Here is a 243,793-nt window from a genome sequence, read left to right on the forward strand (position 1 = left end):
GATTCCCCAGGGACACGGCACTGGGTACATCTTGACAGAATGACATAGTTTTGTCGCTCAAAAATTCTCTGCTGCTGTTTGAGGTCATGAGGGGCTATTTCATAGAGAGTCAACTATCAGAGATCCCGCAGCTCCCTCCCTTGTTCCCTCCATGAGACCTCAGAAGTAGAAGGATGTTTCACCCCCTTCCTCGAATTGGGCTTCGCTGTGGGACTTTGATGATATAGGTGAGAGCATGATTACGAGCCAGGATGTGCGTTAGACATCCTCTGATGTACAGGAATTCCCTCATTAAAGTGGGACATGTTGATAGTCAATTCAAAACAGCCTGCGGAATAAACAGGGGTGGCTCATCCAGCGATTTCAAATAAACACACTTTTTATTTATGTAACATGGAAACAGTGCTCAAAAATATGTATATATTTTAATTATCCTTTGGATTAAGGAGGAAGGGGGATTTATTGTCTAACTATGCACTGTACTTGACCTTGTGGTTTAAAGGGGTGAATATAAAAAGAAAAGAAAATAACATGAAACTGTAGTCTTTGGAGTGAAGTGTAAAATGTTAAATACCTCCTCTCTCTGGGAGATGTTTTCTGAATAACCTGGATTGGAGCAATTCGAAAAAACCATTAACATATTTGCTCACGTATGGTTCGATGCTGGGGTTCACATCAAGGCCCTTTTAATGGTGCTGTTGTTTTTTTCCCTTTCCTGGTCCCCCCCATGTCTGACAAATCGTTTCCAGCTAATTTACGATGGTCAAACACTGGGAGAACAATACCTCGTGGACATAACATAGCACAAGCTCTACCACATGTCCCAGAGAAGAGCTAGGTGCTTGCAGGAAACACTTGCTGAGATAACAAGATAGTAAGGAAAGCAGGGCTATGAAAGGCCATGTGGAGGACTGCAGAGAGAGGGCGGGGGGGTGCTTACCATGTAGGTAAATGTCAGCAGTGTGAAGGTTCGCTTCAGGCTAACCACTAAAAATGAACATCCTCATATTGAACGCATGTCTTTTCTTTCTAGTTACAAGAATAGTATGACAGGGGTTAAAGGTTAGCATTAGCATAGCGTTTTTCACTGTGCTATGGCTAACTGTGACAATCAGCTAAAACCTTGCCAGAACAAATACTCCAACAGGGTAGTAGGAGCACCAAGCTGGGATCTGTGGCCACGTGTGGGTGGGTATTACATACACACAGCCACACAAGAGACTGTTTTCACTGCCAGTGTCTCCCAATCTCACACACACATGCACACAATGCTCGGACTTTCCTCCTGGTGACAATAAGCATTTGATAAAACAGTTTAGATGCACATCTGCTGAGGTTGATTATATGTATTTAGTCCAGATAATCAATTCTGGATCTCATGTGCACTGTAATTACACACAGCACCTGTGTCTAGCCCACCTGCAGTCATTATTATGAATGCCAAGCAGCAATTTAACCATAATTATATCAACAAGGGAAAAAGGAAACATTGAGCAGGCAGTACAGCTCAATTACTTTACTATTAAAAAAGCTGCCATGTTTTCATCAAGAGAGGAAGAGCACTGTCTCAACAGAATTCCTGGAATAATGAACCACCAGAAACCCAGTGGATGAAACATGTAAAGCCCCGACCCCCGAGGCAGATCGGTCTTTAAATCTTTCCAGCTGGGTTAAGGTTGAGCAATACAGGGGACGTGGAGGACAGCAGGATCAGGGTTATCAGTCAGGCTAATTGATGAGTATAGTTGTTTTCACTGTGCCCAAGTATAAGCAAGAAGAGGAAAAGGAAAGCAGTCTTCAAGGCTGCCATGTTTGTGTTGCGAGGACAGAGGTGAGAGGTCAGGCAGGAGCTCTGAGGAGTTTTTAGCTTATTAAACTAGTTTGTCTTTTTGCCAACAAGCTCCAGGGTGGTGAAGGGTGAGTTTCATTGCTGCTGGTGGGAAAAGGAGAAACGAGGAAGTGGCAAGCCCTCTCAAGATCAATGAATGCGGTGGAAAAAGGAGTGGCTCGGGGCAGCCAATAGGGGCTGGGCCACAGGGAGCTGCGCGGAGATAACGTAAACAAGGAAACCACCTGATCTGAGCAGGGTCAGATAAATGCTCAGCTCTCTGCGCAGGCAGGTGCTTCCTGAGTCCTGCTCGCTCAATCAGTAGAGCCCCACTGCCCTTCTCACTCGATCGCCATTCCTTTTTGTGTTTTCTCAATCGGCTGCAAAGTTTTACTGAGTTTCAGGTCGAATCACAATTCAGCCACAGTTACTGCCTGCTAAACGTAAACATTGCGGGACAGTAAATAGCAGAAGCACAGAGGTTTCACTGAAGTGATTGCAATCACACACGCAGTAAAGATAAGACACCGGCTGTTTGCCACTGGGATTACATAATGTAAGCTTGTTTTGTGGGGGGGTCTGTGTCTGCAGATAAAGGACGTTCGCCTTTCAATGGGACAGACAGGTGAATTTTGGAGATTGACAAGACAGTCGTGCGTTTCCAGCTCCAGCCACAAAACCTGCACAGGGTGAAAATACTTCTCCACAAAAGCTTACCTCCACTGTTGTTCTTTTTCCCCCCTTCTTTTTCTTTCTTTTTCACTTTGCTGGTTGGTCTGGGATTGTTTTGTGCTGTCCAATGAGGAAGGAAGTCAGTGTGAGAAAGTGCCTGTTTTTTTGGGACCAACAGGAATTGGCCTCATCACAAGCGGTTCCTTTTTTGCTGCTGGAACAATGCACTGGCGTCACACCCCTTGACTGGACCTCGGCATTTCACATGGAAAAATGTTCCCAGAATTCCGCTCCCAGGCTTGGGGTAAGGCCGAGGATGGGGTGAGGGTGAGAGGGCGGGAGGTGGAGGGCGAAGGGTAATGGTTGTTAGCAGTGTGGGTGACACAAAGTAACCAGTGGACACTTCTTACCTCTACGACCAGAGAAAAGATCTCAAAGATCAAAGATCTCATTAAATCTTAATACCTGTTTGCTGAGGATGTAAAACTTTAAAGGACACCATGCATTCAACTCTTAATGGTCCAGCACACCAACTCGAACAATGCATTTTTGATTTGGTTCTTCAAATAAGCTACACAAATGCACATATAAGCCCATATACGTCTGATCTGACAGGCTAACATCAAGCCAGCATCTGATCAGACACTTGAAAGACTCAGTTGGGTTACAATCAAAGTTCATCTTCATATGTGTCTGTGATTGCTTTTAGATCCTCAGAGGTGAAGCAACTAGAGGTGGTGGAGGTATACGAGGTCTGGCTACCTCTGTGTAGGCTGCTGCCCTGGACCCTGATAAGCAGTAGAGAATTAATAGATGGATTGAGGGTAGACTTATCTGCTCCGACAATATATATAATATTCATTCATTACATTAAAGCAAACACACCAATGCAAGTTGCAGACAGATACAATCTTATATCTTATAAAAGATCTTTCCTTTTTGGTCACTTTGAAAAATAGAATTGATGCATTTTACTCACCATAACATTGGTAGAGGCACCCCATTTACAAGAAATGTGTGCTACATGTTCAGAATTCCACTCCAACAGCGCTGGGCAGCAAGATAAATAAATTACAGCCCTAATGTGCTAAGTCTACACATATGCTATCAGTGTCATTTATCACCCTCGCTACTAAATCATTGTGGAGTGTATGAGAACACAAACTCTGTGTAGAAAGATTAATTTGCACAGTACAGTAAATTATTCATCTAAATCTACCAGAAACAATAACATTGCAAATCCATATTTGTGTATTTTACAAATGCATCAATCCGTTACTATGCCACAAAATGACAGTGAGGAATCATTATTTTTACCCTCTGGATTTGCATGGGGGTGGGGGTGGGGGGTCCCACATAAGGGAGAAATTACTTCTTTAAAATGCAATGAAAGCAGAGCGATGCATTTTTAAAATTAGGTTATATTAAAAGTATGACATCTTTTGTATGAATATGGTCTGGAAGGAATAGAGATCTTGAGACATGTCAGATATTGAACAGCGATATGAAAATTGCTTGTAAGAGGCAAATCAAAGGAGGCAACTTGGGACTCGTGGGGTCAAGTTGGAACAACAGCCCATAGCTATTAGGGCCTGGCAGCGAGGGAGCCTCTCGCGCAACAGGCCTGACATCAGAACAGAGGCCCAGTGGTGTATCACTGCTGAAGCCCATTAGTAAGACACTGTGAGAACATATTCATCACTGTAAACATGAAGCCCTTCTACACGGGCTCATCTGCAAGGATTCAACCTCAGTGAGCCTTTACTGGACAAACAGGCTCCGCACAGACTTCTGACCACTGTGCTCAGACTCAAGCACCCTCTAAGCCCCTGCTGTCACGTTTTGAGGCTGGGTAAGCATAGAAGTGGGCCTAAATCATGTCAAACATGGCATAGCGCCCACTAATTCGCTGTCCACAGGAACACAAACTGGACGTGCAAATGTATACATGTGCAATCTGTGCGCTGCACTACTGTTAATATCACAGCCAAGCCTTAAGTTGACGTGGATAACAATCACTTTATACAAAAGGGTTTGCATCTGTTGTTTGTCCTGCAGAGTGGAGATGGGTCTGTGTGTGTGCGTGTGTGATGAGGTCAACTTCAGTTCAACTCATTAAACAGAATCCAAACAGAAGGTCACATTTCACTCTGACGGCCGCTGATAGTTTCTGGTAGGACCAGAGAGCACAGCGAGGCCTCGCACTACCTGAGCCTTTCGCCTAATAAGCCACTCATCTCAGTGCATTGCACACAAACATAACTCTCCCACGTGTAACTTCCAGCGGGACAAATTCCCAGGAATCTGTGTTTGTGAAATTGAAAGCAAAGGTAGGAAACTATTCATACATACACCGAAAAGGAAAAGGACAACTAGGAACTTCAAATCGTCAAAGGAAAAAACAACGGACCCTCCTAAAATATTCCTAGGTCCGTCTATATAAATAAACAATAATAAAGTGTAGTGTACTTTAGAGGTCATGTGCCCCCCCCCTTGCCCACTCAGGAAGTGGAGGAAGAACAGCAGATAAGAAATCATTAAGTCTCTTGATAATTAAACCAGAACCACAGACCCTTATCACACAAGATCACAGCATCTAACAGCGTGGCATGCCAAGGTGAAATTACCAGACGCTAATCACGCTGATGGTGTTCAGTGATTACTGAGAATTTCCCCTACGGTGACACTGAGGCCAAAACTCTTGCATCTTTGAAGATTAATATTGCCAATTACTTTGATGGCAGTTTCCCGATTCTCAAAGCACAGTAACTTCAGTGAAATGTGTTTAATAAGAACCATTAAAAAGCTTGTACTGCACAGAACATTAAGGTTAATGCACCTGTTCTCGCCTACCCAATAATAATGAGGTTAGTGTGTGAATTGTGGGACACCAATTCATACTCTGTCTGGTGTCCCCGATTGGCTCGCTCTTGTGGTTTTAACAACCCTCTTCACACCAGCACGTTCTTCCCTCACATCCATTTATCTCTTTCCTCTTCCTGCTGTGCGGTTTTGGCTTGCGTAAAGCAATTATGCTTTGACTTTGGGAAAGGAGGATTTCCTCAAGGCTACAGTAGCTTCTTCCACGCAAACAACTATCCTTGCACTGGCAATCATGCAACAACTGCCTGGACACAAAAACATGTTTGGCTTTCATGCCGTGTCCTTTTCATATTTATTGTCTGTTTGAGGACAATGGTTAAAAAATACAGCGGCAGAAGGGAAATGCATCTGCTAAAAATGCAGCAGGATGTGACACTGCTAAGCTCACATTGACAGATGCGGTGATTATCCAGCATCTCTGCACGTGTCAAAGGCGGAGCTGTTCTGTTGAGATCAATACTGAACATTGAGGGGGTGGTTGGAATAATCACAGACCCTCATGGTGGGAGAGCGGAGTGTGCTATGCCGTTTTTTGGGGGGGCATACTAGCACACAGACAGCTGTTACACACATGATCTGGTCCATTTTAAGCGCTTCAAACTGAGCGGAACCTGTTGAAAAGGCGTGGCCCTGAGTCATAAATCATACACTGAAGGCATGCAGGATGCCTTTTAGCTAACAGACATCTTTTCAGCAAAGCAAAAACCTTTATTGACACCTCCATGGTTCACGACATGGTGCCAGTGACCACATAGTGTTGATTGTTGTGGTGCAAGTGTGGGGGATGGTTTTGTTTTGTCAACAGCTTCGAAGATGGTAGCTGGAAAGTTCCACAACAGCCCCTCGGGCTCTTATTAAACCGGCAACCACAATGTCAGGAGCTTTAAATTAAAGCTGAAGGTTTAAACTGAGTAAAAACAGACATGCAGAGCAATATTTAACATGGTAATTTAGGCCATATGTTCAAAAACTTGCAAACATATGCAGAAGCTGATCAGTAATGACTCTCAGGTCCAAAAGTGTCACATAAATCACGCTGATTTATATTTCATCATGCTAGACATGCACAATCATGCTTTCTTCTCTACAGCTAGAAGCATTTAATCTTTGGCGTAAGCACATAAAATCTATCTAGAAATTTTTTTTAAGTCTCCCAGACTTACAGTAACGTTTGAACAATTTGGGTTTGTATCCTTAAGGGGGTATTTTCTGTATGTTTAGCGTAAAAATAAGAGCTGCTTAGGCTGTGGATGGTGCTGTGAGAGAATGGAACCACCCCTTGTTTTTCTAATTGCAACAGCAGGTGATTTCTCCTCCCAGCGCGGCATGCTTAGAAGCCTCAGATCCACTGGCAGCGCACATCAAAAGCCCCATTGATTGGCCAGACAGATTGGGGCATAGAGATCAAATGTGCTGTAAAGAAGTGTTAAACTGCTGCGCATTAAACAGGCCAGATATCTGAACTAAAAGGGGGCCATCTGTTAGCTTTGTAACTTTCTACTGCACTTTACTAGATTGTTGATACTACTGGAACAATGGCCAAGACTGTGGTATAATGAGACAAAATAATGTAATGAAAAGAAAAAAAATGCTTCCAACTGGATCTAAAACTGACACATGACCCCACTGAGCTTAATGTTTTCATATCAGTCAAGTGGATTTTCACTTAGGTATAAGGTTCATTGTCCAGTGCAAATTTACAGTAAATACTTAGTGACATTTAGCGAATGAAAAATTAATTTAAGAAAGTCTTTGATCTCTGTTAACTTCATGAGGGACACAATAGGCTCGATGTGTTTTGTAAATAACAAGTACAACAGTGTATTGACAGTGGTCGCATACTTTTGAGTAAGCATGCTCCGACTCATATCCTCACACGTATTTAATAAAAACAAACAAACAAGCAAACCTGCTCTATAAACGTACAAACAGTGCACACCTGATTGGATGGCCGGCCTCTTAAAACCTATAACGTATGAGCAAGGTTTCCTGGGACAAAATGAATAAATAATTGAGACTTCCGATGATCTAAATAATTGCATCAAGCAGTTTCTCACCAATAGCAGCTTGCCAATAAGTCCAAAATGAGTCAGCAGCCGCTTTCATATCTCTTCATTTTCCATGGATGCCAGCTAAATATATACATAGAACAATCACGAGTCGGCTTTACAAAATACTGTCACAAAGAAAAATGATGTCCCAGGCAAGGCCGCAGATGAAACTGCGGTGGGCCGATGTCTGTTTCCATGGTTGTGTTTATTCTAGAGCAGCACAGCAGAAAAGACTCTGTTATCCTATTGTTTGCATTGGCCAGGAGTAAATAACTCATAGAGCTAAGGACTAAAATGTCCGTATTAATCGAGGTCAGGGTTTCTCCCCATTTAGATAATAGTAACAATAATAATATAACGACAGTGATAAAATCACAATTTGTAAATATTAACAAAGTCTGGTGAGTGCATCACCCCAAAGGCACTTCCCCGTATTTCAACCAAGCCAGCGTTTTCACTTGCGTTGCACCAAGACGTTCCAATCCAAGCATCGCTGCGTGTTTAGCACAGTCCAATTACTTTACAAGGAATTGAAACCTGAGCTGCGCTTGAGAAACCTTAGCCAGACTCCATCAAATATTAAAGTGTACGGGTGTTTTGATGTGTATGAAGGGAAGGCAGGCACACCATTACACATGTCTTAAGAGATTGATGAGGCTCTGTGGAAGCCATATATACCAGCGAGATGCCCTGTAGATAAGCAAATTCGGGTCCTTTTTGACACAAAGCAGAGCAAGAGTGCATGGTTGAAAGCAGGCACTGTACGAGGCTGCACTGATGCACCACTGCAGGATCTGTGTGATTCAGTCAATGGTGGGAACGCCAAATGCTTCAATACAGGAGAAGTATGAGATGTCTGGGTCTATTACTCACACTCCTCCAAACTCAATAGTCCATTGTCTCTGCCCAAAAGTGGAACCTCAAACCTATAAGTCAAAGGTGGGGGGGGTTAAAGATGATGTCATCTCTGCAGGAGAGCCGTTCAGCCACACACCTTCATGGCCAGGGAACGGTTACTAAATCCTGTTCCCTCACTGTAAATCCTCCCAGACAAGTTGGCCTGCTGCAGGGGTGATAAAGGTAACAATGCCTGCGCTCAGCGTGAGTTTTCATGAGATAAAATTGCATATGGCGTGTGAATTTATTTGCTCTGCCGCCTTCATATACAGCTTTGAGTTCATTTTTCTTTTCCCTCTTGGAACAATTATGCACACACTTGAAAGAAGAAGACTGTTTTTCAGCTGCCATGTGGATGTTAGTTCAACAAACAGTGCTCAGCTAGAGGACAATCTCAGCTTTGTGTTTGTCCACACATAAGCGTTTCACATGATAACTGCCCATTTATAGAAATGGACTTAATATTTTACTTTATATGAGGGTCTTGGTCTCAAAAATCGTGGGTTCCTCATCTGATTTATGAGTGACACCACGTGTTTAACATTTAAATCCATTTTGGGGAGGGCTGTCTCCTGCTCCATCTTCTAAAATAAACACAGGGGAAAAGAAAGAGACACAAGCAGCGACCCCTGAAGACAGCAACAGTGAATCTAGAAATTCTGGATGCCTGAAAGCTTCATCTATATTAACACTATGAAACCCCCCTCCCCCCTCCCCCAGAAAAAACCCCCAACAACCTACTATTGAATTTTAGTTTACGCATAAACAGCGTATGAAAGCACAGAAAATCGCTTATTTTAAGCAACAAACTCCTCTAAAAATCATTATACATGTTAATGACACTCCATGTGTGAGAGAGAAAGAGAAACACACACACACCAAAAAAAAAAAAAAGTGGAGAGGGGAGTGGGCGGTGTTTACCCACTGACATTGTCTGTAACGGCGTATAAAAACTGAGGAGGGACGTCAAGCATCCTTCACTGGGAGTCACTATGCGCTGATGCTCCGCCACATGCCCGCATCACTGTTGGCAAAACAAGGCTCACATCAGCACAGCAAACTCAAACAACAACTAACCGGCACGATGGATGGGCAACATAAAGACCGCAGAATGAGTCACTTGTGGATATTGACGTTACTGATATTTGTCTAACCTCAAGCACACGGATAACTCGGTCTTTTCCCAACTTCTTCTTCTGGATACTGATTGTGGAGCTGGATCTTGTCCTACAGGCTTTGGAGGAAAAGAAAAGGATTCTATTTATTCTGATCACTTTATTTTATCATCACTGCATTTTTGGAATAGGAGCGTCTTTTTGTGGGAGGACAAACTGTTTTTTAAGGATACGCACATAAAACTAAAGGATGGCCGTTTGGTTCACATCTGTCCTCGCAATAGTTATTACAGTATCTACTCAGGTATTTTTGTTTTTTAAATCTTTGCGTTTATATTTTGGGAAAAATGTATTTTTCTGTGCTCACTCTTCATTTCCTTCTAGGTTTTCGGAACGGGTGTGTTCGAGATAGAGCTGAATCATTTTCAGAACACGAAAGGTTTGCTGGCAAATGGGCTTAGCTGCGGCATGAGTGGCTGCAGGACTTATTTCAAGGTTTGTTTGAAGAATTTCCAGAAGGAGGTGTCTCCTGGAAAGTGCATATTTGCCAACGCCAGCACACCTATTCTGGGCACCGACTCCTTCAGCATCCGGCCGGACGCCAGGCTACGCCTGCCGCTCAACTTCACCTGGCCGGTAAGAGCACCTGTCCTGTCGGGCGCACTCGTCTGACGCTTTTACGCAGAAACCAAACCAAATCTACACGTTTAAAAATGCGCTCTTCACAGCTGATAAGTGCTGAAAAATGCTTCTACCAAACAACACTCTGAAATGTATTTTGCATATAGTACTTAGCTTTTGTCACACCAATTAAATGCAACGTTTTTGTGCCATTTAAACTACGCTTAAGGGTCAGAGGACTTGTTTTATCCTTTGCCTAAAACTGAGTCTGCGTTCAACTATGTGAACTCATGTAGGACACAATCCAGTCCCTATATCTGTTGCCGGGATCATTTGAATTAAGTGCAACTGCTTTCTTTTATATATATGTAAAGTGTTGTGCCCCAAACCCCGTTTCATCCAAACAAAGCTAAAGATATGAGATCTTCAGGTTGTTTTGTGACCATTGTTTCCCTCATTTGTCCCCACAGGGTGCTTTCTCCTTAGTTATTGAAGCCTGGAATTCTCCTGCAGCGGAGCAGCCCGGAGGTGAGGAGATGTTTATTGGGTTTTCGCCACTAGAGGGAGGCATTGTGGGTGTAACTTGCTTTACTTGTTACTGAAAAGTCCGCTTTTATCAGAAACGTGATGAACGTATGAAGTGCTGGCAAACGCATCTGGTGTTTCAGCGTCATGGGTTCGTGTTTGTTAGGATGTCATGAGTCACACGACAATCCTTTGCAATCAAATCTCGCCAAACACAATCGTACTTCCCTTGATTTATTTTTGGCAGGCATGGGAAAGTGTACATCGCTTAAATGAGAATTTGAACCCTTGCCAAAAGTCCCATGACAGGCTTTTCCTGGATTTTACACCTTTTTTTTTCTTTTTTCTTTTCTTTTTAATCTCTGTGAACGCAGCGCGTAATGGCGAGAAGTGACGGCAAGGGGAATTTGAGGAGGCCTTTTAAGTATGCCTCTTAAATTGTGTATCGTGTTAAAATTTATAATTGTTAGATGTGTTAACGTCATAGAGCAGCCTAAATTTTAAACAGTCTCTCATGTGAGCCAGTTTGTGGCCTAAATAGGATTAAATGTTTTTTTCTGTTTTATTCACAGATACCACCAACCCCGAATTCTTGATTAGTTATTTTACCATCCAAAGGCAGTTGGGAATAGGGCGTGAGTGGTCCAAGGATGTGCTCAGCGGGAGGCAGACGGAGCTACGTTACTCATACCGGTTCATCTGCAATGAAAATTACTACGGGGCCACTTGTTCCAAAAGATGCGCTCCAAGAGACGACCGTTTTGGCCACTTCACCTGCAAGCCTGATGGGGAAGAAGCCTGTCTGCCGGGATGGAGGGGAGAATACTGCCAAGAACGTAAGCAAGAGTGAAGACACCATATGGGCACTTTTCTTTGTTTGTATAAAAGGTCATGAGTCAGATTTCAGGAAGGCTGCTTGCGCATTAGTCCTAAATGGAGCAAAAAACACAGGCCATTAACAGCTTTATATTAGATAGTTACAAAGGAAGATAAGGGAGGTTCTGTACATTTGTTTTTCTCTCAATCCTTCCAATTTTTCTTTTTCTTGACTTCATTTGGCCCATATTAAATGACCTGTTAAGCCACATGATCACAGGTGTGCGTGGGACGCGAGGACGCAGGGCACAATTTGCGCACAAGTGAGGTTCAGGTGAAATCTGACGACAACTAACTTGATGCTGCTTTCTTTCTGGGCGCGTGAGATTTAATCCAGGGCGGTGGTCGCTCGGCAGCACGCGTCGGGGTTAATCGCGGCATTATCACCCGCCACGCGCCACTAAATTGCAGGCCCTATTGTGGAGGCGGTGTGGGGCGGCAGCTGCACACGGGGCTCGAACAGTGCGCCCGTAACAATGGGGCAGCTGTCCTGCTTCCCCCCCCCCCCCCCCCCCTTTTATTTCTTTTTTTTTAGAGCAAACATCTGCTCCGCTCTAACCAACAGTGCAAAAAATAAATTAATGAAAAATTAAAAATCATGCAAAGTCAGTGTGCCTCGCGACACTCAACAGGAAATGTTTTTATTGATACACCAGCGAGTAAAATAAATAAATACTGTTTTAATAATTGCCTAATAAGTTAATAACACTAAATTATCCCCCCCCCCCCTCTCTCTCAGCAATCTGTCTTGAAGGCTGCAATGAAAGGAACGGAAACTGCACATTACCTGGAGAGTGCAAGTGAGTATTCACTTTGGTTTGGTGTCCCTCCACAATTAGCCAACGAAAAGGGTAAATAAAAGTCAACCCTAGTCATGAGAAATATAAAGTATTCAAAGCACAAGGGGACCTTTTTTCACTATTGTTCCCCTTTTGTCAGGCTTGTTGTAGCTCTTGTATGTGAGTGAGCAGATGAAAGTTGATTTGTGTGTGATCCAGCTATTATATTTTGTGTGAACAGATGCAGACAGGGCTGGCAGGGTCTCTTTTGTGATGTGTGTAAAATCCACCCGTCCTGTAAACACGGTACCTGTAAAGAGGCTTGGCAGTGCAATTGCAAAGAAGGCTGGGGGGGCATCTTCTGTGACCAAGGTGAGTGAATTAGAAAGCGACTCCAGACGTCTTTGTCTCAAAGGATAATGCAAAAAGCAGAAAATGTCTGGCTCATTTGATGCAATCCCTCCTTTTGGTTCCAGTAATCACGTTTTCTCCTGTTTGTTTACAGACCTGAACTACTGCACCCACCATAAACCCTGCGCAAACGGGGCCACGTGCTTGAACACAGGCCAGGGCAGCTACACCTGCACCTGCCTGCCAGGCTTCACCGGGGTTAACTGCGACTCGGAGGTCAGGGAATGTGACAGGCAGACCTGCCACAACGGAGGTCGCTGCCTGGTGAGTCCGGAAGTCTCTCTCTCTCCTTTCCCACAACACAGGCTTTCCTGTTTTTGTTTTTGCCTCCGTCTATCTGCTTGTCCAGGAGGATGCTATCGATTGTCAAGTCAGTGGGTGACCCAGTTCACAGACGATGTACTGTAAATAGAATTTGGTCTAAGGATAATGGGGTTTGTTGGGGCAGTCGTGAACAGGATGTGATAAAAAACGTCTGACACGGAGGGTTTTTTTTAAAAAAAACCTTATATCTTTTCTCCTGCAGGACTCTGAGGATGGGTATAGGTGTGAGTGTCCGCAGGGATTCGAAGGACAACACTGTGAACACAGGGTGCTCACTTGTGCAGACAAACCATGCTTCCAAGGTGGCACATGCCAAGAGAAAGATAATGGCCGTAGTTACACATGCGAGTGTCCACCAGGATACACTGGACTTAACTGTGAGAAGAAAGTGGACAAATGTACCTCACTGCAATGCACCAATGGTAAGAGACCAGACGCACATCACTGCAAAAGCATGTATGGTGCTGCATTTCTACATCAGCAGTATTCAATAATGATGGTGTTTTTTGCACAGGTGGACACTGCGTGGTCCGCGGTAACCTCCGAGTGTGCAGCTGTCGCTCAGGTTTCACGGGACCGCGCTGCGAGATCAATGTCGACGAGTGCGCCGCAAACCCCTGCGCAAACGGCTCCACCTGCATAGATCGCATCAACGACTACACCTGCACCTGTCCCCTAGGGTATACAGGCCGCCACTGCGACAAGCCCACAGACTACTGTGCTTCTCAACCCTGCCTCAATGGAGGGACTTGCACCACAGGAGCCAAAGGCCAGTCCACCTGCATCTGCCCGGCCCATTACAGCGGCCCTCAGTGCCAGTTCAACAGTGAGCATCAAGCCAACACCCCCAGCCCCACAATAAGCTGGGAGTCCAGTGAGAAGCAAAAGTTGGTAGCCATCGTTTTGGGTGTGGGCGTAGTGGCTGCTCTGTTGCTTTTGTGCATGGCAGTGGCAGTGATGGGGCACATCAAGAAGCAGAAGGATAAGGAGCAGGACTCGGACACCATGAACAACCTCTCCAAGGTTGATCTTCAGAAGGAGAACCTCATCTCTACTCTAGAGCTCAAGAACACCAATAAAAAGTTTGAATTGGAGGTGGACTGTCCCAGGGAAAAGTCTAATCACAAATGCATCAACCACTACCACCTGGACTATAAACCCTCCGCGAGGTACAAGGATGAACTGTCCCTTGTGGACAAAGATGAAAACTGTGAAAAGTCAATAGAAGACACGAAACATTTAAGTAGAATGTACAGGTAGGTGGATGAGAAGAGATGCATATGTTGACTTATACCACCATGCACTGTTTTTGTGCCGTGTGCCTGACATGTTGTGTCTTTACAGTGAGAGACCAGAGTGTAGAATATCTACAATAAGTTCTTCTGGAGATTCAATGTACCAGTCTGTCTTTGTAATAGCAGAAGAGAAAAATGAATGCATCATTGCAACTGAGGTAAATCTATTTACTTGTTCCAGCCCTTTAATAACTGGTCATTTAGATCTTGCACGTGTTGCTGTGATTGTCACTAAATGTTTGGACTCTGTCTCTTTCAGGTATAATAAATTGAATATATTATTCATCGTCAACATTGGATTTCTTGTGGACTGTTTACAAGTGTGGAAAGACTGGGATTTATTTAAACGCAAGTTGCTGCTCTTGAAAACTTGATAACTGGATAGAGCTTGTGTGCTCTCTGAATGCAATAGAAGTAAAGCTACTAATCTATGTGCGAATGTAAAGACTGGGATTTCTTTTTTTTTTTAAAAAGGGAAATAATGAGCCAATCAGGCTTGCTCTCGCAACCTCGTCCGCTCTGTTCAAGTTCCTCCGAGGGCAACGGGCCAAGATGCGTGTGCCCGCATGCTGAGTGGAAGAAGCGGGCTATCCCGATGGACGCTTTCCATCTTATTGCAGTAATCGGCAATCAAACAAATCAACTCACCGCCAACGGGAATGTGGATGGAGCCGGCTTTTTTTCCATTTCATCTGACCTGCGACGCGCTATGCAAACAAAAACCAGCATTGTGCTAAAGAAGAAAAGAAAAAGGGACTGAAAAAAAGAAAACTACTGAAAACGGTTCATTTTTGAGAGATGTTTAGGATTATCGTTTGAAAATTCAATCCGTTTTATAAAGAATGTATTCAGCCTTGATCACAAAGCCTTATACCCCCTTTTTTAAAGGGAATTGTTGTGCCCTGCTTATCTTGATTTCTTTGTGTGAAAGATCAAATGATGCAATATGCTAAAGCGCCGTGCAGGGAAAACTCATAATAAGGCCTTGTTTTACTTTATGCAAAATCCCCCTTAAATCAAGACAAAGAAATACATGTTGTGACTATCGTACCGAGAACGCCTTTAATGGAAATTACTGAATCAATAATGTTATTTTGTAAGATTAGTATTTCATTAGTAATTTAAGTATATGAAGCACTGATTTTTCTCTTTCTATGTTTTATAAGATTATTTTGTATATAGTGTATATTTATATGTTGAGATTAGAAGTATGACTTGTACATCTGTTTTTAAGTTGATGCCTCGCAAAGGTGAATATATTTTTAAAGTGTTTTTGTTTTGGTGTTTTTATTGTATTGTTATTATTTTTGCTATGAAAAGAAACAAGAACTACATATCTGGTACACTGTTTGTTTGTCGGTCTTCGTCGGTTGAGTGTCCATCTGGTCGAATAGAGATCCTAAATTAAATGTTGGAATCATCTAGAAGCTTTATTTGTGTCGCCTGGTGTGAAAGTGACGTCATTGTCTATAGATGCAGTAATATTTGGCCTGGTAGCTTCTTCTGATGATACTATGTGAGATCTGTGTCTGCGTGATATGAAATCATTGTGCTAGCAATCATTCAGTGGGCAGCATTGTAATTGGCAGGAAATGTAAGAAAATACTCAAACATATACATATATATATATATATATATATATATATATATATATATATATATATATATATATATATATATATATATATATATATATATATATATATATATATATATATATATATATATATATATATAAAAGTCTGTATGTCATAATAAAGAGTCCTTGTTGTCTTTTCTGCTTAAATGGATCTTGGAACTGCTGCATCTCTTGATATCTGCGTCTATAATGATCAATAATTGATTCTTGTAGCTGACTGAAAGGTGAAAGGTGTGAGAAACACAGCAAAACTATTGCGCGGAGAAAATCTATATGTCCTCGAACTAATGGCGCATGATCACAGCAAACAAAGGGCCCCGCAGCCAAGGCTCCATGATGCACACAGGGACTAATAACAATTGCACCCTCTCTTTGGAGATCTAACACTTTACTTACTTAACCCAGCCTTCAGCCAATATCAAAGCACCAGGCTGATGTTTCTCTCAAGTAAAGAGCCATGTCTTTCACAACCACCTGGTGGCAGTAGGTTTTATGTGAAGTAACAAGAAAGTAGTTCTCTCCTTTCTTAACCCATCAAATATCATCCTCACCGACTTACAGAGGACAAACTGATCTCAGTTATCAGCCACTGCGGTGTTAAGCTCGTCTATAGAGAACACAGACACCTAATGAGCTTAAGAGAGCACAGATATAACAGTCCCGGCTATTTATAGGTAATGTGATTACCTCTGCACTATGAGTTTGACCCTATGCTGTATATTGAAAGTGCTCATAAAGATTAAAACGTTAGAAACAAAGACAGTTTCTTTCTTCTTTTCTTTAAAATATATCTGCTTATTCTTCTTATTTCCCTGCCCCGGGTGCTTGCGTGTTCTCATGCGCAACGACTCAAAACTTAGGCGAGGCGTCGCCACAAAAGAGCCCCGCCCCTTCTATTTAATTGGCCAAGGTCGTGTCTCTCTGACGTACTTTGATCAACAAATACACATGTGTGCACGTCGGTATACTAAGGAGGAATGGACAGTATTTGCATTTTGATGACACTGACTAATTACTGATGTAATGATCATTGTGACGTGAAAGATGGTTCCTCCTTTCAGCGCTTTATTTATCTATATATCTATATATAGGAGCAGCCTGATGTATGAGACTCTATGAGGTCGTAGAAGACTGGAAATAACATCGAGCAGCTACTTGTGGACTTTTGTTTTTTCTCTTCCCAAACGAAGTTAAGTGCCTACAATGAAACCTCAGGACATTATAAAGGAAAAGAGCAGCCTGTGGATATTTGGCTATGGCTCCCTAGTGTGGAAACCCGATTTTGAACACAAGAGAAGAAAAATAGGGTACATTAGAGGATACAAGAGACGGTTCTGGCACGGAGATGACTTTCATCGAGGGGACAAGGAAAAGGTGAGATTTGCAGCCACACCTGGAACACAAGTATTTCCTGCTGATTCTGATCCTTTAGGAGTTCGCTCGTGCATTTTTAGATGTAGGCTACAGTATGTTGTTGTGAAGTATGAAGCATTTTCTTGTTGGTTGTTGAGTTCTCACTGTCGGTGTTTTTGCTCTCTACAGCCAGCCAGAGTTGTCACACTAATAGCAGATGAGGAGGTGAGTGAACCACTTAAATATTGAATGTGTAAGTAAAGCAGTGGATTCAGAAATTCTATAACCCTTAAAAAGCAAAACTAAAACTAAAATATCTTAAAAATATCTTCTTCTTCTTCTTTTTTTTTAAATGTCAGCACAACAAGCCCGATGAGGCTGTGTTGTTTACTCAGACTGGAATGTCTGACTGTGAGTCACTGGTCTTCTCAGATGTATTGCAATACAAGTGACAAATAAAAACAAATAACAAGTAATAACTCTGCTCAGAAAATAATTAGCTAACCGGCCAATCACACTAAAAGAACAACTTTGCTATTTTAAACTTTCCACCTTTCTGATTATGAGTTTTTGTGTGATGTGTTGCAATAAACTGTAACTGTGGCGTGATAAACAGGGAAAATGTTAAACCCATTATTTACTGGTTGTCTACTGTTTGTTCTACTGTTTAATGTTCTAATTTCTATTAAATTCTGGCACTGGGTCAAGTAAAAACTGGACTTTAAATAACATCCTATAGGCTCAATCAATGTTGTTTGACAAACCAAAACACTGTAGTTTTATTTTTAGGTTTTTCTCTCTGAATATGTTCACAAAGTCAAGTCTTGCAAGTGTTGCAAGTGTGTCAACCTCCACCTGTTTGTACTCTGCAGGCTTGCACGTGGGGCGTGGCCTATGAAGTGACTGAGTGCCAGGTCGAAGCGTCTCTTCAGTATTTAAACATGAGAGAGGTTGTCCAGGGCGGGTACATAACAGAGATGGTGGAATTCATTCCTAAAGACGGTCACGGTTCAGTGTTGTCCCTTGTTTACATCGCCACACCTGACAACCCCATCTACCTCGGGCCGGCCTCGGACGGGGAGATTGCCGCCCAGATTGCCATCTGCAGAGGCAACACCGGCCACAACATTGAGTACCTGGTCCGCCTTGCAGAATTTATGAGGCACCACTGTCCGGAGGTGGAGGATGAGCACCTTTTCTCTATCGAGACAGCTGTTTTGAACATTTTCAGCAACTGCAGAGAGCTCAGATCCAACGACAGGAAATCCCTGCTGCTGGAAGTTATATAAAGAGTAAACTCCGCTTTTTATGAAAAGAATTTTCATTTTAGTGGAAAAACAAATGAAGTCTTGGTAAATATTTCAAGGGTAAATGGTGCTTTAAAAGGAAATACTTTATTTGGTTTCAACTAAAAGGGAGAAAACTATCTCATGTCACTCGGAAATCTATGACATTCTCATCTCATCTCATTTTTCAACTGTTCACTTTAATATGCAGGCGACTCTCATTGTATTTCATATTGCACACAAAAATCAGCACGTCATGTTTTTAAGATTCCACACTATCCACAGAGAAGGTCTGACATTTTTATGATATGTTATGATATTGTAACCTTGTTAATATTATGAAATGTTAATGCACATTTTTTTAAAATAAAGTTTTTGAATAAAAACATACAAATCTGTATGAGAAAATTGTGTTCGGGATTTCCTTCCCTGTTTATCTAGTCTCATATACATCTCTTATATTTTGTCCGTGCATACAGACCCTCCATATTCCCACATCATATCGCCAAAGAAAGCCACCTCTGGCATTATGAAAGTGCTTAGTTTTCCTCAGAGAGCTGTTAAAAGCATGGGCCAAGAATCTTTAAGACACTCTTTTGTGAATTTATATTAAATTGGATGTAAGAAACTTCAAAGCCTCTCTATGCAGATTCTTGTGACTTATAGAATGCTTTAAAACTATTTTCCTTGCTGCTCCCAGGTTTATGCCTCTTAAATTGTTCCAAGCACAGTGGTTGGTCCAGCTTTAAAGGGTCATTTTTTAATTCAAGGCATTCCTCAAACACACAAAATGCATTAGCATCTCATTTTGTAAAACCTCATAAAGTCTTTTAACCGTCGTAAAGAAAACTGACGGTGAAAAATAGCAAAATACTGATAAACATGGTGCAATGTTCAGTGGTGTTGGCGTTGGGAATAATCTGTTTACCAGAGTGCACATAAGCTATTATAGAGGACCCACAGTCCTTACAGTATAGAGGGAGCGCTAGGGGCTCTGCGGGCAGGTGGGGTGCAGATAGGGTTTCTTTCCCTGTCTGGGCTCCTTCCATGGATAAACAAGCCACAGTTCTGTCGCACTGCTCTGCTTTCCTAGAACTCAGTCCCAAACTAGGTCAAAGGTTTAGAGCCATGAAAACAGCAGAGCAAAGAGATCTCACATGCACAAAACATGTAAAACAGACAGAATATCCTCTCAGGTAGAAAAATCTGTAGAACTCATTACATAACTCTGTTCTCAGAGATAAAGGTTTCAGTGAAAGTACATTTCTGTCAATACAAGTGCAAGCTCTCCCTCGGACGAATTACTGAACCGTAAATTATGTTTTCCAAGTGCCAAAAAAGGTACATAACAAAGCAGTAAAGGCTGCATATTTTCACAGTTTGTTCAAGACTTTTAAGGTGTCATGTCAGCTGCTAGTCAGAATTTAGTCCTACAGAAAAGGAGATTAGGTACAAATAATAATAATGAATAAGTCTTCAACTTATAAATGAACATATTTAGTGTATTCTGACATATCTGATTCTGTATCTGTCTTATTACGGTCACACGGGATGAAGTTCTGGGTCCAAATCTTTGTGTGCCATTTATTCTCACCGAGCTTGGTCTGATTCTTTGGTTTCTTTGTTTCTGTTTCTAAGTGATTACCCCTGCGCCCAGCATGCACTTTCTATTGTTGTTACTATGCTTAATTTTTCCAGCATTACATTAAAGAACAAAAGTGTTCCTCGAGATTCAGCGCTGGTCTCTGTTAGGTACAAACCACTGTCCAAGGTACAACGATAGTACCTGAAAGAGCATCACCCAAATGATAAGCCGGGGTTGACCATACAGTGACCCAATAAGATACTGTTTGCAGAAAAACAGTAAAACAGTAAAGTGAAGCGAGCTATCAGTGTTGTCTGAGACGTGGCGTTTTCATTAAAACTAATGAGATTATCCAGATAAACAAGACAGAGTCATGTGTTTGTTAGTGGTTTTCTACACCCCATGTGGTCACATGTGGTACACAGAAACCTGGTACTGTGCAGTCCTGGTACAAGCTGTTCATGACAAAAATGTCAGATGACCGTGATGACTCAGAAAATATGAGTACTCGTTTCCCTTCAGTCCACGCCCAACATGCTTTTAATTTTTACTATTCATGAGTTTACTAAAGAAAGAGACGCTAAATGAATCGAGAGTTTCTGTTTGCACAGCATTCAGTTTCTTCTTTTTTTGATGAGATTTTATTCTTCTTCCAGTCTATTCTTCAACGTATAAGTAAGGCTGCACCTCTACTTCTTGCCATGTTAGGATTTGAAGACACTAATACCTGTTGGGTGCATCCTTCTCCAGCTGGCACAGCAGGCCTTTATCATAAAGTTCTTTCATTCTTGAGTTTTTATTCATTTTTGTGCTTGGTTAGGTTTAAGCATCAAAACTACTTGGGAAAAGTAGTTATTGTAGTATGTTGTAGGAGGGTTGTTTTCACAGTTAAGCTAAGGAAATAATGACACTGACATGGATCTGAGGTCTATTACAGGCTTTGGTCTAACGCTGGGCTGTACACCACCTGATCAGTTTTTCCATGCATTTAATTACAAAAACTCAAGACAGCCTGAGTCACACGAATCATCGGCAATCACACGCTGTGTGCTCAATCTAAAGTATAATTATGGGAGCTACGACGACTGGTAACAGATAACATTTAATGGACTGATAGCATTCAAAGCAGATGACTGCATGATTTACCGCTTACTGTGGCTATAACAATAAAGATAAGTCAGTCAATAAAACCTCTTTACCATACCAGTGTTTGGCAAAGTGCAGAGGAAATGTGAGACCTGGGATCAATATTCTTAGGAGGTAATTCTTCACCAACATATGTGCAAACATCTCCATATGTCTGACATTTTGCATTCTTTTTTTACTCTTAATTGCATTGCTATTTAAGCCCACAGAATTGGTTCTATGAAGCTTTTTCTTTTAATAAGTAAATTAAAAAGTAAAGTGCATATTTTGTGCTCCATGTGCATTGTGAACCACAATTTTAGGAAATTATGTTGTTAAAAAAGAGCCCTAGTTGTAAAGAACATTGACAATAACACAAAGAGACTGAGGTCATGTGCTCAGCATGTTCAAGCTGTTCTATCCACCACTACACAGAACAGTTGTCACGTCCCTAAAAAACACTGTTTCTTGTGTTTGGAGCCTCCACCTGCATGCTAATGTGTACTCAATCTGAACTCTTGACCTTGGTTTGGTCAGTCAATGGCTGATGGTCATCTTGGAAATATGTTAAAGAGAAAGTGATTAGGCCGCTAATGGAGTCCATCCACTTTAGAGCCCTTGCCCTCTTACACTGGATGGTCAGCTCTGTCTCCTGAGGGTCACCTCACCCCTCTATGAGAGGACCTGAGTGTTTTTTTGATTGGGAAGGCAACTTCATCGAAACAGGAAGACCATCTATTAATAAGACACAAATAATGTTTCAATCGTCTAATAGACGCAGAAGCTCGTACTTCACGTAGTAAGTGCATTATACGAAATATAAAGCTTTCAGGTTACTCAGATCAAAAGCGTAAATCTGACTTCTGGTTTGGGCCTGAGCTGCGTCTGATCTGGTTACATGTGGCAGAAGAGAAAGATCACAGTTGGTATTCATCCATCATTGTGCGGCAATCAACACAACTCATTCATTATCACTAGCAGTTTGCATGAAAAGTGTTTCTTCTCGTCAAAGCAGAACATGACTCATGTGGGCTGGATCTCTTAATTCAATCTGCACAGAGCAGGAACGGGGACCTGCTGCCTCGATCCCTGAGGAACGTCACTTTTGCACCACTTAATTTCATTTCCCTAATCTCATTTACACCCAAACTCACCGCGGTGTCACTGGTCTGGCCGAGGGGTGTTGTGCACTGAGGTGAGAGTTTCTAAATGTACGCAATCTGACTTTAAATCCAAAACACCACAATAACTGTTAAAATTACTCTACGCTGCTTTGTGTGATGTATAATCATGAATCGGGATGCCAGTGGTAGCAGGGCCAGTCTATTTGCCATCCTAATAACGAGCAATGAACACACACAGCACAGCTGCTCTTGAGTAATTACTGAGGAAATGAAAAAGAAAGAAATGTCACAGATGTTTGCACTCTGTTCTGAGTGACACCGTGAATACAACTTTTCATATTTCCTCTACTCTTTGGCAAAGAGTGTGGCAGGGAGCAGTTATTGAATGTCCTATCTTTATTGTTGTAGCTATAATGAGAGCTGCTGGAGGCAGTCGTAAATTATCAGTGCTCTAATGTGGCTCGATCGAGCTCTTACTCCAAATAAAACAGTCTTTATGAACTGGCAGATGCTCTGGGCAGCTTCAGTCAGTCACACCCAGAATGTACTGTCCCTGACACACATCACACCAAAAAAGTATCGGTGGAGTGTGGTACTTGGCATTGACAACAAAGAACAGAATTGGTTTTGAAGGAACAAATTAATTATAGGGTGTACTCTTACAGACAAATACTACATAAACAACGCCTGAGTCATCGGAATTTTTTGGTTGGAACATTTTGTAGCAGGTTTGGCATCTGGTCACTGCATCGTAACACTGGAAAGCAAAACAAACAAACAAGAAAACCAAAAACAAAGTTCACCCACACAGCAAAATCTCCAGTGTGAAATTAACACTGGAGAGTGTCTATATGGGTCCACACCTCTGAGTGTTAAATACAACACTGTTGAGTGTTAAATGAACACTTTTGACAGTGTTATATGTTTAAAAGTAACCTAGTCAGTTTTGAAGATTAACAAAGACTAACACTGAGCAGTGCTGATTTTCTAACACTGGAAAATAACTCAAAATGTTAGAAATATTTTAATTGATGAAATATGTTCATCTACTGGCTCATTTCAGACACTACGAGGTCTCCAAGCTCTCAGGTAGCTTGACTTGATTTCTCAGAGTGAATCAAAAGGCCCTGGAGGTTTCCGGCCATTTTTCTCTTGAGTGTTTTCTCTCAAAGAACAGGAAAGGCTGCTCTGTTTCCCACACACTCACAGAGGTTCCATATCAGTGCTATTTTACAGGACAGCAGTTAATAATCAAGCAGCTGCAGGGTCACTGTAACTTTGTCTTTAATCTGAAAGACTGTGCTTAACCAAAAATGCTGGTCTGAAGTTTTCTAGAGGGAATACTATCTTTAAACCCAACCAACCATCCACCCATTATCTTCCAATAAATCCATTCAGGGTTTCAGGGGGCTGGGGCAGAACTCTACGAGTTAGGTACTCATGGATTTATAAGGGACTTATTTAGCGCTGTTTAATAAAAGCCAACTGTGTAGTTCATATGATAGTGCGAGCATTTCACTCACTTTGCTGTGATATTTGACATGATATTTAAGTGTGTAATCTTAGAAGTGAAATCCACAAATGATACTCTGTGTTTGTCTGTGATGTTGTGTCCATTTGGAAAGTTCATGTTCTCATGTTAGTCAGCCAATTACAGCAGAGCTTCCTGTTTGAAGAGATTGTAATCAGGCCTTGGGAGAACATATGCTGTGTGGATTGATGCGGAGCCAGTTGAAACTAAAATAAGGAGAAAGCACAGATGCTTCCAAAGGCCAAAGGGTGAAACCTCTGTTGATGTTGTTATCAATTTCATAAATGAATTATTGTGATTTGCAGGCCTTTCTGACAACAGGGTTCCTGAATATTATGGCAAAAGTAAGACTGAGATGATGCCATCAGTGACTCACCTGGAAACTAAAAGGTTCAGGTTTTCCATTTCTATAAATGAGAGCAGTCAACAATCCAGATTAAAGCTGTCAGCTATGTGACGTAACCATAAAAAATACATGGGAATATCCAGCAGCTGGTTTTGTATTTGCATTGTGTAGCAGCTGGAAACTTTTCCTAACAAGTGTCTGAGAGAGTCTGCCAGAAAACATTTTGTTTGCAGGTAAAGATAACTACAAAATGGCAAAACAAAGTAACCGAACTACTGCAAATGTTCACAATGTTCCTCACACGAGTTTCTGCAAATTTAGTCAACCTGCGAGTTTTATTACATGTTCACAGTGTGAGGATGATCATGTGAATGTGCCCATTCACAGGCAGCTGGGGGCTTCCCTGCAGTATGTTGAACATGGACATGTATGGTTCATCATGGTGACGCTAAAACACACCTGTGAATCTGAGGTTTGTTCAGATCTGATCCGTTCTTCATCCTTCTCTCGTGGAAGTGTGTGAAAACTAGAATATATACCAGCATCTTTAAAAAAATCAGAAACCTGTGTAAACCCACATTTGTACTTTAGGAAAAACATATATTAGCTCAGCTTATATTTTTGTTACGGAGCCAGGTCACCTGCTGGCCGTACCTTTATACGTACTGCATAAATGTAAGTTCAGTATCAGTATTCTCAACTAAGTTCCGAGGAATTTCAAAACTATACCATGGAGTCCACTGTGTGGAAATATCAGCATTAGCTGACTGATTTTTAGAACTTCATTCAATATTTTTTTTCATTCATATCTACAAAGCTAGTAAACGTGTAACTGCCAGGCTGCACATGAGCTAGTTTAAACTAAACGTTTCTCTGCAAATATCGATATAACATCCATAAATATTGATTAGTAAATGCATGTGAATCAACATAAAAGAAAGCTATTATTTATCCTTCTTAGAGTGATCTAATTCTTATTTTTAATTCAGACAACAAAATCTTCTCATAGTTTTAATATTGCTCAGTTGTGACTCATGTAAAGTCCCAGCAGGCGTAACATGTCGACGTTTTGTCTCGTCCCGCAGCGTTCCTGAGGAACGCGAAAGGAGACCTTCGGCGTTCTTATGGTACGCGGCGGGTTATGGCTGGAATCCAGTGCAATGACGCTCCCGCGGTAATGGACGTTCCAGCCCTAACCATAACCTTATTCCTGATCTTAACCAGGACTATAATGATGTTAAATAGCGTGTTTCGAAGCGATTTGAAGAAAAAGAGCGAACATGTGTAGACGGAGTCCAGACGGTTCTCATGTCCTCTTTTTTCCGAGGTCGTCATTTAGGAACGTGGTGGATAGCGGAAAGCGTAATATGTTGACGATTTGTCACCTAGCGTAAAATGTTACGCTTTGGGAGCGAGAACGTGTTGCAGAAAGAAGATCAATCGATATCTACAGAAATTCATCAACTTGTCCTAAAGCCACTTTGCATAGAGGATGATTTAGAAAACATTTTTCAGGGCTTTTAAATGTGTGTTAATAATCCACATTCCCATGGTGCAGACAAATAAATATTTTTTTTAGTTTTTGAACAGGTTCATGGGAGAGCAGCTCTTTTTTCACTGAGGGCAGAGGACAGACCCCTTACGATGCTCTCTGGAGGGTAAAGTGGGATTAGTCTGCTGCTTCTGGACCCCAGCAAGGATTTAATGGAGCAGAGGTAACTAAATTGGCATGGGTTCTTGCTGGCTAACAAAAGCCCCCAAAATCATTAAGCTTTACTTAAAAATTGGGGCAGGATGACTTACCATAAGCTGGCTCAGATCCAAATGGCTACAATGTCAATCCAGATTAACTGAAAATGCACTGATACCACAGTGCATCTCAATAACTGGCAACAAGGCAAGAATACAAGCAAGGGTCATGTGCAGAACAGACGAAATCCACACAAGTCTCAACGTGAATCACTTTGTGTGGTGAGCATAAGGTGCGAGAATTTGAGATTCACTGAGAAGAGGGCCGCAAAAAAACTGAAGCGGTATCATCACACTAACCCAGCTCCCTACTATCCCTGCACTACTAAAAACAAGTCCAGGTCTGAAACTCATTTATAAACTGGAAGGTCACTCCTACTATATGAACAGTGCCTGGCACAGACTTCCTTCGTCATTTTTGTCTAGCGCTAATAAAAAGTTGAAAGTTTTGAGATGGTGTCAACAACATCAGGACGAAATCTTCCTTTCACTCCCTTGAGCTGGTACGTGTGAGTTCCTCAAGCTTCGCTCTTCTGGACAGAGACCTCGAGGTTGTGTTTTTTATACTAATATGCTGAAGCAATAGAGTAAGTTATGTCAAAAATGTACCTCCTTAACTTAGCATGTTAGTTTTTATGATTGTCTGGCATATCTGCTTTGGGAGTTAGCATTTATTAAAGTATTTAGTACAGCTGCTAGATTAGGTTTTCTCATAGATTCAGAGTGGAGCATGTTAGTGAGGGCCGCACGGAGAAGACTGAACACACAAAGCACTGTTTTGTGAGTGTTTATAATTGGACTTTTCAGAGAACAGTGGTTTATACTAGAACAACTTAAGTTTAATGACGTATAAGGTAAAGTGTTCCTGTTATGTGGAGTGTGATGGATGCACCCCTCCTGCTCTAATCCTCATCTACTTAAAATGAGATACAGGAAATGTTATGCAAATGGCTTGTTTATCAATCCATGTCGGCATCAGCCACTTGTTTTGTGGCCTGAGAGTGCCATGCTGAGCTCCGGCTTAGGGGGCAGCATAATCTTTTAACACCTATCTGGCAGAGATTCCCTATTGTTGTCAGATTTGATATGAGACAGGAAGTGCAGGCAGATGTTGAGTTTATTTTTAAAATACTGGGCTAATAGTTTGGGTCGAGACGGATGCGTTTGTGCTGATCTCAAACTATGCCTTTAAATAAATAGACTGCAGTCAGAGCACACTGACAAGATTTATCACTACATATTGAAGGTGTGGAATTTGAAGTGAGCTCTATGCATGCCAGAGGGCTCTCCTAAGCCACACACACAGAGAGTCTCTTCCTAAGCAGATTACCTAAATAAATCTATGTCGGTATTCACTTCTGCATGTCTAGTTATACAAAAATAGACCGTGGGAATGCATAGACTAAACATGTTTATAGCAACGTATGCATCCCAGGACACTGAGCCATTAACACTCTGCTGACATCTGCTGCACGAGTTAAGGGTGATGCAAGCCTTTCACAGACATTTGCTTCTATTTGAAAAGCTCTGTGACAGATCTGAGATGATAAAAGAAAGTTACAGAAAAACAATCTTTGGATGCAAGGGTATTTAAAGACGACTTCCTGCATTTGACATTTACCTTGGATTAAGGAACAGCACATTGTGACTCACAGCTGTCAAAGGTGTAGCATGGGAGTTGAGCAAGCAGAATGATTTGTATGGAGAGGAGGTGGGGTGGGGACCAGATGTTGTCCTCCTACCACGGGGAATAAACTCTATCACTCGCACCGCAGGTGGTGGGAAAAGGGGGGAGAGAAAGGGAGAAGAGAAAGAGTAAGTGAGAAACAACGGCAAACAGGAAGCAGAGACCTTACAACACAATGCTCGCAGAGTTTCCTGCAGGTTCAGACAGATAAGGAGCAACACTTTGTTTAAAGCTGCAGTTTCAACCCCCCAAACGTTTCCCGGGCTCTAAAATATGTTGCGCCACTTGCTGGTACAATTCTTCTGCAGTACAGCTGTGATATGTTGGAGTGCAAAATTTGGATTGTTTGCGAGGGAAACAAGCTCAAGGCTCAGTGCAAATGTTGCAACAAGACATGACTGCAATAGCAAGTTCAATTAAGGAAAAGTACAGTAAGATAATAACCAATTATTTTTGCAGACATTACTAATATTACCATAATGGCTTTTTTGTAAGGTCAGAGACTGGCCTTAAAAGTGTGGCGTAATGTAATCTAGATGCTGGATCATAAGAAAGTGACTCCAGCTGCATTATAAACCAATTATAAATCAGTTGTGCAGAAGAGGTTTTCCAAGCCAAAGTTTTATTAATTTATGATTTTTTGTATTTGGTCAAAACTTCCATAACGTCAGGCTTAAAATGCTTTAAATAACTTATTTAATGCATTTGGTATTTCTGCCTAGAAACACAAATCAAATGCATGATGGGAATTCAGACAAACTACAGACTTCACAATTAAGCAGTTTCCCCTGAACTAAGGCCAGCATGTGATCAAAGAATTATCAGTGTGAGCTCCTTTAACGTACTGTGATTAGTTATACTAGCAGAGTAATATGCTGAGTTTCTGCAGATGTGGAAGTCGCTGAATTGCAGATGCAGTCTGTATGAGTGTGTTTGCAACAGAGGAAATGTAAATATGAGATTTAAAAAATATATATTTGGGATTTGTGTGTGTGTGTGTGTGTGTGTGTGTGTGTGTGTGTGTGTGTGTGTGTGTGTGTGTGTGTGTGTGTGTGTGTGTTTATGAACCCAGTCACCCTGAAAAAAAAAAAAAGACAGATGGGACCTGACGTCACTACTATGAACTGGACTTGATGACAAACAATGACCTCCACTACTTCCCTTCAGCTCTGCTCTTTGCTCTTTGCGTGGAAGAGTAAAGCTGGTATTGAAATGTAATGTATATACCCAATGAAAACAAACCGGCCTGAGAAATGTTGTTTGGAGCTTCTGGGTGCTGAATATTTCGCTGTGTACTGATTAAAGGAATATTAAAATAAAATAAAAAACGGTAAGCTTATTTTCTGTCACTTCAGAAAATAAAAAATAATTTTCTGAAAGTTGTGAATGAGTCAGAATAATTACCTTTTCTGGTTCGTTTCACGAAATCAAGAAACTGCACCTGAGTGAAGCACCCGCTCCATGCTGGAGCAACACTGCCCTCTAGTGGCCGGCGATGGTATTACATCACTGTCGCGCGAACATAATGCATCTCCGCACAGAAGAGAATTTAGGAGTTCGTAAATCTACTCTCGCGATAATATCGACGTTATTACTACAGCTGTTCACGTTAGTATATTCAGAATTGGGCATGTATAGAGTTTGTAAAGTCTTCCACAAATTTGTGTGTGTTAAGTTTACACATTTACAAACAAGCACTCTGCGAAATAAAATTAATTATCCTCTTATGCCGTCTTTAACGTCCAGTTAAGTGACCTTTATTGGATGAGTCACATCGAGTGTTTGGTGGGAGTGACTATGTAAATCTGCATCAAACGGAAACAGTCAAAGTGTTGAGAAGAGGTCACTCATCTGATTGGGCGCCTTTGTTCTTTCAAATCGAGGTGGCCTTCTCCCTTTATTGCCACTAACAGGCCCCCGGGGTGGAAGAAGACATGTTTTACATTAGTGCTGCACTCCTGCATAGACTTTCGCACTGCTGGGATTCTAAGATAGTGCAGTGATAATATAAGGGAAGATGGCCTGTCATAGAACTGATAAAGCAAACAGAATGAGAGAAGAAGTGAGCTGCATGCTGGTTGGTGATGGAGCAGTGGGAAAAACCAGCATGGTTATCAGTTACATCTTCAATGGATACAACACTGAGTACAGGCAAACTGCATTTGATGTTTTCACAGGTAAGTGAAGGAGCTCTTTTATTTAAAGGTCAGATATTTCACCCAGCAATAAAGCCTGCTTGTCTCTACCTAACGTCCAGGATTAGTTCATGTGAATGGAATCCCAACCCACATTAAGCTGATAGATACTGCTGGACAGGTAATTATCACATATCACAGTTTTTTTTTTTCTAAACAGACAAGTGGGTCCAGTGCTTCTCATCTCTCAATGTTTGATCTATCAGGAGATGTTTGGCCATCTGCACTCTCTGTGCTATGCCCATGTGGACGTCTTCATCCTCTGCTTCAGCCTCGTCAACCCCATCTCATTTGACAATATCACCTCCAAATGGATCCCACAGATTCGAGCCGCCAACCCAATCTCCCCCATCGTTCTGGTTGGAACTCAGTCAGACCTTCGACACAGTGTGGACGTCCTCATTCATCTGAACCAGCGGGGCACCAGACCGGTGCTCTTTAACAAGGCCAGACGGCTCGCGAGCAGGATCAGAGCTCATGACTACGTGGAGTGCTCGGCTCTCACACAGCACAACCTTAAAGACGCCTTTGACTGTGCTGTATTTGCTGCCATTAAGCACAAGCACGGTGGCACTAAATACAAAAAGCTCAATTTGCTTAACAGTTTAAAGTCTCTTTATGATGGTGGATGGAGGAAAATCTTTAGATTCTTGTGATCTGAAATCCAAAGTGCAGAGCGGGTATCCTCACTCGACCGTAACAAACCATGATTTTTGTTTTTTTAAACAAAGTGTCTGTCTACAAATTGTGGGCTGTGGATTTAAAGAACTGATCTCAAAATCTCCATCTTTGTGTGAAATGTGACAAACCGGACAAACGGTGACTTCAGCCAGCTACACTTCCTCTCTTTATACCTTTGTGTTTCTTGTTTCATATTTTGGCTGTTGTTGTTATTATTTATATTTCTGTGTGCTAGGTAAGTTTTGTAATAAATGGATTAAGAAATGCAGTGGTTGTGATTTGCTTGCTTTCAAAAAGACAACATCAAATTTAAGGATTTGCCTTTAGAAGTTACTGTCAGTGAAGAAACGGAGGGAAAGCGCAGACTGGCATTTAGGACAAATGGTCCCCTGCTGCTGCTTTGAAGTGCTACTTTACAAGATAAAAGCCATTTAAATCCATCCTGAGCCTGAAGCCTGATGATGGGACTTGTTTCCCAAACCTACTTTTAAAACACCCACCCACATTTTCCTAGCTATGGCGATGATTGGTAATGGAGTTTTAATTTCAGTGATTAGATTAAGGATAAGATTTGGCCAACTAGAAGCAACAGGTAGATTTGGATTAGATATTAATTTAAAGAGATATTTAGAGCTTTTCACAATGTTGTGCTTAACAGGACATTATCGTAGACCATGGGCTAGACCAACTGGTTGTTCTGTCAGTGTACGGTAATTTAAATGCACTTTTAAGATAAGAGAGAGATAAGATAAAACTTTATTAATCCCTCGGGTGGGTTCCTCTGGGAAATTCGGTTTCCAAAAAAGCACAGCACCGACAGAAGTTACAGAGTTACAGAATATTATATATATATATATATACACATATATAAATACAGAGACATATATACATAAAATATACAAAGGGGATAAATAGAATAAATAGGAATAAAAATAAAAATACAAGTGAAATTGCACATTTCAAGTCTATTGCACCGTTGACTATTAACAAAAGTATTGCACAGTGAGGTGAAGAGGCACTACAGCTTAGTTGTTCCCCCCTCCTTTGTCCTCCTGTTTCCCCTCCCTCTCCCCTCCAGAGAGGAGTTAAACAGTCTGATGGCGTGTGGGACAAAGGAGTTTTTAAGTCTGTTAGTTCTTGTCTTTGGAAGAAATCCCAAATTAATTAATCCCTGCAGTATGTGAATATAATAAAAAGAAGTGCAATTTCAAGAGTATGTTTCAGTTTTTCTACTTGATAAAGAAATGCTGTGGTTGACTAATGAAATCTGCCAACATTATTAAAATTACAGAAATATAACTTTTTGGGCCAAATTGGAGTTTTTGCTTTATGTTTGACACACCTGGTCTATATGACATTTATATCCATATTTATATCCATATTTATATCCAGTTTATATCCATATTTATATCCAGTAGATATCATCTCTTGCAGATCTCAGTGTTATCTGCAAATGTTACAGTTCATGCAGACTCCTGCCTCACCTCATCTGTCAGCCTGTCCGTCTCCACTACAAACAAGAAGGGGCTCACAGCCGATCCTATCCCCACCTTGAAGCCATCTGTCACTCCTACTGCACACCTCACCACTCTCTTCCTGTCCTTGTCATGTCCCTGCACAACCCTCACATACTTGTCTGCCATTCCTGACTTCCTCATGTAGTACCACAGTTCCTCTTTTGGTACCTGCCTATCAGCTTTCTCTAGATCCACAAAGACACAGTGCAATTTCTTACCACCTTCTCTATACTCCTCCATCAACACTCTCAAAGCAAACATCACATTGTAGTGTTCTTTTTTTGGCATGAAGTCATACTGCTGCTCACTGATTCTCTCCTCTCTTCTGGACTTTTTTTTTTAAACTTTGTTTATATTATATTATCAGAATCAGAATCAGAATCAGAATCAGAATCAGAATCAGAATCAGAATACTTTATTGATCCCTGGGGGAAATTATTTTTTGTTACAGTGCTCCATTTTAAACCAACATTAAGACAAGACAGACAATACGCTAACTAAGAATAGTACAATATATACATATATATACATACATACATACATAAGTCACTTATAAATAAATATTTGGAAAAGAAACATGTGTAGCTGTAGCAGCAAACAGTGTGTTAAGTGGATGCGTTGTACAGGGAGATGGCCACAGGCAGGAATGATTTCCTGTGTTGTTCAGTGGTGCTTTTCGGTAATCTCAGTCTCTCACTGAACGAGCTCCTGTGACTGACCAACATGTCATGGAGTGGGTGGGAGGTGTTATCCAACATTGTCTTTATCTTGGACAGCATCCGCCTCTCCGACACCACCTTGAGGGAGTCCAGCTCCATCCCCACAACATTGCTGGCCTTACGGATCAGTTTATTAAGTCTGTTGGCATCTGCGACCCTCAGCCTGCTCCCCCAGCATGCAACAGCATAGAGGATCGCACTGGCCACCACAGACTCGTAGAAAATCCTCAGCATTTTCTGGCAGATGTTGAAGGACCTCAGTCGCCTCAAAAAATAGAGACGACTCTGGCCCTTCCTGTAAAGTGCTGTGGTGTTTTTAGCCCAGTCCAGTTTATTGTCAATGTGTACTCCAAGGTATTTATAGTCCTCCACAATGTCAACACTGAGCCCCTGGATTGAAACAGGGGTCAAGTGTTTCCTGGTCTTCCTGAAGTCCACGATCAGTTCCTTGGTCTTTGCCACGTTGAGCTGCAGATGATTCTGCTCACACCACGTGACAAAGGAGTCGACCACAGCCCGGTACTCTGTCTCATCATCCCTGCTGATGCATCCAACCACCGCAGAGTCATCAGAAAACTTCTGAAGATGGCAGGTCTCTGTGCAGTGGCTGAAGTCTGTGGTGTAGAGGGTGAAGAGGAAGGGGGAGAGGACAGTCCCCTGTGGTGCCCCTGTGTTGCTAATCACCTTGTCAGACACACACTGTGGGAGACGTACATATTGTGGTCTTCCTGTCAGGTAATCAACAATCCAGGACACCAGAGAAGCATCCACCTGCATCGCTGCTAACTTATCACCCAGGAGGGTCGGCCTGATGGTGTTGAAAGCACTGGAAAAGTCAAAAAACATGACCCTCACAGTGCTCGCCGGCTATATTATATTATATTATATTATATTATATTATATTATATTATATTATATTATATTATATTATATTATATTATATTATATTATATTATATTATATTATATTATACAAAAAATTCAAAAAGAAACGTTTTAATATGTGAGCTTTTAGGAGTTGCACAGAATGTAAACAGAGCAAACTATTAGCAAGAACTACGTTTCCCATGATGCAACGTGGCGTCACCCTGCTCTGACCCTGTGACTGAAAATAATCTGATCAGCTGATCTGACCTGGCAACAAAATAACGTAGCTAGAGAAATCTATCAGGGAGGGGGGCTGAAGAACAAAACAATGACACTGCTTGGAAGAATTTAAATACAGTAACTCTTCTAAAGACTTTTAAAACCGAATCGCGCCGATTTCCCTCCCGGTGTTTAGTGAAAGAGCCCACAGATATTCGAGCTTTTGACATCGACTAGCTGTTGTTTGTTGATATGTTGTTGCTGTTTAGTTGACAGACTGGAGGCTAGCTGCTTGCTTGGACGGCTGTGAGCTGTGGTGGTTTGCTGGCTCGCTAATTGCAGCTTTTGTTTGAGGTGGGGGGAAAAGTTGAAATTGTCCGGCTAAAGTAGCTAGCTCTAAGCTAGCTGTTCACATTTGGTTGCCAAGTAATTTACTGAATTTGCAAGGTATAGACCCACAGAGGGTCAGCTTGCTAGTTAGCCTGTTGTTAGCATTAACATTTGCTCATTTTTGTTTTGGTATTTTTTTTCCCCAAGGAGGGTTCTTTGTGTCGTTAGGTACTGGTTACCTGTACACACTTATGTGTTACCTAACTGTTTCTTTCTTGCCTTAGATATATATTTTAGGTAATATTGCTGCTAAATGCTAACTTTAATGCATGAACAAGCTAACAGGATCAAAGGATATTAAACGTTACTGAAGAAGACGACGGTTTTTACTTCACTGCCTTTGTTAGGTGCACTAAATGGCATTAGATCAACCCGTTTAGGTGTCTGAATTTCATACCGCTAAAACTAATTTGATCACTTACATCAGTGTTTAAACTTTGTATTAAATCAGTGTGATAGCTGCCCTGTTATCATGCAGCTGTCTTAAGTTTATTTCATTGTATTTGAGTTTTTCAGTATTACTGCACTGTGCATTTTTCATTAACTGCTATTGGAAGTAGCTGGTGCTGTTGTCAAAGCTGTTCCAATAAGCGCCAGTCTGTATTCAAGCTCACTCCTTAAGAAACGATGAATGGGTATGGCTCATCTTCAGAAAAGGGAGTCAATACTAGTCTGATATGTCAGGAGAGTTATTCCTGTGGTGGCTCTGAGGAGGCGGCATTTGAGTGTGTTGATTGCAAAAGCCTGCAGTGTGTTCGCTGTGAGCTCGACCTCCATAGTCATGACCGGCTAAAGAACCACAAGCGGGTCCAGCTAGGTCCTGGACATGTCCCATACTGTGACAACTGTAAAGGAGGTAGTGGGGATAGTGGCACGCGCCATCGGTCTGTGGTCCGTTGCCAGAACTGCAAAGTTAACCTGTGTCAGGACTGTCAGAAACGTACCCACAGTGGAGGCAACAAGAAGAAACACCAGCTTACACATTATCCTCCACCACCCAAACCTGCAGAAGGCAACTCTGTCCAAACATCTGCCCAGCCTGCTGTCTGTATAGCCGATGAGACCAAATCTCAGAAGGCTAAACTTCTGGAGAAGGTATCAAGCTTTCTTCTGGTTGATGAGAATGAGGAAATGCAGGTAAGTTGTGCAAGTGGGCATTAAATAGGACTGTATTCCATTTTCTTTGTTTATGCTTTAAAGTTTTTACACTTGTTGTTTGTCCTAAGATAAAAGATGAAGCTTCCTTCATGAAGAGCCTCAGCTGCTCGCCCGACCAGCTGCTGAAGGTGGTGTCCATCTTTGGTAACACTGGAGAGGGCAAATCTCACACCTTAAACCACACGTTCTTCATGGGCAGAGAGGTGTTCAAGACTTCTCCTGCACAAGAGTCATGCACAGTGGGAGTGTGGGCAGCATTTGATCCCATCCATAAATTAGTGGTCATTGATACAGAGGGGCTGCTTGGGAACAGTTCCAAACAAGGCCAGAGAACACGTCTCTTACTCAAGGTGCTCGCCATCTCTGACCTCATCATCTACCGCACCCATGCTGACCGTCTCCACGATGACCTCTTCAAGTTCCTCGGAGATGCTTCAGACGCATATTTGAAGCATTTCACCAAGGAATTGAAGGCAACGACAGCACGCTGTGGCCTGGATGTTCCACTGTCCACCCTGGGTCCCGCTGTAGTCATCTTCCATGAAACAGTCCACACTAAGTTGCTGGGTTCAGGTAAAACACCTCCTCCTGTTAAAGGGTGCAATGCAATAACTTAAACCTTTTTAAAAATAACTTTATTTAACATTTTCACTCTGACACTCTGAATATACAGTAGTTATGGATCATTGCATCAAAGGACTACAAGTGGCCCCTTTAAAGTCAACTGAGGGTTAAGCATTGCATATAATTTGGGGTTTAGCAAATATTAGCCTTCTATCCCTGTTATCTGGAGGTCGAAATCAGCTTTCCAACTTTAGTTAAATCTGGAAATGATAAAGAAATGTACATTTATAGCTGTAGTCACACCAGTTTTTACACATTTACATCTAGTTTTAACACCAGGTATTGTACATTATTGGGAATCATTATTTGAATTTGTCTAAACTCTAATAGTATGATGTGTTTTCCAGTCCTCAGTATCTACTGGTTTGTGTTCCTCTCGCTCTGGTATAATAATCAGCTTGCAGAGACTTGCAATTTGCTCAAGTTAGATAAGCCCTTTTACTGAGGAAGACTGCCTGTTTTTACCATAGTCTCATATCTTTCATACTCTTTCTTTAAAAAAAAAATCCTGTTTGTCTGGCAGCTTTTGCATTCAGAATTGTGATTTGAATTCACCGTTGTGCCAAACACATTTTGCTTTTCCAAGATGAGCTCTAAAAAATCTCCACAGGTTCCTCCTGTTCAGGGTTTATTTCTTCATTTCTATTCGTGTTTATTTCAGGTATTACATTATATGTGGTATACCTTGCTTACCATATATTGCTCTTTGGTAGATGCAGGCCATTTTATTACCCACTCTGTTTTTTTGGAATGAAAGGCACATTTGTATTTCTTATAAGGCAAATATTGTCTATTTCCCCTCACATGTCACATGCATTCTTTCAAGCACACTATTTTAAGAACTGTCGATAAATGCTAAATATATTTGCAGTATATTTTAGCTGATGTTAATAATCATTAAATTTTTGTCCTGTTGTAGATAAGTCATTCGAGTCAGTAGATCGGCTGCTGTTGGAGCGCTTCAGGAAGCTTTCACGCTTTCCAGAGGCCTTTAGTTCTGTCCACTACTGGGGTACGCAGACTCTCAGTCCTCCTACTGACTTTCGCGGCCTACAGAATAAACTGGAGCAGCTCCTGGATAACAACGCCACCCGTTCTCCACGCACACCTGTGGTCATCTTCAAAGCCCTGCAGGTAGGGCTGCATTTAGAAGTCTGCTTGTTTCTGCATCACATGGAAATGCATTTTTGAATTGGTCTGACAGCAGTTTATGGATTAATATCTGCTGATCTTTAATTTCCCTGCAGGCACTGAGCGAGCGCTTCAGTGGGGAAATCGCAGGTGAGCTGGTAGCACACAGTTGCTTCTTTCCTGATGAATACTTCACCTGCTCTAGCCTGTGCCTCAGTTGTGGGTAAGTATTTCTTGCCAGTCTTTTTTTTTTTTTAATCATTTTTGCTTCAGTCTTTTTCTGTTTTTGCTGTTTTACATTCTGTGTTAATACGATTACCTCAGCTCTGGCTGCAAGAACAGCATGAACCACTTAGGAGAGGGAGTGCGCCATGAGGCGAAGCATCGCTGTCGTTATTCTGCTCAGTATGATAATCGCATTTACACCTGTAAAGTAAGTGTGGTGACTCAGCTTTGACTTTTAGCTTTCTCTGTTTTGACCATAACACTGTAATTACTTCTGTGTCATTGCCAAAGAGCCTTAAATTGAAATCATTTATGTTGTGCATCAAATCAGGCTTGCTATGAAGGAGGAAAAGAAGTGATAGTAGTCCCAAAGACCTCAGCCTCCTCGGATTCTCCATGGATGGGCCTCGCAAAGTATGCCTGGTCTGGGTAAGTAGTAAGGAAATGACCTGCGAGGGCATCTGTACCTAGGCTTTGGTTAACATCATTTTAAAGCTCTGGCCTAAAATTAAATTCTTCTTGTCACTCCAACATGCATGCTCCACATCAGATTACATACCAGATTATTGTCACAAAAAATGAGTTTCATTTTTTTAAATATATGTTCAGGTATGTTATTGAATGTCCCAACTGTGGAGTGATCTATCGAAGCCGACAGTACTGGTATGGAAATCAGGATCCTGTTGATACAGTTGTCCGCACCGAGATCCAACATGTTTGGCCGGGAGTAAGTGACGCCAAGTATTTAATTTATTTATCAGATGCAGACTATATTTCACTGATTTGCACAGACCTTAATTATGGCTACAGATAACCTGTCTGTTTCTTGCAGTCGGATGGCTTTTTAAAGGACAACAGCAATGCTGCACAGCGGCTTCTGGATGGAGTCAACCTAGTGGCCCAGTCTGTGTCAGAGCTCAGTGTCAAACCCGCCAAGGCCGTCACCTCTTGGCTGACAGATCAGATCGCCCCAGCCTACTGGAAACCCAACTCCCTCATCTTGGTGAGTGACACACACAGCCCCATCCTTTGCCACCAGCTACCAACGGCCAAGTCAACACTTTCATGTTCACAAGGATGTTTACTGTCTGCGGTGTGCCTATTACACAATCTACATTTGCACGTCTCATGATGAAACTTGGATTCGTGTTGCATCCGCACTCTTTTAGCTCTTGCTCAATACAACACGGACTGTGATTATTTTTCTCTCATGCAAGGTGTGCCACAAGTGTCACACAGTCTTCCAGGATAACGACACCAAGCATCACTGCCGTGCCTGCGGGGAGGGCTTCTGTGATGGCTGCTCTTCCAAAGCTGCACCCGTCCCCGAGAGAGGCTGGGGTCTTGCCCCTGTCAGAGTGTGTGATGTCTGCTTTGAGCAGAGATCTTCATATGCAGGTACACACACTCTAAATAATGTCAGATCTCCTCTGTTTTTCTCAAACCTCTGTTATGCTGCCATTTAACATCTATGAGCATGGCTTTAGTAAGGGTCTTTTTTTTTTAAATTTATCCAGAACTACTTGAAGCAGAGCAAGAAGAGGAAGAAGGTGGAACGCTTGCTAGGAAGGTTGGAGAAGCTGTCACCAACACATTCGGAGTCGTGGTCACTGCTATTGACATCCCACTAGGTGAATGTTTCCCCGAAACAAAACCTAAAGGGGAAGGGTTATGCAACCTAAACAAATGACCCAGTAAATGGTAGTACACCAGAGCGATGCCCTCTTGTGGCGGAGGCCCATTCTGCTTAATTTCAGTTAAAAAGAAATGAAGTCTTTTCCCTTTATTTATGTCATACTGGAGTCTCGCCAGGAATATGAGATGCCCTAATGGCCTAGTTTTAACATAACATGTACTGCTATGAAAAGCAGGTCTCTATGCCGCAAATCAAGGAAACAGTTGAGCCATCTGAAGTGTTTTAAGTTAATGGCAGTAAAATGATTACATTTATATGGAGATTGCATTTTCCTGTAACTAGTTCCTCTTGCCAGCAAAAAATATTTATAAGCTAAAAAACTGAAACCCTCCCACACACACTGGCCACCGAACCTAAAAACGCCTTGGACACTCTGTTCAGGACATATCTGTGGCAACACCTCCATGCAGAAGTGCTCTCCCATCTAATGTTTAACACTGCCAGTGTTTCAGTTCTTGTATCTACCAGATGTCTTTAGTGCAGCAATGTGATCGATGACCAGTTATATTGTTCTTTTTGTTTATGAGACTTTGCCAGGCTTGTGAGTCTCCTTTGCTTTGTACTTGTTTAATATTGATGTTAGGTTGCCTACACAGCATACATCTGTGAGAATTCCTCAGTGATCGTTTAACTACTCGGGATCAATCATTTCTGTACCCTTTGAACTAACCTCCAGGATGCACTTTGGCCAGTGGATATGAGAAAAAGCTTTTGTTAAGTGTGTTTGTTAAGCCAGTGTGACAGGATTCTGCCAGGATTATCCAACAGAAAGAACAAGTTCTGCTTTATAAGAAGAGAGTGTCAACTTTTGTACTTTTTCAGTTAGGCCACAAACTTATTCAGATTTCTTTATTAGCATTCAAAACCAAAGTATTTGTGTAATCCAAACACAAGTTAAATATTTATAGATGTGAAGATACTATATATATACCTGCAGGTCTAAATTTACTGGTAAAGGGCATAGATAATTATGCTTTGGACCACATGATATCTCGCTGAAGATATCTCCATATCTGTGACTACCCCAAAAATACCACAGAGTGACGTCCTCTCCAATCACAACAAAATTAGCCAACTTACTTTTAAACCCAGCTCTTGTTTCTGTGTTCCCGTCACAACTTGAAACAGGGCTGCACTTCAGGTAGTACTGGGGAAAGCTAAACATGGGGAAAGCTCAAAAGATTTAAGCCGTTTTAAATTTACAGGACTGAAAGGAATAATTTAAAGGAGATTAATGTGAGTGTTTACTGACCACTTGCTCATCACCCAACAGAAATTCAGGGAAAACATTAAAAGAAGGCGACTGGGACTAACCCCATATAAAACATTATGTTTTACTAAAATTTTTGTATGAATTAATCATGGGTATAATTAGATCAAATTAGAGAGCATTCATCAGCTGGATCTGTTGACATAGTTTATGGGGAACTTCCAGTGTTGCCAACAGATATCCAGGCCAGGACTGCTCAGTCAGCTCTGACCAGCTGTTCAGTGTTGGAGAATGCAAAAAAATAATGGATAACGATTGGATGAATGTTTTCAAGAATGCAGACTGCATGTAGCCTAGATCTGAGATTGGTCAGTATTACTATAACAAGACTACAAGTGAAAATTTGAAAGAATTTGGTCCCACAGTTTTTGTCCCTTGCCTACATATTCTACATATTCATATGCAGATATCGTTTTACAGACAATTATTGCGTGACAGAGATTCTATTAGGTTATATTGCAGTATAAACTTAAGCGAACAGGATGTGGTGTCATATAAAGTTTCCAGACCTGTGAGTGTGGCGCATTTATTTTCCACCCTCCTTTTAGGCCTAGTGAAAGACGCAGCTCGTCCTGCCTACTGGGTTCCTGACCAGGACATCCTGTCGTGCCACAACTGCCAGCGCGAGTTCACTGCCAAGCTGTCCAAGCACCACTGCCGCGCCTGTGGCCAAGGAGTGTGCGACGACTGCTCCCCCGAGCGCCGAGCCGTTCCATCGCGTGGCTGGGACCACCCTGTGCGCGTGTGCACCAGCTGCAACCAGAAACCCGGAGAACTTTAACAGGGACTGCTTTCCTTCCTCAGAACACCGTATTGAACCGCTCACTAACTCAGCAGCCTGTCTCTGCTAAAGTATACCTCTCTTGCTCTACCGATTCTGTCTCGTATCAGTGGAAGGGAAATTTTTAGGCATATATGTAGGACATTTAGCAGATTTGGGATTTCAGCGTTCCCGTGGCCTTTGTAGAACAGCCAGAACGTGTGAGCTACTCGACTCGAGTGTGAAACCTGCGTTTCTACTCTGATCATCCGCGGTGTCAATGTTTTGATTCTTATTGACACGAATCCCTAATTTTACATGTAATAAGGCTGTCGAGCTATTTTTCTACTGTCAGAAAATATAACGAAAAACATAATTTAAATAATAATAATAGCTAGTTGAGAATGCTGGATGGGTTGGTGTGATTAGTTTCCAGCAATTCCTGTTATTGAGCATTTTCTCTGATGTCATACACGTAATGGCAAAGAGATATTTTAAACATATGCAGCTGACTGCAGGTTCCTTTGCATGCATGTACTGCAACATTTTAGTTTTTGCACTACGCCTTGTTCAGCTGTTATAGGCTGTTGCTTACCATGGCCAAAAAGCCAGATATCCAGGTGACAAAGCGGTCGCTGCAAACTCAGTTGAAATCTACCGCAGGAGGTCTTGAGTTTGGATATCTGGCGTGCCAAAAATCATTCAGGTCACTGTGTCTGTCCTGGTATTTTATCATGTAATATGTGGTCGTATGAAGACGTAGAACTATGTTAGAGGAAATGTTGAAAGTTATTTAAGTATCGACAATTGAAAAAAATATATATATTAGCACTCTGGCATGCATGACAGTGTGAGAGATCATGGCCTTTAATTTGTTCAGAGGACGGTCTCTGAATAAACCTCACTATCTCTTTTACTTAGCGGCATTTCAGTGTTCTTATGTTACAACATGTACTTCATGTTCAAAATGTTTTTATTGACAACTTTTGTTTGAATTATTATATAAATATTTAATATTTGCAGTTCCTGCCTGCGTTGCATATGGATGTTGTCTTTCAGAACTCAAAGATACACAAATAGTCTTCAAACTGGTTTTACTTATTCCACTCATGCCTCCAGGTCGCTGTAGATGCAGTCTGTCATGATAAAGCCTCTTGACAAAGCACAATGGTATTTTTGTTCTGCTTATAATGACTTGTTTTTTCTGTTACTTTACATCCGTTATTGAAAACTGTTTGCTTTAGCTTTTTTTTGGTTGACATCATTCACTGTATGTATATTTATAGACTTTGTAGTGACACTTTGTGAACCACCCTTTTTCTGTCTTGTTTGTTTTTGTGTTTCAGCGTTACGCAGAAATACTAATGCTCGAATGTGTCGAAGGCGAGACGTCGGCCCATATGTAGCGACTGAGAGCTTTAATTGTGTCTTTCATCATTAACTAGTTTTGTTTTATTGAGTATTGAGACCATTATCATATAAAGCACATGGCGATGCCTTTTAGACGTATGCTAATATTTCATTGTCAAAAAAAAGCAACAAGGAAAAAAAGGGGTTTGTCGATTGTATGCTTTGTAGATAAAGTTAATTCTCCCTATTGGAAACTAACTTGAAGAAATGGTGGAAGATTTGCATAAGATTAAAGTTGTATCAGCTCCCGTCTGTTAAAACATAATCTGCAACTGCCTCCATGTCTTAAGTGTGTGTGTGTGTGTGGGGTTTAAATCTCCCTGTGTCAAACCACTTACTGTACTGTATGTGGGAGGAATAGATCGTGTGCAACATCCTTGTGTTATGAGCCTTGCTTTCATTCCCTCCAGCACTGCAGTTTCAGATAAACGAGAGAAAAAAATCAAGTAATACTTGCTTGGTGCTTATTGATAATAATAAATGATTTATAATTATTTTAATAAATAATTAAACCCAAGCTTCCATGTTGATATTCTGTGCCAATACACTGCATGGTATCAGTGAGCCAATAGAGGAAGTTGCATGTGATATCTATCCAAAGCTACAGTAAGGGTCTCTTTAAAAGTGCTGTTATTCAGTTGTGTACAATATAAATACAAGGGAAAACCCTTTAAAATAATTTTGACAGTTTACCCCATTAAGCCACGCCCTATCCGCTCATGCTGCAGATGTATTGGTCCACGAATTCACCCTGAGCTCCGATTGGTCAATTTCCGTAGGTTTCCCTCAGAACTGCAAGACGCCGATATTGCGTTACATTGTAGCAAAATGGCGGCTGTCATTCAGAATCCACTAAAAGCGTAAGTAATTTAGACATTGAGGAAATTGTGAATATCTACTTTGTTGCCAAGTCGTACATTTAAACTGAGCGCTAGCGCATGCCATTTCCAGCCGTGTGCATATGAGCTATTAAGCTGTCCAAATTCATTTTGTGTACTTCTTGCATGGCAAAGTAACCTCGTATAGTTTCTTTTTTATTTTTTTAATTCCGCTACATTTCAACATTTGGTTTTAAACAACGTGCGTTCGGCTGCTTGACATTTTCGCTGTACTAGCGGGGCTTTTCCTCTACACGGCTTTGCATACAACACGGGAGAGTGTCGTCTTTTTCTGGGCTGTAAATTTATTTGGAAAAAAAAACTGTCCACAACGTGCCTTTGCGCCGTTACGAATAATTAAAAAGCCGAATTTCTTCCTTCGCTCGGTGGGGCATAGCGGCGGAATATCATCGGACATTCCGAAAGTCCTTTATAGTTGGTGTGAATTGTCGACATGTCAACTTTGGCTCCTCCGAGCGCAGACGTGGTCAGGACCCGGTAAAGCAAGGGAGGAGGCATTTTGTATTTGCATGCTTGCTGGCGAAATCGACAAAAGTGACAGCAGTTGACTCCGCCGCTGAAAATAGGCTGTCACCCTGCGCTCAAATAGTGCATGCACGGCCGTTTTTTGTCCCTCAACTTCAAAGAAATACTCCACCTTTCCCTCCCATTTTCTCCTTTGTTCTTCTGTATTGTTTTACCAGTTCCTACTGGTAGACGTATCACTGCAAGTTAGACACACTTGGCCTCTCGCTCCTTGTCATTTTTGTACTGCACATTGTGGTCTGTTAAATCTTTAAATGCATGTTAAGTTGCGCGGCTGTCACCAAGCAGTCCGCCTGTATTGATGTGTTATAATCACGGGACTGTGGAGGTATAGTGCAGGCTGTCTCCACTGTGCCTTTAAGTGGAGGAGTGCTGGAGATTAGCTTGGTCCAGGATCCTGGGCCCATCTGTCAGAGAGATGCTCCGACAGAGAGGAAGTGTTGGGCACAAGCAGGAGAACCATCTGCTCCTTCACAGAGGTACCCTGCCACCTCAGTGGACTGTGAGCACAAGGAGTGGACCTCACAGCACCTTGCACATCCATGCACCCCATGCTGCCATTGTTATTGAGGCATTATTACACCTAGGAAAGGATGCTGGAAAGGATGGTGTTTTTTGCACCATCTAGGGAGAAGTTAATTTTAAGCATCCAGAGTATATATGTATATGTATTTGTGATGATCCAGTAAAGTGGCCTCCTGCACACAAAAAAAAAGAAATTGGGGGGGGCATGTTGAATCGTTATGTACTCCTCAGTCGACTGCGCATGCTCTCAATTTTCGCTCAAACTGCTCAACAGTTTTACTCACCGGGGAATTGCCCGGTGCAATCACAGCCTCCTCCTGCTGGCACCTGAGCAGCTCAGCGAACACACTCGATGTTCATTGCAAATGTTCAATAAATAATTCCCTCCCCATCTAAACTGCTGCTGTTCTCGTACCTCACGCCTTTTCACGAGAGCACGCAGAGGTGCATTTCATGACTACCGGTGTTGGGCCATTTCTCTTGTGTCCCAGCAAGTCTCGGTATCTGTCTGCTGTCAAGCCGCTGCTTCATCTCACTGACGTTTTAGCATTCTGATGTGGAATGTCTCCTTGCTATAAGCTGTGCTTAATGAAGTGTTTCAATCTGCTATAATTAGCCTCTGTCTCGGGTTTCTGACTTCATTTCACACGTTTGTCAGATTATAATTAGTCACACTTGACACTAATTGGATGTCGCTCCCGTAGACCAGTTTGACCTTTTTTTGTATTAAGATGATTCACTTCAGGGAAATGGAACTGCTAGTTTGACTTTGTGAGGATGAGGCTGATGGAGCAGGAGCATGCAGGCCCGCGCACGCTTGGTTGAGGTCTGTCCCCTTCTCTGAGCTCTGTTGGACGACAGTAATCTCCAGAATCTGCTGATTAAAATGGAGGCTGGAATATTTAATTAATAAGGGGAGCGCATAAAGCTGCTCATTAAAATTTGAGCCACAGCTGGAGTTTATCTGCCGCCTGGACACATCTTCCATCCGCAGCTCTCCTGACGTTCCACCCGCCGGATTCGTGTTGTCAGCTTTCTTGTCATTTGCTGTTGAGTAGACTTTGAGTGAGTCAGGCTTGCTGTTTATTGGTACTGCAGTGTGGAGGTGTATGGTCTGGTTTTTTTTACCCCTGCCCTCAGCCAGACTGTGTTGTTCTGATTGGTGTAATCAGAGGTTGCTATCAGGATGCAGTCACTCTGTAGGCCCTCCCCCTACCCTTGTTATGTGGTAGCTCTTGCTTCCTGTGGAGCAGCAGTGCACCTGCAAGTTTGAGATACCTTCTAAATAGAGCACACGAGACAGAAGTTGTTTTATATCAGATTTTTGTTGTTGTTTTGTTTTTGCTCTTACATATTCTCCTTACAAGCCGGGCTATTGTAAAGCACTAGCTTTTTGTCATGACTGCAGCTCACTCGTAGCTCTCCTGCTCTCTCAGTTTGTCGTTAGATATGCAAAACGCGAGTTGACACACGCTTACATTACGGACGCAGCCATGTGACACGGTGAACCGTTGACAGGAACACGCTGATAGCGGAGGCCCCACTGGCCACAAGATTTGCTTTTGTTCTTCACCCTCATGCGCACACTCACCTTCTCTGCTCAGCTGGAAGACATCGGGGATGTGTTGTACATACCTCTGAGGCTGTGGCATGCACACAAGTCTCAAGTGTTTATGGTTAATTCTAACAGCTAAATCTGGTTTAGTGCAAATTTGAGCTCATTTTTGTGTATTTTTCTTCTGTGTCTTGTAATAGAAAACAGACAAGCTAAAAATGTAGCCAGATTGTCTAAACCAGTGGATTGCACACCTCTCTAAGGCTCCAGAGATACATTTTAGTTGTCTGTAGTTGGTCAGAACATAATTGTATTATTCAGCTGCATACTTGAAAGCTTTATCCAATCATCTAACTGCGCATGTGTGATCAGTTCTTCTTCAAACTGTTGCTTCATTCTCTGATCTTAACTCGATTATGAAAATAATGTCCAAAAATATAAAGTTGAAGTTATCTTTCAGCCAAGTCAACAGACTAGTCTCTCAGAACAAGGCGGAAGGTTGTGAATACTGAGTTGGAGGTGGTGTCTGAATGTGTGCGCGCCCCCCCACCCCCCTCCTGAGTCGCTGGACATGTGGGTCTTGTCACTCATTACAGGTGTCAGAAAGTTCTCTCACCTAAGCTGGAACACCTGCTGCTGGGGGAGGCAGGGCTCTGATGCAGCTCGTGCTGTTGCGCACACAGCTAGCAACCACCAGAAGTCTTTCACCCACTTACATGTTCAGATGCTCCACCATCCTCCCTCCTCAAACCCCCTTGCACTCCAGGATTCACTTGAGACCAACCGGCATCCTCTCCCGCCTTCATTCAACTCGAGTAATCGCAGGGGTTTCTTGGCACTAGCGTGCGCCCGTAGCTGACTTCGGGGAGCACTCGCAGCCGATCTGCTTTTAGTAAACTGATATGTCACACTATGCCCCATCGCAGCTGTGTGTTGATATCAAGGAATGCCACTGAAGCACACAGGTTAGGTTGACAGGGATTTACTGTTGGAAACGAGACACTCCGCACATGGTACACATTTGACAAATCTAATTTATGCGTTTTATTAGCAAGCCGCATGCTATTATTTTTTTTCATGAGCTACTAGCAAGCATGTCAAACCGCTGATCCTGTGTGGTCATGCTTTGTGGCAAATCTGTTTTGAGTCTATCCCTGTGTGAATACGCTTGTAAAAATTCCTGCACCTTAAAGCCAGAGAAAGCCCTGCTACATGTGAGAAATTTATGTTGTTTTTGGCTTTGTATGCAACGCAAATCAATCAGCTACGTCTTTATTAGGCAGGGAGCAGTAGTAATGCAATTATTCATTAGAATAAAGTCCTGTGTTTATTAGTCATGATCTGCTTGTTAGCTTTTCCTTCCCTCTCCCTTTTCATCTCCCTCACACTTTTCCACCCCTCCCTGCGCAAGCTCTGTACCTGCGACTGTTTACTCTTCTCAATCACACTGACACGAAGCCTGTCCTTCCCGGAAACTTCACACACACACACAATCTGGTTTTGTCTCAAATGCATAGCTGGACGTTGTCTCAAGGGTGGTGGCAAAGACGGAGGTAAAGGAGGAGTGTGGGATCCGAGCAGCACTGACAAATCAGCCTTCCAGCACCTCTACCTCCGCTTTAAAATTCCAGCCTCGACTCACAACCCGCAGCTCATTAGTTTCACTTCAAAATGGCCGTCCTTCTAATGCTGTAATTGAGAACACATGGAGGAACTTCATTATTTGGATGTGGGGATGTTTATACCAGAAGAACCAGTAGCTATTATTGGGCCCTCTTGGCCCTGTGATATAATAGCAAACTGTAGAAAACGCATCCAAAGTACCGTGTCATGATTTCAGAGTTGAAGCAGTTACCTTCGTCTTTGATATAGTCAAATTAGAACCTGCCCTTGTGCTAGGCACTCTGCTGAGATTAATTAAGTAGGCTAATTACCATACCAGGCGTGTGGCAGCGATTGAGGGCTTGAATGTGAAATTTCCTCCCCCATTTCACTCTGAATATTAACATTGAAACCCTCGGGGAGTGCCAAAATCTCAGCAGCACTAAGAAAAGTGGAACTAAAGTGCGAGAGTCTTGGCTGCTTGCTGGTCGGAGGAGTGACTTTATATCAGACCCCAGATTCAGTGTTTGCGTGATAATCTAACACAGTCAGCGTCAGTGTAGCTCACAGCCTGTCTTGAATCAGATCAAACAAAGAGCCCACAGAGGTAATAATATGTTTAACCTCAGGAGTGGGAGCAGCAGAGTGGTCGAACTGTTGTAAATGGGATGCATTGTTTTTTTCTCTTTCCACAAATTCCCCCTGTTGGCAAGGTGGAGACAGCAGTGAGAAGCTCAGCTGTCAGTTTGATCCCTAAATTGAACAGGGTTTGATGCTAACAGCATTGCTGGGTTCTTGGGGACTTGAATATACAGGAAACAGATAGTGTGAAAGATGCACTTTATCTTTGCGGTCTTTTTTTTTTTTTAAAGAAGCAACGTGTTTCTTCCCTTGTTTTGTTTTGATCTGGCTTTCTATCAGCTTATAGCTGCTTCAGCTAAGTGATCTGCAGCCAGCAAAGCAACAGGCCTTTATCGTAGCATTTGTACATGATGAACATCTTGGATGTCAGATGCTGCGTATGTATAGTCGCCCTTATTGTTAGCAGCACAGCACTTCTTGACCGGTTCTTCAAAGAAGCTTCCACATCAGTGTCCCAGCTGTGTCAACAGTGGTGAGAACTACAAGAGTAGATTTACTCAAGTCTGATTAGTAGTTGCACTTTAAAAGAGCATCCCCATTTTCTACAGTCTGTTTCTACTCCACTATAGTGCAAAGGCAAATATTGCATGTTTACCGGATATATCATTATTAAATTCAGTCCCACTGGTGCTAGCTGTAATATGAATTGCTAATAAACCGATCTGTTCTGTAAGAGTTGTTAAGCTTTTTTAACTTTTGAGTATTTTTAATATAGACTGTTTTCTTGACTTTTCTGTGCTCCTTTTTTGTTCTTCCACTACTCTACATAGACTGTATATAAAAGATGGATGTAGCTTGTGGGTCATGTGGGTTGTGGCCAGCAGAGAGCGACTCCACCGATTGTAAAAAAAGTATTCTGGAAGAAATACTTTGATGTTGAAATTATACTTCAGCAGTGGTAGCACAAAGGCAGTCCGTGGGCAGTCGTAGAGTGCCCGTCTACCTGCAGAGAGTGTTCTGTTGTCCATAGAGGCAGTGTGCAAAGTATGTGGTGCAACCGGTCTGTGGGCTACTCTTGATGTACTTTTGTTGGTCCATCGGCCAGCTGTGGAGAAGTTAACATACAAAGAACTGAAGTGAAACCTAGACTGTTAAAAGCAATGAAGTGTCCACTGCAGCCACAGTATGTACTTTTCATATTGTATTTTTGGCTCTGTGATGGAGTTTTTTAGACTGCCTTTCCCCGGTGAACTCCACTGTCACTCCCTTCCCTGTCTGGGTCCACTTGTCATTCATTCAGCATTCAACCAACACACAGGTCACCCACATCCAGCGATGTGCAGTTGAGTTTTTTTTCTGTGTGGAAATTCATATGCAAAAGGACACATTTGCTCTACCATATTCATGTACAGGAAACACTTTACTGCTGGGGCTATGGTCTCAATCCCTAGTTTTTGTTGAATACAACATGTTTTTATTGGCTGATTTAAATTTCTAAAAAAAAAAGTAACATTAATAGTAGGGATGGGCGATATATACGATAGAAACGATATAAATTTGGCCAACGATATAGAGATTTTGACTATACCGCTCTACCGTGATAGCGCATGTTGATGATGTCATCAAGCTGTGCCCAATCCCAGTCCTCGAGAGCTACCGTCCTGCAGCTTTTAGACGCATCCTTCTTCTGACACACCTGAATCAACTGAATGGCTTGTTATCAGGCCTTTGCCAAACTTGATGCCATGCTAAAGAGGTAATCACACCATTTGATTCAGCTGTGTTGGAGTAGGGATGCATCTAAAAGCTGCAGGATAGTAGATCTCGAGGACTGGGATTGGGCACCCCTGGTTGAAAGCATCGCAGCGGCTACAACCATTAATCACGTAGCACAACATTATATACCAGGTAGTCCAACTTCAGTAACCCTGCAAACGCCACTGCTGTTTAGTTTTCTGTCTTCATTTATGTTGGAAGTTGTAGCAGAGCTGTACGTTTTAATTAGCTTCAAAAATCTCTCAGTTAGAACATGGTATGAAATGTTTAGGTGGAAACTAGCGAGCTAACTTCCTGCTAACTTCTAACTCCGTTAAATTTAATAACTTCTGTTTTCATGGATGCCTGGATGTTAAACTTAATTGTTGCACCTGGTAAAGCAGCAACGCTGATCATTTTATTAAAGATGAAATAATTTTGACAGTTTTTAACTCTCAGTGTTCGTTTGATTTTGGGACCTGAAGGGACGGAGTTTTGGACCCAGATTACTCCGCGAAGCTTCTCACTACGGCAGCCGTAATGCTCTGACAATCCATCAAGCAGCATGGCTTACCAAAGTTGTACTAAAACATTTTTTAACAGATTTCTGCACGCAGAAATCGGTTTGAGGTCAGTAAGCACAACCAGAATTCATACATAAGGCACACTCTCGATTTTTGAGAAAATTAAAGGATTTTAAGTGTGGAAAATACGTTATACAGAAGAACAGAATATATCACGATATATATCGTTACCGCACGTGCTTCAAATTATATCGCGATATGAATTTTAGGCCATATCGCCCAGCCCTAATTGATAGCGTGTCAGTACCAATTTTTGTTGATCCCAATTTTCTTTCTATGAACCTTTCGCGTAACTTTTTTTAGATTAAAAGACATTAGTACACGTTACAGTTTTCCCCAAACTGCAGCAACTTCCTGGATCTCCTCTCATTTAAACCCCTGACAAAAAAGTGCTGAAAATGAGATGCACCTTTACCTACCATGTTCTATCTTACCAAACAAAAGCAAATGCAATAGATTTCACCAGGTGTGAATTTTGTGTCTTCACTCACAGTGAAGTGAGTTTACTCTGATGACATCTTAGCACACGGCTGTGAGTTTGCACGTGAATTGCTTTTTGCTCATGTTGTTGTGCACGAAACAGTCCGGCTTCTAATTGGACATAAGTGAGATGGGTCAGGGGTAGGGATGGGTATTGATAAGATTTTAACGATTCCGATTCCATTTTCGATTCTGTTTAACGATTCGATTCTTTATCGATTCTTTTTAAAAAAGGAGAACACTAAGGTCGATTAGCTTAGAACTTTGTTTTATATCTTCTCTTTGAACAAGATAGAAATTTAGGAGTAACATGGCCTTACAAACCCAACAGTGAGATCTTAAGAGATCCAGCCTACGGCTCTTCAATGGGGTGTCACAGGGTCCCCAGGAAAAAAATTGTAAATGTAAAATAATAAAATAAATATTCTTCTGTAGCAATAACAAAGTATAACATAAATTGTTCTGTGGCAATTACACAAGAATATCCAGTAATGTCCCTGCCTACAATTAAACACATTCACTTACCAAAAATCGGGGGCATCTGCTGTGGCAAATGGGTGCAAGCCTTTTACCACAAACTTAGACACTGCTCGGTGACATTAGTCTATCCTGGCCTGAAAGGAGACGCTACCGGTAGACTGCAGCGAGAACTGCCAGCGAGCGCCAGCCAGACTCTGTCTGTCTCTCTCATCATGGTCACCTACATGTACAGTAATGGCAGGTCTTGTAATAAGGCAGATTGCACTAACATAATATGCACTGTTGTTGATTATTTACCTGCCGCATTAACGGGAGAGGACGTGCAAACGTTAGCGCTGCTGCTGGGTTGAGAGTCACGAGTCCGGAGCGGAATTAAAAACGCGTGTCATCGCGTGTTTTGTGAGCAAATGCTTTTGCATATTCGTAGTGTTTCCTCCCTTAAATGAAATATCTACTTTGCAAGTATTGCAAGTTGCCCTGTTGTCATCGGTTCTCATAAAGTATAATCAAACTTTTGAGCGTTTGAGCCGCTTAGGCGCCATGTTTCCTGCCAGGTAAATGACGCTCCGCAACGTGGTGACGTCATTCGGGGCGACTGGAATCGATAAGGGAATCGTTTGCAAAAATGGCAAACAATTCCAAGGAATTGAAACAGTGGGAACCGGTTCTCAACAAGAACCGGTTTTCGATACCCATCCCTAGTCAGGGGTCAGCATGCTAGGATTGGACCGATCCTGGTCCCTGACTGATCAGTCGGTGCATCTCTACAACACGGTGTGTCTGTTTGCACATTGTCTGTTGTCCCCCTAGAGTCAAAATGAATGATAAAGCAGAATGTGCTTTAAGGCAAGCATACATTTTGATTGATGGCTTGGTATTGTTTGAGCAAGTAATGTTCGTCACATCCACCCCTTAGGAGTCCCATGTAGTGAAGGTGTGTTTTAATGCTCGTAGGTTAAAAACAGGAGTTCATTAACCAGCAGGTGATGTCATTTACAATTAGTTAAAGTTAACCAACCATATCTACCCTTGTCATTGATCTTTGCTTATTTTTGACAGGTTGGGCGACCAGTTTTATAAAGAGGCCATTGAGCAGTGCCGCAGCTACAATGCCCGCCTGTGCGCTGAACGCAGCGTCCGCCTGCCATTCCTGGACTCTCAAACCGGGGTGGCCCAGAACAACTGCTACATCTGGATGGAACGTCACCATCGCAGCCCCGGTGAGTGAAAACACCCACACTATGCATGCAAAAAGAAAGAAGACTTGGATCAGTTCGACACGGTTTTTAGTGTTTCCATTATTACCTGGTACCAGGTACTTTTCAAGTACCTACTTGACCGGGGTTCCAAGGGATCCGAGATGATCCGAAAAGGAGACATCAACAGACTGAATTCCACCGATTAGATAGTCAGCGACGTCACTCGATGAGTCATGAGAGCGTCTCCTTCATGAAAATCAAAACGGCGATCTTGAAGCCCAGCAGTGAGAGAAATGGCTACACAAAAAAAGTTTGACAAAAAGCCACAGACCGAGCAGCAGTTATGCCATCGCCTCGACTTCCTCCTTTGTTGTGGCATTTGTGTCCCAAACAAATGATGTCATGGGACGTTCGGTCACGTTACTGTAATGAGCCCTACGCATATTCGGTGGAAAACGAGTCGAGCCAATCAGAGTATATACTAATGGAAAAGTGGTTGGGAGTGGCAAGTAACCTTCAGCTAAAAGACATAAAATACATTATTAAGTGCTTTTTAGTGAAGTTTAGGGAACAAAACTACTTGGCTAGGATTAGTAAATGATCATGATTTGGTTTAGTTTGTTATGGTTTGGTGGTTTGGAGACTGTCCTGTCAGTGTCAGACAGAAAAATTGGTGCAGGCATAGAGAAAAACAAAACGTTTGAAGGACTTTATGTCGAAACAAACAAATTGCCATGAGACTTGAATTTTCATTCATGGCGTCCATTCTACAGGTGTTGCAGCCGGACAGATGTACACGTACCCCGCCCGCTGCTGGCGAAAGAAAAGACGGCTGCACAACTCCACAGATCCCCGCCTGGGCATTTACGGCCTCCAGCTCGGTAAGACCCTGCAGCCTCTTCTCGGCATGTCACCTGCCCACCGCTCTCTGCTCCACTCAGCTTCTCCTCCCACTCAGCCGGCTCCCCCTCGATCTCCACCCACCTCCTTCAGCTCATGTGATTACTGGTGATGATCTGGAATAATCTCACTAAAAGCATATCAGTCAGTCTCAGCGCAATGAGCAGAGCAGGCTGCCAGTCATTTTTCAGAGGATGAAATGTGGCTGTGTTCACCACGGCTGGTAAACTTGTTTTGTGAGAAGTAGAACATGTAATTAGATTTACCGCTGCTGGGAGCAGCGAGACAGAGTTTGGCCACTGCAGACAGTATTTAATAAATGTTATGGAATGAAGTTTGGTCTTCTCTGACTGCCACTTGAAACAGCTCACTCAACACATTTACCCTCTCTATATTCTCACTCCATCTTATTTTCTACTTGCCACCTCCCTTGCTGATTGGGTTTGTCTCTTTCTCTCTGGCAACTCTTTCATCTTTCTCTCCCTGTAGCCTGCCACGCAGTGTGTCTGTGTTTGGTGGCCAGTCTTTCTCAACACCGAGTAACAGGTCCATTCTGTGCCCAAAGCTTTCATACCCACTGGGAGGTTACACTATCCTAAGGAATAAACACAGAAATGCAAGGTTACATCTTTCTCTTTCAAGTAGTTTCTGCAAAAAGAAAATGGCATAATGTTTTGACAGAAACCTCCAAGATTGTGGTGCTGTGTTTATGTGTTTTGCATGTTAGAAGGAAAAATTGTTGGGATGTTGAGGAAGCGAGAGAGAGCGAGAGAGACTGGAAAGAGAAACCAAGATGTAGTGACAGCATGTGAACAAAGCCTTTGTTTCCTAAACACATCCCATTGTAGCCTATTGTTTTCCACTGAGCTTGTGCTTGCCGAGACCACACCACCACCCTGCTGTCCCTTCCCTTCTCCAATAAAAAGTGGATTGGTATGCGCTGTGTGTGAGTGCCCATCAGAGGGGAAACGTACCCCGATTTAACCTGGCGTCTCTTATATGGAGCACATTGTACAGCTGGCCAGAGGTGGCCAGCTCAGGGCAGCAACCAGAGTCTGTCTCACTGTCTGATGGTGTGCTAGAGGGACTGGGGTTGCATGCAGAATCAGCTCCCTGCTGCAGGCTGCTGCCGGCTCTATTTTTAGCCCCCCCCAGCTCCCATGGGTTGAGAGAGGGAGGGAGGGAGGGGGGTGAGGGGGGGTTGTCTCGTCGCGGAGAGTTGAAAGTCAACGTGTGCAGACACAATGGTGAGGGGCTGCTGCCACATGGTGGAAGGGCCAATTTTTAAGAAGCATAGAGCTTTCTCCCTCTCGTACCTATCCCTTTGTGCCTGCCTCTCACCTATGCAGTCCTGCTGTTTCAGGTCCTACGTGCTCAATATTCTGCAAAAGCTGGGGCTTTGAAGTATGTCCTCTTCAAAGACCCACAAAGCAACTGGATGATCATGAAGCTCTCTGTAGAGGAGATTGTGCAAATAAGATGTGTGGATCCGACTAGCTGTCAAAGCTTTTGTTTGTTCTGCTTTGTCTGCTCAACCTGCTCGCCTCCTACACTGTTTGTTTAGATCGTCAGTGTAGGAGGAGATATCTGCATGTGTTCAAGTTAAAGTGATAAGCCACATAAGTACATTCCTGTGGACAAAGTCAGCATAATGTCCGCATAGGGCAACAGTACCGAGAGCTCAGTGACTGTGCAGTCTTCCTCAGAGCCAGTACATGTATGTTTTGTTTTTTGTTGTTTTCCAGCAGTATATTGTTGTGGAAAAATGGCTGTGATGACACATTCTGCTGCAGGACAAAGAGATGATAAGCATTAGAAAAAACAAATGCTACACCAAATTGCCACATGCTTTCATGAGTTCTAGTAAGAGTGGAAGAGAAGGAAGATAATGGAATTATGCTGATAAAAGCTGCTCATGCAGGTCACAGTTTGTGACACTGCTGGTTCCTATCGAAATTATAGTGCTTGATGGTGATACACTGCACATGCTGTGTATTAGCACTCTGACGTTTTCACTTAAAGCGCACAGTTGACAAACACTAAGCCGGTGTTGTGATGACTCATCACATGTTGCCTGTTATTTGTCTTCATGCAGACGGCGGTCTCATGTCAAAGGACACGTTGCCGACTCAGAGCACTACACTGGAAGCTCTGCTTCGTGGAGAGGGCCTAGACAAGAGGAACGCCTCCAAGAACGACGAGGAGAGCCTGCTGGAGATCCAGGTGGGTCCAGTCAAACTGCGTGTGGATCAGTGCGGTTCATAGCATCCGGTAAACATTTTAAAATGTTAATCTTGTGTGGTATCAGTTAAACGATCGAAGGCCTTGGCACTCACAGTGATGTTTAGTGCCCCAACTGGTTGCCAAGGCAACCTGCCAAGTTTTTTCAGCTGACCTGCGGTGCTTGTTAGATGACTGTTGTCTCGCTGAGAGGCATTTTAGGAAAAGGGAAGGTATAGAACTTGAGTTTTCAATGCAGTAGCTCTGCCTGTGAAAAAAAGTCAGTATCTTTATTGTTTCTTGTTGCAAGTCAAAAGCAGGTATATCTCCTAGCATCACACATTCCACTAAAATACTCTTGTGGAAACATTCATATTTATGGAAAGAGGGTGCTTGGAGCATAATGGCCAAGTCCTTTCAGAAGGAAATCTTGCCACTCTGCAGCCGCTCTGGTAATACTATTTTGCGTGAACAAGACCAAAGCCCTTTCCAAATAAATGAGGAGAGCCATAACTTTCAGTAGTCACAACAACTGCACGTATAAAGACATTAAATCTTTTGGGGGGGGGGGGGAAATGTGCTTAAAGTGTTTTGTTAATGCTTCAAATGTTTGTTCTAAACTAAGATTTTGAAAAGCTGTATAGCTTTGTTGTTGGGATCGAAATTAAAATGGAGATGTATTAAGATGTCAAGGTTAGGGCTGAGGGCATTGTTGACCCAAATCCTCACAGGCTTTGCAACTGATGTGATCAAAATCAAAATGTTGCCTCATCACAGTGTTTTTATTTATTTCCCCCCCTTTCCTCTAGCTAGCTAAGCTCTAATCAGTACTGATCATCCATTACTCTATCTCTCTCTCTGTCCCAGAGGGTTCTGGAGGCAGATGCAGCAGAAGATGCTTTCAATGACGATGACGACTACGAGGTGGACACTCCCAAGCGGAGACATCGGGGAAAAGGAAGAGTAAGTGGCTGGAGAAACGATGATGGACACATACTGGAGATGCAGTTTAGAAAAATCAAAAAAGTCAAATCACAGTTAACTCAGGCTGATCTTTTATGTGTTACGTCTGTATGTTAAAAACACAGATTCCATAGCAGACAGTCTCATTGAATTTATTTATTTTTTTTGCCTTTCTTCAGGGTCGGGGTTCAGGTCGCAGGAGGACAGATCTAGATGATGATAAGCCATATGTCTGTGATAGTAAGTCGAGACAAATTCTTAAATCATTTAACCGTCATACAGATGATTTGTAGATAATCTGCTGAATTCTTTTCTTTCTTCTTCTTCTCATTTTGTTATCTAACGTTGTAACCTTGTACAGTCGAGACTAACAGTTTCCTAGAGTACTACTGTTTACACTCCTCACTGATAAAATAAATTGGACAGGCTTTTTACAGAGTCAGTTTGTATTTTAGACCTAATTGGAAGAATAATGTTTAAGCCGCTTTCACACTTTGCTCATGAGCTCATGTGAAAAAAGGAGCAGGTAATTGTTTGATGAATTCTGTGAGTGGGCATCATGTGTCCTGCCTCCTACACCCTCTATCCGAGCTCTGACCTAAACCAAGCTAGGTATTTTCAGTAGCGAGAACACGTCTGATGCAGAGATTGTCTTGCTGTGTGTGAGAAAGGATAAGAAAAAGGCTTTCCTTGGTTGTGAGGCTGTTAAGAGCACCTACAGATCAAGATTTCCTCTTCAAAATTCTGTCATGGTCAACAGCAACCCTCAAAGTCAGTTACCAACAATATAGCTAGACTTGTTAAACTTTAACAATTTTGTAGGTTTGCTATTGTACACCACCACAGTGGACTTTACAATTCGTCCTGTCTGTGTATCAGCAGTCACATCATCAATTAACACCAGTGACCCAATACTACCAGCACCTCTACATGCCCTACTATAACATTATCTCCACTACAGCTGACAGAAAGGGATGGGAATTGATAAGAATTTAGCAATTTCGATTCCTTTATCGATATTACTTATTGATTCGAATCCTTGTCAATTCTCCCATTGATTCTCATTGGGCTCTCACTAGCTGTGCTTTCAGAGTTACTGCCATCATATCAAAGACATTACATTCGTGCCAATTAATTGCATGTCGTGTAATCAACTGTTTGTGCGTGTTGGATGCATTTCCTCTCTTTGTTGTGAATAATTTATTTCACATATTACACAGAACACTTTTATTAAAAGTAATGCAGTACATTACTTAATTAAGGAGAAAATAATTCACTATACTACTTATAACATTACTTTCATGTTGCTCTGTAAAATGACCTGAAGCACACTGTCTGTTCATTATCATTAAACAATATAAACCTGAGGCTACAGCCCAACACACAAAAACAAATCCCTGTCCTAATGAGGCCACACATATGATCTTTCTTAGTATTTAGGTATGAACAGAAAGCAAACAGCACAAAGCAAAAATGAAGCACAAAGAGACTTGCCACAGTGATTTTACGTCCCATGAACAGGTAGAAACGGAGGCTGCAGCTTGACGGCTCATCCTTTTGTTACCTGAGGAAGTTTAGCGGCGACTGACTTCACCGCTGCTCCCAAATGACGAATTACTTGACTCCAGTCCTGGGCTGGGATCGTCATTCACTCGGCTTTAGCACCACTCTGGTTTTTTGGATAGCTTAGCATTAGCATGCTGTCTGTACAGCTGCTTGCTAAGACCGAAGGTGTGTTAACAGTTTAATACAGTTACTTCTGTCCTGGATGCACTTTGCTCTTTACCATTACACTCTTGTCCTTTAGTGCAATAAAATTAAAAGTAATGTCCATATCCACTCTTTAAACTGCTCAACTATTTACCTCCTCCGACAACTGACATCAGCAGATTGTAGCGGAAGTGCAAGAACTGATAAGTGGGATCTATAGGCGGGCAGACTAACAATTCCGAGGAATTCGACTGCTAGGAGCCGGTTCTCGATTTCCATCCATACTGATAGATGATGTGGATTGCTTCAGATCATGAGTTGTTTGTCTTGTTCTCCATAGCTTTCTGTTTCAGTCAATCTGGTGCAAGTTGACCTTGATTTCATCTGTAGAGATTTTTTGTTTCAGAACTGTGCAAACTCTTTTTGATGTTCTCTCACAAAGTCTAATCTGACCTTTGTAATCTTGAGTGTAACCACTGGCGTGCAGCCTGCGCTATTTTTCGATTCATGAAAGCGTTTCATGGTCGTAGATCTTGATAACGATGTGTCTAGTTTACCTCCTGACTAGATGTGAAGCTGGTTTTCTGAGCTATGGAAATAATTCTGTCATCATGCGCTTTTCTGTGTTCTTTCAGAGATTTTGGTGTTGCTGAGCTGCCAGTACAGTGCATTCATTCTTTTGAATCATGCACCAGATTGTTGATTTGGCCACTTGGAAAGTTTTTCCCATCTCTCTGAATGTTTTTTTTTTTTTGGGGGGGGGGGGGTATTTCAGCCTCATGACTGCCTCACTCACTTGCATTAACATCTCATTTAAAATCACAGTGGAACAAAAAAAATAGAAATTTAACACTTTGAATGAGCTTCCAATATTATATCCAGGGCTGCACATAAGTGGTCCGCAGGTGCGCATTTGCTGTCAAAATGAAAGACGCGCACCAGATAGGAAGTTGCAACGCGCGTTTGCGTCCATAAGATTTTCTGGAGGAGGACAGACATTTGTTTAGAACTCTTAAAGATGTCGAAGAAGCTCCTTTAAGCAATTACTTTGGTGTTCCTCCACCTCCAAAGAAATGTCAGGAGTCTGAACCACAAAAGAAGCGTGTATTCTCGGAAAAGTGGTTGCAGGAGGTGAGCTGGCTTCAAACAAATGATGAACGCACAGAGATGTGGTGCAGAATGTGCCGTGAAAATCCCACTCTAGCGGACAAAAACAGCCTTTTATATGGACGCAAACGCGTGTTGCAGCTTCTTATCTGGTGCGCGTCTTTTATTTTGACAGCGAATGCGCACATGCGGACCACTTATGTGCGTCCCTGATTATATCTGCTTTCTTATTAGTCATAAAATAACAAGACAAGTACTTGTCAGCCAATTATCCAATTACCAATGAGACCATGTATTGAAATGGCTGTAATTCCTAAACTGTTGATGCACAATTGTTGTAAAACCTGCTTATTTTAAACCTGAATGTTTGCACTTCAACGACATCTTGATTGTTTAATTTAAAATCCACTCGGTGATGGTGCACAGAGGCAAAACTACAAAAAATGTGTCTTTGCAAAACAAATTATGGACTTAACAGGATGAAACTTTGTGAACTACTGTGACTGCAGTCTTAGCTATTCTTGTACATGCAAGTTGCATGTGGAAAATCCAAGTAAGGGGTATTGGATTTGACTCCATTTGCTGACTCTGTGTGGAAAAACACACCCTCATCTTTTCTCTTTCTTCTTGTGTTTTTGTCTTTTCTGTTTCAGACAGATACAAACAAAGGCAGAACTCCAAATCTTCAACCTCAGGTACGTTGATTTGTTGTTCTGACTGTAGTTCTGTAGATATTTATTTTGATCGGTTGTTGAGTGGTATTGTTGCAAGAGTTGCCATTATAGATTTAGCCCTTACATTATGTTATTTTTCTCAAGCTGAAAGGTGCCCTTGGTGCTTTGAATCTGAGCCACGGTTATTATGATGTGTGGCTTGGTGTTTTATTTGACTCACTGTTGTAATCAGATCTTAAAGTGCTGGTGCCAGAAGTAGAATAGTTAGCTCCATTAGATAGAATTTCTTCCATTTTCTTCTATGCTCAATGATGCTATCAGTCTGCACTTTGTTGTTGCCTATAAAGGCAAAAGGGTACATACAAATATTTTGTAGCTATGTTTCTTTGACATTATTACCATCTAAGCAGATGCTCTGTGGAATTTTAACTCAAAAGCTTTGTGAAGGTCTCTATGAGAACCAGCCATAATCCTAAAAACAAATGGCCAGATGATGCAGGGGGGAAAACACCTGCCCAACTCCACGTTTAGAAATGCTGTGTTCCCAGAATTATATTTATATAATGAAACGCAGCCACAGTAGTGAGACTGATCATCTCCCCTGTGTTTCTTGCAGTCTGTGCAAAGCGCTACAGGAACCGCACAGGACTAAGTTACCACTACACCCATTCTCACCTGGCAGAGGAGGACAGAGCCGGGGAAAGGAGCACAGTTGCCTCCCAACCCCCCACTGCACCACAGACTGACAGACACAAACGTAAGTAAATGTGACACCTGTGGCTCCTGTTTAGGTTCCTCTTTTTTAACACTTTAAGTTATATTTAAGTTATATTCACCCCGATTATTTTGCTTCTTGTCAACCCTGGTCTGGTTATATTTTAAAGTTGTTGTTTTCTTTTGGGGGGGGTTGTTTTGTTTGTTTTTATCCCAATGCAAAATCCTAATCCTTTTTTTAGGTGTAGACAAATGTAATTAAATTAAATGTAATTTTATTTAATGCAATTAAAATTGTAGAACATTTTTTTCTGCAAACTGGCTTCTTCAGGACAAATGTCACCTGGTTTTCACTTAAGTTATATTCTGTTTGTATAAGTTGTATAGGTACCTAACATAATCTGGGTTAAATCAACTGTCATTAAAACTTTGATTTCTTTCTGGAAATTCCTGTTTAGGTCCAAAGGGTCCAGGTGGGACCAGCATTCCCAACAGTTACTGTAATAAATGCCAGGGCTCAAACAAGAAAACGGGTAAATCTGTGTCTCCCTGCTCAGCCTGCCAGTGCACAAGTATGTTCACATATATCTTTGCATGATTTATTATGCTGTGATGATTGCCATATGATTTTCTTTCTTGACTCTGTTGCTCTCCTGTCCGGTGTTCCAGCTGACTGTGGAGAAGAGAAGGAAGACGGGACTTTTACTGGAGCTGAGGAGCTCTTCGGCACCACCTCAGAGAGCGACACTTCCACTTTTCATGGCTTTGAGGACGACGAGCTGGAAGAGCCGGCTGCAAACGGCAATGGGATACCCGGCCGTCACAGATAAAGAAAATCTTTTAGATTTAAAGAGACATTTTTTTTAATATGGATTAACCTCTGGCAAAAATCTGCTGCTTCTTTTTCAATGTTTTTTGTTTTTGTTTGCGGAAAGCACAAAGTGATGATTTCAGGACAGAAATGCAAGCAAGTGGTATTTCATCTACTGAACATTGTTAATTAATTTATGAACACCTTCTTACATATATATATATATATATATATATATATATATATATATATATATATATATATATATATATATATATATATATATATATATATATATATATATATATATATATGACATTTAAGGTTACAAAGGACTGTCAGTTTTTCCTGACAAGTGACTCCGTGCAGAACAGAAGATGTTTTTGGAGTGTGGCTTTTTTGTTTTTTCTTCCCTCACTGGAGCAGAAGGGTTATGAACAAAAACACTGGAGAAATTGGAAAATTGCAGACAAGACTTTTTGTTTTTTAAGTGAATGATAAGTTTGGTAGATGATTGAATGTCATTGCAGACCCATACTTGCATTGCAGAACTACTGGATATTTTTGAATCAGTAGTCAGTGTGACTATGAAGACCTCTTCTTCTGCTCTAACTCTGAATTGAACGTATGAAAATGAAGGAACCAATGAAAGGAGTGCCACAGGCCACTGGAAATGTTTGGATGAAGAAACCTTTATAGTCTTTACACAAGGGGGACAAATCAAATCGAAGGTAAGCGTTTGTGGTACCTTGTCAGAGAACAAGTAGATTACAAGACAAGAATAGATGGTATGCGAGTGATTGTTACCAGTTTAAATCTGATTTAGACAAACTGCATTTTGCACATTGTACTGGACAATAAAACTAATTAAGGGTCATGCACGAGCATTTTGTAGTCCAACATTGGTCTAGTTTTCAGACATGCTTGCAACACGGCACAGTGGAGCACCACTTGTGGTCCAGACTGAAATCTCCCAACAAATCACAGATGTACTGCCGTGACATTTGATGCATCCATTCATGACGCTTAGAAGTTGAATCCTAATAACGCTGGTGCCTTGAGTAGTAGTAGTAGTAGCACAATGAGTTCACATTTGTGTGTTTAGTAACTATCTGAAGAAATATTTGATGAACTGCCAGGAAATTTGTCTGGTAATATAGAGTTTTAATTACCTCATATTTTGAGTTTGTCCAAAAACTTGCTTTATGCAAAATAAATGGCATTCCCATCGTATTGTACCAGAGCTGATGGCGCAAATATTCCACTTATGTTTCTTTGACATGCAGTGATATTTAAAAGGGTAATTATGTTGATGACTATCGGAAAACGTAAAACCACAATTGCTAAGAAACTGGGACACTCTGAAATATGTAAATAAAAATGGATTGAAATGATTTGCAAATCTCATAAACCCGTGTTTTCAGAAAGGTCAGAGCTGCAGGCAGCACCTGGACTCTTTGACTAACACGCCATGCCGTTGTAATAGATTCTGTATGGCTTAGCATTGTCTTGCTGAAAAAAGCAAGCTCTTCCCTGAAAACATGTTGTTTGAATGGGAGTATATGTTGCTCTAAAACCTTTATATGTCATAGCTGATGTTTTTCCAGATGTGTTACATAGGCACTAATGCGGCCTCATACCATCAGAGCAGCAGGGTTTAGAACGCCGTGCTCTTTAGAAGAGAGGAGGCGGCATCTATGTTTTCCAAAATGAAATTCAAATTTCTGTTCATCTGAACACTAAACAGTTGAGTTCTATATGTGTTTCTGAGCTTGTGCAGTGATTTCCATGACAGTCATGCCTGTCTGAGTGCCTGAAGGTTACAGGCATCCAATACTGAAATCTTGGAGGATATCTACAGATTATCAGAATGTTTTGATAATATTAAATATTACAGATGATGAAATGCTTTATCTTCACTTGTAGATCATTTTTTGCAGAGTGGTGAACTTCTCCCACCTTTACTTCTGAGGAACTCTGCCTCTCTAACATGCTCTTTTTATGCCCAATCATGTTACTGACCTGTTGCCATTGAATCTAATTGGTCGCCGTTTCTTTATAGTACCAATTATTTTTGCAGCCTTTTGTTGCTTCCATCCCAACTTTTTTGCTTTTCAAAATGAGCAAATAATTTTCTTGAAAGAGAAACATGTCCCATGTTCTGTGTGTTCTATTGTAAATAAAATATAGGTTTATGAGATTTGCAAATAATTGCATTCTGTTTTTATTTACATTTTGTCTCAACTTTTTAGAATTGGGGTTGTAATTTTTGAAGGTTTTCTGTGGACTTCACCTTATTAGCGTATAGCAAAAAAATGTTGTTATGATTTGGGTACCTCCATAACTAAGATTTGATGTTTCTTTTTTATTATAGATATCCGCTATCAATTATTATGGCCGTGACAATTTTTTTGTAGAAATCTGATGTTTTGACAGCCCTGCTCCTGTTGTATTTGTGCTAAGCTAGTTTAAACTTGAAAAGCTGCTAGCATGGCTGCAGATCTTAACTCTTGCTCAGACATATTATGCGTGAGGCTTACTGTTATTGTCTGTGTTACATAGGAGCACTCAGCACATTGGCATGTGGCCCAGGGCTGGGGGGTGACCAGTGAAGAAGAGGATTTTAACCCTCAAAAACTAATGAGCCTTCATGTCCCTCCTGATTTGGGCCTGAAATAACTGACTGAAACGGATGAATAGGCATCCATCACTTCTCCCAGCCATGTGGCTTAATTGAAGCAACTGCTCCCTTGACAGTATATATCGACCCCTTGTGAACATTTGAAATGTGAGTATCCGGCTTCATTTTATCCTTTCTGCACTGTGCTGGAGCTCCTCTCAGAACTATGGGAACACTAAAGGCCAGGCCTTTGGACTGTTTGTGCCCAACGGGTGCATTTGGGGCCCCTGCGGCCCACCCTTCCCACTCCTGCTCTGCGACTGTGTGTCTGCTGTGTGATCCGATGTGACACTAAGACGTCATTATCCTCATCACTGTGCCAGCTTGCCGCTCTGCACTGGAAATCAGCTCTGACAGCCATGACCCTCCAACCTGATTGGACCAGTGACCCTCTGACCTGCAGCCATAGAGATGGTGCTCAAACTCACCACTATTACATGCAGACCTCTGGACTACTGTAACAATACCCCAGTGTGGACACAGGTTTTCTGCTTCTGGCCCTCAACCTGTTTTTGCTCCCTTCTTTCTCTGCCTCTCTGATCTCAAATGGATGATTTAGCTCACTTTTTTTTGTTGCATATTTTCTCTGTTGTATAATATTTCTATGTTTTAAAGTTTGATGGTATGACTTCTTGCGTTTGCTCAGACTGTATTGATACCTCTGTCCTGATCAGGTGCATAATAGCCACAACTACTCAGGCATCTTTTCACTTCATCTGCTGTTGATTGTTCAGCCACTCAGCCCTGATTTTATGTGATTGTTCTCAGTTGGCAGAGTAACACACGTGGATCCCAACTGCCAGTAGGGCCTGGGAATACTGCAGTCTCATGCTATAGGAAAACATTGCAATAATAAGCTTCAGCTCTGTCTCTTCTATGCTCGTTCTACCTGCTGTCACGCATGGCATGCAAAAACTCTACAGAGATCGTGACACAGTGAGATTCATCTCGGATTTGCATTTGGAATTATCATTACTAGAGTGACATTACTCCGCTGGGATACAGCTATTTACTTAGAAGTGACGAGTGTAAATCCAAGTTACTTGTGACATTTCCATTGAGTGCTTTAGAGGGCCTAATTGCTTTATGACATTTAGAAGGAGCTTGAAGTACTGTATCCAAAAGCTTTTTTAGGTCCGCTGGTTGCACATGCTGTCTGAGAGGTCTGTTTTCTTCCATGTGATTATTCAGTATCGCTGCAATGTAATAACAGCTGCTCCGTTTTTGAAGCTAACCATTAATCTTAGATGTGTCTGTTATGACTTGCGTAAGTGCTTCAAACCATCTTTCTTCACTTCCCTCAGGGACCCTCCACACACAGCAGTTTATCTCCACTGGACAAGGAATGCATCTGAGACATGTCGGTTGTCTTGTTTTCCTCAGTTACGTGTTGTTTCCACAGTTAAAAAAAGAAAAACTGAAAAAAAGTGGGTCATCGTGTCATTTATCTTCCTAAGTCAGTCATGCCAGTAAGTTGAAGCATGTGTCATCACTCATAATCTGCTAAGTGTTACCTACCGTATACATGAACGGGCCAAGTGCGGTGCAGTTCTGAACAAAAGGAGAAGCTCCCGAGTGCAAAAGTTAGCGATGCCTCCGTAATTTAACGTGTCACCAATCATTGAATAGCCTGTATACCTCGTCAAAGACAGCAATAGGCCCTGGTACTCTCTTGTCAAGCCTGCAAAGGAGGGTGGAGAGGGAGGATCGGGGTGGGAACAGAGCCAAGAGGAGATGAAATGGACATGACCGTTTTAGGGGTTTTGTTTGTTTATTTTTAATTTGTTTGGTTGTTTTGTTTTTTTCATCTTCTGCTGTAAATAGTCAAAAAAGAGAGAATGAAGTCTTTGTTAAACTATTTTTATTGTTCTGAAAAAAATAAACAAAAAAAGGAATATTTTTGCTTGATGCTGTTTTTCTGCAAAAGGGAGATGGGTCATTCTGATAAGCACAGGATTCCTAGACTGGATCGATAAGCTGGAGTGACTCAGAATCTGTGAGCAGACAGAGCGAGAGGAAAAACATCTCTTGAGTGTGTGAGAGCAGGAGGCAGTGCTGGACTCTGTATAAGACAAAGATAACAAAAGTAGATCTCGCTCACAGAGATCTTATTGATCAGTAGGTGCTGCTTGATAAATAACAAGTGAGTCTGAAGAAATGGGATGAGTAACAGCGTCTCCTGACAGGAATGTTTACTGGTGGCAAAAACATCATTTGAATGTTAACTGTGGTACACAGAGGAGATAAACGATTCCAATAAATGGCAGTAAAACAGCGTTTTAGGCAGCAGGTAGGAATAAGATCACAATACGAGAAACGTCAATAATATTTTTTTTTTTTAAGCCAGAACTCTGTAAAATTTTGGGATTGCAGCACGTTGCTCCAAAACATACTACTTTCTTGTGTCGTGCATGCTAATGCCATCTGAACTGTGCTGAAACCAAGCTAGGTTTCTCCTCTGTGTGTACAGAAAGCACAGTTCAGATGGCACGATGCAATGCCATCTGGTTATCAGCAGCTTCATTTTTCAGCATGACAATGATCCCAAACACTGCCAATCCAGTAGCAGCATACTCACATAGAAAAACCCACAATGGATCGCTATCAGTCATTGATTTTTAGTCATGAATAATTTTCAGTTGTTGCTGATCCTCCATATACTTTCTGCACTGAATGTTATCTATCCAGATGTAGTATTTAGTGCTCTGTTTTGCCAGTTTTTCTAGCATAACGAACATGATCACAGTATTTAGATTAACAGGCTCTGGGATGTAGTCGGTTTATCAGGTGGGCCTCTAGAATGGTTTACCTCCTAACTTTCTGGCAAAACATTCAATGTTTTTGCAAACCAGTCTCCAAGAGCCTGCTGTGTGGGGTACCACAGGGCTCAGTCTTGGGACCTATTCTCTTATTTTGCCCCTAGGCCAAATAATCAGGCAATTTTCTGATGTGTAATAAACTGTTTTAGTAGTATTAACCAGAGTCTGTCTGAAAACTACTTGTAGGTGAACTCTGATAAAAAAGAAAAAAGAAACCCTATTTATTCCCCGAGAGAACCAAATAACTGAAATCAAGCAGTACCTTGGTCTATTGCCCTCTTCTGTCGAACCAAACCTCAGAAACCTTGGCATCATTTGTGGATTAATCAGAAACTGGTTTTTTTTTTCCCACATGAGAAATGTTTCTAAGCTTTGAACTCTGGTGTCAAAAGCGGATTTAGAGATGATTATTCATTCCTCTTTTCGTCTTGTCTTGATTATAGTAGCAGCCTTTTTTATGTGTTTGAATAAGAAGGATCTTGACCGTCTCCAGTTGGTACAGAATGCTGCTGCTACACGAAAGAAACAGCACTCCAGTTTTAATCTCTTTACGTTGGCTACCGGTATATCTTAGAATTCATTATAAAATTGTAGCCCTGTGTGACCTTCTAGAACCTACACGTCTGAGATCTTCCAGTCAACAGCTGTTAATGGCCCCATGAACTAATTTTAGGACCAGAGGGGATAAATAAAGTTTATTATTATTTTTATTATTACACAACACCACTTAAACTAACTGTTATGCTTAAAAAATGCCAATGCAGTGTCTCTTTAAAAGCCTGTTTCAGATTCCTTTAGCTAGTAATTCAATTCAGTGATGTCAAGATGATGAATCGATGTTATAATATTAGGTCCATATTTCCATTTTGGACCTAATGGTTTGTTTTTTTTTCTTCATGATTTTGTTTCCTTACACCCCTACAGTGCAATGGGGAGTGCGTATAAAAACAATCCCTAAACAGTTAATGTAACACTTTTGTTACACCTTTTAAAATCTGCACTTCAACCTCATCTTGACTGTTTGACTTAAAAATCCACGCTGGTGTATATAAAGGCAAAACTACAACAAACGTATGGCTCGTTTTGACTCCACATATCTACGGCATGAAAACTGCTTCTCTAAATCTCTGCCAGAATCTTTTATGCTTTATGGCTCAAGGCAGTAAAAACACCCAGACAGCAGCACAAAGCAGACAGGTCCATAGTATTTATTATTTGGTACCCATGAATAGACAGCAGGTGCTTGAGTGTTTCAGAGTGCCAGTAGTTATCTTGCTGATTGCGAAACTAAAAGCACAAAATGCCCTGAATATGTTACATGCATAGTAATGTGCCCATATCATAATAAAGTGTGCTTTTGGTTAATGAAATTTAGCCAATTTACATTTACAATGCACTCGATACATAGTGTCATTGTGTCTTGTGCTGAGGATAACATTTGGTACATCGACTCAAGTTAAGCATATCTCTCTACCTTATACTCAACGAGGTTACTGGTTTATGTTAACAATAATTACTAATATGACCTGTACAGTGCATTGCAACGACTCTAATACAAAAGAATAGATGATTGACTCATTCAGCAGCGTAGTTTATCTCTATAGCAGTCACTGGCCTCATGGGGGAGCTGTGAGACCATAATCTCCTCAGTCCAAGCACTTTCTGTATGTAGAAGGAGTCTGAAGCCACAGTGGAGCAGAGAGGCCTTTTATCTTCGGTGTGCGTCGTCTATCGAGGGTCAAATATTGTTCCCAGTTGCAGTTCGGGGCTTAGATGACGTTGATTCGCTGAGGAGTGTTGCTCCGGTGCAGGGCTGGTCCCTGTCTGTGTGCCCTCTTTGGAGAATCCAACCATCCTTCCCTAAATTAGCACTCCATAATAGTCCAGCATGCAAATATTTCTTTTTTCCCCCCCATAGTCATTAAAACACGACAGATAATTCGTGGAGACAACAAAAAAAATGTTTGTTTTTTAAATGATCAGGTAACATTTTGTGATTAAAAAATATTCATGCAGTTTAAAAAAAGCAATAAGTGATCCTATATTGAGTAGCAGGCCTTGTAACGTCTCCAAGACGGGAGATCAACTTGTTCTGATATCATGATATGAAGACAGCACAGTTCAGTCTTTTAACACTCTGGTTTCTGGTCCTGTGGTTCAGCCACCACTAGATGGACCCATGGCACTGGATACTTTGAATACTACAGCAGAAGCCTAAAAAAAGAACGGAGATGCTATTTGGCCTGTGACTGTGTACGTATGGCTGTGACTAAACGGCGCTGCACACCACAACTGTTTGCACAGCCACGTTTTTGAACCTCTCAAAGCAAATGAATAATTTGCCAGCCAGAAGAAATTAATCATCGCCACGCGTCTCATTACAGAGCAGTGTTGTAGAAATGAAACATTAATTCTCAACACAGACGTTTGGATGAAGCACGCCACGGTGCAGTGTGAATGCTACATTAAGCCCTTATGTCAAATTTTGGAATGTAATGAAGCATGAAAAGTTATACCTCTAAAAATCCATTTTGTAGATGCCTCTCAGCGTGGAGAATACAGGCTTTGTACTGCGTCTTTTCACAGTGCTAAAGCTGTGCTCGCTGTTTAACTGACACGTGCTTCGCTTAGGACACAAATATAATAGAAAGATATAAAAAGAGGTTGGATATTTCTAAAAACAAAACAATCAAAAAAAACTGGACAGGCTTTATTTATTGCTGGCTGCTTTGTGAGTACAGAGGCAAATGTAAAACAGATTTGTGTCTGTGCTGATGTGCCTCTTAGACTTTGTATTTATGTCCGAGTTAGGATTGGCTGCAGCTATTTTTGGATCCCGAAATCATAAGACGATAGTCATCACTGCAAACGTTGTGGCGAGTTACACGCAGTCCTATCAAAGAATATTTAGCAGATGTTCTTTTCGTTTCTAATAACGCTTAATATAAAACAACCTGAAAACAATAAACTGATCAGCTTCATCGAGACTCACAACCAGTTTGCCGCCTAAGTGATGAAGAGCCCTGCACTGCATTTGCTTGTACTGTACGCTGCATGCCGTGCTGTGTGTTGGCTGAGGTTCCCCTTGTCGACATTGTCTCATCATCAGTGTTTCAATTTGGGGTGTTCACCCCAGCAAGCCCAGTGCTGCAATACCAATATGGCAGCAGTCCTCGGAGCAGTGTCTGAGAGCCTCCACAGCAGCCCTGTCCAGCCCAGCTCCACTGTCTGTGCCCGTGCCCCGGCCCCTGTGCGGCAGCCACCCACCCGACAGGGTCTGGCTGTGCCCCTGCAGCACAGGCTGTGTCAGGATGACTGCATCAGGCCTGTCAGGCGTTTTCCCGTCAATGACTTGCCCTGGAAAGTAGATTAAAACGAAAACTCGTTACCAGTCTGAGGTTCCGACAGCAAAAGTAACACAAAGAATCTCTACCAGCAATGTGGTTTGATCAAAAAGTGTTAGGTTGTGACCATTCAAAGTGACTAGGGTGTTAACTTATTGACACACACACACACACACACACACACACACACACACACACACACACGTCCTATTAAAGGTCTAAAAAAAATTCACAACAGAGTGTAACATGGTTATAACTGCAAACAAGCCACTGATAGTGAGCCAGCCAGTGTGGTTTGTGATATGAACAGCCCCCAGCTCCACATGACTTACCACACTGCGGGTGAACTTCTCCAAGGAGGTGCGGCGGCCCTGTTCAGTGTCTGCTGGCTGCTGTTTTGGAGGGGGGGAAGCAGGGTGAGTGTTTGGGTCAGGTATGGGTGTTGACGAGGGAGTTGGGAGTGATGTTGTTAGTGAGGGAAAAAAGGGGGGCCAAGCATTGCAAAATAAAATAAAAAATAAAAAATGAGGGCCAACGGAGAGTGCAAGGGGTTGCATTTATTATTTTTAGGGAATGAAGTGGAATCAGTGACAGGCCAGCACAAGGAGCAGTGTCCAAAGGGGGAAAGGGCAGAAAGGCTAGCATGAACAGAGAAGCTGTGATTTGCTGAAAAGCTCTGCATTACAGTTAAACAGCTAAATGAGTGCTGCTACATGAGATTTAAAGGTTACACTGAAGGAGACAGACAAAAGTAGCATAGAATTTTTATATAACACGGTAATACTTGTGCTCTGTAAGTTTCTTTTTCAGGCTGGCTGTTGTTCCTCTTTTACACAGCGGTTTGTCTGTGTTTGGCATATGATCTCATGTTTTTTTCAAGACTGTTCCGTTGACATTTTAAATAATTTAGCAGTTTCCTTGCACCTGCATTTTGGGCACAGTGGTTGTGCCTTTTTGGGGCTCTGCTTGTAGCCTTACGGTGCTTTGAAGACCTTATTAAGAGCTGTGAAATGCTGCTACGTGACATTAAATGACCCACTTTATTTCAATGTGATCCAAATACTTCAGTAAGTCCCAAACCTTGAGTTGCTTGTTTGAATATGTTTGTTTCCCATGCATATATTCTTCTTCTTCTTCTTTTTTTAAAACAGTCTGAATCTTTTGCAATTTTTTTGTTACTGCAAAACAATAAAAAAAAGAAAATGCATATTTCCTTTTGTTTTTCTCCTAGTGCTTTTGGAAGGGAGCTGCATACTGGACTAGTATACGTGTGCATGTGCTAGCAAGATAGCAGAAAGGACAGCATTTACATTGAGGAAGTATTTAAATTTTTTTGTCATTTTATGGGTGAAAAGGACAAGAAGAACATCATAATGTAAATTCTGCCTGATTATAAGTTTTTCAGAGGTTTTGTGTGGAAGCATAAAAGAACCCTATCAAGTAACATTTTTAATAGAAACTACAGTAACAAAACATCACGTTTAAAAGTGCAATATCACCCAACACTACTGACTAGTGGTGGAAGAAGATCATTACATCCAACAATACCACAAAGACTTCGTTACCTAAAGTCATGTGAAAAAACGAAAGTACACCCTCAATTCTAAAGTTTTACATATGAGGGCATAATAAAAATTATCAGCTGGTCCTTGACAGGTTGTAAAATGATTAAATATACACCAGACGAACAGTTACACATGAAATATTACACTGTGTCATTATTTCATTTACAAAAATGAACATTTGTCTCCAGAATACTCTGATATACGAAGGAGTTTATGGTCGACTCGAAGTCTTGTTGCTGCAGAACAAGCTTACATCATCCCTCCACCACCGTGCCTGACAGTTGGTATGAGCTGTTTGTGCTGATGTGGTGTGTTTGGCTTGGCCAAGCACGGTGCTGAGCGTTAGGGGCATAAATCTCCACTTCTGCCTTTTCTGTAAAAAGGAAATCGTTCCGGACGTTTTGCAATTTGTTCAGATGCAACTTTGCAAACTTATGCCACGCTGCCATGATCTTTTTAAAGAGAATAGGCTTTCTCCTGGCAAATCTTTGAAACAAGCCGTACTTGTTCAGTCTCATTCTGATTGTATGCCATGAACCTGAACATTTAGATGTGAGCATGTTTTTTGTTTCTTTGTTTTTTGAGATTTCTCAGAGCATTGCAAATGTGAATCTACTCCTGGGAAGATTCCCAGCTGTCACGAATGCTTTCATCGTGTGAATAATCTTCCTCGCTGTATTATGATGAAGGAAATGACCTTACAGCCCTTCCCAGATTGATGAATTGTTTCTCTAAGGTCGCTGTTCATGCCTTTCTTCCTTGGCATTGCGTTAATACATTCTTTAACATCCCAGACCTGGAAACTGACAAAACACTTGCAGATTGGTGAGTTAGTCGAGTATATTTGATTGGCAGGACCTGGCTGCTACTTACCCTCTAAATTCCGATGGAAGCAGAAAGCGTTCGCTTAGTTTTTCACTCACTGCTTCAACATTTTGGCTTAATTTTGTTAAAAAAATAATGGCACAGTGTAATATTTCATGTGTTGTTAATTATCTGAAGTTGTATCGTCTAATTCTAAAACCTGGTAAAGGCCAGATGACATTTTTATTATATTTCAAACCTTGACAGTGTAGTGTATCAATATACAGATATAATACCAATAAGGACCAATGATTTGTAGTTAGCACTAATGTTGCATAACATGACATTGTATCATTATTTAAAGATGATTGTGTGTTTTTATTAATATAAAATGAAGCAGAAAACCTGAAATGTAAACGTAGTAATTTACATTCCATTTACCTTGCAGCATATAGTATAGATAAAATATCTACTTTTTGATTGATATACATAAAGTGATTATAAACCTGGCATGTTTATTAAATGATAGAATAAAATCAAACCAATATGAGGAACGCAAAAAGAGTGATTGCATCATGTTAAATGTGGAGCCGAAATCATGGTCAGCGAGTGCAGCTCACCTTCTTTCTGGCCAACAGGAGGTCTTGGTAGATGTTGGATCGCAAAAAGCGTGCATAGCTGTCACTTTTCATTAACTTGAATATGTGCTCCTGCAAGATAAAGAAGGCCACATAAGCGCGCGTTGGTCTGTGAGTGATAAAGGAGAAAGTGTGGTAAAGAAAATAAAATAAAATAAAGAGAGGCCTGATTATGGTAATGCAATGCATGCAAGAGGTGATGCAAACCGAGAGTACTGACATGAGCAACAAAGTCCTGCAAGACAGAGCTGAGTAATGTCCTGCCAGTGAGAGGCGTTGCACGTCACACATCACCGACGCACTTTGAATGCAGAGGAATCTACTGTGAACCGACTCAACCACCTATTCATGGAATTAGTCGGCTCATTAGCTCCCCACACAAACACACTCTGTCATTCCTCCCTTCTCCTCTTTCTTTTTATTCATCCTTGCCCTCATTCATTCCATTGTGTAACATGAGTATGGAGAGTTTAGCCAATTAGAGGGAAAGCAAACGAGTTTGTGCGTTGTCACTGGGGATGCAGTGTAAAGTAAATTTGAGGTGAACTCAAAATAGATCTGGGCGAAGAAGAGCGCCAAGATAAATCAAAAGTGAGCACGTAAAGCCACGTGAGTCCATCTGTCCCCCCCCCACCTGAGCGTCCTCGTAGCTGTATCGTCCGGGGTCTTTGAGGTTCTGGCTGGTGCGCTCGTAGCTGTGAGAGTCCAAGTTGATGGAGCTTGGAGCTCCTTCAGCCAGAAACTCCTGCCAGATCTCCTGCGCCCTGGAGGGAACTTCATGGAGTGGCCGTCGCTTAAAATCCTGCACTGCTAACCAGAACCTACAACAGTGCCATACACAGTCAATAACAACTTCCAGAAAATGTGTTTACAGTGTCAATTTTACATTTTTTATGACTTATCACTCTTATCACACATGCCTTGTTTTCTTTAGCCACTAAAAAGCATAGCTCTGCATTTTATAGCAGCAGCATCATGCTACTGCAACATACCAGACTGCAAAAAAACATAAACCTTTACAGAAGTCAAATAATAGAGATTCTTACCGCAGGTTTTCTGAGCTGAATTCTGATTCCAGGAACTTTAGGAACTGGTCTCGACCTGCTGGGTCCTTTAGCGCCTCCTCCAGGGAGAAGCCCCATTTCTTCACACGCTGCTGGGTGGGTTCGCGACTGCTCACATTGAAACACATCCGAAAAAAACAGAATAAGATGGGATAGAATAGAATAGAAGGTCTGGTCACTTGGCCTACAGAGAGTCACGACCAGCAAGTCAGGACAGAGTGAACCTTTGGGAATGCCAGTGTTAGTGTTCATGTGAGATGAGATCCAAACAGACAGATCCCAGCTAATTCAGGATAGCAACAGTTCATTAGCACTGAGACCTCTACACTCCACCTGACCTTAGTGTGGGTTTAAAGCATCATTAGTTCCTGGCACACTCTCAGGTCACATCCCAACATGCTTTCCCCGTTTCAAGCCTCACCTTGCCTCCAAGTCCCAGAAGGTAGTGTCGTCACTGATCCATGGGTTCGAAGGCTCTACGGCTGACACAAAGGGGTCATATTCCATGAACTGCTCGGTGTAGGTCATGAGACTGTCGGCCACTTTGGAAACTTTCATACAGTGTCTCTCCAGCTGGATGTTCAAGAAGGTAATCTGTGGGAGAGGGAGGAGGAGTAATGAGGAGGTTAAATAGGGGAACGGCTCATCGGTCTACGTCCCCAACCGCGGCTATGTTATGATGGATGAGTGAGGCAGGCTGACGGTAACAACGCCCTGGCTCACCTCCTTCTGAACATCGTCTTTGGTGGTCTTCCTGGTCGGCTGGGAGCCGATGTGGACAGGACTCGGTTGGCTCTGGCCATCATCTGGTACTCCATAGACCGACTAGAGCGGGCGAGTGGAGACACACGTGGGACACGGTTTCAATTTGTTACCGCTGCCATGTTGTTAACCCCATTTTGATGTATGTCTGGTGATTGTTTTGGGAGCAGGACTCAGTATTGTGTCAGGGAATAAGGGATCTAAAGTGTCGAAGAGGACATTTTCACAGCTGCACACAAAGACCACTTAGTAAGCTTTGAAACAAAACCGAAAAGGAAATATTTTTAGATTAATTTTAATAGAAATAATAAAAATGCCATTTATTTTTTATTAGAAGTTTTTTTATTAGGAGACCGATGCTGATAACGATATGTGTTGAATTAAAAATCTGATCAGCCGATAGGTTTTTGTTTGTTTTTTTGAACACACAAAAGATGATACTCCAAGCAACTGATTCTCATGTTTATAATATTCCAAACAAGCAAAATATATATATATATATATTAGGGGTGCAACGATACTCGTATCGATATTGAACCGTTCGATACAGTGCTTTCGGTTCGGTACGCATATGTATCGAACAATACAACATTTGTAATTTATTTTATCACCTTTCCTTCTGACGATGCTGTCTGTGTTGAGCGCTCAGTGAATCTGTGTTCGACTACTCTGCCTAGGCTGCACTGTCGAGCGCAGATCCACTGAGCGTTCAACACAGACAGCATCGTCAGAAGGAAGAGCGCAGGGCAAGCTAGCGAGACAGAAGTTAAGCTCTCCTTGCAACATGGCAAATTAAACCTCCCCCACCCTCATTCAGATCTGGCGTTTGGAATTATTTTGGTTTTCATGTGATGTAGCGAGAGGGGTCACCCGTCACTATGGCAACATAAACAAAACATAACTGTACAAACAGAACCCCGAACAGCCCTGACCCGCTACAATATGCTGCTGAGAATATAGCCCAGGAGAAGCGTATAGTATAGCTTTTATTTTGGAAAGAGCCATTTCTCTGTAATAAACTCTCTTTTCCAAAGATGAGTGATTCCTGAATCAGATACATGACCCTGAAGGTAAGCGTGTCATGGACTAAAGTAAAACAGTATGTTGGATGTGCCACGCAATGCTCAATTACATGGGTGGGAACTAGTGTGTTAGCCAGTTAGCTCATTAACGGAGATTTGCCGTGTTGTGGCGTTAACGTCATTTCAACGACATTAACGCTGACAGCACTAGTGGGAACACAAGAATATGACTGCACATTTACTCCGACATCATCCTAGTGCAAAGACAAGTGGAAGCAGACAAAAACAACAAGCATGCATGCTACAAACTTTACCCGAGTCATTTAGACAGCCGTTAGCACATGATTCTCAAACAAGGAGGAGACGGAGGTGTCGTTTGGTCTTGCTTCCCGTGAGCTAGCCAGGGAGCACAGCCGTTTATTGACATCTACAGAAGAACACTGCCGCTAGCTAACTGTTCAGCACAGCAACCGCACAGCAGCAACAACAACAACAACACACAGGGCGCCCTCTGACCCCGGAAGGACACACCGTCCAGCGAGAGGGGTCACCCGTCACTATGGCAACATAAACAAAACATAACTGTACAAACAGAACCCAGAACAGCCCTGACCCGCTACATTATGCTGCTGAGAATATAGCCCAGGAGAAGCGTATAGTATAGCTTTTATTTTGGAAAGAGCCATTTCTCTGTAATAAACTCTCTTTTCCAAAGATGAGTGATTCCTGAATCAGATACATGACCCTGAAGGTAAGCGTGTCATGGACTAAAGTAAAACAGTATGTTGGATGTGCCACGCAATGCTCAATTACATGGGTGGGAACTAGTGTGTTAGCCAGTTAGCTCATTAACGGAGATTTGCCGTGTTGTGGCGTTAACGTCATTTCAACGACATTAACGCTGACAGCACTAGTGGGAACACAAGAATATGACTGCACATTTACTCTGACATCATCCTAGTGCAAAGACAAGTGGAAGCAGACAAAAACAACAAGCATGCATGCTACAAACTTTACCCGAGTCATTTAGACAGCCGTTAGCACATGATTCTCAAACAAGGAGGAGATGGAGGTGTCGTTTGGTCTTGCTTCCCGTGAGCTAGCCAGGGAGCACAGCTGTTTATTGACATCTACAGAAGAACACTGCCGCTAGCTAACTGTTCAGCACAGCAACCGCACAGCAGCAACAACAACAACAACAACACCACACAGGGCGCCCTCTGACCCCGGAAGGACACACCGTCCGGCGAAAGGGGTTACCCGTCACTATGGCAACATAAACAAAACATAACTGTACAAACAGAACCCAGAACAGCCCTGACCCGCTACAATATGCTGCTGAGAATATAGCCCAGGAGAAGCGTATAGTATAGCTTTTATTTTGGAAAGAGCCATTTCTCTGTAATAAACTCTCTTTTCCAAAGATGAGTGATTCCTCAATCAGATACATGACCCTGAAGGTAAGCGTGTCATGGACTAAAGTAAAACAGTATGTTGGATGTGCCACGCAATGCTCAATTACATGGGTGGGAACTAGTGTGTTAGCCAGTTAGCTCATTAACGGAGATTTGCCGTGTTGTGGCGTTAACGTCATTTCAACGACATTAACGCTGACAGCACTAGTGGGAACACAAGAATATGACTGCACATTTACTCCGACATCATCCTAGTGCAAAGACAAGTGGAAGCAGACAAAAACAACAAGCATGCATGCTACAAACTTTACCCGAGTCATTTAGACAGCCGTTAGCACATGATTCTCAAACAAGGAGGAGATGGAGGTGTCGTTTGGTCTTGCTTCCCGTGAGCTAGCCAGGGAGCACAGCTGTTTATTGACATCTACAGAAGAACACTGCCGCTAGCTAACTGTTCAGCACAGCAACCGCACAGCAGCAACAACAACAACACCACACAGGGCGCCCTCTGACCCCGGAAGGACACACCGTCCGGCGAAAGGGGTCACCCGTCACTATGGCAACATAAACAAAATATAACTGTACAAACAGAACCCAGAACAGCCCTGACCCGCTACAATATGCTGCTGAGAATATAGCTCAGGAGAAGCATATAGTATAGCTTTTATTTTGGAAAGAGCCATTTCTCTGTAATAAACTCTCTTTTCCAAAGATCGGTGATTCCTCAATCAGATACATGACCCTGAAGGTAAGCGTGTCATGGACTAAAGTAAAACAGTATGTTGGATGTGCCACGCAATGCTCAATTACATGGGTGGGAACTAGTGTGTTAGCCAGTTAGCTCGTTAACGGAGATTTGCCGTGTTGTGGCGTTAACGTCATTTCAACGACATTAACGCTGACAGCACTAGTGGGAACACAAGAATATGACTGCACATTTACTCTGACATCATCCTAGTGCAAAGACAAGTGGAAGCAGACAAAAACAACAAGCATGCATGCTACAAACTTTACCCGAGTCATTTAGACAGCCGTTAGCACATGATTCTCAAACAAGGAGGAGACAGAGGTGTCGTTTGGTCTTGCTTCCCGTGAGCTAGCCAGGGAGCACAGCTGTTTATTGACATCTACAGAAGAACACTGCCGCTAGCTAACTGTTCAGCACAGCAACCGCACAGCAGCAACAACAACAACAACAACAACACACAGGGCGCCCTCTGACCCCGGAAGGACACACCGTCCGGCGGTCACCCGTCACTATGGCAACATAAACAAAACATAACTGTACAAACAGAACCCAGAACAGCCCTGACCCGCTACAATATGCTGCTGAGAATATAGCCCAGGAGAAGCGTATAGTATTGCTTTTATTTTGGAAAGAGCCATTTCTCTGTAATAAACTCTCTTTTCCAAAGATGAGTGATTCCTCAATCAGATACAGGGCTCGCAAAATTGCTAGCCCGACATCCCGGAGCTAGCGATTTTTCCAGTCGGGCTACCAAAATCTATCTCTTCCCTGCCCGTGGGGCTATTGTAGGAAGGAAAATATATGTCAATGCTTTTGCATTCTTTCAGAAATGTAGCTGGGTAATTATGTCATTGGGTGAGCCACTGTCAATATGTGACATATTGAAGTCGCCTTTGAATTTGCGCTTGTTTTTTGCTTTCACTTTGCAATCGCACGAACTGTGTATAGAGAGCGAAAGCACTGATTGGTGAGTGATGATAATTTGTGCACCAATTCCTCTGACATCGTCTTATCAATCGTTAGCTTACTATGCAAACATGACAAGTGAAATCTCCCGCAGCTTAAACATGTGAGAGGTTGATCGCGCAGAGAATCGCTGAGTGTTATGTGAGTGCGCGTGTAAAAGCAGCAGGATATATATTTTAGTTCTGCTGACAGGTCAGGGTAAAGAAGTGACAGCCAAAGAAAAGCTTACCACAAAACGGAAAAGTTATGACAAATCAGACTATGAGGCAAAAAGAAAGTGCAGCTTTATGGTTTCATGGACAAAATAATTTCTGTGGCTGCAATATGACGAGCTATATAACCGGGGCTGCACATAAGTGGTCCGCAGGTGCGCATTCGCTGTCAAAAAAACAAAACAAAAACGCGCAACGCGTGTTTGCATACATAAGATTTTCTGGAGGAGGACAGACTCTTAAAGTTTAGAACTCTTAAAGATGTCGAAGAAGCTCCTTTAAGCAATTACTTTGGTGTTCCTCTACCTCCAAAGAAATGTCAGAAGGAGTCCGAACCACAAAAGAAGAGCATATTCTCGGAAAAGTGGTTGCAGGAGGTGAGCTGGCTTCAAACAAATAATGAACTCACAGAGATGTGGTGTGGAATGTGCCGTGAAAATCCCACTCTAGCAGACAAAAACAGTGCTTTTTATATGGACGCAAACGCGCGTTGCAACTTCTTATCTGGTGCGTCTTTTATTTTGACAGCGAATGCGCACATGCGGACCACTTATGTGCACCCGTGTAAATAACATAATGTTCTGCCGGGTGTGTTGTTGGTTTTCTCTCGATTTCTGAGTCGACAAGCGCCTTTGTTACTGGGACCAGTCATTTTAAGAAAGCCCCCCATTAGAAGCCATGAGAAATGCAAGAAATGCATTATTGCTCAGTCTGCAATATCTTTCCCAGAACAAACACCAATTGCAAATAACATACTAAAAATAAACCTGAAAAATCTGTTTAGAACAGCTACTATGTTGCAAAGAGTGAACTACCACTGGCAAAATTTAGCAGTCTTTGCAAACTTCAAAAAGCAAACGGCCTCGATCTTGGTTCCACTTGTCTCTTACCCGTGACTTCAGTGGAAATTTCAAATTCAGGGTCTGACACAGACTGATTCATGTCCTACACAGTTCTTACAAGTTCATAGAAATTTCTGTTCAATTAGAACCAAGTATTTGAGTTGATGATTGTAATTTTTATACAATGTTGTAATTTGTTTTTCAACAATTTTTTGATTAATGTTTTGTTTCCTTTACAATATTATACTTTAATGTATAATATTGTAAAGGAAACAAAACATCAATCAAAAAATTGCTCTCTTTTTTATTCGGGCTACTTACATTTATTTTGGGCTACCAAAAACTGAAGAGTCCCTGCCCGAAGGGCTACCAGGGATTTTGAAATTTTGAGAGCCCTGAGATATATTTATTTTTTTAATTACTTTTGTTTCAGCAACATTAAATTTAAAAACTGTACTTTTGAGTTAAAATATATATTTATAATTTTAATAAATGACAAATTAAAAAGGCATGAACATTTTTTTGTATCGAAAAAATATCGAACCGTGACACCAAAGTATCGAACCGAACCGTGAATCTTGTGTATCGTTGCACCCCTAATATATATATATATATATACATATATATATACATATATATATATATATATATATATATATATATATATATATATATATATATATATATATATATATATATATATATATATATATGACTAAGAAGCAGAGTTATTAAAAAACATTACATTTAAAAATGAACGTGGTTGGTGGCAGCTTGTCTCTTCCTCTCACCTTTTTTACCCTGTGTGGGTTCTTCTCTCTCCGGCACTTGCGGATGTCCATCTCTGTGGTGTTGACACAGCCTGGCTGTGGGAGGCAGCAGCAGACAAAGCATGTTTCTGGGTCAGATAAGACTGTTTCTCCAGCATGTATTGTCTACACTTGTGCTGCTCACACAATACGGTGCTGGTGCTCTATTGAGCAACGCCACACTCACAAAAGACTCTTATGCAAATTGACTGGCACCAAATCTGATTGTGCTACCAACAACACAACATGGCTATCTGCTGGACAGTATGTGGAGCTAAATCTGCTCTTTTCAGTGTTTAAATGCTAAAACTGTCTACCTACAAAACATCCCTTCTTTTCTGTTCTTTTGTTGAGTTCATTTCCATTTTTTAGTTGAACCATGTGACTCTCTTTTTCCTTTCTGCACTTTTTCTTTTCCTTATTTTGGCTGTTACTCACCACTGGCCGATGAACGTCCCAAAATGCCCTCTCCTGGCTGTCAAGGATCTTCCTCTCCGCCTTGTCCTTCTTCCTGTCAATCCTGAGAGCAGAGGATACAGGTCTTTAAAATAAAACGCTCACGGCTCTGAAATATTAACCCTCTAAGGTCCATACTTGCTCTCTGCTGCCGGCATACGTTAAAAACACAGACAGGCCAGACAAAAGAGCAAAGAAACTCAGGAGTGTAGGTCTTAACCTGTCTGCTCAGTTCACCAAGAGAGGCCTGGTGGGACCTAGCTCTTACATAACTGACATTTACCAGCTGGCATTTGCTTGTTGTCGTTACTCTCCAGACATAAGAAGACTTTTTTTTATATCCTCACGTTTACAGCCACAGAGCAGCAACAACTAAATGATGCCAAGACTTTGATTTTCTATTTTAAAAGACAAGAAAGGACAGCTACTGTATGCCATTAACTGCAGGACTATCGCTGCACTTGCACATTTCAGCCACCAGGTGTCAGGCTTACAAAGAACACAAACACTGTGCAGGCAGCCAAAGCTCAGCATTCTCTAAACCTGATTGTATCAACATCTATCCTGTCACATTAGTGCTGAAGTTAGAAAATTAACTGATATACTCACTTGACTTGAGCCTCAGCTTGCATGAAGATAAATTCCCACTTCCTGGCGAAAGCCCTCTGCAGCCTGGCGAGGTTCTCCTGGAGGAGCCAATCAGACACGGTGTAAGAGGAAGACTTAAGGAGTTTATCTTCAAGGGCTTGACTTTGATTTCAAGGCCCTTGGATTTTTCACTCTGATGCCTTCACTTTTATGACAAGATGCCGATACCACATGTAGTGTGAGTTTCACACAGGTATATTGTTTCAGTATACATCATTGATTTCATCTCCAGTAAACTGCAATGATTAAACGCATTCCCCACAGGGATAACTGTGGGAAAGTTAGATGCGCTTTATAATTAGGCACAGTAGATGCTTTCTCAAGACCTGACATACACGGGAATTAACTTGCATCAATAATTTTTAACATTTTATGAAACAAATTTAAGTTGCTTGGTTCTAAAACATAACATTAGAGTTAAGGGTTTACAGTCCTAACCAATCAAGGTATCCTGTGGTAATAAGAGAGGTGATAATGTGCTTTTTGTGGATTGTTTATCTCTCAGGTTTATTTATTACTATAACAATGATCATAAACAGTATTTACCTGTAGAAATTGCATTTTTTGGTGCCTGTGAGTGAACATTGGGTTCCAAAAAGCTATTCAAGCATTAATACAGTATGTGAGCTTGTTACAAAATCAGAGGGGAAAAAAAACTACAGAAGCAGGCATGTTATCAGTGAAAGCAATGAGGCCTGAAGGCATAAAGTGACCTGAATAGGAGTGAAAGGAAGTCCACTGGACAATAGTTGCAGAGTCATTTAGAATATTAAAGTGTAGCGGATTGCTATTGTGTAACAACGAGATCAGCACTGCAGCAGCCCCTCCTGAGACTGTATCGATCTGCTGATGCAGGTATACCTAAAGATATTTTTATTTACATTTGGGGGCCGGTAAATGACTGCATTGTATTCCTCAAAGTGGTGTTCCTGGAAAAGAAATCTACCTTTCAGAATTTGATGTTGTTGTTCTTCTTTTTTGTTGTTTGTTTGTTTTCCTTTTCTTATCCTCTTGTAAATACATTTTGTTATTTTAAAAGCCCAGAAGAGACTGCTTCAGCACGTTTTTGGTTTTTCAACAAAGTGAAGGAAAACAGGAAATCGAGAGCATCATCATACTATGGTTCATGCACTATGATGGAATTGAATTAGGAGCTTTCTGGCGATCGCTAAACCAAAACGACAGTTTACTTACAGCCTCGTAGTCAGCGAGCTCAAGCCTGGCTTTATTCTGCATCGTGCGCTTGCACAGGTAAATGGCTGCAGGGTGACAAAGACAAAGAGTGAAACATAGAGAGGGGAATAAGCACTGTCATAACTACAATAAAACAACAACAAAAAGAATACTTGCAATGCATGGTGGGATTTCTTTGTTTGCTTTTTTTTTTTTTAAACCAAGGCCGCAGCTGTGTGAACTAATGCACATCCTGCCAGAGCAGCCAGGCAGGCCATGTGTTCTCTTTTGAAATACCAAACCTCGAGTAAATGCCATGCAGATAGCCAGAGATGCTGTCAAAGCAGTGACTGTCCCTTTATTTTGTTAAGCTAATTGTATCCCACAGGATTCTCCCTGGTGGTGTTAGGAGGGAAGGGGGTGGTGGTGGGTGCGGGGGTGGGGTTCCTCGGGGGCCAGATACATTACAGGGAATGGATCAATACTCAGTGAGTGTCAGCCACAGAGCTACAGATGTCAGTTGTGGAGAAAATGAGACAGCTGAAGGCATTAGGGAGATCTCACCGATGGAGAAACAGGGAATAGCGTGTGACTCACCATAGTCTGTGTTCTCGGGTTCCCAACAGTTTGAAGGCCAGAAGTATGGAGACTGATGAAAGCAGGAAGAATAAATAAAAAAAAGATTTTGCTTATTTACACAAATAATCAATTTTTTTTATCATCACGTAAAAAAACAGCAAATACTTCCACCACCCCTGCCCCTTTTATGGATGAGTACTCTTTGTTTGATTGTGACCTTTGACCTCTGCGCGCTCCAGGTAATGATCTGCAATGGCAATGGTAGCTGCAGTCTCTCTATCTTAAAGTCTACTACAAGTGATATTATGCATTCAAAGTTCATTCTCAAGTCCATTATTAATGGATCATTCACATCTATCATACGCTCTTAATAACAGGGCAAAATTAGAACTTATCATGGACATTTTTCATTCGCACTATTTGTCATAAAAGCAATTAGCTCGGGAGCAAAGGCCCGGCACTGATGAGTGTGCTGGTTTGAATGTAATGAACAGAAAAGTTAACGTGCTCTCATTCAGCGGTGTCATTTGGATTTGGAGAGGAAGAAATTATGACAAATCAAAAGAAAGTCACCACTCTGTGCACAAAACTGTGAATTTGTGACAAACAGCAGAAGGCACATAATCAAATCTGGGTCTTCTCCTGGTGTAGCACATATTTAAAATTTCTTTTTTTTTGTAGACTAGCAATTCAAAATTCCCCCTGACACTATTTCTTGCAATGTAGGCTGGCCAGCGCATTTCAAATCCACTGTGGACTCTTTTCAGAGGTTCCGATGACGCGAGCCTGTTGCATCACGACAACATCAGAGGGAATATTTTTAGCCTCTGCTGAATAAGGAAGCGCGGCATTCGCTGCCCTCGCTGCACAGCCGCAATAATGGCTTTTAATCTTGAGCAATAGGTGAAGATAAATGCATCCAGCGGTAGACTGAGGAGGGGCCGAGGGACGGTTGGCAACAGCAAAAAGTGCAGAGCCAGCGTGTAGCCAGCTCAGCGCTTCCCATAGGGGAGCTTGCCTGGCGTAGCCTGCTTGCTGGATTAAGATGCTAATGGCCCAGTCACAGTAATGAGTCATAGCAGAGTCTGTAGCCATCAGACAGATCTGTCAGTGTTCGTGCTGTATAAGAAGAAGAAGGAGCAAAGGAAAAAAAACAAAACAAAACCACCAGACTGACAAGCTGCATTACTGACCCATCGGCCCAGTTCTACAGGCCACCTCCTGCTCTGATGAAGCATCCAGCAGGGGTACACAGTATCGACCTTGGTGGGATGAGTAATAGGCTTAGGAGGGATTGCTCTCATTAGTATCACGCAATAAACACATCCCTCTGATAAACTGCCATCAGCTCATTATTCTATATTTAAAGGCCTTCTAACACATATCAAGGACAGTCCCAAGGTGGATTTTTTTTTCGTACCTGGAAGCGATAAAGGGTTCCGTCATCTTTAAGCGTCAGAACGTGGTCAGAGATGGGGAAGACGTATCCATGGGCAGCGATCAAACTGCCCAGATGGATGGCTTCAGCTGGTGACATGAAAGAAAGCAGACACGTGAAGCTGCCGTCGTCTTCGATTGGAAGCTCTGCTGTGCTTACATGTACTGACATTTACCTGGATCTTCTATGGAGAGGTTTTTCATCAGCCACTGAACAATGTCCGCCCCTGTTATTCACAGAAGGACACGGGTTAGAAGAGGCGTCACAATTCCAGCTCTGCAACAGTTTCAACAAAAGCCGCAATGTGGAAAACACAAATAAGCTTTGTGATTCACGTCCCTTTGAAGCTGTGGGTCAAAGCTGAATAGGTGTGTAAATATAACGTTAAGTAATCAGGGTGCGGTTCGTTCTCTTTTCGCTCCTGGACGGCTCGTTTTTTGGCCCCGTCTTACACATAGCAGAGGCTGGAGAGAGAAACCGCGAGGCTGTCGGTCCTGGGGGAGCCATGTGAAGGAGTGACTCAGAAACAGCCTCGGGACGGGGAGCAACCCCCTCGTCCGTGAGGGGTGACTCACTTCATACACGGGCACACAGGAGTACAAACGTAAATGAGTACAGTTTGTGGAGACAGAGAGAAAGAAGAGAGGAGCTTTTCTGTGATAGTTACAAGGGCAGCACGGCACCACGGGCAGTTTCCTCAATGGCCAAGGTCTTATTGGCAAAGACATCATCTGCCTCTAACAGTAGTAGCTGCAATTTAAATGAGCCCAAAAGGTCGTGCTTTCTTCACTGACTGCCTCACACACAGATAAACAGCCGCTGAAAAAAACAGATCCATTTAACCTGTATTATCTTACTTAACCAAAAAGGTGACATTTCAGAGTGGCAGGCACACTTTGCTTCCACCCTGACCACAGAAACTCACTCTGACACCTGCCTTCATGTGCAAAACGCAAGAGGAGAGGGCGCGAGTCTGCATTGTGTTCCTGCAAGGGATGTTTGACATTTGTGAATACTGCAATTACAAAAATATCAAATATTTTATGCAACTGTTCTTATATCTTAAATCTATGGTAGCATCTAATGCTCTTCTAAAAAAGCAAAGCCAAAGTCCGCTAAATGAGGCCCAGCATAGGTAAAGTTGGCAAATATACAAGTCTGTGCAAAGTCATCTGGGGGCAATCTTGGAAGATTAGTCGAATTTTTCCAAGTGGATAGGGAGGAGTGCTTTTGCTTGAAATGCCCCAACCCTAATCCCTAAGCCCACCTTTTCCTATGTTCTGTTTTTAGTCACTGATTGTGTTTGAGCTGAACAATCTGAAATCAGTCAACAGCAGCCAAAGTGTGCAGACACAGCTTCCAGTTAGACTGCACTAACAAGCGTTTACTTGTTTTTTTTTCCCCCAGTTGCTGATTTATGATTTTGTATAGATGGGGGGACAATTTAGAGGAAAAGCCAACATAAAGTGTCTTAATAAGATGCTGGTCCACCATGTGCCACCAATAACAGCTTTATCGTACCTTAGGATCGACTCTACGAGCCTCTTTCTTCAGAAAGGATGGTACGGTATTCTTCCCTCATGTTGTGTCACACTAATAGTGGTGATAGAGTACTGACTAAAAGGTTGATCCAAAAATCTCCCAACTCCCCAATATGGTGTCCCATCTGGTATCTGACAAAGTGACTCACACACCAAACCATTGTGCCTTGTGGTGGTGGACATTGTCGTCTGAGTTGGGATGGATAGTTATGTTTGATCATAGAATAAATCACTTGGGACAAGTTTGTGCTGATTAGCAATGGGGATCACACACATACACACACACATTCTCGTTTTAATATCTTAGTGAGGACATCTAATTGACATAATGCTTTCCCTAGCCGCTTACCCTAACTCTAACCATCAAAAATGAGTGCCTAACCCTGACCCTTATCCTAAACCTAACCATAACCTAATTATAACCCTGACACTAAAACCACATTTTGAGTCTCAAAAATGCCTTTAAACTCATGAGGACAGGCACCTTTGTCCTCATAAGTGACTGTTGGTCCCCACAAAGATGTCTAAACAGGTGCGTGCACACACACACACACACACACACACACACACACACACACACACACACACACACACACACACACACACACAGTGTAGCAGAGCCAGCACTAACCTGTAAGCATCAAGGGTTTAGCTTTTCCCTATAATCAATCACCAAAAAAATGCAGTGTAGCAAAACCATAATATTTCTCCACTTGCTCCATTAGTTGGGTGTCTATGTGGATACACACACACACACACACACACACACACACACACACACACACACACACACACACACACACACACACACACACACCTTTGCACACAAATACTAACCTGATACCACACTTGGGATCTTGGAGAGGAAGCTTTTGACAGTCCGTATGGCTACACCTCCTGCTTTCTCATCTTGGATTCGTGTAACAATGTCTTCAATCTGTGGGGAGGCCAGATGGAGGATTTCAATGAAATAGATTTTCTACAACAGCCAGCATTAACACAAAAAATAGAGTAACACAGTTTGAAAGAAAATATGTTGGCTGCCTTTTGTTCTATTCCCTTCTTTTGTTCTACCAACATGATCTCACACTGCTTCAATAATGTAGGTCTTGGGAGGACAGTCTGTGACCAATAGTGTTCCACTGTGTGTTTTTGTATCAAGGTATGCGTTTACTGCATTGGCAGTGTGTTTGGGCTCATTGTCATACTGCAAAATGAAGCCATTTCCAATTGGACACCAGATGGTACTGCATGGTGGAGTAGCATGCAAGTCTGATGGTATTTTTCTGCATTCATAATTCTATCAATTTTGACAAGATCTACAACATCACGGGCTGAATGCAGTCCCAAACCATGACAGAGCTTCCTGTCTGTTTTACAGATGGCTGTAGATACTCCGTGTCGTACTCTGCACATAGCGACAACCATTTGAACCAAGCATTTAAATTTGCCGCTGATATTCAGTCCAGGCGTTGTCATACCTCAGCCAAATTAGTGAAATTTTGAGTCTGGCTTCTTGGAAGCAAAGAGTAAAGAAAGGAGGCGTGCCTCCAGCACTACTATAATTATAGTACTAGAAGGGACAGTAATCAAAACCAGTCTAAAAGTGGCAGCATGAATAAGTTAAAGCTTCACTTTGCAACTTGAGGGCAACATAACAAGTAGTAGTAGTAAACACATTATTATTGTTATTATCATTATTATTATTTGACAACCAGCCAAACACAAATGCCATCTAATACCTGTTGGAAGGACTGATGCTGGAAAATGACCTGAGGTCAGTCTAATCCAAGTCCACGATCATGAATCATCACATGTGTAGATGTGTAGTTCTTACATTGACATAAACTGGCACCCTGTGACATGTTCCACTCTATAAAGCTCAGTCTTGCAAAACAGGGCAAACCTGGACCAGAGGTTTGGTAGAATTCAAGTATTTATTGAAACATATGCAGGCACGATATTTGAATGGCAATATAAGCACACTGTGATAAAACTTACAGCAGCAACAGCAGCATTATTCAGAGGTTTTGACCAGTTGAAAAAGGATGTCACAGCTATTCCTGGAGGTAGAGATAAACATCACACCTCCGACGCAGCTATACCCCCAAACACATCACATAACAGCCGCCTATAATTAGGAACGCTCGACTGCTCGACACAGCACATCATGCTGCTGCTCCACAGGGAGAACATATACAGAATCAAGCAAACATCCATTCTCAAACACACACTTAAAGAAACTGAAATTTACACTAAACTGTTCTTTTTTTATTTAAAAAAAAAAGGTCAATTATAGTCACAGAGTCCATAATTTATAGGAACAGTCGGGTCATGTATTGAGCAGTGAGTGCTGTGGTGCCTGGTGGAGTCTCACTAGAGTCCAAAAGAAGCTGATTTTGCACACTTAACTGGTTCATGAGCAACCAGCCAAATGTAGGTTGTTTAGATGGCTATTAAATTCTTTATGGCTCTCTTAGCTTCTGTCTAGTAAGTAAACACACTGAAATGCTCACAGACATAATCATGCACACAGCTACTGTAAGAAAAAAGCTGATGAGGTGAATTCTGAGTGTCCAACTCGTAGGCATGATAACATTTTAGCAAAATTATTATGAATGCAGTTTATAAGATTAGGCTATATTTTGTCTCTTGTGCTAGCAAATGTCAACATGCTATAAATAATTTAATCATAAAAATGCACCTAATTATAGGGAAACACTAGTGTTGTGTCTACACATGACAGACAACTTTGCAAAGAGTTGGTTTGAATTGTATGTCAAACATGCCAACAAAATGCCAAAGATAACACAATTTGACAGGCGTAATGAGCGTTTTTGCAGCACTAAAGTGATTTCCAATAACTTGGCATATCTCAATATGGCATGCAGTGAAACTAGACATGTGGAGGACAAAGGAAAATGTGGTAGCCCTAAAAAACAATCTATAGCAGATGAACACTATCTGAAAGTCATGCCCTTTAAAAATAAGAAAAAGAAATCCAGCAAATACCTAAAAAAGGACCTGAGAGATACATCTGACCCATAAGTTAATCCATCTACTGTTCACTGAAGCGTTATCGGAAACGGTCTCAGTGGAAGAGTGCCTGTCAAGAAGGCTTTCTTAAGGAAGAGAAACGGGGAGAAAGGGCTTTTACGCCAAATTACACAAGAATTAGACTGAAATTTGAAAAGTTTGGTTCAACTTGTCATTATTATGTACGGAGGAGGTCAGGGAGAGAGGTGAAACAGTCCAGATGCAAACAGCACTGATGCAGTGTATGATCAACATCGACAAGAGAACAGAACAAAAGGCAGCAAACATCCAAAGAAGAGTTTTGAATGTCCTTCAAGAAGCCTGGAGAACTGTTCCCGAAGACAAATTTCAAGAAACTACAAAAAAGCTTTTTAAGAGAGTTCAGGATGTGAGAAAAATAAAGGTGGTCACACCAAATATTGACTCTGAAGCTCTTTAGAACGATACAAACTTTGTGTTTATCTTATATGCTGTATTTCCTTTTCTATTTGCAAATGTATCAAAACATTATTGAGCCTTTTGCAGTTTTCTAGCAAAATACAAAGAAATGAGGGGTGCCACGAGACTTTTGCACAATTTATATTTGCAAAGTGATTAAATCTTTAATGGGATAACCAGATAGTAGATTTTATCTTCTCAGCTGTCCATCATCAGCTGAATAAAGGTGGCTGTGTACTTTGTATTTCACCTTTTTGTGAGATCAAAACCATTTCTTGACATTTTCTTAATTTAGCAGAATATCTTTACTAAGATTACCACCAAAACTTCAGAAACGTGCCCCGGAGTGTAAAGAGAAAGAAAACAAGCAGAGAGTTTTCCCACGGTACTTCCTGCCTACTCAACCACTTTAAACAAGGTAACCATCCTCCCTGGCAAAGCTTTAAATGGATGGTTCATAAACATACGCCATAAATCTACAATATAAGATGCAGATGTATATGAATTAATATCATACATAATGCAGAGCACAGAGATGATTGAAAGCATGACGACTGTGTGGCAAGACAATTACCAATCTCTCACCATAAGTATAAGAGAGTGTCTCGGCATAAATTATTGAGCATCCACAATGGAGACTGACTGCTTCATCTCTGTTCATAAATCTCTCACAAAGGAGCAGGGAGAGATTAGAGGAGCTGCATCTGCTCTCGTTTAAACCTGCTTTTACCTGCACGTGAGCCCAAACAGCACAATCAGGGCGCAGGGATTAGAAATGGGAAACATCACAATGTTGAAGAGAAACTTTCTGCTCAAAGGAGCAGGAAAGAAAAACTTTGAAATCAACTCTGAAGGACTCCTCAAATCCACTGAGGCACAACAACACGTTAATTCCTTTTCTTTTCCTGTGATTACAGGCATTGGTTTGAGTATTTCTCCATAGACAGAACTCATTACCTCCCAGTAGCAGACAAGAAGCTCTTGGCACAGCTACAGAAAGTGCACATTGTATCTCCTTGATGCACAGGCTAATGGCGTTGCAGCGTGGTGTGGAGGGTTGTTTAGCACCTAACATTGCTGCTCGCGAGCGATAACAGCACTTTGTCCCTTGCCACCGAGCTCTATAAATGATTATCAAGAGAACACTATCTTGTGTATCCTGCCACCATATTGTATGTTTGCATTCGTGAGGGCCTCCAGCTCGCACTGGAGCGGTTCGCAGCCGAGTGTAACGCAGCGGGAATGAGGATCAGCACCTCCAAATCTGAGGCCATGGTTCTCAGCCGGAAAAGGGTGGAGTGCCCACTCCGGGTCGGGGATGAGTTCCTGCCCCAAGTGGAGGAGTTCAAGTATCTCGGGGTCTTGTTCGCGAGTGATGGGAGAAGGGAGCTGGAGATCGACAGACGGATTGGGGCTGCGGCTGCAGTAATGCGGACGCTGCACCGGTCCGTCGTGGTGAAGAGGGAGCTGAGTGTAAAAGCGAAGCTCTCAATTTACCGGTCGATCTACGTCCCTACCCTCACCTATGGCCACGAGCTGTGGGTAGTGACCGAAAGAACGAGATCGCGGATACAAGCGGCGGAAATGAGCTTCCTCCGAAGGGTGGCTGGCCTCTCCCTTAGAGATAGGGTGAGAAGTTCGGCCATCCGGGAGGGGCTTAGAGTAGAGCAGCTGCTGCTCCACATCGAAAGGAGCCAGCTGAGGTGGTTCGGGCATCTGGCAAGGATGCCCCCTGGGCGCCTCCTGGGCGAGGTGTTCCAGGCATGTCCCACCGGGAGGAGGCCCCGGGGCAGACCCAGGACACGCTGGAGAGATTATATCTCTCGGCTGGCCTGGGAACGCCTTGGTATTCCCCCGGACAAGCTGGAGGAGGTGGCTGGGGAGAGGGAGGTCTGGACCTCTTTGCTTAGGCTGCTACCCCCGCGACCCGATCTCGGATAAGCGGATGAAGATGGATGGATGGATGGATGGATGGCATTCGCAGCACGTGTGTGCGTGCACCTTTGTGCCAGTGTATGAATGCTGTCACCTGTCCACCTTATCTTAAGGCAGGACCAGTAATTTGTCTGGCACCGGTAGCAGGTTAAGGATGAAGGGAGAAAGTGCGATGGAGCTTGAGGTGAAATATGGCAAAACCAACACAACAAGAACATCAGAAAAACATTAAAAATTTAAAAATCCCATTTACTCCACGTTATTTAAAGAACATGCTTAATGAAGTGACATAAAAGCAAATGGGAGCATCAGCGGCATAAATAACCATCATGTGAATGCAATATGTTGCTGGGCTTTAAGTGTGGAAACATTCATTTCTCCTACTAATTGAAAATCTGGGCCCATTTTTTTTCTTTTTCCAAAAATGGCCAGAGATGAAGCTATTTAAAACTGGCCCAGCCTTGAGAAATAAGAGCGCCGCTGTTAAAAGACGGATCCGGCAGTAATAGTGCCATTAAAGATTCAGCAGTCATCAGGAGACTCGGGCACATACTGTGTCATTGTTGGAAGAGATTTGGGGGCAGTGAGGAAAATGACCGATGTCTAGGTGGTGGGCAAAGAAGAAAAATGTCTGGCCTGGAGATGATTCTGACATCAGTGTTAGGGTGTGTGACAATGAAACAGTGATGAGGCTTTGAAAAGTTTTCAGGTTTTCAAGTTTTTCCCTGAAGCAGCCCTGCTTTTGTCTTCTTTTCAGTATCCAAGCATTCATTTGTGTTTGGAGATGGCATTACATTCTCACTACAGAAGATTATGAAAAAAGATATTGTAAGTGAAAGCAGCTGGATTTCACTGCCAACTTCATGCTCCTATAATGTGACTAAATAAAAATCCACTCCTTATTTCTTTACTTATTTTACTATAATCTATAGGCAATCTGCTGATTTTACCAGGACCTCAACAGTCTGAAAAAATATGAATATGTCTCAGAAATAGTACAAAATATCTGACCTTAGCACAAACACATTATAAACCGATAAACCTTATTGTTTTTCGTCCTTTCTTCACCCACCGATCTAAAGTCAAGACCACATCTGTCTCTTCACAAACCTCCAGAAAACAAAGCTTTTTCATGACTAGCCAGGATTAGCACATCAAAAGGCTAAAGATGGCCACCATCGTGTCATCATTATGTTTTTCTTTTATCCTAACAGAGCTTCCCTCAAAGCTGCTAATTTGCCATTGCCCCACAGCATACTGGTTGTTTTTTTACTTCCAAATCATTTGTCGTGTCCGTTCGGTTACTACGTTCACACTTTCTTTCGACATATTGTTCTGGATTGCGCTCTGCTGCTGTGTGCCTGTGCACTGCTTTAAACTTGAACTCTGTTCCTTCTCAGCAGATGGCTGCACTGACCCCTTTTCTGAATCATAGAACAGTGACCTTCATGCTGCTTTCATTCCAACTGTGTTGTTATAATCTCTGTATTTTGCAGTACCTACATTTCCAGACACTTGCAGGCTAGCAGGACACCACTGGCATATTAATGTGGCCTGCATCCTTCCATTTCATTTTACATATATAATCTCTGTTACCACTAACTTTTAGTATTTTGGACTTATAAGATTTAAAGTAAGATAATTGTTTTAATACAAAATTATTTTCTAATATTTAACTTTTATTTCCTATATACTGGAGCTGAATTAGCTGCAGTATCAAATAATAACAATAAGTTCTGTTAGTTGCCAGTTACGACTAGTAGTTGTTAGCTTTATTAGTTCAACTGCTAATAAATGCTAACGATAACCAACCATTTAAGACTGTGCTGAAGATTAAACTGAGCATCAGAATGAGGGCAACTGTTTATTTAAATAGATATGGCGTGATGTTGGCTGTTCTGAGATTTTCAGAAACTGACAATTTTGCTGTGCAACCATCTCAGGGGTTTGCAGATAATGGTGTGAAAAAGAGAAATTATTTGGTGAGGGCCTTGTTACCAGAGGTTAAAGGAGAATGACCAGACTGCTTCGAGCTGAAGGATGGAAACAGTAAATCAAATATTCACTTACTATGAACAAAGAAGAGCATCTCTGAATGCACAGGACACTGAATCTTGAAGCAAATGAGCTACAGCATTAGAAGACCACACCAGGTACTCCTGGTGTGTGCCACAATTTCCATGGGCTAACCAAAATGTGACAATGTAGATTGGAAAAGCGTTGCCTGGTCTAATGAGTCTCAATTTCTGCTCTGACATTCAGCTGGTATGGTGAATCATCCTGCCTTTTATCATTGATTCAGACTGGAGACGGTGTAATGGTACAGGGGATATTTTTTGGCACACTTAGGGCTCTTTCCTAATGAGAGTGTACCCATCTTCCGATGGCTGCTTCCAGCGGGACACTTTACCATGTCAGAAACCTCAAACTATCTCAAACTGGTTTCCCTGTACTCAAGTAGCCTCCATAGCTACCAAATCTAAATCCAGTGGAGCACTTTTGGGATGTGGTGGAACAGGAAGTTAGCATTACGGATGCGCAGCCAACAAATCTGCAATAACTCTCTGATATTATCAACCTAATATGGACCAAAATCTCTGAAGAGGTTTCCAGCACCTTGTTGAATCTATTCCAAAACAATGAGGGCATCTATGGGTCCAGCTCAGTACTAGCAAGATGTACCTAATATTGGCTGGTTGAGTAGAGTTGAGTTGCTCTCATATGAATAAAGAACACAATTTAAACATGTATGTAAGCACATATATACTGCAAAACAATTGCAACATTCTTCATAAAAATCAGTGTTCTCATCCACAACTTGGTGGATGTTGCTAAATAACTTAGACTGTCATATAATACTCCTCAGAGTGCCACTTTGACCTCTGCGCCAAACTGGGTGCATAATTAAGCGAGTTCCAGCTGGTGTGCGGTGCCCTGGGGAACGAGGTGAGAATAAAGCCTGCTGGAGAAAGAAGACGCCCCTTCTCTTTCCCATGGAAAAGCCCTGCCAGGAAATTGTGATGGCTGGAAACTTGGATGGTTTTAGAGATGTGTTAATGAATCACATTTGAGTGAACTCCCTCACACACTGGCACATAGCTGTGCGCAGTCATGTGGACAGGAAAGACACCAAATCACCTGCTACGTCTGGTATTGCAATTCACTGAGGCGTCGGCGGCCCGAAACAGACATATTCAGCGATCCATTTCTTCTCTAAATTGCCATCTCCATGGGAATGCCCTGCAGAAAAAGCCATTTCTTTTCTGCAATAAACAACTGTTTTCCCATCAGGTCCTGCAGCTGAAAAAAAATAGCTTTTTACACCCTAGTGAAGCCATTTTCACTTTTGCCAGCGCCTTTCATACGTAATTCCTGTAATCATTAGCGATAATGGATCATAAATGCACTAAAGTTAATTGCTAAACACGGAGAAAATGAACCCTATTCACTCAAATCTGCACTCTTAGTAACATTATTTCATGAAAGCCTGCTGAACGTTATGTGTGCACGTCCGTGGATCAGTGAAACGATCTGTGAACCTGTCACTAATCAATTAGTTTTTAGTGATTTTAAAAAATATATATATATTTACATTCTCTCCATGCAAACACACCCTGCCCCTTCAGGGGAATTTTTGCTCCAGCTGGGTGGATTCATTTGCAAATGAAAACGTAACAAACATTAAAAGTTTCTTGAGCTCCTGTCAAGGAGAACTACGTAGGTATAGGGTTGTATGGAAAGTCCAATTAGCCAGTACTGGGCTGCCCATACTGCCGGATGCTCTTCAGGGAAACTGATGAGATCCAGAAGTGTGCAACTGTGATGCCTAGCTTCACTTTAAACCAGTCAGACCCATGTGCTGGAACAGAAAGTGTTGATGAGGATGTTAGCTGCTTGTTTGGGCCGGTCGAGGATCCCTTATGGAAACTGGCGTACGTTTCTATGGCAACACTGGTGTCAAGAGGAGCAGAGCAATTAAAAGTTTGCCAAGTTAAGCTCAAATGCTGGGCAGCGTGCCAGCCTGACTAAATTACAATTACAGATCCACTTCTTTGCACAAGAGGGATAATCTTGTTTTCAAATCATTCTTTTACATTTTTGGGTTTTCTTTCTTTTTTTAATAGGAATTAATAAGCTACTTTTTTGTTCTCCAGCGTCAAATGAGATGCTTACAAATCAAAGCTTTGGGGCTGTGAGCAAACTGCAAATGCAAAGACGGCTTGGCTAAGACAGCCTATAGTCAGGCGAGCGTAAGCCTGCCCACAAACCATAGTGACTCATCAGGTCACCTTTCTGTTGATGAGACTCAAGGAGGACAGAAAAAGATCATCTCCCCTCTTGTAAATGTCTGTTGTTAGATACTCCATGGGTTGCTAAGGGCTCGAGTGCAGTGGGGGGGAAAAAAGGAGTCTGCTGCTGCTCTGAACAGATTGTCCACTCTAAAAACAAAGTGCACTGCACAGATACAGGGGCTACTTTTAAAACAAAAACTGCCTCAAATGAAGGACAACAGCAGCCTCGAATTGGACTAGCTGCTTTCACAGGCTTGCTCATACTCTGCTGTGTATGAGATCAGACATGTCAGAAATGAGCAACAGCCACAGGACCAGTGGGGCAAAGGTAATTTTCCCCACTGGGAGTGAACTGTGTATTACCTGCAGTTCATTCCTTTGCGAGATTTACCTCAGAGATCACTTGCTCATGGCAATTTAAATGCAGGGGTGCAACTTTGAATGCAAACACCTCTAACGGCACCTGCATTTTAAACGAGGGACTCGGTGTATGTCAATGTGGGAGCAGTAGAGGAGAATATCTCTGGTCTCTAGTCTCTAATTGAGACAGAAAAGCAATACAGGGCTGTGGCATGTGAGAAATGAAAATGAGAGACGGAGAGGGCGGTGGTATGATGCAAACAAATGCAGAGAAAGCTAACAGCCTGCACCACACAGAAAGCATCTGCGACTGTCTCCCTGACTGCTAGTTTCAAAGATCTGTGAAGAGAGGGTTTTCTGTCATTTAGCGGCTTTTGATTTCTTCGTGCACTCGCTGCCGTAACGTCTCAGTCACCGGAGTCTAAGGCTTGCCTCCATGTCACAGAGTGTTCACTGTAAAAGTGGAGATGAAAAGGGTATGAAATGTTGCGCTATTCTAAGGGTGCGCAGCGATTAAAGCACCTGGGAGTGGAGGGGCTCAGGTCTGGTGTGTGTGTGAGACAGAGGTGGTGCTGAATTCGAGCTCTCTTTGAATCGCTCTCATCTTCTTGATCAATAGCCTCAGTTCATCTTCAGATCTGGGGCACTGCAACTGTGTAATAATGTCCGCATGTAATTGGTTTGAGGTGGTACCATCTCTCTATATTCATGTTGTCACTGCCCCCTGACATGCCACTCTTTGAGTCCTCAGTCCCATTCCTTAAGTCCTGGTGGGAATTGGGTTAATAGGAAAAGGATGAGGCATGCCCAGGTTGGCCTTGTCCCTCAGTGGACACACAGGTCTGCTCTTGATGTGGGAGACGCAGGAGACTTTGCAATGCAAAGCTTTCTCAGGGGGAAACCAGAGGCCGTGGGGGGGGGGGGGGGGGGGGGGGTGCCTTGATGACATGTTTTAGCTTTAGAAGTTGAAAACAGTGAGTAATCATTTGATCCCGTGCTGAATTTGAAGGTTTATTCTCACTTACAAATCGAGAGAGACAGAATATCAACTATAGATTTAGAAAGAAGACATTACATAAAATCTATAAATTGCATAGCATGTTATTGAGTGAAATAAACATTTGATCCCCAAGCAAAACATTACTTAGTGCTTGATGGAGAAATCAATATTTGCGAACAAGTTGGTCATCAGGTTTGCACATAACTGAGGAGGGATTTTGGTCCACTCCTCTCTACAGAAACTCTCTAAATCTTTTAAAACTCAAAATCAACTCCCTCCACACATTTTCTGTAATGTGCTTCCCCTTTCCATTTTACCTTGGCGGTATGTTTTGGATCATTGTCATACTGGAAGACTCCTCTTCAGTGTTCCAGCTGAGGAAGGGAGGTTGGCGTCCAAGATTTTTATGGCCCCAAAGCTCAATGTTTCCATGCTTGAATGTATGGATGGTGTTCTTTGTGTCATACTCAGCATTTCTCTTCCTGCAAACATGGCGGATCAACTTGATGCCAAAGAGCTTGATTTTTCATCTCTGGTGTCATCTGACAACAGCACTTCTCCCAAGCCTTCTTTGACTCATTTAGATGTTCAGTGGCAAACCTATGATGGGCCTGTACATGTGCCTTCTTGAACAGGGGGCCTGCAAGAATTTAATCCATGGTCCTGCTCGCAGTGGTGGATCAAAATCTTATTTCAGTCAACCGCATGCAAACTAATTTGTAACTTTTAAGTGGTGTGTGTGGTTTTTAAAAATATAATGTTGGTTGATATTCTGTCTCTCTCCAGTAAAATGAAACTGCCATTAAACTTACAGATAAGCAAACTTACAAATTCATTAGGGAGTCTGTGATTTCCCCAATGAACCTCCTCCTTACTTGTAATATTTACTCTGGATTCCTTCTTTAGAAATTGGAAGTAACACTGACTTGTTCCATGTTCCTTTTTCAAAGTGATAATTTGATATTTGATCGACCTGCAACAGAAAAGACATGGAGCCAGCTCCCTGGGGCTTTAGTTGAGATTACATAGTGTTCTTTAGTAACAGTATAATAATAAAAGTCGACTCTCTGAACTCGATCCAAACCCATCTCATCCACATGCGCATCTATCCAATTCACAAACGCACTCACGCCTACATCGTCCGTACATATTCTGTATTAGCCTATCACCAGAAAACTGTTGAATGAGTGATGCATGCATGTGCATTTGGCATATAGCAACACTTCACAGCCAAATGATGTATCACATCTTAATCAGCTTAGCCAAGTTTTGATCCAAAGGATTTTTTTCCTCCCTTTCTCGTTTCATGTCATAATTCTATAATGCCATCTGCTCGACTGCTCCACATTCTTTCCCTCCAGGGACACAGAGTATGGCTCAGTCCTCCACACGTTTTATACCTCGGCTCATAACGATGCTGTTTTTCGTCTCTGTTCCTTTTGAATTCCTATGTTTACAAGAAATTCTCCTGAAAGAGAGGCCCTTGACCTCTAAAGATGTATAGGAGATGCTCTTTACAACAGCACTTTGTTTTATTAAGCGCCCTCCCCTGCATGCCCTTCCATTTTTCCTCATTGGCTTCTGTCATCCACACATTTTTTGCCTCTCTTCATGCACAAGGATCCTGATGGGTTTTTAGAGGTAAAGGATGTCACAGTGACAACAGAGGGACAAATTGAAAAAGGACCATAAAGGAAAGAGAAGGTGTTGTGGAACACAGTGGAGGCGGAAATGAACTTTAGAACCCACACAGATGCTGAGACACTCACACAAGTCCATCCTGCTATCAGACAGCACATTCACCAGCAGTTTTATTTGTAATATCATGCAACATTAGGCCATTTTTCTTAGAGGAGTATTTCAAGTTTGCCGAAGAGCTATGAAAACAACTCGACTCTCGCTGGCAATAAAGCCTTGTTACCTCCAACTTGCAGCTACAGGTGATGAAATCCAGGCAGCTGGGCGTACATGTGGTGATAAAATCTCATCTCGCAGTGCCGTGGGGCATCAAGCGGCGGCGTACACTCGTAATGTTCTTTGCTGCACTCAGTCCCTGAGGCCATGCCTCCTCTTCCTGATAAGGAGCTGCCACAGAGATGTTCACAGTTCTGGCCTTTGTCACCCTGTCATCCTCGCTCTTACACACCACTCGTCCAATTGTCATCCACTAATGACTTTTAATGAAACTACATGAGTCCTGAGGAAGCTCGCACAACTGCATTGCAGGCAAAAAAGGATATGTCACAGAGCTATGTTGGCTAATTGACTGAATAATGAAATCAATAGATAGTAAAACACAGAAGCTCCAGTCTTTTATAGCATCAAATCTTTACTTACTGCTCATCGATTGTCTATAACGTCAACAGACCACCTTTACTGCTAACCAAGCATTAATAGGAAGCAACCAAATTTTCTCATAAATCTTTTATTGTTTCACCCCAGGCGAGCCAAAAATGAACCATCTATTACGCCTGCAAAGCTAGAACTTGCAACCTTACCATCACAGCCCCCTTGAATTATTGAATAGGCTTCTTAAGAAGAGACTAGGCATGCTTTGTGATCTAAAATCCTCTCAACATATTTCAGAATGAAGAGTGGTGTCCGTTTGAGTGTTTTTTCCCCCCACTGCACGCTATCTGCTTGTGACAGCAGGCTGTAATGCTGAGAAGGATTGTGGAGGGATTGCTCTGCCACACTTGCTTTGGAGGACATCAGAATTGTCTTACTATTTCCTAGACAGTGTTAAATCATGAAGGTTCTTCTTTGACCAGGCCTTAGGGTATTAGCAGCTCTGTAGTGCAATGGCTTCCACGTTCACCTTACAAGCGTAAGATCCCCGGTATGATCCTGAGAGGACGCACAAATCCCTTCGGGGGTTGCGTCGGGGAAGAGCACCCAGCATAAAAATCTGCAAACATGCGGAGTCACCTGTTGTGGTAACCTCATGTGAATAAGGGAGCAGCTAAAAGTAACTTCATGCTGTAATCGGCTATGAATTATTTTATGTTGATGTTTAAACTTTGTTTAAACTTTAACCATCGTCATTTCCATGGAAACACCTTGGAGAGGTGCGCCTTTTCTTTTTTGGACACTATTCTTTCAGGCTTTCTCTTGTTATATTTATTTATTTATTTATTGCCTCAAACTTATATACATATAAAACAGATTAAAGACTATATAGAAGAAAAAGGAAACGCTGTTTTACCTCTTCCAGCTTGTATTAGTCCACTTATGTCCACTAATCAAAGTACAAGTGATTCATGTTGCATGTGAACATGGCCTCGTCTGCATACAGCTGTTCTCTCTGTGCCACCATGCACAAAAAAAAAAAAGAAGCTTAAGCTTATTTTATCTTTCTGCTATATCGTGTTATAGGCTCAGCTATGTCCAAAAGGAAAACAAATCTTTTGAATGAAGCCTCTCTCTGGCTGCGTTCCCGTGCCTCCGCAAACTCTCGCCAAGAACTCTTCTGCATATCTTAGAGGAGATAAATTATGCAGTTGGTGATAACAATGCACACTGTTAGACAAGGCATTCATAGGTTTGCTGTCAACTATGCACGCGAAAACAGATGGAAGGAGCTGAATAAAGCTGATCTACAACAGATTGCGACTATTTTTCAAAACTATATCTGTTTTTCTTATGTTCGCGCCTGGCTTGTCATTGTGTGAAGTAAGCATGGATTAGTAGACTCTTCATTATTTTCAAGTCACTGTGATTCCTCCACTGTAGCTGTTAGAAATGACAAACACGTCACCTGAACCGCATAAGGCAGGGGTGGGGGAACTCCAGGCCTCAAGGGCCGGTGTTCTGCAGATGTGTCCTTGATCCAGCACAGCTGATTTAAATGGCTGAATTACCCCCTCAACAAGTCTTGAAGTTCTCCAGAGGCCTGGGAATGAACTAGTGATTTGATTCAGGTGCGTTGACCCAGGGTGAGACCTAAAACCTTGCAGGTCACCGGCCCTTGAGGTCTGGAGGCAGTGCTGTGAGTAGACGGCAATGACATTTTTATGATTAGGAAAAAGCCTCTGAACATCCAGCCACTGCGATGAAGCCAGACTGCATGATTTAAAGTACATTGCTATGTTCTTAGCTGCCCTGAGAGTAATTCTTACAGCATTGTGTGACTGATTCTTTTGGGAGAACATTAACGTCACAGCAAAACCAACAGCGGCCGACAGCTCTTTTTGTGGAAAACAAATCCACACATTTATCAATACACGTTTTCTGCCTTCCACCAGCTGCACTTCCGAAATGTGGGAGTAACCACGTTGGATTCCTCTGGTGATACCATCCTACTCCACCATCATCACTGCCTTTGTCCCTCTTGCCCCGAGCCTGATCGATTCTGATGATTACGACGAGCTTAAAAGCTTCGGCACTCCCTTCCTCTCTTTTCTGCTAATAAAGACCAATCTGCAACTAAAGCAAATGCCGCGGTGTCAAATTAAAGGCAGGATGCCGGAGTGTCTAAATGAATTAAGCTCACACTGCATCCAAGTAACTGGTTGTAAAGGAAGGCGTGAAGCAGATCAAAACAACTACTTTTAAAAACCCTGAAAGACCAAAGTTTAAGAGCAGGTTTAACTTTCACCCAAGCCTCAGATTCAGGTTCACTTTCCCTCCTCTCACTTAGTTTGATAAAAGTAATCACAGCTTTGTTTTAAGCACCGGGGGCCTCTGCTGTATAAGTTATTGACAGAACAATTGGAGTGGAAATAGGAGTCAGCACACAGCAAGGTCTCCCGCAAGGACATTTCTATTATTTTCGAGCTGAAAAAAGGAAACAAGGAGAAATGTGCCAGTGATTATCTAACATAATGGAAACTTGTACAGCCTTCCTAATGTCACAGATTCAGTTTGAAATCCCCCCACGTACCGCGGGACAACAGAGTCGCTTTTGACAAATGGGTTATTTAGACCTTTATGACTCTGGCGGCAACTGCAACGGACAGATGTGCAAGGACATCTCAGTCGTTTGGCCAATTAATTTTTAAGTGATGGGGAAGTGTCGTGACAGTGCACAGCTCAACACAGGCATCCCAAGAGGCAAAGTTACTGAATCGGGGTGGTCTAAAGTGAACCCAAGTAGAGGGGAATGTGTTTTGGGGGGTGCAGGTCCCTGCTCTGGAACAGAACTAAATGGTCTGGTCCGACCTCCAAGCCATGTTTAGTCAGACGAGCTAGCCAGGGTAATTAACACTTGGGGCATGGGTGACTCATCCCTGTTTCAGCCTTTACCCAGAGACAATTACAGAGTCACACCACTCTACCAACTGACACTCCATCATTACCTGCGAATCAGCAGAACACAGATGATACTCGCCGTCTGTCTCTTGCTCATCTGAGTCAGAGCTTTTATTCTGAGCAACGCGTCTCTCTATCGACCCATCAGATGTGTCTGTAAACAATATAAATGGGTGTGCAGATGGTGCCACAATTGGAGTACATTTGTATGGTTGCTCAAAGTGCTGTCGATCGGTATATGTCAAAGTTGTAATTGTGCAGCAGGCTGAAAGGTGCCGCATTGTGCTCGTCTTTGTCAGAAGTAATTAACGGCCATTTGAAAGATGTGCCTTCTTTTGTTGTTTTTCATTCTTTGAACGCTTCTTTTAAGAGTCTGAGCAGAGAAAGAGGCGTCTAATGAAGCATTCAGTGAAATGGCACATGCAGCGAGCTTCGTTTTTTTCCATCAGGGAGCCGTACTTCATCAGCTTGATTCAGCATATTGAGGACATATTCATCACTTGCCGATCCACCGGCACAAGGATTAAATACACCATCAGTGGAAAAGAAAAACTGTCTGCAGTGATAAAATCCTCATTCCACTTTGATGAGACGTGAAAATGGGACAAGATGGAGCATGGAGCAGTTCTAGAGAAGATCTCACTGGGTTTAAAGAAAAAGTCAGGTGACAGTTACAGCTGAAATTGACACATGCAGAAGATAACGTTGTAAAAAAGGAAGAATGGAGCAGTAGAAGAATACAGTCGCAGGGTCTCGTTCATAGGAAATGTTCAGATCCTTTTTCCATCTTTAAATGTGGAAAATCTCCACAGTGGACTATGGACATTGATTTTTAATGTGGCTTTAAAGATCGTTTCGGACAAATGAGCGGTCTGCTTGTGCATCCTTATTAGCCAATCAGCTGGCTAATTTAAGTCAAATGTGACCAATGGCTAATTATTCTCATTCTGTACGCTGCATGCACAAATGTACTCACTGACCTCTTAATACAGGTATAACTGTCCAACCAATCACATGACACAAGTATTTCAGGAACTGCTGATCCACTTTGATTTTCCCAAACAGATGCAACATAGAAAGGCAACAGTAACTTAAATAAAGCACTCGTTGTGACCAAAGTGTGCAGAAGAGCATCTCTGAAAACAGAAACAGCATAAGACCTGTTACACTTGCCACTCCTGTCAGCTAAGAACAGGAAACTGGGGCTACAAGTAACACAGGAGACTGGAAAAATGTTGCCTCGTCTGATGAGTCTCCATTTCTGCTCTGACAGTCCGATGGCAGGGTCAGAATTTGGGATAAACAACATTTAGGCTGCTGGTGCTGGTGTAATAATGTAGAGGATAATTTCTCGACACGCATTGGCTATTATTTAAATGCCAACCTGAGTCTGGAGCAGGAGATTCACATCATGAGAGCAGCAAACCTGCTGCAGCTGTGTATCTCTGAGGAGTGTTTCCAGCACCTTGTTGAATCTCAGTCATGAAGAATTAAGCACCAGCAACATGTACCTAATAAAATAGCCTGTGAGTTGTTTGTTTGGTGAGACATTTGAATGACCTTTGCTCAACAAATTAACAAAGTGAATCTATCACTGGCTTAATGACAGCAGTTGTAAAAATAAGAGCACATAAAAGCAAAATTCAATAAGTTACTGCTACAAATGCATTTTGATCTTTCAAAAGGAAGTAAGAAAAAACAAATTCACAGGGCAGATGTCACCTGTCAGGATCCTTCATGTCTCTCTGCTTCTTTTGTTGTCTCCGCTTCACCTCTTGGCAACATCATCTCAAATCGAGCATGGCTCAGTCTGACCACATCAATCCACAGCTGACTTTTTACTTTTGTGTCAGCAAGAATCCGGCTACAGATCCCCGTGGCTGCTTCTCAGCCCACCCTCATGAGGTGTGATGTTTCTCAGGAGGACATCCCTAAATAGAGGGCTCTTACCATGACTTTAGAAGTAATCGTCTTTGAGTCTGTGTTTAATGTGTCTCTCATCTGCGACATCCCTTTTAATCGCTTGTCCTCCTGACAAGCGCTTTGCACACTTAAGATAATATTAATACAGATGTGTCAGAAATTATTATTTTTGCCGCAATGAATGCATTTGTTTTGAAAAATGTGACAAAACCATGTTGTGCAGTAATAGCCTGCTCTCTCTTTACATTTTCCTAATTAAGCGTGTCAGCGCTACCGTGGGGCTACAGCTTGATTATCAAGTGGAGAACCAGCAACTTTTCACGCAGCTTACAAATGTCACAGCTGGTTTCAGTAACCCACTAGGATTTACAGCTGTGATTATACATCAGTTGATTCTAAAGTTAGCAGAAAACGTAAGGAAATTTGTGCTTGGTCGATTATTTCTTACAAATGGGGCACTATTTAAGGGGACATAGACAGACTTTCCAATTATATAATATAAGCTTTATCGCCATAAAGGAAGCAAATTTCCTTATTTTTTATGCTAAGTTTATATATCAGTGTCATTAAAAGCGGTTTAACTGGACAACAGTGTCCTCACTGATGCCAATAACCATCAACCCCCACTTAATGGGAATTTTATCTATTGTGGAAATCCTCTCTGAGTCAATTGCTGTAATTTTATTCATATTTCCAGTATTTCCATGTCATCCGCTCTGCTAGAGAGCTGTGAGTAGCGCCAGCCGATCCACCCCATCAAACTCACTATTAACGTCACTCTGTATACACAGCTTTATGCTGCGAGCCCAATAAAAAAAAAACCTCAACGCCGGCCGCATTTATTAAATGCGCTTCTTTAAGAGCACCTTGTTAGCGATGTTCAAACAGACGGGCAGAGCAGGAGAGGCACTGGCGCAGGGAGGACTATCCTCACTGGAGAAAAGCCTTTTATTTTAGTCACAGCGATTTTTCTATGGAAGAGGTGAATAATCCTGTCAACACGAGGGGCAGACTGCCAAAAACGCCAAATTATTATCCAGTTATGATTTGATTTCGGTGGATTTTCATGTGTTGCTCCATCTGCTTTACTGGAAAGAAGAGACTGGCTTACGTATTAAACACACCGGAGCTGGTTACATAAGAGACAAAGCTTTGTGCTGTTACTGTTGTTTTATGTTATTGACCCAAATAGGAAAGCAACCCACACTGACACTTAGCATACAGGCACACGGGCTTCAGCGTGACCCTGACAGTTCAGCCCATGCCAGCGCCTCAGATAAAGACTCCCATGCTGCAAGGGGAGACAGTGTTAAAAATGGTAGTTGATATCCAGAGTGTTTGGCTGGGCCTTTCTATCTTGAGTGCATACTGGAACAGTAAATAGTGGCTCTAGACACTTCGGATGGAGGTTAGCTTTAAAAGAGGAGAGATATACCGTTCACGGGCCCCCAGGGGCACTTAAGAGTGCCAAGAGAGTGTGACGCACGGGCAGCTACCTTCTGACCAGTGCAACTAGAGTGTCCTCGTGCCCCTTCAGATCCAAGCTGCAGTAATTCCTGCTAGAGCTCGGGAATCAGTAGTTCAGGAAGTTGCCATTTACAGTAATTTCATCTTCTGCCAGTTGAGGGAAAGTTAATGTCCAACCAGTCGTGTGATTAGTGTAATTTTACACTGATGATGTAGGAGTGGAGCAGACCCCCTGTCCTGTTTCTAAAAGGTCTTAAACCGGACATTACTCTGTCACTGCTCCCATCATGACGTATCGTAATGCTGCACACGTGCAAGCAAATGTGAAGATGTGTCCAAACGATCCAGATACGCAAGTTTCTAACCCTTCATGCTAGGGCTGGGACCCAAAATTCATATCTCGATATTTTTTTAACTGGATGGCGATATACGATATATATCTCGATATATATATTTTTTAAAGCCATACAGTAAGAACAAAAAGAGAGTTCATAGTCAAAGCTGTGTCCCAGATGTCACACAGGCACTTTTATTAACATACAGCATAGATGTACATGAAAAAAACTACTCAAAAATAAATTAGGAGCATTTATTAAATAATAATGCTCCATAAATAAAAGAAAACAATGTTGTTTTTGTGCATAACAAAGAGCTCACAATTGTGCAGTCAGAATGTAAACTAACAGACGCTGAGCACAATAACAAAGACAGATTTCACAGCTGCTCTGTTCCCAACTTGTACTGCGTGACTGACAGCCTGGAGTTTGAAATCCGCTTCGTAACCACGTCTCTTACAGGTGCCATTTATGGTCCTTATAAACACACAATACGGTAATATTACGTTGAAGCACAGTACGTATCACTCCGCGAAGCTCCTCGGTAGGCGTAATGCTCCGACAATCCATCAAGCGGTGCAGCTCCGTAGCTTAGCAAAGTCGTACTCAAACATTTATTGACAGATTGCTGAGCGCCGTGTACCACCTAAGATCGGTTCGCGGCCATCAAGCACAACCAGAATTCATACATAAGGCGCGCTGTCAACTATTGAGAGAATGCAAGGATTTTAGGCCGTGCAGCCCCTCTGGGCTGCATGGCGTTAGCGTGGTTAGCTCGTTAACACGTTGACGGCGTCCAGCCCCACGCACGGGGCGATGCGCAATAACTCGTTAACGGAGATTTGCCGTGTCCATCATGTCGCTTCCTGCAGGTGAAGCGATGGGGGAGGAGGGGGAGCTGTGTTCAGTGAAGGAGGGGCGAGGCAGAGTAACGTTGCGTAGAGACGAAAGAGAGGCAAACCTGCGGCTCCACAACTATAATTATAACGTAACATAGACTATATCGATATAAAGGATATTGTCACATCTTATATCTCGTATAAAAATATATCGATATTTTTTTTTTTAAAAAACCTCAATATATCGCCCAGCTCTACTTCATGCTTATACATATATCGTTTTCCAGCCTCTCTTCTTTTCCCCCAGCGGTCCGACTCTCCTCACGTTTAGAAGCACACACAGGAACAAAAATACAGAGCCATCACAAAAAAATGTGCTCGGTATGAATAAATGAACGGTGAGAGAGGGGATATGATGTCTCAGAGGACCCGATTTTTTTTCCAAGATGGAATGCTTGAAATGGACTTTAATTATTAATCATCAAGAAGCAAAAGAAAGGCTGAAATAAAGAAATAGGGACAGTGGAAACTAAAAGAAAGTCGACAGTCTACGGCAATGCTTGCAGCTCTGCGAGGCCGGGCTAAGTGGCACTTTCACTGTAGTTTCGTATTATAGCATGCTAATATTTTTGAAAACATTTCTGGTATTTGATAATAAACACAAGTAGTACATATAAACAACTTATGACCTCAGATGTTCAAAATTAAAAACAAAGCACCCAGTGATCTATTTGGGGCGATCGTGGCTCAAGAGTTGGGAGTTCGCCTTGTAATCGGAAGGTTGCCGGTTCGAGCCCTGGCTTAGACAGTCTCGGTCGTTGTGTCCTTGGGCAAGACACTTCACCTGTTGCCTACTGGTGGTGGTCAGAGGGCGCCAGTGTCCGGCAGCCTCACCTCTGTCAGTGCGCCCCAGGGTGGCTGTGGCTACAATGTAGCTGCCATCACCAGTGTGTGAATGTGTGCGTGAATGGGTGGATGACTGGATATGTAAAGCACTTTGGGGTCCTTAGGGACTAGTAAAGCGCTATATAAATACAGGCCATTTACCATATGGAGGAAAATTAACAGCTGCTTTGGAGATTATAGCGCACCGGCTGAAAGAAACACATCAGCACAATAAAAGTACTGCCACCAGTGTAGACAAGTATCTGAGGTTCATCCACCTCTGTAGATGCAGTGATTAAATAACTGATCGGACACAGATCAGTACTAGACCACTGAAGAGAAAGGAGACCACTGTGGCTACAATCACCATGAGGCAGCGCTTCAGGTGACCAAAAATATCTGACAGACAGTTCATCCATTCACTAACCCACCCCTCACTGTCCTTGACAGTGTAGATTTTCTGTACTTTATCTTATGTGAGGCTTTTCTCGCACTAATGATGAAAACTTTTGGAGTGTCTTCACCACTGTAATTGGGAACCAGACTGCACTGTCTCTTAACAGACTGTTAAAGCTTACACGCACATCCCAAAAGTCCACTGACACCAAGTAGTGTCTTTAAACTTCCTGGTATGATGGTTCATTACTAATATTTCCCCACTAAGCCACCCTTAATTCCATCTAGATATAAGTCTCGTGGGCTGTAACACACACAAAAAGCTGTAAAACTCGCCTTTGGGTACATGTAGACTGCCAAGGATTATCCAATCTAACATTTAATAGCCTGACTTAAGCGAAGAGGGAGGTGGGAAGCAGTCAAATCCTTGACTCTCCCTGGGCAGGACAGGGGTACTTTAATTCGTCTAATTAGCTGTGTGTGTCAAAAGCCAGGCAGGCGTCACAATTCGGAAGAGTCTCGGGCCGAAGCGTGGAGGAGAAGAAGCGAATGACACGCTCAGGGACAAGAGATGTTGGCTATTAATAGTTTGCGAGCAGTGTGTGGCCTCTCTCCTCAGAGTAATTGCATTTCCCTGCACTGTAGTGTTTCTCGTGGCGCTTGGAGTTTCATTTTTGTGCCCCCCCCCCCCCCCCCCCCCCCCCCCCCCCCCTCAGTGCCAGTCCTGTTCATCTCCACCATATGAGCGTGGCAGAGGAAAACACAACAATGAACAGGTAGCGTGCATCAAGCTGTCTCCAAGGGTGTGTACGTCTTTTTTCCCCTTTCCTGCGAGCTCCCGAGGTAATAAGACATTCTGCAGTTATTGGATTGTTTTGCTTCACTTCCCCTTCTTTTCATAGGAGGACAGAGACAGAGTAAGATAGTACTGCAGCACCTACGCCGCACGGACAGAGACAACCTCCTCTTCTTCTCTGCGAGCACTCAGCCTCTCTAATGGCTAAATACATCACTTTCACCTTTGTCTAACTGCCCACACCGATAACTTAACACTTTTTGCAGTAGATGTGGCAGCAGAAGGGAAGGCGTTTTAAAGCATCCATGCATTTTGCACTTTCTCTTTGCGATATTTTTATCCTTTGATCGAGTCTGCACAGTCCTCCTTGCAGAAACATCCTGATGTCTCCCAGCTGTGGGTTTGAGCCTTGAGGATGAGGCTGCCAGTGTTTTCCCAGGCGGCGCAACATATTGGTGGCCATCTGCCTCTCTGCATGCAGCACCTTCACACTGAGCCAGGCTGCCCACCCACTGAGTCCAGAGGCCATGCGCGCTGAGCCCTCAAAGTCCCAGCACCTCTCTATTCTGCTTGACCTATTCGACATCTTAAATTAGACAGGCACGTAGGTAAAGCAACGATGCAAGAAACTCCACCAGGTTTAGACCGCAGCGAATGCTTTTAGTATTTAATCCTTTCCAAGATTTTGTCAAAGATACCTTCGATTATCCGGCTGCTTGGCTTTTTTCTCAAAAGCTTCAAATCAAAAATCGCCTTTTCAAAAACAGGAAAGGCGGAAAATCCTGTCATCTGAATCATCTGTCTGTTGTCACTGCATGTGAGTAAAACATGGAATGATGAATATTCCCTAAGGCAGCATCCCAACAAGCCTCTTAAATACGCCGCCTCCAGACATGTGTAGCATTACGTAACAAAGCTGTACAGTGAAATCCGTGGAAGTACCCGGTGTTACCGCAGCTATATGTTCTCCTCTACCAACTCGAGAGCCTCTCAGAATGGATGAACATGAACAACGCTGCATAAATAACCTGCTGCCGTGTAGAAGAGCCACAGTTATGACACATGGCATGAAATCTAGGTTTGGTAGCGCTGATTTGACGATCATTATGGGAGATTGTAAAACGCCCCCGCTGCTATCCGAGCAGGCAGAGTGTTTACAGTACGACCGAGTTGTTGCTGGCAATGCACTTCCACCGACTCTTATCTCGCCAAATGCATGTGACACCATCATAGCACAAAATGCCAACGGCATCATTATGAGAAGTGATTCATCAAGATTCAGCCTGACACTTTTTTCCAGGTGAGTGGCACACTCGAGTGTTTATTACAAAGATTTCCTCAGGCTGTCACCAGGCCTTAAAGCTCCACAGTGGCACATAGTTAACAACATGCCTAAAAGGAAAACATTTTTATCAAGCGATGCCGCTACTGTCAACATCTATTTCGCACCTGCTCTTCTGGATTTCTTCCCTAATCTGTTTGCCTGGACATATGAAGGGACGGTGATTAAAAGCAGGATGAAACACGAGACTGGGGGCAGCTTACAGAGGCAGGCTCGTAGCTCATATTTTACCATAACCAAGACCGATCCTGTAGTTAAAGTCTGATCAAATGATCAAAAGAAGCTGTATAATTCTTTTTTTTTTCTTTTTTGTTGAGTGGGCTGTCATAGTGCTCGCAAAGGAATAAAGAAGTAATTCGTGGGTTGAGGAGAAAGAACCAGCCCTGGAGAATCAGCCGCTTCTCCCCAGCCGAAAAACTCGACACCATTAACCTCCAATACTGCTGAACCTTTCCAATCAAACAGCAGCTAGTGGAAGTGAAGGCACTATGGGGATGTGGTAATTACACATGTCACCGAAGGCCCTCTTGCTGCCAAAACCATCCACCGAAGGGATTGAAAACTTATTAAAACTTTGCTGGGCTCGGGTTTGCCAGTGTTGGGATACAGTAGTAGGAAGTGGGTCCCGAAGAGACAGGAGCTTGTTGTAAGACAGTGGAAAGAGGCTTCCTGACACCTGACAGTGAAACCAGTGTGTGTGAGGTAGATACACATTCATACAGACCAGTGAGCTGTCAGGAGCCCGTATACGGGTCACTGCCTCTCAGCAAAGTCTTTTTCCCATCTCACAGAAAGCACAGCACACGCAGACTTGCCTTTCTGTAGACGATCATATTGGGGGAGTCCTCCTCGGGATCAGCGGTGCCCGTTCCTCCCTGGTCTTTGGACCCTTCTGCCATTTTCTCTAAATCCTGTCAAGAAAAGCAAACGCACCATTAGAAGACAGCATCCGGCATCCGCTGAAGGGTCGAAGAAAACAAAATGAAAAACGACAAACATCAGACGATAACTGCATTTCCCCCGAGAACCAAAAGTTCTCCAGCCTTTATCGGAGTGACATTCAGCTGTCAAAACGCATGCTGCTGTCTCAAAAGCAAAAAAAAGAAAGAAAAGAGGACGCCTGTCATAGCAGAGGCAGATAAAAGGGCCCAGGTAGGCCGATGTAGGATGAATAATAAATAAGCCACAAAGCCAGATCGTGAACACACAATACCTTAACCTCAGCGGGTGTTTCTGCAGTTGCCAGGGGCTGTGCGAGAGGTTGCCGTGTAGCTCTGTTTAATTTGAAAAATAAAGACTGTAACTACATAAATAAAGTCAGTGCTAAGGATGTGGTAACAGTTGAGCTGGGAATGCTCAACAGTTTGTGGATAAAGGTTGAAATAAATAGCTGGAAATAATGGAAGGACAACTGGAATAGTTAATAATTACCTCAAAGGAAATACTCAAAGTAGCCCAATGAAGAAGCGCTGATGTGGAAGAGTAGTGGGCTCAATAGCATAACAAAACACTGACGTATGCAGACAGGTAGATGCACAAGATATTTGCAATTAACACTATTAGATAACCTCATCTGAGTTCATCTTATATAAAACTGCCACTGCAGTAAAGTGTGTCAGCAAGGAGGAATCAGGAAGGCACTAATTATGTATAAAGCACAGATGTCGGTGTCCTCAGCACACACTGAGTGCGGCTGCGACGTTGATGACTCATCTTAACAAAAAGCTGATGTTCATAATGAATGAACCTTCACCGAGGTGATACCGATAGTGGCTTTGAGCGTGGTTAGTGCTGGCCACTGTGTTTGTTGTTGTTTTTATGCTAAGCATAAGTAAATGTTGACTCCATTAGCTGCAATCATACAATGGTTACCTCTGATCTGCCTGCACTCCCAACATTAACCTCCCCCAGGCTTCATGCTTTGAGAGCCGCTGTTAAGGGATTTATTTACTTTCTCTAAGCAGACACACACACACACACACACACACACACACACACACACACACACACACACACACACACACACACACACGGAATTAATTCTGCTTAAGTAAGGATTTTCATAACCTGGTGACTGGTGCTTCACAAGCCCTCTCAGCTCCTTTTGCATTCGAGGTACCTGTAAAATGTAAAATGTCTTTTTAACCATTTGCTGGTCCTTTAATTGGGAGATGAGACTGGTGAGGAAGTAGATCACATAGTTTAACACATCCTTAATTTTTGGTGTGAGAGAAGAAAGCTGCAATTCATTGTTGTTGACAGTTATTCGTGTTTAAACAGAGCTGTGATAAGCTACCGAGGGGCAAAGAATAGTGGATACAGATGGCATTTTATGACAGGGACACGTGAGCGTGCTCAAATGAAACCTTCATACATTAAACCTGCAGCTGGCATGGGGGATTTGGAGTGGCTGTATTATATAATTGCAACTCGCAATGTTACAACTTACTTCAACTTTTGAAGACAATAGCCGTGACGGAGACAGGGGGGGGGGGGGGGGGAATCATCGGTGTTACCGGTTCGAACAGCAGCAGCCGTGCAAGGTGGCTTCGTCACTGTAGCTTTCATTTATTACACCGTAGAGCATGGTGATGCGCATGAGTGAATAAGTAATCATCCGCTCTTTCCTCACTGTTTGTTATTGCCACCAGAAGTGCAGAGTGCAGCACTCCTCATTGGCTAACACGTCTGTGCTCTTTTTAGAGTCTGAGCACATTAGACAGCTAATCTTTGCGCCTGCCTCAAGGGTCGTATACAGACAGAGGAGGTATGGATTGCATAGCACCTGTTCGAAGAAAACAATAGTGTACCAGTAGTTCAAAGCTGTAATTCTGGAGAGCAACTTCCTTCTAATGAAGCTGCTCAAACATGCAAACCCACAGACGCCTGTCCAAGAGAAACAGATGAAACAGGCATACTGAGAGCTGCTGAAAGAAACCCAAGTGGGCCACATATGCCCTCATGTACACCACATGTGTGTATGTGTGTGTGCGTGTGTTTCTACCCATGCATATCCACAAATCTAAGCACGCAGCAAAATCCAATTCATGAGGAAACACAAAAGGACATTGCACACACACACACACACACACACACACACACACACACACATATTCACAGAGGCAGACCCCCTGTGAGTCCACAGATGCCCGGTCAACTGAAACAAACTGGAATAAAACTGGCAGAGAGCTTGCAGAAAGAGACACGCAACAAGCCGTGCTCCAGTTACAGCCAGAGCCATAAAAACAGCGAGTCCCAAAGCCCTGTTCACTTGAGGCAGGCGAACGTCTGCAGTGCAACATCTGTGACACCTGACAGTTGCTGATACTGAAGCGTTTTATTACCTTAACAACAAAATATCGCCCGGTCCACTCGGCTCCCCCTGGCTGGCTTCCCCTTAGCAACAAGCAGCAGGCAGGTTCATGGTATAATTGGCACAGGGAGAGAGAAGGGGATGGAAGCAGTGGAGCAGCGAGAAAAGAGAGAGAGAGAAAGAAATACAGAAGGGAAAAGAAGCTGGTTGGCCACTGCAGTATTCCTCTAGTTCTCCTCCTCCTCTTCTTCTTCTTCTCTCTTCACCAGCCCTGCCTTGCCCCGGCAGTTCAGGAGATCCTCATGTGTGCACCTCGTTCATCCCCCCTCTCCCTCTGTCTGCATGTGCACGACTCAGAGCGAGAGCAAAAGAGAGAGTGTGTTAGGGAGGGAGGGAGGGAGGGAGGGAGATCAAGTTGAAAAAAAGGGGGGAGGGATGAAGGAATTAAAGAGAATATAAAGAGGAAAACAGAGGGAGGAGAAAGACGGGCAGGAAGAGAGAGCGAGAGAGGGTGTGCGTGCATGAGAGAGAGAGAGAAGTGGATGCACAGCACAGAGAAAAGGAGGACAGAGAGATGCACACTGCAGCAGCAGCAGCGCCCACTGATGCTGAAAATAAGAAACATTTCATTAAGCGGATATTGAAATGCTAATATAAAAACAAGTTAGTGAGCACACACTTACACACACACACACACACACACGCTGGCTATAAATACATATCCCAGACTCTTTGAGCAAGCAACCTCAGAGAAAATGCTTTCATTATGCATTCAAAGCTCATGTATGAGAAGCCGCCCGGGTCCCAAAATTAGACTTTTTCTTGTATTTCTTAGTGGGGTGGGGGTGTGTTTCTTTTATCACGGACAAAGTCCACTTTCCATGTCCTCGAGTACGCCGAACATCCTCTCATGTTTCTTCCTCCACCCATTCAACCCATTCTAAATGCATGTTCTCCTCCCGTCCTCTCTTCATGTACACTCATTCAAGCTTAAATGGCAAACCCAAACGAATGAACCTTTTTCTTTTTCCCCCCGTCCGCCATAAATTAGATCCCAAAAGCCCCCGAGAAACACAGCCCAGAAATACATGGCATGGCCAATTTGTGAGTGCACGCGTGCAGAGTGTGCACACACACACACACACACACACACACACACACACACACACACACACACACACAGATGCCTGGGTTTGACAAAGCCGGTTCACCAGCTATCAAGGAATTGTGTAGCCTGCTCCTCTTCACTGCACTTTTCCTTCTGTTTTTTCCACAGCGTGCTGTTTGGCACGGACCTCTCCTCGTTGCTTTTTGAAAATATTTGAGGAAGCTTCAAAATGTTCTTCACAACACGCAGGTTTAATCAAGCCTGAGAGATAAAAAGCCGCACTTCTCATTATTAGAAGTACAATTTGTTCGGTGTGTGTTTCTTCAGGCAAAGAGCAGATTAAAATTTGAACAGCCCGAAGCTGCTACTGTTCTCTGTAAATGTTGTAACCAAGGGAAACTGAGGTCACAGATACTCACCCTTACCCTGCACATTTTCCCACTACTTATAGACAGGGAAAGAGCAGGAGTGTTACATCCTCCCAAAACTACAAAACTACTATGATAACTACACATTTACCCTTTTCGTACATCTGCAGTGATACATAACACACCTCACCCGCAGAATACAAACTGCATATGATCCATGTACCATCTTTAACAAGGTGACAGACAGGCAGCCGGCAGACAGGCAGGGACTCTAATCTGCTTTGAGGGGGCCAGTCCTGCCATAATCTGCATTAATGCTAAATTATTGAACAGCCTGCTCAGATCCACACTACTGCCAGAGACCAACAGTGCTAGCCACACACAACACAGCAAAGATCTCGCTTGCTTTTAGAGAGACTTAAGAGGAATGTTTTTAGGCTTTTTGCCAGATTTTACATCTAAATATGTGGAGATACACAGAATAGATTCATTATTTAAAGAAATTATTGTGGATTGGTTTGCTGTTTTTTAAGGCTGTCTGAAAATATTATTTGCATTACTATTGGTACCATGGGAGTGTCATGCTAGTCTACAGTACTGTGCAAAAAAACCTCTCAATAATTAGTATAACCACCTTTATTCTACAAATCCTGAACTCTCTTCCACAAGCTTTGTTCAGTTTATTTAAGTAGTCTTTAGGAGTAGTTCTCCGGGGTTCTTGAAGGACTTTTTGGGTGTTTTTCTGTTCAGATATCATCTTACTGCATGACCACTGAGATTATTGTCATGCTGAAAATGAAGTTGATATTAAAGATGCTTTCTAGATGATCAGCTACAAGGACTGAACTAGAACATGAGGGAAAGGGCAGCCAATGTCCAAAGACAACATTTGAAAGACTTCAGAAAGCCTAGAGAACTGTTGCTCAAGACCGCTTTAAGTTTTAAGTTACAAGAAAATCTGCTTGGAGGTAAAATATAAAGAAACGAAGGGCGGCTCAAGACTTTTGCACAGTACTGCATATGCACTACTAGCCTTGCATGTCTGGATGCAGTTTTAAGATAACAGTGACATTAAGAAAAAGTGAAAGATTTATAGGGTATAATGTTAATAATACATAATTATCAATTATGTAAATGTTCTTGTTCGTTTTAGGTTTAGTTATGGTTACAGAGGCCTAATCTGTACACTCAACAACACGGCCTCCAATCACAAAACAAAAAGATGAATTTGACTGCTGGATATATACAATGTGTGTGTGTGTGTGTGTGTGTGTGTGTGTGTGTGTGTGTGTGTGTGTGTGTGTGTTAGCGATTAGCTATGAATTCTTTTAAACATGACAATTTGTTAACATCTGATCCAAAATAGCCCAGGAAGATCAGTCCTAAGCAAATGCGGCTTCAGCAGTCTGTGTAACACATTGTCATCATCTTACACTGATAGTCTTTCAAATACAAATTCCCTCTCCGCCGCCATGCTAGCAGCAGAGCTGTCATTGCCGGGTAGACAGCTACAATATATTACATTTCATGACTTTTGCAATAATCAAATCAGAAGCAGAGTCCACCCCACTCTTACACTCAACAAAAATATAAACGCAACACCTTTGTTACTGCTCCCATTCCCCATGGGATGGACGTAGAGACCTAAAATTCATTCCAGATACACAATATAACCATCCCTCCCAAACAGTGGTCACAAATCAGTCCAAATGTGTGGTAGTGGGCACATCTGCTATATTGAGATAATCCATCCCACCTCACAGGTGTGCCACATCAGGATGCTGATCTGACATCATGAGTAGTGCACAGGTGTACCTCAGACTGCCCACAACAAAAGGCCACCCTGGAATGTGCAGTTTTGTCTCACAGCAAAATGCCACAGATGCCACAAGCAATGAGGGAGCGTGCAATTGGCATGCTGACAGCAGGAATGTCAACCAGATCTGTCGCCCGTGCATTGAATGTTCATTTCTCAACCATAAGCCGTCTCCACAGGCGTTTCAGAGAATATGGCAGCACATCCAACCGGCCTCACCACCGCAGACCTCGTGTAACCACACCAGCCCAGGACCTCCACATCCAGCAGGTTCACCTCCAAGATCGTCTGAGACCAGCCACCCAGACAGCTGCTGGAACAATTGGTTTGCACAACCAAACAATTTCTGCACAAACTGTCAGAAACCATCTCAGGGACGCTCAACTGCATGCCCGTCGTCCTCATCGGGGTCTTGACCTGACTCCAGCTCGTCGCCGTAACAGACTTGTGTGGGCAAATGCTCACATTCGATGGTGTCTGACACGTTGGAGAGGTGTGCGCTTCACGGATGAATCATGGTTCACATTGTTCAGGGCAGATGGCAGCTGAGAATGTCCCAGTTCTTGCATGGCCAGCATACTCACCGGACATGTCACCCATTGAGCATGTTCGGGATGTGCTGGACCGGCGTATACGACAGCGTGTACCAGTTCCCACGAATATCCAACAACCTCGCACAGCCATTGAAGTGGAGTGGACCAACATTCCACAGGCCACAATTGACAATCTGATGGACTCCATGCGACGATGTGTTGCACTGCATGAGGCAAATGGTGGTCACACCAGATACTGACCGGTTCTGGGTCCCCAGACCCCCAATAGCGCAAAAAACTGCACATTCCAGGGTGGCCTTTTGTTGTGGGCAGTCTGAGGTACACCTGTGCACTACTCATGATGTCAGATCAGCATCCTGATGTGGCACACCTGTGAGGTGGGATGGATTATCTCAATATAGCAGATGTGCCCACTACCACACATTTGGACTGATTTGTGACCACTGTTTGGGAGGGATGGTTATACTGTGTATCTGGAATGAATTTTAGGTCTCTACGTCCATCCCATGGGGAATGGGAGCAGTAACAAAGGTGTTGCGTTTATATTTTTGTTGAGTGTATGTCCCAATAGTGCCAACAATATAAACATTAACAGTTGAGACAGTTGAGATGTTCAAACACTACAAGAATCATATTTAGCTCATCTAAATGTCACTGCTAAAGGCACATAAGACTAGATTATCTTTCACATTTGTTTTAACTGGATTCACAAAACAAAGGGACTTCTAAGAGAAACTACTTTAGTGATGATTACTTAGCAGTGGCTCAGTAGCCAGAAACCTGCAATCTCAGCAGTGACTATGTTTTTGCTACCCCTACCTTAGCTTTGCCATTAACCAGGGTAAAGCGCTTCATATGTCTCCGAGCAGACTGCTCTCTCACTTGTCATATTAGTAAACAACACTTGATGGCACTAACAATAGTCGTGGCAAAAGTACAGAAATCCTATACTTCATCAGACGTACAGATACAACTGTCTAAAAACAGTCCAGCAAAAGTTAAAGTACTGATTCAATTTCTTTACTCAAGTAAAAGTTAAAAAGTACAGGGTCTGAAATCTAAGTAAGCAAGCAAAAGTAGCTCTTTGAATTATGTTTCTACCAGCTGTTTTTTGTGTTATACTAATGTAATGATAAATCTTCTAATATTAGAAGAGGGGAATACAAATTTTACTTTAATTTCTAAACAAAAAAATGAGGAAAATTTTAAAAAGAATCTTTATTTTCTGATGCCTACATTGTAGAACCTGATTGAACAAGATGTTTCATGAGTTGTCCTGGCTGATTTACATCCTCTTCACTGACAGTAACCGGTTATGCTGTCTTTTTTCTAGATGCTATAAAGTTGGAATTCATCATCAGCTAAAATTCACATTAGTCTCTTCCACACTTGATGTATCTCTGACCATGAGCACTGCAGCCACTGTGCACTAACAAACTGTTCTTCGCCTTAATTTCATCACAACACTGATCTGCGATTATGCATCTTTCATCTCTTCTTTATGCGACGTCCCCTGGTGATTAATACACGAACCAGACTTTCTTTTATTTGTTCCTGTTTAGCCTTAAATTGGTTTGATGTTTGAAGGCCCACAAATTGGTTAAACCAAAAGTAACAAGCCTGCTTTGAAAATGTAAAAGTACAGATATTTTTTAAAATGTAGGGCGTAAAAGTAAAAAGCTATCAGAAAAAAAAAAAACCTCAAGTATAGATAATTGAAAATTCTACTCAAGTACAGTAACAAAGTATTTGCACTTGGTTACCAGCTCTCTGGCAGGTTTAAGCCATTCAAAGCAGCACATCACTTGTAAAGATGTCTTATTGGTTAAAAATAATAGAGTGCTACCAAACATTAAAAAAAGACACCACCATCCCTTATTTTAATTTTACAATACAAAAATAAGCATTAATATCTGTTCTATTTCTGCAGTCGCTGATTAAAAACAGGCAGAAATAGATTACATCTTCAGTTATGGCATGAACTCAGAAGGTCATTTTAATAATAGCAGGTTTGATACAGAATAACTGCTATTTGAATGACTAAACATCCAAACAGGCCTAAATCACACCAATCACCTGCTGGATGCATAACGGTCCACGTCTCCGCCCTGCCTTCTCTCAGGATATCCTGATCAATCAATCTGTCCCACGCAGCCCTGAATGTGTCTGGACAACCGCCTTGTGTAATCAAGCTTGAGTGGAAAAACAGCACCTCTCTGTTAATCACAATGCAACAGCGGGCAGCCACAAGGCCGCCAACAGGTATCCATTTACTCAAAGCCACCTCATATAACCCCCAGCAGTTGTGCTAGTTTCCTATTTTGCTCTTGTTGATGAATGGCATGTCTAAATCGCAGTACATTAGTACAGACCACTCAGCAAGACAAAGTGTAATTGAACAAAATATCTTTAATAGATATAAACTTTTTTTGTGTGTTTGTTTTTACACATCACAGCTCAATGGAAACAGAATCACATGCTGACACACATGTTAAGAATGAAGGCATAGGGGCAATCTGCTACCGTACGGGCCTACGACTCATTTTGTCTGAGTCGGGCTTGTGGTTCCACTCTGCACTAGCAAGTAAAGCAGAAAGACATCAAAAATAACTGTAAAAAATAAGAACGAAGGTGCGATTTTGATGAATATTAAACTCTCCTTATATACAGTTGCACAGCATCAGGGTACAAAAGGAAATAGTTAAAGTATGAGGCTTAAATGAGGACTGAGCTCGGTCATCTGCAGATCAGATTCTGTGTGGGCTTTCGCGCAGATTTACAGAAGTACAGAAAACTGTAGCTGGGATTTCAGGATTTACACAGCATCTTATCTGCAATAATATAACAGTACCAACTGACTCCATCCAAAGTTTTAGGGATCAGATTGAGGCATTTTAGCGTGCTATGGGAGGAAAAGGATGTGAGCTCACTGTAGTAGTATTTTACATCTTGTCAACACTAAGTGGCGCTCTCAAATCAATCCACTGCAGCAGGCAAACGTTTTTAGGATTAGAAATATCAATATGTTTTCTAGCACTGTACTCTGGATCAAAAGTTACCCGGCTCCTGCTGGAAACGTTTGAGTCAAAGGATACATCTTGTCACGTAGGAAACCATTACTTGTATATACTGTACATATCTGTACAGTATATACAAGTAATGGTTGTTTTGCTTTTCTTGGCCATCATCTTTGACATAAATACTCTTTACATTATTATATCAAGGGAAGGCATGAGAAAAATAAATGTGAACATCACATATTTACAATAATCTGAATAAGTGACACTGAATTGTCGATTTCTATCTTTATGGCACCCATATTGTGTTTGTAATATATATATTTTTATATCTTTTCATGTGACCAGTAGTCCTATACAAGTTTTACTTGCAATAACCCTCGCTACACTTGCACAGTCTTTTACATAAGCGATACAGACAGGCACTCGACCTTACAGTGTTTACAGTATGTGCTATGCAAAGGGTCTGTCTGTCTATCTGTGCCTACCTACCAACACTAACCATCAAAAATGCAACTCCCATCCTCTCTTATAGTATTTACTTCACCTTTTTTCTCTTTGTTAGTAATACAAAAATAATCAGATCAGTGTTGTTATCTGTGAACTGGGAAAACTGGAGAATGTCTTAACGGCAGCACATTTACAGCACACCTGTCAATTAAGATCAGGGACTATATTCAGCAACTCTTGAAGAAATTTTAATTTGTGTTAGAGTTTTTTGTTTAATTGGAAATCCGTTCACTTAAAATTAGGTTACAGCTGGGGAGCTAAACAGTGACTTTAAATCCCTTTAGGTTTGGGTTAGCTTTGAAATCGTGCTCTCGCTTTCTCTGACATGCAGGAATACCAACAGTCCATTCAAGGGGGGGGGGGGAAACAAAAACATTATATTTTATGAGCTCCTAAGTAAGGGAGAGCATGCCGATGAAAACTGACACACAGATACGCCGCTGCTCTTTTTTGTCTATCACCCTGGATTCTCCTTTGTCTTTTGTGGTCACTGTTCAAACAGATCCATGAGGCTGAGGAAGGATGATGTTTACATCCATGTTGGCACTAGTTTGTAACAGTACAAGAGCGACACTGTTTTGTTTTTTTATGTGATTCTGCTGTGCACCGAACATTACTGAAGAGTTTGAAATCAGCTTGAGTAGTGGTTATTCTCCCAGTGGAGAGCAGGTCAGCAGCAGCGTGCATCAGTTCATGTCGATGGTGTTAAAGACCCACTCTGTAAACTTCTTCAGCTTGGCGGAGGCGCTGTAGGACTCCTCGAGGAGACGCTGGTTGTCCTCTCGCAGGCCCTCAATTTGAGCTTGTAGTGATGCCTTGGCATCCTTCTCCTAATGGTTACAAAAGGCAGGTTCATACTTAGATTTTGCATCTATGTTTGAGGCTGTGCCGAAGAGGAACAGGATCAATCTAGCATCACAAATCACCTTCTTTAGGTCCTCCTGTAGTGCCTTCACCATGGATTCTAGCTGGCTCACTTTCCCCATCAAACAAGCTGGAGTCTCTCTGTGAGAGGAAAAAGCTTGACATTAGCTGGGACCAACATCTCACCTTAAATGATGGGTAAATGTTTCTTAGTCCAGTCTTTCTCAGTGATGGTACATGTAGCTTAGCAATCCCCAACAAACACTATTGTACTACTGGCAGGATTCATCGGTGATGCAGTGGTGTGCGATTTGCGGAAAATCAGTGTTTTTGGTGGCACACTTCTGGAAAAACCAGTGGATGAAAGCAAACATTGGATCTAGGCCATGACCTGAGGCCTCTCACCCTGGCGAAGGCTGTCTCAGTGGAGCCGCCTGAGGCTCGGCCTGCTGGGGACTGGTGGCTGCTGCTGCTGCTGCTGCACTCTCAGCCATGGAGTTCTCCTCCTGGGCTGCTAGGAAAACCAGCCTCTGCTCTGATGTATTAAAAAAAAAAGTCAAATGTTATGTTATCTGACCTAAACAGAGAACAAATACAGTGTAACAGTGCCCTCTTCTGATAAAAAATTAAGATAGCAGGTGGATTTCTCTATTACAAAACTAACTTAACCTTCACTTCAAATGTCTTTTTGTTGGTGGTTTGTTTTTAAGGATGAAATGAAAACATGACGCCTGGTTACCCTCAAAGGCCTTGGCAGCATCTACCAGGTGGGCCCAGTCAAGCGGGCCATCTGCCCCCGTGTCAGGCAGGGGCATGAGGACAGGCTCTTGCAGCTGTTGTTTCTTCCCCTCTTGGTCCAGCTCTGAACTGTCTGGGGCTGACAGGTCTCCTGGGAAGGAAAAGAACACAGTCAAACACAATGAATGAGATTTGTATCTGTTTTTAGGGGGCTGAAGATGGGAAACTTTATAGTCAATGCTTTTAGCACGGCATGGCCAAAAGACTTTTTCCGTAGCAGTGTGCTTAGTGTGTTTAAGCTTTTATTCCATTATCTGCAGATTTACGCATACTGTATATACAGTATTGTGTAAAAATCTTTAGCCACCCTCATATCTTTAGATTTTGTTGGGAAAACTGGAAATGGATGCGAAGAGGTATGCAAACGTACATGGTAATACAACATATAAGGCAAAAAAAGAGTTTGTACAATTCTAACAAGCTTAAAGTTCCAATAATACTTCGCATGACCACTTTTATTCTTCAACACAACTCTTTTAGACAAGCTTTCCTCTCATTTCTTTAAGTATCCGTCGGGAATAGTTCTCCGGGCTTCTTGGTGGACATTAAAAGCTCTTCCTTAGATGTCGGCTACATTTCTGTTCTGTTCTCTCTCAGGATGATCCTACACTGCTTGCGTAACGTTGAGCTCTGGGGAGGACATTCTTTTTCAATCCAGGTTTGCTGAAGACATCTTTAAAAAATTACAACAAAGTCAGGCTCCTTGGAACAAAAAGAAAGGGTTGGCTCAAGACTATTGCACAGTAGTCCATCTGCTCCATTATGAACAAGAGGTCACCACCGCAGCACATAACGAACCATGTTTGAGTTAGAAGGTTTTTTAACGTGGGAAACTCTTCCCGATTCCTGATGCGGATGCGTAAACCACTACGCTTTGGAGCCACTACAAGTTCAATCACATAAACTAGATGTTTACCGAGGGATTTGTGCGATGCTCGCCGACTCGGTCCGTGGCGGGCGATGGGTGAACGTGGCATGGTGGAACAGGAGAAAAGAAGGTCAGTAGGCGTTTCACGCTGTCCACTAGAGGACGGCTCCCTCTGCCCGCTGTAAATGCTCTCATCAGACAGGGTTCTCTGAAGGGAACGTCGACTGGGTGGGGGGCCTGGAAACAACGGCTTCACGAAGGGATGGAAGCAGACGAGAAGACTCAGGTAAAAAGCGAGAAAAAGAAAAGCTGCATGAAAACACTGAAGGGTTTTTATTAATATTCTATTGGGGTTGTGTCATATCATATTGTCCGTGATAGTAATAATAAACACTTTTTAGCAGGGCTTTAAACAGCTGGTTAAAAACCTCAACCCAATATGTTATATCCCAGGTAGTTTCATCATGTGGTCTTGTGCGGCCCCTGAAGAGTTACAATATCAGGTTACATTAGCTGTTGTTAAACTAAAGTACTTTTTGTGTTTGTGAGAACCTTCACAGACATAAAGTATTTAACAGATATTTTATATTTTGCTTACAACTTCCAGGTTACCTAACATGCTATTGTGCTTACATTTGACTTGTGAAGCTTCGCTACTATGCAACCATAATACTGCTGGCACCTCGTTTTAAAACAGTCCTTGGTGAAATGACAAACACTACATGACCATGAACATAGACTTCCTTACTTGGACTGATGATGAGGTGAAACTGATATTTTAAGCAGCACAAGATGAACATAATGTATACACAGAGACAGAAAACAAGCCTTAATTTGTTATCAAAGCAAATGTAGTGGTTTATTAGAGTGGTACCAGGAGCATTATCCATAATCATACAGTTACAGTAGCGGGAAAAGAGTAGAGCCTGACTGATAGCGATACTGTACCAATATTTGGTTGATTCAAAACGCTGATATTCTCTTATATCACCTGATTTTTTTTTCTTTGACACAGGAAATGTAAACATATTTCTTTAACATTTCTTATGTGTAGTTATTTATTTACTCGTTTAAGAGCTGCCCGACTTTGCTTGGATCAGCATGTTGTTTTGTTTGTGGTGTTCCTAACAGTTGCGGAGTGCCATCTGGTGGACAAAGTATGATAGCACAGTTAAAGGGTGTTTCTTCAGTATTGACCACTATAAATGCTAATACCGACAGATCGTCAAATTGCTAAGTAATATAATAGCTTATCGAAAACATCTCCCTGTACCTTCTCTTCATTTGTAGTGGGTGGAGGGCTGTCAAGTGTGATGAGCTTCTTTAAGTCTTCCTCCAGGCTGGACTTCGCAGTGTGCCGCTGGGGAGACTGGGAGCCCCGGAGATTGGCCCTGAGCTGGGGTTGACCACCCAGCAAACCATCACTCTGGTGCCGTCTGAAGATTAACATAAAAAAAACAAAAAACAAAAACGAATTCAGGCAGAAATCTCTAGAAACGACAAAGCATGTCTGTGATTAGCAGCAACCAGTTCAAATGCTCAGAATGGCAATGGCAGCTGTAACTGTTCCCAAACCAAGCTGTTGGCGATCTGTAGTCGAATAAATTACTGATTTATTGCGCCAGGAAAAACCGGTTTGTGTGAAAACATTTACCACCAACACAAAAGATAGCAATCGGCTTTCTGACCAAATTCAATATGTGAGAATAAGAGTGCAAATTTTTTTTGTCTTCCTACAAACCAAAGAATATTGATCTAGAATATTACAGGGTACAATACAAAGCACCTTCAGAAAACTATAAATAAAACTGAATAGAGTTGAATTGATGTGGGGAAAAATAAAAACTCACCACACGGTGGCGCTGCTGACCAACTTTTTAAACAACACCTTTAAAATTAGCTGACCACTCAGTGAGACAAAGATAAAATATGTCGACATGATTGACAGCAGGATCCACTCTGCACTAAGTTATAATATTTTATCTGCATGCAATGGTGCTTTAGAAACAATTTTGAACAGATGTTTAGTAAAATAATTATTTCCATCTTACTTGCGAGTGCTGCCAAAATCCACCGAGTTAACAGTTCCCCCAGGCTTCCTCCAGCCAATGAGATACTTTGAGGTGGCTCCTTGACGAGGGTAGAAGCTCTTGGAACCTGGGGACTGGGAGTTTGAGGATGTGGGTGATGTGGGCACAGGAGCAGCCTCATCCTGGGGGGACATGGGCCTGCAGCCTGATGGACCAGAAGAGGCTGAGCTGGGGACAAAACAAAAAGCAAGGGCAGAAAAGTGTGACGCAGCCTTACAATTTCATCAGTATCAAACACAGAGAGCAGACTGATTGAAAAGAAAATGCATTAGTGATGCATTTTCATTGCACTGATGTATTTTATTTTTCTTAATGTTTAACTATCAAATTACCTTAGTTACCTTTAATAAAGCTGAACAAACAACAAAGAGCCAGGCATCCTTAAAACCCATTAGTAAAGGTGTTCCTTCAATATATGTATCCAGATATCTCTGCAGACTGGATAAACCGATGAATTCATAAATATTAAATAAGAACACCGTGTCCTTGCACTTCATTTTCAGCTCTTTAAAATAGCATTCCTACAGAGTTTGACATTAATGCTTGAATTTTCCAACATCGAGTTTTGTGTCTGTGCACGAACTATAAAACAAAGCTGCCAATGTACAGGTCTGGTGGAGCCGAGTTATTTCTGGCTGAGTGAAGAAGAGAGGCAGGAAAGCTTTAGTTGATTCAAAGGAAGTGGGATTTAGAGGAGGGGGGAACAGTGCTGAGCTCACAGTCTGCATTTCTAGCAACTTCAAGCACTTCCTTTCTATCATGGATACCCAGAGACGGAGATACATGCAAATGCAAAACCACAGACACAGATATTTCATTCTTCCGCTCCCCCTTTGTTAGTGCCAAACCGCAGAGCTTTGGACTTCTTTTCAGCCGGGACAGTGCAGGATATATCTGGACTACAATGAATCACTGTCTGTTTAATGAAACACTGATGCAAAGGATCAGATTCCTAGACTGCCTATGTAGCTAAATTCTAACAGAACAGCAGCACACCTGGAGTGGGCGGCGCCATCACTTGGGCTATAGGAGCCGCTATCGGGACCAAGTGGCAAGGATAAGGGGCTCTTCCCTGGGATCTCGGTGCCTTGAGAGATGACAAGACAGTCTGGAGTTGGAGGTGAAGTGTCAGCGGCCATCTGGCCGTCTGGTGGCTCATCCTGCCAAGGGATTTTGTCTTTTGCCATGAAGGCACCAGTGGAGGAAGCCGTGCTGCTCTGCGTGGCAGTGAAGGAGGTTGCGTCAATGCCGCTGTCGCTGGAGGTACCCTGAAGATAGCCACTGAGATCCAGTTCACTCCGCACTCCGGAACGGGAGCCAACTTCGTACCACTTCTCGTCGCTGTGGGTGGAGCTGGAGGCGTTGCTTGACAGTGTGTTGCTGCTTGACTGGCTGGATGAATAGGGAGCATCTGCCTGTTACCAGATGAGAAATCTGCGATCAGTTTCTAGATAGAAAAACAGGACATTTTGCTGCAGCGTTCCCCCAAAGACTGTTTGTTTTTTGTCACCTCCCATAACTCCTCATGCTGCGATCATATTTACCCCAATGTTGGAAACATTTTAATTAGTGTGCTTAGCGTAGATTGGTTCATGGCACACAAACTTTAGCTCACAGTCATACGATGCTAACTGTGATTAAACAGCAGACCTCTTGTTAGCACAGGGCCTCCTTTATCAATTCAGGAAGGAAATTACATGTGGTGGTGTTGGCTATCACTCACCTTGGTGCTCTTGTTAGGAGACACGTGGCTGCTCTGCTCTGACGGCTGAAGTCGAGGAATCACCACCTTGGAAACCACGGTGTCTAAGACGTACGGAAAATTTAGAGCCCATAATGCAAAACATGTTTTTTGATTTACCAACACTGAGGTAGGAGTTCTGCCTACCTGAGCTGGGTTTGTCCCCTGATCTGCTAGCGGGATCACCCTCCCCAGGTCGTGACCATCCAACACCTGAGCTCGACGATACTTTGATCCCATTGGCGCCCTCACCTGCCACATGGCGCACAGATGAAACGGGGGACTGGCAGTTGTTATTAAACCTGAAGAGACATAAAAAATGTTATCTATGTTGCTGTGTAGCACACATCAAGTTTTAAGAAAATATATATTTATGAAATTTAGTCTGCATAATTTGTAGCGATGAACTCACCCATCAGGCATAGACTTTTGCCTCCAGTGGGTGGAGGCCATGGTGTCTGTGTAGGAGAGACTGGAAGGGGAGTTTGTGTTGTGCAGTGTGCGTCCCATCACAATGGAGCAGGCAAGGGCATAGTTGTCATTCCCTGGGGAATATCTGTGGACACATATGGATGCGATTAAAGACATATGTTACAACCAGACAGAAGTTAGCTCTGCATGTCTGCAAGTTTCATAACAGCATTATCGTTATTATGTGACCTTTTGGGGTTGAGCGGTCGACCATCGCTAGACACACTGCGGGGAATAGCAGCAGGATTACTTAAGTCTGTGGGCGGGGCCTTGATGAGGGTTCCTCCAATGCCAGCAGCACGCGTTTGAGGGCTGGATGAGGTGCGTGGCCACTTGGTGTTGTTGTTTGTGGAGCGAAAGGGAAACTTTAACTCATAGGGCATGCCTTCTTTGTGGTTCTTGTAGTCCACAAGTGGCATGTGGTAGATTTCTGAGCAGCCTCTGTTGGCACATGAAGCAATCGCAGTCAGAATACTTTAAGGATAGCTTCAAAAGCCACAAACCAACACATCAACTACAGTCTCTCTTGTATCCATTTGTGACTTATATCCACAGTACCTGCGTGGCGTTGAGTCTTCATGTGGAGGAATGATGACCACCTTTACAGTGACAGAGGTTCTAAGAAGATCAATCATTTGCTCGTGGGACAGCGAGGCCACGGACACCTTGCATATCTCCACTAAGCGGCTGCCCTGCCTGAGCCCAGCCTGCCAGGCATAGCCGTAGGGCTCCACCTCTGCTACGATCCCCTCGAAGTTGACATGAAAGCCCAGCTGGCCCAGGGCGTTACGACGTAAGGTCATCTCTGTGGTTTGGCTTCCCTTGGTCAACAACTAGAGAAAAGACGGTGTGAAAGATCAAGGTTGAGTCAGAAAGGTGGTGAAAAAAAAAGGGTGGATGAAATGTATTGTTAGTCACAAGCTGACGCACATATGTCAATAACATAACACGCATATCATAATGCATTTTTCTGCACAGTTAGCCTGATCCATGGCTCCAAGGGTTGAAGAAAATTTTTTGAGCAATCCGGTTAAAATTTCTTAAAATTGGTGTCTGTCAAATTTTTCAATTTTTCGGCCCTTTGAGCACCACATGGAAAATGCTAATTTGTTCAGTATTTCCAAAAGAAGAGAGCAAATTCTGCAGGTGATCTCTATAAAACTGGACGAGCAATGTCAAAACAATCCAGATGAATCTGGATAAAAAGCACCATAGGCTTTTACAGATCCTGTATATGCCTTTCTTTATTGAGTTCACCAAGTAGAAAACAGTGGTCTGAGTTTTGGATGTTAAAAAAAGAAGATGAAGAAGAAAGAGCTCTTTCCTGTACTGTCAGCAGGAAATCCTTTTTTACTTTATCATTAAGCAGAACTGCAGTGTCTGATGAATGATTGAAATATCCCATCAAAAGTGCCGCTTTATCTAGACCACAAGGAAACCCTCAGTAATGATATGAATTAAACTACTATGCATTATGCTTGGCATGACTTTTAATCACAGGGTCAGTGCAGCATCTGTGGCTTTCTGGTGAGTCCATAATTTCAGGCTACGCCCTTATGTTGCTGTAATCATCAACAATAGTTTTTTTTTTTCAAGCTACTGTTGTCAGGGAAGTGGACAAAGGGAGAGTGTGTCCTAACACTTAAAAAGACTTCACCAAGCACTTTTTGGCTGCATTATTGTTCACATACACAGTGACTCACAGACTGGGACTGGTTAGCTGGGTGATTTGGATTTTTACTAGATGATACTAGAAGATAACCAGCTAAAGAGTAAATATGCTGATATAAAAGTAAGAATGCTTTCACGATAGTCACAGCTCAAAGCATCTCTGTGTGTGTTTATTACAAGATGCTTGTCAGAGGTGCACTTTTTAAGGCCTGCAGCCTCTGATATCTGCAGCAGATGGTGTATGCTATACACATGTGTGGCTACAGAAGGTAACGGTGCCCCACTGACCTCCAGTCTTTTGACAACCTCTCCAAAGTCCTCCGTGTTGTTATTAATGGAGCGCAGCGATACGCTCTCACCGCGCTCATAGTAGATCTTCATAGAGGCGGGGCTCCCGGTTGACCAGCCAATCACATCGCGTGTGGCACAGTTAAACACGACCGCTTTGGCCTCTTGATCCAGCAGGATGATGAAGTCGTTTGAAATGGCCAACAGGCACTCGCGTTCAGCCCCGGCTACTTGATCTTCAGCATGAACCTGCCAGGTTATAGCCCCGAGGCTCCGTAGCTCCGCCCCGCTGTACGGACGCACCTTCTCCCGCCGTTTGTGTGCCAGAGAGATGAAGGGGAACTTCCCAGAGGGTTCCACTGATGTACTGGTCACGTGTCGCTCTGCCAAATCCCGCAGATACTCCTGCCGTGTCCGTGTTGCCATGGCGCCAAATTTATTTGACTTATGAGCTGCGTTCTCAGCGTTGATGACTTTGGCCAAAAGGAAGTCCCTGAACACAGTGGACTTGGGAAAGGTCACGCCTTTCGGGATTGGTGGGCCAAAGGAGGGAACGTCCTGGGAACGGGTGACGGCCACACTGCAGAAGAAAAAGAGAAAAAGAAGTTTTAAATACTCAAGAATTCATATTCTCTGGACTTTCCATTAGCAAAATTGTCAAGAAAGACAGCTGTATGTTTTGTTCCAGTTATAGATTCATTATGCATTCATTTTTAAAGGTTGCCATGACAGCGAAATACTTTTCTGTAAACACTGGGACACCATGAGCAACGTTATGGCTTTAAAGCAAGGGTGGGGAACTCCAGGCCTCAAGCGTCGGTGTCCTGCAGGTTTCAGATATCACCCTGGTCAACATACCTGAATCAAATGATTAGTTCGTTAGCAGGCCTCTGGAGAACTGCAAAACATGTTGAGGAGCTAATTTAGCCATTTAAATCAGCTCCATTGGATCAAGAACACATCTAAAACCTGCAGGCTTTAAGGCCTGGATTTCCCCCACCCCTACTTTAAAGGAAGGGCATTAGTCTAGTCATGAATTCCGAACTGACCAATCAGAATGCATTACAAGAATGCAAGTGTTTTGATGGCAAAATTTTCTTCCTGTAAGAAAAAATCCAAAAAGAAAACCAAAGGACACGGAGGAAGGAAGTGTTATTATGCATTGATAATTAGTTTTTGTTTCTTTGAGTTGGGGTTAAGGTCCAGAAGCAGGTATAAATAATTATTTCAGCCTTTTAGCTTCATTGACTCCTTATCATTGCGCACTATCTCCCAAGCGGCCAGGCTGAATTTCTTTGTAGCCAGATTAACAGAAAGTAGAATGATACCCCAGGATTGGCTCTGGTAAGGATGAGTTTACTGCATAAGCATGTATATTCAATTATTTTAAAAGGCATTTTAAAATTGCATATAACTTTTTTTTAAAAACACATTCATAAAAAGTGGAGTGTAGAATATGCATATGCAAAGATAAATAGACTGAATTAACACAACACAACATACAGTTTACTGTATGGTTACCTCACCTCTGACCTTTGCTCTAAAAAGGAGGGTGTTCTAATTCCTACAGGCAAAGCTCGCGTCTTGTCCACTGCTCATATTACATTTCTACACAATGGCCGTTTGAGTTAAATTACTATCAATTAGTAACTGTGTGGCGATGCTGCCTTCTACATGTTCTTCATTAGAAATCTGGGAAACTTTACAAGAAAAACCTTTCAAAAGACTTTAAACTACCAATGAGGAAAAAAACTTGTCTGCCTTCTTCCTTTATATAAGTATAGGGGCTATATATAGCTATAAGTGCATACGTGCATGTACACTAAAAACCGAAAAAACTAAGACGTGGTCTCGGATAAGCTACTTTGACAGTCCTGACAAAACTCCATCCAGCCCATTAAACAGATAACACAGCCTCTGCCTGTAGCAGAAATGCTGCAAACCATGGCCGACTGCACTCAGCATATAAATGCTATACATCCAATCCTAGATGACAAGCCAGCTCCCAGTGATGACACCCTGCCACTCTCTGCTACATCATGGTATATGGAGGAGCAGCACTGTGGCTCTGGCTCGCAAGCACAAACAAAGATCATTTCCTAAACAAAGATCTGGTTACGCAATCCTGCCTCGCTGGCCCCGTGTGACTTTGAGGCAGCGGTTGAAAGCAGCAGATTAGCACCCCGCTGGCCCCAGGCCACTTACTCCTTTAATGCTCCGGTTTGGCTCAATATGACCTGAGAATTATCCAGATCTCAGCAGCAGGCAATGACAGGCTATTAATAACTAGATGACTCAACAAATAAAAACATGCCCTTTATTAATAGAGATTAAAGAGGCAAATGCATTGTATTATAGTAAAGGGAAACAGGGGAGGAAAGAATCTCTTCATGTAAAACAAAGTTTCAAGCTAGCATATATGATGTGCAACAATTTAAGGAAGGAGTGTGAAAGGGAGGGCTACTGAGCAGCTGAACTGTAAATCCCTGCATCAGGTACTCTTGTATGGTTTTGACCACCACACCATAGCATGCTGAACTCAACACAAACATGTGTAACTTACCTCCTGTCTTCATCAAAAAGTAACCAAGCTCTTCAGATTACTGCATCGAAACACTTATATTCAATCAAGGCGGTAAACAAACTGTGCCGATGCTAACTTAATTCTTCCTTGTTCCTATAATACAACACCCAACATAAACCACGCAATACTGTGTAGCAAATCCTTGAGTTCTCGTGTCCAGACTCTTTTTTCTCCCCCCTTAAACCATCAGGGGAAGGCATCCAGGGAAAGACTTGTGACAAACAGTCAGGAGTGAAGTCTTAACACATGGTGCCTCAGTCCACACAGAATATGAGTTGAATTCGAAGACTGAGATTGTGCGGATGATTCTTGCGTAGGGTAGCAGGATTGTCTTCAAGGATTCGGTGTCTTGGGCCTCTCCATTTCTTCCATAAGGTAAACAACAAAGATTTCTCTCTTTCTTTCAGAGTATAAACTAAAAGATGAACCCTTTATGCAAAAAGAAAAACAAACGAAAGCAGCCACGAGTCAATGAGATGGAGTAGCTCATCAGAAAAAAAGAAAAGTCAGCACGGAGAAGAAAAATAAAAGGGCTCGAAATAAATTAGCCCAAATATGACGCCGCCGTGGCTGAACAGACAGAAGGTTGGCTCGACCTGTCTGCTCCTCAGGTTGGCTCTGTGAGCTCTGAGAAACACTGCTCTTAACAGTCCTCCCCACTCACATGCATGTCCATTGAAGAGAGCACTTCATGTGCATGGCGCTAACTCCTTCAGACCACTCCAACTCATGCTGCCCAAAGGCAAAGTGGCAAGCAAGGAAAGGAGGGGGAGGGAGGGTTGAGACTTGTATTTATATGAGTGTGTGAAGAGTGAGTCTTTGAGTGAATTAGTGTACGGCGGGTGGGGGGCAGTGTGTGCAAGTGAGCATGAGAAAGAGGTAAAAGGAGAAATGGGAGTAGGGGAGCGAGTGGGAGCAACTACATGTGTATAATATCTGTGTGTTCAAAGCACAGAAAGAGCATGTGCAGTGGGGTAGAAACGCATAAGTGTCAACGCCACACAGCTCCACGGGAGAACCCCCATCAATGTGACAGCTACTGCACAAGTAATTTCTTCTATCTGACAATAATCAAACTAATTCACACACATACAGATGTGCAGTGGAAACGCAGCTCACGAAGACGGGACAGCAGCCAGGCAACAGGCTTTTATGCTAGCGTTTGCCTTCCAGTCAGTGCTTTTGTCTTAATGCTACTGTAGCTACCTGCATGAAAACACATCTACAAGCTCTGAAAAGTGGTGTGGAGCTTTTAAGAGTCCCATAAAAGGATCCGGTCCCAGACAGAGATGCGAAGCCAAAATCAGATTTTCATTCAACGTCACTGCTGAGGTTTGTCAGTTTGACCCACTTAAAATTGCAATGCATCTCGTTTTCACTGCACATGCTCATACACTGCCAAAGCATCGTCATTCAGCATAAAATTCTGCTGTCTGGTCTCAGACACAACCTGCTTTGCAAAGATATGCACAAGGTTTACTTTATGTAATTTATGTACATTAATTTAAGTTAATGTATAACCACTACCTTTGAGGAGGCTAAACCTTGTTAAGGACTCTGCAGGTCCAAAGCGATGTTCTGTGCCTTTGAGCCTAAAGATCATGAAGGATCACACCAATAATCTTGCAGCAAAGCTACTTCCTCTTTTTAAGAAACAGCAAATCACAGAACAGGAAAGCACTGACTGCGAAAAGGAAGAATTAAATATTTTCACCATAATTTGCTTAAAAATAACATCCAGTGACTTTTGATAATTAACAGAAAATATAGCTCCTCATCTATAACATTGCTCATGTATTTATATTGCAGCACAGCTGCCTCTAGACAGAGGAGTGATAAGGGAAACGGGCCCATTTCTTTAACCTAAGCCATGTTAATCTGGAGTAAAACTGGTCACACCAGTTAACAAATTCATCTTGGCCCAGTCCCCAGAAATACCATAAGCTATGATTGTATACTCAGAGTATATATAAGATAACCTTTATAAGATAACCTTTATTAGTCCCACACGTGGGAAATTTGTTATATTTGTTATATACTCTGAGTATACAAAAAAATGGTTAAAGTACACAAGCTTAAGTAGAAGATGAGGTCGTACTGGACGGGGCTCCCTGGGATCTGTTTGTTAGAAAGTATGTGAACCAACACACTGTGCTGAAATCCATATTAAAACTAAATATGAGCATGTGCTCTGATTCAGTATCAGATTTATCAGGGAAGAATACCCCTTTGTCCTTGATCTGTATAAACACTTAATTTGGTTCCAAGCTAGACTTTAGTTTCCTTAATTCAGTTAAGGAAACTAAAGTCTAAAGTCAGTCCTTTGTTCAGCCAGCTTTATTCCTCTTTTGATGATCTTCCCCCTCACAACAAGACAGCTTGAGATATAATACATAAAGGCTTGCTGAGGTATACTAGGCCTCTTTTAAAGAACCAGAAAGGGTACAATTAAAAGCAGAGTCACGAGCTTGTCAGCCAAGAGACCACAGTTGTTTTAAAACTTGTTTTCCCTTTATTGTCCTTTGTGAATTCTTTTCATTTTCAATTTCGGGTCAAGTTTAGGCACTAAAAAGTACTTGGTTAGTTTACAGATTCAAAACAGGCTGCTCATGTTTCATCTCTGCTGGTCACGCTTAAAGACCCACCTGTAGCATGTGCTGTCGGAGCAGGGGTTGTGTACTCGTACGATGATGAAGACATGTTGAAAGTGGGAGCGAATAGTCTTGGGAGTGAAAGGGTGAGCTCCGGGCTCCTGGAACACTATGGTCACTATGTCGTTCCCAATGTGCCGCTTTCTCAGCAACTAGTCATTGAAAAACAAGGAATTTTTAGAGAGGCGTGACAACTGAATGTAAAAGTCATACAAAGGATTTGGTACGTTCCATTTACTGGCATTAAAAAAAAACCACATTCTTTAAAATGAAACCTGATTCCTGAATGATAAGTCATAACATTCCTCTCTGATGTCTTTGTGGCGCAAATAAAAAGAAGTTTTTCCATTTCCGAAAACACAACTCAGGACATACCACGAAATATGTACTCCCCATCTTTACCTGCTGTTTGTTGTTGGGCGTGTAAGGCAGCAGAGTAGACACATGGAACATGATCTCATAATCCTTGTATGAAGTGTACAGGGAGTGAGTGCCCGTGGAATCTGCTGCAGGAAAAATAGGAATACAGTGTTCAGACTCATTGTATCGCTACTGCCATTCATTTTTCTTTTCAGTGCTTTTTTGTGCAAGACAGGATGCAATTTCACTGTAGCACAAACAGCTACACAATAGTCAGCTGTGGATCAATGTCAGCCTGTCAAAGCTAATGTTAATAAAGAGAACAATTAATTGTTTTACTCATGCATCCTGTAAGGGAAGCTCGTTACATTTTTCCCTGCCATTGCACAACAAAGGTCTAGAATTACTAAGCAGGGAAAAATAGGCCGAGACCACAATCGCAAAAAAAATAATAAACAAATATGGGAGCAGAGAGTTCAATGTGCAAATGTATGGAAGTTTAATTCATTTCCAGTGTTACAGCTGACCTGTCAGATTAATGTAAATAATAATTATTTACTATCACATTCTGATTAATCGAATGCTAACGTATTTATTGAAAATGTGCGCATCTATCTCATTTTTTTAAAATTTGCTGTGTGAGGCTGCAGATCTTTATTAAAGTCACGTACAGCACAGCCACCTGTGGGCAACAGACAAAATCTGAATTGTGGCAAAATACAAAATTATATTGAGTGAAACCTGAGCGTCATTATTACAGCACACTTCTCACATCTGTCTGAGTCACAATGGTAGTTTCATTTTGACATATAACATGTTATTTAATTGATCTGATAATAAAGAGAAGGTAGATTTGTGGCGTTTAAACACAGCTCTGCGTACACGTGCTGCTGGTTAAAGACCTGGAAACAGAGGATTCGAACCTGTCTGTATCAAATGTGTAAAAAAAAAAGATTACTATATGCTCTAAGTCCACTTCTGCTCTGTTACATTAAAATAACAGTATAGGAAACCAGCAGTATGTGTTTAGGCTGAGAACTCAGTGAAGAGGGCAGAGGCCAAGCTTTAGCAATGCTAACCCCCACAGCTTTGAGCAATCCACCCATGGCAATTACATGTTAATTCTGATAACATCTCCCAATAAAATTCCAAATAAATCAACTCTCCTAGGAACAACTATCACAGCCATATCAGGCACAAAATAAGACATGCTTTTGTTTCAGCATTAAATAATGGCGCAATTTGCAGGAAATCACATGTATGATTCATTTAAATACACTCCTCCCCAAATTACGAGGTCTGAAAGAGGATTGTGTGTGATAAGCTCAGCTAAAATAACTCTGCCCATGCCTTTCAGTCAGAAACATCTTACGGCGTCTCTTTAGCAAATCCCAAAACAATTTTATTTGAAAGCCAAAAGTTTCGTACTATTGTAAACCAACAATAAATGTAGGGTAAATGATCTAGGGCCTCATTCATTCACCTAACGAATCTGTTTAGTCATGCCAGGCAACATAAAAGTCCTGATATAGTCACAACACATCAGGTGTCATTTTATTGTCTAGTGCCAGCACTAATAGACTGTTGTAGCGGGCATGTTGGTCAGAAGGAACAGAAAGTGAGATAAAAGCGGAGAAGATAAAGGCAAGATAAAGGGCCAAAGTTCAAAAACTATAAAGTGTAATATGAAGAAGGGGAAATCCAAGTCACCATTCACATCATGTCTTACTTTCACTACCAAAACGAAAGATATCTACACTCTTATATGCAATCAGTTTCAGTGATCAGCGGGTTTAAAGATGTGTCACAACTTAGTACTATTTACTGTGTGTGTCATCTATAAGTATGCTGGGGGAACTGTTACTTTTTGTGTCCAGCTGGGCTCTGTACTTGGTGAAGCCCCTGAGGCGAACCTTCTCCCCCAGCAGCTGGAGGAACTCTTCCAGGGCGGGACCGGCTACTTCGTTGTTGTACATTTCCTCCTCTGTGCTCTGCCCTGCTCGGCAGTACATCACTCCCACTTTTACCTGAAAACTCAGCTGGGAACAAGCAAAGACACAAACATGACAGTCAATTTATTTCTTTAATCTACTTCAGCAGTGAGCAGGTTGAATAAAAGAATTCCTATTCAGTTATTATAAACACACGTTGCAACACTTTAAACTTTCGATCCTTTGGAAAATTGTTTATTTTCCGCCTACCCCTTGTTCATCCAGTTTCATCAGCTGCTCAGTGACTTTGGGTGTGTTGAGAGCCAGTCTGAGGCAGGAGAGATCCAGCTCAGGCAGAAGATACTCCAGTACATCTTTAATGGGCAGACCTCGGCTGGTGCCATGCTTAGAGGTGGAAGGCACTGCATCTTCTAGTATAGAACCTCGAAGAGTTATCAGCTGGAAACGCAGAGATGAAGAACAGGAGATTACAGTGAGGAGCGCGAGAACCAAAGGAATGCACCTCAGGAATTTTTAATGCGCTTTGAACTCTTGGAGATGAAACACAGTGATAACAAAACATGCCTGCCCTGACACATGGAAGGAAACACAGGCTGCTGTGGTTCTTAAAGTCATAGCTGCCTCTTATTCAACCATTAAGAAGTTATGTGAAAACACAGAACAATCACAAAGTGCAACCGAGGAAGAAGAGGAGGTGGAAGGGCTTGTCTAAGCGCTCTGTGTACACAAAGTGTGCATTGTGCCGGGCTCTGGGACTGAGCTCAATCACTTGGCTATCATGAGCAGCTGGAACGGATGGAGACTTTCTCTCTCCTGCAAGCTTGAGGCTGTGCTGGGCTTGTTTTTACAATAGACCTGTGTTCCCCATGTCTAGAAGGTATGGTGGGGGTGTGCTTAGGTAATTCAGGCTAAAGTGTGGGGGTTTAATCACATGCACCTGTCCTGCCTCAGTCCACAACAAACAGCCCCAGGCAGATGCCTTTATCCACTGTCTGGGAATGCATGTCCATATAATCCCATAACGCAAAATTCAAAATCCAATATCCCAAGCCAAACACAGAAGACAGGGGAGCTAACACAACTACTAAATATGACAGTCTATTTTTACTGAAACAAAGACGTAAAGTTCTCCGCACAGCGGTTTTAGGTTGCTGACAGGCCTTGGAGGCTGGAGGATGAGCGCACTTCCTGAAGTTTCTTCACACATTGCTGATATTGTGAGACAGCTGAATAGCCCAGGGGTTGGTTGCATAACCAAAAAAAAAAAAAAAAACCAACCAAGGACTGAGACTTATTTTACCTTGAGCTGGTCTTCCTAATATGGGATGCATAGAGTTGTTGCAATAAACACACCTTCTATATGGTTATATAAGGTCTGTGGTGCATGTATGACACCCTAAATCCAAAGAAGCTTGCTTCACAGACAAGCAAAGTAATTTGTTTCCCAAACTGGTGAAATGCTGTGGGCATATTTTTCCACAGTAGACAGGAATAGCACGAAGTTACGCTGAGGTTCCATGCAGGACGGACACTATATCTGACCTCGCTGGTCCTGAAGATGACACGATAGTTATACTGCTGGCCATGCTCCTTGTCCTCCTCCAGCTTCTCTCTGCGCATGCTCACTGCTACTGGACCCAATGCCTCATCTAGCCCAAAGTAGTTCCAGTGATCTGAGGTAGAAGTAGTAGTACAATTAAAAACTGATCATGTATATTCAACAGCACTACTTCTTTAAACAATAAATCCATCTATATGCTATGACAGCTGTAATGAAAGCAGGTGAATGCATCTCACCCCTCAGGTAGAAGAACTTCCGATAGTAGTAAGCTCCCAGGTCCACGTGCTCCACAATGTATTGTTTGCCCTTGTCGCCGAGTGTGCTCGGGCCCTCCTTTGGTCCCTCAAGAACTGCTACTCCAGCATTGGTTAAGTGTGTGCTCACAGATGTTTCGTACAAGTTATTTTCCCCACTCAGGGTCCCTGAGCCACAGTTTCCAGCTCCGCCACCCACAAGCCCATGATATCCTGGCCCGTTAGCCCCCAGCTTGCGCCTCGCAATGCCATCGGCACCGATCTCATTGCGGAAGCAAGGGCAGCTTAGCAACATTTCGTTGCTTTGTTCATCTCCAGCATCCAGGCTGGGACTGTCCCTGGAATTGAGATCTTCCTGGCTTCCACTAGGAGAGCTATAAGGCAGGCTGTGGGTGGATGACAGAGTAGAGGTAGCAGAGGCCACGGCAGCGGCAGACGCTCCCGTGGTGGTGTTTTTCCTCTTGCCTGCAGTCTGCCGCAACTGAATAATTTCATTGAGGTCAAAAAGCATGCTCTGAACATCGTAGTGAGCGAACCCTTTCTGACACACCCAGGGCTTGAGAGGAGGGCCCGTGTCATCCGTTCGGCTGTCCTCCACATCAGACCCCGCTCTGGGGGAGTCGGACTCACCTCGCACGTTCCTAAGTTTACGGAATATAGACTCGCCTCCTGTTTCAGACTTTGTGCGTCTCTTTGGGGGCTTATCTCTGTCCTTCGCCTTAGGAGGATGACCGTCTGTGACATCCTCCTGAAGATCAAGAATCCCTTGCTTGGATGCAATATTTAGCATGTCCTCCAGTTTCTCTGGAGCAGGGCTACGTTGATCAACTTTGTCGCCTTGATAGCCCTTAAGCATTTCAAAGAAGCTGTCTCCAGCTACTCCATGTTGATCTATCGAGGAGGTGCTGCCATATTCACGGTGAAGAGGGGACAATTTGGCTCCCGATGATGGACCCCACTCCTCCCCACTGTCTCCACTGCCTTCCATCTCACCAACAGTCATGTCACTATTGCTGCGCTGGCGGATGCGTCTCTGCCGTGGGTTTCTATGTGCAGGACCTCTATAGTCTCCTGGAGCGAGGTAACGGGTGTCAGGGCTGTAATTGTTAGCCTGGGACTGGGCTCGATTCTTTAAAGTGTTGTGGATGTTACGCAGCATTGTTGAGTCCTGAGGGCTCATTATAGAGCCTAACTTTATGTGACTTTTTCCAGCTGAGGGCACAGCAGAGTTCTCAGGCTCCGTAGATGAATGCCACAGAGGCATCATAACGTCTTTCCTTGGGGGCCAGTCGGCCACACGAGCCCGTACACCCATTTTAGGCACTCCTGTGCTCACAGTGGCGTGGATGTTGTCAGTGCGGCTTGAAACAGGAACCCCATTGGCCATACGCAGGTGGCGGGTGTAAAACTCATCACTGGCGGGGACCGAACCCCCAACGGTACGCTCCATGGGTGGGTGCTTCAGGCTGGTCATTACATAAGTGCCAAAGGGAAAAGGCACTCAGCAGGTGAGCATGGCTGCCTCTGGGATGGGACACTGCTCTCTGACCTCATGAGCCATTTGATTGTCTGGATTAAGAGGCAAATTCACCTCATCAGCGCTCAAGACGGCTTTATGCCTCCTTACATGTGTCGAGACTGCCACACGGCATTTTCCACACTCCAAACACCCGCTCCTGGAAACAAAAGAGAAATCAGTAAGTGCATAGAGTAATATTCTAAAGAGCCATAAATGAATACGCATGATGAGTCACAAGGCTTTTTCCTGTCATAAATAAGACTGGAAATAAAGGAAAACAAGCAGTGTAGCAGATATTATTTAGAGCATTCTTTATATTTATTAATTAACACCACCTCTGCAGTACATTTTATATTAGTGTAAAATATCTACTCTCACGAATAGAGGGCATCTTTTCTTCCAACCTTTCCCCAAAAACCAAAAACAAAACACACAAGGACAGAAATATGCAAATGCTTATTTTCTATAAAAAGCAGTATATATGTGGGATGCACGGACCTGCCTGGAGAACAGAATGTGAATTCTTTTTTCTTTTTAAAAACCGGTGAAAATTCAACGGCACGTTCAATTTCAGATAAGGGAGCCTACTTTTCAAACCAATTTCAGCATAACCATTGTGGGGAAACACAGAAAGTCTGCCAAATTATAAAAAGAGGTTAACAGTGAGTGCATTTTTTTTTTTCCTTGAAAGTCGAAGCCATTTCCTTAATAAGATCATTTATGTAGATGGAACATGAGTGAGAGAACAATCTAAATATCTTCAGCTGGCAGACTTCTAGCTCACCCCTTCTCTGACATCTCCTCGAATGCCCCTTTAAATAGCCAAACATTAGTGATTTGTATTGCTTAGTCGCACTTGTCAGGATCAAATATGCCAAGCTGCACATCAAAAAGCAAAGTGGCCCTTTGAAAGTCATCTGAAAAGTGGGTGATGATCCTCTGCCTGACAAATCAGGCCAATTTGGCAGTGAGACACTGAGGGAGATTAAGGCTTTACTTTCACTTGGCCCTGACTGGCTGTGGCTGTGATCACATTAGCCACCAGCAACGAGAGCACTGTGACGGTCCTATAGCACAGCCACCTTCACACTGCATCAAAACATCAGGAGCAGCTCAAAATCATGCAGTCCTTAGCAGAAAGAAGGCCCTCACCTTTGTCTAAACCATACAGAATTAAGGAAATGGAAGCATTTCATTATAGGCAACAAACTACAATGTATGTGAAAGTGGTGCACAGTATCACGTGACCGGCAACGTTGCCACAGTGGCACAGTTAAGTGAGAGATGGGCCAAATATTCCCTAGATGCTTTCCTCATATGTTTGATATATCAACATCGATTTATAAGTCATGCAAAGAGTGTAAGCACAAAATCTCAAAGCTCTGCAGATGATTCAGTTTTCAGAAAGCCTTGGGCAAATCAGCCAGAGTCAGCCTAGCTTCAGTACACAGAAGAGTGCTTTCTGACAACAAATCTTTAAGCCTGTGCATATTATGCAGCAGAGTGGGATTCTGCAGGCCCAATATTGTGCAAAAAACATGCAGCATTAAATCATGCAGTAGCAATTAAAGTCATAAATCCTGCTTGCAAAATGTAGCATGCGGAGGCTAATGTGCTTACAGGCTTTTGCACTGTTTTTGCACAAACAAACTGTGAGCTGAAACAAACATGAAGACTTTCAAATCAAACCCAGTATATCATTTTAATGGGTAGAGCTTACAAGCAAAAATGGCCTCGGATCACATCATTCGACCTTCATGTATCTTTTGAAATCTTCAGCGAGAGCATAATCAAGTAGGATGACAGGCAGTATCTCCAATATGATCTTCAGTCTGTCACACAAGGAGGGTTTCCTGCTTAGCTGAATGGACATCAATTGTTTGGGGCATGGCAGTAGATTATGTGCCTGAAGCAAATTAATAAACACTCATTATTTATTTAAAAAAACTAATTCATGTCCTACTAAATCTCTCTTTCTCTCACGTTTATAGGAGTGAAAATAGTCAGGGAATGCAAGTTAAACCATGCGTCTAGTCCCAGAGCCTCATTCCCTTATGCCGCCGAGCGTCCACAGGGACAGAGAGATGAATTGAACTAACACACGACACACGTGCGCACACACATGTCCCAGAAAACAGGCCTCTAATCTCCTCGCTGACAGTTACGCAGACAGACGGCTGACTTCATGGTCCTGTCAGATTAAAAGAATAGCTATAGCACTGAGACTTAGAGTCTTGTGTTGGCTGAGAGCGGGGAAAACTTTATAAGAAACAAAGATAAAACCTAACGATTCACAGGATAATGCCGTCTTGTTCTAAACCATCCTATCAGTCTTTTTCTATTTAAAAAAAAAAGAAAGAAGATTTTTCCACATCTCAGTGGGACGTGTCTAGACAGCTTCTGCATGCTGACCAAATTTGGTTAACTTCCTGTAATTGGGGCTCTAACCTCTGAGTGTAGACCATGTGACCCTACCTAGAGATGAGAAAAAGAGCAATAAAGAGGTGATGATTTTATGACATACCTCTCATGATCTACAATTTGTTGATTGTGTGCTTCTGGGGATGAGACAGAGTAATGAGTTTCTTGGAAGCCTCAGTGTGTGTAATTCAGCTCATACAGTGGGGCCTTCCAGACACCCATGAAATCAAAGGTGGAAGACAGACAGCAGTCAGTCAGCAGGAACGGTGAATCGTGCAGTGAATCACAAGCAAGGGTATGAGAATGTCCTGAGTCATCATCATTAAGGCACAGCTTGGCTTACTAGACTTATATTTAAAAAAAGACTCTGTCTCCTGAAGGGGAGTCCCATTTGCTGATGTTGATGAGAGAAAGGACAACATGCTGCAGTTGAAAGAGTCTTCCCCCTCGGGTCTCCCAACAGAGAGGGAATGAAGTTTCCCAGTACAACAGGCAAGTGTATCCAAAGCCGAGACAAAAGAGCCGAAGGATTGCCCTACAAGCTTGTAATTACTGCGTGCTTGAATGAGGCTAAGGGGCTGTTTGCCTGACACCATTGGCTTTCAAACAGGCACCCTACCATTTAGTCCATCGGCTCTCTCTGTGTACTAATCTTTCCCCGCTCTAAGGGTTGACAGGGCTGTTGGGCAACAGACACAAAGGTCCCTCTGTCCAAGCTTGGTCAAAAACTGGGGCCTCATTCCAGCACAGTGAAGTCTTTGAAAATTGCCTGGCACGGGAACCTCACTATAGCTGTGTGTATGCGGCCGCCAGGAAAAACCAGATGAATTAAATGCAAAGCGGAACTGGAGAGATAGAGATGGAGCAAATATCAAACCAGGATTTGGAAAGAAGGGAAACAGACTTATTTTTCTAAAAAAAAAAAAAAAAGTAAAAGGCAAAAGAATAATGTCAAAAAAAGGGGGAAAAATTATCTGTATGAGATTCATAACAGGACCGATTAGCTGTTCTGTAATCCACTCACTCACAGCTGCAACACATATTAACTAGCAGATAACTGAGGGTTAGGGAGAAAAAGGGAAAGCTATCATGTCTGGGAAAGATGAATACACTATAAAAGGAGCCAAAAAGAAAAAAAAGACAGAATACATGGGGAAGCAAAAACTCATCTACAACTGGCCACTATGTCATGCACCAGTCAGAAAGAGACTGATGTAATAATAGTCAAGCCAGACTCCTACACAGCATTTCTTTTCGTGTAGGGCGTGTAAGTGAGTGAGGGGTGAACTGAGGTAGCCGCTGAACTTCCAGATGCACAGGACGTAGCAGAGCAACTTCACTAGTTCCTTCTCTCTGTTTGACTCTCCCTGTCTTTCTCTCTGCCCTTCCCCACCTCTCCCTGCTGCCTCCTCCTGTTCACAGATCTGGCTGAGAACCAGGCACGAACCTGCCCGTCCATCTGATTGAGCAAACCTGAGAACCTGACACCTTCAGGGGAAAACAAGGCAGGCATGCTGGCAGACAAACAACACCAGCATCATCCAACTGCGAGCAAAGATCCTGGAATTCCACCAATTTCAGTGGAGGAAGTGATGAACATCTGTGTGCATGGAGGGGAAGAAGTCGGGCATGTTTAGGCAATGCTGTCTGCCCAAGAGTTATAAAACACCTTTTTAAAAAAAAGAAAGAAAAAAAGCTTGTCTTCTATTCTTGCAGTTACCTTAGACTGAAAGCTTTGGTCTAGGTTGTACCGCTCTGGGTGAAGTGGAGTGCCACACTGAGAACTGGGCCGATGTGTAGTTGGAGGACTTGAAAACCCAGTGGCAGTGTATCGACATTCATCACATCCATTGTCCTGTAGTGCGCCGTTGTGCTAACGCTCCTCTGCCTTAACGCTGGGCCCCCCTCGCTATCACTGCAGCACAGTTCAGTGAGTAATGGGCAGCGCTAACCGCTGGCAAAGTGAATTTCACTCACGGCCGTACACGAGACGACAGTTCTGGAGGAGAGCCAGAACACATTCATTGCCATTATCTCCAGCAGGGCGTCCTCGTTCCTTCCTCTCCTCTTATACAGAAAGCACTTCAGCAGGGTTTCACGTGGGAGACACAGCAGAATAAACAGACACTTGAAACACTTTACATAGTTTATAGTTAGCAACAGTAAACCCATTCCTATATCCAATTATCTGGGTGGGCCCCAAGTTCTGACAATGAAAGCCTTTGTCCAACTCCTACAGTGACACTTTTTAAAAAAACAAAAAACCCAAAGCTAATTGCACAGCTAAGTGCTTAGGTGGTCTACTTATCTAGACTAAAGAAGAATTACTACCGCTTCTGTTTAACACCTGATGATAATCTGTCAAAGAAAATTGTCTTAAATAGGTTTATAGTTGATTTGAATTATGCTATGCTATAACATTATGTACAGTCATTTAATTTATGAAGACAATGGTTTAGAGCCTCATATTTGGCTGAGACAGTTTAGATATAATCCCATCATCTTTTACAGATTGTGGCTTAGAAAGAGCAGTGGAGAAGAAGCAGTGTGCTGCTGCCTGAAGAGGAATGTAAAAAATTCTAATGAGGTGGCCGCCTAGCTGCTGAACTGCAGCAGTTTGGAGCTGGGTTTTAAAAGTGGAAGTCTGCTCAAGGCTGTACTTTCCCTCTCCTTGCCCTTCCTCCCTGCCTGCCTACAACCCTAGGACTCCATTAGAGACAGGGAGCTACTGATGCACATAGACAGGTACATGCAGAGACAAAGACCCGAGCACACACACACGTGCACACACATTCATGCACAGCAAAACCTAGAAAATAAGACAGCAACATCTACACAACAACAGAGATTGTTCTCATAAGCACAATCCCTGGGAACTGATGACTGATGGATACCCGTTTCTGAAGCTAAACCACTTGTTGTTTAATCATAAACAGCACTTTTGTGTCTCGCACTGGTCCGCTGAGATGTTATTTCTGGAAAACCTGTCTCAAACCAAAAATATCTTTTCTTTGAAATTTCATGTTTGACATGCAAATTATGGTCTCTTTATGATCTCCGTGCAGAAACTACTCAGACTGCCCAGAATAAAAAGATCGCCCTATGCACAATTCAACTTTCCAAAGATACCTCTTAACAAAAATAAACAATAAAATGTAAAATGTCTGTGAAAATAAAGAGGCTGGCCAAATAGAATCTTTTTTAAATGCTTCTGTTGTCACTGGAAATCTTTATTGCCATTTCTTCTCAAACTGTACACTGCAGACACTGTTCCCAGGTGGAAGCTGGTGAGGGATTTTATTCTTGTTGCCTAGCGATGTGAGGATGTTGCAATGAGCATGTAATTTACACGGATGCTCTGACTAGCCTGCTGTTCATTTCCTGGTGAATAACCTGTTCTCTCACTACAGATCTGTGTTGCTTGTGGACTTTTACGGAGGTGTATGCTGAATTAATAAAATTATTTTATCCAAGTATAAGCGTTTAAGACTGGCCAGCACCGCAGTCTTGGATAAGCACCGAAAATCATGGTCAAATAATTAATTCAGCAAAGTAGTGAACAACTTTGTACATCCATTTCTGTGAACAATTTCTTCTTCTTTTTCAACACAGCATCAAGGGTTAACAATTTTTCTACCTCAGTACCAAGAGGCATCTTTGGAGTCTCCATTTCTGGGCACAGTTTACGTGCATTCACTTTCTCAGTTTCGCCATCGGAAACATGAACGCTTTGGAAAAACCTTGGCTCTAAAACAAAGAGATTCTCTGTGTGTGGCACCGGCACTATGTGGATATAGTGCCATGAAGATAACTGCAGGAAACCTTGGTACAACTGGTGGCATGTTGCCAGCAGCTGATGATGAAGACCAAAGAGCACTGTCACCTGACTCTCACCTGGTGGTACTCATTAAGCACAGTCAAACTGGCACTATCATTTGAGCTGTTTTTCCTGAGTAGCCACCAAACACAAGTTGGCCCACAGTAAGCGTGTCCACAGCAGTTCTGCCCTTTGGGGCCCTTATATGGCTTTTCTACGGGTAAGCCCACAGAAAACCCATATGGTACCCTTATAGGTTGGTTGCCATGTCCCATAGGAATTTTGCTTTTTGGGGCACCTTAGAGGGAAATCTGTGAGCATCCCACAGTGACTTTGCCCACAGAAAACCCATACGAGGTACATGTAGGGTTGCCCACATGGGGCCCATAGCAGTTTTGCCCTTTTGAGTCTCCATGAGGGTTGGCTCATGCAGGTCAATAGGCCATTCTTAATAAATGAAAAAGGGAGAAAAAAGACTGAGGTATACCAAATTACAAAAGAACTGGACTGAAAATCAATGATAACAGGTCTTATGAAGTGATAAATCCACGACATGTTTAGTTCAAACTGGTGTCAAGAAGTAAAGAGATCAAGAGCGGTTAAACCTCTCTTGACAGAGGTTCTGTCATGGTTTGGGGCCGTACTTCAACCAGTGCTGTTGGTGATTTTTCCAAAATTGATAGAGTTATGAACACAAAAAAAGTATAATCAGAAGTTGATCCTCCATGCAATAGGATGGATTGGTAATTGCTTCCTTTTTCAGCACGGCAATGATTCCAAACACGCTGTCATCCCTGGATAGAAAAACATACAACAGACCACCCTCAGTCATGGACAGGCCTCCCCAGAGCCTGGAGATAAAATTGAGGTTACTGTACTCTAAAAATCCTAGAAATGTGGTTTCGAGCCAGATGCTTACTCTGAATAACACTTTTAGGAATCTTGGAGTCATTTTTGATGTCATTCAATACGCATTTTGAACAAATATGTAGGACTGCTTTTTTCCATTTGTGCAATATCTCCAAAATTAGAAATATCCTGTCTCAGAGTGACGCTGAAAAACTAGTTCATGTATTTATTACTTCCAGGCTGGACGACTGTAATTCATTATTATCTGGATGTCCTAAAAACTCCCTGTAAAGCCTTCAGTTGATCAAAACATGATGCAGCAAGAGTCCTGACAGGGACTAGACAGAGAGAGCAGATTTCTCCTATATTGGCTTCTCTACATTGGCTTCCTGGTAAATGCAGAATTGAATTTTAAATCCTGCTCCTCACATACAAGGTCTTGAATAATCAGGCCCCATCTTATCTTATAGTACCTTATTACCCCATTAGAGGTCTTCACTCTCAGACTGCAGGCTTACTTGTGGTTCCCTGAATATTTAAAAGTAGAATGGGAGGCAGAGCCTTCAACTTCCAGGCCCCTCTTCTGTGGAATCACTCTACTCTTAAGATTAGGCTTAAAACTTCCCTTTTTGATAAAGCATATAGTTATGGCTGGATCAGGTGACCCTGAATCCTCTCTTAGTTCTGCTGCAATACGTCCAGGCTGCTGGGGGATTCCCACGATGCAGTGTTTCTTCTTCAGCCACCGTTTTCACTCACCATGTGTTTATACACTTCTCTGCATTTACTTGCTTGTTATTATTAATCTCTGGTTCTCTTCCACAGCATGTCTTTTGTCCTGTCTTCATCCACTGACCCCCAACCGGTTGCGACAGATGGCCACCTATCCCTGAACCTGGTTCTGCTGGAGATTTCTTCCTGTTAAAAAGGAGTTTTTTCTTCCCACTGCCTCCAAAGAGCGTGCTCATATGATTGTTGGGGGTTTTCTCTGTCTTCTTTACTGTATATCACTGTAGGGTCTTTACCTTAGGATAAAAAGCACCTTGAGGCAACTGTTGTTGTGATGAGGTGCAATATAAATACATATTTTCATATTATTGAACCCAAACTTTTATTTATAGCTATATCTATATAAGGCAGACATAGATGTCTATATAGAGCTAGCATCTATCTGTACATAATGAGTACTTTGGACACAGTCTGAACATCAGAAAAGTCAGCCTGCTGAAAGTCATACCAACTCTAATGTAAGACCTTTTAAAAAAGGAAGGAAAAGAAAAAACAGCTTGAGAAATGTAATTTGTCTGCCCTGCACCACACAGGAAATCTATTTAGAACCATTTCTAAAACAGTCTACCTCTCATCAACTATTCTGTCATTTCCTGCAGGTGAACAATATCTGCAATTTATATGGGAAAGTTTCCCTGCAACGTCCTGAGAGAGAAAGCTTCAGTATTCTCGACCAACTCATCTTTCAGCTTCTGCTTTTACAGACAACGACCAAAAGAAAATGAAAGGCAGTTCCTGTTGTTGTTCTAATGCATTTGAATTTAACCACAGTTTTACTTCTATTATTAAAGAAAACCTCAACTTTCCACACTGAACTGAAAAAAGAAACTGACCTGAGCAACGGGGCCAACAATGCAAAGAGAGCATTTCCCAGCAGCGGGCCTTGTTAAACACGGCTGTGACGACTGGGAGGTGTTTCTAGGGCTAGTCTGTTTACTTTATTCACCCTACAAAAGGTAAATTCCCTCTCTTAATATCTGAAGAGCAGTGAACCTATTTGTTACCAAACAAATACTCCCAGCTCAGCATGGGTCTGGCACACTCCACTCTATGTGCTCAAGTATATGTGCTGGGATGAAGCAGTTTCATCAATTGAGGATTAAAATAGAAGGATGGGAGGGCAAAGCTGCGGTATAATTAACAGTGTTGATGCAAGGAGGAGGGTTGAGAGAAGAATCTGTGGGCTTGCTGTCTATAATTGAGCCCCTTCACATGCTAAAAGACGGGGGATGGGACTCAGCCAGGGGTCCCAGCAAACACTTCCAAGCCTGCTATTACTTCATTCTTGGATCACAGGCACTTGTGAGCAAAGCAAATCAGAGTAAGCCCTTAGTGCTTCTCACAGTAACGTGCACAGATTAATTTTGACTGTTCCACTGGAGCAGCGTCTCTTCATCGTCATTTGCAGCACAACAGTGGAGCTGTATGAAAGTTTGAACTGGGATAAATACCGGGGGTCATGAGATGTCAATCAAAATGTTAAGTAGATCATGGTTTTCTGATTGAACATCACTGGACGCCCCAGGCTGCGGGCACCCAGTGGTCATATACACACTGCATGCCAGGAAACTCATGTCCTAGCTGTCCAAACACCAATAGAGTAATCAATAATATTCCTGAAAATCAACACACTTGGAAACAGAAAACACGTGAGCTACACACAGTTGTTGTTAGAAATCCCGTTTATGGCCACATTGTTCCAATTGGAAACAAACCAATCAATGTTAAAATTTTAGCCCTATGAGTTCGAGCTTAGGGCTCTCAGGATGTTGGCCAACCAGTTGGATCACATTGCTCTGTCATATGGGGTAAAAGGAGCAGCATAACCTACAAAGCACCTCCAGTGGACCTGCATAATCCTTGGCTTCTCTATTGTCTTGTGTCTGTGAGCTTCCAGATCAAATTGCATCAATGTGCTTAGACCCTGTTGTACTTCCTTGTAAGTCCATCCATTCACTTTCTTAACCACTTATCCAGCTACAGCCACAGGATCTGGAGCCCATCCCAGCTGACAATGAGAGAGAGGCAGCGTCAACCAAACAGAGTTTGCCAGACCGCCACCAGACTGACACAGACTTACAACCACCCACATCCACGCTTAAAGCCAATTTAGAATCACTAATTAACCTTTGGACTGTGGGAGGAAACCAGAGCATCCGGGGAAAGTCCACAGAGTCCAAGGACACCATGCAAATGTCCCGGAGAAAGTGTATAAGTCTGTATAAGTTCTATATTTACTGCTGCATAAAATGCAAAAAAGTTCAACTGTATTCATGAGCAAGACCAGTGGTTTGGAATGCAGGAAGGGTCAAGAGAAAGCATTTACATCTTTGCATACAACCGTGGATTAGCAGCAAGGTCAGCTAACGGCAACCTGTCACATTTTTACAGCTGAGGTGTTGATATGACAGATGCCTGCAATGTTTGGAAGTCATCCACTGCCCTGTCCTCTGCCTGATTGCACAGGTAGCAAACAAGCTGAATCACAGAGAGATGTGAAAAAGGAATCCTGATAAGATCGCCCTTACCACAGTAAAGAAAAGCGCATTTATTTATCACAAAGGCAGAAAACAATCATAGCATGGATAATGTAACAGCAACCTTGTATCTATTGCTGGAACAGACACTAACTCAACATTCAGATGCACTGAATCAGTTAGGAAAAAAGAATGAAAGCAGTGTGACACAGTCACAGCAGATACTCCGAGGGGCTGAACTCGCATTTATAGAATTATGTAGATTCATTTTAAATGGTTTGTCTGGGCATGTTGTAGCAAAGTGCTGTTAAAAGAAGCGGCGCAGTTCTTACAGTGTGATTAAGCAGGTTGGGGGAGGCTGGGACCTTGCTGAGCCAACTTGAGAAACATGACCTCCACAGCAACAGCAGAACTGACCACGGCCTATTTAAAAAGCCCACAGAGAATGTAATCTAATCTACCATAAGTTGCTCTGTGCATCCTCTTCAGTTAATTTCCCTCAGTCAAACTGATCTTTCAATCGATCAACAGCTGTTTAGCCCCTAAGCATGCCTCTGCAGCAATAAGGAAATGCACATAAACTCATTCAATTACACAAATTGATGACTGGGATGTATTGCAGCAGTACGGATTTTACCACAGACAAACATATGACGGACACAATGGGACCTTTAGCTGAGAGAGCAGTGGGTAAAAAGGAAAATACAGCCAGTCATCCTGGAGTGCCAAAGTCAAGGTGAAGGCTTGATTAATAGCCCCTTACATTGGTATCTCCTCTGAGGCCACCGCTAGTGCACAAGATGTCCACAGTTTTATAATTAGCCCTTTTAAGTTGAAAAATAAGGATTAGTTCTTGCCAGATAAGCATTTTACTAAGGTAACGGCAATGTGATGCAGTCAGTACAAAGGACATGGGTACTTCAGTACAACACAGAGACGGCAACAAAGGAAGACCTTCTTGTTGTTACTCTCACGGGAAAGCTCAGGGGATTCTCTGGGATGTCTCTCAAGAAGCCTTGCTGACTGTGCTGTCCCCTCAACGCCCTCACAGCTTGCAGGGCAGTCTAATTTCCGAACTGAAGGCAGGTATGCTTCAGTAATCAGGAGGTCAGAAATGGCAGGTAGCTTCTTGATGCACAGTTGAGCAGCTGTGAGGCTCGATGAGGACTCAAATTTCAACAACAGCAACAGCAGCAGCGTGGCAAACTTATACATGTAAACCGTTTCCAGTCATTGATTTGGGCACGTGTCCAGTGCACGGCCCAGTGCACTTCCAGTCCAATTACAGTCAGGCCACAAGGTTAATCAATTCATACAGTCATTTGGACTACGATAAGTCAGCTAGTGTTGCATAACAGTGGTGCCCTGCTAAATCACACTCTGCCAAAAGAAAAAAAAAAATCACAGTGCAAACCTGCACAGCATGCTGCTCCTGCTGTACTGCACCACAATAATGGCACACTCCAGCCAGCCCTGCAACTGGAGTTTTAACCTATTATTGAGCCAGTCTTATGCAAACTGCATTTAACTACAAACAACAGCTCAGGGAGGAGGGTTTCTAATGCTTTTGTTCCCCCTGGTGCCGAAATGTACAACCCCCCCCCAAAAAAAAAATAAATACAAGTAAATTAACATCTGCTTTGCTAATCACACAGTGTCAGGCACTTGTCCCAGTAATTGTTCTGTTTTGATTTTGGTGTACTGATGAAGACTGAAGCTTTGTGTGAGCCCCTCATTTGCACCTTTCACTATGTTTTTCTAGCTCCTGCTGGGCATTTGAACACATTTAGCCTTCTAGGATCTTTTGAAAGTGAGGCAGAAGTTGGACATTTAGGACACACCAAACTAAAAATTTGTCCAGTTGTATGTGTTCGCTTTGTCAATAGCAAACAAGCCACTTCTGACTTCTTCCTTATCAGTATTCTACTCGAGTGTACGTACCGTGTAAACACAAGCAAAGCAACGACTTCACCTTACCTCCTCCCAGTGCCGATAAAGACAACTGCTGAACTAAGCACCAGAGCCATTGAGGGACTGAAAGAAGTGGCCAGCGTAAGGTGACATATTCAACTTCAACATAGCACATGCCCAGCTTTCAGTTTCAGCTGAATTCTTTGAGTTGCAAAGCTAGCCTGGCCGGGTATCCAGGAATACATCAATGAAATACACAGGAAACAGGCAGTGAGAGAGGAAAGGCTGGGAAAGCAGCCATGTTTGTTATTAACCAGCTCTATCTGGCCTTTGCACCTGGAGCAACATGGAAAAAAACTATGGCCTATTTTATCAGAGAGCATACTATTGCACCCCGGTTAGACTATTTACAACATATATTTATATTTATAGAGAGAGACAGAGAGAAACTTACAGTATTTGCTCTTTATAAAATTGAGTGAGGTACTAAAAAAAAAAAAAAAACTATTACAAGACAAGTGAGTAGGACATTCTCCTGCACACTTCAGTCAGTCCACTTGAGGCTATTTATCTAAAAAGTCATCTGAACCTTACAGACTGAGCCTTTGGTCCACAGTGGTCTCATTCTTCCCTCTCAAACAAGAGCAAAACAGGGACTCACAGAGTGGAAAGAGATTCCCTGGTTCCAAAGGCAAAGGATGTGGAATTTTGGAACCGTATGAGAAGAGGGGAATTTCGGTACAGGAAACAAAGCACAACACGGACTACAGCTGGTGTTGTTAAATAGAGTTCTGGGGCAAACCTTACGCAGCGTTTTGTTGTGCCAGCATTCCAGTTTTACTACACGTCACATGGTAAAAGGCTCCTGAACATAATAATACAATCGTAAACATGAACAAGAATGAGGATAAGCTGATCAGACCTGTCTACGTATTGAGATCTGTTCTGAGATCAGCCGTGGCAGAGCCCTTGCGCATTCCTGCCTGCTTCTCAGATTTCGGGCCACAGGAGGGGGGACAACGGCAGAACCTCTGCGGTTTTTGTACGTGGAATTATTTTCCAAAGCTGCCCGCATGGTCTCTGTATGAGGCTCGGGCCTGCAGCTCTGCTTGATGTTTGGATTCTTCACTGAGTCGGAGTTCTGTAATCCATTCCAGAGAGAGTGTGCAGGCCAAAAAGAGACAGTGTAGCAACTGGCAGACATGTCGAGACAATACCAAGCACGTCGCTGCTGTGTGGCAGCGGGGATAGCCTGCAGCAACACATCATCATCAGAATCCCTAGTTTTCATTATGGAACATTTCACTTTTTTTAAGTGGTTGTTTACCAATCCTTCTTCTTATTTTTTAAAAACGTTCTCATCTCTGTCCCACGTCAGACTATTTTCAGCTTGTGTGTGAGGTTCGATGGGAGCAGAAAAGGGGAATTACACAGCGTCTGATCTCGGCATGACTGTGGGTTTTGGTTTGGGTTTGAGAGTTGGAAGCAGGATGACAGAAACCAGAGAGGTCTCTTTAGTTTATGAACGCAGTGTATATTGTGACAGACCACCAAACGGAGACCAAACCCTTCAGTCAAGGTCAGAGCCCAGCCAGCTTGCAACACCTTCCACCTGTCCCACCGCTCAGCCTCCCAGGGTCAGCAATCTCCCACACCAATAATTACAGTGCGTCCAAACCGCTGCACATTTTTGCGAGGTCAGAAACTTTGCGTCAGGTGGGATGGAGAAGGGAGTGATTTCCTCTTTGTCTGGACCCATTTACTCTGTGACAGAGCTCTGAAAGGGGATTACATCATCACTATTGTGGCTTCCGAGCCCTCTGCTTTCCTCCGCCGGGTGGTATAAAGTGGACCGTCCCATCCAGACAAAGACAGAGCATTCCAACAGTTTAGCAAGCAGGAAATTCAGACCCACAGTCACACCTCATTAAAGTCAAACTCATCAACCTCTCAGTCACCAGCAAAAAAAAAGAAAAAAAAGACACTCACTCTGAAGAATCATCAGAGGCCATGTTACCATCAGGTCATTTGACTTCTGACTATGAGCTGACTAATACCAGTCAGACACTTCACTCGTAAAAACTGAGGAAGCTTCTCCTTTCTTTTCTTTTTTCTTTTGTCAAATCTGTTACAAAAGCTTCTGTCAAATCCAGGAAAAAGTGACTCATGTAGGAGGGGGAAAAATCTGCCTTGTAACTGACATTGACCACATTGGTACACCACTTTTTATCCAGGGATGCATCTCAAGGTCTGTTTATTTTGCTGTCCAGTGAGAGGTGTGTGCGCAGGCGTCACAGTCTCAGAAATGACTTTGTGACAGTAAGAGTCACCACACCACAATGAATAGAGTTCAGTCAGTATCGACTTTAAGAGCGCTGATGCACTTTGAACCTGAGCATTAATGAAAAAATAATAATAATACTAACCTCATCTTTCTTTGTATAATATAAACAGTTAATTTAAGCATGTTATGAAGACCACTTAGCATATCTGCAGCGCATACATTCCAGAGTAACAAATTATAAATCAGCACAATGCTTCTCTTGTTGTTCCCTTTTATCTTTGCTCAAACTATTCCCTCCGAGCCAATGCACAGGAGACAATGCACAGGAGACAATGCACAGGAGACAATGATAACATAAGCTCAATTTAGCAACAGGAAGCATCCTTGTGCTTTCTATAAAAGACCCTACTACGAATGAAGAACACCAACAATTGTTGTGCGAGAGATGCAACACAAAGTGAAAATAGCAACACTGTCCTCCAGTAATAAAACAAGGGGAGGACTACGTATGCTGATAAGGAACGTGAGAAGCAGAGACTCTGCTAAACAAGCAGAGTTATCTATTCTGAAAGTAGTCTCATCCAAATCTTTGGGCAGATCTTATCAACTGAACTAGCCTCTCATCCCCAAATGAACCGTTACAGGCCCACACAGTGAAAGAAATAAAACAGAGCAAGTATTTTTTCCCATCCAACAAGATCATTTTCATCATCTATAATAAAAATAACAATAGAAAAAAAGCAAGAAGCAATCCAATGTATTTGCAGAAGGCAAAAAAGGGACAAAACTGAGAGTAACTAAGCAGTAAAAGTGGAAGTGAAGCTGTATGATCAGTCATGCCAGCCACAGTGGGTCAGCTAAGCTTATCAAGAATGCTAAAAATCCCAGATCCTTGCCCAAAACCAAACTACAAAGTTTCCCCTTTTTCACCTGACTCAAGTTGTCCAACTGCAATAAACAGTGCTTCTGTAACACACACTCACACACCATGATTCAGTTATGAGCAGCCACCCCTCTATTGTATTTAATTCCCTACCTGCTTACTTGTAACCGTTTCACTGTAGTTGATATTTTGTAAAACATGGCCCCCTCTGGACACAACGCTGCCCTGTGAAAGTAAACTCTGAAAGGTTAAGGTCTGTTTGTTTCTGTCAAAACAAAACTCCCAGCCCTTCATTACCAGATCTTTCCTATTCACACGCGCTGCTGCCACCACTGCACTGGTGTGCATGCCCTCTGTATTCCAAAACAGCCTATGTGAGCACAGTTGGACACAGAGGCTGGAGTGCACTCCACACATCCACATCAGGCAGAAATAAACTGATAATCTCATCAAGAATGGCACTGGATACTCAGCGTGGAGGGAGGGGGGCATGACTTGCAGAGAGCCCTGGTGGCCTAATCTATACAAGCAGATGCTGAGCCAGGGCAGGCTGTAAACAAATCTCTCAAGACAGATGTGGCAATCACCTGGTGCCTGACAAGCCTTCTCGTGTGGCAACAACGCGGGATACGCCACCTCGGAATTTTTTTTCCGGGTGGTGACAGACGTATATCCTCCAGTATGTGGCTTGAACGATGCCACCTGTGAATCGCAGAGAACAATGCCCTTGACATACACGGCGACGCAGCGGATATGTTTTGACAGCCACCCTGATAGCCTCACCACGCCAGCCCCATTAGTTCTGATAACAATAATAACACTGCGCACTGGCTTTCCCCCTGCACCTTCACACGGCACGAGGATGTGCTTTGTCCTCCTCACACAGATGTTGGGTGCAGGCACCCCCGCGCATGACTTCGTAACGCCACTCACCTTTTCTCATAGTGGTTGTCACACAACACGAAGCAGTCTTGCTTTTCTTTTCTCTCCCCCTTTTGTTTCAACTCGTAACAAGGTGCTCCAAGTCCGAGACACAAACTACGCAGCAGCTCTGTTGGCTGCCCTCGCGGGGGGGGACACACAAAAAAAACGTGCTGGCTCCGGTTCAGACCGAGGACGGCCCGACGTCTTCCTCTGAACGGCAACTTGGAAGTTTGATAGAAAGTTACGGCTTTGCCTCGCTGCGGTATGCAGCTGCTGGAGGGATGAGATCATTCAGGCAGCCTCCCCTCTCCCTCTCTCCCCCTCTCCCTCTCTTTTCTGCCCCGGAGTCTCGCGAGAAGGCTTAGCGGGGGGAAAAGCAAACGTTGCCGTGGCAACAGTGCTCACCTGTAGTGAGTGGATGGTCAGAGTGGAAACGAAGAAGTCTCACTCTGCTTCAAGTGACCCCAGGTTAAAAAGTACGCAGTTTATTCAATAGCAGATGAAACTTGTCATGTTTTAGCCCAAAGCTCTTTAAGCTCGCTCCAGTCACACCGCTCGTGCATGTTTACTGCTGCGGAGTTTAATGTGAAACAGACAGTTAAGGCCATTAGGTTTGACCTTTGAACCATTATCTAAATCGACTTCAGTTTCAATTGTTTCAAATCATCAGTCAAATCTGATTGGTTAAACAAAAAGCCCTTTTGAGTTTATGACGTATCCACGTTGCAAACGGTGTATTGCGACCTACAGCCCACTGTTGCAGGGTCAGTGTGCAATTTTAAAAGCATTTCATTGAATTGGAAAGCTATAGGAGTCCATATTTTTCTTAGTGTGTTCAGAGCTTTTACTAAAGCTGTCTTTAAACGAACTTTTAGAGTCGGAAGCGAATTGATGGATGGAGGGAGGGAGAGTGAGTCACCTGTTGAAAATAACTGATCTTTGGTGATATTTTTCTGCAAGCTGTGAGTAGATGGGAGCAGTGTAGAGGGTTTAAGGAGAGGCCCCTTGCGCTGCTCCTCTTGCTTCTCCCCAACGGGCGTGAAGCTTTTCCTTGCAGTCACACTGAGGGAAATCAAATGCCCTGGCGCATCACGACAGCATGGATATGTAAATATAATATGCAACGAGACTAAGTATTACTACAATAACCACAGCCACTATAAGTGGAAGTAAAACCCGTGAAAAGTATCACTTTAGTGCAGAAACGGCCCTAACCAATCTGGCGCCCTAGGCAAGATTTTAGGTGGCGCCCCCCTACATCAGCAGTGTAGTGTAATGTTGTAACAAATAATATTTCTATTAAATAAGCTTTACTTTGCATTTTAATTAACGTGGGATTATTTTTTGTATTTAGAAATAATAGTACCAACTTTTTTTTTTTTTTCAACATTTGTGGCACTGGCGTGGCGCCCCCTGATGGACGGCGCCCTTAGCATTTGCCTATACGGCCTATGCCACGGGCCGGCCCTGCTTTAGTGTTTCTAAATGTACCCACCTGCCATGAGGTCGCCGTGTGGCCTGTTGTGCTGACGTAGATGTCAGCATATGTGCACAAAGCCCTGCGCGAACCTGCAAAGCAGGCCTTGCAAACAGTGCAGACTTTGCATAAAAAGCTAAAGCTGCATGGCAGGTCATAACACAGGTAACGAGGTCACTGTTTACCCTACATGGATGACTTTGGGTTTGTCTTAAGGTGTCACTGTAGTGATAAAGCATTCATGTAGCTGCATGGTTTCAGCATGTTTTTACTTTAAAAATGTAGGTCTGGAAAATTAGTGTGGGAGGCTCTGAGATAATTTTAAAAAGGGATTCATCGGGCAAGAGGAAGCATAATTAGAAGATTGCGCTGTGAATTTTTTGAAAGGCTGTTTCAAATAATTCCACATCCTCCCCACTGTATTTAAAGCTTCATTATTATGCCTACTCCAGCTCTATTTTGGTCGTGCTTACATCAGTGGAGCGCATCTTTATGTTTATATATGGTCCAATTAAAAATCACACCTCAGTGGGAGACGAATTTGGTTTGAAGGTTTTATTCCAGTGCAAACATTATGTGTGTGTGTGATGAATGTTAATTCACGAGAGAAGTTTAGGATTAAATCAGCAGCACCATCTGCTGGACGAACAGGAAAAGAACAAGAAACAAAAGGATGTGATAAAAAAACAAACAAAAAAAAAACATCAAAGTGATCATTTGCCTCATGCATAATGTACATATGTGTAAACTTTTAACTACACTGTTCATTCATCCACAACTGTTAAGCACTTATAAGGCTTCCGATGATATTCCCTTATTCTGTTTTAGAACATCACCCTCATTTAATAAGACTCAACGGTGTGGAGGACAGCATGACAGCTTTGAGAGTTATGGATGAGAAGTCATTAAGAGATGGAGGCTATTCTTAGGTCTTAGTTAATCTTAGCAGTCTTTGAATGTCAGGCTCTATGTCAATGGTGGGGAATTTTTTGCTGTATCGCTTAAAGGGTTCTCCCTCTGGCCCAATGAGGAATTTCTCAAAGTTCCAGGAGATATCCGTCCTGCTGATGGGGCTCCAAACCAGAAATTTGGGGTCCTGAATGAGAGAATTTGGGTCGTCATCGGGATAGGGGAGTTTGTCTTTCAGATAGGCAAAAACTGGGTGGGTATTTGTTCCATTGACGTCACACTTCTCGAAGATGGTAAAGATGGGCTTGAAGCCTCCACCTGGACGCACGTGCTGCAGTGAATTCAGGATTTCACCATTGGTGCAGTTCTCCTGCAGAGCACAAGCATTCATTGGTTTCACTATGATAGCGAAGATGATTAAAATCCTACTTCAGTATCAAACCATCAGTACCAGATACAGTTTGCACACTATTAAATGATGCAATTCCTGTAACTTGCTTTAGGAAAGAGGAAATACACTAATGCCAATAATACAAGTCAGACTTTAACTCAAACCAGACCCAGGTAGGATTGGGAAAAGGAAAATGTCTGTGACAACAACAATAACACAGAACTGGTACATTAAGTAATACATTTGAGAGGTTTTTAAGTGACTTCAAACTCTGCTGCTGAACTCACCTGATAGCCAAACTGATTGCAAGGAAAACCCAGGACCACCAGCCGATGGGGGTACTTGCTCTGCAGCTGGTTGAGCTCGCTGAAGTCCCGGGTGGTGGTTCCTCAGAGCGAGGCCACATTCTCTATGAGGACCACCCGTCCTCTGAAGACGTTGAAGTCCACAGAGTCTCCCTCCAGCGTGGTGGCCCTCAGGTCGTAGAAAGTCTTCGCGATGAACGTCATCTCGTCCTCTGGTTCTGCCACAGTGGAGGCAGAGGGGATCTCGAGCTGCCTGTATCCAAGCGCTTGGTCACCTGATTCATTTAGGGCAGAAAGTTGCCTTTGACAAGGATCAAATGGCCCTGCGGGAAAGTGATCTCCATCTGCCATCCTATACTCTGAAGAAGTCCGAAATAGATTAACGTAACTAATTGTCTTCTTATCAGTATTTTTAAAGTTTTATCAAGTAAACTGACTTTCTTGAAGTGAATGTAATTATATTCTCAAAGAGTGTTTTAGGGATAAAACTTGCACGTACTTCCTACTTTACGGCATCTCTGTAACATGTATCAGTTTTCTCTGTCATCAAAAATTTAACATGATCCCCCGTCTTTCACGGAGGGTGATTAAAAATGAATGAATCTGTCTGAACTCTTTCAGGACTTCACTCCTTGCATTCTAATGTAATGACTCAGCAAGGTCCCGACACATCTCATTAGCTTTAATATGAAAACTTTAATTTATTAACCCGTACAGTGGTTTTGTTATTTTTTTTGTAACAACCTGCACATATCATTTAAAAAAAATTACATACAAGTGGCAACTTGGCAGAGCCTGAGTACATTACTTCAAAGAGCGGTAACACTCCTTTAGCACACAATGCCAATCACATTTGTAACGCAAATGCACACATTCGTGATGATAATGCATGAGCAAGCATTCAAGGTCTTCGAACATGGCACGACAGAGTCTCCGTCAAAGGAGGATAGTAAATTATGTAAATAACTCCACCCCTGCTGGGTTTGAATTTCGAGGTGTAAATAATTCAGCTCTGTCCTCCGGCTTCTTCGTCATTGCCTCCATCCTCTTCCTCCGCCCTCCTCAAATAAACGATTGTTGATTTGAATCCACAATTCATCTACAGCACCAACCAAATTATTCAATTTTAAAAAAATATATATGAACAAAATATGAAGAACAAGTGACGAAGCAGCTGCTCGGTGCAAACCTGTATTTTAAAGGAGGAAATTGTGGGTATGGATAGTTTTATTACACAAAACCGTGTTCTCCGGGAACCTCAGCAGCTTTAAGATTCAGCGATCATGGAACAAAATTGGCCCTCTGCTGGTAGCTGCTTCTAAATGCATTTAACACAGTGTGATAAAAAAAAAAAAACTTGCAAAAAGTGAAACCCATTCATTAAACCCCTGGGCCAACAAGTCACAGCATCCACAAAGAGGGCAGAGGGGGACCGAATCAAGTCAGAGCGCCTTCAACTATAAGCTGTGGCACCATGATGGCCATCTTGTTTCTAACAGGCGCAGCTCCTCTGAGGAAGGTGAGGGACTGTGCTCTCTTTGTCTTCCTCCAGACCTGCCTTATCCAGATAGCTGTCCAGAGATCCCAACAGGTTGTCCACGTCCCTCTTGTGAGCCTGTAGCACGAGTTCTGTCAGACGTTCGAATGACTGGAGGAAGAAGGAAGAAAGAAAACAAAAGAATGCGGCGGGGAATTACCCAGAAAAAAATGTTGCCAAGAAAATCCACTACCTCACTGATGTTGATATTCTTGGAGGCACTGGTTTCAAAGAACTCCATCCCATAGGATCCTGCTAACTACAGACAATTGAAGCGCATATTTTTAGAAATAATAAAACTATTTTATACCTTTTTTCTCCAAAACTATATAAATATAATTTTAAAAAATCAATTAAATGCAAAGGCGATACTCTGGCACAATAATACTGATTAAACAGCACAGGGTGTCAGCAGTGTGAAGATTTATACATATTATGCACTTGCATGGATGTAGGTGTATCCTTCAGGCTTTGCTGTGTGCTGTGTTAATATTATAACATGCAGTAAGAGGTTTATAAAAAGCTTATCTTATTTAGCGATATGATTTTTAAAAAGATTTCACTAAATGTTTTAAACGTGGGAGGAAGCGTTTGTCTGTCTCAGCCTAACCAGTTGAACAGTATTCTATTTTAAGAGACATGCTGGTATCAGCCATTAGTTTTTGGAAGCTGGGACTTTGATAGTAGTGCCTCTAAAAGCCTTTTCTCCCTGAAATAAGTTATGCCAGAACCATATTGCATATTTTCTCAATAAAAGTTCTTCTCAAATATGCAAAAGTGTTTTTTTAAAACCTCAAAAATAAAGTCAACATTATTCCCAACATGAGAGCAGCGACTGAGTCTAGTATAACTGAATATTTTGTAGTATTTAGTATCTAGATGGTCCTGGTCTGTGTGAAGAGCTCGGAGGAACGTTCATTCTGATGAATGACATTTGGCTGTAATTCATCGTCTAATTTAACAGGGTCAGAAAGAGTTCATATTGGTGTTTCTACAACATGAACAACTACTCATCACACACATGATCTGTACAACCGTCCGGATTTTATTTGGGAGTGTTTTCAAGTCTTCACCGTGTCTTTGTGGTAAAAAGGCCTGAGGCTGTCTGAGCAATAGAAACAACTAAGAGCCTGCCAGCACAGAGATAGTTGTGCGCACACTTCTCGAATCGAGCTGCCAAGTTGCCCGACAGACAGGTTGAATTTGTATGCAGTGTGTGGATTGTTTGTGTAGACTGTGTTTCGAGCTGATCTGGCAGCTTAAGTGACATTTATGAAACACACAAAGCTTTCCAGCGCAGGTATTACAGTAATCATCATCAAGTTTAAGGAAGTTTAATGGAAGAAACTGGAGGCCACCAGGAGACTGACTTACAATATGGGAGTCTGTATATTATGATGTTGAGTACTTAAAACACAATCTCCAAATTAAAATCAATAATATACTAATTAAAGCACAGCGGAAAATAAGGCTCAATCAAACCTTGGTTCCTTGGTTCTTTGACACTTCCCTCCTGAGTGAATCATCACATTTGTTTCCTACCAATATGGTCTCCATTTTTTGGGTAGTATACTAGAAGAAAACAACAAAAACTGAAGTCAAGCACAGGGATAGTGGACTTCATCATCCTGTCAGTCACTCTAAGCCACTGATTGTTTAGCAAGCAGCTAAAGTTCAGTCAGCCAGAACACAAATACTGGACAGCTGCGAAGGGCAGCGAACAGAGTGCTTATTGCCTTACTTCATCCACATCACTGACCCACTTGGCTATGTGCTTAAAGGACAGCTTGTCTGTGACGTCGTAGACAAAGATGACACCCTGCATAAAAAGTGGAAAGAGGACTAAGGAATCAAAGCTGCGTTACAGAAATCTAAGTTTACTCTTGGCTGCTCATACTTGCGCCCTCCTGTAGTACTGTTTGGTGATGGTCTGATAGCGCTCCTGACCAGCTGTGTCCCTGCATGGAGGACCAAACACATATCAGCAAAAGGGAATCACCCATGGCAGCAAGTGTGAATGCAATGAAAGAAAAATGTCACTTACCATATCTGTACTCGCACCTTGGTTCCATCTACCTCCAGTGTTTTCATCTTAAAATCAATTCCTGACCAAAACAAAGAAAATGCAAATACAGATGTAAGCTGGGATGCAACCTCCAAAAATACAATCACAAACTGCCAACAAATGTCCCTGAGGTTCATTGAGGATTCCTCGGAGATACAGTTATCTAAACAGGTGTAAACGACACTGAGGGATTTCTGTGCTAGGAGACAGAATAAAGGTTTGCAACGTAACTTTGCTGGTTTCTATTCAACTAGTTCTTTTAATCTACTTCTTATTTAGTTTTCATCATGCTAGCAAAGCCAAAATCCACTCAAAGACAAACATTTCTGATCCTACACTATGTACAGTCATGTTAAAGACTCTCTGCAGTCCTGTGAGGAAGTGTACTCAGATGTACTTAACTGATCATCAACAAGTGTCATCACATCTATAAAGCCAGAAGTTATGAAAGGTTTGCTGATCTGTCGCATATCCCAGAAGTAGACATCACAGTAAGTTTAACCCAAGTTCAGTGGCAGAAAATGGCAAAAAAAAAAAACAACAACCCTAGAGCTACATCTCAGACCCTAAATGGTAAATGGCCTGTATTTATATAGCGCTTTACTAGTCCCTAAGGACCCCAAAGCGCTTTACACATCCAGTCATCCACCCATTCACACACTGGTGATGGCAGCTACAATGTAGCCACAGCCACCCTGGGGCGCACTGACAGAGGCGAGGCTGCCGGACACTGGCGCCACCGGGCCCTCTGACCACCACCAGTAGGCAACGGGTGAAGTGTCTTGCCCAAGGACACAACGACCGAGACTGTCCAAGCCAGGGCTCGAACCGGCAACCTTCTGATTACAAGGTGAACTCCCAACTCTTGAGCCACGATCGCCTACATGCCTAAATTAGCATCCGTCCTAGGGCCAGTTTGGAATCACCAAACTTTTGGACTGTGGGGGGGAGGCAAAGAACCTGGAAGGAACCCCTGCAGGAACAGAGAGACCAACCAGCCAGTAGCTTTGAACACAGGACATTCTTGCTGTAAGAGGCAGCAAGAACCCAGATCGTACTAACCATCACACCTCCAATGTCTTTTGGACAAACCAGACCAAGGTGGAGATGTTTGGCCATGATGCACAGCACTACATTTGGCAAAAAACAAACACAGCATATCAGCACGAACCCCTCTTACCATCTGTCATGCACGGTGGTGGAGGGGTGATGATTTGGGCTTGTTTTACCTGGGCACCTTGCAGTCATTAAGTCGGCCATGAACTCCTCTGTATACCAAAGTATTCTGGAGTCGCATGAGGTTATTGGCCCGACAACTAAAGCATGACCGAAATTAGCAAATTCAATAGTTTCTGTTATAGTCCAATGTGCCAATAAGCCATGACACTACAACTATGACGACTATACTACTGTCGATATATCTTGCAAGAAAAGATTAATGAAAAGACTGAAGAGATCCTTTCATTTGGCTCCTGTGATGGATATTTATAAGATTTTTTAACACTAGTGGCATGATTGAAGTTAGAATAGGAAAGAAGTAGAGCAGGAAAAAAAGGAAACGTGTGATTCTGATCAATTGGACAACTTGGAATCTGTTCTCTGTTTCCTTCCATATTTGGCTCTGTTACATTTAACATTAAACCCTGAACAGTTTTTGTTTTTTTCTTTCCGTTACGCTGCCACCACACTTTGTGGAATCAATAAACTCTGTGTAATCCAATCCCAACATTGTGCTCATAAAAAAGTTTTCTGTCAGGCATTTCATATGATCATTGACCATAAATACATTTTTGTTGGCGATGCAGCTTCCTAGCCCAGTTTGAGTGAAACGAAGAGGTGCTACTGAATCTGAAAATGCACCTACTTTACATAATCAAATCCCAATCTCACTGTTTTCAGTGTCTGTGAATGAGCTCCTCCTGTAGCCCGTTTCTGTCTCGCCCTAAGGATGGCTTTCCTCTTTTTGCAATTGTTCACTTTTATCATGTAAGAATCTGCGTTTATGTAATATATGCAAAGCTGTCCATTCATCCTGCATATCGGTATCCTTTTGTTCCAGCGCTTCTTTCACTGCCTGATGCAGATCTAAAGGCACGGCTGGTGATTTTCTTTTAGCAATGATTTCATCATCAGACACTATTCCAAATATCCAAATCCCATGTAAAGCCTTTCCACTCTGCATTTTCTGGTGTGACTTGACCCTGATTATGCTCCACAGTCTAACAGGTAAACAGGGCCTACCACATTTTGTTCCAACTCATTAGTATGTGACACAATCAGGAAAAGTGGCAGTACTGATATGAAGCACTAATGGCCTCATCAATCCGCAAGTTCCAATCAAGGGGGAAAAGATATAAGATAGCATATCAAATAATTTGAGAGCAGAAGAAATAGTCGTCTCCCTTCCCATTTCCAGTACGCTCGTGACAGAGACGTAATTTATCAGACCTCTTCTACGTGTCTAACCTTTAATTAAGCAAAAACATTCCATCTTATACTTTCATTGTGCTTTAGCGTGGGCAACAGAAAGCCTTCTAGGCAAACTTTCCCATGTGAGGCTGTTTGAACTTGAGGCCCTTTAATCCTATAAGTAGGCCCACTTTTATATTCTGAACAAATGGGAAAGCTAAAATAAAATGCTCTGAATGTTAAAACCCTGCATCTACATTCATCCAGAGAAAAGAATTTCCCGGTGTTTAACTGGTTCAACCTGTGGGGGAAAAAACTGATATGAGTTTTGGAGAAAGCTTCACTGAAAACCTGTTGGATGGCTTACCGATGGTGGAAATGTGTGCAGTGTCAAAGTCACTTTCCGTGAACCGGCGCAACATGCAAGTCTTCCCAACCCCCGAGTCTCCGAGCATGAGCAGCCGGAACAAGAAGTCGTACTGTTTAGCCATGACCCAAAACTAAGCGATGATGAAAAAACATGCCTGTCTGATGCGGCGCTTGAAACTGGCTGCTTGTCCTCTGCTTGGGTGATGCGTTCAAGGCCCCTCGGAAACTTTCACGCTGAACTCAAAGAGCGCCACTTGATGCACTTTACAAAGTCAGATGTCTTGGAACGTTTTTCTAACATTTTTGTGGTTCGTCGTGTGCTTTACTATCACCTTCAAATATTTCAGTAGTACTTCACCATCCTACATGTCGTTCTTGGTTACGCCTGCAATTTCCTACGGCACTGGAAAGCAGCACACAACCTGCGTCTTTGAACGTTGTTTCCTGTAGAGGGAGCGTCAGGACACATCACACTGGCCCAAGTCTAAATTCAATATTTAAACAATGATTGATGTCATTTTATGTCGCAAATAAAAGTTTATATGTTCCTCGATGCTCATATTTTCTACTTTATCTCTAAATATGAGTGAAAAGACAAACACATATATCTCCGTGTGTAGCCAATCCAGTCCTTGTGATCTAGGAACATTTAAAGGTTTATTTCTACCAAAGTTTCAACAAATCCTTCTTATCATTTACCTTAATTCCATCAGCAAATTCTGATTCTCAAATCCTATTAAACCTGCCAGATTATTGAATTAACTGGCTCTTTAACTAAACCTGCATTTAACACCAAAAAAAGGATGCTGTTGGGGATGCCTAATGTGCAAAAATCAGGCTATTTTTTTTACATTAAAAACACAGGAGTCACAAATTCATCCAAAATGGATAAAATAGTTTATTTATAGTTTCATAATAAAGGTATGCCTTATCTTGCAAGACAACCGTTGGCAGTATGTACAACATACCTGTAATTTCCATGGAATGGAACAAACAAATCTTATAAGGTACACACTAATTTATCTCTGCAAAAAAAAAGAGAAACATTCCCAGCACAGGCAAATCAAAGGGAAGGCTTTTCTTTGCAGAAACGACACCATTTAAGAGTATACAGTGTTATATACCACACACTGAAAAGGAACTTCCATCGACAAAAATAAAGGACAATGCCTTTAACTGCATTGTGCAACATTCAATATCAATGAGGGGATTTTTTAACCACAATTTATTTAAAAATATTAAAAATAGAGGAAAATAAATAGCTGAAACTTTGAAATATCAAGCCAAACATAATGGGAGTTCAGACATCAGATTATATAGGTATATAGATATAAGGGTAAGAAATTCTTCTTGGTGCATGACTATAAATAGAGGGATTTCTTTGATTACACAACATTTCAAAAGACAAAACTTTTAGCCAACTACACAGAATAAGGAGGGCTGCATTTTGCATAACAGACAGGGTTTGTTTTTCCAAAAGCAACTTCACATTCTTTTCTGGAAAAATATTAATAGTATTATTATTAAAAGGTAAGGTATTCCTACCCTTACCGTTTGTCAAAAGTCTCACACCTCCACCGGATTGGAGAGGTTGACCAAAACAACCAATAGGGAAAGGTTATTTTTGTAGCTTTACTCAAGTCTTGTCATCTCCACATATATGAATGGTTATTATGAGGTCTGAAAGGCATAAAGTCCTTCAAATCTGCAGAGCTGCCTCAATTTGGGGATTTTTAACTTTGTTGCTGGGCCACGAAAGGAGTGACAGGGTGCTTGCCAGAAGGATAAAAGAAGGTAGAAGCGTTTTATACATAATAGCACCTCTCTCACACACGATCTCCACCTCGTCTCCTGGGCTAGCGCAAGAAGGCAGGGCTCAGTGCGGACAGGCAAGAGGAGCTGGGGCTGGTGGGTAAAAAGAGTCTGTCTAAGGAGCCGGGGTCCACCCAAATCTAGCTTAGCTCCAGGCGCAGCTTCTTCCTGTTTGGTGTCTCGTCTGATTCTGATTCAGAGCTGGAGTCGGACCCACCATCAAAAGCGGACACGGCGCTCCCTTTGCGGTTTGTGTACAAGCTGCTATCGGAAGAGTAGTTGGTCTGGAGCTGAGTGTTCCCCTTGGCCTTCTCAAGTGCACGAACTGCAAGTCGTACACAAAGATAGAAACAAACGTTGTTTACGGCATCTGAGATTGAATCCACGTGACAAAAATGTGCGATACTTATTTAACAAGAGCACCGCTTACCCTGCTGCTCCAGCAGTGCATTCTGCTTCTTTAGATCGTCAATATCTTGCTGGTGGGTGTGGTTTTTTCGTCTCATGTACTGGATGTACTCCGTGGCTTTGTCTAGAATCTGTGCTCGGGAAGCCTGTTTAACAGAATTCTGTGAGGCCCGTGTGAAAAAGCAGCCAATAAAGTGCATGAATCTGTTATACACAGTTCAGAGTGTGTTGCAATTTAATCTGGATTCAAATAAGAAGTTAACAAGAACTATTCCAGGAGTCAGCGACCTCGGGCAGATGGGTCAACGCTTGTTTTGTAGTACCGTATTAAACCAACAGCGCAGGCTGACCACAAATGTTGATGCCACAACTTTGCAGCAATGCAAACTTGAGCAACAGCGACTGTGTTTGTTAGAAATATGCAGTGTTAACACAGTATACAGATTACTAACCAGACTGAAAATCAGTGGCAGTGGGCAGTGATCAATTCAAATTAGAAATTTCTGGTCTAAATCATCTTCAGTATTAATCTGAGGTAAAAGAGTGAGTGGCTGCAGCAATCCGTAAAGGCTCTGTCATTATTTGGACCTGCATTTCAGTCAGGATAGAAAACAACGCAATTACAACACTCTTGGTCGTGGATTGGCCTCCCCACAGGCTGGACCTCAACATTATTGAAGCAGTGTTGGATCATCGTGACAGCAAATGTAACAAAAGAAAGCCAACATCCAGAGAAGAGCTTTCAATGAACTATTCCTGAAGACTACTATAAGAAAGCTGCCTAAGAGAGTTCAGGCTGTGCTGAAGAATAAAAGCCGTCATACCACATAGTGATTTTCAAGCTCATTAAAACTGTACAGACTCTGTTTTTAACTTACATACTGTACTTTCATGTATGTTTGCACGTGTTTCGACAGAATTTCCCATTTTCCTAGCAAAATATAAAGAAATGAGGGGTGGCTTTTAGATTTGCATAGCACTGCATATCTATTAACTCCAGGTTGAGCATTATCAGCTTCAGTTTCACTTGTGATGGCAGACCAGCGCAGGTACAAGTTAAAAGCAAACGAAGATAAAGCAGCTGGGATTCAACACAGTACTACAAATCAGGCTTAACAGAGGAGAAAATGATCTCATCTCCATGTTGACACAACAACTGTACGTTAACTGCCTTTTGAACTTGAATAGTATTAAATATGAAATGGACAGCATAAGCAGAAACATCACTCTTCATCCAGCATTTATTTGGCAAAGCTGCCAGAGTTTACAGAGCTGCTTGCTTTGACAGCAGTGTCTACAAGCTTGTTAAAATCCACCAACGAGATGAATGATCTTGTGAATCATTATCAGACACGTCGTTAATATTTGGCGAGGCATCTGTTTCTACAAATAACAATTTCCTCCTTCCTCTAGGCATGACGGAGAGATGACGAGCATAGATCTGGATTCTGGGGCACAATATGAATGGTCTATGGCAATATATAGATAGTTTCCTCACCTTCTCCCCTTGTAGTGCAGGCACAGAGTCTCGTAAACTGTGAAAGCTGTCTTTAATGTGGTCCCTGCGTTTACGCTCCAGCGCATTGTGATGTGCTCGCTTGTCTGCCTGCAAAGGGGAGAGAGAAAGTTTAGGTCATTTACAAAAAAACTACATACGTCCGCTTCTTTAACATACAGACACTTCACCCGTTGCCTACTGGTGGTGGGCAGCCTCGCCTCTGTCAGTGCGCCCCAGGGTGGCTGTGGCTACAATGTAGCTGCCATCACCAGTGTGTGAATGTGTGCGTGAATGGGTGGATGACTGGATATGTAAAGCGCTTTGGGGTCCTTAGGGACTAGTAAAGCGCTATATAAATACAGGCCATTTACCAGGCCATACAGAAGTGATTTAAACTGCAGTAAGAGAAGGCCTCATCTTTAGACGGTTATTGCGTGTATCTGGGTTAATATCAATATATGCACACAAGCAGGAACCTGTGCTGGAAGTATTTACAAGGACACGATATGTTTGCTTTCAGGGTTGCACCAGCAAATCTTAGTCGTAACTAAAATTCAACATTAACTCAGTCTCAACTCTTCCTTTGCCTTTTTTTCTTAACACGGACTGGATGATAGATAAAAAATCCAATTTTTTGTCTTAAAACAAGGTGTTCCTTGTTTCGTGAGTCACTAAGAGTCATGTAAGATCCGTTTGTGGTTAATAACTAGCTTTTAAATGTAGTGATTACAAATATGTGTGAAAATTTTCCAAATGAAGAGATGGGGAGAACATGCAAACTCTATATGGAAAGGCTGCGGCTAGATTTGCACCCAGGACCTGTGCGTGTTCTCCCCATTTCTCTGTGAATGTGAGCGCGAATGGTTGTCTGGCTGTCTGTGTTGGCGCTGCAAAAGACTGCCAGTCTGTACCCCACCTCTTGCCCTATGGCAGCTAGAATAGGCTCCAGCTCCCCCATCCACAACCCAGAACTGGACAGACGGGATGTAGATCAGGTAAATTCAAATATTGGTATGGTATTATTGTAGCTTTTTGCTCTTCTTTAAATTAACCTCATTCTTATTTTTTAGGGTTTTTTTTCTCACTGTTGTATATATTTGATAAAAGATGTCTCTCACTAAGTGAGGGTTTTACTTTAACTATTAACTCACTAACTGTACTATTTCTATTCTGTATCCTGTCGCTGGACTTTGTCTTGTGAGATCAATAGAGTGTGTATCGATCTATCTATCTGGGCGGCCGTGGTTCAGGGGTTGGGAAGCTCATCTTGTAACCGCAAAGTTACCGATTTGATCCCCAGCTCACTCTGTTCTGATCGTTGTGTCCTTGGGCAAGACACTTCACCTACCACCTACTGGTGTTGGCCAGAGGGGCCGATGGCGCGATATGGCAGCCTCGCTTCTGTCAGTCTGTCCCAGGGCAGCTGTGGCTACAACTGTAGCTGCCTCCACCAGTGTGTGGATGTGAGAGTGAATGAATAGTGGAATTGTAAAGCGCTTTGAGGGTCTCGAAAAGCGCTATATAAATCCAATCTATTATTATCTATCTATATCTCACTCATTACAACATGTTGCTAGGCCAGATATTAAAGTTAGTATAAAACGGATCATTTTTAATTTAGGTACTGGCAGAGATTAGAAGGAACATTTTACTTTCATTTTCTTTGTTTATGTAAGAGCAACACTACATGTCAATGGATATCAACGTAAAAATGTAGATTCAAACATGGCAGATTTGACTAAAACTGCTAATATCTCGTGAACACATCATGTAAAACTACACAAAATGCAAAAGACAAACATATACATCAAAACAAACATAAACAAAAGACAAATACAAACAATCTGCCTCACAAAGTTAAAGCTCATCACTTGAAATATGGATGTGAAATTTGAGCCTTTGCTGAAAACTGTTTTTAGGAAGCATTTCTAAACTTAATGGCTCAGTAGCGTTAGATGCACGGCACAATGAGAGCTTATGAAGCCTTACAGTAAATGTATAGGTGGCTCTAATAGGATCTACACTAGAGTTGGAATCCATAGTTCTGAGAAATATGTGGCCATATTTAGGTCATGTTCTCAGATTCATGCTCAATTAAAACACCACATCGCACTTTGGGGTGGGAAAATGCAACTGCTTATTGCAACACGAGGAATTCAAACCTGAACGCACAGTGGGCGTACTGATACATTGGCAGAGTGGTTAGTTGTAATGCAACTACAGCGCTGGATTTTTAGCAAGAAACCACAATTTAACAGGTAACAAGGGCTTGCAGAGAAATACTGAATAAATCGCCGGGCTTATAATCAAGAAAACACAATAACATGACATGAATTCAGTTGTACGATAGGAGAACATCGAGTACTGTATTCTCATTGAGCCTCGGTTTGCTGTATTAAATGTGTGTGCATCATAGCCTGACTTAAATCACACGTCAGAGCTAAAGATACAACCAACCACGACATTTCAACCAGCTAGCTGTCAAGTATGCTAACTATATCTAGGTAGACGTGAAGGGATTACCCTTTTATGCAACCAATAAACAAGGGCTGCATTTAGCATCTAAACTAAATAAATAGTAAAAGCATGCGTGGTATAGCCGACAGAACCGTGTTATATTTCTGAAAGGAACATTATGTCCAAGCAAGCCGTCAGTTCACCTCTCAGAAGAGCTGACCTTGTGTCCTGGAAGAGCTTAACTGCTGTTTATGATTGGTTTTATTTATGTTTTTTTTTCCATATTTGCAGTTTTAACACAGCGTTTTATTTCAAGTTTTATTGATCACGTGACAGCAGGAATACGGTCCACCAGAACGAGTGATTTAAGTTATAAGAGCATAAAACAGCCCTCTTTATTTTGCTGAGCTGCCCCAAATAAACGACAAATGTCGTAGCGAGGCTACCCAACTTATTCACCAGTTCCGTGTGCGACTTTCATTTGAAAGCCAGCAATTAAGAGCTCAAACGCCCCCCCCCTAACAGCTATCTCCATACAGGCTTCAAAACCTAGTGCTAGCCCAGAGAAACCCCCGCTAACTAGCTAGCACAATCAAATAGCATATTTTGAGAGGAATGTGAGTTACTGTGTAGCTAACAAACTGGCTAGCTACTTCTAGAAGAAACAAAAAGACATACATCGCTGTCGACTTCGATGTCATCGTTTTCGCTCATTCTTCGATTTAAAAAAAGGTATGAGGGGGGAAAAGAAATAGAAAGTATAGCAAAAGCTGGAAGCAGATAATTAAACCAAGCACGGAACTCTGCTACGGCAGAGACATGACAACCAACCGCTTCTCCACACGTGATTCGCCTACACACATGCACGGGGAAAACATCTACAGCGCAGGCGCAGTAAAGCAAAGGCCTATGGTAATTGAAGTAACTTGGTCCAACACAAAGCTGATTTGCATATGTCATGTTTTTGGAGCTGAAACTATATTTCCCACAAGTCCGCGGAGTTGGGTCGCCTTCAAAATACATTTTATCCCCTACAATCACAGCAGCTTGGATATGAGAAATCTCAGTGTGGTTTCTCAAATAGAACATGATGTTCTTTGTTGTACTGTGGTATATTACAATGGCAGAAAAATGATTTAATCACCTGCTGAATTTGTAAGTTTGCTCCAGTAAAAAGAAATGAACAGCCTCTGATTTTTATGGTAGTTTCTTTGTAACGGAGAGAGGCAGAATATCAACCAAAAATGCAGAAACAAAAAAACACGTTACATAAAAGTTATACTATTATTTGGATGTCACTGAGTGGAATAAGTATTTAATATCTAAGCAAAACATGACTTAGTTCTTGGTGGAGAAATCCTTGTTGGTATGCATAGCGGTAAGACGTTTCCTGTAGTTGGTCTTGAGGTTTGAACACATCTGAGGAGGAATTCTGGCCAACTCCCCTTTACAGAAATCCTTTAGGTATCTTGGCTGCTGTTTGAAACTTAAGCTCCCTCCACAGATTTTCTACAGGGCTGTGTGGAGACTGGCTTGACCACTCCATGAGCTTAACATGTTTCTTGTTTAGACACTCCTTTACTGCCTTTGTATGTGTTGGATCACTGCCATGCTGACCCATTCACAGCTCATTATAACATTTCTGAAGGAGGTTCTCATCTACATGTCTGTACTTTACTGTGTTTGGAGGAAGAGAAATGATGAGTGCGATCCAAAGAACATCATCCCTCTTCCTCCAAACACTTTCTCCCACGCCTTTTCTAAATCATTTAGATGTTCACTGGCAAACTAAAGATGCACCTTCTTGAGTGATTGGACCCTATGGGTGCACCATGATTTCACTCCATTATGTGGTCGTCTTGGTGACTGTGGTCTAACTTCCCTTCATATAATAAACAAGCATCTCCCTTGTAGTTTTGGAATGACCCACCTTAAGACAGAAGGTGATTGATGGTCATTTTATATTTTCTGTTTCCGAATAATCACACTAGCAATGGTCACCATGTCACCACGCTTCCTGCTGATGTTCTTATAGTCCATTCCAGCCGTGTGCAACTCTACACTCTCATCCCTGACGTCCTTTGACAGCTCTTTGGTCTCATTCGTGGTGGTGGAGACGCTGGAATAGAAGAAATTGATTCTGTGGAGAAGCGTGCTCTATACACATAATGGGCTGAGATCAGTAATATCAGTAATTGATTGACTGATTGATTAAACACATTACACAAACATTATAAAACATATAAGCTACTAAAATAGGGAAGGCATGATTAGATGATGTTCGCCAGCTGTGACAAGAAGCCTCCCCCTGACACCACACTGTAAACCCGCTACTCCACCCCTCCTCTCCAGCCGAGTCACAAACCATACCACCACACCTATAAAGAAGTCAGTCCATCACTATATTTCTCAGTTTTCTAATTGTGTGGATGCCCTTTGAGTTCCTGTTTCTCTTTATTAAGTGTGCCTATGCCAAAAGGCACACTTATTACTATTTCTCGGATTTATTCTTCTTCTTATTATTATTATTTTCCTTTTTCCGCCTGAAATTTTACAGCGTAACTCGCCTCTCACCGCGATCTAATTCTGACTGCTCATCAACCTTTTTTCCAGGCGCCTGGCCCCTTTCCAGGTGGCGTGATTGGTAATGAAACGGATCTTCAGACCAAAGGTCGTGGGTTCAATCCCACCTTATTCAACATTTTTTTTTCACTACAAATTTATACACTATCACAGACCTGTAATTTATATTGCTAATTTATTACAATTCTGCAAAGTTTTATGATTTTAGCAGCTTTTCTAATATGGACCTCAGATTCTTGTCAACAGTCCATGGCAGAAATACATACAAGTACACAGCCTGATGAAGCAGACAGAAGCCCTACCTCTGATTGGTTCAGCATTTACACCTCTTATCACTACAAATCTCAGCCTCTTCTGCTGTTTTCATTAGAATTTTAAGCTTTTCCAGAAATTCTGCTGATTGAACTCTTTTCAGCAAAATATTCAGGATTTTAACCTCTTTTCTGCCCAAATTTTGCTTATTCACCTCTTCTGCAAAATCTTTCACCTCTTATTAGCACAAATCTCAGCTGTTTTCAGAAAAAAACTCTTTTCATCAGAAATTCTGCTGATTCACCTCTTTTCAGCAGAATTCTGCTGATTCACCTCTTTTCTGCAAAGTTTTCAGCCTTTTCACCTCTTATCAGCACAATTCTCAGCCGCTTCTGCTCATCTCATCACAATTGTCAGTCTCTCCACCTCATCTTTGTGGGAATCAGTTTGGCTCAGTGAAATGAGTAACTGCCTTTAGAACAGAAGGGCCAGGTTTGAATCCTGCTCAAGGCAATGTTTTTTTCAAACTTTTTCAGCTTTTTTCAGCTGACATCTTCAGCGTTAAGGCATCCACACAGCATTTTCGCAGGAAATGCAAATTTTTCTAGTTGAAGTTATTAGATTGTGATATACATTAAATGCACTCTTTATAAACGCACATGAAAAATAAACTCTTGCCTATTTGTCCTCTTTGCCTCCTAAAAGTACATCTGTGTTTGTTCATTCCTTGATTTTGTTTTACAGAGAAAGAAATGTGAAAATCATTTTGTTCCTTCTATTTTCAACTTGTCTTCCAGTTTCATTCATGTTGGGTTTTTTTAATGTTTGTTCTCTTTGGGAAAGCAACAACAAGACTTACGACGATCAGTCAACACTAACACATAAAACTATTCATGAAATGAAGGCAAATGATTGAAGTGAAACGATTCATACATTTTATTTTCCAATGAACACAAGTTTTTCTCAAACTGCTGTCTGTTATCCAACTCAAACCTGACTCTAAATTCAGGGAGTCATGTTAAAGCAAGCTCAGTTAAAGTTATTCAGCTTTCTTAAGTACTGCTAAATGGTGATTTCCATCAGTAATGATTCTTAACAGCATGAATTTGAATAAGACGTTGAAGCAAAGTTAATTTATTAGAATATTTTATTGTTTATTTGCCCCTGAATGAAGAAGATGAGGCTACTCTTGTCCAGGCTTAACTTAAGAAGCAGCTGAGTAGTTCTTCCACAAAAACCCAATCTGCATTTTCTTCTGTTATAGGCACAGCTCCTGCAGGTCTTTGCTCTGTGCTGTGAGGTTGGTCACGTCACTAAACAGATCTTCATGCTGCACCTCCAGTTTCTTAAACCTTTTCTCCAGTTCTTCTAATGTTTCTCATCATTCTTGTCTTGCAGCTCTTTGCTTTCTTCATGCATGTCCTTGTTCCTTTGTTGTTCATTTTCATGGATGGCTTGTCATCATCAGCAATTCTTCAAGTAAAGACTGCTCGTTTTTCTGAGATCGCTCCTGTCGTTGCTTCTCCTGCATTTCAGTATTTGTGCACTGGACTTTGTTGTACAGTTCTTGTAAATGGGTGTTTTTGGTCACCATTTCTTGGACTTTCCACTGCATATCTCTGCAATTTTTCTCCAGTTGCTGTTCCTCTTCCTCCAGTTCAGTGTTTCATTGTAAAATAGTCATAATTCTGTATTTTTCTTTTCAAAGTCTGGGAGGATTTGTCTTGGATCTTGCATAGCAGCTCTTGGGGTAAAACCTCCAGCTTGCTTCTTGTTTAAAAGTTGTGTATTTCTTCCCAGAGCTTCATTAAACATCACTTGCAAGCCTTCATTTTTTTTTCTCATCACTGTAATTTCTTGCATTTTTATCATTTCTGCACTTTTCTCCTCTTGCATTTGTTTCATCCTGTTCTCCAGGTCTTGTTTTTCCTTGCAACAATTTTTAAATGCTCTTCTGAGGGCTTTAAATTCACTTAAGTGAGCAGTGCTGGGGTGATCCCTTTGGCTTGAGTGATGTTGTCTCTGAGACATCTTGGTACCTCGATACAGTGACACTGTACAAGATCCAGATGTTTCCAAAGTCTTTTGTGGTCGATGCCGAATGTTTGACAGCTACGAACAAAGCTGTGAACAAACTGACGTGTTGCCTTTAAGTTTCTCTTGCTCGCTTATGAGTTATGAAGCTGTGTGATGCGCACAACTTCATAACAAAGCTCCTTAACAAAGTACTATTTGTTAAGGACTTTTATTTATTTATTTATTTATTAATCTATTTATTTTATTTTTATTTATGTAATCCTTAGTTTATTTCATCATTTTATAATCTGCTTTCATTCAAATCTCTATAAAATCCTAGCGCTTCATTAATGTATCAGTCACTTGAAGTATTCTTTATTTTTTTACTCTTTATTAATTAAGAGCAGTATCCGGATTACAACCAGTAATACTGGACTCTTCACCATTTAGTGTTAGAACTGAAGAAGCATCTCACATGAGAGGTGAAACATTTTCAAGAAACTTAGTCGCTTTTTCTTTCCAAGTTCCTTAGGTTACTGTGTCCCGCATGACTGAGAACCTACACAGACAGGTCCTGGTAAGGAATGCAGCGAAATAGCTGCAGGTGGGCTACCATGGACAGTCTGGGTCATATTCTACAGATTTAAAGGTATCTTATCTTATCTTATCTTATCTTATCTTATCTTATCTTATCTTATCTTATCTTATCTTGACAACATTTGTGTTCTGTCTAAAAAGCACACTGATAACATGTGCTGACACAAAGACCGTTAACTTTGCCAAGTAACCTCAGTGTTCTGCCTCGTTGCACAATTTTAATTGCACGTCTGTTTAAATGAAAGCAAGGATGAATGAATAAAAGTGCCCCTTTGCCTTTATAAACAGATCGTTGCATTCCTTTCACATCATTGTGCCCCACAAAAGAGGATAACTTCACATAAAAGCCTGACTGAGGGGAAATCTTTGCATGAATCACAGATTTCTGGATTGCAGTGTCAGCCACCTACCATCATGTTTTTCCTGAGATCATGTGATAAATAAGGGAGGACAAGGTTGGGGACTGAGAAAAGCACTTGGACCACACAAGGCTAGCTGGACACAAGTGTGTGAGTGAGTAAACGCTGCTGCCAGTGGCCTGAAATTAAGGTAAGAAGGTGTTGTTTTTATTCACCTGTCATTTATTTGAAAAGGGAAAGACTGGCACCGATTCCAGTGTTTTAGTGTTGGACTGTGTTGTGTTGTGTATAAGACTTGTAAAAGTTTACTCTGCTTGGAACTGGAGTTTGTTTCGAATGAGAGCAACGTACACTGCTAAAAATCTTGAATTTTGCAGAACCTTCAATAAATAAAAAGGGATAAAGAGGCTTTCTTATCGTGTTATGCACATTCTGGCAACTCCAGTTAAAAAATTTAAGGAGTGCACTAAAAACACAATGCAAACAAATAAAAACAGGATCTAGAGTAAAGCTACCACTGCAACATGTGCTTTCTTTTTTCACAGAACTGAAAACTTCTAGTTTAACACCACACACTGTCCACATTTTTAAAAAAAATGGCTTGTTTTTCTCCCTGCAGAGAGCATGCCATGAATATTAAGTATCAGTTACTACTAGATACTAGACAACATAAGATACTTCACATGGCAGATGACAACAAAGAGGTTCCCCCAAAAGATCCTCTTTGTGCACACCAAGCAAACCTTTGGAGAGAAGCTCTAGTCTCAAGGATTTATCTTTGACAGTGCTTTAACCACTAAAGTTGTTAATGTTCGTAATCTAGCTGGAACTTGGAACTTGCAACCATGCACTTCAAACGGATTAGCACATTTCGACAGATTGGTGCAGAGAGCAGGCTTTTGTTATTTGCCCTAATAAAACCAATTTTTGATATACATCACCTAATTCTGAGTATAATACTTTTTCAAAATCTATGTGGGTGTAGATATACACGCATAGCATTGTTTACTACAATTCATCAAATGGTTACTAATCAGTATCAAGTGATAAAAGTTAGTTTTCCAAAAAATAAAAAAGAAGAAGAAGAAACAAAGTTTCAAACAGTTTTATGTAGCACTTTGACCTTCAGATCAATCTATTGACCTTGAAGGAGAGGTCAGAGATCAAATGTGACATGATACTTTAAATCTTTATATGGTACTTTCCATATGCTGACGATACACAGTTCACTTGTAAGAATCAAAATTTTTAAGTTATAAGACCTGCTGTCAATTTTTAACCAGTAAATCGTTCAGTTGACCTTGAAGACCTTGGTGGATGTAAGCCAAATTTTAATGCGTCCCTAACATGACCCCACTCTGCACCCCTACAAAGTTTTATCAGAATTCATTTAAAACTTCTTGAGCTATTGTGCTTACAGACATATTGTTGACCTTTAATTCTGAAATGTTAATGTCTTTAACTTGTTTGCATTTCCTCTTCTTTCATGTGACAGGTGAAAGCCAAATCTCAGTAAAATCGCAACACTGGTGCAAGTGCTATGATGAACCTGACAGAAGTTCATGGCGGGAGCCTTTTTAATGAAGCAAATGCATCTGACAATGTCACCCTGGCCACCCTGAACATACAGGGACCAATAAACAAGACCGTCAATATACTGACTGTCCTCAACCTTTTTATCACCATGATATCCCTGGGCTGCACGATGGAGATTTTCAAAATTAAGGCCTATCTCTTCAAGCCAAAAGGAGTAGCCATTGCCCTGCTGTCCCAGTTCTGCATCATGCCCATTACCGCTTTCAGTCTTGCCAAAATCCTGCAGATGGAGCCCATAAAGGCAGTGACTGTGCTTATCTGTGGGTGCTGTCCCGGGGGAACCTTATCAAACATTTTTTCTCTTGTTGTGAAAGGCGACATGAACCTCAGGTAAGCTGATGCTCCTGTTTGCAGTAATTGCACTGCTTTTAAAGTAAATAATGCAGTGAGATACTTACAGTGCGATGATTTTCCTTCTTCACTTTATTGCCCTCCCAGCATTGTGATGACCACTTGCTCCAACATTGCAGCCCTGGGTCTGATGCCTTTGCTGCTGTATATCTTCTCTCAAGGCTTCACTGGATTGGAAAATGCCGTGCCGTACGCCGGCATCCTCACCGCTCTTGCTTTCACCCTGGTGCCTTGTGCTTTTGGCATCGCTATTAATCACTTCAAACCAAACACCGCAGTGACGGTCAAAAAAGTGAGACTCCCACACTCAGACACATGCCATCGCATGACTAGATTTAAGCAGGTTTCACAGCAGATGTTCAGATTTATAAGAGCAGTTGTTCTTATAAATTGCTAAAAAATCGTTCACCTGTGGTTTTTACACTGTGGCATGAAATATCTTCAAGTTGTGTTTACCAGAACTGATTTATTGCACGCAGTTTGGGTAATTTGCGGCTTACGTTACCGGCAGAGTTTGTAAAACAAGAAGGCTTTAGTGTTTCACTCCTAATCAAAACCAGTTCTTGACTACTGTAATCTGTTTTCTCTTTTTCAACAGGTTGGTCTCAGTATTTTGATCATCTCCAGCATCATTATTTGCATCCTGTCCTTCTATATTGTCAGCAATGTAATATGGATGATCCTCATGCCCGATGCTCTTATTGCAGCTTCACTGATGCCCCTGATTGGCTTTACACTGGGATATGTCATGTCTGTCTTATGCAGACTCAGTCCACAGTAAGTGAATACACACTAAGTGTTCTCCTTGACTCTGAAACAAGCAGGTTGTGCCTAAACTTTATGCTTCATGTTAAATCTAAACAGAGGCTCTCTGCAGTATATTCTGTTTCTCATACTGCACTGCTCTTGAACAATAGTCAGTGTTCTTGCACTGTTTATGCAAGAGGAAATAAGGCAGTTGATGTGTAAACTCTTACTGGAACTACTGCTGTGATGCAGTTTCAAAGAGAAAGCAGAACGTTTTTTTAAATATTGTCTTTCATGAATTGCTACTGTAAGCAGGTTTTATTTTTGCAATTTAAAATAATATTTTTGGTGGGGAAATGGCACCACAAGTGTACGCCTGCTACTAAACTGAAAGGTTCTCATGATGTTTCGTCCTGCTTGATAGCAGCCAGCAAAAGATGGATACACAGTGGCCATAAATGGATGGACATGGCCAGCACCAATGCTTAGGAAGGCTGTGGCATTTAAATGATGCTCAGTTGACACCATGAGGCCCAAAGAGTGCCAAGAAAATGTCACTCACACCATTACACCATCACGAGCAGTCTGAAACATTGATACAAGGCAGGATGGAATTGTGATACTGCCATCCCACTGCCACAGCAGAAGTCAAGACTTATCAGACCAGGTGTTGCTTTACCAATCTTATATTGTTCAGTTCATGCACCTGTGCAAAATGTAGTCTCAGTGTCCTGTTCGTAGCAGGCTGGAGAAGCATCTGTTGTAGTTTTTTGTTGCTGTAGCCCATCTGCTTCAAGCTTCAATGTGTTGTGGGGCCGGAGGGTCACTGTTGTCTTCCTATCGGCTTGGAGCATCAACGAAGGCATTTTACTGCCTGGATATTTTCTCTGTTAGACCATTCTCTGTAAACCCTGCAGATGGGTGTATTGAAACCAGTAGATCAGCAGTTTTAGAAATACTCAGACCAGCCTAACTGGCACCAGCAACCACACCACATTTAATGCTCAGCTTGATCTTCAGCAGGTTCTTATGACCATGTCGACATTCAATGTCATTTGCATTGAACATGCGTACCTAATAATATGGCCTCCATGTATTAATAAAAGTATGTTATGTTTCTATTCTACACACGCACACACACATTACAATACATTTCCCAGATACACTACCTAATTTAACCATCCCCTTCTGTGAAAATAGTGCTGCTATGTGTCTTGAGTTTGTTTTAGAACTTAGATTTTATGCTATTTATTTATCCATAACTATTGTTGCAATTCATTGCTGCCTTTTTACTGCTCTATTTAAACAGATTCTTTTTAAACCATGTTGCTTATTGCACTGTAGAGGCTGGTGAGAAACAGTATTTCGTTTCAGGCTGGGTAACACCATACGAAATGACAATAAACTTGTTGAGTCTTCTTGAGTCTATTCAAAAGAAAAATGTGTATAGATGCAAAAAATGACTGTTTAGGGAATATTTAATTATATTTTTAGAAATCTTTAACTAACCAACAGCACATAGATAAATTAACATTAGCTTCACCTCATCTAAACATATCAATAAAAAACTACTTCACACAACTGCAAAAAACAATCATAACCACATTTTTTACACTTTGCCAAAACTACTTGTGTTCTAATTACTAACCAATTTCTGCCCAGATTTGTGTTCACTCACATAAATAATTAACATATAAACAATTTACATATGAATGAGATGTTCAGTAGAACATATATTTTACAGCAGAGGAGGATTCAGCTCTCAAATTTAAAATATGTAGTCTCAAAAGTTAATAAAGAAAACTGCTTCACCTATTTTTAGATGCAGCAGGACCATCTCCATGGAGACTGGATGTCAAAACATCCAGCTGTGCGTTACAATCCTAAAGGTGGCCTTTCCTCTTGAGGTTATTGGGGCCATGTTTCTCTTCCCTCTGTTATACATCACATTCCAGTGCGCTGAGGTCTTTCTCTTCGCTCTGGGCTTCAGATGTTATCAAAGAGTCAAGCCACCAGCTGACGGTAAGTGTGACAGCTGCCTGCATGTTTTTCTGCAGCAAAGCTCCAAGGGGTCAGAGCAGATGCACTCACTCCACACTGTGATGTTCTGATCTGTTGAAAATGAGGTCAAACTAAATATTGTGTTACCCCTTTAATACACAGATACAGAAAAAGAGGAAGACCAGGTTGTTGATCCTCAAGACAAAGAGGCGAAGCGACCATGAGAGCATCACTGATGATATTCCAGCGCTGGCGAAGGGTACAAGGAACAGATTCGTACATCAGAGAATAAAGCCACCCAATGCCCTTACTTTATAAATGTCATCTGCCCGTTCAAAGATCAGGGCTGCGACACTGAAGGACTCTGTGTGTGTGTGTGTGTGGTGGTGGTGGGGGGGTCTCTTCATTATTATATCTATCTATCTATCTATCTCTCTCTCAGATGCGACAATGAAAAAACTGTCCAACAGCCAACTGTAACACCTTAAATTATATTTAATTAAAATGACTGTGGGATATATACAGAGGAAACTTAAATCTTTTGGTTTTTACATATATTAAAATACCATTTTCACAAAAAAAATAAAATCCATTCATCAATCCCAAGGTAAACTCAATGGACCATCAAACAAAGTGAACACTTAACATTACACAATCTGTACACTTATTTTTTTGTGTTGATCTTCCCAACCACATTTACAGTGTCACATATAACGTGCCTGCAGTAGATTTCAAAGTGAAGCTGCAAAGTGAAAATACCTACTTTTTAAGGTTTCCATGAGCCGCAGAGGAAAAAAAACAACAAAAAAGCAAAAGAAGCCATGGCTGATCAACAGCATTTTGGGCACAAATAAATTAAAATACACCTTTTAACTTCCCATTTAGAACGAAAACAGGAATTCCCAAGCAGCCTGAATAAATTAATAACAAAATATTTACCTGTGTACAAGTAATGTGTCTGGCAAAGCCACATATAATGTCACTAAGCAGTGGAGGCATTTTACTGACATTCATTTTTTAAATTTCACAAATTATAGATACCTGTGCATAGAAGTGGAAAGCTAAGGCATTGGGGGGAGGGGTATGAGTATTAAGAGGAGAATATATTTGGAGGAATGAAGTATGTTGAATGTACACCCTGAATTCAGCAGTGTGAACTCTTGGGGAAGGAGGGGGGACAAAGAATTTTATAATATACAGTGAGACTCGAAAAATGTAAGTTATGATTAATCAGAAAATCTTTCAAGATGATGCTGTGAGCTTACATAACATGGACAGCAATTTATTTGACTAGCCTTTGTGTATCATTGCGACCATGTTTCATGACTGGTGTGACGAGTGGTTAAAGAAAAGAAAAGCAAATAAGACTAATTACTTTATAGCTCCTAAGATGAGTTTGCGGCTTTGCCCAGTCAACTGAAACACAATAGACAATTTACCCCAACAGAACTGAATATAAACTCCCTCAGAAGTGCCTGCTCCTTTCTGCTTTGTTCAACATTTTCAAACTGAGTTTTAGATATTAGACATACATACATAGTGTGTGAAATGTCATGAAACTGTAAGCATGTATGTACATGTGAATCCTTTCTGTCTTCTCCTTTGCAATGGCCAGATGAACTCTTCTGACTGACCCACAGCTTCCCTCGGGGCCTCTGTAGTTGAGTTTATCTATGTTGACAGCTGTGGTGAGAAACTCCTGCTCATCATTACAGGTTAGTCGCAAAGCTGGTTGTTTTGGGTAAGTCCAAAGGCTGCAGCATGTTTCAAGCCTCCTTCAGCAATGGAATATCTGTGAAGGAAAGACAAAAGTTTGATTATTACAAAATTTAAGAAGTGTTTTAAATAAATACAAAGACATCTAAATAAATTTAGCTTCACCATCAGAGTAATCCATCTCAGAGTCCAGAGACAGGCTATGGTGGTCGCTTCCTCTAGACGGCCTTCTTTGTGATGAAGAGGTGCCTGCTGCAGCACCTGCGTGCTCCAAAGCCCAGGTAGAGGAAGAAGGAGATGAAGAGGATGAAGACGGTGGGACGGGATGGACCACAGCCATCTCAGACTGCTGCTGCTGCTGCTTGAGGGAAGAAGGCCTAGAGGGGCCAGCCTCTGGCGCTGTAGCATGCTGACCCTCCGACAGCACTATCTGAACTCGAGATTCTGAACTGAGAGCAGAAGCTCCACTGCTGCTCACGGCTTCCTCATATGAAGGTAGAGTCACCTGTACTCCCTCCACCATGATTGACACAGGCTGTCCTGACACACCCTGATCGCGTCTAGGTGTAGAGGACAAGAACACAGTCACATTTTTATCTAGTTTCCATACTCTGCACCCTTTGTTCGTGGTCAAATTCAGGGGAATCTTTGGGCAGACTTACCGATGGAGAGACTTAAGTTTTGGCTGAAGAAGCACAAACAGCACAACCAGAAGCAGGATAAAAGCCACCGAACAAGCTGTGGATGCCACTATGGATAAAGTTGGCATCCCCAGTGGCAAAGTCGGACTGTGGTCTGTGGGACAGACAAGCAGTTATATGGTTATCTGTGCAGATTTTTTTAATTATTAGCTGAAATCCATTTTCTTATCGTCACCTTGCTTCATAATGCAGCTTAGCTTCATTTGGCTGTCCCACTCCCCATACTGACAGGTAAGATATTTATAGTCTCCCTTGAGAATGTATCCTTCATTGCAGAAATACTCAATCACAGTGCCATGAGAAAGTCTTTGGCATGGGAAGGGGTGGCAGGTGAAGCCTCCGTTCTCTGGCTGATATGGACGCTGGCATACTGTTAAGGGTAGAAATAATAAATGAGTGATAGGATGACAGAACAGCAAAATCAAACGGAATTCTGAAATAACTGTTATACTGAGATAAAATGGGCAAACCATCACTATAAACACTGAAAAGAGTTAAGACCTAGCAGGACAGAGAAACTTTATTCCCATTATTCATAAATGCCTTGTTGTTGAAGGTGGTGAACAAATGATCTTGACAACAATTCTTACCTTACACCTAGCATTAACATGTCACTGGTGTTGTATGTAACAAGAAAATTACCATCACTGTGTATGCAGCGAGGAGACTCAGAGGACCAGTGTCCCAGTGTGGTGCAGGTGACAGTTCTGGGTCCATCCAGGAGGTAACCGGGATTGCAGGTATACTGTAGTGCTGTGCCAACTGGGAAGAAGCTCCTACTGGTGTCTGTCAGATTGGCTGAGCCATGCTGCACCATCGAGGGTCTTCTACAACCTTAAAAAGGAGATGATAAGGAAAATATAGTTGATAGCTGTAAACAGCTCAACTCCAGCAATAACTACAGGCTTTGTTCATAAAACATTTTCTAAGCTATAAAAATAGATGAAAGAATAAAATAGTTATAACAGATAAGAAAAGCCTTTGGATACAGTATGAACTGATGTATCAGCGAATCCCATTTTACCTTGCTCAATGACGCAGCTGACTGGCATTACAGTGTCCCATTTCCCATACTGACAAGTGATGAATTTATAGTCTCCCTTCAGAATATAGCCATCATCACAGAAATACTGAATCACAGTGCCATGAGAAAATCTTTTGCATGGAGAGGGGTGGCACGTGTAGCTACCATTTTTTGGCTGATATGGAGGCTGGCATACTGTCCATGAAAAAGAAAGAAATACGATAAATGTATAGAAACAGTAAGATGTGTTATGTCTTATCTTATTTTATCTGGAATAATAAAAATAAAAAAAATCATTTTCTTTTAAGGATACAATGCACCTAAGAATTAGGCAAATTAAGAATTGCTAGGAGGTTTGTCTTTACCATCACTGCGTATGCAGCGAGGAGGTTCAGAGGACCAGTCTCCCAGTTTGGTGCAGGTGAGGCTGGTGGGTCCAGCTGGCAGGTAACCAGGATCACAGCCATAATGTAGTACTGTGCCCACAGGGAACAAGCTCCTGTTGCTGTCTGTCAGATTAGCTGAGCCATGCTGCACCATGGAAGGTCTTATACACCCTAAAGAAGGTGGTGGCGGCAGGGGTAATTTATGTTATTCATTACATTTTTATTATTAAATACAAACACAAAATGCTTTACAAGAAATTGTAACAGATAAAGAGAAAATAAATATATTTGAATAAACACAATTAATTTGAAATTATGTCTTTCGAAGACTTTTTTTAATTGCAGGGCAAAATGTGCATATGATAACCAGAACATCTCCACAAATCCAAATCTCCCTGGCATTAATTTGCTGCACGCTCATGTTTAGCCGATGTGTTAAACTTTGAAGAGATGGGATCAATCTAAGGACTGACCAACCTTGGCTTACACAGCTGATTTCCATGGGGCCGTCCCATTCTCCATCTTGACATGTCAGGTAGTTATAGTCTCCGCTGAGCATGAAGCCCTCATTACAGAAGAACTCAATCACAGTGCCATGGGCGAACAGTCGACAAGGGGATGGGTGGCAGGTGTAGCCCCCGTTATCCGGTTTAGAGAGGGGGAGGCATGCTAAAGAGAGGAGAAAAAAAAGAAGAACAAAACAACTTATCTTTAAAAGTACTTGTGCAGAAAAGTACTTGTGTAAAAAAATCTGGCTGAAAAAAATATTAGACAGCAAAGTGCAACATACATAAAACTTGAAAAGAACTGATGGTTTTTAAAAAAAGGGTTTAAATCATGAGATAAAGATGTTAGGTAAACTGCTCAAAACACATTAGCCACTCACTATTTTACAGATCATAAAGAAAGACAACAGTGGAGAGAATATCTTACCACCACTGCGTATACAGCGTGGAGGTTCAGAGGACCATCGTCCCACTGCGGTGCAGGTGAGGATGTTGGGTCCATCAGGGAGGTACCCGGGGTCACAGCTGTACTGCAATACTGTGCCCACAGGGAATGAGCCCCTGTTGGTTTCTGTGAGATTTACCCAGCTGTTCTGAACCATGTACGGCCTCACACATCCTGGGAAGAGAGGAAGAACTCAGAAGAATTTCTTTAAAACTGCTTTTTCAAGGCAACAAAGAGTTCAGATTGTTATTTCAGCTAATCTGAGGCGATCGTGACTCAAGTGTTGGCAGTTTGTCTTGTAATCGGAAGGTTGCCGGTTTGAGCCCCGGCTCGGACTGTCTCGGTCGTTGTGTCCTTGGGCAAGATACTTCACCTACCACCTACTGGTGATGGCCAGAGGGGCCGATGGCGCGATATGGCAGCCTGGCTTCTGTCAGTCTGCTCCAGGGCAGCTGTGGCTACAACTGTAGCTGCCTCCACCAGTGTGTGAATGTGAGAGTGAATGAATAGTGGAATTGTAAAGCACTTTGGGTGCCTTGAAAAGTGCTATATAAATGCAATCCATTATTATTATTATTATTATTATTATTATTATTATTATAATCTCAAATCTAAAAGTAAACTACTGTATGAGGTAAGGCCGCTTCCAGACACACTTTTTCACACCTTTTTGCAATCTTACAAATCTAATTCAAGATGATCACATGAAAACTATTTTCTCTGGATTAACAAAAGAAACAGCTGGACATATTACAAAAGAGGGAGCCAAATGTTACAAAACAAACTGAATTATTCCTGCATGACTCACTGGTAATCCTGAACACTATTAAAAAGTACCTCATAATGATAAAGACTTTTTAACAAATATAAAGGACCTTATAAATGTAGAGCAGAAAGGCTTTTGTTCCAAGAGACTGACTAATCTCAGCTTTCCAGAAAATCAACGTGTCATTACAATCACTCTACTATGGAAGATACCACAACAACAGAGGCAAATTAGGAAAGGTCAGTGGATCACCAAAATCTGTTTAAGCTTTTCAAGACATTCACAATTTAATTAACATATTTATTAATTAACAAGTATCAATATATGATATATGATAACATCAGTCTATACGATCCATTTTTATTTATAAACCTCACCATGAAACTGAAAGGTATAGAGACGTCATGGCTGCCTTTTAATTAGCCATGTACGGGCAGACGTTAGAGGTAATTAATTGATTGCATCCCTGGTGTTATCCAGGTGAAACTTGTGGTGATCCTCTTCAGTGTTGATACATATGAAACCAAATTATTATTTTATTTATTGCCATCATGGCTTGATAACACTTTCATCTGAGGTATAATTGATTTTCTCCTCTTTTTTTAAAAAGACAACAAAAAAAAACAACAACAAAAACACAGCTTTGTATCTTTTCCCTCCCGGTCTCAGACATGGCTGAACGGTAGCCATAGCCTCTTTGATTTAAGAAGCGTATACAGAGCCATTTAAGTATAATAATTATGTAGTTGAGCTATAAAGTTAATAGGTATGCTACACAGAGCTGCTTTATTAGGGCTACAACATAATACATCTGATGACATCTACTGTGTAGTAGATGGAGTAGGGCTACTGACTTCTAATATTCACCCATTCAATCTGTGTCTTGATAAACCTAATTTAATAAGTCTATTGTGAGAAAAAGATGTCAACATAGCAAATTCTGTCCCATACCTGACCCCTGCCCAGTGGACACTACAATCAGAAACAGCAGCAACAGGAAGGACCGTTTAGTGGCTGAGGTGTGGGCCCAAAAGGCTTTTGATATTGACTCTATCATTCCATTGCACATCTTCCCCTTCAGAGTCAATTCAACCTGGCAGAATCAGAAAATAACATTATTACAAAACTGTCGATACACAATGCTTTAAAGGTTATCCTCCACAGCCTCTATATACTGACACCTGCTTGGTGCAGGTACACTGCAGAGCTTGGGCAGCTGCCAGCGAAATGGGTGTGATTATGGGGAAGTGCTACAATGACAGCACTGTAAAGATATTGGTATTAGCATCTGGCAGAAGAGCATTAAACAGAGAGCAAAACCAAACACTCGCTTTCATGCGTTAAATATACACTATTTAAGAAGCAATTGCTTTATCTAAATACATACGACAGATAAAATATAACTACGGTGGTTCCGTCTCAGCGATTACACACCCATTTTCACTGTTTCGTTTTTAGCATTCGCAGCTCCCTTTAATAACGTTACAGGACACAAGGCCCGGACAAAAGATGTCATTTTTACACAAATAGTATAAAATGTTGATAAGTGGGTACCGCTTGTGCTATAGCCAATGAAAAAGTATTATCCGACAAAGTATATCATCTGATTTCATTGTTACTGTAGTTCAACATTTACCGTTTTAGCTTGCTAATGCTAAATAGACAGAAACTGCTCACTTTTAAACGTTACTCACCACTAAAACACGGCCTCGAAACCTCCAACGTCGCACCCTCACAGAGCAGACATGAATAAGCAATATTCCAGCTACGCCGAAAGAATTTAATTCTACAACAGAAACAACAAAATATATGATTTAACGCGCCGAGCGTTACCGCCCCAGCTAAGCGCCAGCTAGCTCCAAGCTTGACCCGCTACGCTAGCTAGCCGCATTGATTGAAGCGTCAGCTGAGCCGCCTAGATTTCGTTCAGTAGCCATAGTAACAAATGTCCATAGCTACCCCATCAGAGGTGATTGCGTCCTTAGTTACCAAACATTTAGCGGAAAAGTCTTTGACTGTAGTTAGTTATTTAATGGTTACAAATACATCCTTGTAACTTTAGCATTGAAGCGCTGCTAAAAACACACATTATGGAAATCACCAGAGGCACTTTAGATGACATTTCCCGACCTGCGTCGAGCGAGCAAAAAGCTAGCCGCGTGTCCAGCGTATCATTACCTCAAAGTGACAGAATTTGTCCTACAGCTCCATTTTCCCTTGTTGTTTTGCCCAGCGATGCTCCTGATGCTCAGGTAATTAACTAAACACGACATATTAGCATTGTATATGTCATTGGTGTGCATCTCGTAACTTTAGACTACAATTTCCTGTAGATTCCGAACAGCTCTGAAGAGTCTACAGGCCACTCATCAGTCACATGTCCTGGCAAAGGTAATAATTCCACACAGTGTGCTGTGTCGTTGACTTTTATTGACGGTCACTCACTTACAAAAATATTGGACTGCAGATCAGTCTCACGCTGATGCTTCCGAGGGACAGAATGAACATTTTAAACTGCAGAGAGCTATTGAAGAAATTAAAAGACTCGATGAGATACTGTCTGCAAAAATCTTCAAACTAAAAGAAGTCCGGCGACAAAGAAAGGAGTTTCAAGCAAAACTCTGGCAAGAGTTCAAGGTAGACACACCTTTGTATCCAATCTCCTTCCTTGATCAGTTTATTAGACTGTTTTAAAACTAAAATATTTTCATTCTTATCACCTCAAAGTCAGAAGTCGAAGTCAGCTTGATTTTTAAAAACAGCTCATACGCAGGAATTTGAAATTGCAATACTCCCACGGCCCTGAGTGTTAAATTAAAACAATCTAAAAGATAAAAAAAAATCACCTATATGTGATGTTATACTGTGTGTTGATCTGCAGCAGAATAAACCTGGAGGTCACTCTGGATGTGCTCAGGAAGCTTTGAACACAAGGTTGTTTTTGGCTTTGGAAGTACCCGAAGGTAATATTCAGAACAGCAACAAGTGTGTGGGGAACATGCAGTTCATATCATCACTGAGTCACTGATGAAGACTTTCTTATCGCCCTCTAGGAACAGATGAGGACAACAACGTTATACCTGTGTTCGACACTCAGATTCCTGAACATGAGCAGAATGGAAACAACCAGCACTCGGAGCCAAGTGAGCTTGTGGAAAGACTGCAACAGAAAATACGTTCTTGTTTGTGCTTCCAAAATTGTGCACACGATGGCGCCACAGGGTCAGGGAACTTTAGCATTTGATTCTTGCATCACTTCAGCCTGCTGCAGGCATTAATGTGCTAAAGGAAATATTTCCAAGAAATGAATGTATAGCAACTGGCCCTGTGTGACTCATAAACGTTTTTCTCTTCAGGATCATCTGCCTTTTTTATGATATTGATTCCCTAAGAAATAAATCTCTTCCCAAAACAGCAGTCAATTCAATGCTAATTGCTCCATTCAAAGATTCTTAGGCAGATTAGCTGCTTGTTATCATAGAGGCCTAAGATGTAGTTAGTAGATTGTCCTCCTGCCTGCTATGCCACCTTGTAAGAATATTTTTAGTCTACTTCTTTACAAACTACTTATATTTGTATATTTTACTCTGATCACTCTGATTTGAGCAGCTGCAAACTCATCATGTCAATAGGATCACAGAACCACATTTGTAAAATAACATTATCAGATTTAACTGGTTATTAGAGTCTTGACTTACTATTTCAATATTTATCTTCATAAATGCATTGCATACTTTCCTTGACAGGTAACCAGAGGCCAGACAGCTTGATCAGATCATTTGAAGAAGATTATGAAGACACTAGGGAAGACCAATTTGAACGCAGCCACTCTGGAGATTCCAAAGGCATGAATAAACAGAAGGACTTTGTCAAGAAAAACATTGAGGTATGTCAAAGTTCAGACTGGGCCAAATGGAGTACTTGGATATATCGCATGACTTAAAGTGAGTCTCTCCACTGTTGGTTTTTCCACTGAGGAAAATATTTGGTCTCTTGTTAAAAAAAACAACAACCCCCCCCCCCCCCCCAATAATTTATACATAATAGGACACCACTAAAAAGAAAAGAAATGCCGGGCAAATAATGATTTTTAGTTTCTATCACAAATGTTGTGTTATGCAATAGCTTGTAAATGGCGGAGGAGATGAAGTGCTTTTGACCCAGGCAGAGAAAAGGCGTCTGGCTGAGCTCCTCCGAGAAATAGATGAAGAGGAAGACGACCCTGCCAGAGGCGCAGACAGCAAGGTAGGCTGACAAGAAGCCCTAACAGGCAACATATGCTGTAGAATGAGTCTCTCTTTTTCAAGTTTCTTTGTACTTACCCTTTGTGTCTCAGAGGCCTTGTGCAATAGCACAGTCGGAGGAGATGATCTCATCAGCTGCCTCCTCTACCAACACGTTGATCCTTTCTGCTTTCTACATATAATAAAACTTATAATTCTTATAATGACCTTTTAATACAATCCCTTCATTTTTTCAATAAATAGTTTCTTTTGTGATATTATACAGTCCTGTAAAAAGGAGCTTTCACAGGACTGTATGCAGCCCTGTACATACAGTACTATAATCCATGAGTTTGGAGAATCGTCTTTACCCATATGGAAAAGAAATAGTAAAAACTTATATGATTTACTCATGAAAGTGGCCACTTTCTCATTACTTTTATATATTGTTTTAGTAAGTATCCAAAACATACAAGTTTCATTATATAATTTTCCAAGGGATCTTATATCTGTTTTCACTCTTGTATGCTTTTCATACAAGTTTCACACAAGACAGATACAAACTTTTATAAGATTTATATATATCTTTTCCATATGGGTAGCAGCAAGAATTTGAAGTATTTTTTTCTGTGTGACACTATCAGTCTGTCACATCATTGTGGAGGAATTTTGTTCCACTTTTCTTTAAACTGTTGCTTCAGTTCATTAAAGTTTCCATGCAGTTGTTTATTCTCAGCTCTTTTACAGCATTTTAGTTGGCTTGAGGTTCTGACTTTGACCGGGCCTTTGCAACACCTTGAATCTTTTTCTTTTTCAGCCATGCTGTTGTAGATTTGCTGCTGTGTTTGGGGTCATTGTCCTGTTGCATGATCCAGTTTGGGCCTAGTTTAATCTGTCGGACAGATGGCCTCATATTTGACTCTGTGGTTGACTCAATAACACCAAGGTGCCCATGTCCACAAAACAAGCCGAAATCAGCACTCCTCCACCACCATGCTTGACAGTGGGTATGAGGAGGTTTGCGCTGTTATGCTGTTTTTGGTTTGTGGCACCGTGCATTGAGGACAGACATTGCTCCAGAACTACTGGGGACTGTTCAGATGCAGTTTTGCAAACCTAAGCCGTGCTGTCATGTTTTTTTTTTTAGCGAACAGAGGCTTTCCTCGCAACCCTGGCAAACAACTCATGCTTTTTCTCAGAGTACTGGCGCAACCTTTAATGTTTCACATGCTAACTGAGTCCTGTAGAGTCTGAGATGTAGCTTTGGGGGTGGGGTGGGTTTGCTGTAATGTCCACTATAAAGATTGTGGCACTATGATAACACACACATGAATACTACCGACCAGCAAACAGTAAAAACCTCATTTTTTATAGAGGTACTCAGATTTGGTGATGATCAGTTAAGTGAATTTGATTAGCAGCACCTGGCTGTTACTTAGCCCTTAATTCCTATGAAAGCAGTAGTGGTGTACTGAGTTTGAAACATTCTTTTTCACATAACTGTAGGTGGAAATATATTATCGTTGTTAAAATTGTTAAATAACTCAGCCACACTTTGCCTCTCAGAAGAGCATATGGGTCAGATATCCATGTTTTAAAGACTGCTTGGCAGCCGACGGGCAGAAGATTCTGACTTCTGAAAGCGCTTCACATTATGAGCCAGATGTCAAGTGCCACATGTGGTTCACACGGAATGCTCCATGTTATCCATTAGTTTTATAATTATGTTTTCAAAACTATTCCCTCTGCCGTGTTTCAGCACAATTCAGAAGCCAGGATCCCTACAGCTGCACACACTGTGCTGATAGAGCTTAAAGCTAAGAGAATGGACCTTTTGTTTTCCTTTGAGGATTTATCTGAGACCCTGCCACCTGGATTTCTCTGTGAACCCACCCACTCCATTCTAACTTCAAATGATTTTGTTTTCACTTTTAATTTGCCTTAATAACTCTTTTGGCAGCTGTGCGACCAGTTTGAAGTCCGATGAGATGAAACCCTCTGGAATGCAAGAAAAAACACCCTGCTTACCTTTAACATGCGGTTCCATTTAGTTCAACACTGACAGCTCTGCATCCATGGCACAGCTTGCCAAGGTTTTGTAATGTCTCGGTGCTCTATTCGTGATGCTTCTCTTGACTTTTAAAACAGTACTGAAATCATTTTGGTGGCAGATACCAAACTGGGGGAAGCACAGATGCTCTGAGTCTTTTCATTGGCCGCAAGAAGACTTCCTGTTATTGCAAGACATGCTATTATGAATAGCAATAACGTAGCAAGCATATTATTTATGTCACCATGACTCTGGCAGCGAAGTGTTCTTAGTTCTGAGGACTTCACCAAGTTCTTGGTAGAGTCCTTTGGGACACATCAACCAAAATCTGCTGCTTACTGTTTGCCTCACACATTGATTTGGATGTTACTGACTCCTGTTCTCACAAGTTCTACAGTTTTGTGTAACCCGATAAATCAGGAGCAGTCAGTAATCGCTGAACGCGTTTATCCCTTAGGAAAGGCCTTGTGCGAGATCCTTTCACTATATAAGATAAGATAGAACTTTATTAATCCCTCGGGTGGGTTCCTCTGGGAAATTCTATATCTGGCTATAGGAAGCACCAAAGCTCTGTCAACACGCAGATTAACTCGGTCTTTATTTATCCATTTTCAGGTCTCTGTTCACATTCCTACACAGAAACTGGTCCAAACTGGAAGCTTCAGAGAGTTCAGTTTGCCCACCTTTACTTGGCAGAGGAAAAAGACGAAAAGCTCTCCATTGTGCCTCTTTTAGGCTCCTTCCATCTTGTATCGCAAATTTGACAGAACACATTAAAATATCTGTCATGATGTGAGTTTTACTCTGGTATTTTTTATTTTGTTAGAAACATCAGTGCTGTTTGTTGGCCACGGCTGGCTGTTTGTACGAATTTTTCCTTGACTTTGATAAATACCTACAGTATCACAATGCAGCTGAAATGGTAACTACTTTCACATGCGCATTTATGCACGTGGCGGGTCAATGAGGAAATCATTAACGAAGAATACATGGGGTAATAATGTCGCGTATTCTTGCACACATCCAACACAGGAAATTTTTGAGTTTTTGAGTGCTTTAATTGTTGAAACTGGTGAGCTTTGAGTTGCTTGGATGGATTTGGGCTTTTCCATACTGCTCCCTTTAAAGGCTTTGTAGATTCCCTCCTCCAGCATTATCTCTTTTTTTTTTGTGACCACAGATGAAGATTTATTTAATATCAATTAGAGGCTTCATGATCAGACAGAGCTGTGCCCACTGGTCTGGGTTCAGACCTTTAAATCTGACCTCTCTATCAAGTTATTAATGTGAGTTATATATCTGTCAGTGTTATATCTGTATATCAGTGCTGCTCAGTTTAGGGTAAAAGTAAAATTCTGGTCCAAGAGCTTGTTTTTCTTCTTTATCTGTGAATTCCTCTCTTCCATGGTGAGCAGCAGCAGGATTAAATCACTCTATGCTTGATGTTTTTATGCGATGTCTGTCAAAACCTCGCATTCTGTCATGCAATGGAACAAAATGCATGCATGTGAACCAAAAGGACATACGGACCCTGTCTGAAGTCTGGCAGCGAGATATTCTGCCATATCCAAGGAAATAATTGCAGCGACTGAAACAATAGAATGGATCGACATATGAAGCACTAATTTGTGTCATAAAAAAATTACGGGTCTCAGCTTTTACATTTTTGCGTTGTGATGTGTTCCACCTACTTAATAGACCCCAATGTTTGCTGTTTTCTTTTGCCAGTTTTCCTCCGAACCTAGTGTTCAGAGGTTACAGCTGCGTTCTTTGGAGAGTTACGATCCTCTTTGGCATGATAGTCTTATTGCGAGATCTTATCTCACCGCCGCACTGTGATGAGCTCATCATCCACACATTGTTTCCCACGTGAGCCCCACTGGGATAGACAGTTACTCTGAGGAAGATGCATTTGTCAGAGTTTGGCAATCGAGCCATCCAGACAAAAATACCAGGACCTAAAGTTGTATCGCTCTCATGTTTTTCCTTTTTTTTTGTACTTTAATATTACAAAGTTGCTAAATAACTAAGTTGGCAGATAATGTTCATCAGTCTCTCATTTAGGTTGCCACATAATAAAGCAGGCTAACACGCATTGGACCTTGTGTTTCTTTCAGGAGACCATGTGGGCCGTGTCTGTCCCCACAGTCCAGGGTTACACCCCGGAGCCCTCTGACCTGGAGCAGCTGATTGACATTGACTCCAAAATTGGCCTTCTCCTTCCTGTGGAAGAATTTCACTCTGTGCACAGCTCATACACCAACGTAACCATGTCACAGGTAAGCCAGTGTAGTAGAGTTGTAAGGGCAATTGGGTTTATACTCTATACTAGACCTCGGAGATCTCACCCCCGTTCACCAGTGGTGGGAGATATTATTGTGCAAGTGCAGAGGCTTTGTCTCATGTTTCCATCCAATTTTCCACATTTCCATGTAAGGAGCATATTACAATGCTTTTCATGCAGTATTAGCTGCTGGCAGATTTTAATGCAAAAAGTTTTCTTACAAACACTACCAGTCAAAAGTTTGGACACAGCTTCTCATTTAAAGGTTTTTCTTTATTTTTATGACTATTTACATTGTAGATTCTCAATGAAGGGATCAAAACTATGAATGCAAAAACTATGAACTATGAACTAACTCAAAGCATGTTTTATATTTTAGATTCTTCTTAATAGCCACCCTTTGCTTTGATTACTGCTTTGCACACTCTTGCTTCATATATTTGATGTCTTCAGTGAGTATCTACAATGTAGAGAGTAGTAAAAATAAAGAAAAACAATTAAATGAGAAGGTGTGTCCAGACTTTTGACTGGTAGTGTATGTTCTTCCCATGTGAGTAAGGGGGACTTGTATGTGCTAAATATGGTATTTATACAGTTAGAATCAAATGCTACCTGCTAACCTTTACCTCTTAAATGCTGTACATTTTCTAAGTTTTGACTCTGACCTGTACATCACTACAACATCAAATATTCCATTTTTACCGATATTTATAACTGTAAAAAGAATTTTCCAGGCCTCAGTCCTCTATCCTGGCCTAATCCTAGACGTGAGCTCAGTGAGTTATCTCAGGACTTTATATCACTGTGTTTTCAAAGCCAGATGGCATGTGTGTAACCTGTCGGTGGAAAATGATGTTTTTTTGAAGTCAATGTTGAGAACCCAGGGTGCCATTTTCTACTATCACTACTGGATCTAGTCTAGGAAAAACTGCAAACCTTGAATCTCGGTGCTGGAACAACATGCGAAGTACGTATGATATGATGTCCAGAATGTTTATGGCGTCGATCTAATTATTTCACTCTCACACTGTAAGTGTAGTCAATCATATGTGGAAATGGCAGTTTAACCAAGTGTAGCATTTAAAGTTGAGTTGGATGCAGTAATTATTCCACGTCGGTTCATCTATGCACAGCATCTGTCCGGATGATAAACGGATCTATAACCTGGCTGAGTAGAGTGCCAGATGCATACCATCAAAAAAGGTGAAGTCTTTGGCAAAGGTGACACACTGCCTCTTCAAACACCACTGTTTTAAATGGCTAAACTGATACTTAGGTTGAACCATATTATCATTACTCATTACTGTCACTACTCAGTAATCTGGTACTATAAGTAATACCATTCAAAATAAGACGATCCTCTCTTGTGCAAGATTCTCCCCACATGATGTGAACTGGACTTCTGGCCAGTAGTATGAAATCGTGATAATAGTAGACAGCTGGATGTGTCACTTTGTGCAGCCTACTTTCCCTCCCTTCCCACCCCTTTAATCATCTCGCCTGCTCAAAAGAGATCCTGGAAAAGTAACCCCCCCCCCCCCATCATCCATCCATCATCTGCTCTCCATTAGTGTTGAAATGGCTAATTCAGGCATTCCTTTTCAATTGATGTAAAATGTGAATTGAACAATGACACTCAGATTATGAAAAGCAAATAACCAGTTGAGCAAATGATAAACTTCAAAATGCAGCCCACAGGTGTGAAAAATCAAGTGTTTTCTAACCTCAGCTCGCTCCCGTCTTGCTGTTGTGGCGCAGATTAAAAAACAGCCATCCGCAACAATAAATCGCACCAGTGGCTGTAAATCCTTAAGGTGCTCATAAAAGGAAATACGCCTTTGTTTTCAACTTACCTTTCTTCTTAGGCAGCAGCTCCTGAGCTTCTAACCGAAACCATTCGTGTAGCGTGGACCTGCTTGTTTGCCGACTCATTCCAGAGCCGACTGTAATGCACACGACGTTGATATATTAGTTTCAACAACACCGAAAGTGTTTTTTCCCCATTCGTATTAAGTCATGACCTAGATTTCCATGTTTTCCACTGTCTCTTCTTTTCTGGCTGTGTCAGATTGTCACGTTTTACATAGAAGAGGGAGTCATTCTCTCTCGAGCATGCACTCCCTAATAAAGAATCCGAAGTCTTAAATCTGCGTGTTCCGAACTCTGCGGTGTTCTTTCCCAGTGAGTTGCGATTGATAATCCCTCTTTCATTCCTAGCCACCTTAATAGTAAATTCTCCCTGGCGACACAGCCTCTCTGTTGAGGCTATGAGGGCTGATGGAGTCTGGGAGGCCCGACACCAGCTGGGATGCTGCCACAGAGGAGAGTTGCTCCCCATTAGAATGTAATTTCAGACCTGGTGGAGGTAGAGGAGTGCCAACGTTGCTTTCCTCTTTCATTAGGCATTTCCTTTTCATATTAACACATCCAGCAATCTTTACTGCATACCGTATAAAGCCTACTGCGAGAGTAAACTACCTCATATATCGCAAATTATCTACTTGTACAATATTTGCACACGAGATTTTGATATCAATGCTTTGAGATTTGATATCACCGAACCTTTTCTGTGTCAGTCATTAGACTGTAATGACTGAATGGTACGCTATTAAGATATCCAAGCACATGTCCATGTATCGGTCCATAAAGCATAGGAAGATTGTTTTTTCAATGCACTGCATTCATCATTGCATTGCTACATGGTGAGTCATGGTGAGGCTTTAGTGGAAAAAGCAGTGTTTTCTTTGCCTCTGGTCATTTATGATGATAGGAAAAAGTTCAGGTAGCTACAAACCACTGAAGACCTGGAGTGAAAGGAAATAAAACACAACTTTAATCACTGTTTCCCTTGGACACTGTCAGTTTTGGGCTTATGACAGCACCGATCCCTTTGCATTCTTCACTCTGCTCCCCTTTTCTCAGGCTTCAGATGAAATAGCCTCGCTGTCATTAAAAACATCTGTTGGGTTGCAGAATTAATGTACAATACACCCTCCTACTGTAACACTGTGTGGTAATGCCTGCACCACCCACAGCTCGAAGCCAGCAGAGACGATTCTGTCATGAGAAGTAGCTGCTATTGGGTGTTCGGTGACATGGGTGTGTATGAGTTCTTTACATCAGAATTACATATGTCATCCTTTCAAATCTGGCTTTTTTTTAAATGTCTGGTTGCAATAAAAATTAACATTTTATGCTGTCATGGTTTTCAGTCTTGGTTTTCAATCAGTGTCACAGTTTATGTGCTCTGAAAGCCCCAAAAGCTTCTTCTGTATTTGAAGTGCAAGTCCAGCTGTGTTTTTGTTGTGCACCGGTCAGCTATATTTTGATGTAAGAGCATGAGGTCACTTAGTCACACTGTGTGGTTGCTGATGAGTGCCCATAATTCTAACTGCAACAAATGTTAAGTGGGAGACCAGAGTGCTGGGCAGAAAACGCCCTTTTGACTAACAGTTTGCAAACGTATCTTATTCAGTTCATTCATATAATTAAAGCTGTGGTAAAGATTCGTTTATATATAAATATAAATATATATACTGCTCAAAAATAGATAGAGAAACACTTTTCAGAGTATAGACTCACGTTTGTTCAACTTCTGAGATATTGATGTGGTCAGTTAATAAACAAGGCATTGTTGTTAATTAGTTTAAGCTGCTTTTGTGTTAATGAAACGCCCCAAAACAGGGATTGTTTTACAGACCACTGAATTTTTTTACTTCCTCATCTTTTCTGATTGTTTTTTCACTAGTTGTGTTTTGGGCTAGGGTCAGTGTCACTACTGGTAGCATGAGGTGATGTCTGGATCCTACAGAGGTTACACAGGTAGCTTAGCTCCTGCAGAATGTCACATCAGTATGTGCCATTGGCAGAAAGTTTGCTGTGTCTTCCAGCACCGTCTCAAGAGCATGGACGAGATTAAAGACAGTCACTTTAGGAGAGCTGGACAGGGCTGTAGAAGGTCTTTAATCCATCAGGAGGACCGGTATCTGATCCTTTGTGCAAGGAGGAAAAGGATGAGTACTGCCAGTACTGAGTACTGCTTCTAATGGGGCCCGTGCTCGCTGATCAGTACTGTAAAGCCTGATTGGAATATGAAGTAGAATACCACGTTTGGGATTTTTATAGATGAGAGCAGGTTCACCCTGACCACATGTGACAGATGTGAAAGAGTCTGGAAAAGTCATGGAGAACGTTACGCTGCCTGTAACATCGTTTAGTACGGCCGATTTGGTGGTGAGTTAGTGATCGTCTGGGATATCCATGCAGGGATGCACAGATCTCTACAGGCTAGGCAACGGCACCCGGAATTATTCTTTTTAATGTTTTTTTTCAGCTCTTCGCTCACCCCACAGGGTGCTGAGGATGTGTGTGGATTTTTCCCCCTGTTCTAATGCCAGACTGCCATTAAAACAGGATGAAATCCTTTAACTGCCATCTCCAGCACTCCCACCTGTCTTTTTGTTAGTGTCTATAAATTATATACCATAGCAGGTCTCAGTGCCATGTTGGAAACCTTTCCTTTTGCTCCTGCTGCTATTCTTCTGTCACAAATGGCCTGGTAAATGGCCTGTATTTATATAGCGCTTTACTAGTCCCTAAGGACCCCAAAGCGCTTTACATATCCAGTCATCCACCCATTCACACACACATTCACACACAGGTGATGGCAGCTACATTGTAGCCACAGCCGTCCTGGGGCGCACTGACAGAGGCGAGGCTGCCGGACACTGGCGCCACCGGGCCCTCTGACCACCACCAGTAGGCAACGGGTGAAGTGTCTCGCCCAAGGACACAACGACCGAGACTGTCCAAGCAGGGTCTCAAACCGGCAACCTTCCGATTACAAGGCGAACTCCCAACTCTTGAGCCACAATCACCCCTGAGACTCCACCTGCACGCACTCTCTTCTTCACCTCTCTTTTGCACCCTCTGTTGCTTTGAATGGTTGATCCCAGATATTTAATCTCATCCACCTTCACTACCTTTACTGCTTGAATCTTCGCTGGTGCACCCCTCATTCACACGCATATCATTCCTCTTCTCTCCAGAGCATACCTTCACCTCCCCAGGCTCTCTTCCTACCTGCTCCCTACCCTAGCAATTTCATATGTAAATAATGAAAATGGGGAGCGTCTTTTCATAGCTAAATAGAGTGGAAATCAATAATAAAAATAAACATACTTTCACACTGCTTTTTAAATCCAAAAAAAGAAGACATATGCACATTTCCGCCTATCTGTCGACTCATAGTTTGAATCTTCACAGAGATTTAAGCATCATGTAGTACACTTTTAAAACAAAAACATAACTATTAGGTGAAAAATATTGTGTAAAATAATAATAAAAAATATGTTTCTTGTTAATAGTGATGACAGTTGGAAAACAAAAAGGACGATGTATCCTCAGAAGTCAGGAAGAAACGGTCCTCCCTGGAATACGATGTCATGTCCCCGCTGAAATATGGAAGATATGCTAACTCGCAACAGAAAACAATGTGACAGTGTTTCCTTTTTAATCATTAACAGCAGTTGAACTTAGGTTACCAGTGTGATGAATACCTTTCTTTCCTTTTTTTTGAATAGGTTTATGAAACATCTAATACGAGTTTTGGCTGGACAGCTGGTCAGAGCTGAGGTGTCAGTGTTGTCGTGTGGCACGCCGGGTGTTTTTCACAAGGTTAACTTGGCTAAAAAGCACAGACTCCACACCCTTCCCCACCCTATAATTCCCGCGAGACCCAGTTTATTGTCTTCTTATAAACGCCTCTCCCGCTGGTGTTCTCCACACCAGCAGTTGTGTTAAGTGGTGTAGAGAGGTTTTTCCTTGTCATGGTTCAGATCTGACTGTTCCACTCATTATGGCCCTCGATGGTGGGTAACTTAGTCGCACAGACATCTGTTAACAATTAGCAAAGCTTTAAATATCTGCTGATCTCCTGTCTTTATGATCCAAATCACAACCTGCTATCCTTTGCATTTTAATACGCGGGGTAGAGCTAACCGTATTTTACGGAATAATTCCACATTTTGGAAAAAATATACTTAAATTGATATCATAAACTTCACAGGGTTGTATTGCCTTGTCAATTCTCACAGTCTTTCATTTTTATTATTGATATAAAAAAAGTCCACTCAATGTGTAATGTTAGCAGCTGAACTATAGGCCAGATATTGCCTGACAGTGCACAGCATTGATGGACAAGAAGTGCAAAAAGATGCTTGGATGCGTTTCTTCTCCAGATGCTTCTGATAAATATTGAAAGTGGCCTGCTTCTTAAGCTCTGTGTTCACATCGATCTCAACTGTGTCATTATTTGGAAGAGAGTTAAACTACCTTTTGTTAGCAAAGTGGGGCTGAGTGGAGACACTTTTATGAGCAGTGTCTCTTAATAGTAGAATCAGACTGTGAAGCATTTTCAATGGTTTAAAGGGATTGTGAATGCAAATGTTTCTTTAGTGACCTGAGGCAGTGAAATTTTCACACAGGTTATTGTTCTCTGATTATTCTCTGGATAATGCTGAGTTGTTGTGAACACACAGGTGGCGTGTGTGTGTGTTTTCTTTAAACCCGTTTCACATTTAACATCCTTTTTGGACTGCCAGGAGGTTATGATCTATGCAGCAGTGATTGCTACGGACCACCCTCAATACTAAAAGAGAAAGCAACTATAAAATCCAGATGACCCACAAGTGAATCTTCTAATACTTTAGGAATGCTCACCAATCACCGAGTTATCTACAGGGATCCAAAGTACTGATGGGAAAACATGACCTCAGGAGGGGAAAAATGACAGCTTGGATACAAACAAATTTTGTATCTGGGACATTTTTAAGATTGTGATATACAAACCCTGACACTGTTTCTTAGGGTGCAGATTTGTGGCATAACTTTACAGAGGAGGGAGGAGTGGTTTCAAGAGGTAAAAATACGCCTCTGTGCGTGGCGAGTGGTGCAAAAACATGCACATTTGTTTGCATTACCTTGCTTCCCTGAGTGTCAGCTCCTAATGGGTATTATATACAGGCTGTGTATACCATACAGCTGTGTTGCAGAATCTCTGATTGAGAAATTGACACATGACTGCAGGTCATAGCTGGGTAAGAACGAGAAAGAAACAGGGAAAAGTGAAAACGCTCTTCTATAGCTACTGAACAGCTTGCTCCTGAGCTCTCACAGGGAGTGCTCGTGGCAAGGCATGCGGACAGGCCTTGGCAGGTAGCCTGGGTCCACGTGGCACAGCTTGAGCTCCTTCTATGCTTCAGATTTTAAAAAAAAAAAGATTCAGTGTGAGTGAAAACAGAGAAACGCAGAGGAAAGAGAAGTGTGCTGTCCTGAACAACACCAGACATCTTTGCGTGAGTCAGCACGGCTGGCCTTCTTTTATCATCACAGCACGGCCCCTGTGCAGTGCATAGCCACAGGGCATTAACAAGTCAAACACAAGGGGGAGAATATTTTCCAATCAACAGGAATCAGTTTCTACAGCGTTACCAGGAGTCAAACTGAGCGGTCAGTAATCAACCTTCCAACAGAATCCCAAGTCATAGTGGAAAATATATTGGAGTTTTGTATGGGGCTTCTGTCAAACTGTGTTTTATTATAATGAAAAGTGTTTCTTGGATTTGGATGCGAATAACATTCTTTCAGAGTACTGAAGTCAACCACTAAGCACAGTCTGAAAAAAGCCCCGCAGCATATTGTAGATTTGAAACAAATAACTCAAGTTTTAAGGCTGGAAAGGACACCGATTATTGCAGGGCTATTGCAATTAACTGCAATCGATTGTTTAATAAACTGGTAGCTCAAAGTATAACAAAAGCAGGCTGTTTCCATTATATATGCAGCCTGTTTTCTTTAATGACCGAGTGACTTAATGTGACCAACAGGCACTTTTAATATAACAAAGACCCAGAGAATCAAGCCCAGTGAACCACTGCATGCTTGAACAAACTGCTGTTAGAAACGCTGGCCTGTGTTCACATCACATAATTGTTTTCCAAAGAAAAAACGTATTTTTCTTCTGTTTGCGTAACTCTTTGCAGTATATGTAGAAAAATATCCAGAAGTCGTCATTTTCCTGTGAACTTTGCTCGAGAGACCACACATCGTACCAATTAGTTTATTTGGCATGTGTGGTAGCTTTTATGATTTTACTTTTGACACTTCCTTGGATTTCCTGCCTCGGAGCATGTGTCACTGTTTAGCTTGTCTTGAAAGTGTGAACAAGGTCATCAAGCTGTCGCATTGGTTTTGGTCAGGCTTAAGACTCTCCTCCTTAATATCTATAACGTACTACGAAGGAAGCTGAAGTAACCGCTGGGCTGGTATGTGCTATTACTACGTAATAACATATACTCGTCACTGTAGGCTGCAGCAGAGCACTGATGCGTGATGACGACCGAAATATTTGTTTTGTTTTCATGAGATGCATCTGAGAATGAGACCGGTCTGCCAATCTTACTGGCTCCCTTTGCTATTAAAGCTAATATGATTGATGTTATTTAATAAAATGCTGCTTTAATGGGAACATCAGTATGTAGCACATTCAGTATTTCTGAGTGTTGGGCATCCAAGATTTTTTTTGAATTAATTTGAAGCGAAGCTTTTGGCACAAAAAGCCCCCCGCTATTTTTCTTGTTTTGTCACTTTGGACAACAGCGGATCATCCATCAAACGCTGCAGCTGGTTCACACTCAAACACCGTGACAACGTCTGGATGGAATGTAATGCTTCTAATAGAGATCATAAAGCTGATCACGGGATATTAAAAATCAATTAGTGAACGTGAAAAGCACGCCTGGTTTGAGTTATCTGAAAGTCATACAAGCAGCATAACCGTAATAACCGTGGTTACGCTTCTTATTTTATACTCTGGCAAGAAAAAAAGTATGTGAACTGTTAGGTAAAACAAGGGCAGCTTCTCAGTCGACACGATATCATGCATGAATGACTGTTTTTCTTTTCTTTTTAATAACATTTATTTTGAATTCAAGATGTTTCAGTTTGTGACACCAGAGCAAAGTTCGAAGCAGTCAATTCACATTTCAGCGATTGGCAGACCTACTTTTCTGTATAAAGCTAATTATGTTTGACATGTTTTTCATGCTCAAACGAGACATATCCAGGTTTTTGAGGCCTCCCAGCAATTCTGTGACCCAGATAGGTGATGTGATTATTGGAGATCTAGTACATCCTGTCAAGTAGTTACTCCAAAAAGGACAATTACCACATTTCTTTGTGTTGTTCAGATAAACACTACCTCACTCGCTCTTCCCTGTTCTTTTTGGAAGTCACTCTCAGTCACATACTGAGTTAAAGCTATCAAGCATTTAAGAAGAAGACGCACAAATGCGGCACAAAACAGTAGAGCAATAGCTGGAGTATGCTAAGGTCAATGCACAAATCCTTCATTCTCTTCCAAGAGGTGATTACTACCGTTTAACTGGCACAAGAGCAAATGGTAATTTACTGTTAATGCTTGCCAATGTCCTGCAAAATGAACTAAACTTGTTGTGCTCATTTATCATAAGTGCCTAATCTATTATATTTTTAGAAACATTGCTGGAAAAGTAAGGCAATTAATAGACTGTAATCCACTGACTCTTTGATGGAACACACATGAACCACATGTCAGCTTATTGCACACATTTTTCACATGTTCCTCATCAAAGCAACAATATACAGAGGTCAGTAAAGGTACTGTAAGGAATTTTTTGAGGTTGTTTAATAGAAAAAAGGTATCAAATACTCAGAAATATCCATTCATTAGTGTGTGATTACATTTTCCAACTAAGAGCGGACGAGATGGTCATTGCCTCTGCGCCTAATCGTGTTTTATGTATGTGGTTACATATATTGTACGCTTTGTAATCAAAATCACAAATGGCTCTTTTAAAATATATCTGTCCATTTAACATTTGTACACGTAAGATATTGTCATCTCTTTCTCATTATGTCTTTCTCCTCCACCAGTGCTCTACTCCCTCGTTTCCATCTCATCCTCGTCCTCCTCACATTCAGCGTCATCTTCTGAACTGAAATCAGGGCTGTGACACACAGAGTCGGGGATAAACATGCTTATTTATTCCTGATATTGTTGCAGTTAATTATTGTCAGCTGTTCGCCTCCAGACAGCTAAACAACAGCAGCTGGTTATAAGCTAATATCGTGCCAACTAATGTTAGGCTCAAGTATCCTAAAAATCCCACTTCCCACTTCGCACATCATATGAAAGTTTAAAGAAGTTACCTAACGCCAACTAACAGCAGGTAACAGTTGCAAAAAAGTTTAGGATATCTTCAACAACTCATCTCATTATTGCTGCCATTGGACAGAAGTGAGCTTGAATATTTACAGTCTCTTCCAGAGGAAATACAGGTGGACACCCAGCATATTGACAGCTGAGGTACACGGCTCACTACAAATAAATGGTGGACAGAGTTGTTTGTCCTATAGTGGTCACTATAGTTAGGTTCATGCACTTAGGGGGAAACAGGATGGGAAAGAAAACAGAATTCAGTTGACTGCAATCTGCAACCTACTGACATCTAGTGGTGAGATTTTACACACTGGAACTTTAAAGTTTCCAGCAATATAAAAACTATTTTACTTGGCACTTCATTTTTTAGAATTACAACTGATGCTGTATGTCCAGATGGACCATGCGCGACCAACTCACGCTCATATTAATCAATATAATGAACCCTTACTGTAATTTCAGCATATGTATTATGAACAGAACATACAGTTAACACGAGGGGGAAATAAGCTACAGGTCCTAGAGCTGTTTTGATATCAAGGAACTGGAGTTTTTATTAACACTTAGTATTATTAATAATCACAGTGTGAAACAAACTACGTAAACATCCTAAATTATCTTCTATCATCTGTTTTCTGTTAGCTGTTACCATGAGAGAAGATCCTTGACCAATGGACAGATTAGAAGAGTTTAAAAGATAATCTTTTGTGTGGAGATGCCCATCCTATCTGTCAGAAGGTGAGAGGTAAAGTACACCCTAGACAGGTAACCAGCTCATCACAGGGACAACACAAGACAATGAGACACTCGTCATTCACGTCACATTCACACCTATAGCCATTTTAGATTACCAGCTGCCTTAAACATGTCTTTGGACTGCGGGAGAACAAGCAAGCTTCTCTCATAAAGGACACAGCAGATCAGGAGGTTCCACAAAACAGAACCTTCGTGCTGTGCCTTGAATACAAAGTAAGTATTTTATAGGGTCTTAATTTAGTCAGAGGGTGTTGGTTAAGTTTGAAAATCTGTAGCAAGTCACTTGAACTGGCCAGTAATGGCTTATTTTATTGTTAAACTTTCGCAGACAGTTTTGAAGTTTGCAGCCTGTATGGCAGCTGTGCCCTGCATGTTTGCAGTCCTATAGTAAAAAGTAGGACAGCTGTCGTTTCCAAATTAAATAAACTGTTTCTCCCAAAGATTTGGGCTTTTTTAGCAACATGCATTTAGTGGTGTGATGATGAGGGTAAAGCTAGACTTTAATTTTTATTTTTCCTGGTTGGAATGCTGTATCTCTCACTCTGGTGCGTGACAGGAGTCTGATCCCATCGTGGTCCTCGCTTTTGTAGTCTAGGATGACTGAGTCTGAACCGAAGGGCTCTAGTGACAACCACTTAAAAGAGACTTCAGATAGAAGCTGTCATTATTTCCTTATAAGGACACAGAGGGCACGGCTAGGTGAGGCCACACACACTTTGGAACATTCAGGAGATATTCGCTTTTGCCAAGTCTTGAGTATTAAGGTGCAGTCATATCACTAATTTCCAAAAAATCTGTGTAAATGCAATGCACAATATTAGCTGAATAGGCATGTCTGTTTGGCTTATTGACAAGGGAAGAGGCATTAATTCAGCTTTAGCGAGCACCCCCTCCTACCCCGGCTTAAACTAAGATTACATCCCACCATAAATGTGTCATAACAGATTTAGTAGCTCAGTGTTTAAGTTCATAATTTCTTCTGGGCCTCCCTGTCTTCACCAACCTACTATTTCGGTGTATGCGAGTCCCTATTGAGATGTCAACAATTTTATGAAATGTCCATCAATTTCAACGTTATTAGATCATACACACGCCCGCCTGCCATCCGGACTAACCGAGAGATTTTAACCACACGGCGCTGGACGAACACTGCAAAACAGTCGTGCGGTTGGCAACGTCCACACAGACCCAACAATTTTTGTTTTAAACCTAGCTGCATGCTTTTATGGAGAAGCTGTTTATTTTTAGAGGTTAAAACGCGACTCTAGCGGAGGTCACGTACCGGACAGTGTCTACAGCATTTTTCATGTTTGCATTATTACTTATGAAGGCGTAAGATAAGATAAGATAAGATAAGATAAGATAAGATAAGATAGAACTTTATTAATCCCTCGGGTGGGTTCCTCTGGGAAATTCGACTTCCAAAAAAAGCACAGCAACGACCGAAGTTACAGTTACAGAATTGTTATATATACACACACACACACACACACACACACACACACACACACACACACACACACACACACACACACACACACACACACACATATATAAATACAGAGACAATATAAATAAAATATACGAAGGGGATAAATAGAATAAATAGGAATAAAAAATAAAAATACAAGTGAATTGCACATTTCAAGTATTGAGTCTATTGCACTGTTGACTATTTACAAAAAGTATTGCACAAAAAGGTATTGCACAGTGAGGTGAAGAGGCACTACAGCTTAGTTGTTCCCTCCTTTGTCCTCCTGTCTCCCCTCCCTCTCCCCTCCAGAGAGGAGTTAAACAGTTTGATGGCGTGTGGGACAAAGGAGTTTTTAAGTCTGTTAGTTCTTGTCTTTGGGAGAAGCAACCTGTCACTGAACAGACTCTTCTGGTTGTTAATGGCCGTGTGCAGAGGATGCCCAGCATTGTTCATAATGTCCAGCAGTTTCTTTAGTGTCCTTTTCTCTGCCACTGTCACCAGAGTGTCCAGCTTCATGCCGACCACAGAGCTAGCCTTCCTGATCAGTTTCTCCAGTGGGCAGGGTCTCTTTTCTTTTTCTTTTTTTAAGTGCCAACTGTTTTTCAAATACTGATGCTGATGTAGGATGACAGACTTATGATTTACAAAGAATCTGACATATATTCAGTGGCTTTAAAGAGGCTCTCTTTCGGTCTCTGTGCACGATACAAAGAGAATGGCGCACGCTTTGGTCGGGAAAGACAGACCTCCCACTTATCAGCTATCTGTTGATAATCCTCCAAGCGTGACTCCTATTTCCTCCTGACCCATTTTCAGGGTTTGTTTTGGATGAGAGTGGGGTTCATGTGTCAGTGCACGTGGATGCCACAAACGGGTGATTTATGTTTGACCCCTGTTTGGACTTTTTCAGGTCTTTGTAATGAGTTCCGGGTTTTACTCCTCGTCTGTAGGAGTATGGAAAGCTTTCACAGGAATTAATTGTGGTGAACTGCTATGTGCTTTTATCACCATTTAAATGCTTCCAAGTGACAGCCAGAAGCCACGAGCACAACTCTAGGAGAGCACCCACGGGAGATGAGGTGTTTCTTCCCCCCGTGAGAACCTCTCGTGTCTGTTGTGTATCAGGGCCTTGGCTCGGAGGTTAGTTGGAAGTGCGATGGGGACCCGCAGCCAGGAGAGAAGGTCCTGCAGGATATAAAGGAGAGGAGAGGGCAGGAGAGGCGGCTCCAAGAGATCCAACGGCAGCTGGAGCTCCTGGGTCAAAGCCAAGAGATGACTGTGAGTTCAAAGCAGCTACACACTCACGAGAAAACACATGCTCATGCGCACCCAAATACTTGCATACACACAATATGACTGTGTTGTGTGCATTATAATGCTCCACAGCGCTCATCTGTAGACACGTGTGTAACAAATTATTACAAGCATACAGCTCATTCTCTGTCATTCTTAGAGTGAGAAGATGAAATCACATGCAACATTCGTGTCTCTGCAGACCCATAATTTTTCCTCTTTTTCCCTCATTTCACTTCTCTCTCTTTTCAGTTTACAGTCTCATGTCTGGTTTATACCGATGAGCTAAAGTTCGCCCTCTGCTTCTCTTGATGCATGGTTTTGATCAGAAGGCCAGGATGGTCATTTTCTCCACTGATAGCCTTTTTGTCCTCCTCCACGTTTAATTGCTTTCTCGCGATCTTTGCCAAGATTCAGTGTCTTCGCTCCACAGTGTTCCCTAGAAACCATTGAGCACCGTCTGATCTTAGGAGTCTGCAGAGTTACAACCAGAGGACTGTCACTAAAGGCACAATGCAAGAATGTTCCAAGAACAAAGGTGGACGGGCCTGATTTCTGCTCTCTCTGGCTCTTATGACTTTAAATTTTCTGTTAGATAAAAGGAAAACATCAGGGTTAATACATTTATTTGTTAGACTTTGTTGGTGTTAAAAGGGAAGCTCCTGCTGCTGTTTATGGAATTCTTTTCATCAGTTCTCACACTGATGAATCACAGCGTGATGTATATTCAGTATGCCTAATTCAAACATAAAAGATGGGCATTTCTCTGACAAATAGTGAGGTAATAAAACCACCGAGCGGCAGCCACACCCTTACATCACACGGCATCACGCCATGCAACTGAGGCCTATTCCTGGCCTAATTAAGGAGAGACAAGTGGAATTTTGTTGCTAATTAAGCCGAGCTCCATTCGAGGAAAACCGTTCTTTCATCGTGATTCCAAAACATCAAACCCACCAGTCCCTTAACTACTGGTGCTGCAACACACTCTTTGCGTTTGACCATGTGTCACTGCATTTTTATATAGTGTGACTAAATGAGTGAACCCAGCGAGTGACTTCAATGTAAACAGCAGCCTCACGGTGTATATATTTTTAGTGCCACGGGCCTTGTTTTGTGGCTAGAAAAAGATTTATTTGTACAGATTTTGTCTGGGAGGGCATACTTAACCAGTCTCACACAGCTGCAGTATACTCATAAAGTTGATTTGTATAACATACATAACTCAGAGACTCTCACAAGACTTTTGGGCCTCCACGTTGGGTGACAGCCGTCCCCAGAGGGATAATGTTATGCATATATCCCAAGATCCCATTCTTGTGAAGACAGAATGCCGTGAATGCCTTCGGGACAAATATTCACTTGAGCACTGTAATGATTTCAATAGATCTGTGTGTAAGCCATAGAACCAAAGGCTGTATTTCCAGTTACACCGACTGTCTGCTAGCTATGCAGTGTTTCTGTGTAGTTTTCTATTGGATTAAAAGTGTGATAAGAAGAAATTTATCCATCCATACATCCATCTGTTTTCTTCTGCTTATCCAATTCAGGGTTGTGGGTGAGACTGGAGTCTAAACCAGCAGCCATACATCCTGGACAGGTGGCCAATTTCTCACAGGGCCAGCACAGAAACAGACAACCATTTACATTTATAGCAAAGGAATCACCAGTTAACCTAAACCCTCTAACCTCAACTAACCTCTTCCTCTAACCTGGGGAGAGCCCACACAGACACGGGGAGAGCATGCAATCCAAACAGAAAGGCTTTGACCTTCTTGCTGTGAGGCAACCACTACGCTTCTTACCTTGTTGGTGCAAAAATATTATTTTATGCCTGTCGAACTGTGTTATCTTTGGCATTTTTCATAGACTCGACTAAGGAAAGGAGAACAAATAATATGCTTTTGCAACAGGTTGCTAGTAACAAAGTGCCTAAAGATACAAATGGGTTTCTCTGTTATGTGTAAACACAACAGTGGTTCATCCCTTGGGTCGAGTGCCGTTTTTATGCTTGAGTGATTCATATGTCAGTGTTAAGTGGCTTAAAAAACATGTATGTAAAAAAAGTAAAATGGTACAAGGACTGGACTGAAAATGAGAGAAGAAGAGAAAAACTTCAGAGAGTCTGGTGAACCACTGCTTAAGAGCACTTTTAAAAAAAATTCCTTGTCATGGTCCTGGGCCATGTGGGCCCAGTATTCTTAGTTTCTTGTATTTTTGTATTTCGTTCCTTATTTAGGCCATGTTTCCTGAGTTGTCCTGTTATGTTGTTCCTTATTTGACTTCCCCTTGTGACTTTTATCCCCTGTGTGCCCCTCTATGTATCTGTGAGCCCTCATCTCCCCTCCTTGTGTTTCATTCCATGTTTCCCCAGCACACTATGCCCGTGCTCTCTCTCTCCTCCTGTTTGCACCTCTGTGTACTTCCTGTTTTACTTTGACAGTCTCCCGTCAGTGTTGTTTACTCCTGCCTTGTCTTGTTATGTTTATATGTGTCAGCTGTGTTCCCATGTGTGGCCACTTCCCCTGATCATCCCTCTTGTGTATTTAGTCTCTGTGTTTCATGTAGTCTGTGTCGCGTCGTCTGTGTTTCCGTATCTCCAGCCATAGCTTTTCCTTAGTTTATGTCCAGTTTAGGTTTCTGTTTAACTATTACTCTTATGCTGCCCTCACTCTGTTTTGTTCCTTTCATCAGCCAGAATAAAAGGCTCGCTTTTGTTTAACTCCACTCCTGCATCCTCGCTTGTGTTCGCTCCTGGGTCCACCACACACATTTCCGCACGGTCTGCCTCCGCAGACCGTGACATTCCTGTTATTGAGTTTGACCAAATTCAAGTGTGTGATTAAAGGAGAAGTTAGGAAGGTGAAGTATTAGGTTTTTCGTAGCTATTTATTTAAACATGCTTGAAATACGGTAAAACAAAGATATCTTAAAATAGCAGATTTGACGAGGTTAACAAGCCTATTTTTCTGAAGAAACTGTGTGATGCTCGACAGTTGATCTGGTGCTCGTTTTCCTGCAGCCTGTTTTGGCTGCCTTCCTAAATCTACAACAAAAGGAAGGACAATCTCAGCATTTACTGTAAAACAGGATAGTTCCAGCCCAACGGTCTTGTTTTAATCAGGCCAACACTATCAGTCATACTTCCTCACTTACAGCAGTTTGTTATTACCTCATTATTTCTAGCATTTATCGGAACAGCAGTCTAGGTTAAAAAAAATTTATAAATTGACTTATCTGGATCTGAATCTCAAAATCAATTATCTGTCTCTATGCATGCTTCACCACTTTCCTCGCTTCACTGCATCCACAGCTGATGGCTGTTAGCTGCTAGCTTATCTCCCTCATCGGCTCTGCTTTGTCACCGTATGATCTTTGGAAAGGGCTCAATTTGAGAAAAGTCTCTTCCCCACTGGTCTCAGGTTTTTCAGTGTCACTATGATCTCTCCTATCTCCTGTACATGCTCTATAACTCAACTTCAAATATACAAATTCAAATTTAGGAGGTGACACCGCTTTTGGATATATTTGCGGAAACAGCTCCTAAGCTTCAAGCCTCGGGACAGACCATGGCAGACGCTGTTTGAAATATGGATGCAATATAGGTTTAATGACACGGGGCACGTCTGAGCCTGCCTAGCCTCCTAAATATTGAAGTTATGATTGGTGATTAAGTAATTTTGAACTTTTACAACATGTGTCATTTGGGAGGATATGTAATATGTTAGCAAGCTCAGAAACTGAAAGATACTTTTAGCAGCAGCTCTCATGTGCACAGAGATGTTTGTCCCACATTAAACATAGGAACATTGTCTAGCTAGCGTTAGCCGTCTCAGGCAGTCAGCACTCCTGACCGCTGCACTTTAACCTGTGATTCAAACTATGGAAGTATACAGTAAAGAAAAGCCAGAGTCTTTTTTTCCCAATTACACAGTGTCATTGTTAAGTATGCAATCCAAAGCTCTCAACTTTAAATCTGTCAGATTTGAACCTTTTGCTGCTGCAACCTCTTCTGCTTCTGTTCAGGCTCTGCAAAGGAGACTAGGATGAACAAAACAATTGACACATGGCTCTTAGAGTTAAAACCAAAGACTATTTTATGTTGATATAGCTGTTAGAGTTGAAGCAGAGGCTCTTTGGGTATTTAGGAGAGTTACTATGCATTTAAAAAAAATGTTAAAATATATATTATCTGCTATTTGACATGACATATAATGTTGGTGCTATGCTACTGTATAGCAGAATGGGAGTGCAATAATTAAGTTATTGCACTCCCATTCATTCTAAGTTCTTCTTTCTCCCGGAGGAGTAACGTCTGGGTCTGTGGACTATAGAGCTCAGGTATGCAACTGAAGTCGGTGACCCTGAAAGCTGAGCGGCCCACACTTGTGCTCAAACCTGGTCTTGCATCCTGTGTGTACGAAGCGCAGGATGAGCTGTGGTAGAGGTGGTAGTCCTCTGCAGAATGTAGCTGGAGGGCTCCACATCTCTGTCTTTGCCAGATTTATCTCCCTGTGGAAAGCTGATCATGCTCTGAGAGTGGCGGAGAGTTCTGATCTTTCAGGTCAAGAAGTTCACTCGCCTTGCCATTGTTTGCTGGTGGAAGAACTGGATTCACTTTAAAATAAAAACTATTTAATGACCCCGGTGACAATAAAACAGAAACTGTCAAAGGCCTGTAACTTGACAAACTCAAGATTTTCCACTTCCACCTTGGATTTCACATGTTTATTACAGAGAATCATGGTTGGGATTGCCAGCTTAAGGCTTTGCAGCATACACAGCTCTTCTCTTCACTGTAGATTGCATATGTGAGATGCTTGTATGTACGCGACCCAAAGCCACCCAGAAACAAAGTTTTTATCTATTCCTGCTTACTCATTCACTTCCCTTCAGAATTGCTCTGATAGTGAATTCTGCGTTCATGAGCTGTCATGTAAGCCCAGCATTGTTGTTCCTGTCTCACTGATAACCCAGTGGAACAAGGAGATGCTCCCTGGAAGCACCTTAATCAATTTTATCAAACATTTTCTTTGGAAAGCTTTCCTGTAATCCCAGCAGTTTTCTGTGCTGTTTACCAAAATTCATGTGTTCCCTGCTGCTAGGAAACCGAAACCTTCCACCAAGAAGAAATGAAGGACCTTTTTTTTTTTTTGCCAGTCCCATTTGGTTCATTAGTCGTCAGAATTGTTGTCTGAAGACCAACAAGGATACCCAATGGATTTATTTTGCCAAATGGATCATTGTGGCATTGCCGTATTGGTCCATTTGATCGACCTTTGTTTTTATTATTTATTTTATTTTATTTTCAGATGTTACAGACGGGACAGACATGAGTGAGGGATAGGAAAGGGAGAGAGAAAGATGAAGGAAAAGAAAAACAGAAGGGGAGAGGGACAGTGAGAAGGGGGGGGAGAATCTCCTGGATCAGCTGTTGAGAGAAAAAGAAGAGAAACAAGCAAAAAAAACCAAAGCAACATATTAAACACAACACCATCACATTAATCGAGCTAAGTGTAAACAGCAGTAAATACTAAATATTCAATGTTGTTGTGCAGCACGCAGGACCGACAGCGCACAATGTGCTTTGAATTAGCAGCCAAGAAAGGTGTAATTTAAGTCTACGAACAGTGAACACCCGTGTGAAGGACCTTAAATGGCTGTGTAGCAGCACGAAAGCACATATCAGTCACCCACAGACACCCCTGGCCTCCTCAAGTACCGAGGTCATCGGAGGTCAACCACTTTTAAAGAGTTGTAGCATTTTGTCAAAGCAGTAGAAAGAACATTCTTTCTTCCTTCTTTCCTTTCCTCTCCTCTCTGTTGGAAAGTCTAACCTGTTCCCATCTCCAAGACGGCTGGTATCAGTTAGAGGCATTTCAGACCATTAAGACTCCAGCCAGTGGGGCACTTTTTATTGCCCCATTCATGTACACAGAAAATAATGACAAGCCTCTAATTGACTTGTAATTTTTTTCTTCTGCCATTTGTCTCAAGTTGCAGGAATTACTCACTTACGTTCAGAAAAATGTACGTCTCCTTTCCTTAACAAACTTTTTCTGTGGCCGAGGTGTCAGTTGTTACATAAGAATATATATAAAGAATAGCTAAGCGGCTGTAGAATGGATAGACATTTATTTAAACTCTATGTTTTTGTGCACACTCTATATTTATTTACGTTTTTTGTTTGTTTGTTTTTTTCGAACTTGCTCTTTTATTGTTTCATTTGCGCCATGTAGAAGCAGAGGTCAAGTCCACAGCTACATGAATGTTGAAGGGTCAAGATAATGAACCGCTCCAGGGGGGCACTGTGGGGCGTTTGTGTCTGTGGTGCCTGTGTGCTCCTGTCTATTGGTAAATGATGACATGTCTGGATAATTGTGAGGGTAAAGATGAATAACACCACCCAACCTGCAATGACCTAAAGGGTATGATTACATTCTGGAGGACTTTGAACATGGACGGGATTGTGTGGTAATGTCTTGTCAGCCCACTGACAATGGGGTGGAGCGTTTCAGTGGGTGGTCAGGTCAGCATATGACCGGTGAATGGTACTAGCTAAAGGGGGTAGATGAGACACGGGAATTACTCTGTGCGGTGTGAGGAAGAGGTGAAAAGAATTGCATTGCTTAATATCTTCTTAGGTCACTGTTGTTGCTTTTGGTTTCTAAAATCTATTGTTTTGGACGTCAGTCAGGCATTATGACCACCTGTATAATGTTGTGCTTGTCCCCCTTTTGCTGCCAAAACAGCCCTGACCTGTCGAGGCATGGACTGCACTAGACCCCTGAAGGTGTGCTGTGGTATCTGGCACCAAGATGTTAGCACTTTAAGTCCTGTAAGTTGCAAGGTGGGGTCTCCATTGATTGCGCTTCTTATACCAGCCCATCACACGGATGCTCAATTGGATTGAGATTTGGGGAATTTGGAGGCCAAATCAACACCATAGACTCATTGTTGTGCACCCTGTGGCAGGGTGTATGATCCTGCTGAAAGAGGCCACAGCTATCAGGGTTTCCATGAAAGTGTGTACATGGTCTGCTTAGGTAGGTAGTCCGTGTTAAAGTAACATCTAGATGGACTTTGTCCAAAGCATTGGGGGTTTTGGCAGTCGTAATGTGTCTGGGACTCTTTCTATCAGAGCCTGTATTACATTTTTGGCAATGTGAGCACCTTATGCCTTCATCAGTGAGCCTTGGCCACCCATGACACTACGGTTCCTTCCTCGGACCACCCTACAAAGAGCTGCAGTTTTGGAGATGCCGTCTAACCATCACAATTTAGTCCATGTTAAAGTCATTCAAATCCTCACACTTGCCCATTTTTCTGCTTCTAGCACACTAACTTTGAGGACAACATGTTCACTTACTCCCTAAAATGTCAGTGTTGTATTGTTTTGCTGATCAAAAGTAGGAGGGGGAAAGATCAGTTAATACTAACTAAAGACTGTGATTGAGATTAGGGACAGAATATCTGGATCGCATCCTTACTTCAAGGCCAGGGACATTCATTTCACTTAGGGCTGACAGCTAAAAACACAAGCGCAGAGAGAATGATGACAGCGATTTCTGTTCAACTCAGAGATTTAACGTTGTCTCTTCTTGACACTTTCTTGGCACGGTGCTCGTGTCACGGAAGGTAATGAGTCGATAATATTGGAACAAATTGACTGTTGAGTTGCAGCTGTTTAAACAAAGTGCAGAGTCCTTACACCGTGAACTTGCGCTTGTCTATGAGCACACGTGCGTAGGTAAATTAGTTACGGTCGCCAGGAATTCAGACTTTGCATATAGCGCCAAATGACGCGTCATTCCCAGGAATAGATTTTGATGTTTATTTAACTTTCAAGCCCTTTTCCTCATAACCTAGTTTTCTTTCATCCTTGAACTCACTCGCTGTCCCAGGCTGCCTGTGAGGAGTCTGGCTTATGCGTAGAAAAACAAAACTAGCATCCAAGTGGAAGTGTTTTTCCCACACACCTTCCAACAAAGCAGAGCGGTGCAGTACATTATTATGAAGTGCCACTGTTGTGTGAGGTCATGTATTAATACAGCACTTTGTCTGGACTTGTCAGAAACTAAGCTTTAGACCCAGTAAAATTTGTTTGGAAGAAATGCAGGAATGATGTCAGCAGTTGGTCACTTTTTATAATATTCGGCAGACGTGACCTGGAAACAGTTACATATCTACACATCCGCACCGTAGGCCTGCATGTGGAACGAATCTGCAAATACACACATATTGTTGTGTCTGTTTAATTGATTTTGAAACTCTAAATTCACACAAGCATCACTGAAATCTTACATCAGTTGGTGGGTTTTGTTTTGTTTTTTTGCAGAATGAGTCTCCGGACCTGACGGACGAACAGTTACTTTGCCTGATGGATGGATGTGAGCTGGCAAAAAGTTGGAGCCAGGACCTTGAAATGAATGACTCAACATAAAGACCTGAAAAAATGATTTGACTGCTACCAGACGGGATCATTTCTGGGACTTATTAATGATTTTATGTGGTTAGACTTTGGCATTAGATCTCTGATGATAGAACAGTCTCTTCATTTATAGACTTACAAAATTAAAGCTACCTAGGGGAAGTCGTGTGCGCCTGTTTGTGATATTAAGACATCCCTGGCCTGTGAGGATGAGGACGCTGGGCTTCTGGGGTGTCTTGAAATGACACTTCTAAGGTTTGGGCTTGTTGCAGCAGAACACATGGATGCTTGATGGGATTAAGTGCAGGGAGTTTGAAGATCGGGTCAATGCCTTGGGCTCTTGGTCATATTCCTTGATGTGTTCTCGAGCATTGTTTTGCATTGTTGCAGGGTGCACTGTCCTGCTGGCGCAAGGTGGTGCCGACCATCAGTGCAAGTTTCCACGAAAAGTGGGATACCTTTCATGGAAAATCCAGAGATTTTAAATGTTGTCTTGTAATGAAGTCTTCAATGATATCCACATCTCCTGTCCATTGTTTTAATATTGCAGCTGATCAGTGTATAGCAGCATAAACTGATGGATATTTTATATTCAATGTGTTAAAAGTGGAAAAATTATAGTCATCAAATTTGGTTACTTTAGGATGGGAACTGTTTTGTTTTTTTTGTTTGGGTTTTTTTAATCCTAATTGGTCTGCATGTTTTGAACATGTAGCTCGATTATAACACTGCTTCTATTTGTGTTTATATGTCTGCATGAGGAAACAGAGCAGCAGGGCCATGCTTTCTATTAACCAAAGTATCATAGATCAGAACAGAAAATTGCTGTCATTAAATCTAATAACCGGGTGCTGTAGCCGCAGAATGTTCTAATGCACACATAAACATCAGCTTATAGCAGCGTGTCTGTGGGGGTGAACTCTGAGCGCTGCCGTGCATTAAAGCTTTTTCCGACAAAATATAGAACGTCTGTGTTAGTAATGTGTGGTCAGACATCCAGCGTTGCTGCTAATGAGAAGGGAGGATGTGTGCTCTACGGTGGTGATAGTCGGCTGTAGCTCAGCTCCAAGCATTCCGCTCATTCCTGGCTCTGTAGGTGATCTCCTCCAGAGCGGATGGGTTAGCGAGATCCTCTGAAATGGGACCCTGTGTGACCTCTTTCGAGCTCAGTTGTCATTTACATAAGTGGTTCACCCTGACAAAAGATTGGCAGCTTTAAGAATGATGAGTTTTGGTTTGTTTGAGAGACCTCTGGAAGCCCTTGACGTTGTTCCTTTTTTGCTCCGTGCATGCAAAATCTTAGGAGCTAATCCACACCCGGTTCAACCTCAGCCCAGAGGCCCTGCCTTTTTACTCCCCTTGCACTGGACACCTATAGGCCTGTTCATCTCACTCTTCACCTTACCCCCGCATTCTGACCTCGTCTAAACGGCAGGAATTATCTCACATTCCTCTACACTGGAATCAGCCAGGTGAACCTCCAAGGACACTTTCCAAACACGGTGAACTCTGCGTCACTGTTTTCTTTTCTAACTGATGGGACTAGATTAAAACTGTCTATTTTAAACTTTTATTTGTCATACATGTGCAACTCATGTCATTAATCACAGCATATGTAGCGTATTTGTCTCCTGTACACAAATAATGTGTGCGTAACTGAAACAGTATATTTTCAGAAGAGTAAGATAAACTGCTCATTTAGGGTAATGGAAAAACACTGAGCTCATTATGGCAAGAATGAGGTCAGTGCTAATGTAAAGAGACCTGCGGCACACTGAGAAAGTCTGGGTTTTCTGGCGGGACCCTCACTGGCGCACATTCCAGCTCTTTCTGACCCCAAGAAAGATTTAAATTAGCAGTCATATTTCAGTTTGCAGTTATATACTGCTGCGGTGTCTTACAGCACAGCAGCTAGCAAGCTATAGAGCTGGTCTGTGGATATTTAGATGTTTTTTATGAAAAGTATGGAATTTCATAGCAAGTTCTTAATGGCAAAAGTGGCACACAGCCATAACTTAGCTCCATATTCCTTAAAGTTAGCACCTTTATTACTCTGCAGGGCTAAATTCCTTATGTCTACCTGTCCAGTGGTAGTGAAGCAATGCGATGTGTGGCCATATCTGTGTCGATGTGCTGCTTAACAAGGTTATATTTCATGTTGAGTTTTGCTGCTGTTGACTCCCAAGGATACTCCCTTTCTCAGAGGATTCACAAGACCCAACTAATGGATTCCAGTTGTTTGACACAGCGTGACTTGGCTCTCTTTGCTTTTCTAAGAAGACCTTAGTTGAATTAGATATGAATGTCAAAAATCACAGCGACAGACGCTTGGGTTATCAAGTATTTAACTGTTTGTTTTCCCAAAAAGACACCAAGAACCTTTGGAACTTTTTTCTAGAGAGTTTAATGTTCACTTTACATAGTAAAATAACAAGTAGGAGTAAAAAACAGCACTTTGGGTAAAAACTATGGGACAAATGTTTATAGAAAAGCTTCACTAATATTAAAAAAAAGACATACAAAAACCAAAATGACAAAGACATCCTCGTGTCAGTGTGCAAATAAGTTTATACAGACAGAAACGCTTCCATATGAGGCTACGCTTCTAGATAAATTATTTAAATAGCATACATCTACACAAAATGAAATACCCTCAACATAAAACAAACAGAATAATTTATCAAGACGCCACAAATACATATCGCAAAACACAGTCAAGGCAACATTTCTTTAATCCTTTACGTTCCCGTTTGGGCTTCTTTTGCTACAAAAATATCTTATATACAGCATATAAATGATAGTAAAAGTCTTGCTTTAAAGAAAAAAAGAGAAAAAATAGAAGCCAACCAATTTATACTCTGTTGATAAGACAAGGGATTCTCGTGTATTGCTGGTCTCAGCACAAAAAGAACTAATGAGGTAATATTTGTACATAAAGGGTTTCCTTTTTGTTTTCCATTGTCAGAAATTGTACACACAAGCTCAGGCACACCAGCCACGCACACTGCAGAAGTGGAATATTTAGAGATGGTGTTGTTGATGTTTTTTGTTTTGTGGTTTTGGTCCGAGGTTAATAACTCTTAATCTTTAGAGGATCCCGATTTCACGGGTTGCTGCTGACATTTAAAGGTGGAAAAATGAGCAACAATTAAAGCTATAAACAGTTACACTTACAATAATCTTAGGAAACAGACTGGCCCCTCACATATTAGTTATCCACGTTATATTTGCTCATAATTACTGTTCCAAAGCAGCGTGCCTGCCTTGGGGCCCTGTGCTGTCCTTAATATTGTGCTCTCCTTGTTTCTTCTAGTGCTCTTTTCCTGAGAAAACGAATATTTCGGGCCAGCCCTGCGCCTTGGATACACGCACGTGCCTTTAAAAAGGGGGCTGTCACAGGGAATTAAAATCAAATTTCGACTCGGTTATCTCAATAATTGCGCTCATCAGGTGGAACAAATGCACAAACACACATAGCATTCACTCTCTTTGATAGTAACAGTCAGTCCATACTGTCCATTGTCCCTCAAGAGTTCCTTCAAAGGGTAATCTCACCCTCCAAACTTAACAAAGTTCTCCTACTGTTTTCTTCATACTGAAACAAGTATATCTGAGTCCACAGCAGATGCATATTAATACACAAAAATATCTTTTCTTAAAAAAACAAAAACGAACAGAAACACTCTTCCCTTTGGTCCCTCATCCACAGAGGAATACCGACAACAGTTCAGGTGTGCAAAGCAAGAAAATGTGGCCCTCTTTCAACGCAGATCAGAGCAAACAGAGTGAGAGAGCCAATCGTCTTCTGAGCAGAGCCGTGCTCAAAATTTGAGTTTGGTGCTGTGGTGCAGAATTTACTTTCATTTGGCTTAGACTCCTGAGGTCACCTCACGTTAGCTCGCTTGCTCTTCATACTTCCAACGCGTATTTCTCAAAGGAAGGGAGTTAAATAAGTCGATCCAGGTCTCGTTTCACACTGATACATTCTTCTAAAAGCCTCTGTGCTCCGATTATGTATCTGAAAGGAGTCGCAGATAGAAAGATGTTAGGAATAAAGTTTCAGGTAAGTGGTTTCAAATGCATCTAACCTTCAAATGTGTACTTACCTCTGCATTCGTATTTGAGGTCTGAGAAGTAAACCATCTCCTGAGAGAAGACATACAAGCCTAGCCGCCCACCGGCGTAGGTTTTGTCGTAGATGTTTCCGGAGTCAGCCATGATTCTCTTGCCTTCATACATGACCACTCTACAAAATAAAATACAGTCAGTGGAGCAGTGGAGAAGTTTTAAACTATGCAACTGAATGAAAGAGCTTTTTTTCTTCTTCTTCTGGGGTTTTGGTCTCACCTGATAAGTCCAGTCTTGGGTCTGTGGGTCAGATGCCATCTGTAGGCAGTGAAGTCTTTCCAGCCAATATTCTTGCGGTCGTGCCACAAAGTGCGCACCTAAAAGTTACAATTAGCAAAAGTTACAATGAGAAAAGTCTCAAACGTTTTCCTCAATTACGCCTCAAACTCTGAGTCAGTTCAGCTGTGCTCACCTGTCCTGGGGTGTCTCCGGTGTGCCACAGGGCGTTCCTCAGGTGCTCACCGGGCCCTGTGGTGGAGTTGACCACTTTGATTGACAAGCCGGAGTAGCCCTGAGCTCTTGTGGGTGTGTTGGACCAGTACGTCTGGGTGATCTGTTTCCACATCACTGTGTAGAAGCGCGAGCTGGATTGGTAGCCAAACACGAAACCAGCGTAGTCATCGTCTCTGTCCGTGTTGATGAAGAATGTTCCACTGAAGTCCACCGCGCTGAACTCATCATAACCTGAATTTTAAAAAAAGATGGGTTAGTATCAATTTGCTACCAGTTTGTGTTCATTGCAGAAAAAACGTCTGTCCGTATATTACATACCGACAGCAATGCCAGGGTCGCAGTTGACAGTCTGGACCAGCTCCTTGCCCTGATGCCGGACAACCCAGTTGGGGTCGATCTGGGAGGTACCTTTGGGGTCCAGAGGAACCATCTGGAATCTGCGGAAGTCGGTTTCACTGATGGCAAAGTTTTCCGGGCATACATCATAGATGTCCAAAACATTATCTTGATCAAAATCATCTTTGCACACATCACCACGTCCATCACCTGAGAGGAAAGTAAATACATTGGAAATCAAAAAAAATGCTCTACAACAAAGATTTAGAAAATCAAGGCACCAGCGTTTTACAGGACTGTTAACCGAGAGATGGACTTACCATCAGAGTCCAGCTGATCAGGGTTAAAGGCCAGTCTGCAGTTGTCTTTGTCATCTGGAATGCCGTCATTGTCATCATCGTGGTCGCAGGCGTCACCCTTGCCATCCTTGTCGTGGTCTGCCTGGTTCGCATTCGGAATGTAGGGGCAGTTATCCAAGTTGTTCTGGTGACCGTCCTCGTCAATGTCCTGGTTGCTGTCGCACTTGTCTCCCACGCGATCCGAGTCAGAGTCGATCTGCAAAAGAGCAAAATTCCTTTTAATGAGACCCTCGCACTCGCTTCACATAATTCCCTCCTCTGTTTTTCATCGGCCTCAGTATGAGAGGTGCTGCCCTGGTTGCAATTTTAAAAAGGAGACCCTTGTTTTCAGGTATGCAAGCAATGTCCCTCCAGACAAAGGAAGAGAAAAGAGAAGAGGGAGCACTGTGCTCGTTCTCTTTAGAGCTGTCACATTCCTCTCTTGATTAAAGCAGATGTGATTTAACCTTGTAAGTCCCCACAGCAGTGAAGTAGAAGTGAAAGATGATGTTACCTGATCAGGATTGTGCTCCAGAGGGCAGTTATCGCAGTGATCTCCAACGCCGTCCCTGTCGGTATCTCTCTGGTCCACGTTGTAGACATATGGGCAGTTGTCATTCTCATTCAGGATGCCTGTTGAGCAATTTTGATTTAATTTTTAGCCTTCAGAAACTGAATGCTTTTTTTGTTTCAAGATTAAAGCAAGAATATGGAGAAATAACTTACCATCACCATCAATGTCAACAGCGCAGGCATCACCCTCTCCGTTGTTGTCAGTGTCTGTTTGGTCAGTGTTGGCTACATATACACAGTTGTCACAGTTATCACCAACTTCATCCCTGTCTGCATCATCCTGGGAGGGGTTGTACACTCTTGGGCAGTTGTCCTAAATTAATGGAGAGATCACAGCTTAATTACTAAAATGGGTCACGACTCAGAGAAGTCATATTTATAGGAATAAAACTTTGCTCTTCCAGACTTTTTTCTTGCTTAAGCTGGAATGTGATATTCCACTGGTGATTTTTTTTTTTACCACTGCATATTTCTTGCCCAACTTTCCGAATCCACACTAAGAATTACGGGCAACAAGCCACGTTGTCCTCAATTCTGTTTTTTTTTTGCAGAAATTATATTACGCTACTCCTCTGCTTACTTACTTTCCACTTTGATTCTATGGTGAAAGCACATAAACACTTTGCATTTCTACCGCCCAGAGGAAGGATGGCTACAGCTGATTACTATGTCTGGTCTCCGAGGAAAGCGTGGCTAAAAAAGAAACTGCCGTGATTACTCACCCTATCATCGGGGATCCCATCATTGTCATCATCGTGGTCACATTCATCACCCAGGCCGTCTTTGTCATGATCTTCTTGGCCGGAGTTGGGAAGGTTGGGGCAGTTATCCTGTAAAGAGACAAAAGGAGAGGTTCAGGAGGCAATCATCACAATAATAGAGCGCACATGGATAATAACGGCCTTTGTGTATTTTTGTCCATGTGGGGTCTGGCGTACCTTCTTGCAGTGATAAGTGGCATTTTCCACACACGGCAGGTCAGTGTTGGGCCATCCATCCAGGTCGCTGTCCTCTCCGCAAATGCGTCCATTCCCGGCATATCCTGGCTTGCACTCACAGCGGAACATAGACTCGGAGAAGACACCCAAGTAGATGCAGTTTGCATTTTTATGGCAGTTGTGGCTTCCGTCCTTGCAAGGGTTGCGAGGAACGCAAACCTAAGGAAAATTACAGATGATTAAAAAACATGCAAGCTGCTAGTGAACCAGGCAACAACAACAACAGAAACAAAACAGATTTAAGTAATAATCCAAACCTGTTTTTTAGCAGTTGCCTCTGCCACACCTCTTCCAAACGGCTGAGGACCAGAGAAACGCGGGGGACAGGGAAGACAGTTGTAACCCGGCTCCGTGTTTTCGCAACGGTGGACTCCGTTATGAATATGGCAAGCATCGGGGACCTCTTTGCATTCGTCGATGTCTTTGCAGGTGATGCCGTTCCCTGTGTAGCCGGATGGACACCTGCCACACTTGAATGAGCCGTCTCGGAAGCTGGTGCACTTTGTGCCTGGGAAGCAGGGGCTGGAGAGACAGCCATCTGCAAAGACAAAGATTTCCTAACTTAAGAATGAGGCTATAAATTGTGCTGCAAGTTTACATTAGGCTAATAGGCTCAGATGCTCACCAATAGGACACTCCTGTTTGTTGCAAATTTGAGATTCAGAAGCATCGCCGATACAGTCCTTTCCGCCATATTTGGGGGCAGGGTCGGAACAGAGACGTTTACGGGTCTGAACGCCTCCTCCGCAGGTAACAGAGCAGATGTCCCAAGGTGACCAAGGTCCCCAGCCTCCATTGACTAAGGCGTACAAAAGAAATTAGTTTTTTTGTGCCCTGTATAATTATGCACTTTAGAATTCAATGGTGGCATTTGACTTACTAGGACAGGGCGACTTCCTGCAGACTTTGGTGTGACGTCCCTCTCCCTCGCAGTCCTTGCCGCCCATCTGGGGCGTGGGGGAGTTACAAAGGCGAATTTGAGTCATGACCCCCTCACCGCAGGTCACAGAGCAGGAAGACCAGGGTGACCAGTGGCTCCAGGCTCCATCCTGCTTGACTGTGAATGGACGTGTACGCCATTAATTCATCATGTTCTGGGAAAACGTACTGTAACAACGTCAGCGTTAAGAATGTTTGGCGACTTACAGCGTTTGTCACATTCTTGTGGGTAGCAGTCACGGGTCTGCACAGAGGTGCCCTCACACTTGCTGTTGATGCGGTCGCAGGAGCGGCCGCGCTGCTGGATGCCACGGCCGCAAGTCACAGAACACTGGGTCCACTCAGACCAGGCGGACCAGCCGTCTTCTGCGTAGTCGCTTGCTGTAAAGGGAGAGGAGGCATAAATGATTGGGCATGGGGGCTTGTTTCTTTGCTGGAAAGTCATCGAGGAAGAAAATCTGATTAAAGTCAGAAAAAATTAAAAACCTACGTGTTCCACAGCGAGGGCAGCACTCTCCGTCGGGCACGGTGGCATTAGCGCATGGGATCAGAGGGCAGGTGATTTTGCGACACACGGTCACAGATTTCTGGACAAAGGAAAACATTAATTAGTACAAGTATAATGAGTTAGCAGGAAGGGGAGAAAAAAACGAGGCTTTGCTGGTGCTATTCCAAGCCTAATTGATATATTTCACGACGGAGTGAACTTATCAGCGACATGACACTACTACTGTGTTGCTACAAGACATAATCCTCACTGAACACCCAACTCATTACACAACACGAGCACAATGCTGCCCCATGCTGCTCTCTTGATGCTTTCAGACAAAGTGTTGATAGCCTTCAGGCAGGAGCACGGTGATTATAAAGGCAGGTGATAATGTAAACCGGATTATGACTTTACTGCAGCGGGGACAGAGGAAGCTCGGCTATGGCTTTCCCCCGACCAATCCTGCATTCCAGCAGGTGTGATGATGCCTACCTGGCATGTGCACTCGGTGCAGCTATCGACGGTCCATTCATCTCTGTCCTGGTACTTGATGCCGTTGTGGATGCAAACTCCTTTGTGCAAATCCATATAAATTCTTCTGGATTCGCTTTCCTGGAGGGAAGGAGGTACAGAAAGGGGGTTAATTACTAAGGATGGAAAACTTTCACTTTGCCAAGGTTCCAGTACAAATGAATCACTGACCGATGCCGTGATTAAGACATCGCTTGAATTTAGCGAAGCAGTGCAAATGCCGCTGACAGCCAAACATATTTGTGTATTCACATGGGTCTCATTAAGGACTTGGCTGGGGACAAGCCATTACAGCGACAAGTGGTTACGCACTGGGAATGCATTAAGTGGAAGCAGAGGAGGAGAGGGAGCGGAGAGGGAAAAGAGGGAGTGAATTATGACAAAGAGAAGATCCTAATTGCCTTTTGCACTTACCAGTCTTTGGAGGTTATTTGACAGCTGTCTAACAACCTTATTGAGTCCATTGAGCTCGCTAAACATGTTGGCAATGTCTTCACAGGAGAAGCCGCAGACGGACTGCAGATCTGGATGTCGGAAGGAGGAGTTCATTGAATTATCTCCACTTTTAAATGTACAAGATTTGATTTATTACAGAAGACAGGTGTTACCTTTGGCTTTGTGACCAGTGTAATCGGTCCTAATCGCAGGGCTTGAGCCATTGACTGGGATATCCAAGGTCATGACATCAGTTATAGCAGCTTCAGGAGAGAAGAGGGGAGAAGTCTAAGTCTAATCGTATGCACACTATACTGATGTTTTATTTATGCAGTTTTAAGACTTACCTCCAGTTTGGCATCCTTTATTTCTCAGTATAGCATCCAGAGTTGTACCAAAGACAAAGCGCACATTCTGGAGTACTCCCTGAAATAAGAAATCATAAATATTTAAAGACACAATATAGTGCATTAAATGGTATTTTGGTTTATCATTACTGTTACTGGGTTCTTCCAAAATAAAGCACATCTTACGTAAAATTTGTCCTTTAGAGCTCCCTTCCCGATCCTGAGTCTGGCTGTGTCTGCCACCTCCTGGGAGAGCACTTTCTGGATTGGCACTTCCAAGTCTGAGTGTTTGAACCCTTCACAGCCGACGAAAAGTTGCGCCTGGTCATCCTGAACGAACAGGGTGATGTTCTTCCATTGCCCGGTGGCCAAATCGACCTCATCGATAGATGCGACCTGCTGCTGGTCAACGGTGGAGTACACCAAATCCAGCGTGTTCGCCTTCCCGTTGGAAATAATCTCGAAGATGGGCCCGGATCCGTCGGTTTTTTCAACAGTTAAAAGGCTGCCTCTGGTTTTTTTGAACTGCTTCAGGTTGACCAGGAGAAGGAAGCCTCGCTCTGTTTGGATGGAGTCGAGGAGGTCCCTGAAGGAGCTGTCGGGGACGGGGGGGATCAGGCTCGCGTTCAGGACCTTGTACGCTAGGCTGTTTGGGTCTTGGCCTTTGACCGTACTCACGCCATGGTGTCTCTTATTTACCCGGGCCAAATCAAATAAGTCATACACACTGTTATCATCCCGACTCTCTGCGGTCAAAGAAAAGAAAAGCAGCATTTACTTTTTTTTTCTCCTCGTTGTGTCTCATAACAGCTCACAGAAAACAAAGAAAACCACAAAAGAAACAGGCTATAACACGATAACGTTACGTGTAAAAACAACAACCAAAAAACACGTAAATGCATCAATTTTATCTTTAATGAATTAGCTGAAAACCACTTTCAATTTCCCTGCAGTTTTAATATGAAACAAAAGGTTTAAAAACTTAACAACAGGCAGTTTTTCCATTCTCACCTGCCAGCCGTGCGCCCTCACAACTCCAAAGCATCAAGAGCAAAGAGATGCCACACAGCATCATCTCGAAACCTCAAGTGAACCCTATCGCAACCAAAGAATAACAAACAGTTACTGAACACATCCGGACAAGATCCTGTGCATTAATAAAATATCAAATAATCGTCTAAAAATGATTTACAAACCTTAAAAAAGAAAAAATACCGCTGGAAGCTGGATAAAGAGGAAGAAAAAAAGTCCTTTATTTATCCTGTTCTCCTCGTTCAGCTCTAACAGAAGCTCAGCAGATAGTAAAATCTCTTTGAGCTCCCGTTTATTTTGATGCTTCCACTTATTCTACTGACCTATCCAGTGGATATAAGCGCTATTTAACCAGTTTAAGCACATTCCTGAATCCACTCTGGACCAATCGGAAGAGAGAGGGACGGACTTATTTTGTTACCTCACAGCCAGTCAGAGGAATATCCGACACACACACACACACACGGAGGAGGGAAAAATGCATTCCTGAGCAGCATTTCCATCATCGGACAAGTATTTCATCCACGCGCTCAAGCCAAGACTTGGCCGCTTCCGGTCGAATAAAAGTAATTATCAAATATTCTTAATTTCATTTAAATACCATTTCGGGCGGGAAAAGTATATATTAATTTGACTGAATATGATTCAAAGGGCAATAATCTTTCTAGACTGGTAATACAAAACCAGCTATGAATGGATTTAAAAGCCATATAAAACATTAAATTATATTTCATACCCTGCACTCACCTATTAATGCGAGCCTATACTTATTCCTCACGCGCAGGGCATCATTACTGGTAAAAAAAAAAAAAAAAAAAGTCTCCCTGCTTATTCTTTTGTTATTACTCTGGTGGCCACCAGGGGACTCATTGAGTAACGAACACGGTGTACTGGTCTGGGGGAGTGAGAGATACGTTGGAAGAATCTTGTCTAAATTTCTTTGTACCAGTGATGTGTGGAAAACAAAATATTTAAAGGGGTGTCCAGGAAAAAGCTTGGTTTTACTTTTGGAAAGAGTTTATTACTAAATATACAATAAATTTGTGATCTACGCACAAAAAGTGGAAAATGTAAATGCTGAGGATACCGAGGACAGAATATTTTCTCTAGGAGAAAATAGAAGCAAATATTTACTGTGGTTTAAAGGGATGTGCAACTATCTGTTAACGTTACATGAAGAAAATCCCTAAAACACATTTTATTTTGTTTTAAATGCTGTATTTTATGACATGTGTCATTAGTATTATGTTTGTTTGGACAGATTTTAATCTATAGAAGTGGCTGAACGCCTTTGTCCATTATTTAGGTGCATTTACCAGTGCATTCATATAAAATATGATGTATGCGTTTGTACACCATTTTGCATTTAATCTCTGGCTCTCTTCCACATCGTGTCTTCTGTCCTGCCTCCCTCTCCTCACCTCCAGCCGGTCACCATAGATGTCTGCCAGTCCCTGAGTCTGGTTCTGCAGCAGGTTTCTTCCTGTTTAAAGGGAGTTTTTCCTTCCTACTGTCACCAAGTGCTTGCTCATAGAGCATGTGTGATTGTTAGGGTTTCTTTCTAATATTGTAGGGTCAACAATGTGATTAATACTAATAGAAAAAAATAAAGTGAAATCATGAAAATAGTGTTTGTTAAGACAACATCTCTGTCCACCATGTTAAAGGTTAAAGCTCTGTGCCTGTGGCCTCATGTTCTGTGTCTCCCTTGTCTTTCCCACGCCACCACCAAGTAAAGACAGTCCTCTTCACAGAGACTTGTTCAAAGTTTGCTGCATTTGGCGTTTTTCACTAAAAATGACTGTCTGCTAACTCTTGCAGACTCTTGCCGACAGGAAAGTTGAGGAGAGAGAGCGAGAGTATGGCAGAGATTAAAGGCTTCTGGAAAAACGAGGGAGCTGAGGCGTCTTGCATGCTGCGAAGACTTTGATTCTAAAATAGAGCAGATGACTAGAAATAGGTTATGGAGTTCTAATTGAGATGAGACGCATCTGGATACCTGTTCTGTGGCCAGTGTGTACATACCGCAGGAATGCAACAGTTTTATAACCCCCTGGCATTTCTGTGACATACAGGATTTACAGCGTGTACTACTCACCTTAGTGAAACATAAGTCTGCAGGAGGTGATGAGGCAGCAGTGGATTTTAAAAGGTCAAACTGTTATTGAAGTGGAAAAAGGCTTCGGGGATGTGAAATGGGATTAAGGTGGGACAAGAGACTCTGGTTTCATGGAAAAGAATTTGGGAGATATCGTATGTAGGTGTGACTGGACACATTTCACTGTGAGCTCATAGCGCGGGGCAAGTACCGATGAATACCCAGTAAGCTGAGCCAAAACGGAAACGGTCCATAGATAGCAAGTGTTTACTCCGAGTGTATTCCCAAGCCAGTTTCTATAAACTGGGGGTGCTAAGAAGCAGTGTCCGTGGGTGGGTGTTCGTTTGTGTTTAATCTGCTCTTTTTCCACATGGATAAAACTACCTCATTTTGTTGAGTTTATCTCTGCCTTACTGGATAAATATATCTGTTTTTGTGCACCAAATCAAGCTGAGTTCCAAATAACTTCTGCATTTATTGTTTAAAACACTAGGAAGTTTTTATTTTATTTTACAGATATGAGTTTATATTTAACACTGAGAAAACCACCTAACACACTCCAGGTTTGTTTATAATAAAGTTAGCATGAGCAGCAGCAGTTACCCTGTCATGTGTGAATTTCATAGATATACCACGGAAGGACAAATCATTTCCCTTAGCACTAGTGCTCTGATCATGTCATGCTCAGATTGCCACAAATATAAGTGTCAAATGTTGATCATGGAGGCCGATGATCAGTTCAGATCAGATCAATTCATCATGATCAATGATCAAGCACTGTTTCCATAACGTGCATGAATCAAAGTTTCAAAAAGACATGAGGCAGAGAGACCCATGTAACAGAAAATTCTTACTCTGTAGTTACTGTAGGCCTTGCACTGGCAACAGTCAGTCCAACAGTCAAACAAATCAAAACTAATGACGCAGAAAAGCAGAATACAAAGGTAGGAAGAGCACTATGGCAATGCAGTCAATCTTGTAAAACTACAGCGAGAGCTGCGCTTTATATATACAAAGGAGAAGTGATGACACACGCGTTGCACAGTAACACACCTTGTGAAGAGTAACAAAATTAAAGAAAAAGTAACAGAAATTATAAAACAAAGATAAGATATGCTTTATTGCAAAAGGTGGTTTTAGTTGGAAAGCACAAGCAGAAAGTTAAATAACAGTATTCACATCCAAAATGATATAAAGGATCCAATAGTAGCTCAACTCAAAATGAGGTCAACTAAAAGATTAGCAAAAAACACTATAGTTACATGAACATAACTGGCCTTCCCTGGCAATTAACACAAAAGGGCATATCTAGACATAGGGCAGCCTGCCAGATACAAGATAGTAGTGTTACACAAACAATAATACATAAACCCTGATTCCCTACCAGGACTACAGTCAACAAATTCCAGATAGTCCCCATATCCCAGTGTGATGTCCCCTGCTTTCAGTCCATTGTCTTGTATAAAAGGCCTTCTCAGCTAGCTTACCTGGCTGAGCTTTGGAGCTTGGGGGAAAACTGCAAGTATTATTATAAAAGTACAAAAACCACAGCACTGTTCTGGTTTACACATCCAAAAGGTATGCATGTTAAGTTAACGAGTGATTCTAAAACTAGATTGTGGCGGTGCAGTTGTGTCTGTCACCCAGCTGCAATAGGTTTGATTCATGGTTTAGAAAGTGAATGAATACTTGTTATTAACCTCTGTCTCTCTTCCACAGCATGTCTTTATCCTGTCTTCCTTCTCTCACCCCAACCGGTCGCAGCAGATGGCCCCGCCCCTCCCTGAGCCTGGTTCTGCTGGAGGTTTCTTCCTGTTAAAAGGGAGTTTTTCCTTCCCACTGTCGCCAAAGTGCTTGTTCATAGGGGGTCATATGATTGTTGGGTTTTTCTCTATATGTATTATTGTAGGGTCTTACATTATAAAGCACCTTGAAGCAACTGTTGTTGTGATTTGGCGCTGTATAAATAAAACTGAATTGAATTGAATGGAATTGCTAAATGAACCTTTGGGTGTGTGATGGCTGCATGCAACCCCACAATTGAAATACTTGGGTAATATTCATTTTATCGTTTTCTCTCATTGTGCTCTAAAGCTTCTGTGATCACAAGTTAGCCAATTTAATATTTTGAGTTTACCTGTAATGTATGACTAAGCTATAGTCCAAATGCTGGCATAGACTCTTTTTTGCCTTGTTTGTTATTTTATAAGGGTATATGTTATGTTAATTAGATTTCTGTTCTTTTTGAGTTACCTGGCTGCCGCTCCAGTCCTTCCTAGTTTGGGTGAAAGAGCAGGCTGAGGGTGAAGCTGGTTTAAATGCAGAAGCCAATAAAATGGACTGAACCATCTGTTGTGATAATGTCGGGGCGAATGGGGTTCTTCTTGAATGATGGTTATTGGTTATCTCTGTACTTTTCACCTTTGGCATATAGTCAGTTTGTTGAGTTGAGTTTTGTTAAGTTAACCTCTTTTATGGGCTCACTTGGTTCTTAAAAAAGTTTGTTTTTGAATTTTTGTAATCATTTTGTGACTTTGGGGTATAATAAAAGATTAAATTTGTGCCTGTGTGTTCCTGGCTGCTAGGTCCATGATAGTGTGTTACAGAGGTGCCACTACAATAGAGACAGGCGCAAATCCCATTTTAGTTACTACAAAAAAATAACAAATAAGCGCTGAGACGTTCACTTCTAATTTGAATGCTTGTAAGCCTTGAATGTTAAATCTGAACTATTTTGTAGTTGGATACAAACTCTCCTCCATTGTTTATTAACTCCAAGCCGCTCTGGGGTTTTTCCATCCACTGTGTGTTTACAACCGCATTGGCAACAGCGTGCTTAACATCTGACAACGGGCAGCTTACGGGACCGATATTAAGCAATGTATGACGTAGCACATCGCTGGTATTGTATTGACAGGTTGAGGCTTTCACTAGAAACTCTGTATGACTAATTCATCAAGTGTCAAATACCAGCTTTAGCCTGGGCATAGTCTGTGTTCCCTGCAGCTATTTTTTTAAACACAGAATAAAATCTATTATTTAAATGAGAAAAAAAAGATGTTTATGAAAGACTCATTTATTAGCAGGATGATGTATCAGTCATCATCTTATCTGTCACAAGACATGCCCAGGGTGGTGCAAGCTTATGAAAATCGCTCAACACCCCCCGTCCAATCTGGATAAATAAAATATAAAGTGTTAGTAAGAAGGAAATGTGCCAACTAGTCAGAAAATGTAGTTCGTGATAAAAAGTGTGATTAATCTTCACAGTACTAACACTCATCCTGAACTCTTGCCTCGTCAGGTGTATATTGAATTTTGCGTGACACATGCTTTAACAAGGAATCTTATCTAACAGTGGTTAAAGGCTCTTCCAAGGAAATCTGGGAATCAATAGTATCTTTATGAAAAGAACAGAATGCATGTTGCCAAACTAAACTATTTGTTTTAATTCTTTCAGCTGTTTTGTCTTTGGAACAAGACAGGAGACGAAAATGACTTGGATGCGCTGGCTGTTGTAAATCATTGATCATAATCCATGCTTGGCCTTGGAGGGATGAAAGAAGGAAATGTGGATATTACCGGTGGCTTTCGAGCTTGGCAAAAATGATATTCTGGGAAACAGAAATTTATAAGAACCTGTTCTGTCTGTTGTGTAGAAAATATTACATGTTTAAGCATTTCTGCATCAATTGCAACACACCACTGATCACTAGTTTTGTTAATATGCTTAACACCAAAACTGCAAAGAACCTTTGGCAGATTTAGATGCCACTTTTTTGTGGCATTGAGCTACATTGTCCTTGGATGTATGCACGGAAGAAAATAATTAATTGGTTTCAGTGACTCTGCATGATTCCGGCAAGTGATGTCAGAGTCTGATTATGTTGGACAGGCACTCTGACAACCTCTTAATGTTTACAGATGGACATTGACTCAGTCACGCTGCTCATGGCACGCTAGTTGTCCAAGCGGCCCTTTCAGTGAGTGATGATGGTGAATGTTTGCTGCTGTGCCATGACTGTTCTGCTGCGGTGCTGAATGCAAACCTTTGACTGATGAGCTGACAGATCATCAGCCCCTTAGCTGCAAGAACTGTACCCAGGAATGTTAAAGATGTTTTGGAAGAAGAACAAGAGAGTGTTTGGTTTGTGAGAGACCCCGAGGCCCGTCAGGCTGGAGTTCCTGATGGCCACACAAATGGATAATGACTTTTTGGAAAGTGTATCGAAATGGTTTGACCAGAAGTTATACTTCCTAATAACAAGTCCAGCTTAAAGCAAAACAAAGAGAATGCTCTTTGCATGATTTTATCCAGCTAATTTTAGACCTTTAAGACATTTGGTTGTAAATAAGAGTGGAAAAATACAGCAACTGCATTCCCAAATATCATGTATAAAGGTGTTGGGAAAGTTGTGGAAGTGTTCTACAAAATGGGTTACAACACATCCTACAGTATCATACACAACACTTTGGTCACCATTGCCTCACTCCTTCCTGCTACCTTGCACCCCAGACGGTCCTGTTACACCAGTCAGTTGCAACATCTGGAAAAAAGTCAACTCGGAAGACCCAAACAGCAAGTCAGTCCAAATAGGCTTCCAAATTCTCAACTAAACAGCATTAAACTCCAAAATAGAGATTGAATGAATAGTTTCTCATGGCATTAAGTCAATACAATCTTGACAGACTAATTAAATCATGCTGTACAGATAAAGTAAATTATCACCCACCATATATTTTCACCAAGTTTAGCCAAAATACTCGCTGGCCTTTACACTGCACTTGCATGTGCAGCCAGATTGGCGGTGGTTAGTTTTTTGACTTTGAATGTTTTAAGTCTTAAAAAGGGAAAAAGGGTGTTTTTAAATGCAGTTCATTCCTTTTAACATTTATATCGTGGGATGTTGTGTCTGCTTATATCTGCCTTGTTGTTACTGTCCCAGACTGCGATGACCCTGAAAATTAAACGAACCATGGGCGGATGGGTTAACTGATAAGCACTCAACTTTGCTTTGACAATGAAGAATTTCCTTTCTGTCCACTTGATAAGCAGTAGCATTATTGACCCACCCAGACTGAAAATACATGCAGTATAATTGCTTGTCCTTTTGTATACTTGGATTGTGTCAGTGCAAGAAAGATTTAGCATTTTGCATTTTTAAATTTTTTTCCAGCACTTAACTCAAAAATTGTGGGCTGTAAAACCAAAATAATATGACGCCAATAAAGTAAATATGTTTGTAAAAGTAATGCATTATTGGGTAAAAAAGACCAGTTCTCATTTATAAGGGTTAAAATATCACTTCCAAATTCAATATACTAGCAGAAAGTTCAAGAAAACAAAGTTACACATGCATGCATCCCTGGATCACGTGTCTGTTTGTGGAATTGCTTTACACAGACCTGTTGCAGACCAATGTGGAGACTTAATCACGTGTGTGCTTTGAGATAAGAGGGTGTGGAAACCAAGTTGTATGCACACTTGGAAAGCATGGGTCATGTGTGGGATAAACATTCTTTATTATGTAGGTGAGACTATCAGAGAGGATTGAGCCAAGAGGGAGAAGCTAGGCATCAATCCCTTTACCCACCAGTGCACAGGGACATTCATTATCCTTCAGCAAGTCATGGCACCTGGCCGACCTACTTTGAAGACAACAACAAATCCACTACAGCACGGTGTTCTAGATGCTGTAACCTTCTTGATACTGATCAAAATAAATAAACTGAAAGTGTAATGCTGCTCCTCCCAAATTTCCAGGGTGCATTGTCCATGTATGTTAGCATGTTGCTAGCATGCTATGCTAGCAAGTACGCTGATTTAAATTAAATTTTTTTGTTGCTGTTTTTTAATGATGTAAAAGCCTGGGGTGTCAGGCAAAAGTCATCCTATTCCTTACATTCTTACACATGTTTTTGCTGAGAAGAACCAGGTGCAGTTTTCATATTTTCAAAACGCTTCCTTGCACAGATTCTCCTTAAGCTATAGATCATCAGTTCGTGCTCCATTTGTTCAGGAATCTCTGGCTCAGACTCAACATGATAAGTTTATCTCTCACATGACTTAACATCTATATGCAAATCTTTGACACCTCATGTATGTTTGGGGGTTTTTGGGGATACGTTGGAAAAATATTACCCTTCCATATTTGCATGCTGTCCTTATGCAGAGATTTGCATGTGAAGACTGATGGCACGCACTCTTACAATTCTGCCCACTTTCCTTTGAGAGTTTTCTTTTTCTCCATTTGGTGCCACTTTTAGGGTCTGTAAATGTACCATGGAGTATTTACTGCTGATTCAAAACGGTTGGCTAAGTAAGGTAAGTGTCCACCGTGTTCTGGGGCGTATGCCATCTGAGGCCATTCCACCGCTCTTCTCCTGGAAACGGATGAACGGTTTCTGTCAGGTCCACAGTGAAGAAACTAATTAATAACAGCAGCTTCTGTTTATTATGTTCTTTGTGCTTGATAGAGACAAGGGCCCTTTTAAATTTATGACTGCTTGTGATGATTCTTCCAGTCAGCAGAAACTGCGTCTGCCAAACAGGCAAAGTACCACTGAGACACCTTTACACCCAAAAAAAACCATTTGCAAAAGTATACAGATCCGTGCTATCTTTTTTTTCCCCTTGATTCGGTTACCGTGCTTACCATCTCATTCCATTTACTTTCCAATCTTTCCATCATTCACCAACGTGGACAATCTGTCAGTTGTTCCTGTATTTTAGCTAAACTTGGCAAACTCACCAGTGTCTCTGACTTCACTGAAGCCACTGTCGGTGTCTGGGAATGCTGCCGAAGAATGTACCCAAATACAGCTATCGTCTTGGATTTTTTTATTTTTTTGTTTTCAACACTAACTGAATCTGTTACCACGAGGCCTGCGAGCGCCTCTTTACAGCTTGGAGAGCACTTAAAGGAAGAATAGCGGACTACTGTTTGGAGTCCCTGCATCTTGAAAAGCCATCAATGCAATTCCTCACTGGTGTTATTCCTTCAGCCACTTTTGCAAAGGGTCTCTGAGAACTGGAAGTTCCCACCAGTAGGCATCAAGTATGTGCAACAGTGACTTACAACAAGGGGTTCTGGTATTGTAAGCCCAATGTGATTTAACTTGTTTTACTGAACAACAGTGATGAAAAAGGAATCCTTTGCAAGCAAACGATTAAATATATGATTCAAACGGAGGCCCTCATACACCTCCATTACAATGAAACATATAGCATTATTATGAAGTCAATAACAGGTGATTTATTGTAATGCCAGGTTTAAGAGGTCACATACAATAACTTGTCTAAACTTGAGCTGTATTCAGCAGCAGCAGCCTGGGGTCTGAGCTTACTTTTGTGTTGCCCTGGTTGCTCTGGAGGGCGCTAAAACAAACCGTGACTGATTGTTTTCCCCACGGTTCAACATCAGTGAACCGCCACAACAGCGTCTGAAATACGGCCGTGCGATAAGTACAGAGCTGAACATGGCTGCTGGGTAATCAGTCCTGTTAAGATGAAAATAACACATAGAATGATGAGCCTCTTCATGTTTTCTGCCCTGGCTTCACTTTCAGACATGTGGAGAATATAATACATGTATTTTCCTTCTTTGAAGTCATTTCCATTCCCGACTCGCACTAGCAAAAAATTATTTCTAATGTTTGTTATTTTCCATTTTTTGGGATTAATGGAAGTTAGTGGGGATTTCACACCACTAACAGGAATAGCAGGTGCTACCTTTGACCAGGACTTTGTGTTACATATCCCAATTAAACTTCATGGTACATTGCTATTGTCTGACTAACACTGAGCCAATGTCCTTAAAAGCGCATTACTACTATGTTATTGTGCTTTATCGAGCCAAACCGATGACTTGTGTACTGGCTAAATTCTGGGTAACACGCATGTTGTGAAAAAAGATTAATTCCAAAAAGTTTTAGCAGGTCTCAGAGGGAGCGTGCATCACTTCCAGTCACTCGCAATGTGGGACACGCCAGAACACGCAGATGTTCACTCGAAGACCCGGGGCTTAAATTTATGTGTCTCATGTACATCACATCAGGCCGACTGGAACGCTGTCAGCACAGATTCATTGTTGCCAAAACTTTCTCCCATAATCACAACTACATTTATTTATTAAGAGTATTGGCTGATTAAAAAAACACAACAACAACATCAAGAGTAATTTTATGTGTGTACAGGTTTAAAGGTGAGCAATTCTTGCTCAATGTGTGTGCCACATGTGAGGTTTATTTCACAAAATATCGGTCAGTAAATATTTGTTTTTTAGATTCGATTTTATTTGCGTGGTGAGGGTTTTTATTTCATTTTTTTCAAACATCTATAAAAGAGAAGAAATTATTCGCCAAACAAAGATTCCAACATTTTCCACACGTTTTTAGGACTTCCCCACCTCCCCAACTCACAAAAAGAGGTGATTTCTCTGAAAAGGGCATAAAATATCGGGACGTCACCCTTGGAGAGTAACGGGAACCCCATCCCGCCCCCTTCCTTTTGTACATTTTCTTTCCATGCCCCACATCGGTGGTTCCCTCCACTGGTGGAGTTGTAACTCTTGCTGTCATGTCTGAGCATTCACGGTAAAAGCTGAACTATGCTCAAGTTATGTCTCAGGGGACCAAATGGAGAGGCTGCATTTTTTGGCCGGCACTTCTGAAGAGAGGTGAGGGTGGATGTCAGGTTGGACAAAACGGTTTCCCCCAATGAAAAAAAAGGAGGTTTATTCACCGAGTTAGGAGGAATGTAGTGTTGTTTCAGCTGCAAATAATTACTTTGCATACCACACCACGAGTAAAATACAGATCATTGAATGTTAGAGCTTCTTTACGGTGTGCAACCAAGTATTTCAAGCGTGAAATGGAAATACGCACATGTTCCTTATGACACTATCAGCAACAATATCATGTTGCACTTCTGCAGTTCATATAGGCAATCAGATAATGTCTGATCAGCTGCCAGAAACAAATGTCAGGGACTTTATTTTGCCTTGTGATTTGTTCTGCATACGAGGAACACTCGCAACCATGTCGCCACACAGCTGCAGGCAACATTTTCCACTTTGGGAGCGTTGGCAAGTTGGACAGTATAAACGGGAATCTGCTTGAAAGTCGGTGAACAGATCTAAAGAGTTGCATTTACGCTATTAGATCTTGAAGCAAGATGACAGTGGACATAGATGTGTAACACATTAGGAATCGGTGTGATCCTCTCTGGGGAGAGGTAACAGATAAAGCTACTAAACAAAAACACATGTTCAGATGCATTCCTGCATCTGCTCCATTGCTTCCAGCTGGTTCTAAAAAGAGGTTTCTTTCATTTATTTGTGTTTCTTAAGCTGCAGTATACACCAGCTTACATAAGGTATAAGGTTTTAATTTGCTAGATAAAAAAATCATGAATAATGTGTTTTTGTGTCAGCAAGTTTTACTCTGTTGCACAGGTTATTAGTGCAGCTTCACTGACCAAATCCAATTCTGAAAGCTAACTCGGGATTTCTTTCACTAACTATTCCAGATATATGAGAGGAAGAAAAACTTCCATCTAGAGCTTTAAGACATGCCGAGGGATGAGTAATGTTCCAAAGCAACAGAAAGGTCAAAATCTCTTTCAACAAACTTGAAATGCTCATGAAGACGAACTGGCAGTTCAATTAGAGAGAGTGCACCAAGAAGCACCCCTGCACTGAAGTCCTTTTGTTTTCCCTGACAACTTTCCTCAGACACTGCTGATTGGATGACAAGCGCGCCAGGAAATATCTAACCCCCTCCATTCCACCTCCTGTCATTTATTGAGGATGTTTCCTCTAACATTTTGGTTTAATTTTGATATTTACACTAAGATCTTTCCAATGTGCACACCAGCATCAAAATTGCGACTCCAGGATAAGAGATATGCAGTACCAAGCTCCGTGTGTCACAACAAGTCGATTAAACTGACAATCCAATCATGCAATGTGTGTTTGGAGATGGTGGGGTCTATGAGCGTTGGCCCTTTTAGGATATTTTGTCATCTGCTGAAAAGAGATTTAGCACAAGCCAACCGAGGCCGCTGATGGATGAGACTTTAAATATGAAACGACGTACAGCAGAGCAGTTTCTCCAAAGGAGCCAGACGCAAGCTTGCCGGTATTCATGTCTAGCTCCCCCCCCCATCTCTTCCCTACAGCATTTTGTGTGACACTCCATTGGAGGTCTTGCGAAGTTGTGCAAGAGCCTTTGGTAATGTGCTGTGTCAGGAAAAGTGGAGAA

General features: G+C 42.1%; 14 protein-coding genes and 1 long non-coding RNA gene across 30 annotated transcripts; 8 read left to right on the top strand and 7 right to left on the bottom strand.

The window, feature by feature from the left end:
• Positions 1-9,064: 9,064 nt before the first annotated feature.
• LOC113012533 (delta-like protein 4) lies at positions 9,065-15,704 on the top strand. Its single transcript, XM_026152800.2, has 11 exons — positions 9,065-9,750; positions 9,831-10,082; positions 10,538-10,595; positions 11,165-11,428; positions 12,208-12,268; positions 12,489-12,619; positions 12,753-12,922; positions 13,185-13,404; positions 13,497-14,238; positions 14,327-14,435; positions 14,537-15,704. The coding sequence occupies exons 1-11, from the start codon at positions 9,697-9,699 to the stop codon at positions 14,540-14,542; spliced, it is 2,067 nt and encodes a 688-aa protein (XP_026008585.2). The 5' UTR covers positions 9,065-9,696; the 3' UTR covers positions 14,543-15,704.
• A 1,138-nt stretch (positions 15,705-16,842) lies between these two features.
• On the top strand, positions 16,843-18,963 carry LOC113012150 (glutathione-specific gamma-glutamylcyclotransferase 1-like). Its single transcript, XM_026152170.2, has 3 exons — positions 16,843-17,290; positions 17,459-17,494; positions 18,142-18,963. Exons 1-3 carry the CDS (start codon positions 17,120-17,122, stop codon positions 18,556-18,558), a joined length of 624 nt encoding a protein of 207 aa, XP_026007955.1. The 5' UTR covers positions 16,843-17,119; the 3' UTR covers positions 18,559-18,963.
• A 10,585-nt stretch (positions 18,964-29,548) lies between these two features.
• On the top strand, positions 29,549-30,842 carry LOC113012322 (rho-related GTP-binding protein RhoV-like). The gene is made up of 3 exons (XM_026152446.2): positions 29,549-29,879; positions 29,960-30,018; positions 30,104-30,842. The coding sequence occupies exons 1-3, from the start codon at positions 29,720-29,722 to the stop codon at positions 30,551-30,553; spliced, it is 669 nt and encodes a 222-aa protein (XP_026008231.1). The 5' UTR covers positions 29,549-29,719; the 3' UTR covers positions 30,554-30,842.
• Positions 30,843-33,904: 3,062 nt separating this feature from the next.
• LOC113011942 (zinc finger FYVE domain-containing protein 1-like) lies at positions 33,905-43,080 on the top strand. Its single transcript, XM_026151822.2, has 11 exons — positions 33,905-35,426; positions 35,516-36,020; positions 36,991-37,205; positions 37,319-37,425; positions 37,527-37,635; positions 37,759-37,856; positions 38,037-38,154; positions 38,260-38,430; positions 38,645-38,825; positions 38,945-39,058; positions 40,942-43,080. The coding sequence occupies exons 1-11, from the start codon at positions 34,917-34,919 to the stop codon at positions 41,172-41,174; spliced, it is 2,361 nt and encodes a 786-aa protein (XP_026007607.1). The 5' UTR covers positions 33,905-34,916; the 3' UTR covers positions 41,175-43,080.
• Positions 43,081-43,314: 234 nt separating this feature from the next.
• Positions 43,315-61,971, top strand: LOC113011943 (zinc finger protein DPF3-like). 2 transcript variants are annotated; one of them, XM_026151823.2, is made up of 10 exons: positions 43,315-43,423; positions 52,610-52,770; positions 53,523-53,630; positions 55,745-55,872; positions 56,737-56,832; positions 57,012-57,072; positions 60,303-60,344; positions 60,940-61,080; positions 61,496-61,609; positions 61,707-61,971. In XM_026151823.2, the coding sequence occupies exons 1-10, from the start codon at positions 43,392-43,394 to the stop codon at positions 61,865-61,867; spliced, it is 1,044 nt and encodes a 347-aa protein (XP_026007608.1). In that variant the 5' UTR covers positions 43,315-43,391; the 3' UTR covers positions 61,868-61,971. The 2 variants fall into 2 exon arrangements, with proteins under 2 accessions (XP_026007608.1, XP_080150315.1); XM_080294189.1 differs by lacking the exon at positions 53,523-53,630.
• Positions 61,972-62,118: 147 nt separating this feature from the next.
• LOC145422637 (uncharacterized) lies at positions 62,119-66,423 on the top strand. Its single transcript, XR_013903924.1, has 2 exons — positions 62,119-62,579; positions 64,411-66,423. It is a non-coding gene; the product is annotated as an uncharacterized LOC145422637 (long non-coding RNA).
• A 2,116-nt stretch (positions 66,424-68,539) lies between these two features.
• Positions 68,540-115,350, bottom strand: LOC113011748 (regulator of G-protein signaling 6-like). Of its 8 annotated transcripts, none has more exons than XM_080294187.1 (17): positions 115,012-115,347; positions 112,483-112,578; positions 88,211-88,310; positions 86,008-86,058; positions 85,815-85,921; positions 84,413-84,464; positions 83,837-83,901; positions 82,604-82,680; positions 81,977-82,058; positions 81,521-81,595; positions 75,486-75,587; positions 75,184-75,356; positions 74,745-74,870; positions 74,333-74,519; positions 73,681-73,770; positions 71,024-71,080; positions 68,540-70,704 (listed from the first exon to the last, which is right to left on the bottom strand). In XM_080294187.1, exons 2-17 carry the CDS (start codon positions 112,564-112,566, stop codon positions 70,654-70,656), a joined length of 1,479 nt encoding a protein of 492 aa, XP_080150313.1. In that variant the 5' UTR covers positions 112,567-112,578; positions 115,012-115,347; the 3' UTR covers positions 68,540-70,653. The 8 variants fall into 8 exon arrangements, with proteins under 8 accessions (XP_080150313.1, XP_026007242.1, XP_080150311.1 ...); XM_026151457.2 differs by having other exon boundaries at positions 71,024-71,083; XM_080294185.1 differs by having other exon boundaries at positions 68,540-71,080; positions 115,012-115,348.
• A 5,865-nt stretch (positions 115,351-121,215) lies between these two features.
• On the bottom strand, positions 121,216-158,763 carry LOC113011888 (signal-induced proliferation-associated 1-like protein 1). Of its 3 annotated transcripts, none has more exons than XM_026151717.2 (21): positions 158,390-158,763; positions 140,489-142,182; positions 140,234-140,364; positions 138,941-139,129; positions 138,604-138,778; positions 136,782-136,882; positions 136,374-136,531; positions 131,145-131,724; positions 129,744-130,018; positions 129,375-129,626; positions 129,127-129,270; positions 128,862-129,016; positions 128,697-128,779; positions 127,970-128,388; positions 126,935-127,141; positions 126,157-126,319; positions 124,932-125,133; positions 123,957-124,106; positions 123,623-123,752; positions 123,280-123,358; positions 121,216-123,183 (listed from the first exon to the last, which is right to left on the bottom strand). In XM_026151717.2, exons 2-21 carry the CDS (start codon positions 141,978-141,980, stop codon positions 123,040-123,042), a joined length of 5,229 nt encoding a protein of 1,742 aa, XP_026007502.1. In that variant the 5' UTR covers positions 141,981-142,182; positions 158,390-158,763; the 3' UTR covers positions 121,216-123,039. The 3 variants fall into 3 exon arrangements, with proteins under 3 accessions (XP_026007502.1, XP_026007501.1, XP_080149735.1); XM_026151716.2 differs by having other exon boundaries at positions 136,782-136,885; XM_080293609.1 differs by lacking the exon at positions 158,390-158,763 and adding an exon at positions 157,610-157,631 and having other exon boundaries at positions 136,782-136,885.
• A 1,634-nt stretch (positions 158,764-160,397) lies between these two features.
• Positions 160,398-161,956, bottom strand: gpx2 (glutathione peroxidase 2). Its single transcript, XM_026152085.2, has 2 exons — positions 161,445-161,956; positions 160,398-161,136 (listed from the first exon to the last, which is right to left on the bottom strand). The coding sequence occupies exons 1-2, from the start codon at positions 161,811-161,813 to the stop codon at positions 160,783-160,785; spliced, it is 723 nt and encodes a 240-aa protein (XP_026007870.1). The 5' UTR covers positions 161,814-161,956; the 3' UTR covers positions 160,398-160,782.
• A 182-nt stretch (positions 161,957-162,138) lies between these two features.
• LOC113012101 (ras-related protein Rab-15-like) lies at positions 162,139-168,053 on the bottom strand. 2 transcript variants are annotated; one of them, XM_026152086.2, is made up of 7 exons: positions 167,841-168,053; positions 165,044-165,104; positions 164,897-164,957; positions 164,741-164,818; positions 164,482-164,571; positions 163,193-163,258; positions 162,139-163,110 (listed from the first exon to the last, which is right to left on the bottom strand). In XM_026152086.2, exons 1-7 carry the CDS (start codon positions 167,962-167,964, stop codon positions 162,955-162,957), a joined length of 636 nt encoding a protein of 211 aa, XP_026007871.1. In that variant the 5' UTR covers positions 167,965-168,053; the 3' UTR covers positions 162,139-162,954. The 2 variants fall into 2 exon arrangements, with proteins under 2 accessions (XP_026007871.1, XP_026007872.1); XM_026152087.2 differs by lacking the exon at positions 163,193-163,258 and having other exon boundaries at positions 167,841-167,991.
• Positions 168,054-168,716: 663 nt separating this feature from the next.
• LOC113012103 (protein max-like) lies at positions 168,717-174,884 on the bottom strand. 2 transcript variants are annotated; one of them, XM_026152088.2, is made up of 4 exons: positions 174,696-174,884; positions 171,561-171,668; positions 170,085-170,223; positions 168,717-169,979 (listed from the first exon to the last, which is right to left on the bottom strand). In XM_026152088.2, exons 1-4 carry the CDS (start codon positions 174,729-174,731, stop codon positions 169,795-169,797), a joined length of 468 nt encoding a protein of 155 aa, XP_026007873.1. In that variant the 5' UTR covers positions 174,732-174,884; the 3' UTR covers positions 168,717-169,794. The 2 variants fall into 2 exon arrangements, with proteins under 2 accessions (XP_026007873.1, XP_026007874.1); XM_026152089.2 differs by having other exon boundaries at positions 170,085-170,208; positions 174,696-174,881.
• Positions 174,885-179,879: 4,995 nt separating this feature from the next.
• Positions 179,880-185,041, top strand: LOC113012169 (hepatic sodium/bile acid cotransporter-like). The gene is made up of 6 exons (XM_026152206.2): positions 179,880-180,014; positions 181,320-181,750; positions 181,859-182,063; positions 182,370-182,548; positions 184,341-184,540; positions 184,682-185,041. The coding sequence occupies exons 2-6, from the start codon at positions 181,365-181,367 to the stop codon at positions 184,741-184,743; spliced, it is 1,032 nt and encodes a 343-aa protein (XP_026007991.1). The 5' UTR covers positions 179,880-180,014; positions 181,320-181,364; the 3' UTR covers positions 184,744-185,041.
• On the bottom strand, positions 184,995-192,260 carry LOC113012167 (sushi domain-containing protein 4-like). The gene is made up of 12 exons (XM_080294050.1): positions 192,242-192,260; positions 191,758-191,849; positions 191,015-191,156; positions 189,280-189,471; positions 188,824-189,015; positions 188,326-188,517; positions 187,961-188,155; positions 187,579-187,770; positions 187,112-187,306; positions 186,898-187,030; positions 186,401-186,795; positions 184,995-186,311 (listed from the first exon to the last, which is right to left on the bottom strand). Exons 3-12 carry the CDS (start codon positions 191,130-191,132, stop codon positions 186,286-186,288), a joined length of 1,830 nt encoding a protein of 609 aa, XP_080150176.1. The 5' UTR covers positions 191,133-191,156; positions 191,758-191,849; positions 192,242-192,260; the 3' UTR covers positions 184,995-186,285.
• fsip1 (fibrous sheath interacting protein 1) lies at positions 192,012-221,793 on the top strand. 4 transcript variants are annotated; one of them, XM_026152202.2, is made up of 10 exons: positions 192,012-192,315; positions 192,397-192,454; positions 192,531-192,700; positions 192,945-193,026; positions 193,117-193,206; positions 193,810-193,949; positions 194,189-194,308; positions 198,454-198,615; positions 212,234-212,386; positions 220,740-221,793. In XM_026152202.2, exons 1-10 carry the CDS (start codon positions 192,154-192,156, stop codon positions 220,842-220,844), a joined length of 1,242 nt encoding a protein of 413 aa, XP_026007987.1. In that variant the 5' UTR covers positions 192,012-192,153; the 3' UTR covers positions 220,845-221,793. The 4 variants fall into 4 exon arrangements, with proteins under 4 accessions (XP_026007987.1, XP_080150177.1, XP_026007989.1 ...); XM_080294051.1 differs by having other exon boundaries at positions 192,948-193,026; XM_026152204.2 differs by lacking the exon at positions 220,740-221,793 and adding an exon at positions 213,952-214,103.
• A 1,589-nt stretch (positions 221,794-223,382) lies between these two features.
• On the bottom strand, positions 223,383-231,756 carry thbs1a (thrombospondin 1a). Its single transcript, XM_026152261.2, has 22 exons — positions 231,597-231,756; positions 231,412-231,495; positions 230,587-231,146; positions 230,401-230,479; positions 230,227-230,316; positions 230,033-230,142; positions 229,580-229,699; positions 229,088-229,184; positions 228,805-228,978; positions 228,539-228,715; positions 228,284-228,457; positions 227,916-228,196; positions 227,599-227,817; positions 227,383-227,490; positions 226,814-226,973; positions 226,602-226,720; positions 226,070-226,304; positions 225,732-225,959; positions 225,373-225,644; positions 225,180-225,277; positions 224,939-225,078; positions 223,383-224,850 (listed from the first exon to the last, which is right to left on the bottom strand). Exons 2-22 carry the CDS (start codon positions 231,473-231,475, stop codon positions 224,843-224,845), a joined length of 3,513 nt encoding a protein of 1,170 aa, XP_026008046.1. The 5' UTR covers positions 231,476-231,495; positions 231,597-231,756; the 3' UTR covers positions 223,383-224,842.
• Positions 231,757-243,793: the final 12,037 nt, after the last annotated feature.

This window comes from Astatotilapia calliptera, chromosome 19 (assembly GCF_964374335.1).
Source record: "Astatotilapia calliptera chromosome 19, fAstCal68.1, whole genome shotgun sequence".
Lineage (NCBI taxonomy): Eukaryota > Metazoa > Chordata > Actinopteri > Cichliformes > Cichlidae > Astatotilapia > Astatotilapia calliptera.

What these genes read in the sequence shown, in the direction of transcription:
- LOC113012167 (XM_080294050.1), bottom strand. Translation starts at nt 191,132, where the DNA reads ATGTGCAATGGAATGATAGAGTCAATATCAAAAGCCTTTTGGGCCCAC. An exon ending in ACGCTGTATACGCAGTGGTG is followed by an intron (nt 189,016 to 189,279) that starts GTAAGATATTCT and finishes TCCTCTCTTTAG; the next exon opens with CATGCCTCCCCCTCTCTAAA. An exon ending in TCGCTGCATACACAGTGATG is followed by an intron (nt 187,307 to 187,578) that starts GTAATTTTCTTG and finishes TACCCTTAACAG; the next exon opens with TATGCCAGCGTCCATATCAG.
- LOC113012103 (XM_026152088.2), bottom strand. Translation starts at nt 174,731, where the DNA reads ATGAGCGAAAACGATGACATCGAAGTCGACAGCGAT. An exon ending in CTGCACTACAAGGGGAGAAG is followed by an intron (nt 170,224 to 171,560) that starts GTGAGGAAACTA and finishes CGGGCCTCACAG; the next exon opens with AATTCTGTTAAACAGGCTTC. An exon ending in TGCACTGCTGGAGCAGCAGG is followed by an intron (nt 169,980 to 170,084) that starts GTAAGCGGTGCT and finishes TACGACTTGCAG; the next exon opens with TTCGTGCACTTGAGAAGGCC.
- thbs1a (XM_026152261.2), bottom strand. Translation starts at nt 231,475, where the DNA reads ATGATGCTGTGTGGCATCTCTTTGCTCTTGATGCTTTGGAGTTGTGAG. An exon ending in CTGCCCTCGCTGTGGAACAC is followed by an intron (nt 228,979 to 229,087) that starts GTAGGTTTTTAA and finishes CTCCCTTTACAG; the next exon opens with CAAGCGACTACGCAGAAGAC. An exon ending in TGGAGCACAATCCTGATCAG is followed by an intron (nt 226,305 to 226,601) that starts GTAACATCATCT and finishes GCTCTTTTGCAG; the next exon opens with ATCGACTCTGACTCGGATCG.
- LOC113012101 (XM_026152086.2), bottom strand. Translation starts at nt 167,964, where the DNA reads ATGGCTAAACAGTACGACTTCTTGTTCCGGCTGCTCATGCTCGGAGAC. An exon ending in TGCACACATTTCCACCATCG is followed by an intron (nt 165,105 to 167,840) that starts GTAAGCCATCCA and finishes TGTTTTGGTCAG; the next exon opens with GAATTGATTTTAAGATGAAA. An exon ending in AAGGTGCGAGTACAGATATG is followed by an intron (nt 164,958 to 165,043) that starts GTAAGTGACATT and finishes TCCTCCATGCAG; the next exon opens with GGACACAGCTGGTCAGGAGC.
- LOC113011748 (XM_080294183.1), bottom strand. Translation starts at nt 112,566, where the DNA reads ATGGCAGAAGGGTCCAAAGACCAGGGAGGAACGGGCACCGCTGATCCC. An exon ending in GATCCCAAGTGTGGTATCAG is followed by an intron (nt 86,059 to 88,210) that starts GTTAGTATTTGT and finishes TGTGAATAACAG; the next exon opens with GGGCGGACATTGTTCAGTGG. An exon ending in GGGACGTTCATCGGCCAGTG is followed by an intron (nt 81,596 to 81,976) that starts GTGAGTAACAGC and finishes TGCCTCCCACAG; the next exon opens with CCAGGCTGTGTCAACACCAC.
- LOC113012169 (XM_026152206.2), top strand. Translation starts at nt 181,365, where the DNA reads ATGATGAACCTGACAGAAGTTCATGGCGGGAGCCTTTTTAATGAAGCA. An exon ending in AAAGGCGACATGAACCTCAG is followed by an intron (nt 181,751 to 181,858) that starts GTAAGCTGATGC and finishes TTGCCCTCCCAG; the next exon opens with CATTGTGATGACCACTTGCT. An exon ending in AGTCAAGCCACCAGCTGACG is followed by an intron (nt 184,541 to 184,681) that starts GTAAGTGTGACA and finishes TTTAATACACAG; the next exon opens with ATACAGAAAAAGAGGAAGAC.
- LOC113011888 (XM_026151716.2), bottom strand. Translation starts at nt 141,980, where the DNA reads ATGACCAGCCTGAAGCACCCACCCATGGAGCGTACCGTTGGGGGTTCG. An exon ending in CTGAGACAGCCTTCGCCAGG is followed by an intron (nt 123,359 to 123,622) that starts GTGAGAGGCCTC and finishes TTCCTCTCACAG; the next exon opens with AGAGACTCCAGCTTGTTTGA. An exon ending in TACAGGAGGACCTAAAGAAG is followed by an intron (nt 123,184 to 123,279) that starts GTGATTTGTGAT and finishes TGTAACCATTAG; the next exon opens with GAGAAGGATGCCAAGGCATC.
- LOC113012533 (XM_026152800.2), top strand. Translation starts at nt 9,697, where the DNA reads ATGGCCGTTTGGTTCACATCTGTCCTCGCAATAGTTATTACAGTATCT. An exon ending in CGCTCAACTTCACCTGGCCG is followed by an intron (nt 10,083 to 10,537) that starts GTAAGAGCACCT and finishes TTGTCCCCACAG; the next exon opens with GGTGCTTTCTCCTTAGTTAT. An exon ending in ACATTACCTGGAGAGTGCAA is followed by an intron (nt 12,269 to 12,488) that starts GTGAGTATTCAC and finishes TTGTGTGAACAG; the next exon opens with ATGCAGACAGGGCTGGCAGG.
- fsip1 (XM_026152202.2), top strand. Translation starts at nt 192,154, where the DNA reads ATGGAAATCACCAGAGGCACTTTAGATGACATTTCCCGACCTGCGTCG. An exon ending in AACTCTGGCAAGAGTTCAAG is followed by an intron (nt 192,701 to 192,944) that starts GTAGACACACCT and finishes GTTGATCTGCAG; the next exon opens with CAGAATAAACCTGGAGGTCA. An exon ending in TTGTCAAGAAAAACATTGAG is followed by an intron (nt 193,950 to 194,188) that starts GTATGTCAAAGT and finishes GTTATGCAATAG; the next exon opens with CTTGTAAATGGCGGAGGAGA.
- LOC113012322 (XM_026152446.2), top strand. Translation starts at nt 29,720, where the DNA reads ATGGCCTGTCATAGAACTGATAAAGCAAACAGAATGAGAGAAGAAGTG. An exon ending in TGCATTTGATGTTTTCACAG is followed by an intron (nt 29,880 to 29,959) that starts GTAAGTGAAGGA and finishes CCTAACGTCCAG; the next exon opens with GATTAGTTCATGTGAATGGA. An exon ending in TGATAGATACTGCTGGACAG is followed by an intron (nt 30,019 to 30,103) that starts GTAATTATCACA and finishes TTGATCTATCAG; the next exon opens with GAGATGTTTGGCCATCTGCA.
- LOC113011943 (XM_026151823.2), top strand. Translation starts at nt 43,392, where the DNA reads ATGGCGGCTGTCATTCAGAATCCACTAAAAGC. An exon ending in ACGTCACCATCGCAGCCCCG is followed by an intron (nt 52,771 to 53,522) that starts GTGAGTGAAAAC and finishes TCCATTCTACAG; the next exon opens with GTGTTGCAGCCGGACAGATG. An exon ending in CTCCAAATCTTCAACCTCAG is followed by an intron (nt 60,345 to 60,939) that starts GTACGTTGATTT and finishes TGTTTCTTGCAG; the next exon opens with TCTGTGCAAAGCGCTACAGG.
- LOC113012150 (XM_026152170.2), top strand. Translation starts at nt 17,120, where the DNA reads ATGAAACCTCAGGACATTATAAAGGAAAAGAGCAGCCTGTGGATATTT. An exon ending in ATCGAGGGGACAAGGAAAAG is followed by an intron (nt 17,291 to 17,458) that starts GTGAGATTTGCA and finishes TGCTCTCTACAG; the next exon opens with CCAGCCAGAGTTGTCACACT. An exon ending in CACTAATAGCAGATGAGGAG is followed by an intron (nt 17,495 to 18,141) that starts GTGAGTGAACCA and finishes TGTACTCTGCAG; the next exon opens with GCTTGCACGTGGGGCGTGGC.
- LOC113011942 (XM_026151822.2), top strand. Translation starts at nt 34,917, where the DNA reads ATGAATGGGTATGGCTCATCTTCAGAAAAGGGAGTCAATACTAGTCTG. An exon ending in CACTAAGTTGCTGGGTTCAG is followed by an intron (nt 36,021 to 36,990) that starts GTAAAACACCTC and finishes GTCCTGTTGTAG; the next exon opens with ATAAGTCATTCGAGTCAGTA. An exon ending in TCCAACATGTTTGGCCGGGA is followed by an intron (nt 38,155 to 38,259) that starts GTAAGTGACGCC and finishes TGTTTCTTGCAG; the next exon opens with TCGGATGGCTTTTTAAAGGA.